The following is a 243,793-nucleotide window of genomic DNA, read 5'->3' as shown; positions in this document are numbered from 1 at the left end:
TTGTCTACTTCTGTTCCTTTGCTGATTCATTAGAAGGTGGAACAGTTGTGCATGGATAGAAGAATCACACATTTCTGCAGCTGAGGCCACCCTGGCCCTGAGTCACAGATGCCTGGCTTTGCTGCAGATCTAGTGCCCCCAGATCCTTAGCCTGTGAAGCTCTAGAGATTTCTGTTGCATTGGTACTGATGTATGAACATCTACAATAAAAGTTAACACAATAACAATGGGACAACACAAAGTTAACAGTTTAATTTTATTTCTGATTTCTCAGAAATCTTCCTTAAGGTGGTGTGAAAGTTGTTAATACTCTGTTGGTTTTTAAAATTCTGGTAAGGTTTATAAGAGGGGGGGCTTTCCAGGTAGCGCTGGTGGTAAAGAACCCATCTGCCAATGCAGGAGACTTAAGAGATGCTGGTTCGATCCCTGAGTCAAGACTATCCCTTGGAGGAGGGAGGGCATGGCAACCCCCTCCAGGATTCTTGACTGGAGAATCCCCATGGAGAGAGGAGCCTGGTAGGCCATAGTCCATAGGGGCACAGAGTCAGAAACGACTGAGGCGACTTAGCATGCAAGCAAGGTGTATAAGGACCCATGGCATTAGGCCCATTTAAAAACTCTTGCCCCTTCCTGGGTTTGGAAGAATAATAGTGTAAAGTGTAATAAAGCAATAATTGTTTAAATGTAAAATGCATTATGTGTGCTTAGTTACTCAGTTGTGTCTGACTCTGTGTAATCCCATGGCTGTAGCCTGCCAGGCTTCTCTGTCCATGGGGATTCTTCAGGCAAGAATACTGGAGTGGGCTGCCATGCCTTCCTCCAGAGGATCTTCCAAACCCAGGGATCGAACCCAGGTCTCCTGCATTGCAGGTGGATTCTTTGAGCCACCAGGGAAGCCCAAAATGCAATATAATGATTAACAAAAAGGTAATAAAGAATTCCTTCTTACCTTCATGACCCTAATCTTGTGTTTCTGAAACTGATGTTTCTAGTCTAGTTCTGGATGAAGTCCAACATCTTTCTGAACCGTATTCCTAACTTCAGGGTGACATCCACCTTAGACACTTAAATGTTCTTTTCTGCACTCTAAAATCTAGTTTTCACAAGGGCAGGATCAACAAACTCACTCTCAAGTGCCAATCGTGGATGTGACAAGGCTTGACCTGTGTTTCCCAGAGAAATTCTAGAGGACAGGCATTAGTCAAAAACTCCAGGCTGCAGTGCCTGTTCTGCCACTCTATGAGATGTGAATCCAGCAGCAAACTCTGAGGCCAGTTTCTCTTTCTTAAAAATAGCAACGATATTACCAATTTCACCAGAGATTTTAGATGGAACAGGGAATTTTAGATGGAAGAAATGAAAGAATAAAACTGGAAATGCTCTTATTAGTACAGTGTTTGGTACATAGCAGGTGCTCTATTTTGTTAATTTTTAACAAGATTAAAAATCTGGTTAATTCACTCTAAAGAGAACAAGACCTTAAACCAGAGAAAATGGCTTTTAACTGTGGAATTTCATACTGTTTGGGAAGCATTTGCTGGGTCTTTTTTTGGGGGGGGGGGCTTCCTTAAATTACATTTTAGAGGAAGACGTCAACTCTGTTCTTTTTTATTTATTTTTTCTTTCTATAAGGAGAACAATACACGTGTGTCCATCTCCACCATGGTCTGACATGAACCTGTTTAAGCCTGGATATGACAAGGGCAGGGACCACAAAAGAGCTTTCAATAAAGTCTAAAGGCTGTCACGTACGGAGGCGTCTCTTTCTAGTTACATAAAGTTCATTTCATATGAGGACACGATTCTCTCCCCGTTCCAGAGACACTAATCTGTAAAATTGTAAACAGTGAGCCTGAAACAGCTTTGCATTTCTTTAATCATCCTATATAGATCTCTATGTTAAAACGGTTTCCTAAATCTACATTTTCCAACTGCTGTGGTTCAATCTTTGCGGAGGAAAGGATAACTCTGCCATCCCAAACTGTCCCTCCCTTACTTGTTATCTACTAAAGCACCTACATGATGGGATCCCCGTTGATTTTATTTTCTAACTTCAAGCGGGCCTTGAAAGCTGGCCCTTTTATTCTTTGCGCCACAGAGATGCTTGGATAAAAGATGCGGAGCCCCTTGCAGGGTTCCAGACGGCCCGCTGGCTTTGGTGGTGAGGCGTCAGTGGTGAGCTCAGCCGCAGGACTGGCGCCCCGGGTCCCGCAGGGAGCAGGAGCGGGCACGAAGGCAGGGTTCCTGGCCGGCGCCCTTTGGCATCTCCTTAGGAGGGGACACCGCCCAGGCGCCCGCGTTGCTAGGTCCTCTGTTTGCCGGGTTCTAAAGCTGCCCCGAGCGGGACCAAGGCAAACCCGGAGGGGGACCGGAAAAGTCTAGGACCGTCCCCACTGCCCTGCCGGGAAAAGCGGCCTCTCCCCCGGTTGGCCCCTCCGGCCCCCAAGCCCTCCGGGCGCGGGGCGGGGCGCGGAGGAGCCCCCTTCGGCCGTGGGTCCTCCCAACCGTCGCCGACCCGGCGCCCTCGCTCCCGCTCCGCCGCGCACGGCGCGCACCCCCGGTCGCCTCCCGCTAATGGTCTGGCCCGTCGGTAGCCGCCACCCCTTCGGCAGCGCCAGCTGCTCCAGCTGCTCCGGGTCTAGCGCCGGCGCCCGGAGCTGTGGCTGCCGCGGGCGGTGGGCTGGTGGAGGGGAGAACCGGACCATCAACGCAGGCTGCTCGGCCAGGGCGGCCGCGGAGGGAAGCCAAGGAGCGCGGGAAACGCGCAGGGACCGCCCGCAGCCCGGAGGCGAGGACCCAGGGGCTGGGCTTTCCTCACCCCGGGTGAGTACCTGCTGCCCCAATCCTCCCCGACCCCCTTTCCCTGTGCCCACGCCCGCGAGGTGTGGGCCGCCGCCCGGACGGTCACTTGCCCGGGATCACTGACCCCTGCGGGAGCAGCGGCACGGGGAGCTGTTACTGTTGGTGCTAATGATTCAGCACCATTCGTGCCCTGAGAGATCTGGGCAGAATCGGGGAAGTGGGGTGGGGGGACGAGATCAGTTGCTGGGCTTTCGCCTGCGCTTCCAGGTTCCAGATGAACGACCCCGGCGGGCGAGGTCGGGTGGGGTGAGCCAGGAGGCTCCCTGATGGCTTGCTCTATAATTCCGTCCTTTCGCCACATCACGGTACAAACCTTCGTGAATGTGCGGTGCAACCTTCAGTGTGTCAGATGAGTGGGTTTTTCGCACAGGCGAGTGGTCTAGGGCCCTTCTCTATACCAGCCAGTTTCTCTACTTCCTTCCTTTGGATGCCTAATTCGTGCCCCTCTCCGCACAATTTTACATCGTGTTGCATCCCTCCGCTAAGAGGCTGTATCCAACTTGTCTTGTATTCAGAGTGGGTTTGACTGGTCTTGGCATAGTAGGAAAAGATTTAAGGGGATTAAGAAATAATACTTTTAGAGTTTAGCCACTTCATATACATACAATTTCATTAAATCGTAACTCAAAACCAAATGTGGTAAGTGAAGAGCGGGAAGTTAAATCGTATGCTCAAGGTTACAGACTAGGAATTTGGATACAAGTGTGCCTGGTCCCCAAACCCACGAATCTTCCACTGCATTAAGGAGTTGTGTATCCAAATGTGTCCAAGTTGTGTGTACATATATATAATTTATTACATATTAAACATAGAATTAAGTTTCATAGAAGTAATCTCAAGTAACAGCAATAACCTGTAAACTTCCTGTATATGGAATTATTGTTCTTTTAGTATAAAAGAAGGAGCATGCTTTGAATTGCATGAAAAAATACTATTTTCTTAGAAAGCATATGCCAAAAAATAATATCTGAACAACACTGCATAGGAGAGCTAGTTTATAACAGAAGATGTTCAACACATTTTTAGCAGTGATATATGGTAAATGCTTAAGTGTTGGAGAAATCTTTTAGGAACGTAAAGGCAATCTGTATTTTTTTTTTTTTTCACGTTAGGGAAACATTTGCAATAAGAACAGTTATTTAGTACATGGCATGTGTGACTGAATGGTTTTTGTAGGGTGTGTTACCCATGATAGGGTGACAGATAAACCCAGGCTGATAATACAATTTGATTCATTACAACTCTGTGATTTGGCATAGCAGGTGATGGCTCCATTTTACAGATGAAGGAACTGAAATACAGAGAAGTTTCAAGATTACACAGCTAGTGGTGGAATCTGGACAACATTGACTCTTACACAAAATACGTGTGTTGTAGCAAAGTGTAATTCTGTTTAATGGGAAATTGTATTGATTTGTTTTTGCCCTGCCCTTCAGAGTCAACAATTGTATTGACCTTGTATGCTCTTTCTGTGAAAATAATGGACACTAGGTTTTTTCTTTGTTCTTTGCTTGGCCATTTGATTTGCTTTCATTTATGATTTATATATTTTCTCTTAAGACATGCAACTCTCGCTGATGTCTCAGGAGGCAGGTTGCTATAGTACACATGCTCATTATCTCCGACTACTAGAATAATATGTGATGTCTGATAGGAACATAGTCATTGTAGGCCATCATTTCTAAAGTATTGAACCATATGCACGGGAGAATTCTTTTTTAAGTTAATGAGGATATTGATAGACTAAAGCCATAAAATGGAGGCACAGATTTACATTTGTTATTTAGACAAGACTATTAAGACAAGTAAGGTCCTGAGATGAGTCTTAATTTTGATTTCTAGAAGGTCATTTCTTTTTTTTTCTTTATGACTTCAGTGAGGCCTTTTGCAGTCCAATCTGTTTAATCCCAAAGGGAAAGCAGAATTGGTATGAATGAATAAGCAAAATTCAATCCCACTGCTATTAAAAAAAAAGGAAACTGCATGTTCTAGTGCTGGAGGGTCAGCAGGAACGTTTTAAAACAGACATAGCACATTTTATTTAGATATTCATCACGACTATAAATATAATACCAACTTGGCCTTAGGAATGTTTCTGTCTCTCTCTACCCTTCATTCTCTCGCTCAGTGTATGTATGTATGACTACTGTCTGCAGACCATCTAAATTCTAAAAGTCTAGATGGGGAAACTGAAAGTTTAGCTGGAGAAATAGTTACCTACATATTAGTAATTAACCAAATAGATTAATACTGGCTTAATACCAGGAAAAGGTAAGGCAGATTTAAGTGCCACATCAATACTTTAAGAAGCAGAAATAGTGATGACTAGGGTCATAAGAAGATCAGGAAAGTTTTCATGGATGGAAGTGAATGAAATCACTCTGAGATGGGAAGGCTTTCAGTAGGTAAAGAGAAAGCAGATGAAGTAGTTCAGCTGAGAAGTGGTCATGTACTTTTGGATACCTGGTGACAGATTATGAAGGACTTTGCATATCAGGCAGTGAAATCTACTGGTTATCAGGTAATCTAGGGAACTAGCTTAGGTCCTAAGCAAGCCAAATTTCTCTTTGGTTGGTTTTGCTCACATTCTCCATATTTCATGTTCCAAGTGCTCTTCCAGAAAATGTTACTTTTCAGGGTACTGCTATTTAAAGCACTAAAAACCCATAAAATTTTCTATGCAAGTAAGATTTTTCCTCTTCCAAGGAGGTTTGCCTTTTAAAAGATTTCCCTCTTCCATTATAGTCTTTATTTTAAATTTTATAACATTACTTTTCACTTAATTGCAGTTTGACCGTGAATATTTCAAATGTCTACATAATTTTCCATTAGGTAGATGTGCCATAAATTTCTAGTCATTCCTCACTGTCACTTTTTTTTGATGATAATAAATAACACTGTGATGAGTATCTTTGTTCATAAGCTCTTTGATACATTTTAGAAATTAGTTCCTTAGTCTCAGAAATAAAATTTCTGGGTTAAAAGGTATGAGTTCTTAGTTTGATTTTTTTGAAAAAAAAATTGAGGTATAAATGACATAACATTATATTAGTTTTGGGTATACAATGTAATGATACAGTATTTGTGTATTTTGCAAAATGATCCCCACAATAAGTCTAGTTAACATCCATCACCACACATTGTTGTAGATTTTTTATGATGCTTAATTTGACTAATTTCTTCTTCTTCTTTATGTACGTATTTTTAATTGGAGGATAATTGCTTTACAATGTTGTGTAGGTTTCTTCCATAATCGACATGAATCAGCCATAGGTATACATATGTCCCCTCCACTTGAACCTCCCTCCCCTCCCATCTCCCACCACATCCCACCCCTCTAGGTTGTCACAGAGCACTGGGTTGAGCTCTGTGTCACACAGCAGATTCCCACTGGCTGTCTATTCTACACATGGTAAGGTATATATTTCAGTGCTACGCTTTCAATTTGTCCCACTTCCCCTGCTGTATCCACAAGTTAGTTCTCTATCAGTTTGACTGAATTTTATACGCATTTTAAAACCCTGATGATTTCTGTATATTCTCTTTGGAGCATTAGTATAGTAAGTATAGGATATTTGCATATTAATAATTAATAACACTCCTGTCTGTGTCTCTTCAGATTACACTATTTCAGGCAGACTTGTCTTTTGATTCGTTAAACCATGAAAGAGTAGTTAAACCATGGGTTCTGGGAGAAAGGCAGGTAGTTGGGACCACTGAAGAGAAAAGATGTAGGTAGTGGAGGACAGATTTTGTGGGAGTGAGCAGGAATCTGCAGCCAGAGAAGGAGCTTGTGTGATAAACTACTTTCTGGTCCTGGTGTTGTATTTGTAGACCTCAGCTCTCTCCTTTCTCCTGTCCTTCCTTCCGGAATCCACCCTCATTCTCCCCACACTATCTCTCTCTTTCAAACTTCAGCTTCTTCCACCCACCTGTATCAGTGTCCCAGGTCTCCAGCTTCGATATCTTGGGAGTACAGGGCTTATGAACTCACTCTCGGCTTCTAATTTGGAGAATCCACATTGATGAGGGCAGGAATTCCAGACCTCCTCCAATTCTCTGCAGAAGTCCTGGTTACAGGGTGTAAGAGTATGTGGTGGACACTGAAGACTCCCGTCCCCTCTGCTGTGTACATTGCTAGAGACAGCGAGCCCCCAGGAGATGCCGGACATTCCCAGCCTCCCCTCGCGCTCTCGTTCCCAGTATCCCTTGACCAGGGGAAGATCCCCTCATTGAGGAGAGACTCTTCCCCCATGTCCCTCCAGTTGTAGGAATACATGACCCTACCTCCTTGGACAGGTGTTCCTACTTTGGCCAGGCCTCTGCCTTGCTCCCCTAGGCTCTCGTCTGGGTTTCCTCTCGGTACCACTCCCACCCTCCTTGGACTTTGAGGCCAGGAAGCCACTGAGGCAGGGAGGCCATGAAGTGTCTCTGAGAACCAGTGGAAGGGGAATTAGGGATATGAATGTGCCTTGAGGGAGCAAGTAGGGAGCAGAAAGGCAGGTACTTGGAATATGCTCTCAGTTTCGGAAGCCCTGAAAGGAAACAGTGAAAACTGAAGCATCTTTATAAACCAAAAATAGGCCTTACCTTTCAGGACCTGACAGATGATTTCTGGTGGAAGTTGGACATAAAGGTGGGCAATTTTGGTCAGAATTTGTTCTATGCTTAGTTGGGACTTACTATTTAAAGCAGTTTGCTTAAACTCTTTGAAGGTGATAAATCTTCCAGGCATTATTTGTCAAAGTTCAACTGGGCTTAGTCAGCAGTTTGCATAGGGTTAAGTTAGAGCTAAAAACTTAAATTTAGGTAGGCTTGCTTATTTATTTTCCAACACCTATTTTCCTTAGTTCCCATTCGATGTTTACCTACCTGTAGTGCACAGGGTAGTTTACAAAGCCATAAAGTTCTGGGACTGTTTAGGTTCTGGGAGTTGAGTGATAAATCCGATTTCCTCTTTTTTCTTGCAAGTGGTTAGTTGTCCTGTTTCCTTTGACTTCTTTAAAGGTTCAGAGTTAGATGGCCCAGTGGTCACTGATTCTCCCCTGGGGCTGACTGAGAAGTCTTTCCTTTTGAAATTGATGATATTCTTGGTCCACTGGGCATGCTGAACCATCCACATTGTTTGGTTTTTCTGAGTTGTATTTTGGCACCCGAGCTTCCAAATTTCTGTATTATCTTTGTTCTTCTGCATAGTCCCGTGAAATGGAACATTATGTTTGAGAAAAGATTATTTTGAGCATTTCTATCTCTTTTACCCACTACTTTGCAAAGTCTGAACTGGTGCCACACCTAATTCAACAAGATGACAATAGCTTGTTTTCATAAAAACTCTCCTCCCTTTTCCGTGAGCTTATTTGCAGCGACATTGACTTTTTAAAGTAAATTGAGCATTTGCAGTTTGGAAGGTGGATCAGCAATAACCTAGGCAGCAGCTTCAAGATTATTTCAATGTTCTTCGCTGGATTAGAATTGTAGGGTTTTCTTAGATGTACTTCTCATTTAAGGTAGTATTACCTTTCTTCTGTGAGAGATATGAGCCCACTTAAAATTTGTGTAAAATCTAGTTGATGTGGTTTTAATATTAAGTTTGACTGCATATGTGAATATGAATGGTCATACATATGGAGTACTAGGTAGGAAAAGTTTAGAAACTGTGGATTTAATTTGAATCATTTGATAGGACAATTTTCACATGTAATTCTGTCATTGCTGTTATTGAAAATATGTTTTTTTCAAGGTATTTAATAAATAAAATCTGTAACCGTGTGTAGCATAATGATTGCTGAAAAACCAGGACAATAATTTTAGCACACATCTCAGTTTATATTTAGAATCAGTCTGTCTGCAGTTACCCAACAACTATGTGCTAGCTACTCTGTGGAGAGGAAAGCTAGACCTTGAACATTTTCTACAATCAGCATAATTCACATGAAACCAGATGGAGGCATTTTCATTTAGCTGTTGGTTTGATCACATCGAAAATGGTAATATTTCATTACTTAGCATCTCTTAATCTAGAATCCTAAAGATTGGCAGATATTATTTCTTCCATTTTAATGACGTGAAAAATCAAGCTTGGGAGAGAAAAAAACAGATAAAAATGTGTGCAAAATCATAGTAGGATTAGAAATTGGTCTAAAACTGCCCCTCTTAGATACTAGTTTTGACAATAGATCTAGGTATAACATGTAAGCAAGGGGATGACCTTTATTCATTTATTGCATAGTTTTAATGGTTTTACTAGTGTTACAGTATTTGAGAAAAAAATTACTTGTCAAATCCACTGGATATTTTTTTCTGTGTTGTCTGCTTTTAGTCCATATCAGCTTCACCCTTAGTCAACACACACATATTTCAATGCATTATTTTTGGAAAATTGAAACGTTATTTCTGGAACTTGCTGCAAAAATTAAAGGAAAATAGACATTTTAATATATGAAAAGTTTTAAAGGGAGGGATCAGCATTTTAAAAAATCAAGTGGGCTGTGTATATGTGGAAAAGCTTTTTCACTTGTCAAAAATCAGTGCCGAATGAGTGTTTCTGGCAGAAAGAAAAATTTGCTGCTACATATGTTAGGAGGTTGTCATTTTGGAATAGGAGGCATTTTCTCCTTAAAAATGTATCTTGGGTATATATGTATTGATAGCTGTTTTCATTCTTGATTAAGGAATTAAAAGTTAAATGTGTTTTTCATTAGTTATAGTATGGCATATTTATTTCTGTAATGTGCTCCAAAGTGTATCTATGAATTTTGTTTTTGAATTCATAAAGAACTAAATAATAAATATAGGATGAAGTGAAAGTCCTAAAGTGTAACTTCTGCTGGGAACAAAATTAAATGAATACACTCAGCATTACCTATGAATATGGATATTTAGATCTCCAAGTAAAATTACCTAATGGTAATCCAAAAATTTTTCTCTCCTTGGTATAATTATACATATTATGGTAACATACAAGTGATATTCATGTTTTCTGAAAGAAAAAAGTCCAGAGTAGTATAAAGGTACCATGATTTATGTAATTGTTTGGATGATTTTTCATATTTTGTAGGCATTCAATAAATGCAGCTCTTTCTCCAGTTAATATTTTGTTCAGTTCAGTCGCTCAGTCCTGTCCGACTCTTTGCGACCCCATGAATCCCAGCACTCCAGGCCTCCCTGTCTATCACCAACTCCCGGAGTTCACTCAGACTCACGTCCATCGAGTCAGTGATGCCATCCAGCCATCTCATCCTCTGTCGTCCCCTTCTCCTCCTGCCCCCAATCCCTCCCAGCATCAGAATCTTTTCCAATGAGTCAACTCTTCACATGAGGTGGCTAAAGTACTGGAGTTTCAGCTTTAGCATCATTCCTTCCAAAGAAATCCCAGGGCTGATCTCCTTCAGAATGGACTGGTTGGATCTCCTTGCAGTCCAGGGGACTCTGAAGAGTCTTCTCCAACACCACACTTCAAAAGCATCAATTTTTCGGCGCTCAGCCTTCTTCACAGTCCAACTCTCACATCCATACATGACCACTGGAAAAACCATAGCCTTGACTAGATGGACCTTTGTTGGCCAAGTAATGTCTCTACTTTTCAATATGCTATCTAGGTTGGTCATAACTTTCCTTCCAAGGAGTAAGCGTCTTTTAATTTCATGGCTGCAGTCACCATCTGCAGTGATTTTGGAGCCCCCAAAAATAAAGTCAGCCACTGTTTCCACTGTTTCCCCATCTATCTCCCATGAAGTGATGGGACCAGATGCCATGATCTTTGTTTTCTGAATGTTGAGCTTTAAGCCAACATTTTCACTCTCCTCTTTCACTTTCATCAAGAGGCTTTTGAGTTCCTCTTCACTTTCTGCCATAAGGGTGGTGTCATCTGCATATCTGAGGTTATTGATATTTGTCCCGGCAATCTTGATTCCAGCTTCTGCTTCTTCCAGCTTTTGTATTTTTATATAATCTTTTTATTATGATAAAAGCACACAACATGAAATTTATTATGTTAAACATTTTAAAGTATATAGTTCAGTAGCATTAAATATATTAACTTTGTTGTGAAATAGACCTCCAAGAACTTTCTCCTCTTGCAAATCAGAAATCTTATACCCATTAAATAACAACCTCCCTTTCCCTCTCCCCCAAGACTTTGGTAACCATCATTATATTTTCTTGTTTCTATGACTTTTGCTAGTTTGGATACCTTAGTATAAATGGAATCATATATTATTTGTTTTTTGTGACTAGTTTATTTCACTTAATATAATTGCTAAAATTTTACCCATTTATAGAATATGACATTTCCTTTTTTAAAACCAAATAATATTCCATTGTATATACACACCAGTTTTTCTTTACTCATCCGTTGATATACATTTGGGTTGCTTCCACCTGAGTTGCTAATGAGAAAAATGGCACTATGAACAAAGATGTACAAATATCTTTCCAAGACTCTGCTGTCAATTCTTTTGGATTTATACCCAGAAATGGGCTTTCTAGATCATATAGTAGTTCTGTTTTTGATTTTTGGGAACCTCCCATACTGTTTTCCATGGTGATTATATCACTTTATCTTCCTGTCAGGAGTGTGCAAGGGTTCCAGTTTTTCCATATCCTCTATAACACTTGTTTATTTATTTACAGTAGGCAGCTTACTGTAATATCTCACTGTGATATCTCACTGTGGTTTTGATTTGCATTTCCTTGATGATTAATGATGTTGAGTGTCTTTCACGTACCTGTTGGCTATTTGAATATCATCTTTGGAGAAATGTCTATGCAAGTCCTTTGCCCATTTTAAAATCTGGTTATTTGATTTTTTTGTTGTTGAGTTGTTGGAGTTCTCTCTATAGTCTGGATGTTAACCCTTTATCAAATAAATGATTTTCTCCCACTCAATAGGTTGCTTTTTTCACTCTATTGATTGTGTTCTTTGCTGTACACAAAAATTCTGTTCATTGTAGTCTTGTTTATCTAGTTTTGCTTTTGTTGCCTGTGTAGCATTATTTTTAGCAGTTTAAAAATGTATTAAGAAAATTGTTTCAAATTGCTGTTTATTATTTTTCTCTTTAGTTTTTGAAGTCCATGAGATTATTTTTGAGACTGCAATTATGATGCCTGGTGTAATTATTTAACAAATTAAACAATTTTGATTAACTTTTTCTTTTTGGAAGATCCACTTTTAAACCTATTTAATGTAGAATTTTGTTGCTATACTTTAATATGATAAAAGGAGTTATGTTAAACCTATATGTTAATTTAGGGAGAATTAGCATCTTTACTATGTTGATTCCTCCAATTTGTAAACATGGTATGTTTCTCCAGGTATTAATATTTAGGTCTTCCTTGATTTCTTTTATCAGAATATCATAATTTTGATTATATATAGTTATATTTTGTTAGACTTATACCTAAGTATTTCATTTTCTTTGGAGCTACTATAAAGAAACTGCATTTGAAATTTTTGTTTCCATTTCTTCTCTGTCAGTTTATAGAAATGCAGTTGGTTATTGTGTTGGTCTTATATCCTGAAACTTTACTAAGCTCACATACATTTTGAATCTAGGGCTGCAGATCCTTTGAGGGTTTTTTAAATGTAGACAATTGTGTCATCTGAGAATGAAAACAATTTTATTTCTTTCAATCTGTGTGCCTTTAATTCATTTTTCACGCCTGATTGCAATGGCTAGAACTTCCAGTATTGTGGTAAGAATGGTGAGAGTAGACATCCTTGCCTTCTTCCAAATATTACAAGAAAAAACATTATTTTACTAAGTATGATGTTATTGTTGTTGTTTAGTCGCTAAGACATGACTGACTCTTTTGCATCCCCGTGAAATCTGCCCATGGGATTTCCTAGGCAAGAATACTGGAGTGGGTTGCCATTTCCTTCTCTAGGGAAGCTTTCTTACCCTGTAATTGAACTCACATCTCCTGCATGGGCAGGTGGGTTCTTTACCACTGAACCACCAGAGAAGCCCAAGTATGCTGTTAGCTGTATGTTTTTTTTGTAGCTGTTCTTTATTAGGTTGAAGAAGTTGCCCCTCTGCTCCTAATGCACTGAGACTTTTTATCCTGAATGGATGTCAAATTACATCAAATGCTTTTTACTTTATCAATTGATATGGACATATGACTTTTCTCTAAGCCTGTTGATATGGTGGATTGCATTGATTAATTTTTGAATATTGAATCAGCCTTGAATACATGGGATAAATCACATTTGGTCATGTGTACATGACACAAACATACACATATATACTTAAAAATATACACACTCACTGTATTCAATTTGTCAACGTTGTTAATTATTTTTGCTTTTAAGTTTGAAGAGATATTGGTTTGCAGCTTCCTTTTTATTGTGCTTCATTTATTTGGATGTTGTTAGACTATTACTGGCCTCATTTGGCACTAAGAAACTATTACTTGTTGAGTTTGGGTGTTGTATCAAATTCAAATATTATAATAACCTGAGAAGGCTACTAAAACTCCTTTTCCCAACTATATATCTCTGTGAGGCCAAATTTTGTCATATATTTCAACCAAAAGAACTTATCAAAATGAATGCTGAAGCAGATATGAGAATCTATTTTCTTGAAGCAAGATATTAGAGGAATTTAAAAAAATACAAAATAATGTCACTTATTTCTTTAAAAAAACTATATTTTTTAATGTAAAATGATTTTGTTAACATGTAACACTTTAACATTTACATGTTAACATTAAATATTAACATGTAATGGTTTTATTATTGTTATTTTAAAATGAATAAATATTTCAAACATTTATCAGTTTTAGTTTCTAATAGGTTGAATATTGATCAATATGACTCACAAAATGAATCTCACCAAAACTAAATGAGTGTAAAGAGTTCCAACACCAAAAGTTTGAGAAACACTACTAGGAAGACCAAGATAAGGAGAAAAGTGAAGCCAGAGGCCTGGGCATGTGCATCTCACCTTTGGCATTGGCTTGATCAGGTTGCTCCGGGTGCATGTTTTCTTTTTTCTCCACTAGTATTTTTATTTCACAAAATATGCTTTTTCCTCCACATTGATTCTTTGATATGCACTCTAACTTCCTAGAAAAAATATCTTAAATAGACCAATAGAAGTCCATAATGTAATCGTCACAAAATGAAATCCCTCAAAATTATCCCCACTCTAATAAATGTTATATATAGAAAACTATATTTTAAGTTATAAATTATAATAAATAGAATTGAGCTTCCCTGGTGGCTCAGATGGTAAAGAAACTCCCTGCAATGCAGGAGACCTGGGTTCAATCCCTGGATTGGGAAGATCCCCTAGAGAAGGGAATCGTTACCCCTTCCAGTATTCTTGCCTGGAGAATTACATGGACAGAGGAGTCTGGCCAGTTATAGTCCATGAGGTTGCAAAGAGTTGCACCCAACTGAATGACTAAATATGCACACAATAAATAGAATAGAAATATTAATTCAGTGATGACTTATGTAAGAATGAAGTAATTTAGAATGTTTTGTCAAGAATTGACTAAAAGATAGTGCAAGAAACATTTAAATTACTGTCTTTTGATTTTGATTATTATAAATGGATTTTTTTTGTACTTTTCTCCAGCCCTTTATTTTCATATTATTTGTATATAGTAAAATGTGTACCTTGTAGAGTTTTGACAATATTTTGGTAAATAGCACTTGAAGATACCTAGTTTGTAATAGTATCAACATACAAAATGAAATGATAAAAAATCTTAGCGTTATTCATGAGGAAAAAACTAAGATCAAGTCAACTAGGGGAGACATTAGCTCACAAAATCCATTTTGTGAAATCCTTCATGTTTATTAGAGCTGAGCACACATTTGATTCCAGTTTTCTAATTTCCAGGGAAAGAGAGCATACAGAAATTTTAATGATTAATTAAAAATCTCATACATGAAGAAACAATTGCCTAAGAGGAACAAGGTTTTTCCTACATAGAATCCAAAGTGAAATTTATGCTGTAGTTTCTTTTAAAGTGAATTCAATTTAGTGTAATGCAAAATGTCTTCATATTATTACAGTGAAATTCAATAGGATTCTTTGGACTATTTTTTTACAATGTCTTTAAACCTGGGCGCCTGATGTGGATGTGTGGATGTGTGTCTTTTGGGGAAGTAACTTCCAAAGATTTCCTTCTGTAACATGGGAATAATATCTGCCTTGAGAGCATTGTAATATAGGTAAAGATTGTAGTGTCTGCTCAATAAATTACACGACTGAGCGACTTTACTTTGACTTTTCACTTTCATGCATTGGAGAAGAAAATGGCAACCCACTGCAGTGTTCTTGCCGGGAGAATCCCAGGGATAGGGGAGCCTGGTGGGCTGCCGTCTATGGGGTCACACAGAGTCAGACACGACTGAAGCAACTTAGCAGCAGCAGCAGCAGCAGCAGCAGCATCCTTCTGTTAAGGCCTTCCCAGGTGGCGCTAGTGGTAAAGAACCCACTTGCCAATGTAGAAGACATAAGAGATAAGGGTTTGATTCCTGGGTTGGAAAGATCCCCTGGAGGAGGGCATGGTAACCCACTCCAGCATGCCTGTAGAACCCCATTGCCAGAGCAGCCTGGCAGGCTATAATCAATATGGTCGTGAAGAGTCAGACATGACTGAAGCGACTGAGCAGTAAGCATCCTTCTGTTAGGGTGACTGTGACCAGCAATGTAGCATGGTCCCAGGTTTATAGCTCTCTGATCACCTGGCTTAATCCAGGAATGAACATTATAGAATCTCAAAAAATTGGAGTTCTGCCTATCTTTTAGGAATCCTTCATACATATTATTGTTATTAGCTGTAATTGTGAGGAACGATCCATTTGAGGTTTTGCTCCCTGAGAATTACCTGCTATTTCTTTTCAATCAATACGATTTCTTTTCAATTCAGTCAAATGCCTACTTATTTCTTTTCAATCAAGTAAAGAGTTCCATGATTTGAAAGTCATTTAGACCGAATAATAGGAGGACTTTTGTCTGTACCAAAAAGGCTAAAGGAATGACCCTATAAGCTTTTATACCTCCTCCAAAATAAATTTTTCATTTGTTACAATGCACAGAGGAGTGGGTGTTGGAAGTCCTAAATTTATGGCATGGAATGTAGCTCCAAATGCCCATTTCAGCTGAAAGTCCTATGTACAGATAAAATAGTCAGAATTACCACTTCTACCTCTCTTGTAAAGAAGTGTAATTTTTCTCTTCAGACCAAAACATTTTTTCTTGAGTGTTTTTTTAAATCATTGTTGAGTCTCTATTGAGGGAAAGTGAAAACAAAATTGTTGGGGTTTGGTAAACTCTCTCTTAGTAAAAATTGAATTAGGCCTCAGACTTCTTTGAATAGAGGAGTAAAATTAATTTGTAGTAATTGCATGAGCATTCCAGAAGGTTGGTTTGCTTACTTAATTTTAATCTTTTAAAGTCAAGTATCAGATGACTGGAATGGGTGTTTGATTTTTAAAAATCTTTTTGAGTGTTTGAGTTGAATTTTCTTTCCTTTGTCTCTTGAGACTTATCTCAGGTAAGTCCTATGATCTGTACACATTTTCTATATGGTTAGAAGCCTTCTGGGGCTGCCCATGGTGGCCTAACTCAGATTCAGTGTGGTGTCTGCAGGCGGCTGAAGCTTTCTCTCTGCTTCCCAGGGCTCACAAGAGAGAGGAGGGCTCAGATCCTTTTTGTCCAGACTAAACCAATGGGGAGGTCAGGGTCTTAGGTTTGGAGTCAATTAGGTACTTTTAATCTGTGTTGAACTAATGAATAAATGAAGAGTCAAATTTATATCTTAGCCTCAATAATTGTTTTAAGATTATAAGCAACTAATTTTGATTATAACATAGCCAAATGTCCATCATATTAGAAATTTCCATTTTCATCATGGCCAGATTAGAGTTTTGGAGTTTAAATAAATGCTCACTTATTTGTAATATTTATGATTAACACTCTATATAATTATAAATGATTATTAATGTATGATATTATATGTTAACAAACTATAATTCTCATTTAGTTTTCCTTTTACAAGTACCAAAAACTTCTTGTTTTATTGGAATATCTTCTAATTTGATTTAAACTTATCCTTAAAAAATGAGTTACATAATGAGTTACCAAATCAGTTATAAAAATATGAAAATATTTAAATAGTAGACTTATACCACCTATTTATTAGTCTTGCTTTCATGGTTGAGATTTATAGTTTCTCTTAGGAAAACTAGATGAATGTTTGATTTTTGACAAAAAGTATTTCTTCGCTATATTATGAAAAATCTATCGTATGACATTCTAGAGGGTAATTAGGGGGCGACTCTTTCCTTCCTCCTTCCCTTCCCTTCTTTTACCTGACCTTCCTTCCTTCCTTTCTTTCTTTTTCTTTCTATCTACCACCATCATTTATCTGTCTCTTGAGCTTTGGATTTAATTCTGATTTAGGGTCCCTGAATTAGGCCATCTCCTCTAATTTGTGGATTCTAGTCTGTGAGGAGCCAATAAGTGAACTGGGAACTTGAGAAGGAAAAGCTTCTTTAATGCTTGTAGTCCCCTGGGCACATTTGTAACTCAGTCTCTGTGACTGGTGTCTGAATCATTTTTATCCTGATAGTCTTCTTAAGCAGTTGCCTCAGATGCCATAATAGATGAAGGTTATTATTTTAACTCTAAAATCCTTAGATATATATTTGGTAGGTGAGATAGCTGTTATACAAATTCTAATGGACTAAAATGAGGACAGTAGGAAATTCATTGTTTCGTTATAGGTTACTCCAAGAAGTTGTAGATGTACAAACTAAACACTTAGTATAGTACAGGTGAAGTAGTCACATTAATAAAATTAAGGGAAAAAGGAAAATATTGCTGTATTCTAAAAACATCACTAAATTGTCCAATTTTGGGATCATAGTATAGCACTGCAAATTATTACTTTTACCTTTCCCTAGCCCTTTTCTGGCCCAAAGGAACCACATTTACATTGAAATTCAAATATAGCAAGCTCTGAGTTTTGTCTCCTTCCAGTGCTTCTGTGTGTGCTCCAGGAGGAAATTCTTGGCCTATAACCAGTGCTTTACCTTCTTTGGACATCCTCAGAACTGTCAGTGCTGCAGCTTGCTTCTTCCTGAGGTGAATCAGCGATGCTGTCTGCCAGTCAGCTCCAGCCATAGCTGGCTCTTCTTTCTAATACTTGGACTCATAGCGTTAAGTGAAGCTGCATTAAGTATAAAGTCATTAAGCCATTTGATTTGGGCCAAAATTTTGAAACTAAGAATGCTGTGTGATTTTCTTCTTTGCCTTTTATGATTGCAAAAGATTGGAACTAGAAATTTTGAAAGTTAAATTTTCAGAAAGACTGGCAGAATTTTTTACATGGATTCTTGAAATAGATTTTTAGGGAGTATGCTTTCTGGCATTGTTTCAATTTTAATTCTCATTTATATCCTATTATAATTTTAAATTACTTTCTTCTAATGCTAAATGAATTTAAGTTTTATTTTATTTAAATTTCTGTAGTTTTCATTAGCCAGTACTTACTATATAGGGTGAATAATACGTATTAAATGTCTTAATTATTCAGATCATTGTGATAAACTTTTGACTGGTCGGGGATATAATATATTAAAACCATATATTTGTATGTTTGTATATATTTATGTGTGTGTCTGTGCACATTCAGTCATGTCCGACTTTTTGTAACCCCATGGACTGTAGCTCACTAGGCTCCTCTGTCCATGGAATTTTCCAGTCAAGACTACTGGAGTGGGTTCCCATTCCCTCCTCCAGGGGATTTTCCTGTCCCAGGGAACCTACATCTCCTGTGTCTCCTGCTTTGGCAGGTGGATTCTTTACCACTGAGCCACCTGGGAAGCCCCATATATTTATATATTTGAATATATAATATATATTTTAAAAGATTTTTTTTGGGATAATCCCATTGTCCCAGTACTTCAATGAAGTTAAGATATGTGAAAGATATGATCAAATATCTTTATTTAGGTCAACATAGGTGATAAAGAGAGTTTGGTAGGATTAAGAGAGAATAAATCATTATTTGTTTCCTTTTGATTTACCTTTTAGTGAAAATGTTTTTTTTTCCTCATTGCCATTCATAAAATGGAAACAAACCGTAACAGTGTATTTTTTTGGTAAGTGTTCAGTAAATCTGTTTAATTAAAACCAAGTGTGAAAATAGGAATTGGAAAAGTCGATTTAATATTAAAATAGATAAGAGAATAAGCTGTATAAACAATGTAAGCTAATGTAATAGAGATATTTTCAAAGTTTGACTTCCTGCTTTTTTGGCAAGGAAGGGTATCATCTAGACTAGATGTCAATAAACCAGATATTAAAGTAACTATATTTGTGATTATTCAGAAAGATGGAAGATGTGATTCATTCTTAATTTGTATTTTGTAACACCAAAATTTCATGAGTAAAAAATGGGGAGTTGCTGTAACCCAATTAAACAAACAAACAAGCACATACATTAAGCCCCACGATGTATCAGGCTCTGTGTTTTATTCATATTGCTGAGAATGAAAGACATTGCCCTTTACAGTAAAGAACTTTAAATCTAATACTTAAAAAATATGATACAGTTTTGTGAGCTTTCATGCACCGAAGAACAGTCCATTCTGCCTAAGAGAAGAAAATGAAGGGACAGCTAAGCTAGGCTTGAATGTTGGGTGGCAAAGGAGGAAACTCCAGGGTTAGAGAAAAACACAAGTAAGTGTATTCAAATTAGGAAATGAATACCATTTTCAGGATGGTCTTTTTTTTAATCTCATGTGTTTAGCTAGGATAACTTTTGAACATATTTGGCTGCAACTCATGGTAAGAAGAAATAATGATTTATTTTTTGCCATAGTATATATACATACCTCCAAACACACCCATGCATCCCCCTTCCCCTCACTTGGAAATCAAAGTTTCAAAACTCAGTACTCTTTTCTTCCTGCATTCAGTGCAGCCTGGCACTCTTGTATTTTTGTCTATTCTATTCTTTCATTTAAAAATGCTGATTGAATCTCACTGAATTGATTCCGTGACATTCATAGATCATGGTCTGTATTTAAAGACAAAGAAGCCAAAAAAACTGTACTAGAGTTCAAAATTCATAGGGAATCCCCTTTCATACCCAATATGCAGGTATGCAGGTTTGCTGTTCTTTAGTCCCTATGTTGTGGAGAAGGCAATGGCACCCCACTCCAGTACTCTTGCCTGGAAAATCCCACGGATGGAGCCTGATAGGCTGCAGTCCATGGGGTTGCTAAGAGTCGGACATGACTGAGCAACTTCACTTTCACTTTTCACTTTCATGCACTGGAGAAGGAAATGGCAACCCACTCCAGTGTTCTTGCCTGGAGAATCCCAGGGACAGGGGAGCCTGGTGGGCTGCCGTCTATGGGGTCTCGCAGAGTCAGACACAACTGAAGTGACTTAGCAGCAGCAGCAGCAGTGATATTATGTAGTGGATTGTGTCTGGTGTATGGTGCTCTGCTTGTGTGTGGTCAGTCCTGTCTGACTCTTTGCGACCCCATGGACTGTAGCCTGCCAGACTTCTCTGTCCATGGAATTTTCCAAGCAAGAATACTGGACTGGTTTGCCATTTCCTACTCCAGGGTATCTTCCCAACCCAGGGATCGAACCCATGTCTCTTGCATCTCCTGCATTGGCAGGTAGATTCTTTACCACTGCACTGCCTGAGAAGGGTGATGTCTGGTGTATAGTCTCTAGAAAGTAAAGTAAAAAAAAAAAATGAGTATTAACCTACAAATGCTTTTGCCTCTTGACATCAAAATCTATTATGCTTAGTGTTAGGATGTCAAGAACATTTTTGTGTGTGCTTATAAACAAAGTATATTTTCCATTGTATTAAGTCAGTATACTTAGCAGCCTGTGGATATGCTTTTTGCTATTGTTGTTTGTTTTGGTTTTAAGAAGATTATTTATTTATTATAATTACTTTTCAATATTATTTTTTTATAATATAACTGCTTCAAAAAGATTATCTGAATGATTTATTTAAAATATATAATTTATCAGTTCTCTTTGCATTTAGATAAGAATTTACCTACTTCTTGTCATCATCTTTAGTTTGCTGCTTAGTTTTCAACAACAGCTTCCATAATGGCGACTGGGAAAGCATTCATTTTTCATGGACGTATGTGTTCCTTACATTTAGTACATGTTCAAATAAAATAAACATTTTCACTGTGTCTGGGAAATGGATTTGTAAATTGCTACACCAGCTTTGTTTAGGTAAAATGCATACTTGTTTCACCTTTTCCTTTGTTCATTTTCTTTCAACCTATTCAAGTATTAAAGCATTTGTAGGATACACATACTCAAGTAAATTTAAATGAGTTAGTAGATTTAAAGTTCTTAGAGTAGTACTTGGTGCTTAGTAAGCATTTGATACTTTAGTCATTGTTTATTTCCATGGGCTTAAGAAAATGCACAATGCAAGTGTATTATGATAGAGTCAGATATTTGCAAAAGAAGTTGAATAGCTTTAAGTTTTGTGACTGAGAATGGAAGTTGGTATTTCTGCTCGTCAGTGCACCTGAAAATGGAATATACCAACAGGCATCATATATTCAAAGCTGAAATTAGGTATTTAAAATTGAAGTGTCAGATTTCAGGAAGGAAAATTAGCTTTTTGACCTTTTACAGATGATTCCGTTTAAAAAGCTTTGCATTTGAGAATATTAAGAAAATTGAAGACATTTAAGCCTTAAGAAGGACGTACTCCTTTACTTTGTTAGTGTTTGTAGGCATAAAATTAAATTCAGTTGATAGCACTGGAACGGTTTTGAGATGAAGTGTTAGTAGAGAAGGGAGGAACACTTTCTGAATGTAGGGTTTGAATGATGGGTTATTGGTTTCCAGAGTATTCCAATATGATAAAACCCAAGTTAGGAATAATCCACTTGGATTTAATTCTAGAATTTATGAGATATGTCTAAACTACTGAGTTGAACTTATGAAGATTGACATATGTTCTGCTCTCACTCTGCTGTCGTCATTCTCAGATTATTACCTTTGACACTGTGGAACTGTGACTCTGTTGTGATTGACGGTTGAAATCTAGAATGTGTTACATAGGACAGCCATTGTCAGAGGCCATGTGATTAAGGACTAAGCATATTTCGTGGAGGCAAAAATGAAATCATACACTTGGTGACTGAAAAAAATGGCATAATCTTGCTAGGAACAAAAATTTAACTCTCAACCTGTCCTTTCCACTTGCTTCCCTGGGCTTTTCTCCCTTATTCATATTTCTTCCTTCTTCCTTCCTTTTCCTTATGAAAAATTAACTTCCTTTTGAGAAAAGTTTCCATATAAACATGTTATGATGCTATGATATGCATTTCCCCACACTCTATATTTCCTGTGATTAAAGGTCTTGAGATATGTTAAAAATTATGCTAACAGAAACTATGCTGTGATACTGTATGACATCAGCATACAACTGTATTGTTTAAGGTGCTGTGCTATGTCTTCCCATCAACTTAAACTGATTTCTGAAAAGAATATCATGCTTGTAGAGTTTACTGTGAAAGTTAGTTATAATAGGAGAGAGTTGGTGAATCTGAATGTGGATAGCAGTATAGGATGAATTTTGTGCCTGGTTTCTAAGAGGTAGAGGGATCAAGTGTGTGTTGTTTTTTTAAAGCAATGAACTTGGTATTGGACCTGGGTTTTAGCCTTAACTGGTACCTAGCATGGCCTTGGAGAAGGCAGTGGCATCCCACTCTGGTATTCTTGCCTGGAGAATCCCATGGATGGAGGAGCCTGGTGGGCTACAGTCCATGGGGTCACGAAGAGTCAGACACGACTGAGTGACTTCCCTTTCACTTTTCACTTTCATGCATTGGAGAAGGAAATGGCAACCCTCTCCAGTGTTCTTGCCTGGAGAATCCCGGGGACAGGGGAGCCTGGTGGGCTGCCGTCTGTGGGGTCACACAGAGTTGGACACGACTGAAGTGACTTAGCAGCAGTGGCAGCAGCAGCAGCAGCATGGCATTAGGCAAGTCAACTAACTTCTTAATACTCAGCTTCTTCATTTGTCAAATGAGAAAGAAAAATCTTATTAAATTGACCTTATAGTGTTGTGAAGGGCAAAGAGATTGAGAGTATGAATGCTGAAGTAAAGCTGTTCTTTGTGCATAAGTGGTGAGATACAGCTTACCACCTATGGCAGTGTAACTTCATCTATTTATCTGCAAAATGAGAATGATAATAGTTCCAGTCTTATAGGGTTTTTGTGTCACATGAGATAATCTACGTCATGCATTTTACATAGTGCTTGATAAAAGAGCAAATATTCATTCATTTATTGAGCACCTGTCTTGTCCCAGGTGCTTTTCTAGGTGCTTGGAAAACACTTGTGAGCAGAACCACAGATAGTCCCTTTTCTTTGCAAGTTTGTAGGCCAGTGAGAGGGATGGAATTAATTAAAAATAAACATATAATTGCTACTCTCAGTACTATGAAGGAAGAGTACCCATGCCCTGAGAGTAACGTCAGGGAAGGTGGGCTCTAACTAGGCAAAGGCCAGGGACAGCTGCAAGTGGATTTCAGTCAGAAAGAGTATCATGTGCAGTCTGTGTGGTGGGAACATGCACTGGGGGGTTATCACACAGAGTAAAAGGGAAGCGGCTTATAATCAAGATGGAAAGACAGGCAGGCTGCCTGACACATCAGGGTTCCATGAGGGAAGCAGAACCACTAAGAGTGTTGGGGAGTAAGATATTTACTATAAAGATGAAAAGCAGTCTACAGAGGGCTTATATTTTTTCATCTGGTGCTGAGTCAGGAGGGCTGGATGTGTCAAAGAATTCAACATGAATTAGAATTTACTAGGACAGAATGGAATGCATAAGAACAAACTGGAACCTGTATCTGACCCTTGCTTTCTTCAGTCTTGACAATGTGGGTGGCCTCCAGGAAGAGCTGGTGTTCCTTGCCCCATACATGTGCCTGGTCTGGAAAGGCTAGCTGTGCCAGGATTTAGAGAAGCTGAAGAAGATTCGGTAGGATCTGGAGCAGCTGCAGGCTCAAATCCTGCCCTCTGCCAAAAGGAGGAGCCAGCAGATTAGTGTCAACATGGTTAGATGTCATCACTGACTCAATGGACAGGAGTTTGAGCAGTCTCCAGGAAATGGTGAAGGACAGGGAAGCCTGGTGTACTGCAGTCCATGGGGTCACAAAGGGTCAGACACGACTTAGTGACTGAACACCAACAAATACAATAGTGCATGGTGCCCCTGTACTGACTTTAGGAATATAATGGCTACTTCTTTACCTTTACCTTCAAAATTGCATACAGATTTCTTCTTGTGGGTAACTCTAACCTGAAACCATGCAAGGACGGGATATCTAGGAAATATTAGTGTAGCTGAATTAACTCGGAGAAGGCACTGGCGACCCACTCCAGTAGTCTTGCCTGGAAAATCCTATGGACAGAGGAGCCTGGTAGGCTTCAGTCCATGAGGTTGCGAAGAGTCGGACACAACTGAGCGACTTCACTTTCACTTTTCACTTTCATGCATTGGAGAAGGAAATGGCAACCCACTCCAGTATTCTTGCCTGGAGAATCCCAGGGACAGAGGAGCCTGGTGGGCTGCCGTCTATGGGGTCGCACAGAGTCGGACACGACTGATGCGACTTAGCAGCAGCAGCAGCTGAATTGACTAGTACCACATGTCTTTTATTTTGGAAAGATCTTTTTGGTCCATTAGTGGGACCAAAAAATGGGCCTTTGGATTTCATTAGATGAGCACTGAAAAGCTGTCAAAGGGGTGTTAGCCAGGTAGGATGATGGGGGGAAGGGAAATAGGAGAATAACAAGAAAAGATTTGTGATCATATTTGTATTTTGTAATCTGCATTGCAGGAAATGGATTAGAGGGGACTAAGAGTATAAAGATGAGTAGTACTATTTGGAACCTAGTGTAGTGGTCCAAGGGAAAGAGTGATGGCAGCCAGGACTAGATGTGGAGGCGAAGTATGTGCATGGAAACAAGTAGGTGGGTTCCAAAAATGCTGCTGCTGCTAAGTCACTTCAGTCGTGTCCGACTCTGTGCGACTTCATAGACGGCAGCCCACCAGGCTCCCCTGTCCCTGGGATTCTCCAGCCAAGAACACTGGAGTGGGTTGCCATTTCCTTCTCCAGTGCATGAAAGTGAAAAGTGAAAGTGAAGTCACTCAGTCGTATCCAACTCTTAGCGACCCCATGGCCTGCAGCCTACCAGGCTCCTCCGTCCATGGGATTTTCCAGGCAAGGGTACTGGAGTGGGTTGCCATTGCCTGCTCCTCCAAAAATAATCAGGGGATAAACAAAGCAGAATTTGGGCATGGCATTGCTAGAGGGTAAGGAAAGGAAGATGCCAAGATTGTGAGTTTTGGTTTTGGATATTTTGAGTTTGTGGTGGCATTGAGAATGTCCAGATGGAAATGTTCAGTAAGCAGTTTTAATATTAATATTAGTCATTGCTATAGTAGTAGAAGCATCAGTTCAGTTTAGTTCGGTTGATCTGACTCTGAGACCTTATGGACTGCAGCACGCCAGGCCTTCCTGTCCATCACCAACTCTGGGAGTTTACTCATGTCCATTTATTTAATCTGTGATGCCATCAAACCATCTCATCCTCTGTTGTCCCCTTCTCCCTGTGCCTTTGATCTTTCCCAGTATCAGGGTCTTTTCAAATGAGTCAGTTCTTCTCATCAGGTGGCCAGAGTATTGGAGTTTCAGCTTCAGCATCAGTCCTTCCAATGAACATTTGGGACTGATTTCCTTTAGGATGGACTGGTTGGATCTCCTTGCAGTTCAAGGGACTCTCAAGAGTCTTCTCCAACACTGCAGTTCAAAAGCATCAATTCTTCAGCACTCAGCTTTCTTTATAGTCCAACTTTCACATCCTTACATGACTACTGGAAAAACCATAGCTTTGACTAGACGGACCTTTAGAGACGGAGCCAAAGCAAAAACAACACCCAGGTGTGGATGTGACTGGTGATGTAAGTAAAGTCTGATGCTGTAAAGAGCAATATTGCATAGGAACCTGGAATGTTAAGTCCATGAATCAAGGCAAATTGGAAGTGGTCAAATAGGAGATGGCAAGAGTGAACATCAACATTTTAGGAATCAGCGAACTAAAATGAAATGGAATGGGTGAATTTAACTCAGATTACCATTATATCTACTACTGTGGGCAAGAATACCTTAGCAGAAATGGGAGTGGCCATCAAAGTCAACAAAAGAGTCTGAAATGCAGTACTTGGATGCAATCTCAAAAACGACAGAAGGATTTCTCTTTGTTTCCGTGGCAAACCATTCAATATCACAGTAATCCAAGTCTATGTCCCAACCAGTAATTCTGAAGAAGCTGGAGTTGAACAGTTCTATGAAGACCTACAAGACCTTCTAGGACTAACATCCAAAAAAGATGTTCTTTTCATTACAGGGGACTGGAATGCAAAAGTAGGAAGTCAAGAAACACCTGGAGTAACAGGCAGGTTTGGCCTTGGAGTGCAAAATGAAGTAGGGCAAAGCCTAATAGAGTTTTGCCAAGAGAATGCATTGGTCATAGCAAACACCCTCTTCCAACAACACAAGAGAAGACTGTATGCATGGTCATCACCAGATGGTCAATACCAAAATCAGATTGATTATATTCTTTGCAGCCAAAGATGGAGAAGCTCTATAGAGTCAGCAAAAACAAGACCGGGAGCTGACTGTGGCTTCAGATCATGAACTCCTTATTGCCAAATTCAGACTTAAATTGAAGAAAGTAGGCAGAACCACTAGACCATTCAGGTATGACCTAAATCAAATCTCTTGTGATTGTACGGTGGAAGTGACAAATAGATTTAAGGGATTAGATCTGCTAGACAGAGAGCCTGAAGAGCTATGGACAGAGGTTCATGACATTGTAGAGGAGACAGGGATCAAGATCATCCCCAAGAAAAAGAAATGCAAAAAGGCAAAATGGTTGTCTGAGGAAGCCTTACATATAGCTGTGAACAGAAGAGAAGCCAAAAGCAAAGGAGAAAAGAAAAGATATACCCATTTGAATGCAGAGTTCCAAAGAATAGCAAATAGATTTAAGAAAGCCTTCCTAAGTGATCAGTGCAAAGAAATAGAGAAAACAATAGAATGGGAAAGACTAGAGATCTTTTCAAGAAAATTAGAGATACCAAGGGAATATTTCATGCAAAGATGGGCCCAATAAAGGACAGAAATGGTATGGACCTAACAGAAGCAGAAGATATTAAGAAGAGGTGGCAACAATACACAGAAGAACTATACAAAAAACTTCTTCATGACTCAGATAATCACGATGGTATGATCACTCACCTAGAGCCAGACATCCTGGAATAAGTCAAGTGGGCCTTAGGAAGCATCAGTACAAACAAAACTGGTGGAGGTGATGGAATTCCAGTTGAGCTCTTTCAAATACTAAAAGATGATGCTGTGAAAGTGCTGCACTCAGTATATTTGCAAATTTGGAAAGAAACATCAGTAGTAGTTAATATTATCATGTGCGTGCATGCTCAGTCACTCAGTCATGTCTGACTCTTTGTGACCCCATGTACTGTAGCCTCCTAGGCTCCTCTGTTCATAGAATTTTCCAGGTAAGAATACTGGAGTGGGTTGCCATTTAATTGACTGATTTTCTGGGGGCCTGAAGCCATTTCTAATTTGTATGTGAACACTCAGTGCATTGCTCGTTCCTTGGCATAGAATAGCCCTAATTTTTTTTATCCCTCCTTCTCTTGACCACCGTATGTTGTTGGCAAAATCTCACATTTTTTCTTTTGTAGAGAGTTAACCTCTCTATGTTTATTTTCCTTTTAACTCCTAGAGTATCCCCATTCTGGGGTCAGTAAACTTTTCTATATGAAGTCAGATGGTTCTATTGCAGGTATTCAATCCTGTCCTTTTAAGGCAAAAGCAGCTTTAGACAGTACATACAGAAATGGGGTGATTGTGTTACACTAAATATTTATTTATAAAATAAGCAGTAGACTGGATTTAGCCTGTGGGCTATAGTGAGATCCTTGGGCCTAACCCATTAGGCACTTCATTTCTCTTTTATTTTTAATTATTTTCAACTTACTGGCTCAAATATATTCACATTTTTTCCTATCATATCCCTCTTTTACTACCCACCTCTCCAAAGACCCGGCTTTCCTTAAACTTTCTTTCCCCTAAACTACATGTCCTCTTTCTTTGCCCATTCCCTTTGGAAGGTCATCTCTCCCTCCTTTAATCTAGTAAACTCTCAGTAACCTGACTTTTCCTGTTGTTATTCCCTGGACAGTCATAACCTCCACTTTTCTAAATAAGATGTCTACTTCTTGGTCTTTTGTCTTTTTGATCTTTCTTTCTGTAGTACTCATACAGTTGCTCATATCAGACCTTTTTAGAAACCCTGCTCTTCCGTTGACTTATTCTCCTGATGGTTATATATTTCTGTCTATAAAAACATTGAGGTCTCAGACACTCTCATGCACATATATGTAACATATAAACTGCTCACATATTAAGTATATGGCTTGATGGATTTTTAAATATGTTTAAACTTGTATAAACATCACCCAGGTCAAGATATAGAACATTTCCAGCATCCCAGAAGGTTTCTCTCATGACTGATCACAATGAATGACCCCTAATTCTGCCCAGAGGTGGCCTTTATTCTGAATTCTATCCCTTCAGATTTAGATTTTTGTTTTTTTTCAAAATTGAATCTTGGTTGATTTATAGTATTATATTAGTTTCAGATGTACAAAATAGTAATTTAATATTTTTGTAGATTCTACTCTGTTTACAGTTATTATAAAATAATGGCATATTTCTTTATGCTATAAAATATATTCTTGTTTCTTATTTATTTTATATACAGTAGTTTGTGTCTCTTAATCCCATACCTCTATTTTGCCCCTCCATTTCCTCTCCTCACTAGTAACCAATAGTTTGTTCTCTGTATTTGTGAGCTTCTTTGTGTTTTGTTATACATATTTGTTTTATTATTCTTGATTTTACATATAAGTGATAACAGAGTATTTGTCTTTCTCCATCTGACTTATTACACTAAGCATAATACCCTCTAGGGATCAGTACATATACATTTTTTGCAAATGGCATTCTTTCATTCTTTTTATGACTGAGTAATATTCCTGGGTGTGTGTGTGTGTGTGTGTGTGTGTGTGTGTGACATCTTCTTTATCCTTTCATCTGTTGATGGACACTTAGGTTGCTTCCATATCTTGGCTGTTGTAAATAATGTTGCTATGAGCATTAGAGTGCATGTATCTTTTCAAATTAATGTTTTCACTTTCTTTGGATATATACCCAGGAGTGGAATTGCTAGATCATATGGTGTTTTATTTTTAGTTTTCTGAGGAATGTCCATACTGTTTTCCATAGTAGCTGTACCAACTTACATTCCCACCAGCAGTGTACTAGGGTTCACTTTTGTCCACATCTTCACCAACATTTATTATTTATACTTTTTGAAGATAGCTATTTTGACAGGTGTGAGGTGATATTGTGGTTTTGATTTGCAATTTCTCTGATGATTAGTGATGTTGAGCAGTTTTTTTTTTTTTTAATATGCTTGTTGGAATCTATATATCTTCTTTGGAAAAGTGTTTATTCATGTCTTTGACCATTTTGTAATTGGGTTGTTTATTTTGATACTGGATTGTTTGAATATTTGATATATTTTGGGTATTAACCTCTTATCACTCATAACATTTGCAAATATTTTCTCCTATTCAGAAGGTTATCTTTCCGTTTTGCTGATGGTTTCTTTTGCTGAAAAAAAGCTTTTAAGTTTTTATGTCTCATTTGTTTATTTTTGCATTTATTTATTTTGCCTTAGGAGACAGATGAAAAATATTGCTATAATTTATGTCCAAGAGTATTCTGCCTATGTTCTCTTTTAGGAGTTCTATGGTTTCAAGTCTTACATTTAGGTCTTTAATCTATTTTGAGTTTGTTTTTGTACATTGTATGAAAATATGTGCTAATTTCATTCTTTTACGTGTAGCTGCCCAGTTTTCCAGCGTCAATTACTGGAGAGATTATCTTTTTTTTATTGTATATTCTTGTTTCCTTTGTTGTGGAATAATTGATAATAAGGGTACGGGTTTATTTCTGGGATCTCTAGTCTGTTTCATTGATCTATGTGTCTGCTTTTGTGCCTGCAGTTTTGATTATTGCTTAGGTTTAGTTTTTCTCGTTCTTGAACCTCATGTAAATGAGATCATACAGAATATATGGGCATACTCTTTTGTATCCAGCTTCTTTCACTCATTATGCTGTGATAGTAATCCATGTTATTGTGAGTAGCTGTAGTTCATTTGTGTGTGTGTGTGTGTAGTTTTCCATTGTATTGCTATATCACAATTTATTTATTTTACTTTTAGGTGATTTTTTTTTCTGCTTTTGGCCTATTAGTACTAAAACTACTAGGAACATTCTCATGCAAGTCTTTTGGTAGACTTTATTTCCTTACTGAAATTGTTGAAGTTTTGAGATAGAAAATGCCACTAAGGTTGAGATGTTCAAGGGAAAAGCTTTGGTTGTAGAATCTGGAGTTTAAAGGAGAGTTAGGAAATAGGAGTTTATTTATTTATTTGGCCGTGTTGGGTCTTATTTGCAGCACATAGGATCTCTAGCTGTGGTGTGCAGGCACAGACGTTGTGGTGTATGGGCTTACTTACTCCAGGGTATGTAGGATCTTAGTTCCCTGGCTGGGGATTGAACCCATGTCTCTTGCCTTGCAGGGAAGATTCATAATCACTGGACCAGCAGGGAAATCCCCAGGAATTAGAGGTTTTAATGATATAAATCATTTCTTCCCATCTCTTCCTTGTTTTCTTCTTATCTTCTATTTTTAGGATGTGTTTTTTACAGGGCATGGGGGCTGGGGTGGGCAGTTTATTACTAGGTAATAGAGGCATCAAGGAGAAGGCAATGGCACTCCACTCCAGTACTCTTGCCTGGAAAATCCCATGGACGGAGGAGCCTGGTGGGCTGCAGTCCATGGGGTCGCTGGCAGTCGGACACGATTGAGAGACTTCACTTTCACTTTTCACTTTCTTGCATTGGAGAAGGAAATGGCAACCCACTCCAGTATTCTTGCCTGGAGAATCCCAGGGATGGGGGAGCCTGGTGGGCTGCCATCATTGGGGTCGCACAGAGTCGGACATGACTGAAGTGACTTAGCAGCAGCAGCAGAAGCATCAAAACCTTAACAAAAGTGAGAACCAAACACGATATGCCAAGAACCAGAAGGTAAGTGCACATTGGCTGTAAAACTGCAGTGTTGAGAAGAAACGTTCCAGGATGTAACACAGAACCAAGAGTGTAGCAAACTCAAGCACATGTAGTGGAGTTGACAGAACAAAAGGTTCTAGCCGTGAGCCACTCTGGTGAATTATGTAGATGTGAACCACATATGTAGAACATCTATATCACCTTCATCAAAACCACACACACACACAGACACACAAGCCTAATCTAATGAAGAATACCTACTCTGAAAAGACAGTAAATGAACAATATAAGCGACTATAGTGTGCTTGTTACACAGTGTCAAATCGTCTAGCACACCCATCTAAATCAGGTTGTCATTCCTCCATATAGAAACTGAATTCCAGATCTTGCTAAGAACTGGTGTTGATATTTTAACTTGTTTTTATAAATATGATAGCTGGGCCATGGTAGATAATCTGTGGGTTGAATTTAAACCATAGTGTGGAATGGATCCATCATCAGGTAAGATTATTAAGTCTTAGGCTCAAATAATGTAACTTAGGGATAGCTGTTGATTAGAAGCCCTCAGTGCCCTGCCCATATCCTTGAACTAAGGCAGATTTCTTTCATAATCTTCTTTATGTTCTCCCTACTTCCAACAATTCTCCCCTTGTAGCTCAGTCAGTAAAAAATCTGCCTGCAGTGCAGGAGACCTGGGTTCGATCCCTGGGTTGGGAAGATCTGCTGGAGAAGGAAATGGCAACCCACTCCAGTATCCTTGCCTGGAAAATCTCATGGACAGAGGAGCCTGGTGGGCTGCAGTCCATGGGGTCACAGAGTCGGGCACGACTGAGCGACTAACACTAACTACTTCCAACTGCCTGCCAATATCTGTGTTTCTTTCCCTTGGGGGTTTTGAGGACCTTTCTGGAAGCTATGGAAAGAGAGGCCCCTTGCCTTTCCAGGCCTCATCTCCTGCCCCTGCCCCCATCCCCACTCTAGCCTCTCAGGAAGACTGAAAGTGCTAAGGAATTAATACTCACTTGCCTCCTACAGCAGCCATCAGCGAAGGACTGATCCCTGGGTGGGTTAACTCTGAAGCCAGTGGTGTTTTACACTGTTTCTTAGAGTTCCCTTGGGAATTAAGCTCCAACTACCTACAGTGTAGCTTGATTGCTTTCTCTTCCCTGTCTCACTTCCCAACTCCCCTAACAGGGTTTCCTGTACTTCCTGAAGTAAACTCCTTGTATCTGAATCCTCATGTTAGTGTTTGTTTATGGGGATCTTGAACTAAGGCAGATCTCTTTCATAATATCCTCAGCTGAGAGGTAGACAAGTGACGAACAACTGCATCTTATTTATTTACTTTTTTTTAACAATTTTTTTAATTTCTGACTACTTCCTGGAATTTTTACTTGGGCATCCCATTGGTAATCTCAAACTAGAAATCAGAACTTAAAGAACAGACTGATTAAAAAGCAGATTGATTAGGAAAGAAAAGAAGATTTTTAGGATTTTGTTTTATTTTCTATTCATCTCTAAAGGAAAAATTTTTTTTAAAGGAATTCAGTATTACTTACTATATGTTCTTAATTTTCTCTGATTTGCAGTGTGAATAGCACCTCGAACAAGTGTAACTTGTACTGTAATTTCACTGCTAGCTATTTTTACTTGATGATCTAAGTCTTGGCTTGAATTCCTGAAATCTGGGATCACATAGCTTAAATTTTGATTTGCTATAGAAGTGTTAACCTCTGAGGTAGTTTAGGAAATATTCCAAGGACTTAAATAAACACAAAACATTATAATTCACAATCATAATCCTTGTGTCCTACTTGGGAATCTGTCCTTTTTTGGAAATAGCCAACTTATAGATTTATCTTAAGAGGTTTTAATATAATACAGTAAAGTTCTTCCTGGCATATAATTAATAATTGATGGTTTTCATGTCTTTGCCTTAAAGTATTTTAAAATTTCAAAAACAATGGAATGTGATATGTAAAGCAGATAGGTGGTGAATATAATATCTCAATTGAAACATATTTGTTAGGTTTAGTAAATTAATTCTTCTCCAATTTTAGTCATTCAGTCATTCATGGTAAGGATTTCCCAGGTGGCACAGTGATAAAGAGTCCATCTGCCAATGCAGGAGATGCAAGACATGTAGGTTTGATTTCTGGATCAGAAAGATCCTCTAGAGTAGGAAATGACAACCCAACTCTTGTATTCTTGCCTGGAAAATTCCATGGACATAAAAGCCTGGCAGGCTACAGTCCATGGGTTCACAAAGAGTTGGATACTACTGAATGACTGAGCACATTCATGGTAAAGTGAATAATATAATTTATTTATTGTGATTCATATATATATTGGTCAAATAATTATCTGCCTCCCACACCTGTATAGGTCTTCATAGTCAGTTTTGATGACCATACAATCCATTATTTGGCTATATCTTAATTTATATAATTTCTCAATTGGATATACTTAGGTTGTTTTTAGTTACAGGTGTTAAGGGATGGTTAGGGTAGCATCCTTGTTCACAATGAAGCCTCAGCATTTTTGGTGATTTTACTAGTATTAATTCCTGCTGCTGCTAAGTCGCCTCAGTCGTGTCCAACTCTGTGCGACCGCAGAGAGGGCAGCCTTCTAGGCTCCTCTGTCCCTGGGATTCTCCAGGCAAAAACACTGGAGTGGGTTGCCATTTCCTTCTTCAATGCATGAAAGTGAAAAGTGAAAGTGAAGTCGCTCAGTCGTGAAAGAGCCTTTTAAAGATAATTTTTAAAAGTCACCTAACTTTCATGGAAACAAAAATAAGAGAAAATATGAGTCAGATTGATCAAGGCTCCTCCGTCCATGGGATTTTCTAGGCAAGAGGACTGGAGTGGGGTGCCATTGCCTTCTCCGGTATTAATTCCTAGATGTGGTATTAAGCACATTACTTATGTTATACTTTTGCTGTATTTTCTAGTTGCTTTCCAGAATATTTTCTTTAACGAGAGGAAAAATTATAGGCTGCCTTCAAATAAGTAAATTAATAACAAATTGTTCTGAGTATTATTTCTGTTGCTGGGATTTTTAAATTTAGTGTCTCCAGTTTCCTATTGTTAGTAGTACCAAAGTCAGTGGATTGTTCTTAAAGTGATGATTTATGTACACAAATGTGATGTATTTGATTTTGTTTTATACGAGATATCATTTGTAAATAATGTTTCAAATTTAGTAATGTAACACACATTGGACTCAGTATAATCTAGATAATAAACTGTGACATTTAACTGTTGTCTGTTATGACTAGTTTGTTTGAGTGTATTTGTGTCCTCTCTGGAAACCTAAATATTCCATTTACCAAGTTGCTGTATTACCTGCATGGTCATTTAACCAAAAGTAAACCTAAAAGAGGCTTCCGTCGTGGCTCAGACAGTAAAGAATCGGCCTGAAATGTGGGAGACCTGAGTTTGATTCCTGGATTGGGAAGATCTCCTGGGGAAGGGAAAGGCTACCCACTAGTATTCTTGCCTGGAGAATTCCAGGGACAGGAGCATGGTGGGCTACAGTCCATGGGGTTGCAAAGAGTCAGACCCAACTGAGCACCTAACACTTTCACTTTCAAGCCTAAGGTAAGTAAAATAATGTAATTAAATATCAAATGAGTGTTCTTGATAGTTTCTAATACTTTCAGAAAATAGTCATAAGCAATAAAACTGAATAGAAATTTTTTGCAGCAGTTTTCTAAAATTATTAATTTAATTCAGTAAATATTTATGGAGTACCTACTATGCTCAGAAAGATGTTTCTGTATTCAAGGGAAAATTACTCTTTTATGAATATTTTTCTTATTTTCCATTGTAGTGAATAAGAATATTCTGAGAATAAAGATTTTATGCTGAAATAAACATTTATCTTTTAACTAACTCTTGTCATTAAGAAGAATAGACTACATAAAATAAATAAAATAAAAAATTAAAGGGTAGACAGACTTCTAGACAACTTTAATGTTTATTATTAATATCTTTACCACATCTTACCACCTCCTTGGGTGAAGGAAAATTCCATTTGGCGGCTATAGAGATCAAAGTTATAAAATCAGCATTTCTATTTTTCTTTGACAGCACAAAATGGAAACTCTGTTAGACAGGCAAACATTAGGAACTCGTAAGTTGAGAAAGATATCTCAGTTCTCTAGCTTTAGTGTTAGAAGGAGCCAAAAGAAAAGATGCTTTTTTAGGCCAACATCTTAGCTGACTTTGGTGTTTTTTAATAAAGCCTATTTTGCTTAGAACTTAGTTATAATATGTCTCTTCTAACTAGAACTCAACTGAAAGTCTAGAAGCAGGTATAATTGACTTTCGATTAGCCAGAGGGGAGTAGTGTCTTCATTGAAAACAGGAATTGATTCCATGCTTAAGTTCTTATCCTTTTAAGGGGTGGGTGAAGAGTGGAGGAGCTTCCCTGGTGGCTCAGTGGTAAAGAATTTGCTTGCCAATGCAGGAGACATGGGTTCCATCCATAGGTTAGGACGATCCCCTGGAGAAAGAAATGGCAGCCCACTCCAGTATTCTTGCCAGAGAAATTCTATGAACGGACGAGCCTGGAGAACTACAGTCACAAAGAGTCAGACATGACTGAGCGCACGGGGAGTGGAGGTGATGAGGAAAGAGGGCAGCGGAAATGGCAAGCAACTTCAGTTTGGGATCAGCAGTGATGGAGGGTAGGTACTTATGACTTCAGTGTTTTTCTGGTCTAATAATGTCATAGACAGGATCACCACCACAGGCAACCGTGATGTTGACTTTCCCTGATTCTCTGCCACCAAGTCTTTGATAATGCCTGTGGGCATGGTGCTTTTTCACACTTTACTCCAAATCAAGTCAGGTCCATCCAGCTGCAGAGTTGCTGCATTTCATGCCCTGTCCAGCCCTAGTACTGATGGAACTAGAAGGTAGTGGTATATGTGGATGACTCCAGGCTAAAATGCCACTCCCACTGTTCTTCCTCCAAGTTCAGTAGTTTTTCTTGAATGAAAGCTTTTCAATTTTATATACCCCAGAGTCCTTTGACAGTTTTGTGCAGTTTTATCATTGTTTTTAGAATTTCTGAACTCCTTTAGAAGTTCTGCATTTGAAGTCCAATTTTAATTGGAATGTTAAAAGTTGAATTTTGAGTGAGGCTTGAATAGAAGCCTATCCAGATCGTAAATGACCTAGACTACAATTTTTGTCTTTGATTGGGCCAAGATTTTTAGAATTTTAGAGCCAGAAGGGGTCTTAGTTCTACTTTCTTTTATTTTTCATGTTAATAATCGGAGATGTTAGTATGTTGTGCAGTTACTGCACAGATTGTTGATGTCAGAATCGCATTTGTAAATGGATCTCTCATGTATCAGTCATTGTTTCCCCTCCCTGTGTGCAGTTGCGGGTACTGATACCTTTTCTCTGAAGGTTTAACCCTTTACTCGGAGCTAATGCTGCCCAAGTCGAGGGTATGTGAGGTTTTGCAGCCTTGCTAGAATAAGTCTGACATGAGTTGTGCTGCCTTGAGCTAGAAGTTTGGGGATGAGGTCTAATGATCTCATTCAAGCCCTCCAGGAGATTATGATGCACATTCAGGTTTGAGAACTGTTCGCGTAAAGGTTCAAATAATGGTTGGAGTTGTCATTAGTTCTATACACTTGAGATTTTAATAGCTGATGCACTGCTAGTTTTCATTACAGTTAAGATTACATTCACGGTAAGACACGTTGTTTATTACAATTTCAGCTACGACATGGATGCTTTCTTGGTACTACAATTTTATTTTATACATGTTGAAAGAGCCTTTTAAAGATAATTTTTAAAAGTCACCTAACTTTCATGGAAACAAAAATAAGAGAAAATATGAGTCAGATTGATCAAGGCATTTCTTAAATTGCTTCACATTCAAAGGCAGATACTCTCGAATATCTTCTTCTTTAGAGTCCTCATTTTCTGGGTTTTTCTGTACATTATCCTCTGTGTCATTGAGAGTTAGTGATGTACTATTTCTTAAAAGAGTGTTTCATCATCTTATCTGCATTTTTCTCCCAGTCTCTGACATCGATTCTGCAGATTTTGATGTACATGTACAGGCAATGATCACTGTATCAGCACTGCCACCTGGCTGATAGTGATTGCCAGATGCATCACAGGTTTATATGTTTCTGACTGTTAAAAAGCAAAGCAGTATGGCTTAGAATCAATGAAATATGGTGGTGATTATGAAATAATGTATATACTCTGTTCATTTTTTCACTTTTGTTCTTGAGATAAATCCTGTAGATTTTTCCTTATACAACTGTCCTCATCCATTCTTTTTATAATAATCTAGAAACCTTAGTTTAGGCCTTGGTTATATTTAGATTGGTATATCTTTTTCTCCAGAACCTTTTTGCTTTAAAATTTCAGTTTTAGTCTCATGAAATGTAGCCGACCCTATGGAATAATGAATATTTTACTCAGGGTTCTCTAAAGAAACAGAATCAGTAGTATATACATAGAGTGAAAAAGACGAGGGGAAGAGGGAGAGAGATCAAGGAAGTGGGAGAGGGATGAAGAGAAGAAAGGAGGGAGAGAGAGGAGGCGACAATGCATATGAATTAATTTATGTGACTGTTGCTGCTGCTAAGTCACGTCAGTCGTGTCTGACTCTGTGCGACCCCATAGATGGCAGCCCACCAGGCTCCTGTCTCTGGGATTCTCCAGGCAAGAATACTGGAGTGGGTTGCCATTTCCTTCTCCAATGCATGAAAGTAAAAAGCGAAAGTGAAGTCGCTCAGTCGTGTCTGACTTTTGCGACCCCATGGACTGTAGCCTGCTAGGCTCCTCTGTCCGTGGGATTCTCCAGGCAAGAGTACTGGAGTGGGGTGCCATTGCCTTCTCCGAGTTTATGTGACTGGACACTGGCAAATTCAAAATCTGTGGAATTGGCAATCTCACAGGTAGACCCAGTGAAGAGCTGATGTTGTAGCTCAAGTCCAAGACAGTCTGAGACTGAGATCCCTATTTCTCTGGTGACTCCAGTCTCTTTTCTCTTAAGGACTTCACCTGATTGGAGGAGACCCACCCATATTTTGAACACATGAAGTGCTGTGGGGAATGTGCAATATATACACTGTACAGAAGCTTATATTCTAGTTATTTAAAGAAGACATTCAAGTAAAATAGTTAATAAACTAAATAATAGCAGAGAACAATGTAGGTAGACTAAGATTGCACACCAAATGTATATTGCTGTTTAAGATTCATATTTTCCATGCTCTTAAGGAAAGCAAACCGTTTTTTTTTAATAGATTTATTGGGATGATATAAATGAAGTTTTAAAAAAATAATCTGTTAGTGTAAGTTCCAGTAATGTGACATGGTAACCAAAGCCAGCCCAAGAGAGAAACAGGTGAATAGTTTTACAACACCTGGATTAAAATTGTTCTAAAGATTGCATATTTTCCTAGTCAGACTTATAGAGTATATGGATAACTGTTAGTATTTCTCCTTTTATTGAAGTATAAAAGTGAAGTCGCTCAGTCCTGTCTCACTCTTTGTGACCCCAGGGACTGTAGCCTACCAGGCTTCTCCATCCATGGGATTTTCCAGGCAAGAGTACTGGAGTGGGTTGCCATTTCCTTCTCCAGAGGATCTTCCCGACCCAGGGATCAAACCCAGGTCTCCTGCATTGCAGGCAGCTGCTTTACCCTCTGAGCCACCAGGGAAGCCTTTATTGAAGTATAGTTCATTTATAATATTATGTTAGTTTCAGGTATACAGCATCGTGATTAAGTATTTTCACAGATTGTAATCCATTATAGATTATTACAAGATGATAAGTATAATCCCCTGTGCTATATAGTATATCCTTATTGCTTATCTATTTTATATATAGGAGTTTGTTTCTCTCAATCTGATACAATTAATTTGTCCTTCTCCCCTTCCCTTTCCCCTTGATAACAAGTTGGTTTTCTATATCTATGAGCCTGTTTCTATTTTGCATATACATTATTTGTGTTGTTTTTTAGATTCCATGTGTAACATCATACAATGTTTGTCTTTCTCTTACTCACTTCGCTAAGCATAATGATTCTCTAGGTATATCCACATTGCTGCAAATGTCAGTATTTTATTCTTTTCATGGCTGAGTTATAGTCAATTTTATACTCCATATTATGTATATGTATGTGTGTGTGTGTGTATATATATATATATATATATATATACACCCCACATCTTTGAGCTTCCCTGATAGCTCAATTGGTAAAGAATACACCTGCAATGCGGGAGACCCTGGTTCGATTTCTGGGTTGGGACAATCTGCTAGATAAGGGATAGGCTACCCAATCCAGTATTCTTGGGCTTCCCTTGTAGCTCACCTGGTAAAAATCCACCTGCAATGTGGGAGACTTGGATTTGATCCCTGGGTTGGGAAGATCCTCTGGAGAAGGGAAAGGCTACCCAGTTCAGTATTCTGGCCTAGAGAATCCCAAGGACTGTATAGTTCATGGGGTCACAAAGATTCAGACACAACTGAGCAACTTTCACTTTACTTACCACATCTTTTAATCCAGTCATCTATTGATGGGTACTTGGGTTTCTTCCATGTCTTGGCTATTGTAAATAGTGCTGCTTATGAAAGTTGGGGTACATGTATCTTTTTGAATTAAGAGTTTTCATCTTTTCCAGATATATTCCCAGGAAAGGATTAGTGGATCATATGGTTAGTTTTAGTGTTTTGAGGAATCTCCATACTGCTCTTTGTGATTTCCCTGGTGGCACAGCCAGTAAAGAGTCTGTCTGTAATGTGGGAGACCTGGGTTTGATCCCTGGGTTGGGAAGATGCCCTGGAGAAGGAAATGGCAACCCACTTCAGTATTCTTGCCTGGAGAATTCCATGGACAGAGGAGCCTTGTGGGCTACAGTCCATGGGGTCACAAAGAGTCAGACATGACTGAATGACTCACTTTCACTTTCATACTGCTTGCCATAGTGGCTATACCAGCTTATACTTGGGGCCACTTGAGACGGACGAATCATGGTGGAAAGGTCTGACAGAATGTGGTTCACTGGAGAAGGGAATGGCAAACCACTTCAGTATTATGGCCTTGAGAACCCCATGAACAGTATGAAAAGGCAAAAAGATAGGACACTGAAAGGTGATCTCCCCAGGTCGGTAGGTGTCCAATATGCTACTGGAGATCAGTGGAGAAATAACCTCAGAAAGAATGAAGGGATGGATCCAAAGCAAAAACAACACCCATTGTGGATGTGACTGGTGATAGAAGCAAGGTCTGATGTTGTAAAGAGCAATATTGCATAGGAACCTGGAATGTCAGGTCTATGAATCAAGGCAAATTGGAAGTGGTCAAACAGGAGATGGCAAGAGTGAACATTGACATTCTAGGAATCAGTGAATTAAAATGGACTGGAATGGGTGGGTTTAACTCAGATGACCATTATATATACTACTGTGGGCAAGAATCCCTTAGAAGAAATGGAGTAGCCATCATAGTCAAGAAAAGAGTCCGAAATGCAGAACTTGGATGCAGTCTTCAAAATGACTGAATGATCTCTGTTCGTTTCCAAGGCAAACCATTCAGTATCACAGTAATCCAAGTCTATACTCCGACCAGTAATGCTGAAGAAGTTGAAGTTGAATGGTTCTATGAAGACCTACAAGACCTTTTAGAACTAACACCCCAAAAAGATGTCCTTCTCATTATAAGGGACTGGAATGCAAAAGTAGGAAGTCAAGAAACACCTGGAGTAACAGGCAGATTTGGCCTTGGAGTGCACAATGAAGCAGGACAAAGGCTGATAGAGTTTTGCCAAGAGAACACACTGGTCATAGCAAACACCCTCTTCCAACAACGCAAGAGAAGACTCTACACATGGACATCACCAAGATGGTCAACACCGAAATCAGACTGATTATATTCTTTGCAGCCAAAGATGGAGAAGCTCTATAGAGTTAGCAAAGACAAGACCTGGAGCTGACTGTGGCTCAGATCGTGAACTCCTTATTGCCAAATTCAGACTTAAATTGAAGAAAGTAGGAAAAACCACTAGACCATTCAGGTATGACCTAAATCAAATCTCTTATGATTGTACAGTGGAAGTGAGAAATAGATTTAAGGGCCTAGATCTGATAGATAGAGTGCCTGATGAACTATGGACAGAAGTTGGTGACATTGTACAAGAGACAAGGATTAAGACCATTCTCAAGAAATAGAAATGCAAAACAGCAAAATGGCTGTCTGGGGAGGCCTTACAAATAGCTGTGAAAAGAAGAGAAGCGAAAAACAAAGGAGAAAAGGAAAGATATACTCATTTGAATGCAGAGTTTCAAAGAATAGCGAGGAGAGGTAAGAAAGCCTTCCTCAGTGATCAGTGCAAAGAAATAGAGGAAAACAGTAGAATGGGAAAGATTAGAGATCTCTTCAAGAAAATTAGAGATACCAAGGGAATATTTCATGCAAAGATGGGTTCAATAAAGAACAGAAATGGTATGGACCTAACAGAAGCAGAAGATATTAAGAAGAGGTGGCAACAATACACAGAAGAACTGTACAAAAAAGATCTTCACGACCCAGTTAATCACAATGGTGTGATCACTCACCTAAAGCCAGACATCTGGAATGTGAAGTCAAGTGGGCCTTAGGAAGCATCCCTATGAACAAAGCTAGTGGAGGTGATGGATTTCCAGTTGAGCAATTACAAATCCTGAAAGATGATGCTGTGAAAGTGCTGCATTCAATATGTCAACAAATTTGGAAAACTCAGCAGTGCCCACAGGACTTTAAAAGTTCATTTTTCATTCCAATCCCAATGAATGGCAATGCCAACGCATGCTCAAACTACTAATAGTCATCTCACAGACTAGTAAAATAATGCTCAAAATTCTCCAAGCCAGGCTTCAGCAATACTTGAACTGTGAACTTCCAGATATTCAAGCTGGTTTTAGAAAAGGCAGAGGAACCAGAAACCAAATTGCCAACATCCACTGGATCACTGAAAAAGCAAGAGAGTTCCAGAAAAACGTCTATTTCTGCTTTATTGACTATGCCAAAGCCTTTGACTGTGTGGATCACAATAAACTGTGGAAAATTCTGAAAGAGATGGGAATACCAGACCACCTGACCTGCCTCTTGAGAAACCTATATGCAGGTCAGGAAGCAGCAGTTAGAACTGGATATGGAACAACAGAGTGATTCCAAAGAGGAAAAGGCATACATCAAGGCTGTATACTGTCACCCTGTTTATTTAACTTATATGGAGAGTACGTCATGAGAAACGCTGGGCTGGAAGAAGCACAAGCTGGAATCAGGATTGCCAGGAGAAATATTAATAACCTCAGATATGCAGATGACACCATCCTTATGGCAGAAAGTGAAGAAGAACTAAAGAGCCTCTTGATGAAAGTGAAAGTGGAGAGTGAACATTCAGAAAACTAAGATCATGGCATCTGGTCCCATCACTTCATGGCAAATAGATGGGGAAACAGTGGAAACAGTGGCTGACTATTTTTTTGGGCTCCAAAATCACTGCAGATGGTGATTGCAGCCATGAAATTAAAAGACACTTACTCCTTGGAAGGGAATTTATGACCAACATAGACAGCATATTAGAAAGCATAGACATTACTTTGCCAACAAAGGTCCGTCTAGTCAAGGCTATGATTTTTCCAGTGGTCATGTATGGATGTGAGAGTTGGACTGTGAAGAAAGCTGAGCGCAGAAGAATTGATGCTTTTGAACTGTGGTGTTGGAGAAGACTCTTGAGAGTCCCTTGGACAGCAAGGAGATCCAACCATTCCATCCTAAATGAGATCTGACCGGGATGGTCACTGGAAAGACTGATGTTGAAGCTGAAACTCTAATACTTTGGCCACCTGATGCAAAGACCTGACTCATTTTAGAAGACCCTGATGCTGGGAAAGATTGAGGCCAGGAGAAAAAGGGGACAACAGAGGATGAAATGGTTGGATGGCATCACCAACTCAATGGACATGAGTTTGGGTAGGCTCTGGGAGTTGGTGATTACAGGGAAGCCTCGTGTGCTGCAGTTCATGGTGTCACAAAGAGTCGGATGTGACTGAGCAACTGAACTGAACCGAACTGAACTGAACTCCCATGAACAGTGTATGATGGTTCCCTTTTCTCCATACCCTGTCCAGCATTTATTATTCGTAGACTTTTTGATGGTAGCCATTCTGACAGGTGTGAGGTGATACCTCATTGTCTTGATTTGTATTTTTCTAACAATTAGCCGTGTTGAACAACTTTTTGTATGTCTGTTAGACATCTGAATGTTTTCTTTGTAAAGGTGACTCTTTAGGTCTTCTGTCCATTTTTGGATAGGGTTGTTTGTATTTTTGATATTGAGTTGTAAGAGTTGGTTGTATATTTTGAATATTAACCCACTGTCAGTCACATCATTTGCAAATATTTTCTCTCATTCCATAGTCTGTCGTTTAATTTGGTTGATAGTTTCCTTTTCTATGCAAAAAGCTTTTAAACTTAGATTCCATTTGTATATTTTTGCATTTATTTCTTTTACCTTATACTTATCCAAGAAAATACTGCTACAATTTATTTAAAAAAGTGTTCCATCTCTGTTCACTTCTAGGAGTTTGATGATTTCTTGTCTTATATGTAAGTCTTTAAACCATGTTGAGTTTATTTCTGTATATCGTGTGAAAGAATGTTCTCATTTCATTATTTTGCATATGATTGTACAGTTTTCTCATCACCACTTGTTGAAGTGACTGTCTTTTTTCCATTGTATGTTCTTGTCTCCTTTATTGTAGATCAGTTGACCATAGGTACATGGGTTTATTTCTGGGCTCTCTATTCTATTTCATTGATCTTTGTGTCTGTTTTTGTGCCAATAGCATGCTGTTTTTATTACTGTAGCTGTGTAGTGTTGTTTGAAGTCTAGGAGGGATATACTTCCAGCTTCTTCTTCTTTTTTTTTTCTTTCAAAATTGTTTTGGCAATCCTGGGTCTTTTGTGCTGCTATATATGTATTTTAGATTTATTTATTCTCATTCTTTAGAAAATATCATGAGTATTTTGATAGGGGTTGTGTTAAATCTATAGATTGCTTTCAGTAGTATGGCCATGTTACCAATATTAACTCTTCCAATCCAAGAGTGGATATCTTTCTGTTCCTTTGTATGTGTGAGAGCATGTGTGCACTCAGTTGCTCAGTCATGTCCGACTCTTTGTGACCCCATGGACTGTAGCCTGCCAGGCTGCTCTCTCCATGGAATTCTCCAGGCAAGAAGACTGGAACGGTAGCCATTCCCTCCTCCAAGGGATCTTCCCGACCCAGGGATCGAACTTGGGTCTCCCGTGTTGCAAGCAGATTCTTTACCATCTGAGCCACCAGGTAAGTCCACAGAGCTCTGATCCGCTGCTTATGTAAGTATCTGTGGTTCTGCTTAGATGCAGCTTCCAGTCCTCTTTTCCCCTGTGGTGGCTTCTCCAGGTCCATTGCTAGTCTGTGGCATAGAGTGGATGGGCCAGAACATTTACCCAACTAGGACTGGGTGGTGCAAGGAGGTCTCAGAAATTCAGGTGGCCATGGTGCCAGGAGTTTGGGCTGCTTCTGGGGCATGCTGTTTGTGTAAGCACCAACAGTAGCCCCTGCAGCTGCCCCACCTGGGCCACTTCCTAGGCCCCTGGATCATCTCTGCATCCCTAGATCAAGTCTTTTCCCAGGTCCTGGCTGCTGTAGATTCAGTGTCAAGCTGTGGCATGGATGAGGGAGGCTGGAGTGTTCACTTGGCTCAGACTGGCCAGCGGAGAGGCAGTAGTTGCCAGGGCAGACCTCTTTTGCCCTCTTTGGCCCTGGGACACACCAGCACTGGTGCACTTCTCATCAGTGGAGTCTGGGCTTCCTGTTTTATCTGTCCCTGCAGTTCCCTATGCAGTCAAGGTGGCTTGTCTCTGTGCTTTGGACCCCAGGACTGGGATATCCAGTCTGGGCTTGACCCACTCATTCCCCAGGACAAGCTCCATCTGTGTGATGTCCCTTTCCTTCTTAATTCTCTCAGGGGCAGAGGTCCAACCTGAAGTGTTTCTTCCCATCCTACACAATGCTGTGTAAATCTTTTTCACAGCCTTGGTTATATAGGAGTCCTTCTGTAGGTTCTAGTTAGTTTCCCATGAGAATTATTGCACTCGTAGTTGTATTTGTGGAGGGAAAGGTGAGCTCCACACCCCCCCATACACTGCTATCTTGATCTCCTGTATATGGGTTAGTTTGAATACGAGGTAACATTAAAAATAATAAAGCTAAATCCTTTGAGGCACCACAGAAAATCAACTTCATTAATTTTGTATAATAGTAAATTTATAACACTGAGGTGCATGTTGTGAACTTATGGTTATATGTTTAATTTTACCGATTCTTAGGGTCGACTTTCATTAAGTATATTTCTGTTGAAATAATCAGAATTTCAGTTTGTTTTAGATGAGTTCTTATCTTTTAGGTAGTTTTGGATATGCTAACCTACTTTTCTGAAGGATAAATGTGTTTGTCGAAGGCAGGACACATTTATTTTTTCTCAATATGGCACCTAGTAAAAGTGGCTTAGACAGCTAAGAATCTGCCTTCAATTCAGGAGACCTAGGTTCGATCCCTGGGTCAGGAAGATCCTCTGGAGAAGAAAATGGCTACCCACTCCAGTATTCTTGCCTGGAGAATTCCATAGATAGGGGAGCCTGGAGGACTGCAGTCCATGGGATTACAGAGAGTCAGACATGAATGAGCGATTAACACCTTCGAAACAGTGAGTGTTAAAAGATGTTTATTGCCTACATTTCTAATTAGAAATGTAATGAAATAATGGAGGGTAACTAAACTTTTAAACAGAGTAGTGATACATCTCAATAGTATTTATTTATTCTGGGTGAGAAGGGAAAGTAGAGGTCAAGAGAAGAAAGAATTATTAAAAAAGAAATTTATAATATTGGAAAGTTTAGTGTCTGTGGGTATTATATTATTGAGCACTGGTTAACTTTGGGCACTAATTCTATTCTGCATTGTTATTGTTTTTAGAATGAAGGACAAAAATAGTTTTGTTTCTTTGCAATTCTATAAAAGGACTGGTTTCACAGCAAAGATTGTGGTGCCAGATAGTGTTTTTAAAGGTCTGGAATGACTCTGGGGAAAGAGTCTTATTTTAAAATGAGCCAAACTTATTAAAATATAGTTAAGTTTAATTAGTTAAGCTATTAGTATTTTACTTCTTTCCAAAAGCTGTTCTTGTAAATTCTCTTTACACCTTGTGTAATGATCTAGAAATAAAATAGTCTTATTATTCCTTCTATCCTTAAGATCTTATAGTGACACACCCAGCTTAGTTTAGCTGCTGGGGGATACAGAGCATTATATGAACTAGGTTTGCGCATTTTCTTTTCTTTCATATGGATTTTCTACACTTGGACTGCATGACTCTAAGACTATGGCTTAATTTTACTGGGATTTAATTTAATTTAGAGGGGCTTGACCACTGTGACAAATTTACCTGATTCTAGAAATTAATACAGTAGAAATTTAAAAGAATATACAGTTTTAAAGGTTACACTCCATTTGCAGCTGTTACAAAATATTGGCTATCTTCCCAGTTGTGCAGCACATCCTTGCAGCCTATCTTACACCCGATAGTTTGTATCTCCCACTCCCTCACCCCTATGTTGACCCTCCCCTCCCTCATCACTGGTAACCATTATTTGTTCTCTGTATCTGTGAGTACTCTTTGTTAAGTTCAAAATCTCCCATACAATTTTATCTCTCTGATATGGAAGCTCAGCAGTTTAGCTCCTATGTTCCAGGCTCTGTGTTTGACATTGAAGAATATGTAAATTAAAAGACATTTTTAAAGCTGCTGCCTTGGAGACAGTTACCTCATAGAGGAAACGTATAATGAAGTCTCCTCTTATTTCTCTTGATTTTTGGCACTTTATGTAATCACATTTGCATTTCAGGATGGAAGGAAGAAAGAAAATAAATGAGTGTCCATCACTTGTCTACCTCCCTTTACTGGAAAGTTTCGCTCAACAACTTTCACCTACACTCACTGGCCAGAACTTGGTCACATGGCCATGTATACCTGTAACAAAGTCTGGGAAATGTAGCTATTTAGATCGGCACAATGCCACATCTAATAATTACTCAGATGACTTAGTAAGGAAGAACTGCTGCTGCTGCTAAGTCGCTTCAGTCGTGTCCGACTCTATGCGACCCCGTAGACGGCAGCCCACCAGGCTCCCCCGTCCCTGGGATTCTCCAGGCAAGAACACTGGAGTGGGTTGCCATTTCTTTCTCCAATGCATGAAAGTGAAAAGTCAAAGTGAAGTCACTCAGTCGTGTCTGACTCTTTGCAACCCCATGGACTGCAGCCTACCAGGCTCCTCCGTCCATGGTATTTTCCAGGCAAGAGTACTGGAGTGGGGTGCCATCGCCTTCTCCAAGGAAGAACTAGTGAAAGGCTATTAGGTAGCTAATAGTCTTTCTTCATGTGTTAACTTACTAACTGATATGGATGACATCAGAGGCTTAACAACCCAATGCATTTTATACACTTAAGACTTAAAACACATTTTAGAAGTATATAGTAAGATGAATAAAGAACTAATATAGGCCCCAGTCACTGAGCCGCCGCCGAGGACTCAGCAGCCTCCCCCTTGAGCCCCCTCGCTTCCCGACGCTCCGTCCCCCCTGCCCGCCTTCTCCCGCCGCCGCCTTCCGCAGGCCGTTTCCACCGAGGAAAAGGAATCGTATCGTATGTCCGCTATCCAGAACCTCCACTGTTTCGACCCCTTTGCTGATGCAAGTAAGGGTGATGATCTGCTTCCTGCTGGCACTGAGGATTATATCCATATAAGAATTCAACAGAGAAACGGCAGGAAGACCCTTACTACTGTCCAAGGGATCGCTGATGATTACGATAAAAAGAAACTAGTGAAGGCGTTTAAGAAGAAATTTGCCTGCAATGGTACTGTAATTGAGCATCCAGAATATGGAGAAGTAATTCAGCTACAGGGTGACCAGCGCAAGAACATATGCCAGTTCCTGGTAGAGATTGGACTGGCTAAGGACGACCAGCTGAAGGTTCATGGGTTTTAAGTGCTTTTGGCTCACTGAAGCTTAAGTGAGGATTTCCTTGCAATGAGTAGAATTTCCCTTCTGTCCCTTGTCACAAGTTTAAAAACCTCACAGCTTGTATAATGTATCCATTTGGGGTCTGCTTTTAACTTGGACTAGTGTAACTCCTTCATGCAATAAACTGAAAAGAGCCAAAAAAAAAAAAAAAAGAACTAATATATACCCTAAAATTGGCTATAGGGTGTGCATTGAATGAGTATCAAACACGGAAGTCCAAGAAAGAGATAAAGATGATTTTGATTTACTTGACAGTAATGATGCCTTTGCCCAAGAAAAGAAACATAAGAGACATGCCAGGTTTTCAGCAGAAGCTAAACAGTTAAGTTTTGAACTAGAATGCTGGCATCAGATAACTTTTGGGTGATGTCATTTGTTCACCAGCTGTGCCTTTTGGTATCTATTGTGCATTTTCTGGCAGGGAAGAGAGAACCGGATATTTTAAAAATTCTCCACTTCCCCCAGTCCCTTTCTTTCATTGTGTGGTATAGGTTACTGAAATGGAAAGATGGGTCCAAAGAACCTCTAGTTACAAGTTTATAGCTTAGAACAAGATAGAAGTGTTTGTGGAGTCAGCATGAAAGTGAAAGTGAAAGTCATTCATCTGTGTCCCACTCTTTGTGACCCCATGGATTATACAATCCATGGAATTCTCCAGGCCAGAATACTAGAGTGGGTAGCCTTTCCCTTCTCCAGGGGATCTTCCCAACCCAGGTCTCCCACATTGCAGGCAGATTCTTTACCAGATGAGCCACCAGGGAAGACCAAGAATACTGGAGTGGGTAGCCTATCCCTTCTCCAGTGGATCTTCCCGACCCAGGAATCCAACTGGGGTCTGCATTCAGACAGATTCTTTACAAGCTGAGCTGCCAGGGAAGCCCAGCATGGGTTGAGTATTTTGGGGATGCGAGATTCAACTATGTTAGATATGGTACAGCTCTTTGCAGGGTGGGGAAATGAAAGGGGCAAATGGATTTACAAAAGTGAATGACATATTTACAAGTTAATTGATAACATAATGTGTTATTCCTAGGGAGCAAGTGAGACTTTCTTTTAGGTTACTGGAGAATTGTATAGAACTGCAACATTATATTCTAGGAGAAATGTACCCAAAGCAGTTTTTAACTGTCCTTTAGCATTTGATGGCTATATTATGTAATCAGCCTGTCATCTGTCACTTTAATATCTGACTTATAGCTGATACTGGCTTTGAACTTTATTTAGTTCAACATTTTTGAGTGAGCTTTTTGTCTTTCTCATTATCATAAGTACTGGAAATACAGCTATTAATAAGGAAAACAATGCTTGCAAGGTGTGCTATATTATCATTACCTATTTATCAATCCCAATTTCTTCATGTCATACTACACTAAATTCCAAATACCAGGGATTCCACAGAGCTTAGTGGAATTTTGTATGGGTGCTGTAATTTAATTATAAACACTGAGCAGATACTAAGCAGGCTAAGGCAATTTGAAATATAAATATGCAGTACATTAGTGGGAGTTACCCCTGTTGCTCAAGGTCAATATTAATTGTTGCTAGAATGAATAAATACTTTTCTGTTTATTCTTATATAATGTCACATTATGTTAAGACTCTCATTTGGGTCTTTACAAATGGTTGATTAAATGGTTTTTTTAAGGTCTAGAACACACTACAGAACTAGCTTTTGAAAATATACCCAGTCTGAGAAAGGGAGACAAAAGCTTCTATGTTCAGGGAGTATGTAGCTTCTCTAAAAATCCTTTTAATTTGTACACACAATGAGTGGTGGCAATGCATTATTGTTATGACAGTTGTTTGGGTGATGTCATTTGTTCACTCGTCAGACAGCTGGGCATTTTGAAAATCTATTATTGTTTTCTGGCAGAGAGCACAGAAATAGGAGCAGTTATGCTTCAGAAGGGACCTTTTTGTGTTTAACTAAAAGCATTTTATTTATAAAAGTGGATGTTTTCCTTATCTTTAGTCATCACAAATTCTTTTGTCTTATTTTCCATTTTTTTCCATCCATCCTTTTCTACAAATGTAAAATTGTAATCATCTCATCCCTCAAAGTGGCTCTTCTTTCTGCCTTCTCTAGATGAATGGTGCCGTCTTCTGCTCAGTTCTCATAAGGCAGAGAACTGTGTCATCCGAGATAACTTCCTTCTTGATCACCAGGTTCTGCTGTTCTTCTGTAGTAACCCTATTCTTTCTTCCTGTGTCTGTTGCTTCGTCCATGATCAAGCTCTTAGCATCTGTCTCCCGGAGTTTTGTAACTCTTGAAACTGCCTGTTCACTCTTGCCCCTTTTCCATCCATTCTCCACAATAACTGCTGGTATAACCTACCAAAAAGAAATTTGGATTATGTTACTCCTCTTTGGGGGCTTTCCTGATGGCTCAGCAGTAAAGAATCTCCTGGAAATGTAGGAGATACAGAAGACACAGTTTCCATCCCTGAATTGGGAAGATCCCCTGCAGGAGGAAATGGCAGCCCACTCCAGTATTCTTGCCTGAAAAGACACATGGACAGAGGAACCTGGCAGGCTATCATCCATAGGGTCTCAAAGAGTTGCACATGACTGAGCACACAACACAATATATTCCTCTTTAAATCCTCCAGTGACTCCCATCACATTGCTCACGAATCAGAGTTGGACCTAAATTTTCAACAGTCTAATTTAGAATGTAATACATCTAAGGAGACTGGACTCAATACAGAATCTTCAGCTATTTATTTTTCTAGGCAGGGGAGAATACTATGAAGTGGAGCTATGGAGAACTATAAAATAGTACTAGGTTCAAATGGAGAGTAATCAAAGTTTGAGTCTGTGGTGGTTCTTAGTGTTATTTACTAGCTTTTTTCCCCCTGCTAGTCATTTTATATGATAGCACTTCCTAACTCTTGTTCACTGTGGTCATGTGACTGCTTCAGGCTGTTGAATTGTGAGCAGAAATTCTGTCATTGGTTGCCTGGATAAGATCCTCCAAAACTCTCTTTCCCTCTGGCACATTGTTATTGTTAGGACGATGGCTGTTCTGACAGCTCAGGCTTCTGTGTGATATGATATGTGGAGCACCCTGCCAGTCTTTGGTTTATATGTAGCATCAAGGAATAGACCTAGTTGTTTTAAACGCCTGAGATTATTTCAGCATTACATAGCCTGAACTGGATAATACAGATTTTTTTTAAATGAGTTTTGAGAACTCAAATTATGGAAGTGGGGTTAGGACTGAGCTAGATTCACAAAACTGTGATACTAGGAGCCGAGAACCAGAGAGGGTCCTGAGGAGTGTGTCACAATCTAATGTCAGTACAAGCTGGGGACACACGGTGGAGGGAGTGATTGAGATCTCACTCTCAAAAGTATGTAAAACCAGTTACAAGCATTGTGACACATATTTGTTCCACCCCTGGTCAGTGTGAAAATAGTAATATAAAAATTAATGTAGAGAATAAAGACATAGGAAAACTAAGGTTTAGGAAGAGGAGTCACTTTGAAGGGCTTAAAGATTGTTCAGTATCCAGAAAGTCGTCAGTTTCTTCATTTCCTCCTTATTATATATGTTCACATCCGTCCATGCTTACGTGCCCGTATCTGCACTTATGCATGATATTTTTATCAACTCCGTTTGTGATAACAAGTCATTGCCCTCCTTGGTAAATCATCCCCAGTAAGGCCTGTCTGGGTACAATATTTAAAATTACAAAACTTCATCCTCCCCGCTGCCCTGCCTCTACCACACTCTTGAAATCCTAACTACCAGCTCTGTTTTTTTTCCTCCATAGAGCTTAGCATTTTCTCAAGTTTACTTATTTAAGGTTTGCTGTTGTTATTTGTCTCTCCTGAAGTATAATGCAAACACCACAAAGAAAGAAAACTGTTAAATCCATTTTATTTACTGAGAACAGTACCTGATCCATAACAATATTGGTTGAATTGCAATACATTCATGAAGGGAAACAGGAAGGTGATCTGGGTACCACCAGCTGCCTAGGGTATCCAAAAAGAGAGACTAAATCTGCTAGGACTTTGTGATCTCAACCACATTTTAAATCGCAGTTTGATTCTCTGGCTCTCATTCCCTAGCTTTTAAAATAGTTCCAGTCAAACAGAGTTAAGCTTCTTTGAGACGTCCTTAATATGTTTAAAGACATATTTTGAGTTTTGAAAGTAGCACAAAAAGTGGGAAAGAACATGGACTTTAGAGACAAACCACTTCATTGTCACCTGTTAAGATGTGACTTTGAGCAAGTTACTTGCCATGGAATATAAACTTTACCAAATGTAATATTAGAATCAAAAGTTCTTTGTATGGACTAAATATTACACATAAAGGTATGTGAAAGTGGTTAGTGTACAGTAGGTACTGGTTTGTTTGAGTCTCTTCTCCTTCTTCTCATTACCAGAAAAACAACTTTTCTTCCTTTTCCTTGGGCCACTCTGTGTGGCTTGTGGGATCTTAGTTTCTGGAGCAGGGATTCAACCCTGGCACCAGTAGTGAAAGCCCCTAGTCCTAACCACTGGACCCCAGGAAATGCCCTTTTATCACATTTTTACTTGACATTATTTTATGTATTTTCAATTCAGCTCTAATTTTGATTCCAACTGACCTTTTTTGTTAGATTATTTTAGTAATTTATGGTAAGCTAAAATTTCACAAATATGTACAAAAAGCCCATGTATAGCATCTCCAGGGCATAGACTGGGGGGATTACTGGGGATGGTCACAGTTCACCTGTTTTCTACATGTCTTCATCATGTAGTCATACAAAACAGCATCCTCAACTGGTTGACATTTTAGACTTTAGGGCTGGAAAGAATCAGTTCTTTCCTTCTCCTTATTAAGAAAGTAAGTCATCTGTCTGGTAAATGGCAGGGTAAAGGTAAGAATTCTAACTGACTTCTTGCTCAGAGCTCTTTCTACCGTATTCTTTCATCTAACTGAAATATAAAATTTGAATATTTTTATTCTCAACATGATAATGTTGACACAAACTTTTATCACATGTATTTAACTTTTTGAATAGGTGATACATGCTTTGGGTACTAAAGGGTATACATGGAAGACTTCCTTGGCTCTGCCCCTAGATATTAATACAAAAGGCCACCACTGCTCTATGCACACATCCATCATTTTACAGAAATGTGAACTTTTATGTACTTTGCTTTTTTCGCTTAAAAATATAAAAGTTATACATATTGCTTCTTGGAGCTCCATAACCACCTCATCTTATTCCCAGGTGTCATTAGTTAATTGATTATTTTCTTTAAATTCAGGAACAAGCTCTTATTGAGCACTATGTTAGGCACTATTTCAGGGCCTGGGAGTGGAGGAATGAACAGGATAGAAGAGAACCACCGTTTTCATGGAGCTGTTTCTTGGTTTGTGATTGATGCTATGACAGGGATGCGAATGGTCTCTGATAGACCAGAAGAGGGAGAAATGAATTTCTTCAGCCACGAGCGGAAGAAACTTTAAGGAAAAAGCAGAAATTAATGTGGATTTTAAGTGATGGGTAGAAATGTGGGAAGCATTGTGCAGAAAGGGTACTGTCACGGTGTATCAGCATCTTTGTGTTCCAGTGTTAACGCAGTTTTGTTTTGCATGGTAGCACTAGGTGTTCTACATTTAAAGTTACTATTTCCTTGAAATTTTGGTAACTTGATTTCTCTTGGAAATGGCTTCTTTACTTGCAAAATAAAATTGTGTTAGAAATCAATTTCTGCTGATCTCCTAATTCTTTTTTCTCCTAACTTGTTTATTTGAACTAGATATGAGGATTTTTATAGACGACTTTTACCTATTTGACCTTTTCATACAGTTATAAATGTTTTTGTCTTTGTTTGACATTTTTCTTAAAACTATATATGTTTACCTTGTAATTGGGGCTTCCCTCCTGGCTCAGACAGTAAAGAATCTGCCTGCAAGGCAGGAGACCCAGGTTTGATCCTAGGTTAGGAAGATCCACTGGAGAAGGGAATGGCTACCCACTCGAGTATTCTTGCACAGAGAATTCCGTGGACAGAGGAGCCTGGTCAGCTATAGTCTGTGGGGTCACAGAGTCAGACAAGGCTGAGTGACTAACTGAGCAACTAACACTTTCACTTTCATGTTTTAATTAACTACTATTTGCTTTAGTGCAGTTGTGTGCTTACAGCAGAGGTTGTCAGCCTTAGCTACACACCAGACTCACTTACAGAGTTTTAAAAATTGCCAACATCCATTGTATCATAGAAAAAGCAAGAAAATTCCAGAGAAACATCTACTTCTGCTTCACTGACTATGCTAAGGCCTTTGACTGTGTGTATCACAACAAACTGGAAAATTCTTAAAGAGATAAGAATACCAGACCACCTGCCTGCCCGAAACCTGTATGCAGGTAAAGAAGCAACAGCATGAACCAGACATGGTACAATGGACTGGTTCCAAACTGGGAAAGGAGTGCATCAAGGCTGTATATTGTCACCCTGTTTATTTAACTTTACGTGCGGACTACATCATGTGAAAAGTCAGGCTGAATGAAGCACAAGCTGAAATCAAGACTGCCAGGAGAAATAACAGTAACCTCAGATATGCAGATGATAGCACCATTATGGCAGAGAGTGAAGAGGAACTAAAGAACCTCTTGATGAAGGTGAAGGAGGAGAGTGAAAAAGCTGGCTTAAAACTCAATATGCAGAAAACTAAGATCATGGCATCTGGTCCCATCACTTCATGGCAAATAGATGGGGAAACAATGGAAACAGTGATAGACTTTATTTCCTTGGGCTCCAAAATCAGTGCAGATGGTGAATGCAGCCATGAAATTAAAAGACGTTTGTTTCTTGGAAGAAAAGCTATGACAAACCTAGATGGCATATTAAAAAGCATAGACGTTACTTTGCCAACAAAGCTCTGTCTAATCAAAGCTATGGTTTTCCCAGTAGTCAGGTACAGGTGTGAGAGTTGGACCCTGAAGAACTGATGCTTTTGAACTGTGGTGCTGGAGAATACTGTTGAGAGTCCCTTGGACTGCAAGGAGATCAAACCAGTCAATTCTAAAGGAAATCAACCCTTATTATTCATTGGAAGGTCTGATGCTGAAGCTGAAGCTCCAATACTTTGGCCACCTGATATGAAGAACTGACTCATTGGAAAAGACCCTGATGCTGGGAAAGATTTAAGGCAGGAGGAGAAAGGGATGACAGAGGATGAGATAGTTGGATGGTATCACTGACTCAATGGACAAGAGTTTGAGCAAGCTCCAGGAGTTGGTGATGGACAGGGAAGCCTTGCATGCTGCAGTCCTTGGGGTCTGGGACTGAACAACAACAAATGCTGCTGCTTAAGCCTCACCTGGGTCTAGGGTGTGGCCAGGATACCAGGATTTTCAAAAGGCCCCAGGTGATTTTACTTTGTAGCCAAACTTCAGCAACTGTTGGGTTATTTCAGAGGTAACTGAAACATGCTTCTCCTTTTGGAAAGTAGGTAGCCATGGGATTGTCTGAGTGATGTGATCAATCTGTCATCTCACATCTCTTGTTTAGAATGAAGTGAAATGGTTAGAATTGAATGACAGAATGAAGTCCTGGAATTCGTTAGAGCACTTTTCTTGTTATTCACCAAACCATAAATGGAATTAAGCGTTATCTATGGAGAGAATAATTTTAAGGCCTTTAATTCTTGTGTGGTTGGGGGAAGGAATAGTAGTTCTTGTTTTGTGTGCTGTGCTTAGTCGCTCAGTCTTGTCCAACTCTTTGAGACCCCGTGGACTGTAGCCCACCAGGCTCCTCTGTCTATGGGGATTCTCCAGGCAAGAATATTGGAGTGGATTGCCATGCCCTCCTCCAGGGGATTTTTCCAATCCAGGGATCGAACTCTGGTCTCCCGCATTGCAGGTGGATTCTTTACCGTCTGAGCCACCAGGGAAGCCCAAGAATACTGGAGTTGTTTGCCGTGCCCTCCTTCAGCGAATCTTTCCGACACAGAGATTGAACCCACATCTCTTGTTTCCTGCATTGGCAGGTGGGGTCTTTTGTTTTTTGGTTTTTTTACCACTAGTGCCACCTGGGAATCTCAGTTCTTGTTTTGAGCCCTATATAGATCGAAGTTATGAGCCTCATTATTTAAGTCAGAAATGAATAAATTTGCTTTTACAGTGTACAACAATTATTGATTTATTGTTAGTATAGTTAGGCAAATATTGTTCTTGAACTCTTGTTGACTTTGTCACCTACTTTCAATGTAATAAGCACTCTGTTACTATAAGAGGATCTTTGTTTACTCCAATAACAAGGTGCTGGATAAGGACCTGTAAACTCAAATAGTTACCTAGGTATCAGAAGTTCCAGGTATCAGAAGTTCCAGAAAGAAATCAACTGAACTTCAGACTACTCCTTTCTTTTATTCTGAAAAATGATCCAGTCTATTTCCAGCTTGGAATAGGGATCTATTATCTGGTTAGGGATGTTTACTGTGATTTCACTGTTTGAAGTATCATGAATTCCCAGAATACTCCCGTATCTTGCAGTATGGACTGCAGTAGGGTCACAAGCTTCTTGTACATCTAGATAGTATATTAGCATGCTGCCTGAAAATAGTGGGGCTCAATGAACAGAATAATCAGACAGAATTAGGTTCAAAACCTAGGTTTTCTTTTTATAAGATGTTTTACCTTGATTTAGTTAACTTGTTTAGCCTTAATTTCTGTATCTGGAATACTGGGGGAGATGAGACCCAAGTTCCAAGTTTGTTACTGAGGTAAAATAGTTTAGATTCTTAACATAGTACCTGCCCACAGTTTCTGTAATAGATCATATTTCCCTAGTTTTGATTTTGAATTATTCTAGAGAATTATTGTAGTGAAAATGATTCCTAAAAACAAACTAACTTCTAAATTTTCTTTAATAATTAGTCTTGTTTTTAATGACTGTTGGGAGTGAATTATAAGAGTCACATTTTATGTAGCTGAATTTTCAAATACTTCTGAATTTCTCATAAACCTGATAATCTCTTGATAAAGGTGTTGATATCATACCTTTGTTTATTATGATAGGTTTAATAAATTTTCATTATATTTGGAGACATTTTACATTCAAGATTCTTGGTGTATGATGGGAGAAATTAGAAAGCTGATAATATAGTATAGTATAGTCAGGGTGCAACCCCTAGGTTCATACATACATAATGAAAATAAAAGTGAAATGTAATACAGGCCATATTGAGGCATGGCCAGATCAAATTAGTTCATTCATTGCAAAATGTTTTATTGTGTTCCTCTGTGTGCCCAAATAAGATCATTTTGGTGATGACTCCTCCCATTTTCTACTTTTCAAAATTGTTCTCGTATTTAAAGGCATAACTCAAATGTGATCTGTTTTATGTAGCCACTCCCTCCCCTGACACACACCTTAAAAGGGAATTTTTTTCATCTCCATTCTGTCAGCATGTGGCCTCTAACCTGGCACTTATTTCACCATTTCATACTAAAAGGGGAGCTGCAGCTGGGCTTCCAGGCATTGAGTTGAAGGTTGTATGGGGTCCTGATATCAGAGAGATACTATTTTAATCTCCACTTTGTCCCTTACTTTCTTTGTAAAGATTTGTCCTTTCTGAGCTCAACGTATTTACCTGTTAGAGATAAAAGCTTCTACCTTATAGTTTTGTTGAGAGATTAAGTGGTATAAGTGGCCTGAAATAGAAAGTGTTCAATAAATGGTAGTGAATAATATTATTTTTTTTCTTCTTTGTGTAAATCATGTTATTTACTGTATGTAAATATGTTTCCTTTAGACTGTGTTCTTCTAAAAACAGAGGACTGTTGCTTATGCATAAGGTTTAATAAATTAACTGTATTTGTTTATTGACTACATTAACTTTCATCTTCACTTGACTTTTTTTTTTTTTTTCACTTGACTTTTAAAAAGAAGAGTATTGACATATATTGAAGAAAAAAAATCATAAGAGTTGTTTTCTACATACCTGTGTTTTAAAATTCCTGCAGGTACCTTCTTATCCCATAATTTCAGTATCCTGAAATCTGAGGATCCCACCAAGATAGTATGATAGGAACTTGCAGTGATTTGGAGCCGTATCCTACTTAGACTAATGTGGGTCTTCCAGGTTTCCTAAGAGCTTGTACAGCAACACACTCTGCTCGTTGATTGGCACAGACAAGAATGCCATCTCTGCCTCAGGAAAGAGGTAAGCAGCTTGATTTAACATGTGGACCTACTATATAGATCTACATTTTATAGATCATCACTGGTAATCTTTCCAAGAATTAAAAATCAACTGGGGACCCTTAAAGAATAAGAATTTATACTTTTACCTTGTCGTGGTGGGCGGGAGGGCAGGGGCATTTGTGTTCTTTGGTGTGGAGTCCTTATTATTTCAATGACATTTGGTTGGTTTACATTTCTTTTAAAGTTATTCAGGGACCCACTCCCCTGGATCTGAATACAGAATTGCCTTATCAAAGCACGATGAAAAGGAAAGTCAGAAAGAAGAAAAAGAAGGGAACCATTACAGCAAATGTTGCTGGGACAAAGTTTGAAATTGGTAGGTCTCTTCAGAATAGTGAGATTTTCATAATTGTTGGGAAAGCTATTTGATGTTAAAAACAATGTAAAAATTCAGAGATTTTTCTTCTATTAATGGATTTTTGTATGCCTTCTATAGAATTTTTTTATGAGATATTTAACATGTCAATAACCAAATAGAACATCAATGAAGCTAAAAAGCTCTAGCTATTGATGAGATTGGATTAAATATATATGATTTTAATGCTTAGTTTTTAAGTCAAGTATAAAGTAATATGAGCAGTAAAACACAGTAGTTCTAGCTTTAATCTTGAAATACAGACGTGATTAGTTAGGACAATTATATGAGTCTAATGAATTTTTCACTTGGGACTAAAATTATTTTTAACATTCATTATTTTGTAAATAATTTTAAAAACAGATTAAAAATATTACATGTACACTGAAAACGGCAGAATTTGAGATTCATGTTAAACAATGAGAAACTGACTTAAAAATAGTGTAACAACATATTTCTCTCTATGCTTTAAAAATAATTTGGATGATACTGTTTCTTTTTATTTATATAGTTTATTTATTTATTTATTTATTTTCGGAGAAGGCAATGGCACCCCACTCTAGTACTCTTGCCTGGAAAATCCCATGGACGGAGGAGCCTGGTAGGCTGCAGGCCATGGGGTTGCTAAGAGTTGGATACAACTGAGCGACTTCACTTTCACTTTTCACTTTCATGCATTGGAGAAGGAAATGGCAACCCACTCCAGTGTTCTTGCCTGGAGAATCCCAGGGACGGGGGAGCCTAGTAGGCTACTGTCTATGGGGTCACACAGAGTCAGACACGACTGAAGTGACTTAGCGTAGCGTAGTGTAGTTTATTGTTTTTACATGTAAGCAGTATTTGCACTGGAGAGAATAGGTAAGAATTAATTGCTTTAAATTAAGATATTCTTGCCCAGCATTGCATTGAGAAACTCATCATTACTACAAGTACTCAAATAATCTTCCTTTTTTAAACAAATAATTTTGCATTAAAAGAGTTGAGGAAAACCATATGAATCTCAATGATATTAATTATTCTTACCCTTGTTAATCTTTGAGAGTCACATTTCCACTTACAGTATTTCACCAAAGTTCATCAGCAATCAGTGGAATATTTCATAGGAATTGAGGTCCCCTAATACTCTATTCCTCACAGGAAAAACTTCAAATCAAGTTAATGTGGGAGAGTGAAATGTGAGTTATTTGCAGGGTATTTTCTAGCTTGAAAAAATAAGAGTAACCATTGTCAAAGTGATAGATGGAGTGGTGTTAACTTACCATCTTGTTTGCTTTTAAGATTGTGGTGGGATTTATAAGGAACTTGATCTAGAGGAGAGTGTTTTTAGATGTAGTTCCCTGTCACTCCCAAGGACTGAAGTTGCATTAGCCTTCTTCATACTGATTCCAGACCTCTGTGCTGAGCCTGCTCAGTTGTGTTTAGCAAAATCCCTTCTTGGTCAGACTTGGATACTTGGACCAGAGACTTCTGGGAGAAAACAGAGCCAGGTATAGGGGAGGGAAAGAGACAATAGGCCATGTGTCCAGGAGATAATGCTACCTTGCTTTCCCTTATTTAACCTAGTGATGTGCAACAGATTACTTCTTGTAATTTAACTACTGCTCATTTGACAGGTTGGATTATGTAATGAAAGATGATGAAGCCATAGTCAGGACATTTGTGTTTTCTCCCTGATGTTGCCTGTTTCCTCATGTAGAATACTTTAACCACTATTAGTTTTACTATTTGGAAAGGAAATGGCACCCCACTCCAGTACTCTTTCCTGGAAAATCCCATGGGTGGAGGAGCCTGGTAGGCTGCAGTCCATGGGGTTGCAAAGAATTGGACACGACTGAGAGACTTCACTTTCTTTTTTTTTTTTTTTTTTTTTATATGGAGAAGGTAAATCCATGGGCTGCAGAAGCCTTGCTCCCCTGATGGCCTCAGTGAGGATCTACACTTGGGTTCCAAGTCCAAGAAGGTCTCCTGCCCTTGTGGACACATACCGTTTACCTCTCCTAACCACAGGAGCGAGACTTCACTTTCACTTTTCACTTTCATGCATTGGAGAAGGAAATGGCAACCCACTCCAGTATTCTTGCCTGGAGAATCCCAGGGACAGGGGAGCCTGATGGGCTGCCGTCTATGGGGTCGCACAGAGTCGGACACGACTGAAGTGACTTAGCAGCAGCAGCAGTTTTACTATTAATGCTTTTATAACCATGGGCCAAATATTTTCACATGAATTACCTCATTTAATCTTCCAAATAACCTGGTGAAATAGCTGTGTTACTCCCTTGTTGCCACTTCCTCTGACTTTACTTGCTCTAATAGTGAATTTAAAGTGGCTAAGAGCCGTGAGAAAATAAATAAGGAAAAATAAAAATAATAAAATTGGATGAAGCTTGTGGTTGATCAGAATGTAATCTACATTCCATGAAATCCTCTATAGTTAGAGATGTATATGGATTTGACTCTGAGCTGCCTAGCAAGCAAAGCTAATAATTGCAAATAATCAGCTATAGAATGCACAGTGGTCAGAAGATAAAACCATACTGGTTATTCAAGGGAAATGCAATTTTCCTATTGCTAAGTCTTGAGAAAAATTTCTCCCATAATTTCTCATGGAGACACATTGTGGAATGGTGAACTACACTGTCACAGTAATCCTGTAATTAATATATGATGAAACTTTATTACTTTTTAAAACACCCCTTAGGCACAGTTGAATAAATAAAAGCTCAGTAAGAGCAACTTCCTCCAGGTTGCACAGATGGCAAAAGTAGAACTTGAACCTGAATTAATTTGCTTCCAAATTTAGTGTTCTTTTTACTATATCATACTGCCTAAATAAAATATGAATCAAAGTTTAAATTGAATAACATTAAAGTACCCTCTGTATCTAAAATTCAGAGAGTTGTTACGTGGATTCCTAATTTTAAAACTCCTGAACAGCTTCTGAAAGCTCTATGGGTGAAGGCAAAAAAAAAAAAAAGTAGGCCAAATTTGTGAGAAACATATATTTGGCAATTTTTAGTAAATGGGGACAAGACAGATTGTAGAAGGGAGTACTTAATTATGCAAAGGGAAATGTGAGAAAAATGGTTGGTGTGGTTATCTCTCTTTTACCAATAAAGGAATTTGGTTTGGTAGAAATTATATATTGAGGCAATTATTTCACTTCCTTTTTTAAGAGAACTCCTAAAAGACTCAGCTGGTAAAGAATCCGCCTGCAGTGTGGGAGACCTGAGTTTAGTCTCTGGGTTGAGAAGATCCCCTGGAGAAGGGAAAGGCTACCCACTCCAGTATTCTGGCCTGGAGAATTCCATGGACTGTATAGTCCATGGGGTTGCAAAGAGTGAGACATAACTGAGCAACTTTCACTTTGTTTTACATTCTGAAAAGGCCAACATTTAAAAGCACGCATTTAGACTTTGGCTGCTAACAACCTTGTATTTGAAACTGAAGTGTTAAAGGAATTTCTTTTCTATGCAAGGGAGGATGGTATACTTAAAAGTATGCCAATTGATTTCTAAAATTTCATTTCAAACAAAAATATGAGTAGATAGCTTAGCTGAAAAAAAGTGACAGTTTAATGCCCAACATTATAATTTTTTTGAAGTTCAACTCTTTAGCTCTTCAAGCTTTGAATTTCATAGTAGGAGAGATTTATATAAGACTGACCTTACAAATTTGATTTTGTGAATTTAGAGAAAGAATGGATTATTTCCAGCATTGTTATGTATCCTGAATGTTCCATCCTCACCAGCTCATGTATACATTAATATCCACATTTTAGTAGCTCATTATACTCCAGTACTTTGGCCACCTCATGCGAAGAGTTGACTTATTCGAAAAGACTCTGATGCTGAGAGGGATTGGGGGCAAGAGGAGAAGGGGATGCCAGAGGATGAGATGGCTGGATGGCATCATTGACTCGATGGATGTGAGTCTCAGTGAACTCCGGGAGTTGGTGAAGGTCAGGGAGGCGTGGTGTGCTGCGATTCATGGGGTCGCAAAGAGTCAGACATGACTGAGCGACTGATCTGATCTGATCTGATACTCCCTCTGTCCGTAACTACCACCAGTGTCGTTTCTCTCATCAAGGTCTTCCTAGTGATTTCAGAGGACTAGGACAATGACTTGCATGTACTTGGGACCACGTCTGCTTCTGAGCTGTGGTTCTGACCTTGACATTGTTTTCTGCTTGTGAGCCAGTTAAAAGAACTCTCCCAGGCTGTGTCACTACGGTCCTCCCCCTCCCCACGAGCTCTAGATGACATACAAGCTCCTGGGCCTCAGGACGCCAATGCGGCTTGGTAGTCTGGGGCAGAGAGATGAACAACCGTTTCCCCAAATTTGTATTGTATGCTGTCACCTGGGCCTTCAGAACAACCCCAAGTCTTATCAAGCTGCGCTCATGGAAAAAAGTAGCTTCACCCCAACAGTCCTCTCCCTAACCTCATTTGTCTCCAGTCACTGTCCTCTTCTATTATTATGCCTGTGTTCCAGGCACTATTGCATAAAAAGCCTGTTCTATCTCCACTATCATAAAGAAATCAAGAGTCCCTTGGACTTGAGACCAACTGGTGTCTGGTCATTAGTTTTATACTTGAGCCAAGTACACTTAGACAGTTAACCCCTTTTTACTATATCTTCCTACTGCTGCTACTGCTAAGTCGCTTCAGTTGTGTCTGACTCTGTGCGACCCCATAGACAACAGCCCACCAGGCTCCCCTGTCCCTGGGATTCTCCAGGCAAGAACACTGGAGTGGGTTGCCATTTCCTTCTCCATATCTTCCTATCTATGGGCAATAAAAGGAAAGTAGGCGTTGAAACACTCCTATCTAGTTACACCATTATATTAAGACTCCAAATTCTACTGGAACCCAAAATTTATCCTAAGTATTTTCCGATCTTTATTCTAAATTTGAAATTCATTGGAAGAAAGATATCAATATGTTAATTGTTATAGCCAATATTATGGAATCTATAAAGCAAGATTTTCTCTCAACATATTTTTTGTGTTTAGGATTAGAGGGTCGGGAGCTGATGTGAGGGCCAGAGTTTCTAAATCTCTACTATAATTCTGCTTTATTATTTTGTATCCTGTGTCAGTATAACTGACTTGGTTTTTACTGCTAAAAATAATTTGAATTAGGGAGGTGGAAAGTATAGGATGGGTCTGATGATCAGGGACTATTTTTATCCTTTCTTTTTGTTCCTAGCCCAAGGTCATGAAAAAGCCATAAAAGTACATTTTCCTGAGTCGAGGTGTTGTGTCAGCTGTGTGTGTGTTTTCACTGAGTTATGAATAATCATTAAGCTCTTTAACAGTATTGTGTACCTGTTATATCTCAGAAAATTGAAACTAAGGATTTTGGGTGCCAACTAAAAGCAGTTCTCTGTTGCTGTTGAGTATAATCCAGCTTTAGATAATTCATTGTACCTAAATTAAGGTTATTCTATAACTAAAGGAAATTTTACAGATAAAATAATGTGAGCTAAAATTGATATATATACACAATATACATATATAAGATTTTCGCAATGACTGTTTCAGAAGCATTTTAATTTTGGTTTAACTGAACTGTTTACTTACAGTTCGTTTAGTAATAGATGAAATGGGATTTATGAAAACGCCAGATGAGGATGAAACAAGCAATCTTATATGGTGTGATTCTGCTGTTCAGCAAGAGAAGATTGCGGAGCTGCAAAATTACCAGGTAGGAAATTAATCATGACCAATTATTGGTCAGTAGGAAAATTCTATGAATTCCATTATAGTTTTCTTTAGGTAGGATTCTTAATATGTTGACATATTAATTCATTTCTCCCTGATGGCCCCCATGGCTCAGTGGGTAAAGAATCTGCCTGTAATGCAGGAGACACAGGAGATGTGGGTTGAATCCCTATGTTGGCAAGATTCCCTGGAAGAGGAAATCGCAACCCACTCCAGTATTCTTGCCTGAATGGGCTTCCCCGGTGGCTCAGCAGTAAAGAATCCTCCTGCCAATGCAAGATACACAGGTTTGATCCCTGAGTTGTTAAGATCTTCTGGAGAAGGAAATGTCAACCCGCTCCAGTATTCTTGCCTGAGAAATCCCATGGACAAAAGAGCCTGATGGGCTATAGTCGGGGTCCCGAAAAGAGTCAGACACGGCTTAGCAGCTATACACACAACACAATTTACCTCAGTAGCCTGTTGCCTGAAGACTACATCCTTTCAGATTTAACTTTAACCTCTTTCCATCTTTAAGGAAGAATTGATAGAGGAAAGCTCTTCCTAGACTGGTGCTTTGCATTATGCATACAGATGAACGATGTGGAATAGATTGCATAAAGGGATCCAAATACAACTACCCCTTGTAATGTCAGCTATGTGTAGTTTGGCTTCATTATTTTATTATTAGAATGTAATACAAGTGTATTAAAAAATAAAAGCCAAATACATGGAGTTTTAGGCAATTGAGATTTTTGTATAGTTCTCCTTTACCTGTATTTGTAGTGACTTGTACAAAATTGACTGTAGACATTAAGTCCATTTTCACCTGTTTTTTTAGTCTTTCCTCCATGGGATTCTCCAGGCAAGAGTACTGGAGTGGGTTGCCATTTCCTTCTCCAGGGGATCTTCCTGACCCAGGGATTGAACCCGGGTCTCCCACATTCCAGGCAGACGCTTTAACCTCTGAGCCACCAGGGAAGCCCTTTTTTTAGTCTTTAGTCTCTTACTAAAAAACACTAAACTCAAAGGATGCCTGTAACTGTATCACAGTATAAATGAATATATTCATTAGGTCAATAAGAATATTAATGTTTGCCTTTTTATTTTGCAGAGGATCAACCATTTTCCAGGAATGGGGGAGATCTGTAGGAAGGATTTCCTAGCAAGAAATATGACCAAGTAATCTTCATTTTTTTGTTATAGAGAAGACCTATTAAAAATTACATAGTGCTATCTTTAACAAATTAACTAATTTGAAATGGAAATTCAGTGGAAGAATTTCAGAGCTGGAAGGGTCTTAAAATTTTACTGGTTCTGTTCTTTGACTTTGCAGAGGAGGTAATTGAGAGTCAGAGATGTGAATACCTTGTGTAAAGTCAAAGTTAAGAGCAGAGCTGGAGTAGGATCTTGGTCTTCAGAATTTCAGGGTTCTTTTCACTGCAACTTGCTATCTCTCCAGCAAAATAAATTTTTCGTTTAAATGTAAGAAGTTTTCTGTACTTAACATTCAATATATACTTACTTATTTTCAGTTAAACCTTGCACAGACTAATTTGTCGCATTTTATCCCTCGTGTGGGTGTGTTCAGAATACTGGTTACTGAGCATCTGATATGTGCCAAGCACTGTAGTAGGTGCCTGTGTGCACACACACAGAACACATGTAGATGTGCCCACTCAGGGCTACATGCACAGATATTTATTTTGGAGACCATTATTTAGAGTACTAATATACTTTCATGGGAAAAACTGTTAACAGGTAAAGTCTTATAATGAATATATTGCAGAATTTTTGTGCAGTTTATATTTCTGTTTATTAGATTTTTTATTTTCAGAGGGTTGATAAATTGAGAAAAAATATTAACAAGAGGATTCTTTCACAGATAAAGGTTAGGAAGATACATGTAATTCAAGAAATATTAGTATTCATCCACGTGAAAGCTTATAATCCATTCACACAACAATATTTTTTGCATGTCTATTGTATGCCCCTGAGACTGCTAGCTTTGAAGTAAACAAGTTAATTAAAGCCTAGTTTCTGCCTAGAACTCACATTTTGGTAAGAGAGGAGCACTGATACATAAATAGTTTGGTGCTGTCACATTCGAGGTAGAGACTGCGATGAAGATGGTGGGAGAGATTCTTTATGAGACAGCAGGGAAGGGTTTCTGGAGAAATTAAATTATGAGATGGATATTGAAAGGAATAAAGGAGTTCACCCTTTGAGAAGAAGAAAGGAAACTTGTAGGCAAAGACAACAGTGGGAGAAGGTATATGGAGACTTAAATCACATGATATGTTTGGGAGAACCTCAAGCAATTTTTCTGGTTAAATAGGATATTGGGAGGCTCAACCTCAGATGATGCTGGAAATAACTGTAAAGACTAAGCTGTGTACCCTGTATTATTGTGTTTTGTTTAATCATTTAATCATTGATTCTTTAACCTCTTTACTCAACAAACATTTCTGCCTATCCTGAGAGAAATGAGGCGCTATTTAATGGGCCTAAGCAGAGAAATAATCTGTTTTAGGTAGTTTTGGTGGCATCATAGGATAATGGATTCAATGATGATAGGACCAGAAAGTGAAAACTCTGGAAGAGATGCTTGTCATTATCTAGTTCAGAAATAATGAACATCTATTGATCCAAAAGAGAGATAGGACGAATGGGGAAGAGAAGGTAAATCTGAAAGATATGAAGAACATGGAATTGCTGAGACTTGAAAACTGCTCTGATGTGAGAAAAGGGAAGAGAAGGAAAGAGGGATAGAAGTCACCAAGATTCTTAGGTTTCTGGATTAGGATGTTATGTGGAGGGTGTGATTTGTTAACATAGGAATTACAAGAAGGATGGACTTTAGAGGAATGGAAATTAACCTCTAATTTGGACATGTGTTTCTTTTAAGTCATTTATTTCCATTTAACACATATTTATTAAGTGTCTATTAAATGCCAGGCATTGTGCTGGGCTCTGAGCACATGAGGTGATCAAAAGCAGAGTTATGGCTTTTACAGCCTTGCATTGCAGTTGTGATGAGTGCTGTGAAGTAGAGGTATGTAGTCCTAAATTAGTGCATAGTGAAGGACTTCTAACTTAGGGAAGCTTTGGAGAATTTCCCTGAGGAAGTGATATGGAAGCTGAAATATGAATGATGAGTAGGAGTTTATTGGTGCAGATGGTATGTAATAGCTTTACGGGGCAAGAAGAATAGTATGGGCCTAGGTCCTGTGCTGGGAGAAAACATGGATAGTCAAGATTCTGAAATAAGGCCAATGTAGCTGGAGCACAGAGAGGTTGATGGGGAGCAGTGGGGGAGATTGGTTCAAGAGTGATTTTTCAGGATGATGATCTTTATCCTAAATGCCACAGAAGAGGAGGGGTAGATGAAGTTGATAATATGACCAAATTTGCATTTTTCCAAGATCCTTCTAGCTGCTTTGTAGACAACAGAAGTCTGTATGGCCCAGGAGAGGCAAGAGGGTTAAATGTAGACCCATTAGTAGGCTGTTGCAATTAGGCAGTTTTTCACTCTGTAGAATCCTTGCAAGTCTCCTTGAGGAAAAAAAGATCTTCTATTAGGTAAAAAGTGATGACCAAGTAATATTAAAAATAGAGTTTAAAAAAACATGTTCAATATCATTTAGTAAATCTATGACAGAACTCTGAGCAGAAATTATTCCAGTATCCCAAATTCCTAAGTGAGACTGCTTGTCTCTGTTGAAGCTACATATTTTTACATTAAATGATTTGTGCTAGATCACCTAAATTGAATAAAGTATTTTTCTTGAATATATGTATGCTTGGGTTTTTTTCAAATGTATATATGAAGAAATGGTATTATTCATCAACAGTTCATGGTTAGTTTTAAATGTATTGCTCTATTAAAGATTTAACTTAATCTAATTTTATATTATTGTTACAAATTTATTTATAAAACTATAAACACATGTAAGGGTGTTGGAAGCAACAGTGTACATTAGGACTGTTATTGTGCTTCCATTAGATTTGTGTGTGTTTGTGTGTTTCAGACTAATCAATGTTAGCCTATTTTGTAGTGAGGTTGTTTAGCTGGTTGGTTTATTTTGGATTTGATAGATGGAGTTGGTGATTATCTTTCTTCTCATAGTGGAAGCAATTTTTTTTTACAGCGTTCTCTTGAAAGAGCACTTGAAGTATAACTATATGACCTTCTAGTCATGGAGTCCAGTGGCTTATATATTCCACACCCTAGTCTTACAAAATGGCCCTACCTCTGTGCATATTGTATACTAGGGTCCCATTTTAATTTTGACTAATCTCATTTGGGAATAATATTTGCTCATCTATAAAAGACTTGCATACATTTATAAAGAAGACTTTTTGAGACAATCAGATTTTTCTTTAATAGACAATAATTTAAAATATTTCTACTGATTTAAAAATTGTCATTGAGAATCAGTGTGTATAAAATAAATGGCATTTGGATTAATCAAAAGCAAACATTTTATATCTAGTATTGTATCAGTATCCCTAAGTTATGTATCGTATAGGCAGCCTGATTTATAGCAAATACAAAAATGTCAGGACAAACATTATAGCAATAAAAACACATGTGTAGGTAGATAGTAGTTCATATAAGCAAAACCTCTGCTGACTCAGAGGCTTCACTGGTTTTCTCACAGAAGTAGTAACACTCAAAAAGTACTGGGTAAAAGGCAATTTGAAAATTCATCCCCGTGTATGATCCAGTGAACTCCAAATCATCTTTTAAGAGGCAGTATGAATGACACCTGGCTGTGAACCATACTGACCACCCTCATCCCAGAGCCAGAGCTAATGATTCCGTCCACATTTTACCTTGCCTTATATACCTTTTTTTGCAACTATCACATTGTATTTAATTAATGGCTTGTATGTAAATACCTTAGAACCAAGACCATGTTAATCCTCAGTGCCCAATGTATACCACATACTCAAACATTTGATCTATTAATATGTAAATTGTAAGTACATAGGGCAGTAATTCTTGTCTTTTTTTTTTCACTACTGTATCCCTAGTATCTAGAATAGTGCTTAACAAGTAGTAGGTGATTAATAGGCATTTAAAAAAATGAGTCAATGAATGGATCAATAAATGAAGAAATGGAGGGAATTGAAATCATTATAGTAAATGTCAGTAGCACAGAGAAAGGAAGTTTAGACAAGTTGGAATAGAAAGTACTTTTCATATTATCTCTAATTTACAGAATGATCAAGTCCCGGCCTCTGGATTATGCCTTTGTTCCTCGAACATGGATCTTCCCTGCTGAATATACACAATTTCAAAACTATATGAAAGAATTAAAGAAAAAAAGAAAGCAGAAGACTTTTATAGTAAAACCAGCTAATGGTGCAATGGGTCATGGGTAGGTGTTTTTCATCTGGAATACATAAAATTTTTAAAGAATTGGGAGAAAGAATAAATGTGACCATTTGCTCATGGTTGAGTTCTAATATGAAAAAAATAATAAAATAGATTCCTAATTGTTGCTTATTACGCCTCTTGGATGTGTAGGATAATATTTTTCATCAGATTGGGAGATTTCCAGCCATTAATTCTTCAGAGGATTTTTTCCCCTTTTGAGACTGCCATTATGAACATGTTGATATCATTGATATTGTCTTGTAGGACTCAAGTCAGTTCATTTTTCTTTTATTTTTACTTCCTTATTTCTCAGACTAATCTCAATTGATTTATTTTCAAGTTTGCTGATTCTTTTCTGCCTTCCCAAATCTTATGTTTAACCCCTCCAATGAATTTTTGTTTCAGTTACTGGACTTTTCAACCTCAGAATTTCTGTTCAGCTCCCACCCTCCTTCCCCAACACCTTTAAAATATAATTTCTATCTCTACTGATATTCTGCATTTGGTGAGATATTATTCCTATGATTTCCTTCCATTCTTTGTACATGATTTCCTTTAGCTCTTTGAGCAAATTTAAAATGGTTGATTTTAAATATTTATTGTCTAGTAAACAAAATATCTTGATTTCTTCAGACATAGTTTATATTAATTGAGAGTTTTTCTTTGTATGGGCTACACTTTTTTTTTTGCACGACTGATGATATTTTGTTGAAAACTGGACATTATGAATATTGTAATGTAGCAACTTTGATAATTAGATTCTCCTCTACAGGGTTTTTTTGTTACTGTTCATTCTAGATGTTGTTTATTTGTTTAGTGACCTTTCTGAAACAATTTTGTAAAGTCTGTATTCTTTATTGTGAGAGGCCTCTGAAGTTCCTGTTCTATTAGGCCAGTGGTCAGCTGTAATTGTCCAATCTGTTAGTATTTGAACAGAGATTTCTATAAACACTTGAAACAAAAAAATTCCCCCAATCCTTGCAGATGCGGGTGTGTGTGTTTGTGTGTGTGTGTGTGTGTATGTCTGTATGCATGTTGTAGCATGCCTTCAGTGCTTAGCTAGGCATTTGCAACTCTGCCTGAGCCTTCACTTCCTGCTTGTACAGAGCTGGATGGTTAGCTAGAAGTAAGAGCTTAGGGCCTTCTCAAGTCTTTTCCTGAGCATGTATTTAACCCTGGGCATGCATATGGGCTTCCAGAATCTTAGAAATAGTTCAAAGCCCTTCTTCCCCAAACACTCGCATTCCCCAGTCTTTTATCCCAATCTTTGCAGTTAGTCTGTTGTTTTCCCCAAATATTTGTTGCCTTAGGCAGCAGGGACTAATACATCTGTCTCTAAATGTTTATCAGCATTTGTCTCCCATCCCCCTCCCCCATGTAGCTGCCTAAGCAGTGGGAGAGTTCTCAATTAGACAAGATAAAAGCAAATCCTTTGAGATCCTCCAGGGAACCCCCAAACTGATTTAAACACATGGACAAACAAAAAGACCACAAGAATAGGTCTGTTCTGCTCCCTCTAGAACCAGTGCCTATAGTAGGAACAGGGGCTGCTGCTCAAGGCCACTGCTGAGCTGGGAGATGGAGTGGTACTAGAGTAAATTAAAATGCTAAGAAGTTCTTTTAGAGAGATTCAACTGTTTTGTTTTTGTTTTATTTTTTATTACAAGTTCCCTGGTTATTACAAGCTTTTGGTTTGTATCAAGGATTCCAAAAAATTGCTTCTGACAGTATCTTTGTGCTATTTTTGTGTGTGTGGAATCACTTTCCTCTTGAGTATTGTCTTCAACTTTGTAAACATCTTGACTCCAAAATTATTCTTTTGATCTTTTCTTTAAATTTAGAATTTCTTTGATAAGAAATGGTGACAAGCTTCCATCTCAGGATCATTTGATTGTTCAAGAATATATTGAAAAGCCTTTCCTAATGGAAGGTTACAAGTTTGATTTAAGAATTTATATCCTGGTAACATCATGTGATCCACTAAAAATATTTCTCTACCATGATGGACTTGTGCGAATGGGAACAGAGAAGTACATTCCACCTAATGAGTCTAACCTGGTAAGTGGTACTAGACACTATGATTTTATTCATTTGTTCAGGATCTATTTTTTAAAATACCCATTGTGTATAAATACTAAATGAACAAAATTCTTCCTGTCAGAATTTTATAGTCTAGAAGAATTATATACATAAACAAGACTGCCTCTAATTTATAGACAGCTTTGTGAAAATTAGAAAAAAATATGTATCTGCTGTTCCAGGAAGGCTGATTAAAAAAAGGCACGCCCTCTGGGTGCTGTGAGCATAAGGCTGGATTTTGAAGTATGTATGTGTATATAGTGGTCCTGGATAGAAGTGACTGATATGGAAAAATAAAATAATATGCCATTGAGAAGTGCAGATAAAGTGTAATGGAATTGAGTGTAGGAATAGATTTTGTTCAATTTCTCACGGCAAAGGTGGTATTTGAGCAGGTTTTGTATGAAAGGTATATTTTAGAATGTGGGAGAAAGTACATGAAACAGAGAAAGAAAATTTTATCAGGAAGTAGAGTTATTAATTTTTATTGGAAGAAAAGAGAGGGTTTTAAATTTACATTAACTAATTATGAAGTAGAGAAATACATTGGCAGTTTTGGGGTACATTTTTAATTCTATTTAGTGGAGATTTTTGTATTTTTCCATTAAGATTACCTTTGTGCAGCCATAATATATAGATGAAAGTCATGCCTGTATAGTTTTGAAGTTCTAACTATAATTTATTATCGTAATTTATAGTTTATGAGAGATAAACTATAGTTTATTCTCCATACTTAAAAGTTCAGTTAACCTCTACCTCTTTTTTTGGATCTACTAATTATAGTAAAAATTACACCTAATTAAGGATTGTTTCCCATTTTTGTCAAAAGTCTGGTTATTGCTTTTCTCCAATATTACGCACATAATTAACTATACCGAGTGGTCATTTTCCAAAATTAAATAATGACTGATCATAAAGGTTACTATGTTCAATTATCTAAAAATGTTTTAGACCTGGCCAAGGAAGAATAAGGGAACTGCCAAAATTTTTACAGGAAAGGAAGATGAAAGAAAGCATCATCTCTTTAAAGGTCATAAGGTATAGATATATCCAGTCTCCAAGTAATGTTTGGACTCTGCTGCATTCTAGATATTGTGCTGGTTTTGGAAAAACAGTGACCATGTACTTTATCTTACAAAGCAACAATCTAGTGGGGAGGCAGAAAATAAGATAAGCAATTATAATGCCCGGTGATGAGTGAAGTGTTTTAAGAAACTGAGGGTACTATGGCAGTGTTAGCAGGGGCATCTAACTCAACTGGAGATGAAGGTTGGAGAGGGAGCTTATAAAGTAAGTAGTGAATAGTTTAAATAGTGAGGTACTAGCTAGGCCAGAGATGGAGTGGGACGGATTATAACTCCAGGCAGAAGAGTGGCCCAGAGATAAGAAGGGAGCATGTTATATCTGCAGAGAGCAGATGTGTTCAGCATGGCTGAAGCCCAGACTAAGAAGGGCTTCCCAGGTGGTACTAGTGGTAAAGAACCTGGCTGCCAATGCAGAAGACTTAAGAGATGTGGGTTTGATCCCTGAGTCAGGAAGATCCCATGGAGGAGGGCATGGCAACCCACTCCAGTATTCTTGCCTGAAGAATCCCATGGACAGAGGAGCCTGGTAGGCTATGATTCATAAGGTTGCACAGAGTCAGACACGACTGAAGCAACTTAACACGCACGCACAGACTAAGAAAGAATGGATGTTCGTATATCAGGATGTGGAGTCCTAGAGGCCAGATCTTGGTAGACCATGGCTAGGATTATAGAATTTACCCTTATAATAAAGGAAGCATTGAAAGATATTAAACAAGGGAAAGAAGGAATGAGATTTTTGTCCTAAAAAGGTCACCTGGTCTACAGTATGGGGAATGTAAGATGGTGCTATAAATGGATGGGAGAGACTAGAGTAAGGGGGATAAGAAACTATATTCTAGTCTAATCATGTGTGAGAAAAAAGATGACATAATTTGAAGTAAAGAATAAGAACATAGGTTTCAGATATATCTATGGTAACATAGATAGCATTGATATACTGACAGGTTGAGTTGTTGGATGAGGGAATGAAGAGAGAAATTAAGGTTAAAACTCAAGAGTTTTGGCACCGACAGTTGGGTGGATGGGTGACATTCACTGTGATAGGGAGTACAGCAGCTTTTAAAGGCTTTGCAAAAAGCTGATGTGTCTGGTTTGAGATGCCCGTGTAACTTCGAAATGGATCTATACATTTGGCATTTGGATATACAATTGGCACTTGGATATACAATTTAGGTCTGATGTTCAGATGAGAGAGCTGAGCTATAGGCATAATTTGGGGCTTGTCAGGTCATAGATTATAATTAAAATAGTTGGTATGGGTAAGACTGGATTATATAAACGGAAGACAGATAGTTAGGTTTTGAGAGGAAAGAGGAAGGGAACAGAGGGGAAAAGGTAAGACTTAGAAGCTAATTTGGATGATAAAGTGGTTTATTCCAGTTTCTTAAGTTGTATGTATATAATTTGCTTAAGTACACTGGGTTAAGAAGTCGTATTGAAGATTGAGAGTCAGGAGATGTGGCCTCTAGGTTTTGCTTTGCCAAGTACTGTCGAGTCACATGGTCTCCTGGCTTCGGTTCTCATATGTATGAAAAAGTATATTCTCTTGTATAAACCTCAGTGTTCCTCATATATCTCTAAAATTTCATGATTGAGTTCCTACATGAAGGTATGAAAAATTTAAAGAATGAAATACAAAACTTTATCTAAAATGAGGTCACTTTATGTAAAAGATAAGTTTAAGAAAAAAAGGAGGAAAAAGGAAACCAAAATGCTCCCATTTGGTTGTTTTGGGCAGCAGACTGCTGCATATTTTTTTCCCTCTTCATATTTCTAATTTTTTAAATAGTGTGTATTTTATGCATTTTGTCTTAAGTAAGAATTAAATATTGATAAACTACATATAAGGAGATCATATAAGAGAATTCAGAAATTGAAACATAATGAACATTCATTTTTTTGCTACCAATGTATCAGTCCACCAATCCTTGTAAAACTTTGTAATTCCAATTAATTATTTTGAGCCTATACATTGAAAAATAGGGTAGGGAATGTAGGTTGCTATTGATTCATAGCTGCCATCACTTCTCCTTGTGACAAATGACAATTAACTGTTTAGATGGGGATTTTTTGTCAAGGTAGATGTGAAATTGTGGAATTTCCAATCCTACTTACAAAGATAATGTTTTAAGAAAAATGCAGTTTCATTTCTCTTTCACTAGGATAGCTAGAATTTTTATTATTGCTGTTAGTATTCTGCCAAATGGAGAGCTCCTTAAAAATTATTTTCCAAACAAAAAAATGATTTCTAGTTTGGAAACTAGGAAATGTTACAGTTTGATTAGTTTCCTTGAGATTTATGCACTTTCTTTTAAATATCACTTAAAGCTTTTCCTGATTGTAATGAAAGGAAGGACTGTGTCTGTCTTGTTCATCCTTGTGTCCACAGTGCCCAGCATACATTCCTCCCAGTAGTGGATGTTCCTAAAATTTTGTTCAATGAATGAAAAAAAGATTCTTAATTACTTGTGGGCATATGGATTAGTAAATAACTTGTAGCTCATATGATCAGTTCTATATATTTGCTTCAAAGATTTCAGTACTATAGACTTAAGTAACTGTAGTAAAAATAAAATATGATCTCAATATCATTGGTTATTAACAAATCAAAATAATAATCCTAGATCATTGGTTATTAACAAATCAAACTAATAATCATATGCTTGAAGTATCTATTAGTGGCGATGCAACATAGTTATCTAAAGTGGTCTCTGGGAGAAGGATCATGAGTGAGTGTTTATGATAATGGAGCCATTAAATTATGAGAAGTTTTAAATTTTGAGTTCTTTTTCAAGTTTATTTGAGGGTAACAGTGTCAACAAACCTAAGACTATAAGGAGAATAAGACCTAAGAGCGCCAATATGGAGCACTGTAAATTTACTGTTAGTCATTTAGACGTGTGTACAGCATTGTGTGCTGTTTCTGTTGCTGACTCTAAGTGCACTCTGTCGTGTTAACAAGGTACAGTGATCTCCCAGTCAGGATGGGAGCGCAGAGGTTGTGGTTGGTATACAGTTCTCAGTTTCTGCTACTTGCTTAACTTTCACTGTAAACGTTTTGTTTGAAAAGATCCAGAATGCTGTCTCAGAAAATTATTTTCCCAAAACAAATTAGGATGAAAAATTTGAAAAACATGAAAAGAAACCAACTAAGAAAAGCAAGCTTCAGAGTTAGAGCACTTTTATTGCTTAGCAATATATAGTTTTGCACTTTGATTTAATCAGCCTACGTATCATTGTTATTTTCATACTTCTAGGGTAGATATATTTTTAATAACATACAGAGTAACTTTGTAGATGACTATATCCGTAATCCTTTTTAGAAAAACGTGCCATTGCATTTTATTTGAAAATTATATAATCATGAAATTAGCAATCTGTATATTTTAAACTTTAAAATTGTCTTTTCTCCTTGGATACTTTCTTTTCTGTGAAACCTCGTGGTTCTAGAGTTTCATAGGTGATAACAACTTTGGTTCTTACTTGTTACAGACCCAGTTATACATGCATCTGACAAACTACTCTGTGAACAAGCATAATGAACATTTTGAAAGGGATGAAACTGAAAACAAAGGCAGCAAACGTTCCATCAAATGGTTTACAGAATTCCTACAAGCAAATCAGCATGATGTTGCTAAGTTTTGGAGTGATATTTCAGTAAGATTGTACCATTTTATAATTTTAATTGTCTCTCTCTCCTCATATTACCTGAAAGGATCATCAACCATTTTAAATAAAGAACCGATTATATTAGATTGGGCAGATGTAGTGTATTTTAATGAAGAAAGTGAAGTGTGTCATAAGTAGATAAGTAGTACTAATAGATAAGTAGTATTTTTACTGCTCATGATTGGAAAGGAAATTTTAAGTGGAGGCCAAAGCATAAATTGGGCTTCCCTGGTAGCTCAGCTGGTAAAGAATCTGCCTGCAATACAGGAAACCCTGGCTCTATTCCTGGATTGGGAAGATCTGCTGGAGAAGCGATAGGCTACCTACTTCAGTATTCTTGGTCTTGCCTGGTGGCTGCAATGAGGAAGACCCTGGGTTTGATCCCTGGTTTGGGATGATGCCCTGGAGAAGGGAATGGCTACCCACTCCTGTATTATGGCCTGGAGAATTCCATGGACAGAGGAGCCTGGCAACCTACAGTCCATGGGGTCCCAAAGGGTTGGCACAACTGAGCAACTTTCACTTTCCAAAGCATAAGTCAAGGCATGGAGCTATGAGAATAGTTAAAAGAGGTCCAGATTAGCACATATTGTATTTGTGGGAGATTCATGAGGACTTAGGATAATATATGTGAAGACTAAGTTTTAGTTCTGAAAAGCAAGGCTTAACTTGGTAGACATTATGGATTCATTTAGTTTTAAGTGAAGAGAGTAATAATGCCAAAGGCCATGACTTTAAAAGATAAATCTGAGAATGAGTGCTAGATGGGCTAGAGTGAAGACCAAGAGTAGATAGAGGAGGGCACTTGAGAGTAGCTCAAGTGAAAAGGATGGTCTGAATTGAAAGAGGTGACAATGAGGTGGACCTTAGAGATGACCTGAATGTTCAGAATGGGGAGGTGGGATAGAAGTATTCAGAGATTCCTCTGTAGTTCTAAGGAATAATTATTAGGCAAATGGGTGTGGCATTGTTTGAAATAGAATAGAAAGAAATTTATGGTGAGAAGAAGATGTAGAGCTTAGTTTTGCAGATGAGAGAAAAAGAGTTCTCTCTATATATTTATTTGTTCATTTATTCAGTAAACATTTGCTGAAGCTGTACTATAAGCCTGTCTCTGGCTGTTAATTTGAAGATACACAAGATACAACTCCAAGCCTCAAGAATCTGGTAGGAAAAAGCTGCAAATAAATTGTTAATGAAATGCAGTGTATCAAGTACAAAAATATAGGCATACATTGGATTTGTGGGGATATAGATTAAGATCACATATAGTAGCCTGTATATTATAGAGGGTATAGATGGAGTATAGTGTAGATGGAGATAGGAAGAGGACTTCCTGGAGGAATTAACACCTGAATCAAGTTTTTAAAAGTCCACTAGGCTACGATGGATTTTACTTTAGATACATTGAACTTGAAATTCTCTCTCAGGTAGAAAAGGAGACAGTTAACAGTGTATGTATGGGGTGAAATTCATAACTAAAGCCATGGCAGGGGATGCAATTCCAAATGGTAATGGTTGAGAGAGAAAAGGAAACACATATGAGAAGATAACCTTTATGAGAAGGAAACACATATGAGAAGATAAAAACAGACCCTTTTATTAATCTTAACAGAAATATTAAATTTATAGTTAGAGGAGTATGTCTACGGAAAATACTTAATGTGATGAGGGCTATACAATTCGATGTTGCTTTCCTTCGGGGACAAATGACATATATTTATATAAAGGTATCATGGAAAATGGACATGGAAATTCACTGTTGGTTGAACTCAATTCTCTTGAGAAAATCAGAGAAAACGTCAGCATCATTATAGTTCTTCCTTTTCTGGATGTTTTGTTGGTTGTTTCTTTCTAAATCTTTTCTGTGTCATAGAATGTAAACCCAAAGGTCCTTAGGTGTCAGACAGGTAAAAAGGCGTGAAGTAATCTGGATAGAAGAAAATAGGGATGCTTAGAACAGTGGTAATTTGAAGAGTATGTGAGGTCTAAGGGAGATAGACACTACTCAGCACCAGCTTATTGGTGCCTTGTGGCATTTTGGGCCACAATTCTCCTAATTTGTCAGTAGCTACCATAAGTCTCCTGACTCATAAACGTTGGCAGCAGATTCAAATTTTTTAGAAATTTAGCGGTGCCTTCAAATTTTGAAGTTTGTCACTTGGATTTGGTCAAATTCTTACCAATTTGTTAACTTTTTATTGTATCTTCCCGAGAGACTAAATACATCCAAACAAGAAACTTGATTCCAACAATGCTGTTTGTTTGTCTGTGTATTTTATAGGCCAGTTTTTTTGAAATTCCAAAAATATTCTCATAGTGATAGTTTACTATCTTGTGGGTCAGAAGCATCAAATGGCTGAAATTTGTAATTTTGGAAAATAACTCATTGATGGTAAATCCTACTTTGTGATACCTGGATGATTTAGTGAATGGGTTGTTTGATGATTAGCTCAGAGACCCAAGTTTTAGACATGCTCTGGTATTCTTTTTTCTTTACTAAATTCTTCACTTTGATTCTTCAGGGAAGTCTTTGTGAAAAGGTGGAACCTGTTGGGTTGTCTTGGTGAGGAATATACAGAGAGTCAATCAGAGAGAAAAATGATTCCCATTAGCTTTACAGACATTGGTTTTAAGTGTTACTTTCCCCACATAATTGAATTAGGAGTACAACTAATACTAATGAGTATGGAAATTAACTTTTCAGTTAGAGTCTAGAATATAATTTTCAGATATGACCTGAACATAGTAATTGTGCTCTGACCCATTTCATGATCTTTTCTATGAATGGATAAATTTTGCCTATATTAGTTACATATTATCTTATAAATAACCAATTAATAAATAATAGACTGATAGCTTCCAAGTACTTTCCTACAATTATCCTGTCAAACTGACTGTATTTATGTAATTATTTTAAAATTTCCCTTCTTTATTAAGAATTGCATATACCTACAGATATCTTCTTAAGATCAATCAATGGGATAATATAAAAAGAATGACAAGAGAAAGTGGAGAGGGCAATTGTGCAGTAAATTTTTATCTTAATAGTTTACAAATTTCATGAATTTAACTTAGAACTTTTTTCAGTGACCACTTTATTGATGGTAATTTTTCTAAGAAGTAGCTGTCTGTATATGAAAACTAACATTCATCAATACTCTCTATGTGTGCTTTTGTGCTGGTCAAGAATGAATAAGAAATCAAGAGAAAATCAGGCCATGAAGGTTAAAAATGACTAAAACCATTCATAAAATCATCCTTACTGAATGCTTTTTATATACTTTAGGTAAAAATAAAAAAAAATCATCAATACTGGAAATTCTTAGAAGCATTAGTAGAATTTGTGTTTGATTATGTCATTCCTGACTTCACATATACATGCAATCTTGTCTTTACATTCTTGAAAATATGTTGTTTTTTATGTAGAAAAAAACACAGATTTGCAATTCAGAGTCTAAGTATTCATTCCCACCTCCTCACCCCCAGCATGTCTTATTTCACATAGACAATTATTAGCCAAAGTTTTAACTTTTTTCCCTAGTCAAGTAGTTTCAATAATATCTCAAAATTTATGTAAAGTAGTCTTTTCTCTTTTATCTCCATATCTGTGGTGCTATTAATACCATAAATTTGTTATTTTGAATAAAATTTCTGAGAACAGCCTTACAGGGCATCTCTGATAGACCCAAATAATCTGTGTTGGGATTCTGGGTAACAGTGAAATTAACTTTGTATTCCATTTTTTATATCATATAATCAGTGCTGCTTCTCCAGGCAGTGGAATATTTGTGACTAACCAGACATATGAAGTGGAGTTCTAGAAGAATGAAGGATAAACATAGCAATAGTATTTAAGTTGCTTACCCCTCTTGAAGATTTACTCTGTTCTAGGCACTATGGAGAAGGGGACAACAGAGGATGAGATGGTTGGATGGCATCACCGACTCAATGGACATGAGTTTGGGTTGACTCCAGGAGTTGGTGATGGAAAGGGAGGCCTGGCGTGCTGTGGTTCATGGGGTCGCAAAGAGTCGGACACGACTGAGCGACTGAACTGAACTGAACTGAGGCACTATGCTAAGCATTTCACATGGAGTCTCATTTTTTCCTTCCATCAGTCTTTTAAAAGCCGGTATTATTACTATTATTGCCAGTTTACATTTGGGAAGAATGAGACTCACAAAGTTTAAGCAACATGACTGGGGTTGCACATCCAGCAAGTAGAAAAGCCTGGAATAACCCAGAAAGTCTGACTTTGGAGCCAGATTCTTAATTGCCATACAATATTGCCTATATTGAATAGTTCAGTTCAGTTGCTCAGTCATGTCCGTCTCTTTGTGACCCCATGGACTGCAGCACACCAGGACTCCCTGTCCATCACCAACTCCTGGAGTTTACTCAAGCTCGTGTCCATTGAGTCGGTGAGGCCATCCAACCATCTCACCCTCTGTCGTCCCCTTCTCCTCCTTCCCTTAATCTTTCCCAACATCAGGGTCTTTTCAAATGAGTCAGTTCTTTGCACCAGGTGGCCAAAGTACTGGAGTTTCAGCTTCAACATCAGTCCTTCTGATGAATATTCAGGACTGATTTCCTTTAGGATGGACTGGTTGGATCTCCTTGCTGTCCACGGGACTCTGAAGAGTCGTCTCCAATACCACAGTTCAAAAGCATCAATTCTTCAGCGCTCAGCTTTCTTTATAGTCCAACTCTCACATCCATACATGACTACTGGAAAAACCATAGCTTTGAGTAGATGGACCTTTGTTGGCAAAGTAATGTCTCTGCTTTTTAATATGCTGTCTACCTGTAGAGAGGCGCTTAAAAAGAATATATTCTAAGCAAAAACCAGGGGGACAGCTTTTATGCAATCCATAGCTTGTTCTCAGACTTCAGTAAACCAACTTTTTCTTTTATTAGCATTAGTAACTCACCCTAGTCATGTTATGTGTCCTCACAGAAAATGTTGATTGTTCGTTGATTGGCATTACTCTGATCTCAGATAAACATTTTGAACTACAAAATCATCACTGCATGGAGAAACCCACCTCTGCCAAATTTTGTCCTCTTGGCCTTTCAGCCTTTCTCTGAATGGAGATTCTATAATGTTGTTTGTGAAATAGTTATTCTCCTTGGAATTTTTTTTTCCCTCCCATCCCCTCCCCTTTTGTATGGGTTTCTGAGAAGGTGCACTTATGATCCTAGCTTACCTATTTAACAAATTCAAGCCACATTCATAAACTTTTATTTTGTTTGTTCACAAATGATTTTCAGCATTTACTAAATGCCAGGCACTATTGTAAGGACTGGGAATGGGGTTGTAAATGATACAAAGACTCTGTTCTAAAAAAAAAGAAAAAAGATCAGCCGGGCCTATGCTGTGTAGTGACACAGTAAGGAATAATGTTTGGGTGCCTACTTTTGACTCAGGTGTCAGGGAAAGACTCTCTGAATATCAGGGAGCCAGACATTGAATTACTGAGAGAAGAGGGAGAGGGAGAGGGATCAGCTAGTGCCAGAAGCCTAGAGAAGGAGAGCATGCCTGGACCACAGTGGGCAGGGCGTGAGTTGGGTGAAATACAGTCTGAGCAACAGTAGGGATAAGATAACGATAGTTTCGTGAACCTGGCCTGGATGCTACTTCATAAATCCAGGCCTTGTTTCCATGTATATAAATGAGACAATAAGAAATAAAGCTTTTCATTTTTTTTTTTTTATCACAATCCTTATAGGAATTGGTGGTGAAGACTCTGATTGTAGCAGAACCTCACGTCCTACATGCCTATCGAATGTGCAGACCTGGTCAACCTCCAGGAAGTGAAAGTGTCTGCTTTGAAGTCCTGGGATTTGATATTTTGTTGGATAGAAAACTAAAGCCATGGCTTCTGGAGGTAAGGTGTTTCTTTAAGAAGAAAGAGAAATGAGTACTGTTATTTCATTCATTGAGAATAAAGAGGCCTGAGTGGAGTCTGTTGGAGGAAGAGAATGAGAATTCAAGGAATACATTTGCTAGAGTGGATCAATGTTTTTGATCTTGCTTTTCCCATATCAGCATTGGGTGAATTTCTAGGCTGGGCATTTTGCATATATGCATGGATTTGCTGTTACTGATTTGAGGTCTACTTACTCTACTGTTTTCTCAGCCTCACAGATCTACCACCTCATGACTTCAGGATGTTGTGTTTCTTCTGTGTGGGTGCTTGGGCTGCTGGACTGTAGCTCCTGGGCTTCAGTGCCCTTCCCCTTCAAACTCTCCTAGAGGAGAGAGGCTCCAGTTAGCTCATTAATCTTAGTTAATACCTAACACACTGGGTAACATGAATTATTCAAGACCGTATTATGTGCCTAGGGCTCCCCTCATGTCTAGCTTGTCAGCTGTGCTTTTGGATTGGTTTTCTGCCAGTCTTTGTGGTTAGAGTCATCATTATTTTTCTTCCATTATAAAAGGTCACTTAACATTTAGAAAATACAGAATAATATAAAGGAAAAATAAAAATGATCTGTTTAAGATTTTTTTACCTTTCTTTTCTGTCATGTTTTTATTATATATAGAAGAAACCTAAGAAGTCATGTGGTCCTAGAGTACCCCAACCAGTACACCTGGTTCTGATCATTAAGCTCCATTGTCACAGATCGCAGGGCCACAAAATACTGTGTTTAGGAAAATAGCACCTATCTAAACACTTAGTATGGAGAAGGCAATGGCACCCCACTCCAGTACTCTTGCCTGGAAGATCCCATGGGCGGAGGAGCCTGGTAGGCTGCAGTCCATGGGGTCGCTAAGAGTCAGATAGGACTGAGCGACTTCACTTTCACTTTTCACTTTCCTGCATTGGAGAAGGAAATGGCAGCCCACTCCAGTATTCTTGCCTGGAGAATCCCAGGGACGGGGGAGCCTGGTGGGCTGCCGTCTGTGGGGTTGCACAGAGTCGGACACGACTGAAGCGACTTAGCAGCAGCAGCAGCAGCAAACAGTATACTAGATTGCTTATATTTTAAGGACTATATTATTATAGAAGATATCATCATCAACTACCTTTAAGTTGATTACCTTTTTTTTTTGTTAATGATTTAGAAATTAGAAGTTACATCTGTAATACCAAGGTTTTGGAAAGCAAATTGAATGAGTGATAGATGAAATCAAGACATTCAAAATATATTTTTAGGAAAGAACACTTCCAGTTTGAGGGCTCCTGCTTTCATGTGTGTGTTTGTTGAATCTACTGTGAACAAATAATGTGTATTATATTGCTAATCAAATACAATTCTGTCAGGTATTCAAATTATGCTCCTGGCTTGGATCCTAGAAATAAGATAAATGTGAAGAACTTTATGTATCCTTTTACTTCCTCTGTTCCTTGAATGTGAAAGCACTTGACTCTGAACAGTGGCCCTTCCTCTTAGTCCTGACATTTTCTTCTTTATTGATACCATTTTCTTATCTTACTTTCCTTTCCTGTTCTTTGTTGTTCAGTTGCTCAGTTGTATCCGACTCTTTGTGACCCCATGGACTGCAGCATACCAGGCTTCCCTGTCCCTTACCACCTCCTGGAGTTTGCTCAGATTCATGTCCATTGAGTTGGTGATGCTGTCTAACCATTTCACCCTCTGCTACCCTCTTCTCCTTTTGCCTTCAATCTTTCTTCCCAGCATCAGGGTCTTTTGCAGTGAGTCAGCTTTTTGCATCAGGTGGCCAAAGTGTTGGAGTTTCAACTTCCACATCAGCCCTTCCAATAAATATTCAGAGTTGATTTCCTTTAGGATTGACTGGTTTGATCTTCTTGCAGTCCAAGGGACTCTCAAGATCTTCTCCAGCATTACTATTTGAAAGTATCAATTCCTGTTCTTACCTGTATTTTTTTTTTGCCCTATACTTGTCTTTTAGCTTTGATGGGGTGGGAAAGAAGTGAAGGCATGTGCGTGAAATAGAACTGAAATGATAATAAGAAATAATGATTTTATACGTATTTTATTCACCTAATTTTAAAAGCATTTGCCTAACTGAAGCTGACTGTTGCTTGGTTAGATCAGAATTGACTGAATGGTTGAATTATGTATTTTTTAAAAGCTCAAAAATACATTGTTTGCATTCATATTTCTTCATACTTTATTTCCTCCATAACTTCCTGATCAACAAACCACTTAAAAAAAAACAACACCACAGTAACTTATTTTAATTTTATATTCATTGTTTCATCATTTTCAAATCAATCATAGCCCTTTAAAAAAACACCACAATAATAGGCAGCTGTGGGTACTGAACATGTATTATATCAAAACAGTTGAAAGAATCTGAGATCATAGTAGTGCGAATATACATTGTTAAAAACCTTTTGGCGCCATCAAGTGGAAGAAGGCAGAGGATGCCTCTGAGCACGTGATAACTTTTAGTTAACTTCATTAATCGCAGGCGATGATTCATAGTGGCAAATTACAGAGATTTTCAATCATAGAAAACATTTTTAGGGAAAAACATGGATATTAAGTGGAGTATAAATATACTTCTACTATGTTAAGTATCCTTAATTTGCAAATCATTGCACCAGATGGTGGAGATAAAAGAAAAATAAGAGAATACTTGTCCTGTTTTTGTAGGGGACTCAGTTATGTGTTTTATAATAATAATTGCAAGTATAAGTAGGAAACAGGAAGCAGAACAATGATTAATCTCTCTGTATACATGTGTATATTTGTGTGTTAAAAAAAAGTCTTTGCAAAGGAGTGAACACCTGGTCAGAGTACTTAAGGCTGTAGAGTGGGGAGGGGCCAGGGATTAGGAGAGCTGAGGTTGAGGCTGGGGTAAGTTATAGGCCAGAGGCAACAGCACTAATTTAGGAGCCCAGAAACTATTATGGAAACTTTCATCTGTGCATGAAATGATTGTGCTTATCTTGATAATAAAACTATGATTTGGACAGTTAATAAATATATTAATTTAATTTAATTCTTTCTATTGATTTTCCTTTTGTGTGCATTTACAAGCTGCTGTGCTTTAAGACTCTAACACTTGTGAGCTTTGTCTCTTTTACAGCCATGTTAGGAAATGAGAACAAAGAAGTCATCACATAGTAGAAGTTTGGCTGGATGGAGCCATAATTTTTGGCATTTCTTCTGTCTGCCATTTGTGGTTTTTCTTTTCTTTTCTTTTTTTCCTTTAAATTTCTCATAAAACTTAAAATCCAAAATGTTAATTAAGTTTTTCTACCTTTCCATATATTAGTTTATTTAGTATGTAGGCATATTTCTTCATAGACCAATTTCTTTCAAATGATAGTAGAGTGAAGAATCTGAAATAGATAAGAGAGAGGATTGTGATTGTATTGTATCAAGACCTCCCTTCCATCCTGGTGGAGGGATATGCCTGGCAGAATTCCAGGCTGCAAGTTTGAAACGAAATACTAAGATTTTCTATGCAGATAGATAACATTTCAGTGAACCACTTAATCATCAATTCCTAAATGTCTGTTTTATTTTAATAATCCTGTTATATCTAGCAGCAGAACTGTCTTTGTTTTATAAGTTATAGAGATGGAATGCCTGAAACTTTTTTTATATATAAAATATATTACTCTATCCTTTCTCTGCACTTGTAAGAGGAAATGCGTGAAACTTTGAAGTAGAATAAACTCCCTCTCTCAAAATTCCCTGGAATAAATGCATGTTCTTGCAATTACCAAGTTATACTCTTCCCCTTGAGACTACATCACAAAGATAGAAATAGGTTCATCACCTTTTAAATCAGAAATCAGCAAGGACATAGTACAGTAAGGCACATCTCTATTGAAGAAATTAGTTTACCGTATCTCTACGCAAGGAATAACATGTAGCCATCAAAATGATGGCTTACAAGATTTATATGACACACCGTTCAGGGAAAACCTTGGTTATAAAATATTTAGTATAGAGATATATTTGGAAGGTAAAATGAATATGATGAATATGTGTAGCAAATATCTGGAACACCATTTACCAGATGGTTAACAGTACGCTAGATGTTGGGATTGCAGATGATCTCTCTATTGTCCTTTTGGACTTTTGTTTCTAATTTTTCTGCAGCGATCTTGTGCCACATTTCTGATTAGAAGCACTTATATTCCTGGATGATTTAACTATAATGTGGTATTTCCTTAAGCTGCCAGTTGTAAAAAGCATGCTGTCAGTTACCTTGTCTCTTGTGGGGCTGGATTTGTATAAGATGACCCTCTTCTATGAGTAGCAGCATGCATGTTTTTTGAGATAGCCTGTGGAATTAGTTGGTGGTCAAGAAGCTAACCTGTAGTTTTGAACTCAATAGTGTCCTCATCAATTGAGTTAATAGAATAAGTAATTTCCTTAAATATCTGCTATCCCAATTGCATTTTCATAACATCAACAATAACAACAAAACCCAACAACAGCAAAGAAAAAACAAAAACTCTAGCTCTTAAAGTTGTAGCATATTATAAACTACATTTCTGGGTGTGTATAAATATATAAAGTATATATAGTTGCTTGTTATTTTTCTTCTTAATGAAACTTTGGAAATGATGGAGTAAAGTAGAACAGCCACAAATGGCTCATTGATTTCCACGAATCCTTAAACAGTTAGAAAAGCTAATACAGGTTAGTCTTCAGATACCTTTAATGGTATCCTCCAAGTAACTTCAGTGAAATGAAGTAAAATGAAAATTGATGAATTATTGTCTGACCCAGGTAGAAAGAGAGAAAATTTATTTTTTAGGCAGCAATGGATGATCCATCCAGAAGATCTGAAAGCAGTGAAAAGAGGGCACTGATAATTTCAACATGCAAAATAGATATATGAATATAATTATTACTATATTGGTAACATGCATGTTATTTTTTGTTCCGTGTTATTCTTCTTCTTATTATTACTGGTCGTCCAAACTTTTTGTCAGGATGAATCACTTTAACTTTCTAAATTTAATACCTGGAATGCATGGGGTGATAATTTGGAGAGAGTGGACTGGAGAGAGCGCAGATAATGCTGACTGAAAAATCCTGAGCTAAGACAGCAGCGGGAAGGAGCAGTGATGACAGTCAATTCCTTGCAAGTCCTTGACTTAAATTAAGGTGGTGGGGAATGCAGGTGTGGCGGTGGTGACTGGACCATCGACTATGCAGAGCTTTGAGATTTATTGTAGAGTCCTTCTACTGGTTGGGGATCCCACATTGGGTTAAAAAAATTTTACTGAATATAGATTGATCTGCCAACATTTGGATATTCATTGTTTTCTTTGTTAATTTCAGATCAATCGGGCTCCGAGCTTTGGCACTGATCAGAAAATAGACTATGATGTGAAAAAGGGAGTGCTGCTAAATGCCCTGAAGCTACTAAATATTAGGTAAATAGTTTCCTCTGTGTTTTGGAATTTTTTCACATGTTTGGTGTAGAACAGTCATTTGTAAATAAAATTGGCTTATAATTTTAGTATTTTATATTTTGAGTTTCTTGATTCTGTTCTTTAAACCCACTTAATTTTCTTCTTTTTAAATATCTTTTCCTCTCCTCCTGAACTCTACTTCCCCTTCCCCCTGTATGATTTGAACCTATAATAAATATGCTTAAATTTCATTATTGGTATAATTATTTAATACAGAGTATTGAGGTGGAATTGGAGCATACCTTAGGGAACCTTCTAGAAGTTTCCTTACTTCATAAGAAGAAACTAAAGCATAAAGGTCACTCAGAAAGTAAAGAAAACTAAAAAAATGCATTTCCTACCTTTCTGTCCAGAGGTCTTCCTAGTATTTCAGGCTGCTAGGGTAAACGGATAAGAGAAGCAGTTAAGTGAGCTTAACTTTTCCCATTGAAAAGAATAGACAAGATTTCCTTCTTTTTAAAGGCTGAATAATATTCCATCGTACCACATTTTTTTATCCATTCATCCATTGATGAACATAGGTTGCTTCCTAGTCTTGGCTGTTGTGAATAATGCTGCAATGAACATGGGAGTGTGAGTATCACTCTAAATCCTGATTTCAACTTCTTTGGATATATACCCAAAATTGGGATTGCTGGATCAATGGAATATTATTGGACTGGCTGCCATTTACATGATCATGAAAATCAAATATGTGAAATGTTACTATGTGGGAAGCTGTTATCTTATTATGAGAGAAACTTGTTAGAAGTTTAGCTGAATTGTTTAATGAAATAGTGAGCTGTCTGCTGGTATAACTGTTTAAATAACTTCTAGGACCTCTTGAGGTCACTTAAGCTCAGGAATTTTGTGATCTCAATTGATTCTAATTGTTATTTCAAGAACTCTCTTAAGAGCTGTGGGATGCCTCCAAGCAATTTATTTACTTGAAATATTTTCAAACATTTAGTAAATGCCTGATTGAGAAGTAGATTCATATGAAAGGCATTATTAAAAAGAGATTGAGATATAGCTTGCTCAGAAATTTTCATATGACCCCTTCTTTTGTGTGATCAGAGAATAATTTGCCTAAATTCTAATATTTCAGTTATTCTAAAGGAAATGAATAGGAAGGAAAGAGATATAGAATGGGAAATTTTTATTTCACTTATTCAAGTGCATCAGGTATTTTAGATTATTTAAGCAATATGCCTATACATTTTTTGGCATACATATTGTTTAAGTAGTTCTGTTAAATGTATGACTTAAATTCTTAGTCTCCTCTTCAAGTTTAAGGACTTCTCATTTCTCTCCTGGTCTGTTTTATTGATTCCCTGGCTTCAGCACTGACTTTCACCCCATCTTGTGGTTTCCATTCTATTGCCCTCCAAGTCATTTAAAAAGTGTTTATTGAGTGCCTACTGCTATAGGAGTAGGTGCTGGGAGCTCAAAGTCTCCCATGATTCCTAGGTTTCTGGCTTGGATGAGTTGTTTGACAGTATGTCTTTTATTTAAATAAAGGTTTTAGGCAAGAAAAAGACTTAGAAGTGATGGGGGAAGTAGAAATTAAGAGATAATTCAGTTTTAAACATGCTGATTTTGACGTGCTTTGAGACACTCAGGCGGAACTGTCAAGTGGGAGATTTGATATACAAGGTCCCAGGAGATAAGAGACCTCCATGTGAATGACATACATGTATAGATTGCTGTTGAATCCAGTGGATGAGAACATAGAGTGTATATGTTGAGAAGTAGAGAGAGGCAGGGGCAGAGCCTGAGGGATGCCAACATTTAAAGAGATACTTGTAAATTCTACTATTCTGCTCAGATTGTTGCCACATTATCAGAAAGTTTAAACACTGCCTACAAGTCATTTTTGATCTTTAGACACAGATTCTTTATCATCTAGCCCTTGCATCTCTTGCCAACCTGATCACCTTTTGTTCTTCTGTTTTCCCTGCCTTGGAATTAATTTTTTTAAGGAACTCTTATACGATGCTATTTGGATGTCCATAATTTTGTGTGTATTCTCACTTAAATTTTCTTTTAGCTTTGTCCCTCTGGTGAATGTTGACTCATTTTTAGAAAACTGTGGTAAAATATACTTGAAACTTACTACTGTAACCATTTTTAAGTGTGCAGTTCAGTGGCAATAAATACATTCACCTTATAATGCAATAATTACCTCCATCCTTCTCCAGAACTTTTTCATTGTGTGAAAACTGAGATTCTGTACCTATTAGACAGCTCCATATTTTTCCTTCTCACCAGCCCCTGGTAAACACCTATTCTGCTTTCTGTCTCTATGAATTTGATTAGGTACTTCATACAAGTAGAATCATACAATATTTGCTGTTTTGTAACTGCCTTATTTAGGTTAGCATAATGTATTCAAGTGCTAGTCTCTCAGTCGTGTCCGACTCTTTGCAACCCCATGGACTGTAGCCCGCCAGGCTCCTCTGTCCATGGAATTTTCCAGGCAGGAATACTGGAGTGGGTTGCCATTTCCTTCCCAGGGGATCTTCCTGACCCAGGGATCAAACCCAGGTCTCCTACATTGCAGGCTGACTCTTTACCATCAGAGCCACCAGGGAAAGCACAGTGTATTCAAGATTCATCCATATTGTAGCATGTAGTCAGAATTTCCTTCCCTGTTAAGGCCCATTGCATGTATATGCCACATTTTGATTAACTCATTCTTGAATACCTAGTGCAAACCTGACCTTCTGTTTGAAGCCTTTGCTGTAGCAAAGTGGTTTACTTCCTCGCTTTTGCCGTCACCCCTACTACTATCACTTTTTAAGTAGCATCCACTGTAACCTGTGTATTTATTCACCTGATATTCCCCTCTCCCCCTTTAGACCATTGCAGCTTGAGGGCAATGTCTCTATTCATCTTTGTCTTTCCAGGCCCATGTCTAGAACTAGAGTATGGTGAGTACTAAATAAAATGATGACAAGGATGGGGAAGGACACTGCATTCAAGGTAACTCCTTGTAGTAAGATAAGGAAGTGAGGCAAGCACAGCATGTTCATAGAACTTCCAGAGTTTCCATATTACAAGAGCTTGTATGTGTGAGGCCAGCTTATTAGAAAGAGAAAATCCTTGGATGGAATCACAGGATAATGAGTAGTGGAAAGAACTCCAGAAAGTGTAAACAAAACTCCTTAGGTCAGTATGGATATAGCTGAGCGGAAAAACACTGATTAAAATGCTGAGTGAATGGAGATCCTTTGGTCTCTGGTTAAATTTTGTTTTGGACTAAGAGTCATTAGTGCTTATTCATACCAGTTTTTATAGGAATGCAAACAGAGTTCTTTATTTGTACGTGCTTGAGCTGGGTGTGTGTCAGTGTCCTTGCCTGTGACTTAAGTGTTTGCTGTGTAGAGGTGCATATATCTCTGCCTTCATTTCTTCCTCAGCATTCTCATCTTGGTATTCTCAGTCCTTTTTTTTTGTTCTCCGTTCCTCTATTCTGTCATTTCATTTTTCTTTCTCTATTACCTTTTTCCCTTTCCAATTGTTTAGTCTTTGTTCTTTCCTCTTCCTTTTATTTCCATTCCCCCTTTCTCTCCTGTCCTTCCTTTAAATTGTATGGTATATAGAAATGATTTGTCCTAGGTAAAATGGAATAAAATAAAAGTTAAGAGCTACCTAAATCACATTTTCCATCTCCCTAAAGAAAGGAAACTCAGCCAAATTTCATATTTATAACTGGAAAAATGATATTCTTAATCATACAGTCATTAAAATTAAAAGTCTTGCTGCCATCTCAAGTTCAACCCTTTTTGTTACTTCTCACATTTAATTAAGAATAGTAATTAATCACCAAAGCAAATTTGGAAAATTCAGCTGTGGCCACAGGACGGGAAAAGGTCAGTTTGCATCCCTATTCCAAAGAAAGGCAAAGAATATTCAAACTGCTGTACAAATGTGCTCATTTCACATGCTAGCAAGGTAATGCTCAAAATCATTCAAGCTAAGCTTCAACAGTATGTGAACCAAGAACTTCCAGATGTACAAGCTGGATTTAGAAAAGGCAAAGGAACCAGAGATCAAATTGCCATCATTTGTTCCGTTCAGTTCAGTTGCTCAGTCATGTCGTACTCTTTGCGACCCTATGAACCGCAGCACGCCAGGCCTCCCTGTCCATCACCAACTCCCAGAGTTTACCCAAACTCATGTCCATTGAGTCAGTGATGCCATCAAACCATCTCATCCTCTATCGTCCCCTTCTCCTCCTGCCCTCTATCTTTCCCAGCATCAGGGTCTTTTCAAATGAGTCAGCTCTTCGCATCAGGTGGCCAAAGTATTGGAGTTTCAGCTTCAACATCAGTCCTTCCAATGAGCATCCAGGACTAATCTCCTTTAGGATGGACTGGTTGGATCTCCTTGCAGTCCAAGGGACTCTCAAGAGTCTTCTCCAACACCACAGTTCAAAAGCATCAGTTCTTCAGCACTCAGCTTTCTTTATAGTTCAACTCTCACATCCATACATGACTACTGGAAAAACCATAGCCTTGACTAGATGGACCTTTGTTGACAAAGTAACGCCTCTGCTTTTTAATATGCTGTCTAGATTGCCTGGAGAATCCCAGGGACAGGGGAGCCTGGTGGGCTGCCGTCTGTGGGGCTGCACAGAGTTGGACACGACTGAAGCGACTTAGCAGCAGGGCGTTCATAACTTTCCTTCCAAGGAGTAAGCATCTTTTAATTTCATGGCTGCAGTCAGCATCTGCAGTTATTTTGGAGCCCCCTAAAATAAAGTCAGCTACTGTTTCCACTGTTTCCCCATCTATTTGCCATGAAGTGATGGGACTGGATGCCATGATCTTAGTTGGATCATAGAAAAAGCAGGAAAATTCCAGAAAAAATCTACTTCTGCTTCACTGACTACACTAAAGGCATTGATTGTATGGATCACAACTAATTCTGGAAAATTCTTAAAGAGATGGGAATACCAGACCATCTAACCTGCCTCCTGAGAAATCTGTATGCAGGTCAAGAAGCAACAGTTAGAACCGAACATGGAAAAATGGACCAGTTTCAAATTGGGAAAGGAGTACGTCAAGGCTGTACATTGTCACCCTGTTTATTTTAATGTCTATGCAGAGCACATTATGGGAAATGTTGGGCTGGATGGAGCACAAGCTGGAATCAAGATTACTGGGAGAAATATCAGCAACCTCATATATGCAGATTATACCACTCTAATGGCAGAAAGAGAAGAGGAACTAAAGAGCCTTTTGATGAAGGTGAAAGAGGAGAGGGAAAAAGCTGGTTTAAAACTCAACATTCAGAAAAACTAAGATCATGGTATCTGGCCCCATCACTTGGCAAATACATGGGGTAAAAGTGGAAACAGTGATAGATTTTATTTTTGTACTCTAAAATAATTATGGATGGTGACTGCAGCAACAAAATTAAAAGACGCTTGCTCCTTGGAAGAAAAGCTATGACAGTCCTAGACAGCATATTAAAAAGCAGAGACATTACTTTGTTGACAAAGGTCTGTATAAGGCCTTTGACAAATGTCAAAGTTATAGTTTTTCCATTAATTAGGTATGGATGTGGGAGTTGGACCAGAAAAATGGCTGAGTGCTGAAGAATTGATGCTTTTGAATTGTGACACTGGAGAACTCTTGAGTTTCTTGTACAGCACAATGATCACACCAGTCAATCCTAAAGGAAATCAACCTTGTATATTCATTGGAAGGGCTGATGTTGAAGCTGAAGCCCCAGTACTTTGGCCACCTGATGTGAAGAGGTGACAGTGGAAAAGATCCTGATGCCAGGAAAGATTGAGGGCAGGAGGAGAAGGGGAGACAGAGGCTGACATAGTTGGATGGCATCACCAACTGAATGAACGTGAGTTTGAGCAAACTGCGGGAGATAGAGAAGGACAGGGAAGCCTGGTGTGCTGTGGTCTGTGGTGTCGCAAAGAGTCTGACACAACTGAGCAGATGATCATGCTTGCAGTGTCACTCTGGGTTAATCTTTATAAGAACTTTTGAAGAGAAGTGCTGTTGTTAACATTTGATAGATGGAAAAACATACCCAGCAATTAATTGACCTAAGATTGTATAGCTAATCAGTTGCTATACTGTCACCATTTTCTCTTGTTATCTTCAAAACTTCTGTTTGTTGTATGGAAATCCATATTTGATGAATGACTAGATGAATATATGTGTGAATATATAAATTTAATAAACATTGATTCCTATTCCCACTGTATCTCCTCTTCTGCTAATTCTCCTTACAGGGATAAGATCAGAGCTTATTTGAATTCTGGAATATGGTCTTATGTTCTATATTTTAGGACCAGTGATAAAAGGAAAAACTTGGCTAAACAAAAAGCTGAAGCTCAAAGGAGGCTTTATGGTCAGAATTCAATAAAAAGACCCTTACCAGGTTCCTCAGATTGGGAACAACAGAGACATCAGTTGGAGAAGCGGAAAGAAGAGCTGGTATGAAAACTTTAACAATGTACCTACAGTTTGAATTACATAATTCGCTTGTCAGGTTTTATTTGTAAAACGTCTTCATTTCTAGAAGGAGAGACTCGCTCAGGTACGGAAGCAGATCTCGAAAGAAGAACACGAAAATCGACACATGGGGAATTACAGGTAACCGTGCTTTTGTTTTTTTATAGATTGAAAAAGTGAAGTGTCAAAACAGCAGTATCTATATTTTTTAACTTTTAGGCTTATTTTAAGTCGTGTTTATATCATGCTGAGAACGTGCTTTTTGTTTAATTTACTTCCAGCAAGGAAAGATAGTCAAGTAGATGGTTCAGACTTGGTGAGAGCTCCTGCTTGCCAGCCTCAAGAGTGGTTGTGTAGTCTTTAAGCCTGATGTTATCCTGTTATCTTATTTTATTATCATATGGTATTTTGAGAAAGTCAGGTCTCTTAGTATTCTTTCTGTCAGTTCAAAGTCGTTTTTGTACTTTGTTGTAAATTCAAATGTATCAGGAACCAGGCAAATAGTGAAACTGTCTGGAGGAGCCAGGTATGAGACAGAAAGGGACGTGGACTGTGTGGGACTGGACCCCCCCCCCCCCCAGTGCCACATTTGACAGGAGAAGACGGGGGCCCCTCTAAGCTCGTTGTGTTCCTGTGAAGACTGCCCCTCCTCCCAAGATTTGATAATGACTCAGCAGAATTAGGTGAATTTGAGATCACTGAACTTCCTGCCCTCCTGGTAAGGTGTTCTTTCCAGCCTTAATACCATCAGCAGTAGTGATGAAAACACATTCCTCTCAACCTAATTGTCTACCTAATTCTCTCCAGCAGAGAGGAAAATTCTGCCACCCCTCAAAAGATCATTAGGGTTAATCCCGACATTCTTGTATACATCAATAATCACACTAAGTCTAAAACTTTCCAAACCTTATCACTTAAACTATCTCTGATAAAGCTCTCCAGGATTTCTCCAATATGTCCCATTGCAATTCTTCTTAAACCACCTCCCCTCAACCAGATTTTTATACTATGCCTTTTGGAACTCATCACTTAATGATAATTCTCTAGATAAACTTCAGTTTGTATGGGTAACAGATAAAAATTTATGGATATCTCGTACTGTATTCATCTTTATTTCTAGCACCTAGTGAAGTGACTGATACAGAGTCATGGATTATCTTTGTAGTTTACCTTACGTCTTGCACTATAATAGCTTTTTAAAAAAGCTGGTTTATCTGATTTTATTGTAGGCGAATTTATCCTCCTGAAGATAAAACACTACTTGAAAAGTATGAAAATTTGTTGGCTGTTGCCTTTCAGACCTTCCTTTCAGGAAGAGCGGCTTCATTCCAGCGAGAGCTGAATAATCCTTTGAAAAGGATGAAGGTAAAAGAATGAATGTTTATAAAGAAAAGAATGAAGCCAAACAATATGTCTTTAAAAACAACCCATTTTAGTTCCACATGTAAAACCGTTTCACTTTTAAGATGCACTTTTCTTCCATTTTAACAGGTGGTAGTGTTTCATAACCAGCCAAAAGATTTCATAAGTAAGTTGTCTTAACAGGACAAATTACGAGGTAGAGAATGTTGATGTTATTTTGTAATCTGTTGTAATAAATGTTTTATTGTAGAGTTGTGTATACGTAACTGAATAAAAATAGATTGAAATAAGCTAGTGGTTTGTGATATTCTCATTATTTGGATTATAAATAGTACTATACAATGTTTTCTTCCTGATGCTGCATAGACATGGCATATGAGAAATAATTGAAACACACACATTCACATGCAGAATAACCTGTATGCCTATTTAGTTATACAGAATAATCTGTATAACTAAAAGGTCTATTAGTTATTTATTGCAATATAATAAGCCGTTTCATTTATTTGTTCATTATTCTGCAATCTTGGCTGGGCTCAGTTCAGTGGCTCTTCTGCTGAGCTAGCTTGAAGTGAATCATATATTTGCATTTATTGGAAAGCTCATCTGGGGATGGAAATCCAAGGTGGCTACAGTCATATGTCTGGTGCCTCGGTTGAGAGATGGAACATCTGGGGAGTAGGCTGGGTGTCTCTTTCTCTTTACATGACATGTAAGGAGGGTAATCAGAACTCAATATGATAGCTCAAGTTTCCAAAAAGGAGCATTTCAAGAGGACAAACCCAGCATGCAGAGGCTAATCAAGCCCCTGCTAGCATTGTGCTCACTAATGTCCCACTGGACAAATAACATTCTTTTGTTGTTGTCTAAAGAGTCAGTGGTCTTTAATAGTTTTTTTAAGTATTCACATTTACTCATACTTACATTTTCTTGTGTTCTTAATTCCAGCATGCAGACCTATTATAGTTGTTTACATTTTATATTGCTGGAAATCTCCCTAGTGTGATACCTCCATATCTTGGCTACACTATTATACTGAGTGATTTAAAAATCGTGGTAAAGTTTATTATAAATATATTTTTGTATAGTCTTTGCACTTAAATTCTGCAATAGAAGGTTATAAAGCCATTTTCAAGTGGAATAGGCCTAAGGGACAGAAGCAGAAGGGATATTGTATACTTTAATGCTCTTTTCCTTCCAATTTCCCTCTTTTGACATATGCAATTATTTCCACTTTTAGAATTATGTTCTGTAGCTTTTTTGTTTTTCCTGACCCAGATAGTTAGAGACCTTTGTTAATTTTCCTTTACCTGTTCTGTAATGTTATTTCTCTCTCCTGTGAGTACAGTCTTTGATCCATCTTCCCATCACTCTGCACTAAGAAATCCTAAGCATTTTGGACCCAGACAGACCTATGTTCAAATTCCAGCTCCCCTATGTTTCAATTTTGTAACCTTAGACTAAACTATTTGTTCAATTGGATCACTAAAATAGTAGTATTAAAAGTATACGTGACAGGTTGTGAAAATAAAATTGAAGTTAATTAAAATAGTCTGTTTAAAGTACTTTCAGTTCAGTTCAGTTCAGTCTCTCTGTCATGTCCGACTCTTTGTGACCCCATGGACTGCAGCACGCCAGGCTTCCCTGTCTATCACCAACTCCCGGAGCTTGCTCAAACTCATGTCCATCAAGTTGGTGATGCCGTCCAACCATCTCATCCTCTGTCGTCTCCTTCTCCTCCTGCCTTCAATCTTTCCCAGCATCAGGGTCTTTTCCAATGAGTTAGTTCTTCGCATCAGGTGGCCAAAGTATTAGAGTTTCAGCTTCAGCATCAGTCCTTCCAATGAATACATTTCAAAATTTAGTTTAAATGTCAACACTTTGCCTGCCCCATTCCATTGGTCTATGAGCCTATTCTTATACAATCTTCACACAATTTTCATTCCTGTTGTTTCATAGTGTCAAAACTAGGGAGAGTGAATCCTCAAATTTCTTTTTTTCTTTTAAAATCTTAGCTTTTCTAGTCCTTTTATTCTTTTATAAATTTTAGAATCAGTTTTATTCTAAATCTTGATTAATTGTTTAATTACAAAAAAGGCTGCTGGTATTTTAATTGGGATTGAGGAATTTATAAAACAATTTCTAGGGAATTAACAATACTTAGTCTTCTGATCCATTAATATGACATATCTCTCCATCTACTTGGATCTTTAATTGGATCTTTCTCTATGTTAATAGTTTTCAGTTTATATTTCTTGTGCATAGTTCATTAAATTTATTCTTAAGTATTTAATTCTTAATTTTTTTGCTATTGTTGCTGATAATATTGTTTGTAAATTTTTTTGTTTTTGATTTGTTGCCAGGTTGTAAACATCTGGTTATTTTTGTATATTGCCTTTATATCTAGCATTTTTATGTATTGTATTTTTACTAACTGAATTTCAAATTATATTCTGACTTTTATTTTGGTTACTTAGAACTTTGTTGCTTAATTTCCATGTGTTTAAAAAGTTCTAGTTTTACTTGTGGTTAGGATTTCTAGTTTAGTTCATTGGTGTTAGAAAAAATATTCTGATTTTAGTCTTGTAAAATAAATTGAGACTTGCTTTAACTTGATATAACTATTTTAATAAATTTCCCAATTTACTTGAGAATAACGTGTATGTTACAGGTGATGGTTATAGAGTTTTATATATGTCTTTTAAGTAAATTTGGCTATTACTGTTGTTCAAATATTCTATAACCTTTCATATTATTTTGTCCCACTTGTTCTAGCAATTACTGAGAGATTTGTTAAACATTCCAACCTTGATTGTGGATTTAGTTCTGTCAGTTTTGATTTCATATCCTTTGAAGTTACAAAGGTGTCTTTTTAATGAATTCATATATTCTGTTTTACCACTATGAAATGTAAATCTTTTGGGTGATAATTCTTGTCTTAAGATTTACTTTGTGTGATTAATGCAGTCATACTAGTTTCTTTCTTATGATTGCTATTTCAATTACATATCTTTTCCACCCATTTATTTTCATACTTTTTAATCTTTTATTATACTATTTTATCTTTTATCTTTTTCTATCAATTATTTTTATTGTACTATTTTATCTTATTATTCTGTTTATATTTGTAGCATAATATGATTTTTTAAAATTAATGTTTTATTGAAGGATAATTGCTTTACAGAATTTTGCTGTTTTCTGTCAACCTCAACATGAATCAGCCATAGGTATAATATGATTTTTTCTCAAAAGAAATTACAGTATGCATCCTTTAATCATAATAATCTACCCTGAATTGATATTTTACCACATCATAGACTATATAAGGACCATATCAGTTTAGTTTCATTTAGTGTCTCCTTCCATAGTTTGTGCTGTTATCATATACTATACTTTTACATAAGTTGCAAGCCTCAAAATGTATTATTGTTACTATTACCTAAGCATTCAGTGATTTTAAATTGTTTCCTATATAACTTCTCATGTTTACTTACATATTTGCCTTTTGTGTTCTTCGTTCTATTGTGCATATTCATGCTTTTGACAAGGTTTGTCTTCCTTCCGTTTGAAGAAGTCTATTATTTCATGTTCCTTGTAGCATGAGTGTAGTGGTGATGAGTCTTCTGCTTGTTTTTTTTTTTTGTTGTTGTTGTTTGTTTGTTTGTTTTTCTTGGTTTTGGTTTTTGTCTGCAATTGTCTTATTTATGCCTTTACTTAAAATTATAGTTTAACTGAGTATAGAATTCTATGTTGGCACTTCTTTTTTTAAATCCCAGCACATCTGAATGTAATATGTTGCTGTTTTTTTTTTCTCCGGGCAGCCTTTTTTCTTTATTTTCAGAATTTTCACCCTGCTCATAATTTTCTTGACCTCTTGAACCTGTGGATTCATCTCTCTCATTGGTTTTGGAAACCTGTCTTTTGTTTTTCCTTCAGATTTTTTGCTGCATTATTTTGTATATTGTCTCTTTATGGGACTCTCATTACACATATTAGGTCATTTGACAGTATCTCACATACAGTTGGCCTTCTGTATTCGCAGGTTCTGCTCTGTGAATTCAACCAATTGTAGGTTAAAATATTTGGAAAAAAATTCAGGAAGATCCAGAAAGCAAAGCTTGAATTTGGCATGCTCCACCAACTACTTTAATAGCATTATATTTGTAACTATTTATATGGTATTTACTTTGTATTATGTATTATAAGTAATCTAAAGCTGATTTAAAATATATAGGAGGATTTGTGTAGGTCATATGCAAATATTGCACCATTTTGTATGAGGAACTTGAGCATCTACAGATTTTGATATCTGCAGGAGGTTCTGGAACCAATGCCCGTGGATACTAAGGGAAAAACTGTATCTTTGATAGCATGTTCTGTTTTCCTTCTCTCTCTCTTTCTCTCTGTCCTTCAGTTTGAATGATTTCTATTGATGTATCTTTAATTCAGTGTGCCAATAAGGCTATCCAATCACATATTTTTCAACTCAAGGATGTCCATTTGGCTTTTTGAATTCTGTTTCTCTATTAAAAGTTTGCATCTTTTATTCATTTTGTTTTTATCAATTTTATCTAATATGTATATAAGTTATTTTAAAATCCTTGTCTGTTAATTTTAACATCTGTATCATTTATGGACTTGCTTTTATTGATGATTTTTCCTTTTAATTGTGGGTCACATTTTTCTGTTAGTTTGAATGTCCTATAATTTTCATTTATTCTACAGACATTGTTAAAAGCATCAAAATTGAACTGATACTATTTTGTTCAAAAGAAGACATTTCTTTCTTATTTCAGGGTGCTAGGTCAAGGGGCTGCTCTTTGAGGCAAAGAAAAGTTAAGCAAAAGCAAAAGCAAAAAATCAACAATGGGAACTGTATCAAACCGAAACATTTCTGCACACCAAAAGAAACAATCAACAAAATGAAAAGGCCACTTACAGAATGGGAGAAAATTTTTGCAAACCATATATAAGAGAAAGGGTTAATGTCTAAAATTTGTAAAGAACTCCTACAACTCCATAACACACATACAAATAAACACCTTGATTAAAAATGAACAGAGGGACTAAGTAGACAGTTTTCCAAAGAAGATATTCCAGTGGCCAACAGGTACATAGAAAGATGTTCAGCATCCTTAATCAGCAGGGAAATTTAAATCAAAACTACAGTGAGATATCACCTCACACTTGTTAGAATGGCTATTATCAAGAAGATTAGAGGTAGCAAGTGTTGGAAAGGATGTAGAGAAATGGGAACTCTTATAATCCATTGGTGGGAACATAAATTTGTTCAACCACTAAAGAATATAATACAGAGGTTCCTCAAAAAATTAAAATAAATCTACTATATGATCCAGCAGTTCCATTTCTGAGTATTTACCCAAAGGAAATGAAAACAGGATATCAGAGATAAATGCACTCCCATGTTTATTGCAGCATAATTCTCACTAGCCAAGTTATGGAAACAATCTAAGTGCCTGTCAGTGGATGAGTGGATAAAGAGGATGTGGTGTGTATATAGATGGAATATTATTCAGCCATGAGAAAGAAGGAAATCCTGCTATTTGTGACAATGTGGATGGACCTTGAGGACATTATACTAAGTGAGATGTCAGACAGAGAAAGACAAATCCTGTATGATATTGCTTAGATGTGGAATCCAAAAAGACAATCGTAACACAAAGAGTAAAATGGTGGTTACTAGGGCTGGGGTGTGGTGGAGTAGGAGAAATCCTGTTTAAGGGTCTTGTAACTAGAAGTAAATAAGCCCTACAGATCTAATGCTCAGTAGAGTGAATATAGACAACAATATCGTATTGTAATTATCAAACATTACTTAATCATCTCAGTCTCAAAAAAGAAATGATGATTATGTGATGTGATAAAGGAGCTATTACTAAAAGGGCAATCATGTTAAATGCATAAAAGTATCAAGTCAACATTTTGTCTCCCTTAAATTTATACAGTGTTATATGTCAAATATATTTCAACTAAAAATGAAGTAAGAAAAGAAAACGGTTGAACTGAGGCTCAGGCTGCATTGCAAAAGGTTTGCTTTAGTTTACCTCTGGTTTCAAACACCTTCTGAGTGATATCTATTCAGTCTATTACAGGCCTCATTCTCTACTGGTATCTAGTAATTTCAAGACTATAGAGAAGTGTTTCTGGTTTTCTATCCATGCCTCTATCCTCCTATTCCACTACACACTCAACTAAAATTGCTGTTGGAGAGGCAGAAGGTGAAGAGAACCAGGTCTGTGGGACTCTTCTAGGTGTCTCACTAGCCCACATGACATTAGAAAATTCCACTAGATTCTGTTTATCCTTGTAGAATCTCTATGCTTATTATAGTCCTAATCTCTGCTCAACTGTTTCTAGGCTTGACAAATGACCCCAAAGTGGAAAGTGGCCACTTATCTCTGCTCACTTACGAAGCACTTTTCCCTCTCTGGTATAATTCCTTTTACATTACTTTTATCCATAGCTTTCCGATGTCTTAAAAAGTATGACTATTTAGTTTATCATCTTTTTTTTAGCTGTTATGATGAAAATATTGTCTATATGACCTTCTTTCTCCTAACAAAATCGGAACTCCTTACTTTTTAACTATTGTGTACTGCTGTCTTTAGAATTCATTGTAGGATTGTTGTTTAATCAAAGCTTTATAACAAGAATCTTTTGGTATTTTAATAACTAAATCTTAGGTTGGGATGATGAGTGACCTTTGTTATGGATTTCCACTGCACAGTGATATTTCTGGTTTATTTTAACCACCCTTTAAAAAAAGAAACACAAATATAAATCATAAATATATAAGTAAAGATACGATATTTTATATGTTGAATAAGTAACTCAATGAAAGCAGTTGACTGCGCCTCTTTTAGTATAGCTGTTATACTCCTGTTGCTCCTGTCTTTTCATCATGTTACCCTTTGACTTCAAAGTGACTCTCGAAGAGTGTAAGAGAAGATATTAGGCCTATAAAATGAAAACCTTTCATAAAGTTCTAAAGATATTGTTCATTAGTTAAAAATTTGAGTTTCATTAAACTGTGTCCGTTACCTAAATATGAACATTGGACTGTTCTAAATGAACCTATTAGGCCAGTCGTCAGTGTTCTGCCTGAAGTTGTAATTTTATTTTACACTAATCGATATGGAAATGATTGGTGAAATTGTGGTCTAGAGAAATCAGAGTGAACTTTTAGAAATTTTAAAGTATCCAATAGGCTAATTTATTGAAGTATTGTATTCCAAGATCTTAATAATTTATGAAAACATAAGGATATATTGTGTATGATTATTAATACATAATAATTTCAGCTTAGTACTATTTTTATTACCAGATCTTAGTGAAAGTTTTTTCAAGAGTTTGCCATGATCCTTTATTTTTCATTTGATCTGAGCAATCTTTGTTAAATAGTTCTCAGAATCTTTACTATACACAAAGACTAATGAACTTGGAAAAATTCTGGAGTCCATTAGTGATCATGATTTTAATTAATTTTTTTTAAGGAGGAAGACATTTTGGATCTTCTGGAACAATGTGAAATTGATGATGAAAAGCTGATGGGCAAAACTACCAAGTCTCGAGGACCAAAGGTACCATCTCCCTTACTTCCTATCAAAGTAGACTCTTCTATGGACAGGTGATTTTCTTCTCACTTTTCTGACTCTACGAATGACTGATGCCACGTTCATGAAACTTTGTGGACTACAGAATTAGATGACATTATCTTGTATTTAGGAGAAACTTCATTTTGTTAGTTTTTCTCATTTTCTGATTCTATCCTTAATCGAGTGAAAGCCCTATGAGTCAGGGTCAAATGAGACCTAGAACTGGTACCATCATTATATACTCAGTACTAAGTTTTCCTTATATCTCCAGACATATAATTTTCAGAGATGCGTAGCATTTTAGATAAGACAAATCATGATTCTAGAGATACTAATGAGGAGCCCCATCTTTTACTAGCCCTGCAACATTAAATTTGTGTAAGGCAAAACAGTTAAAGTTTGTAAGAATACATAGAAATCTATCATGCTGGCAAAAATAGGCAAGTGTTTGCTTTACCTTAATATGCTCTGTGCTTCATCCATGTGTTCTTTTGTTATATGTCAAAGGCTTTGCAAGTAAAGTAGGAAATTTGAATTCCTAAAATCTTGGGAAGATTTGCATTCTACTTTTTTTCACTTTACATTTGAGCAGTACTAAAACTATCACTTCATCCTCACAGATATCCTGCTCTGTCATGCATTCATGATTCTTATTACATGCCTTAGTAGGTTCTCAAAACCATTAGTTAGTAGGTTCTCAAAACCATTAGTTAGTAGGTTCTCAAAACCATTAGTTAAATTTGTTGAATGTGTCCACAGGGACCTTGTGACTAGTGGAAGGGCAGATACGTGAACCAAAAACCAAGGTATATTGTGGCAAGTCCTGCAATTAACAGAGTGAAAAGTGCTACATTAACATAGAGAAGAAAGGGATTGGTAGACTTTGGATGGCTTCGTAAAGGAAGCACCATTTGAGTTGCGTCTTGAGTAGTTCTCTGAACATACAAGAAGGGTAGAAGGACATTGAGGGTAGAGCGAACATTAAAGGCAAAGACATGGAGGTATAACACTGCATACAGTATTGGGAAAACAACAAGGAATTTGGTATGACTCAAGTGAAAGATTCTTGGAGAGTAAATGGATATAAGACGAATCTGGTGAAAGATACGTATCTAGTGAAGACCAGAAACATGGATGTCAGGCATTGTTCTTTTGAATTATGTGTTCTATATTAAAGAACTGTAGAAGATGTTGTTGGTAATTCCTTTGGAACAAATATATTTTTAGAGTATGAGTAAAAGTGAATACCTTCATGTTATTGCTTCATTTTGGAAAATATAGGGAAGTTTCTAGACTTTGTATATTAATTATTTAGCAATTTGGCAAACCAGATGTGAGGCAACCTGGGTGCACAATATTTGTGGAAGATTTGCAAATGCAAAGGCTCTAAGTCACCCTTCTACTGTCTTATAATTTTGTTTAGCTTCGTCAAATAAGGCTTATCATCCAAATAAAAATATTACCTCCAAGAGGACAGAATTCACACTGTGTATTTTTCAACCCCTCTTATTCCAGGCAAATAGTAGGGGCTAACAATGGAGGCACTAGTGGTAAAAAACCCACCTGCCAATGAAGGAGACATAAGAGACACACGTTCAATCTTTGGGTTGTGAAGATCCCCTGGAAAAGGGAATGGCAACCCACTCTAGCGTTCTTGCCTGGGGAATCCCATGGACATGTGAAGATCCCCTGGAAAAGGGAATGGCAACCGACTCTAGCGTTCTTGCCTGGGGAATCCCATGGACAGAGGAGCCTGACAGGCTACAGTCCATGGGGTTGCAAAGAGTCAGACACGACTGAAGCAACTTGGCACATAGTACAGCACAGCAATGTATTTCTTGAAATGAATTGATTAATTCCTGTAGTTATTAACACTAGAAATATTTTGAAGTACTGAAAGTTACATAATCAATCTGAAATAAAAGTACTTTTAAAACTTCTAACATCCTGTACACTGAGGGTCTGGAGTATACTAAATTTCAAAACGGCCTTTCGTTTTAGAGGGATGTTAGTAGTTAGTAGTAGTAGTTAAGTCGCTAAGTCATGTCCGACTCTTGCGACCCTGTGGACTGTAGCCTGCTAGGCTCCTCTGTCCATGGGATTCTCCAGGCAAGAATACTGGAGCGGGTTGCCATTTCCTTCTCCAGGGGATCTTCCAGACCCAGGAATCGAACCTGGGTCTCCTACATTGCATGCAGATTCTTTACCGACTGAGCTAGAGTGATGTTATCACACACCAAATATTGATTTCCAATGTATTTACTGGTAGAATAATTGAAGGTAATCAAGGTTAAATGAAACTGGTACTAGGAGAAACAAAGTTTCAATTATTTAAGAATATAAGAAATATTAATTAGGTATTAAATACATAAATAAGTGCTTATTCGCTCAGTTGTGTATACATGAATAATATCACATAAAGTATTATCATTGTTCTTCAGTCAGGTAGAATGTATTTGGTATTTGTTTTATTATTCTTTATACCATTTATATATATTTAATATACAACCCCATTCATAATACAGTTGGACATAAAAATGAATGATATGAAAAAAAAATGAATGATATGGTTTGTGTTAGAACTCAGTACCAGTTTGCAAATTTCATTTTGTAGTTAAGGCACTGTTTGGAGTTTATTTGCTATGACTTCTTATTAATTACTGCTTAAACAATGTATTTTTAACTAGTCCCAAATGCATGTATGAAACAAAGATTTAGCAGTCCATTTCTGTTTGCGATTCTTTGTAGACTCAAATAGCTCATTATGTAGTCAAGTTCCTTAAGAAACTTTAAAGCTGCTTGCCTACCTGAAGGAAGGTACTACTAGCAAGCTTCATTGTGCCATTGTTTCTTCTGGGTATGCTAGACTTCTGAAGAAACATCCTTTCTCTAGAATTCATATTCCCCAAGACTATCAAAATGTTTGAAGATTGTGTTACTGGTAAATGTTTTTCTGTGTATCTCTTTGAACATGGTTAGCTCTCAGTAAATATTAAACTATCAAAAGAAGAACATATCTTAAACACAAGTTGGTACTTTAGTGTATTAAATTAATTCCCTGCTTTATTTCTCATCCTTTGCTAAGACAGTGACTTTAAGACTGTGCTTTGGCTTACTGTGTATTCTAGGCACTTTGTGAAATGCTTTTTCTTTCTTTATCTTTCCATCCTACACTGCTACATAAGAAGACATTCCTCATTTCCATGAAATCCCAGGGTAACCAAGGATTTCATTGCAGGGTATGCTAACATCAAAACATTTTTGTTTGATTTAACAGAGAACGAGAAACTAGTATACAACTGCAGGAACCTTCCCTAGCAGGAATAGGAGGCGTATAGCATGTGTAATTGTCTTTTAAAATGACTAAGTTACGAAACTGACTTACTCCACTTGGTTGTGCACGTTCTTTCTGAAGTGCAGATTCCCCACTTCCCTTATGTTTTATTCCTTCCGCTGTCATCACTGGAAACACACTGACTGGGAGATTCAGCGACAGGTGATTCTGATAGAGATACTGGAACATGATATCAGGGCATTTTGAATCTTTACAAACTTACCCATCTACATAGCACTTATTTTCTAAAAAAATTATGTAATACTGAAATTTTTATATCTCCTTTTAAAATTAGTGTGGGCAATGGAAAGCAATGTTGTTCCATTATGACCAGACCCTATGTGTCAGAGGTAGGAATCCTCCAAGAAAAGACATGAGCCAATGGGAAATGTGGAAAACTAACTACAAATTTTGTTTCTTAAAGTGTCCATAATGAAGTTAGACATGTGAGGAATATCTCGCTTCTTGTTGCACATTATTCAAGTGGATAGGCTCATAGACTGTTTTAAGATGTGGCCTGTTTTGTTTATAGTGAATTATCTTACTTATAATAGCTTATCGGACTGCTGCTTTCTTATTTTATTTTTTGCCTCTTTTGCTTTTCTTTTTCTTCCTTCTCTCCTCCTCCGTTCTCTCTCACAAACACACATGCACACATACACATATACACATTTATTGAGTGATTTTGAACATTTTGTTGGTCAGCCTCTGAGTCTTACTCTTTGTGACCCCAATGGACTGCAGCACAGCAGGTTTCCCTGTTCTTCACTATCTCCAGTAGTTTGCTCAAACTCACGTTCATTTAGTTGGTGTTGCCATCCAACCATCTCATCCTCTGTCGTCCCCTTCTCTTCCTGCCCTCAATCTTTCCCAGCATCAAGGTCTTTTCCAATGAGTCGGCTCTTCACATCAGGTGGCCAAAGTATTGAAGCTTCAGCTTCAGCATCATTTCTTCCAATGTATATTTAGGGTTGATTTCCTTTAGGATTGACTGGTTTGATCTCCTTGCAGTTCAAGGGACTCTCACAAGTCTTCTCCAACACCAAGTTCAAAAGCATCAATTCTTCAGCACTCAGCCTTCTTTATAGTCCAACTCTCACATCCATACATGACTATTGGAAAAGCCATAGCTTTGACTATATGGACCTTTGTCAGCAAAGTGATGTCTCTGCTTTTTAATACACTGTCTAGGTTTGTCATGGCTTTTCTTCCAAGGAGTAAGTGTCTTTTAATTTCATGTCTGCAGTCACCATCTGCAATGATTTTGAAGCCCATGAAAATAAAACCTGCCACCTTTTCCTTTTCCTCATCTATTTGCCAAGTGGGAAACTAGAAATGCTAAACTAATCATGTGCATAAGACTTTCTGAATTCTAACAAAATAAACATTTCCTTCCATTTTAGCCTCTGTCTTCCATGCCTGAGAGTACCGAGATCATGAAAAGACAGAAGTACTACAGCAGTGACAGCAGCTATGGCAGTAGCAACAGCTCTTCAGAATCCGACGAAAATGAAAAAGACGAGTACCAAAATAAGAAAAGAGAAAAGCAAGTTACATATAATCTTAAGCAGTCCAACCACTACAAATTAATCCAACCATCCAGTAAGTTAAATTCTTCTAGCTTAGCTGTTATGTGAAGAAGTATGGAATTGAAATCACTGAACTCAATAAAAGACCTTGGGCCAAATGAACCCTTGTGTGAGGAGACCTAGATTCTACCCCACTTCCTTCCCCAACCAGACCTGTTAGGTCTGGATCCCACAATCCCTTTCGGGGTCTGCAAATGGGAAACAAAAGGAGTTAGACTTAAGGATCTCTGTAGTCTTCTGTTCCATATTTCAAAGTCTTCGTTAAGTCGTAAATTTCTGCATGAGTCTTTGAACCTGTGCCTCATGATGATCGGTTGATCTGCTGATGGCATTTTCTTTTAAGCCCCAATATTCTCTCATTCCGTTCCCCACTCTGTCATTCATTTTGTTTTATATTGTCCCCTATTTCAAAAAATGTGTGTCTCTCTCTAGGTATTTGAATTGAATGTATCTGTGAGCCACACAATTGTGAAATAGTTGAAGTTTTGTTCCCTCCCATTTTCATCACGGGTAAGCACTTCAGTCAGGACTTTGGTGTACAGGAAGTATTCAGGAGAACCACCAACCAGCTTCTCTGTTTCCTTCTTTCCTGCTGCCCTTTTCTGCTTTCTTCCTTTATTTCTTTCCCCATTTTCTCCCTCTTTCATTCCTTTTTCAATCCCAATGTCCAGTGTTGTGTCTTTGATTCTTCTTTCATCCCCAGATATCCAGCTTGGTATTGGTGTTGCCCAGGCTCGTTCGGATACCCCTTCCTGATGTTGTCTCCAATGCAGGGCTTTTCTTAACCTCTGTCACTCATCTCTCTGACTGCCTTGTCCTCCACTGTCCCAGAGCTCCACAAGGCACTGGTTCAGTCACTCGGTAAACACATTTCTGAGCCTCTGTTGCTCTGTCTGCAGCAATGGCTTAATATGGTAGTTTCCTGATAAACTCGGCCTTCCATACTTATGGGGAAAATGCATAAGCAATGCAGAATTAATATATGAAGATTTTAAATGATCTTTCTTTTACTTTCAAATTATTCCATAAAAATACTTCCTGTCTTTGACAGCTTTTATGTTTTGAGGGGAAGTAGTATATTATATTTCATTTTTTATTTACTCTTTTAATTTATGTTTATTGAGCACCTGTTTCAGAGTTTGTAAGCTCTTTTATCCATTAGTTCCTTTATTTTAAAGACTCCTTAAGTACTTTCAGTATGTCTCTGTGTAAGTATGGCTCTGTTTCTCTTTTGGAAGCTGACATTTTTCTGCCCAGATTTAATCGGTTTTGGAGTCCCTTTCCTCTTGGCTAATGTGTGTATCCCTAACAGCATGAACTGACAGAGGATGGAATAGGGATGAGAAAAACTACTAGGGTTCTTGTACTCAGATTCTTTTTTCTTCTGAGACCAGTAGTTTTAATAAATTGAGATTAGACAAGAGTGTACTAAAAATGTTTTTAAGTATAAATTTACATTTTAAAGCTTGTCTAATTCACTTAATATCTTTCTCCTTATTAGTTGTATTTTGTTTTCATAGCCATTAAGAATTGCAACAAAGGTTTCAATTTCTTATATTCTCTTTTTAATCTTACACTAAGGAATGTTATAGCCACAAGCCTTCCTTGAATTTTCTCTCCAAACAGATGTTGATAACTGAGGATAAAAATTCAGATTATGTACAACGCTTTCTGTTGTAGGGGGTTAATATAGGAAATTTAAACTTGTTACAGTACCAAAGGATATATTTTGATTTGATATATGGTAGGGAGAAGGCAATGGCACCCCACTCCAGTACTCTTGCCTAGAAAATCCCATGGGCGGAGCAGCCTGGTAGGCTTCAGTCCATGGGGTCACTAAGAGTCGGACACGACGGAGCGACTTCACTTTCACTTTTCACTTTCATGCTTTGGAGAAGGAAATGGCAACCCACTCCAGTGTTCTTGCCTGGAGAATCCCAGGGACGGGGGAGCCTGGTGGGCTGCCGTCTATGGGGTCGCATAGAGTCGGACACGACTGAAGCGACTTAGCAGCAGCAGCAGCAGTCCTATGCAAAACTGTATGAAGTATTTTCTCTCAGATAATTTATGCATGAAAGTTTCAACCATTTTTTGTTAGTCTACCTAAATTTCATTGACATATCTAACTACTTAGTTATTCTGTCTGAATTCTAATGTATGCAGGAGAAAAAATGAAAATCTCTTGTGATTCAAGAAAAAGTCTTGTTTCCCTTCTGCAGCTATAATCACATTATACATATCCAAACCACCATCATAAGCCCTTGAAGAAAGCAGGGCCAAGGTATATGTATTAGTACATGCTTATGAGTATTTCTTAGGAGAAGATTGACCAATGGTATGTTTCCCACACAGCCCTTTTTAGAAGTGCCATTTCAAAAACTAGTGTGACTTTTAGAAGGAGATTAACAGTTGGAACAAATGGAAGCTTTTTTTGTTCATTTGTTTGACATTTTTTATAGCTTGAATGAGTATACTTTTTTATACTCTGCAGAACTAAATAGAACTATTAGACTTCTCATCAAGTCAAAATCCTTTAGAAATACATCTCTAAATATAAGGCTCAAGTCCATTGCCTTTATAAAGGTTTACATTTTTATCAACAGCTATTGAAGAGAAATATTTGGGTATTGAACCTGCCTTCATGTGAGTTTTATGAAATTATTTAATTAATGAAGAGTGATATATTTCCTAAGCAGAGAGAAAATATACAATGGAGGGTATATAGAACATATGTGCTAGGAAAGTTATAGATGTTGATAGTATTGAAGAACATTCTATTTCTTTGTGTCAGGCATTAAAATTTGTCAGGAATAATTGGTTCTCCCTTTAAATGTTCTCAATTTGCACAAGCATAGAAGATATTCTATGATTTTTTAAGTTGTTCTGATAACAATCATTGATCCAGACGTTTTTTTCTTCATTTAAATATTTTACTATGGTAATTTAAATCTAATTTTTAAAATTCGTCTGTCCTGTGAATAAGGACTTGTCTGTCTAGTACTACTTTTATAATAACCAGCTATATAATCTTTGTTTTTCTTCTGTTATATTATTATTATTGCAATAATTGCATCCTTCCTAGGTGGCGCAGTGATAATCACCCCGCCCTCCAATGTAGGAGCTGCAAGAGATGCGAGTTCAATCCCTGGGTTGGGAAGATCCCCTAGAGTAGGAAATGGCAACCTGCTCCAGTATTCTTGCCAGAAAAATTCCTTGGACGGAGGAGCTTGGCAGGTTATAGTCGGATACAACTGAGCACACCATCACACATTATTATTATTATTTTATTTTCATGGGCCCTAAATTTGATAACATCAATTTATCCTGGCCATTCTCCCCTATTCATTTGCCCCTATGAATCCTGCTGTAAAATACTCTGTTTCTAACATCTGCACAGATTCTAATAAGTGACCAGTCTATATTATAGAAAAAGGGAGCGTGCTGGCCTTAAGTCAGGGTTTAGAACTGAACTTGGCAATCTTCTTGTCATGTGATAAGTTCTTTCTGAGTCTCCAGATGATAGAGATTTGTACTTCAGAGGGTTTCTGTGAGAACAAAGATAGTAGTGTACCACCTAGCATGATGCCTGCTTTGTAGAATGTGTTCCATACATGTTAGCTTTCTGTTCTTCTGGTCCTTTTGTCAAGTTTCAAGAATAGAACACTAAGGTACTATTTAAGTATTATTCTCACAAGAGCCATTCTTTATACATGACAGGGGTTCTGCACTGTGTTCACTGTTTAAATTGAAGAAATAACTCCAAATTTATATTCTCATGGTGATGCCGATGCTTTGACACTTACTGCCACCCTTCTAGGGCTTCTCTGGTGGCTCAGCTGTAAAGAACCTGCCTGCCAATTCAGGAGACGTGGATTCGATCCCTGGGCTGGAAAGATCCCCTGGAGAAGGAAATGGCAACCCACTCCAGTGTTCTAGCCTGGAAAATCTCATGGAGAGAGGAGATTGGTGGGCTATGGTCCATAGGGTCACAAAGAGTCAGACATGACTTAGAAACTAAAAAAAACAAGTCACCCTGCTAATCATTAGTTTGTATAGATACAATACAGTGGAGGACTTCTACTAACTCTGCTACTGTACCATCCCTTTTCTTCATCATCCATAGGCTCCATAAGGCGTTCAGTCAGTTGTCCTCGGTCCATCTCTTCTCAGTCACCATCCTGTGCAGACATCCGCCCCTTTTCTGCTCAACAAGTGATATCAGCATCCCGGCCGACTTCAGGGTCTCGGTCACATTCTTTAAACCGTGCCTCCTCCTACACGAGGCATCTGCCTCAAAGTAATGATGCCAGCTCCTCTGACTCTCTGATGGTAAGTCTTCTGTTTTGCTGCCCTGAAATGAGCGCTGTACTCAGGAATTAGGTGGCAGAGGGATTAGCTGGGAGGAGGATAGATTGAACATCAAATCCTTTCTATTCAACTCATGGTCTCCTGGAATTTGGATTATTCCTCTTTCTTCACCTATAACCAAGTATGGATTCTTAAAAGGCCAGCTTCACTATATCACAAAACTTGAGGACGAACACTGAGAATATATTTATTTTCCATTTGCTCATGGAGTAGGGTAATTTTGCATTGATTGTACAGTGTGTCTGAATTTGGGGAATTTTGTTTTATGGAAAATTTTCCTTAATGGGACTATTGATAAATAAGTTAAAAAATTAACTATTGGTAAATTATCTTTAGAGCACTGAAATATGGAATTTTTAATAACATTTTCTGTATATTAAATTAGCATATAGAATTATATATATACATATATATAATATTTCCTCCTTTAGCATAAATCTTAGAGATTCAGTATTGAGGAAGTCAGTGAACTTTTTTGCAACCAAGTTTTCTAGTAAATGCTCAAATATTGGGTTGACCAACAAGTTCAATCAGGTGTAAAACCCAGATGAACTTGTTGGCCAACTCAGCAGATACCTCCATGTACCTTCACATAGACCAATGACTTATTTAGTTTGTTTATTTAATGTGGATGTTGCTTCCAAAGGAAAGAATATGAAAAGTATAAGTGAATGAATTTCACTTGGTAACAAGTTTCTTTCTTTTTTTTTGCTAATCAAGAATTGCCTGAGATATATGTAGAAAATGAAAATTTTTAAACACTCATGTTTTTGTTTGGGTATTTTGAACTACATAAAATGCAACTGTGTGGAAGCATGAAAGACATTCTTGGGGAATCATATCCATTTAATCCTAAGATTTTAATGCTAAGAAGAAATGCAAAAACATTATTTTCTTCCTTTTTCATCGTTATGTTTTCAATCGAAAATGCATCGTTTTTACCTAGACATATCTTTTAGATTATAGTGACACAGTGAAATAAGACCCCCTCCAAATATCTGTATTCTTTCAAATTTAAGAGTGAGTCTTTGCGGAAACTGAGACCAAAAGAACAAGAAGATGATCTAACAAGTCAGACCTTATTTGTTCTCAAGGATATGAAGATCCGGTTTCCAGGAAAATCAGATGCAGAATCATTAATTCTGATAGAAGATGTGAGTATTTGATGTATATAAAATTCCAAGGAGCTCATACATTTTTATTCTTCTTCCTAAAATATTAAAATTTGTTTCCTGATGTCATTATCTCCAGTGACATAGTAAACTTAAATGACCTCCACAAGCTTTAGAAGATACAGGGGTTATTTGAATTATTATGATTCATGAGCAATTAGATCACATTTATAATCAGCAATGCAAAATATCTTTTAGTGTATAGTCCTATTTTAATGATGCTTCATCAAGTTGAAAATAATTAGTGTTAAATAGTTATTTGTTCCGAATGATTAAAGACACATCAAGTTAAGCTTGCTTCTATAAAGAGTTTGAAAGATTTAATATGGAATGAGATAATAAGGGAAAAAGTGGGCCGTGGGCATGAAGTAAATGTTTGAATATGATACCTTGAATGGTATTAGTCGAATTTTGAAATGGCTTACGTGGTGTGTGTTTTCTTGTTACATATGCATTTGCGCCACCCAGTGGAATGTTCTAAAATGGCAGAGTCCTAAAATTCACATTAAAGTTGGTAACTTACTCCTGATTTAGAAAGAAGGTCCAAGATAGTAAAATATTCGAGTGAAATAGCATTTCTTCACCCAAAGTTCTATTGATATTTCTTCATTGAAACATCCTTTCAAATTGTCATTCTTAGATAATTTCTCAGTAATAGAATGTTGTTTTCTGGTTTCTGGGGTTTTTTTTTTCGTTTTGTTTTTCACCCGGAGAAGGCACCATCTAGTGGCCAGTCGTAGGATAGAAACCACAGCCATGCAGTTGGCTTTTTTTTCACTTTTTAGCAGTACTTTACCTGGTGGTCTACAATCCATGGGGTCGCAAAGAGTCGTACACGACTGAGCGACTTCTGTGTGTGTGTGTGTGTGTGTGTGCAGACCTGTGAGTCGGACACGACTGAAGCGACTTAGCAGCAGCAGCAGCAGCAGACCTATCTAAAGCATTGTCTAGAAACAAAACAACCGAAAACAATAATAAAAAAGACTTTTGTAGTTAAAAATCAATAATGGCAATTTGTATTTTGCAATCATAGCATAGTTATAACCAAAACCTCCAAATATTATGCTTTGTGTTTGTTATATATATATTTTAAAAAGTGAAAATGGTATCTTGTTCACAAATGAGATGCTATTTGTTACATCAAGGGAGAAGGAAGAAGAATGAACATTAGTTGTAAAGCATTATGCCAGAATTATTTCTATTGACATTGTTATCTTATTCAACAGAGTAGAGGTTGTGTTTTTGCACCAGACATTTTGTTTATATTTCTTAAGATGTAAGTTGTATACTACATTTTTCAGTCAGGTGGATGAAAAATTAGATAATCTGAGGGTAAAACTATTGTTTGTGGATAACTGTGGTGGTTCTGTAAAGAACATGTGTATAGGCTTATATAATTGATATAATATATTAGACATTAGATTAGTTACAACATGTTTACTTATGCAGCAACTATTTTAATCTATTTGTTATAGTGTATATAACTAGAATATATATTCAGATATTTTGCATATTTGCACCAAAAAATAAAAGGGGATAATAGAATCCTAATTATATATAGGCTATTTTCTAATGTGCTATTCAATATTTTGTTATTATGAATGATGCTATAAATACAGTTCTTGGAATTAAAATGAAAAACCTATAGTTTTGGCTTCTTCCCAGTCCTTATATTTCTGAAGACATTTGAGTTTCATTAATTAAAGATTGTTTGCTTTTTACAGCAAGAAGAGAAAAACTTTAAATTCAGATGGCTTCTTTACCTTATGTTAAAAAAATCTTTGCATTCTTTTTTTTTTTAATGAAAGTAGGCATCCTTTATTTCAAATAGTATTATGGTGTTTTCATTTCACAAATTAACTACATTAAATTTCTTAATATGTCTTCCCTCAAACAGATCATTGATAACTGGAAGTATCATAAAACAAAAGTGGCATCATATTGGCTCATAAAATTGGATTCTGTAAAACAACGAAAAGTGAGTAATGAATACCCCCAAACAGGTTTTTGCTCTTTTGGATTATGTATTAACCTAGGATCATTAAACCACATTCATAACCAAACTGTACACATGCTCATTTGTTTCCTAGTTTCCTTTACAAACATTTGTTATCTACTATGTTTCAGGTGCTATTTTAGGTTCTGAGAATAAACAAGTGGATTAAAAAAATACTATTGTCTCATAGAATTGTATTCTAGTTAAGGTGTTTGATAATAAATCAATATATAACAGAATGTATGGTGGTATTAAGTACTGTGGAGGAAAATAAATCAGGATTAAAAATTGAGAGAAGATGACCTAAATGAAATGAGAAAAATATTATGTAGACATCTAGCTACATTGCATTAGACAGAGGGAAGAACAGATACAGAGGCCTGGGGTATAAGTTAGCCTGATCTGTCCATGAGACATAGGGGACACCATTTATTTCCTGATTGACAGGATGGTTGGTTTGTGCTGGTCAAGAGTGTGTGATGTGTTGGTGACAGTTGAAGTTGAATAGATAAGCAGGATCAGATCACAGCTTTACAGGCTGTGGAAATACTTTGGGTTTTATTCCAAGTGATGGAACACCATCAGAAATTTTTGAGCAGAGGAGTTACATAGTATGGTTTCTAATTTAGAGGGATCATGAGAGCTACTTGTGAAGAACAGAACAAGGGTAAATGGAAAATGGCAGAACAGAAGTAGAGACTAGGTACTCTATGGTTTTTAGAGTAACTGAGCTGAGAACTAATGGTTGTTTAAGCTAGCTAAGCTAAGTCACTTCAGTCGTGTCTGACTCTGTGCGACCCCATAGACGGCAGCCCACCAGGCTCCCCCGTCCCTGGGATTCTCCAGGCAAGAACACTGGAGCGGGTTGCCAATTTCCTTCTCCAATGCGTGAAAGTGAAAAGTGAAAGTGAAATCGCTCAGTCCTGTCCGACTCTTCGCGACCCCATGGACGGCAGCCTACCAGGTTCCTCCACCCATGGGATTTTCCAGGCAAGAGTACTGGAGTGGGGTGCCATTGCTTAGCTAGGTTGATAACTGAATTGAGTGTACACTGGAGAAAGAAAAGGGCTTTATTTTCCCTGTTGTTTTGTTTTGCTTTGGTTTTGAACATACTAAAGTTGATACACTGATTAGACATCTAATGCAGATGTTGAATGTGTCATTGTATATATGAGTTCAGAGCTAAGGCTGTATATGGAGATACAAAACTTAAGAGTCACTATTAGAAAAGGCAGAGGAACCAGAGATCACATTGACAACATCCATTGGATCATCGGAAAAATAAGAAAGTTCCAGAAAAACATCTACTTCTGCTTTATTGACTATGCCAAAGCCTTTGACTGTGTGTAGATCACAACAAACTGGAAAATTCTTCAAGAGATGGGAATACCAGACTACCTGACCTGCCTCCTGAGAAATCTGTATACAGGTCAAGAAGCAACAGTTAGAACTGGACATTGAACAACAGACTGGTTCCACATAGGAAAAGGAGTACGTCAAGGCTGTATATTGTCACCCTGCTTATTTAACTTATATGCAGAGTACATCATGAGAAATGCTGGACTGGAAGAAACACAAGCTGGAATCAAGATTACCGGGAGAAATATCAATAACCTCAGATATGCAGATGACACCACCCTTATGGCAGAAAGTGAAGAGGAACTCAAAAGCCTCTTGATGAAAGTGAAAATAGAGAGTGAAAAAGTTGGCTTAAAGCTCAAGATTCAGAAAACGAAGATCATGGCATCCGGTCCCATCACTTCATGGGAAATAGATGGGAAAACAGTGGAAACAGTGTCAGACTTTATTATTTTGGGCTCCAAAATCACTGCAGATGGTGACTGCAGCCATGAAATTAAAAGACGCTTACTCCTTGGAAGGAAAGTTATGACCAACCTAGATAGCATATTCAAAAGCAGAGACATTACTTTGCCAACAAAGGTTCATCTAGTCAAGGCTATGGTTTTTCCTGTGGTCATGTATGAATGTGAGAGTTGGACTGTGAAGAAGGCTGAGTGCCGAAGAATTGATGCTTTTGAAGTGTGGTGTTGGAGAAGACTCTTGAGAGTCCCTTGGACTGCAAGGAGATCCAACCAGTCCATTCTGAAGGAGATCAGCCCTGGGATTTCTTTGGAAGGAATGATGCTAAAGCTGAAACTCCAGTACTTTGGCCACCTCATGCAAAGAGTTGACTCACTGGAAAAGACTGATGCTGGGAGGGATTGGGGGCAGGAGGAGAAGGGGACGACAGAGGATGAGATGGCTGGATGGCATCACTGACTCAATGGACGTGAGTTTGAGCGAACTCCGGGAGTTGGTGATGGACAGGGAGGCCTGGCGTGCTGCGATTCACGGGGTTGCAAAGAGTCAGACACGACTGAGTGACCAATCTGATCTGATCTGTGCTATTTTAGTAGCTATAGTGAAGCTGTTGTATCCCTAAGTAATGCAAGCTATCACTTCCCCTTTCTGAAATGTATTGCTAATAAGGTGAAAGTTGACACTAATCAAACGATGACTTTGAAATTAGGTATTTTCCTCTGAGTAAACTGAAACCAGAATTAAGCATTAACTCATTCAACAAAGGACAACTTAGTGTCCTGTCACGTGCCAAGTGCTGTTCAGGAGAGTGTAGCACAGCTGGTAGCAGAGGTAGATTGAAAACATTCTGTAAGCCCAGAATTCCTGTACGATTAAAAAAGGAACCTCTTATTGGAATGCTGAATCTTTTTGTAAGTACAATGTATTTCTTCTAACCTAGATGATAGATAAGTAAGTTGGTAATTAAAACAGATAGCCCAGAAACAGATTAAAATATTCATAAAATATTAATACCTGATAAATATGACATTTCAAATCGATGGAGTAAAGATAAATTTTCCCATAAATGATACTAAAACAATCAATGATTTGTAAGAAAATTAAGTTGGAGCATTATCTCTCACCCTATGCAACAATAAATTCTAGAAATTGCTGTTGTTTTTTTACATGTGATATGATTGTACAGAGTGATCAAATGATGTATGTTTCTGATAGTAGTACTATTTATGAATTAGGTGAAACTATTTTGTATTTTAAGGGTGTCATGCTCAATTGTGTTTATAAATTTCAAGTAAAAATATTTGACAACAAGAAAGCCAGTGTAATAATAATAAATTGCAAACTGTATTGAAAAAAATTTAAAAGCTTTTACATGTTGATATTAGACTAAAGGGATCTGAAAATTTGTCTGTTGGGTTGTAACATGCTAACCATTCATTGGACTATCTGTCTGATACATGTGCTATTGCTTAAGAAACTGCATCAAAGAAAAATAAAAAGAAACCTAGAAATGTGGATCAACTTTGGAATGTAGAATTGTTGTTGTTCAGTTGCTAAGTCATATCTGACTCTTTGTGACCTCATGGACGGGAGCGCACCTGGTTCCTCTATCCTCCACTATCTCCTGGAGTTTCCTCAAATCCATATCCATTGAGTTGGTGATGCTATCTAACCATCTCATCCTCTGGCACCCACTGCTACTTTTGCCTTCAATCTTTCCCAACATCAGGGTCTTTTCCAGTCAGTTCTATGCATCAGGTGGCCAAAGTATTGGTGCTTCAGCTTCAGCATCAGTCCTTCCTATGAATATTCAGGCTTGATGTCCTTTAGGATTGACTGGTTTGATCTCCTTGCAGTCCAAGGGACTCTTGAGTCTTTTACAGCACTGAAAGCATCAATTCATTGGCACTCAACCTTTCTTTATGGTCCAACTCTTATGTCTGTACCTGATTACTGGAAAAAACCATAGCTTTGACTGTATGGACCTTTGTCAGCAAAATCATGCCTCTACTTTTTAATATGCTGTCTAGATTTGTCATAGTTTTCTTTCCAAAGAGCAAGCATCTTTTAATATCATGGCTGCAGTCACTGTCCACAGTGTATTTCGAGCCCAAGTAGAATTAGGTATTATTAAAAGTTACCCACTTAGAGGACCAAGAACTTAACTAATTTAACATCTAGATGTGCATTAATCAGAACTATCTTTCTTTGGACTATGAGTATAGTCAATAATTATTGGATGGCTATATCAGTTCAGTCCCCTGGAAAGCAGACATATGACAGAGTTAGAAGTGAAAGACATTTCTGAGGAAAGACATACAAGAAAGATAAAGGTGGAGAGAGTTTGAGCAGGCAGGAAGAGCCTTCTGACTGGAGCTGGTCTGACACCAGTGAATGGAAAACAGGAGGACTGGGGAGGAAGAAGTTCAGACTAGAGAAGTTCTGAGTAAGACCCGTCAGGCTGATTGGGAGCCCAGAACACAAGTTGCTTGTGAGAGCGGTCACACTGGGCAGAAATAGCTTCCCTCTGGTATCCCAGCCATGCTCAACCTTGGCCAAGAGCAGTCTGGGGAGTACCTAAACTTGGCCTGAAGTTGTAAAATCATTGATCCTCAATGGGGATGCTGTCAGCTAACTGCACTCTTAGAGATTAGTTGATTCAAATGGCATATCTCCAAGGCTGCCACAATGGTTGTGTGTGATAAAATTTAGTGTGACAAACATTTATTGGTTGCCAACTTTGTACAAGAACTATACTGGGCACTGTTGGGGATTTTGAGAGTTGTTCATTCATTCATTCATTTATTTGCTCATCAAAGCATGTACTTAACAATATTAATTGAGAGACTACAATGTCCCAAGCACAGTTCTAAATGTGGAATGCACAAGACTCATTTAAATCTCTTAATTTCATTAGAAACCATTGTTGAAATATGTATTTTACTTTTTCCATTCTAGTATCAAAGCTTTTGCTACTTGCTCATTAGAATGTTGTGAAACTCTCAGATTAGAATGCCACACACACACAAACGCTTCCACATATCTTATTTAAAAACTCCCGTAATGGGTGTAAAATTTAAAGGTCAATGATGTGGGACTAAACTACTGAAAATAATCCTCACTAGGTGAAAATTGAATCAGCTAATCTTACTTAATGTCATGTTGTGGTAACTTCACACTAGCATAATTTAGCCTTCTCCCAAGAATGCAGTTGTAAGGAATATACCTGAAGTATGAAAATATTACCGTGATGTTGGGTGGTGAAGAATGCCAAATTTTCTGAAGAGCTTTTTTCTCTGATATCAAGTAGTAGTAAAAAGGTTGTATTATACTTACATTTATTTTAGGATTCTAAGAAATCCTTGTTTATCAAGTATTTCTTCTCTAAATAACAGTTTAAAAAATACCTACAGTAGCTGCTTCTGCATGGATTTTGATGTTCTTTTTTTTAAATTTTATTTTATTTAACTTTACAATATTGTATTGGTTTTGCCATATATTGAAATGAATCTGCCACAGGTATACATGTGTTTCCTATCCTGAACCCTCCTTCCTCCTCCCTCCCCATACCATCCCTCTGATGTTCTTATTTTCTATCTCTTTTTCACTTGGGCTGACACAGATGCTGTATAGGCCGTTCATTTTGCATCAGCAAAGATGCCTTTACCCTATAGCCTTGGCTGCTGCATGCATCATTAGTGCAGCATGTAGTGATTTTAATGCTATTTCTAAACCTCCCTCACCTCGTGCCATTATTTTAATTTAGGACCAACTGTTCAGCCATATGGAGCAGTTTGTCATTCAACATCTGTATGTACTTGCAAAATATGAATTTGTCTGTGTGCTTTATGCTTTCAAATGTGCTATATTTCATATGGAAAAGACATATCTTTTCATTTTATTAATGCTTTCATTGACTGAATCTCCCATTTATTTTTTCCCTTGGAGAGCTTAATGTTGGATCATGATGCTTTTAAAAGTCACAATGTCAGTAAGTGGATACCCATATTCTACAAGTTAGCCTCACTTGAGTCCACAGATAAACACAAAGGGCACCTTGCTGACCACTTGTTTTTGTGTTTCACAAATTATTCGTCTTCCATCCATTTGCTTTTAACACCAAAGCACCCAGAAAACCAAATAGCATTGCAAATAGTACTGACACTAATTTACCTCATTCCAGTCTGATTTCTTGCCTGTTTTCTGCCTTCCTAAAAGTATTCAGTTGGTGTTTGGCTAGAGGTGCAGGCGTTGTCTCCCCATCTGTGTGGCCTTTTAAGCAAACTGGTCCCTGATGGATTCCATGGCTCTGCTGGAGGGCATGCTTGTGTAGCCTTGTATGTACACAGTGACTCCACCCATCTTCTCAAGTATTGCTTGACTGAAGGTGAATCTGAATCTAAGCAGAGACAATTTGATTATCTTCTGATTTTGCTGTTGTCCCCTGGACAGATCAAATTAATTGTGAAGTATTGCTGGGTAGTGGTTAAGAACAAGGATCCAGCTACAATGCTATCCATTACCTAACTGTGTGATCTTGGGTAAGTTCCTTATCTTTTCTATGCCTGAATTTTCTCACCTATAAAATGAGATCCAAACATTTTCAAAACTAAAACATTTTTCAAAACTATTAGGCAGCAAAATCTAACCCACCTGAACTCTTTCAGTGACAATGATATGACAGGAAGTTATTTTTGTCTGTCTCTTCCTTTGAGTATTCACATGTTTTCCTGTAGAAATATAATGTTTATGATTGTGGAATCTAGCCTCAAGATTTTTGGAAAGAAATTATGGACAATTCATATCTATCTCAATGTTTTTATCTTGAGTATTAAATGAATTGCCGTCTGTAAAAGTGATTGGAACAGTGCTTTGTCCATTGTAAGCCCTCAATAAGTGTTAGCTCTGATTTTTACCTTGTTGACATAGGTTTCAATTCCTTGCAAGGAGCATTTTCACTAAAACAAATACCTACTAAGTGCTAGGCCTGTCTTGGGCCTTGAGGACCTGGTAGGTATAATTCTTCTTTTTATGTAGCTGACAATCTCCATTAACTACACAGGAAATTAAAATAAAGTGAGATAATTATTAATAGTAGAATTGGGCATTAAGGGATCATAAGGTATTTAGTGACAGGTAAAGGTCTCCCTGAGTCGGACATGACTGAGCGACTTCACTTTCACTTTTCACTTTCATGCATTGGAGAAGGAAATGGCAACTCACTCCAGTGTTCATGCCTGGAGAATCCCAGGGATGGGGCAGCCTGGTAGGCTGCCATCTATGGGGTCGCACAGAGTCAGACACGACTGAAGCGACTTAGCAGCAGCAGCAAAGGTCTCCCTGAAGAAGTGATGTTTGAGGTAAAACATGGAAATTCACCAGGTGAACACGGGCAGTGGAGAGTCTATATGAAGACTCAGAGGAAAGATGAAGAGTTTGGGCTCCTGATCCCTTGATTTTTATTCTCTTATGGTTTCCAAATTACAGGTCTCTCTAAACCACTCCTTTCTCCAGGACCAGAGCTTGAAATTGAAAGGCAAAGGAAGCAAAAGAATCTTTCCAGTAGGCACTCTGGCAAAGAAGAAAGAAATTTGTGGGTTGCCCAGACCATGCTAGTTCCACAGTCAGGAAAATCACCCCTCAGGCAGTGATGTTTGCTGGCATGCAAGAGACCTGAAGGTCTATCCATCTTCATGTTGGAGGAAACATTAGGAGTGGAGCAGCTGCATTCCCCACCCCTAACTCTCTGACCACTTTCTGAAGTTGCTGCTTTTAGCCATGTGTTTTGGCTTCCCAGGTGGTTCAGTGATAAAGAATCCACCTGCCAATGCAGGAGATGCGGGTTTGATCCCAGGGTCAGGAAGATCCCCTGGAGAAGGAAATGGCAACCCGTTCTAGTATTCTTGCCTGGGAAATCCCATGGACCGAAGAGCCTGGTGAGCTATAGTCCGTGGGGTCACAAAAGAATTGAAGACTTATTAACTAAAACAACAAATAATAACAGCAAGGCTAGTATATTAGGCCATCATGCTTTAAAATTCCATCAAAATTAAGAATAAAACATAAACAGAGTGGTGGCCAAGAGAGTCTCCTCTAAGTGATGTACTAGTGCAGTACTTGGCAGGGAGCAAGCAGCCTCTACGTGTGATTCACCCTCCTCTTTGGCTCTTATGCATCATATGCATTTCACTGTGCACATATTCAGAAAGAAATGAATAACCTATCATCTCAAATGCTATGTCACTTTGTGTGCGTGGGTGTTTAGCTGCTTCAGTCGTGTCCAACTCTTTGTGACCCCATAGACCACAGCCTGCCAGGCTCCTCTGTCCATGGAATTTTCCTGGCAAGAATACTGGAGTGGGTTGCTTTGTCCTGCTCTAGCGGATCTTCTCCACCCAGGGATCAAACTTGCATTTCTTATCATTTCCTATGTCTCATGCATTGCAGGCAGATTCTTTTACCACTGAGCTAGTGGGGAAGCCTTCTGTTACTTTAAAGTTGAATAATTAATAATAGAATACAAAATGAAGATAGTTAACATTTTTTAACACTTTAATTTCATTTATTATATAGAACTCATATTTATTCTTAAAACCAGTTTATGGATTATCTTTGCTACTTTTTAAAATTCTTCCTGCATTATGACTTTTGGGTAAATTATTACTCACTAATACATAGGAGGAAGAAAAATTGAGAAGAGCATTGATTAAAATTCACCATGTACTACTAGTATTGATTCTTGTTTCACATCAATCGTAAGTCCTGTTTTCCACATTAAAAATATAAGAGGTTAAACTATTAGCTCAACTGCAATTGTAAAAAAAAAAAAAAGGTGTGAATTAATGTCTGATGTGCATATTTTATCAGTATTATTGTGAATAATTCATATTAAAAATTTAAAATCCCTCTTCATAATTAAGGTTTCATTATCTGTAATAACAAGGTTTTCTGGGACAGTTGTTTTCACAAGCTGCCTTATTACAGATGGCATTATCTTTCCTCCTTCTTCTCCCCTTCAACCCACACACCCCTGATCCTTTCTCAGTTTACATACTGTTCCCACTTCACAGAAAGAAGCTGGAGCAGGAAGGGACGGCACCGTGGTGCTTACACAACTAATGTGAGAAGCTGTAGTTGATATTCTTCTATAAATGAAATGTTATTTGGAGATATTTTTTCCTGAATTGATTTTTAAACATATGTTGATTCTAAATTTGCCTTCATCAGAGAGAACTAATATCACTTCTTTAAATATGGCTGTTTTAAAGAGAAAGAAATTAAATTCTTCTATCTGCTTCCAATTCTCTTATACATTTGTGCCTATGGAAAAAAAATCGTATCTTCTATCAGCCTTTATCTTTGAAAGTTGTTCGTTTTTCATCTTTTACTGTCTTATTTACAGTCAGTTCCTTATATTAGATGAATAAAATAAATGAAAAATTTACTTTGGTGGATTGAAATTAGGATACTATATTTGTGATATTTACTTTTTAAGAAAACATTTCATTGGAAATTTGTGAATTGAAAAAATATTAAATATGTCAAACTAGACAAAGTAGCTTTCTGGGATTTATACTTTTTTAGAATATCTATCTAGCAGCAGCAGGATTTTAGTTGCGTAGAATTAGATTAATCCTAGCCATTGTTTTGTGATACTCTCTCATTACTGGTCCATATATGGCCTGCTTTTATTAAATAGTGTTCTTAAGTTACTGTACCATTTGTGAACCCAACACCCAAATTAAGGATTTTGGCAATGATTTTGGCAATCTATGATCTTATCAAATGACTCCCTTCCTATCCCCCTGGCTCTTCATGTCTCAGGTAGCCATTTTTTGGAATTCGGTATTCCTCAGTCCCCCCCACCCCCTTTTTAAAATATGATCTTATTATATCTATGTGTATTCCTCATAAGTATTTTAAAATTTTAACTATTTTACTTACATAAAAAGTTTCACCTTGTATGTATTGACTGGTATGTATTTTGTAAAAACTTAACCTATAATAATTAAGATGCTCTGTTATGTGCCCTTTTATTTTATTCAACTGCTGTATAAAAGTCTTAAGGGAATGAGCCTATGACTATTTATTTATTCACTTTCTCACTGATGGAGGGTTAGGTTTTCTTCAGGTGTCTACAATTGTGACCAGTTGTATGAACATTCTTGTACATGCTCTTGCTTTTAACCTATGGGAGATTTTCTCTTAGGAATAAACTTGCTGGGTCATAGGATATATGCATTTTCAACTTTAGGAGTTAATGCCCAGCTAATATTTTCCAGTTTGTACTCCTGCCAGTTTTGTTTGAGATACTATAGATCCATATTTCTCCAATACTTGGTATTGTCAGACTTTTAATTTTTGTCAATTAAATGGATAGAAAATGATATCTAATTATAGTCTCAATTTTTATTCTTTATGTTTATTGGGCATATTTTTCTTCTTTTGTGAATTATGTATTTTTGTCCATTTTTTTCTGTTAATTTGTTGTTGTGTATATTAACAATTGGTTAGGCATTCATTATATACTCCTGATACTATTATTTGGTTAGATGTATATGTTTTGAATGTATTTTCCTAGCTTGTAACTTGATCTTTTATTGCCTTTAAGATATCTTTTCATGTCCAGAGTTCTTAATTTTAGTATAATCAAAATCTGTTAATATTTTATATTCTATACTTTTTTGTTATTTAAGTAATCTTTTTCTAACCCATGATAAAAGATATTCACTAATACTTTCCACTAAGATATTTAATGGCTTATTTTTCAAACTTAAAGCCCTAATCACTGTAGAGTTGATTTTTGTGGATTGAGTAATGATTTCAGCTTCAGCTATTTTTTCAAGAATATTACTATTTAAAAAAAATCTGTTTATTGATTTACTTTAAATTTAACTTAAATTTAATTTTTAAATTTAATGTCTTCTTACTCCAATGGTCAGACTTACCACTTACGTCGTATACCAAAGTTTCATAAATACTGGATCTGTTTCTGGATTTTTCATTCTGTGCTGTCTTTTAGTGAATAAGTGAGTCAGTATGTGTGTGTGTAGTCATATTTGAATTAAATATATTCATCTTTGAATTTTAGACACATACCTATACACCCAGATTTTTAAATATTTTGGTTTTTGCACTAGGTTTTGGACATAGTAAAAACAAGTGTCCGCACAGTTCTTCCACGTATCTGGAAGGTACCTGATGTTGAGGAAGTGAATTTGTATAGGATTTTCAACCGAGTTTTTAATCGCTTACTCTGGAGTCATGGCCAAGGTCTGTGGAACTGTTTTTGTGATTCAGGGTAAGTTTTAAGTTATTTTCTATTACTTTCATTTTTTTTAATCTTTTACTATTTAATTATAAAGATAGCCCAATCAAATGGCTGAATTTCTTTACTCTCTTAAAATGTGGTTTTGTAACTGCATATAAGTTTCAGTGCTTAACTATAATTTATAATATTTAAGCTGATGTAGATGAGATGATGGCTGTGAACACAATACCACCTAACTAATTTGAATTCAATGGAGAGAAAGTATTCCCAATGAAAAAACTCAATTACATCAGTATCCTTATGGTTCTTCTGCTGTTTCCTTTATGTAACCATCTTCCAAAATCATGGCTACACTCCTGCTCCTTTCCAGACTTTCAGTCCTGTCAAAGCTGTTGTGACTCACTGTCATTTTGTCCTCAAGGTATCTAAAGCCAAGCATTCCATACTTCCCTTTTATTCGTAAATGGCTTCCCTTCTGGACTTCCCAAAATCCCATTATTACTCTCTCAGTCATACAGGTTTGGTATCTCAGGGGCATCCATGTCCTTTTTGTCCTTCATTGTCTTTTCAGCCATGGGCTAATCTTGTTAGTTTTTCTATCACATCCCCACTGTAGCTACTGTAGATTATTTTTCATTTTTCTTAACAGTTCTCAATTATTGAATTCAAGATTGTTCTTCATTGTTCCTAACAGTTATCTAGTATTTACTTGATAATTTAAATACTTTTGGAGATATAGTGCTGAATTTGATACAGTCCCTGCCCTTAAGAGGCTTCCAGGGGTAGCTCAAACAGTAAAGAATCTGCCAGCAGTGCGGGAGATCTAGGTTCGATCTCTGGGTTGGGAAGATCCCCTGGAGAAGGAAATGGCAACCCACTCCAGTATTCTTGCCTGGAGAATCCCATGGACAGAGGAGCCTGATAGGCTACAGTGCATGGAGTCACAAAGAGTCGGACATGACTGAGTCACTAACACTGCCCTCGAGAGACTTAAAAACGATAATAGCTAATGCTATACCACTTATTCGGAGAAGGCAATGGCACCCCACTCCAGTACTCTTGCCTGGAAAATCCCATGGACAGAGGAGCCCGGTAGGCTGCAGTCCTTGGGGTCGTGAAGAGTCGGACACAACTGAGCGACTTCACTTTCACTTTTCACTTTCATGCCTTGGAGAAGGAAATGGCAACCCACTCCAGCGTTCTTGCCTGGAGAATCCCAGGGACGGGGGAGCCTGGTGGGCTGCCGTCTCTGGGGTCGCACAGAGTCGGACACGACTGAAGCGACTTAGCAGCAGCAGCAGCAGCCATGACCCTTAGTTGCTGACTATCTACAGAATTTCTCTTATCTTAAATCATAATTAGAGATTTTTCTTTCTGTTTGTTGATCCATTGGTTGGAATGTTGAACATGAATTTCAGCTTCTCTTCACAAATGGAAGACAGTGAGATAGTCAGCTATTGAAATGGGTGCTGGTGACTCTATTTTGGTCATTTACTTCGACTCCATTCAGAATCCTTTCTTCTTGTACCTGGAACAGTACTCTACTCACATTTCTCTGGTGGTGTCTCTTACTACTGGTAATGATAATGAAAGTAAATAACATTTTTTGAAGGATTACTAAATGTCTGATACTGTGTTACATATTAAATATTTTTATAATTGCCACTATAATATTTTTAGTAAACTATTATTATTATTTTCATTGTATAGATGAAAAAAGTGAAGCATAAAGTATATAACTTGCCCAAATTTTCATAGTGAGCCTGCATTTAAACTCAGGTTGTGTTTGTCAAGAGTCCAGGTTCTTAACTCTCTGCTTTATTCACGCTTCTCAAAGCAGCATTACCAGTGGTTGCCAAGCTTGCTATGTTGCAAGCCCTGTAGCACTAGCCAAATCCTCAACCCATCAAACTGAGCAGATACAGCAGGAATAGCTCTGCATCCGATTTGACCTCCTCTCTCTAACCATTTCTTTAAAAACTTGGTGGTTTGTAGAGATGAGTTTTATACTAGATTTCATTTTATACCTTTACAAGTGACATTCCTCGGGTTCCTTAATTTAATGAAGTCAGATAATTCTGTGTGTGTGTTTGGTTGGCACTTTGAATCCAGGATAGCTCTACTTTTTCTTTGAATCATGTCCAGTCAATGTATACTTTAACCTTTGATCTAACAACCTAGCGGTCTAGGTAAAAAAATCTACTCTAAGCTTAGTTCTAAAGGAATGATTTTAATAAAAGGTGCAGCTTTCACAGTTAGGTATAAAACTCTTGGAAAAAATATAATCCAAATAACTCTGAACCACCTTGATTCCTGCCACTTCCTGTCTCAACTCCCAATAATAAATCAAAATGAATAAACCATTCCCTGTCTACATCTCAAAACATCAAATAATGTGGATGTTTGTCATTGGTTTTCTGACAGTTGGCCCAGGGGTTTTGCTGATGCACTGAATAGAAAACATGCTCACTCTTTTCTCTTGCTCTTTCAGGCTGCTGAAGCCCATGCCCAGAGACTCTTTTAATCACATGCAGCCTGGGAGTGCTATTCAGAATGATGCTCCACATTCTGAATGTGTCCTCTCCAAGGGAATAGCTCTTGGAATTTTCATAAATAAAATTATCCACCACGTTTTACTGAGATAGGGCAAGCCTGGGTGCTGTGGGACTTAAACTTGGGCCATAGAGCTCACAAGAGGTGTCCAAGGGAAGTAACATTGCAGCTTAGACTTGCAGGAGGAGGAAGAAGAGGAAACAGGGGCCTATGGGAGAAGGAATGTATTATTTGGAAAAACCCCATCTTCACTCAAAATCCTGGTGTGTAAACCTTAGAGAAAAGAATCTAGACTGTTTAGTCAAAGACATTTTCTTATGGAAATTCATCATAGAAATGCTTTCTATTTTTATTTGTTTTATTTTTTAACAATCTTGGGGGAAGAAATTGTAAGGAATATTCTAAGGCAAGGGTCTGCTTCTAGGCTGAATTATATGCCTATGTGAAAATGTATGCATATCATATATGCTACTTATTAATAAAATGATGTGACTCTTACTGTTCTCTATCACTTTAGTTGGATGTTGTGTTGTTAGTACTTTTCAGCTCATTAATCTTTCTGAGCTGATATCCAGTTGGTGATGTCCAGTTTTTTGTTTTTGTTTTTACTTTCTTCTTTTTGCTACTTAACTTTGGGCTCCTCGATCATTCATTAGGGCTCCTACCAGAGGAAAAAGAAATAAATGTTTTTTTTTTAGATAGCTGCTTTATTAAATATTTTTCATGAAAAAGGTGGTGAAAATTATTGCATTATTGGATAATATGTGGCTTTTCAAGTTTCTGGATTTCATTAATGATTCCCCTTTGTTACCAGGAGGTTATTCAGTATTCTGTATCTTATTGTTATATTATTTTAACATGTCATTTGAAGTTGTTACTTTTAATATTTCTCTGAGGATTCAGGAGTGCCAGAGAGAACTTTTTAACCATTTAAATGTTCTTTCTGAATTCGTGGATTTTGGTCCTCCCGTTTCCTTGGAATTTAGATTCAGAAAGCAGGCAGATAAGACCCTGAGTTCTTTGATAAAGGCATTAGTGTCATAAATTATTCTCCATCCTTTCACTTATTTAAATTTTTTGTGTAGTGATTGAGATACTGTAGTGTTGTAGAGGGATTTCACATTACTCAGCTGTGCCGGGTGACAGGGGACACAGTTCTTAAACACACGAAGAATAGGTTTCTTTTCTGCAGAGGGGTACCATTAGCCTAGTGCCAAGCAAAGCTAGTCCTGGTCATTTTCTTTTTCTTTATGAGTGACTCTGGCACTCTGACACTTAAATATGGATTAATAGTGTAGAATGTAGCCTTTGGTCAGTGGTAGTGAACATACACAGCAAAATTCGGTAGAGAACCTTGTCATGTTTATTTTCAGTTTTTAAGAAACAATGACAGAATGAAAGGCCAAAGCTGCCCATATTATAACTCACATATTACTCAGAATGTTATGTCAAATTAAGGTGTTATATTGATAAAAGAAGCTCATTTGTCTTTCTTCAATTTTGTTTGTTCTTTTCTTACTTCAAGTCAGGAAAACAAAAATTACCATGATGTAAGTGATCTGATAGTGAATCTAATCAAATGGCTCCAAAGTATTAAAATAGAAATATATTCTTATTCAGAAGAGAGGGTGGTGATGGAGGTAGGCTTTTATGGAAATAACTAGAACCCCAGAGAAGAGAATGTAAAAGTGCTCAGTCAAAAGTCAGAACATTTTCTTTGTGTATTTACATTCAGATGAAACTGTAATTTCTCTGAACCCAGTCATGTAAGACTTGCTAGGCCAAGACATAAACAAATTCCCTTATTAATTGGCATTCTCCAATATTTTTCTTGATCACATAAAGTAAATTGGTGACATATATGTGTATATATATACAAATATAGATATATAGACATGTATGTCATATCTAGTTTTTCTTACATTTAGTAATAAAATAAAAATTTAGAGTTAACTAACGTATTACTGTTTCTTGAATGAAAATAACCTTTAATCCCTTTTAAATAATAAAAACTCTATTATATAATTAGCCCTGAACATCTCAGAACATAGAAGAAAGTTTATTTCTTTCAGTCTACTTATTTGAATCTTATTCCCTTTAAGAAAATATGTCATTCACTGATGACATGCTGTCTTTTTGGGACCATGTTTCTCCTGAAAAAATAAACAATAGACTTTCTACTAAAAAATACCTTTATGAGTTCCTACAGCATTTTTTAAAAATTCCAAAGATATCAAATATCCACAGAAGACTGAAAATGGAGTCTTTGAATCTCCCATTGGGAAATGCAGTTCTTCAGAAAAATATTTTTCTTAATATATTTTTTCTTTCTTAAAATCTAGTCTTTTCTTTCTCTGAGGATTAAGTGAATTGGTTTATGTAAAATGAGACTTGGACCATTACCAAGTCTCAAAGCAAACTTTCCCCTTGAAGCTTGAAAGGAGTTTCAGTTACACTAAGGAAATCAGTCTCTCTCTCTCTTTCCCGATGCTGGGGGGGCAGTAACATGTTTTCTCATTTGGGTCATAACAGTCAACTTAGGAATTGTGAACAAATATATATGTGTACACACACACACACATGCACACACATGCACACACACACGCACACACACACGTGTGCTCATTCAAGTTTACCAAGGCACTGCGTACTACCGTGTGCTGTGCGCTAAGCTGAGTGTGCTGAAGGACACTGCCTTTGGAACTGCGGCAGGGCAGCACTTGTTGAGATTCATTACTTCTACAGTATATAGTGTGTGCTCTAGGAATATCATGGACATAATTACATATGAACATGTTTTGAAAGTGGTGGTCATAATCATGGGATTAATCTAAATTTTGTTGGTTCAGAGAGATCACAAATTAAGTTACAGTGACCTTTTAATCTGTGGAATCATCATTAATATAAAAATAAATATAGCTTCCTAGAAAATCTGTATTTCTAGAATACCTAAGTTTTGAGAAATTAGTTCAGTGTTTTACAATTCCTTCGATGTAAAGTAACTCAGTTTTTAGGAGCTATTGGGAAACCATCCTGTTAGCTACTCAGAGCTGGCATCAGTTAAATCTTTAAAGATAGGAATTCTGTGTTGTATTTTTTTAACATAAAGATTACCTTTCATTTGCATATTTACTGGATAACTTTAACCATCTGTAGTTACTTCATATATGTGAGGCCATTTATACTTTTTCTTTATTGGTTTGTTGCTAGGTAAATGATATTATTGGTTGCCATTTTTAACAGCCACATGAGGTCATGTCTGTTTCCATGCCAACAGATCCTCTTGGGAGAGTATTTTCAATAAAAGCCCGGAAGTGGTGACTCCTTTGCAGCTTCAGTGTTGCCAGCGCCTAGTCGAGCTTTGTAAACAGTGCCTGCTAGTGGTTTACAAATATGCAAGTGACTCAAGAGGATCACTCTCAGGCATTGGTACTGATTGGGGTAATTCCAGGTACTTGTTTTACATTTCCTAGATCCTGTGTGTTTTATATAAAGTAATGCTGCAACGTACTTTGAAAGTGAAAGTCTCTTTTTGTCTAGATGGCTAGAGAAAAGCTAAAGACTAAAAATTTATACTTGCTACTATCTACAAGATTCTTTTAACTTGAACAATCTTTACCTTTAAAAGACTGAACAAAAACAACAATCACAAACCTGAAGGTTTCAAAGATAACCAACATGGAAATGATATTATGTAACTTAACATACTTTTTTTTCAAAAGCCAAGTAAGAGCATACAAAATGGTAATAAATTTAACTTTTCCCTCAGCAGGGATATTTTGTCTTTTTCCTCTATCCTAATATAGTTGAGAAGATGCCTTTAGTTTCATTTTTAATGTTCAGTATGGCTCTACTATTCCCTTTATCACCAAATAGATCTGTGGGAGGTGGATTTTAAGATCCATTTAAAAATTGGACTTTTATAAATATTGTCCAGTTAAAATAGGTAGTTTTCTAAAAACATGAAGATATTGTTTACTGCAAAGATACACAGAGTAAACAAGAAGTACATTTTAGCGCTTCTCAAGACAATCGTAGTTCCCATTAGAATTAAAGACAAATGTCTTGGCTCAGATGGTGAAGAATCTGCCCACAATGCAGGAGACCAGGTTTGATCCTTGGGTAGGGAAGATTCCCTGGAGAAGGGCATGGCAACCCACTCCAGCATTCTTGCCTGGAGAATTCCGTGGAGAGAGGAGCCTAGCATGAGATCTCAAAGACTTGGACATGACTGAGAGACTAATACTTTCACTTTCATGTGACTTTTAGTATGTGTAAGTTTTTGTAGTATTATTAAGAGAGAAAAGTATAAACCATGATTTTGAAAAACTAAGTGATAATCAAAAGATAATAGGATCTGGTAACAATTGAATGGCTTCCCTGGTGGCTCAGTGGCAACTATACCACCTACCAATGCAGGAGCGTGCTAAGTCATTTCAGTCATATCCAACTCTTTGCCACCCTTTGGACTGTAGCCCATCAGGCTCATCCGTCCATGGGATTCTTCAGGCAAGAATACTGGAGTGGATTGCCATGCTCTCCTCCAGAGGATCTTTCCAACCAAGAATTGAACTTAAGTCTCTTTTGTCTCCTGCATTGGCAGGCAGGTTCTTTACCACTGGTGCCACCTGGGAAGGGACTGTCAGCTCAATCCCTGTGCCGGAAAGATCCCTGGAGAAGGATACGGCAACCCACTCCAGTGTTCTTGCCTGGGAAATCCCATGGACAGAGGAGCCTGGTGGGCTCCAGTCCATGGGGTCATGAAAGAGTCAAACATGACTTAGTAAACGACAAACAGCAGTAACTGAATAGATGGTGAGGAAAATGAACTACCATAGCTTGGGTTTTCTTTTTGAAATATCTAGAAATTAATCTGTTTATTAAAAAATCATGGAGATATAATATACCTAACTTTCTACAAAATTCATCTGCAACAGCAGAATGGCTTGGAATGCTTTTCACAAAAAGTATTGAGAGAGATATGTTTAACCTTTGTTTGTCTTTTACACTATTGAGGTATAATGCAGTATCTTTAACTATCCCCCAGCAAACAGAAGCTGATTGATTTTAAAAATGATGGAGGTAAAGTTAGACATTAATATTTAAAATACCAAAGCTGTATTTTGTAGTTTTAATGGTTTGACAGAAGCAAATTATTGAATAAAGCTCATATTACTTTTATTAATATTCTCATATGATTTAAAAAAAATGAGGGCCATCTTTAATACATTACAACATATAAGTGAAGGGCCTTCTCTTTAAGAATGATACTCTGGGATCATGATCAGAAAAACCTTTAATTCTGCTCTAAGAAGGATGGTTTCAGGTTCTTTAATATCACTCTTAAAAATCCAGATTTCATAACCCATTTTCTGTTGAAGGATCATGTTACTTTTATGGCTAAGCAAAATAAGATGAGTTTTGCTGGCTATTCTAGAGGAAGAAATTATACCTTACAGTTGCTTCAGTTTTTAAAATTTTCCTCCCCTTCTTTTGATCAGAAGAAATATTTCTCCCCTTGCGATCTTGAGTTATGGACCCTGATAAATGTTCAGCATGACCCCAGTATAGTGATTATAAGCTTCTTAGGGGAGAGAGGTCAGTAAACACATCCTTTATTCCTTGCCAAGTTCAGAACCATTTGAGAGAGAAATGTAGGAGCATTACAGATGATCATCAAAATGTAGCTTCATTACTGAAAAAAGCTATTGAGAGACATGATATAGATGAGAGTCACGTGTTTTCTAATGTTGAATTCTAGAATTAAGTGTATCCATCCAGTCAAAGACAGAACTCTATCAACCCAAACCTTCCACTAGCACTATCCATAAAGTCTTATTCTATTAGTGTTGGGAGGAGAGCAAGTAAAAATGCATTCTTTCTGCAGGTAGGCTGATACAAAAAGAGAAAGGGGCTGAGCCAAGCCTGACTGGCTCCTTCTTTTAAACCTGCAAATCAAATAATTTACTTCTGGTTAGAGCCCAGAAAATATATACTGGTCAAAGTTTTACTTGGAAACACAAAGAGAGAGAAACGAACACATCCCTCCAGGTGGCTCTAGTGATAAGGAATCCGTCTGCCAATGCAGGAGACGCAAGAGACGCAGATTCAATCCCTGGTTGGGAAGATCCCCTGGAGGAGGGCATGGAAACCTGCTCCAGTATTCTTGCCTGGAGAATTCCATGGATAGAAGAACCTGGTGGGCCCCAGTCCATAGGGTCACCAAGAGTTGGACATGACTGAGTGACTGAGCACATCTAATATCAAGCTATTAAAGTCCAAGTTAATGTCAGTTCAGTTCAGTTCAGTTCAGTCGCTCAGTCATGTCCGACTCTTTGCAACCCCATGAATCGCAGCACACCAGGCCTCACTGTCCATCACCAACTCCCAGAGTCACATTAATTTTAAAAAATGGGAAAAATGGCTACACATTCTTTCCCTTGTATATTAGGAACCTATAGCATTTTACTTTATATATAGGAGTCAATTAATTTGATATTTATTAATAGATTGACAGAATTCCAGTAAACTCTTCAAAACTCTAAAGGATGATGCCATCAAGGTGTTGCATTCAATATTTCAGCGAATCTGGAAGACCCAGCAGTGGCCACAGGACTGGAAAAGGACAATCCTCATCCCAGTTCCCAAGAAGGTACACTAAAGAATGCACTAACCATCAGATAATTGTACTCATCTCCCATGCTAGTGAGGTCATGCTTCAAATCTTTTATGCTTGGTTCAGCATTACATGAACCAAGAACTTCCAGACGTCCAAGCTGGGTTTAGAAAAGGCAGAGGAGCCAGGGATCAAATTGCCAACATGTGCTGGTTCATAGAGAAAGCTAGAAAATTACCAAAAAAATCTATCTCTGTTTCATAGACTACACCAATATTAAAAAAAACTAAGATCATGACATCCAGCCCTATTACTTCATGGCAAATAGAGAGGGAAAAGGTAGAAGCAGTGATCAATTTCCTCTTCTTGGGCTCTAAAATCATTGCGGATGGTGACTGCATCCATGATGCAGCCATGAAATCAGAAGATGTTTGCTTCTTGGCAGGAAAGTTACAACAAACCTAGAAAGTATGTTGAAAAGCAGAGACATTACTCTGCCAACAAAGGTCTGTATGGTCAAGGCTATGGTCTTTCCAGTGGTCATGTACGGTTGTGAGAGCTGTACTGTAAAGAAGGCGGAGCGCTGAAGGATTGATGCCTTCAAACTATGATGCTGGAGAAGATTCCTGAGAGTCCCTTAGACAGCAAGAAGATCAAACCAATCATCTTAAGGGAAATCAACCCTGAATATTAATTGGAAGGACTGATGCTGACGTTGAAACTCCAGTGTTGTGGTCATCTGATGTGAACAGCTGACTCGTTGGAAAAGTCCCTGATGCTGGGAAAGATTGAGGGCAGAAGGAGAAGAGGGTGTCAGAGAATGAGATGGCTGGATGGCATCACTGATGCAAGGGACATGAACTTGGGCAAACTTTGGGAGATGGTGAGGGGCAGAGAGGCCTGATGTGCTGCAGTCCATGAGGTCACAAAGAGTCAGACATGATTGGGCAACTGAATGACAATAACAACAATAGATTGATAAATTGTATTTATAAAGATACCTATTAAAATATAAATTTATATTTATAAGTAAGTATAAGTATAAATAGAGGGATTCCCTGGTGGCTCAGATCGTAAAGCGTCTGTCCACAATGTGGGAGACCAGGGTTTGATCCCTGGGTCGGGAAGATCCCCTGGAGAAGGAAATGGCAACCTACTCCAGTACTCTTGCCTAGAAAATTCCATGGATGGAGGAGCCTGGTGGGCTATAGTCCATGGGGTTGCAAAGAGTCGGACATGACTTCACTTTCACTTTCACTTTCATCAGTTCACTTTCATAAGTATGCCTAATATAAATAATGGAGAGGGTATAGCTAAATATTTCATGAGGAAATATATATTTGACTAATTTATCTGTAAAATTAGAACATAAAGCTCCCATCAGTCATGTTAATGGACCATCTTTATCTTGACCACACATCTGCAGGATATTAATATTTCTTAAGAATATATTAAAGGTATATGTGGCTTAAAGGTATATGTAGCACCTGTTACGTGGAAGAGAGTGGCCTTCAACCTTGCAGTCTCAGAAAGATAGCAATTTAATAGACATACCAAGAACTTCCCTTGGAGAAGGCAATGGCAACCCACTTCAGTACTCTTGCCTGGAAAATCCCATGGACGGAGGAGCCTGGTAGGCTTCAGTCCATGGGGTCGCGAAGAGTCAGACACAACTGAGCGACTTCCCTTTCACTTTTCACTTTCATGCATTGGAGAAGGAAATGGCAACCCACTCCAGTGTTCTTGCCTGAAGAATCCCAGGGACGGCAGAGCCTGGTGGGCTGCCATCTATGGGGTTGCACAGAGTTGGACACGACTGAAGTGACTTAGCAGCAGAACTTCCCTGATGGTCCAGTGGTTAAGACCTCTCGCTTCCAGTGCAAGGGGCATGGGTTCCCTGGCCAGGGAACTAAAATCCTGCATGCTGTGTGGTGTGACCAAAAAAAGAAAAAAAAAAAAATAGCCATACCAACTGAGAAGCCATTTCTCAGAGGTGGACTCATAACTAAGCAAATCTAACTGATATTCACAGCTGGATCATTAAATCTACCTCTGTTTCTATATCTGTATGCATATCTATATCTATATCCATGTATCTAGGATACTAGAGTCAGTATTTCACTATAGCTAGCCTTATTTCAAAGGCTTTGGGATTGCCAAACAATTTTTAGTCTCAGCATCTCTGTATTTCTATCTTTTATGTACTGAGCCTTCATATAAGCTCATTTTTGTGGCTAAAGTCATTTTTTAAATCTCTGAGTTAGAGCTTCTGCCTTTAGCAGTAGAGTACTAGGTGTTCGGACAAATCCTCCCTCTGATGTTGACAGGAAAAGCTGGACAAAATACCAACAAAACATTTGCTGTGAAAACATCGGAGAGTCAAAACCAGGTACTTGTTAGTACTGAATAGTGCTTTTGACAGACACTCGGACCTAAAAGAAAAAAGTAGGAGTTCAGGACCTGTCAAAGATTGGGGCTTTGATAAACAGCATAGATTCCTACATGTAATAATATCCCAAACATTTTGCAAAGCAAAAGTTGACAGAATTACAGGGGAAAATATACAAAGCTACAACCATTGAAGGAGATTTTAATATATATTTCTCAAAAGATTTAAAAACGAAGAAAATTTTAACAATATGATTAACAGATTTAACTGTCACATAATAGTGAAGTCAGTCACCTCAGAATACAATACAGTAAGCATACCTGAATCTTTTATAAAAATCAGCTAGTGGAATGATGAAACATCCAAAAAATTGAAATCATGCAAAGTATCATCACAGGCCTTTAAAAGTAACAAAATCCATCCTTTTTGGAAAGATAAAAAATAAAATCATTATGTATGTAAATGTACTTAGGTAACAAAAATATTAGAAATAAAAACTTGCAGTATGTACATAAATCATTATCACAGGGAGACTTATAGACTTAAAAGAACATATTAGGGAGTGTAAGGCAAAAATTAAATGATCCATCATCTTGAATGATGACATCATAACTTTAAAGTAAACCCAAAGAATACAGAAAAAGGAAATAATAAAAACAAGAGCAGAAGTTAATAATATAATGAAGCAAACAGAATAAAGAAGATCAACATGGCAAAAGTGGGTTTTCAAAAAGACTAATAAAATTGATCACTGTTGGGACTGATCAAGAATATAAAAGAAACAATTAACATCAAGAATAGAAAGAGATAACTACAGATACTACAAATATTAAAAATTTCATGTTGATAAATTTGTTAATTTACGTTAAAAAATTCCTTGAAAAACACATACTACCAAAATGACACAAGACAATATAGAAGGCTACCGATACCAAAGGCTACCATACCTTTGATACTAAAACCTGACCAGGACATTAAGGCCAAGGATAATGAAAATTCAGTCTCACTCTTGAATATAGATGCAAAAATCTTACATAAATATTAGCAAAATGAACCTAGAAACCTTAAATAGGATAATGTATCATGACTAACTTTTGTTTATTGAATCTATTTAAAGGTACAATTAAAATTAAAATGTGATCAGTGTAATTTTAGTAGAATAAAAAATCATTTAAAATACACAGACAAGTCATTTGATAGAATTCAATATACATTTTTGCTTTAAAAAATGAATAGCAGGTTAAAAACAAAAGGGGAATCCCTTAATCTAATAAAAAGTAACTACAAAACCCCTACAAGCATATACTTAATGGTGAAATGTTGAAGGCTTTTCTTTTGAGAAGAGAAACAAGACAAGATTACCTATTAACTACAACTTTTGTTTATCATTATACTTGACCTGGCTTACTCAAGGAAGCAAGTCAAGAAAGTAAAAGGCATTGGATTTGAGAGAAAGAAATAAAACTCCTTACTAATAGTTGTGATGACATTCATAGCATTCATAATCTAAATAACTCTACAGATAAATTACTAAGTAAACCTACTAATTTTGATGAAATCAAAATGTGAATAAAATCAATATTTTTTCTATATCAATAACAAACAGATTAGATAAAATGTCATTTTTAATAGCATCAAAGAATAACCAATACTTCAGAATAAAAGTAACAAAAACATGTAAGACCCTTATGCAGAAAAATGTAAAAGATGTAAAGTTATATGTAAAGTTATACCTTATATTGATATTGAAATCAATATCAATGTCATTTCTTCTCAAATAGTTCTTCATATCTATAAATTCAACATATTCCTTACATAAATCCTAACAATTTTTTTGCAGAGTGAAGAATTTGACTAACGTTTGTTCTAACATTTATACAAAAAAACAAAGGGCCAAGAATAGACAAGATATTCTTGAAATAGTAGGATTGATTTACTACAGTGTACTCAGAATTATAATAAAGCTATAGTGTCTGAGAGAAAAAGTTGGCTTAAAGCTCAACATTCAGAAAACTAAGATCGTGGCATCCGGTCCCATCACTTCATTGCAAATAGATGGTGAAACAGTGAAAACAGTGGCTGACTTTATTTTTTGGGGCTCCAAAATCACTGCAGATGGCGATTGCAGCCATGAAATTAAAAGACGCTTACTCCTTGGAAGGAAAGTTATGACCAACGTAGACAGCATATTAAAAAGCAGAGGCATTACTTTGACAACAAAGATCCATCTAGTCAAGGCTATGGTTTTTCCAGTAGTCATGTATGTATGTGAGAGTTGGGCTATAAAGAAAGCTGAGGGCAGAAGAATTGATTCTTTTGAACTGTGGTGTTGGAGAAGACTCTTGAGAGTCCCTTGAACTGCAAGGAGATCCAACCAGTCCATCCTAAAGGAAGTCAGTCCTGGGTGTTCATTGGAAGGACTGATGTTGAAGCTGAAACTCCAATACTTTGGCCACCTGATGCAAAGAGCTGACTCATTTGAAAAGACCATGATGTTGGGAAAGATTGAAGGCAGGAGGAGAAGGGGACGACAGAGGATGAGATGGTTGGATGGCATCATCGACTCAATGGACATGAGTTTGGGTAAACTCTGGGAGTTGGTGATGGACAGGGAGGCCTGGCGTGCTGCGGTTCATGGGGTCACAAAGAGTCGGACACAACTGAGAAACTGAACTGAACTGAACTGAAGACAATGCACTAGTACCAAAAGGATGGACAAATAGACCAATAGAAGTACTCAGAAAGGCCATGGACTTCCCTCATAGCTCATTTGGTAAAGAATCTGCCTGCAATGCAGGATAGACTCGGGTTCAATTCCTGCGTTGGGAAGATCCCCTGGAGAAGGAAATGGCAACCCACTCTAGTATTCTTACCTGGCGAATCCCATGGGCAGAGGAGCCTGGCAGGCTACACTCTATGAAGTTGCAAGAGTTGGACACTACTTAGCAACTAAACCACCACAGAAAGGCTATAAATAGACCCAAGTTTATATAGAGACTTGATTTATGACAAAAGGGGGACACTTATAACAAATGGGTTAACAGTTTGTTTAAACAAATGGTTCTGGGGCAATTGAGTTTCCAAATAATAATAAAAAAAGAAACTTGAATTTACCTACACCATATACAAAATCATTTCCAAATTATTGAGTACACAGATGTGAAAGGCAAAACTAAAGATTTTGGAAGAAAATATAGGAGATTTTTTCATGACCTTGAGGTACGCAAAGAGTATAAAATATCAGACCAAGAAAGTACAGATTATAAATGAAAAGATAAACTTTACTATATTAAAATTAAGAATATATGTTTATTAGCAGACTCCATTAAGGTGAAAAAGCAAGCCTCAGAATGAAAGTTGGTATTTGCAATCTGTTTAACCTACAAAAGATTGTTATACAGACTATTTAAGAACTACAGATTTCTAAGAAGAAAATAGGAGACTCCATGGAAAAATGGGGAAGATACTTGAAGAGGCATTTTTAAAGGCAGTAAGTATTCAAAGTGTTCAAACTCATACTCAGGGAGACATGAAACCCATCTTTCAGACCATGAGTTGTTGAGAATGTAGAGTAATGGAAACTCTTTCACACTGCTGATGATGGTGAGCATCATTACCTTTAAAAAAGTTTGGATAACCCACTAAAGTTTACCATTTTCTCAGTTATCTTATTCCCAATGATTCTAAGCAGAATGTATGCCCATGTGCATCAAGACCATATTAGAATCATCACAGTAGCATTTGCTTACAATGGCTAGAAATTAGAAATACCTAAAATGTCCTGGGTGTTCATTGGAAGGACTGATGCTGAAGCTGAAACTCCAATACTTTGGCCACCTCATGCGAAGAGTTGACTCATTGGAAAAGACCCTGATGCTGGGAGGGATTGGGGGCAGGAGGAAAAGGGGACAACAGAGGATGAGATGGCTGGATGGCATCACCGACTCGATGGACATGAGTTTGAGTGAACTCTGGGAGTTGGTGATGGACAGGGAGGCTTGGCGTGCTGTGATTCATGGGGTCGCAAAGAATCGGACATGACTGAGCAACTGAACTGAAATGAACTGAAAATGTCTATTCAAGGAAGAATGGACAGGGTTTGTAATGTCCACTCAATGGAATATTTGACAGCATTGAAAATGAACAAACTGCATGCATACACAGCAATATGGATGAGTCTCTAACAGAAATTGGGCAAAAGAAGCCACAGGCAAAGGACTACATATTTCATTTATATTTAAATTAAAAAAAAAAACAAGAAAAACTGAATTATAGTATTACAGAATATGTACTTAGGTGGCAAACAGGAAGTAATTGCCACTGAAGTATGGATAGTTTAGTCACTCAGTCGTATCTGACTCTTTGTGACCCCCATGGACTGCAGCATGCCAGGCTTCCATGTCCATCACCAACTCCCAGAGCTTGCTCTAACTCAATTTCCATTGAGTCGGTGATGCATCCAACCATCTCATCTTCTGTGATCCCCTTTTCCTCTTGCCTTCAGTCTTTCCCAGCATCAGGGTCTTTTCCAATAAGTCAGTTCTTCGCATCAGGTGGCCATAGTATTGGACCTTCATCTTCAGCAACAGTCCTTCCAATGAATATTCAGGATCGATTTCCTTTAAGATTGACTGGTTGGATCTCCTTGCAGTCCAAGGGACTCTCAAGAGTCTTCTCCAACACCACAGTTCAAAAGCATCAAATCTTCGGTGCTCAGATTTCTTTATGGTCCAACTCAAATCCATATATAACTACCAGAAAAACCATAGCTATAACTGGATGGACCTTGGTTGACAAAGTAATATCTCTGCTTTTTAACATGCTGTCTAGGTTGTTCATAGCTTTCCTTCCAAGGAGCAGTGAGTGAGTGAGTGAAAGTCACTCAGTCGTGTCTGACTCTTTATGAACCCATGGACTGTCCGTGGAATTCTCCAGGCCAGAATACTGGAGTGGGTAGCCTTTCCCTTCTTTAGAGGATCTTCCCAACCCAGGGATCAAACCTAGGGCTCCCACATTGCAGGCAGATTCCTTACCAGTTGAGCCACAAGGGACGCCCAAGAACACTGGAGTAGGTAGCCTATCCCTTCCCTGAGCTATCAGGGAAGCCCTCCAAGGAGCAAGTGCCTTTTAATTTCATGGCTGCACTCACCACCTGCAGTGGTTTTGGAGCCCCAGAAAATAAAGTTTGTCACTCTTTCCATTGTTTCCTCATCTAGTTGCCATGAAGTGATGGGACCGGATGCCATGATCTTCGTTTTTTGAATGTTGAATTTTAAACCAGCTTTTTCACTCTCCTCTTTCACTTTAATCAAGAGACTCTTTAGTTCTTTGCTTTCTGCCATAAAGATGGTGTCATCTGCATATTTGAGGTTATTGATATTTCTCCTGGCAATCTTGATTCCAGCTTGTGCTTCATCCAGTCCAGCGTTTTGCATGATGTACTTTTCATATAAGTTAAATAAGCAGGGTGACAGTATATAGCCCTGACGTACTCCTTTCCCAATTTAGAACCAGTCTGTTGTTCCATGTCTGTTTCTAACTGTTGTTTCTTGACCTTCATACAGATCTTAGGAGGCAGGTATGGTGGTCTGGTATTCTCATCTCTTGAAGAATTTTCCACAGTTTGTTGTGATCCACACAGTCAAAGACTTTGGCATAGTCAATAAAGCAGAAGTAGATGTTTTTGTGGAATTGCCTTATTTTTTCTATTACCCAACAGATGTTGGCAATTTGATCTCTGGTTCCTCTGCCTTTTCTAAATCCAGCTTGAACATCTGGAAGTTCTTGATTCACATACTGTTGAATCCTAGCTTGGAGAATTTTGAGCATTTCTCTGCTAGCATGTGAGATGAGTGCAACTGTGTGGTAGTTTGAACATTCTTTGGCATTGCCTTTTTTGGGATTGAAATGAAATCTGACCTTTTCCAGTCAGCTGTGACCACAGCTGAGTTTTCCAAATTTGCTGGCATATTGAGTGCAGCAGTTTCACAACATTATCTTTTAGGATTTGAAATAGTTCAGCTGGAATTCCATCACCTCCCCTAGCTTTGTGATGCTTCCTAAGGTCCACTTGACTTCACAGTTCAGGATGTCTGGCTCTAGGTGAGTGATCACACCATCATGGCTATTCAGAAGTCTGGATAGTGGGTAAGTTTATGGGGCAGCAGTACATGGTTCTGGGGTGCTAGGAATATTCAGTCATTTAACCTGGGTAGCAGTTATATGAGTAATCACTTTATAATATTCATTTACTAGATGTTTATTTTATGTACTTTTTGATTGAAAAGTTTTAAAAATCAAGTTATATACATGATACTATTTTGATCTTAGGTTAAGATAGCTTGGTACATCTATCTTAAAACAGGCATGGTCTTGCTAAAGAGGCTGATGTTGAGTGAGTACTCAGTTGTTCAGTTGTGTTCAACTCTTTGCGACATCATGGACTGTAGCCCACTAGGCTCATCTGTCCATGGGATTTTCCAGATAAGAATACTGGAGTGTATTGCCATTTCCTTCTCCCAGGAATCTTCCTGACCCAGGGATTGAACCTGTATCCCTTGCATCTCCTGTCTTGGCAGGCAGACTCTTTACCGCTTTGCTACCTGGGAAGCAAGGCTGATGTTAGTAACACATAAATAATAATATTTCACCTATACGCACTATTCCCTTTGGTCCTTACTCTGTAATACAGGCGTGGCAGAAACTATTGGATTCTTTTCACCAGTGAGAAAACTGAAGCCCAAAGAAGTGAAATGGCTCATCCAAATCCATGTTGTTAGCAAATGACAAGAGGCAGGATTTGCAGTTAAAACCACAGTACAATGTTCTGGGTGTTATGTTTAAAATACAAAATAATAAGTGTTGGTAAGTATATTGAGAATTTAGTACTGGTTCAGAATGTAAAATGGCATGAGTGCTGTAGAAGACAGTGGCAGTTCCTTAAAAAGTTAAATATAGAATGACCATGAAAAGTATGAAAGTATTAGTCGTTCAGTTGAGTCTTACTCTTTGTGACCCCGTGGACTGTAGCCTGCCGGGATCCTCTGTCCATGGAATTCTCCATGCAAGAATACTGGAGTGGGTAGCCGTTCCACATGACCCAGCATTCCCCCTCCTAGGTACATACCCCGAAGAACTGAAAACAAGGACTCAAGCCAGTACTTGTACACCAGTGTTCATAGCAACATTATTTACAGTAGTCAAATGGTGACAGCCACCCAAATGTCCATCAGCAGAGGAATGGATAAATGAAATGTGGTATGTTTATGTGTGTATTACTACTCTTTGCTCTTTTTGCATGTGTGCTCAGTTGGGTCTGACTCTTTGTTCTGTGCTTAGTCACCCAGTCGTGTTTGACTCTTCGTGACCCCAAATACTGCAGCTAAGCTCATCTGTCCATGGAATTTTCCAGGCGAGAATACTGGAGTAAATTGTCATTTCTTTCTCCAGCGTATCTTCCTGACCCAGGGATCGAACTTGCATCTCCTGCACTGGCAGATTGATTCTTTTATCACTGAGCTACTTGCATGTTTATTATTATGCCTATGTAAAATTGTAAATATAAATATAGTATTATATAAAATTTATAAATATAAAATATTATTCTATGTTAAAAGGTTATACTTAGTATAAAATACATTATACTATGTATAAAAATATAAAAGCATAAAAATATTATACTACGTAAAAAGGAATGATGCACCTTCAAAGCATGTTAAATAAGCCAAACATAAAAGGAGAAATATGGTATGATTCCAATTATGTGCAGTATCTAGAACAAATTTATTGAGACAGAAAACAGAATAGAGGTTATCAGGGACTGGGAGGAGGAGGAAACGGGAATTTAGTGTTTAATGGGTACAGAGTTTCTGCTTGACATGATGAAAAGATCTGGAACCAGGTTGTAGTTTTGGTTACACAACCATTTTACACAGCCAATATTACACAGTGTGAATATATTTACACTGAACATGGATACCTAAAAATCATAAGGAGTTTCATGTTATATATTTATTTTACCACAATCAAAATAGTTAAAAAGAACACAGCCTAAATAAAGTGATATAATTTATTTACCTTGTGTTCCCCAAACCAGGAAGCTGAGTTTACTCTGGGTAGGGAAGGGGGAGGTGTGGTCAGGGCTCCTGGATCTTTCTCCAGGAAAATCTCAGAGGTGTGTGTATTTTAAGTTTCAAGGTTAATTAACTTACCAGTCTTGACATGTTTCATGTTCTAGAGATTCTCCATGGTCAGCAATAAATTGGTACATGACAAACCAAACAATTCTATGTCAAATAGGAAGTAGATAAATGCATATTTTACATTTATATGATGGATATGTGAAGATGTGTATCCCTCATCTCAGAATTGAGGAGTAAGGGTATGTGTGTGAAACAAAGAGGATAGTTTGTGTTATTTCTTCTTGGAATGAGTTAGCTACGAGTTAGCTATATTTGTATTTCGAGAGTAAGCTACAATAGAAATAAAGCTGGAGACTTCACATATTTTTGTGCTTTAACAGACACTCTTTAGATACTATCTATAAATCCACTTTCTAGAGATTCTTCTTGCTAAAAAATCAAATTGTATTAACTTCATTGCAGAGAAAATTTAAAAATAATCTTTGATATTCAGCTACTGTGGGCTCTCCCAAGAGATCTTAATGGAGATATTAAGGCAAATAATCCATTGTGTTTCACTGTAATGCTTTAAAATATCCCACAGCCCTTGCTTTAGGGAAGCAAAGTGTTTCTTACAGTGTGATTTTATATGCTTTTTTACGTTCATACTGAATTTATTTTCCTTTTTACATCTTTAGTTTCATTTTAGCCTTTTCTGCTTCTATTAAAAGTTTAGTTTTGTGGCTAATATTTTTCTACTTTCTAAGTTTGTATACTTCATATTTCTGAAAAATAAATGTAATCATTGTATTTGTCAGTTTTAAAATTGGAATTCATACACAGAAATGGCAATATAGTATTTTTGGGGAGCAATAGTTCTGTAGTGAGACCAAATGGATCTTTATCTTGGCTCTAGTCACTTCTGTGACTGTGGGCAAGTCATTTAACGCCTGTACACTTTGGTGTATTCATCTATAAAATGGAGCTGATAATAATATATACCATGCTGCTGCTAGTGCTAAGTCACTTCAGTCGTGTCCGACTCTGTGCGACCCCATAGACGGAAGGCCACAGGCTCCCCCGTCCCTGGGATTCTCCAGGCAAGAACACTAGAGTGGGTTGCCATTTCCTTCTCCAATGCATGAAAGTGAAAAGTGAAAGGGAAGTCGCTCAGTCGTGTCCGACTCTTAGCAACCCCATGGACTGCAGCCTACCAGGCTCCGCTGTCCATGGGATTTTCCAGGCAAGAGTACTAGAGAATCATTAAAAATAAATATTTTTAAAGCAAGTATAATGGTGCTGGCACACACACACACAAATACTTTTTAAATACAAAATAGTGTTAAATAAAATAGTATAAGTTCACTGTAACCCTGGACTTTGTACTTTTATTTTTTCACCTGTGTAAATGAAAATCTTTAGCTCAGAAGGCAATGTGAATGTTATTGTAATGCCAATAATAACTATTGCTTGGAGAGTCTTTAAAAGAAAGTTGGTAAAAGTTACTATTTACTATAATTATTATCAGTGTAACCAGGATGTAACCAATTTTCAGTAGGAGAGAGAATAACTCTCAGGTAGTATGGAATAGTGCATTTTGATCAAACACCTTAGTTTCCTTTGCACCTTTGCCCTAGATAGGAAGGGCAGCCTGTTTTCTTTCAGAAGATATCAGATCAGTCATCATGATACACTAGCTCTTGACATAATAATTAATTCATATGAATTACCCAAGTGATATTAAGAAAATGATTTATATAATCTATGATGTGAGAAATCAATTATTTCATTATTCATCACCCATTGTGCACTTTTGATTTAATTTAGTTTGTTGTAGATTATTTTACTGCTCTATTAACATAATGATTTGAGCAATTATTTATAGTTTGTGATATTAAGTAATAGATTTAGGGGATATTATCAGATAATTCAGAATGAAATGATGTCTATGAATATTATGTGGAATTCTGCCATTTTAATCTGAGTGCTGTATGCAGTTTGATCATAATGAATTCGTATTCTTCTACGAAATTCATGTAACAACAATATATATGTAATTTTCCATTGACACAGAAGTTAGTAGTTACCAGTATTATTTAATAAAGAATTGGTAGCTAATAATATCTTTGGTCCTCGGTTTCTTCATTTGTCTTTGGAAGTATGATACTGTGGCTGGAAGATTCTACAGTCACATGAAGAAAAAAAATGATTTGATCTCTACCTTTGTTTCTTTTTAAGACTAATTATAAATCTCCTTCTGTTGTTACTTCTCTTAGAAATTTTTTATAGATATCTTTGTCTTGACTTTCTAGCCTGTCCTCATCATCATCTGGACTCAGGCTTTTAATAGTGATACTTGTGTTTGCTCATGTCAATTTCCTTAATCATTTCTCTCTCGACATATAGATTGGAATGGCCTAATGCCAATCAAAGGCTTTCCAGAGGAATAAGATTATACAGGCACACATTCTTATTTGCAACTCCTAAATCTCAAAGCTCTGAAAACTCAAACTAATAGAAATAAAATAAAAGTAACCCATTTATTGGCACATCTAAATAGACACAAAGTTGTTTATAGTCTTTTTCCAATGTATTGTGAATGTTTCTGCACTTCATTACAGAAATATTAATGATTTGTTTGCACAATGCTGCCCTAAGACTCTGATGAAGATGTTGCATTATATATAGTATATACACCGTATTGTCCTAAAATCTGGAATATTCATATATTCTGAAATACATTTGGGTGCAAAGGTTGCATGCAACCTGTAATCATGATTGTTTCTGGTATTCTGTAATCTAAGCACCCAGTAGTCTAGGAGTATAAAATTTATAATTTAGTTATAAATTTTAATCTTTAACTTTTTCTTTCAGATTAACTACAGTCATAATACATCAGTGATATATTATGAAATTAAAATCAATGGTTTCAACATCCTTGAAATAATTATTTTAATGTGGTTAGCCAAATTCTCATGTTACATTATGTTACATGTTTTTAAGAAATATTTGACTGGCTACACATATTATTTACAGAGATTATTAATGAATTCCAAATTAACATGAGTGATGTAAACAGTTTCCTAGCTTGTAAGTTCATGGCTCTTTATGGGATATCTTGGGATACTAAGACCACATTTTGCATCTATATGCAGCTCTTTAAGTGAGGCTTCATGACCCTTTCCTGCCTCCCCTCCTCAGGAGATGAAATCCTTTTATGTGGATTGCATTGTTACAGTGTCATTTCTCATGTAAGATGTACAAATTATTAACCACATAACACTTTAGTGGGAGATATTAATATTAATTTGTTTGTAAAAGTCTAATTTTTAAACTATTATTTTTAGGTATTTACTGCCAGGAAGTACACAATTCTTCATGAGAACACCAACCTACAACTTGAAATACAGTTCACCTGGAATGGCTCGCTCCAATGTTTTGTTTACATCCCGATATGGCCATTTGTGAAACAGAAGGGAAGATCACCATGGGTTATGCATAATAGCAATTCATATTTTCCCCAATTTAATATTGAAAAGACAGTGACCATTAACTACTGTTTTATGTATATATGACATATATGTGTGTGAAAATATGTACACACATGCACTCAGATAACACATATATTTATTATAATATATGAAAGAAGAATTAGCAGGAAACTGGATATAAGATTTAACCTAATAAACCATGTTAAAATTGTTTACACAAATATGTGAATGTCTAGAATTTGCTAGGTTTATAATTAATACCTTCCTACTAGAAATGTTATTTTTGCTGCAGAGTATATAAAACAGAATTGATCTTGAAGATCCCATTACAGTGTTAAATTATTTTCTAGATAATACTTTTGACTTAAAAAGAACTAATAGTATATTACTTTATTAATTCTTGTATATATCTAGTAGCCATTTAAAATGAAAACAAAAATTAGAAGCTTGGTGTTGCTTGATGATAGGATTAAGTATAAAATGGGTTTGTCATTACTGTAGCACACAGTAGTATGCTATTAATATTAAAAATCCCACCTGGATTCTCCAATATTTTTATTCCTCAGTGTGGGAATCTAGCTACTTGTGAAAATGATAATGTAAATGTTCAGTAAGGCTCTAGTAAGATCACAATACTGTCTAAAATGGAAGACAATCCAGTGGGTTAAAAATTAAACTTACTAGCTTATATTTTTACTTTTTATTGAGAGTCACATAAAGGGAACAGAAAATGGTGGTAATAGCAAAATCTTTCCATATGGTTTTTGTATCTTTTACCACTTATACCACTTACGTTTCCTTTTTTGAAAGTATACCTCTGATGGGTACATATGGTCAAATACAATTTCTTCTCTTCAGAAGGGGAAGAGCTGATATTTTAAACTTATTTCAATGTTACAGAATGAATATGTCACATTATTTTATAAGTCTCTCAATTTTGAGACCAACGTACATTGCAAAGACTAATACAGAGTTTCATATTGCACTATAGAAAGTCATCTAAATTATTACAAAAAGAAGATTCTGATTACTATTATCAGTCATGGATGTTCTCTTGAGAATTTCAAAAAAATCAAAATATAGTATGAAGTTTTCTTCTTGTCCAAAGTTATTATGCATAATTTTCATAGCAGTTTACTTCCTTTTTTGCTTACAGTTTCAAAAACTATGAGTGAGCTTTCAGTTTTCTATACAAATATAATAAATACCATGGATATCCTTCGAGACCATGATATTCACCTTTTAGAATTTTATTTTAATTTCTCCCAGTAGTTTTATTTTTCACAGATGGTAATTATTTGTAACATTCATGAATGTTTTACCTCCTTTTACTATCCTGAAAGCTTTTTCCCGTAAATCGAGAAATGGTCCCAAAGCGGAAGGAGAACTGAGAGGGGCAAACTGGCCTGCTTAATTCACAAGCTGGATAACTGACAACCCAAGGTTGTAAGTTAGATATGTTTTGCTTTTAAAGCCATAATCTGAGGCTGTATTTGGATAAAATAGGTTCTTCCCTAAATTATTGCTAGTTACTGGATTCTTTATGACTACCAAACACTCATATTCCAATGGATACTCTTCCTTGGTAATTGCATCCCAAAGGAGAGTTATTGTCTTTGTGGGAAAAGAGGATAAGGATGTCAGGATGAAGGAAACCACAGTGTAGCTCTGAGTGTTTATGACACCATTTTGTGAATTCCTAAATATGTTTAGAATTTTGGAGAATAAATAATGCTGAAATTGGGATATTAATAAACTCATTGTAAGAATGATCAGCAAGTCGGCCTTTTCATGGAGCAATTTTAGTCATTTTTTGGGTTCAGATTCATGATTTGTTCATGAATGAGACACAGTTTCAAAGGTCTGATGTTTGACATCAGTCCAGTTTCTTGGCCACTCACTTGCGTTAGCTTAAATCACAATGGTGACTTAATTTGCTAGAGTGAAAAGAATGTCTAACATGTCTCCCCCTAGGAAAAAATATTTTAAAAAGAGTAACTTTACATATATGAAACTACCCAGTTAGTTATTAACAATCAAATTTGATTCCTCTAGCTACCCAAGTCTGACTTTTTTTGAGTGCTAGAATTTTCTTGCCCACATTTGCCTCTTTAGACTCATCTAGTTCTGATATGAGGAAGATGTGAATAAAAGCCATGTGCCCATTATTTATGTATACTACCTAGTACCCTGTGGACTATGGTTGTGTTCACGCTTATTCCTTAATGAGAAACTAAAAGACACAGTAATAAACTGTGAAAGTCTCTAGAGGCCATAGAAATGTTTTAGTAATATAAAATATTTTTTAGTTTTTATTATAAATTTTTTATTCATAGAGTTAAAATATATCAGTATAAGTGATAGTATGGGTCTGACTCTCTTCTAGGAGAGAACATACTTTTTTATCTGAAAAACTCCAGAAACTATTCAGTCTTACCAGAGTTTTTAATAGGGAGTTTGGTTTACTTGTGATGAAAGCATATTTTCATTCTGTCATTAAAAGATATATCCCTGATCATTCTGTGACTGATGCTTTCCAGAACTGTATATGATTGAAGTTATTCCAGAACTGTCCAAGAAGCAACCTTTTAATGTTAAATTATCATATATGAATATTGTATGAGATTGCAGATTAGTTTTCACTGTAATAATCCAGCATTGTAATAGTATTTGCTTCATGTATTCTGTTGAAGGAACTATTGTGATTCATATTATGATTATTAGCAACAATTTTTATTTTACCTTGCATGTATAAAAATTAAATTATAGTAGGATCAAATATGAAAATGGCAATAGGAATGTTAGATGCAAAGATCTATACACATTTTTTCATATATCTGAATTAGGTCTAAATACACAAAACTTTTTTAAGTTCTCCCCCTAAAACTAATATGAACCAAACTCAAGCAAAAAACCCCAGTCTTCTCATCCAATACTTACACACAGCTAGATGATAGTGGCTTGTAGACATCAAGAAAAAGATTTCATTCTAAGTCTTTTTTCATTAGAAAGTATATGATTATAGACTTTAGTTATCAAACTTCAAATTTCATGTTTTAATATAAATTAATCCAAATGCTTTCTTCTTTAGCATGACAAAGTCATTCCATTTAAAAATTCTCTTTAAATCTAAACTTCCACATTACTTGACATTTTCAAAAGTACCAAAAATTGATAGTTGCGTAAGCTCTATTATTTGTAGTTTTCTTAAAGCATTTGATTAACTCTTATATGTATATTCTTTAAAATATAATAGCAAATATGTTGAGAAGAGTGACAATAAATACCTTCCTTTTCTGTTCTGTAAAACTTTTTTAACATTTTGAGTCCTAGTTTACTTGGTCCTAAGAGGTAAACGATAAAAAGTGTAAGTACAGTTGTTCTATTCTTATGACCTGGTGATTTGTGAAAATTTCTTTTATCTTGAGATCGAGAAATTTAATAAAGCTTTCCAGAACTGAATTAGTTATCTAAATATTTTGGACAAGTGCTACTTACAAATAAAATTTGAAAGTGTATTAATCAAAATTTTATTCCTTACACTGTTTTTTTTCTTTCTTTTCTTCTTTTTTAAACTTCAAGTTCCATTTAAAGTTTTGACCTTTGCATGGACTAAGTCAAGAAAAGAGAAATTCTGCTTTTTAAAATATTGGTTTATAGTGGTATATTTTTGCCTCAGCAATAAATTGGCAGGTGACCAAAAATGTTAAATTAAAATTAATTGCACACTTTGAGATTGTTGCCTTTCTTGGTGTTTTTCCTTTTTGCCTTATTATGAGTTGGGTATATGGTATTGAAGGAAACTATGCAGGTAAAACAGTTTCTATTAACTGGACTGTATTAACTAAAAAGAGCTACACAAAGTTTTTACTTTATCCTCACCTGCCAATTTGAAAACTATTGGTAAAATCATTATTCAATAGGCCAATATTTTCTAAATTAGTAAGACTTACCTTACAAAAGTTATCAGATAATGCTGATATTTCTCTTTCAAAGACTAAAACAACAGTTTTAGTCCTGAGCTGGTTGGTTCATATAATAACTAATATACATACTACAACTTTGAATATTAATAGATTGGCTGAAGATTTTAGGTTTGAAGATTAGTTTGAAAGCAATACATTTGCTCCCGTGAATCATGATGCAGAATATCCCCATGTGTTTTACTGCCTGTCTATGAATGCAAATGTTGTTACAGAAAATATGCTTGAAATGTCAGCACAGTGTGCAGTTAGTATTGCATCATCATGCTTCAGCATGTGATACCTGTATGATGACATATTTCAACTACTCAGATATGTTACTGTAATAAAAATGTTTAACATAAGAAAGCTGCATGTCATCAAATGCTTATTTCTGTTTCTCTCTCTCTCTCTCTCTGTCTCTCACACACACACACACAGAGTTTTAAGTAGTAGAAGAGACTGGTTCTCAATTAAGCTTTCAGGGTGATGAAACATATTTTCACAGTAAATTTCTTCTGCCACACTGACAATAGCACCGTGAGGATCACTTTGTGCACATGTGCTTAGTCATGTCTGAGTCTTTGCAACCCCATGGGCTGTACCCACCAGGCTCCTCTGTCGATGGGATTATCACGGCAGGAATACTGCAGTGGGTTGCCATTTTCTCCAGGGGATCTCCCCTGGAGACAGTCCCCCACAGGGATTGAACCTGTGTCTCCTATGGCTCCTGCATTGGAAGGCAGATTCTTTACCGCTGCGCCACCTAGGAAGTCAGGGATAACTTTACCTGCTATTAAAGTCAGGTCAAGTAAACAAAATTGGTGTCAGTTCCTCTCAGTTAGCTGAAAGGAGACTGGCCTAAAATTTATAAATGGCATTTTTAGTATCGTTGAATATGACATAGCATCTTTCTAGCGTCATTAATTATGACAATAGGATTACTAACCCAAATAGAAGTACATCAGCATCTCAGCTATGATGTTACTTTTTTCAGGAATTTATAATTTTGTCATGATTAAAACACTGATACTCAATAAGAAGCATATCATAGTAGTCTTATTACCACTATTACTGTTGTCTATAACATGATTATATACAAAGAAATTGAAAAATCTATCATATGACAGGAACTTTAATGCATGTATACATTATTTTTTGAGTTGACAACAAGTGACATAGACATTGACTTTTTAAATATATTTTTAAAAATTTGTTCTTTTACAAAGTAAAAATATTCTGTAAAAGCTTTAAACTTTGAATTTTTTATTTTTTTTCAATGACAGATATACATGAGGCCAATGTGGTTAGTTTAGTATCTCCCTATTTTATCAAATAATTTGTAAGATCAATATACATATAGTAAATGATTGAAAATCTTTTAAAACTCTAAATAAGTCATCCTAAAATAATCTCTAAAAAAAGTGCTAAAGTCCCACTACTTTGGCCACCTAATGTGAAGAGCCAACTCATTGGAAAAGACCCTGATACTGGGAAAGGTAGAGGGTAAAAGGAGAAGATGGTGGGAGAGGATGAGATAGTTCAATAGCATCACTGACTCAATGGACATGAGTTTGAGCAAGCTCTGGGAGATGGGGAAGGGCAGGGAAGCCTGGCAAGCTCATGGGGTCACAGAGGCAGACATGACTTAGCGACTGAACAACAACAAAAAATCTCAAGTGTTAGAAAAATTTGTGTAGTGCCTTAACACAAAATTATCACTTAGCTGTATTGTAGAAAGTAAGATTAATATTAATAGATCTTTAAACTGATTTATCAGAAAGTTCTCTCTTAATGACTATTCATATACACATAGAATATGGTGGTGAAATATAGAATATGGTGACAAAAATGTCCATCACCAGGGTCTCGTAAATGTGGAAAACATTGGGTGTATAAATGGGAATGTGTTTCTTTTTACTTCCAGAACTTCCCAAGAGCCTTTAGTGTTCTAAGATGCTTTAAGATTCCCCAGCAAGGGACTGGAACATACAGTAGTTTTTAAACTAATTTCACTATGGGATCTTTTATTGAAAGGCACCTCCCAGGACAATTCTTCTATTGACTAACATTTGAAAAACAACTACCAAAATGAAGTCATTCACTAATAAAGAAATCAGGCTATTTATTTATTTACTAAATATATACTGTGGTATAATTATGAACACTGACAAATCTAGTGCAAGAATTTACTTGCACTTGTCACTTGAGTATTTGGCCATTTCCAGAGAATATTTGACCAAGTATTTCAGCTGCAATGTCTTGACCTGAGAAAGATGGCCATACATAAATAGTCTTAATGGTAAACATGAGCTATATTAGATATTTGAAATGTAATCATGATATGAAAAGTAATATAAAATGCTTAAGATATAGTCAGAATGTGATTCAAGTCTTTATGAGAAACTATTAATGATGTAGGGGCTTCCCTGATAGCTCAGTTGGTAAAGAATCCACCTGCAATGCAGGAGACCCTGGTTCGATTCCTGGGTTGGGCAGTAGTGCAGGAGAAGGGATGGGCCATCCACTCCAATATTCTGGAGGAGCTAACATGATAAAAGTTTGTCTTCACTGAGATTCTAACAGTACCCATCTGCAGATGATAAGAGCTTTATATAACAGACAATATATTAATACCTATAAGCCCTTGCTGGCCTTCTGAAAGAATCTTCTTATATAAACAAAAAAAGGTCAGTTTGTGACTGATAGATTTCCTACAAAGCTAGAATTTATTTAAAATGTGTTACATTATTTGTGAGAAACAAAATTTATTGAGCCGTTTTTTCCTAGTGTTTAAGTTTTCCTTAAGCAGTATGTTAGACACTTCGAAAGCCTTCAGAAGTTATGTGTTTCAGTTATTTGTCCTTTAGGAAATATTGCCAAATTAGCCTCCCTCTTTACAAATATTGAAAGAATACTGCCATTCAGTATATTTAGGGAGTTATACACTGAATGGTACTATAATGACCTAAACTGAACTATTTTATGTAGTTATCAAAAATACTGAAACTTTGGCTTGGAAAGTAGTGTCTAGACTGTTGCACGGAAATGATACTCACCATTTTTATAGCTTTACAGCAAGGCAGCCTATAGTATTTTATGTAGTAATAGAAATATACAGTAAGAGTAAGCGAATTCCAGATTTTGTACTAAGAACAGGTGCAGATGAGCACAAACCACCTAAACTGGCACTGTTGTGACAAAAGCTTTCAAGGATAATAACAAAACTATGTAAATTTAGCCAAGCTCTGTTCTATTACAGATGCTGCTGTTTTTAGTGTTAGAGTAACATAACTTTTAAAAGATCAAGAAACACAAAATTTATTTTTTCAAACTGCAATATGCTGTTATCAGTAAAAACATTAATATATTGTTATATTTATAATATATCTTATTTGACGGAAAATATGTGGCAATGAAGGTGAAAATATATAGACTATATAAAGCTGAATACAAGCCTGAAACCTAAGAAAATACAATTTCACATAATACCTCATTTTCATTAAATGATGAAAATGTAAATTCAGAAAATCACTTAGGCTAAAAATAGGTATATCATCAAAACCTAATATCATTTTAACTCAAATTGGTATTTGTTCAACAAATGTTCTACATCATAATGTGATGTACAAAGGAAAACTCAAATTTGTGGAAGAAAATGAAGGGATTTTTTAAAAAGCAAATCTAGCTAATTCTGTTATGTTTTTGACTCTTTGAAACTGAAACAATAGTCTTGTTGCTGTGAAACATTTACTACAAATAAAGAATAAGTAAATTCCTTAGAATTAGCTTGGTTTTTTATTTTAGCCTCAGGTTTCTCAGTCAAAGATTACTTATATTTGTTTTTTCTTAATTTTTTTCCTGACTACTATTAATTTTTATATTTCATCTCCCTAGTTCCACTTATTCCCTTGTGATTATTTTCACTCTAAAAATACTAAGTAATCATTGCCTAGTTTGGTTGTTTTAAGTAAAACATCAAGTTCTTATCATAAATGTATAGAAAGAGCAAAGGCAGATTCCACTTCTGCATTATTATCTATACTTTGGATTGATATTTTTTTCCCCAGCATTTTGGTCCGCATAGTATCCATTTTCTCTGAGCAGCAAGTAAATGGTTTCACTTCTCTCAGTTCTGTGGGTACTCAGAATCTCCAGAGAATGTGCATCCTGATAAACCATGAGAAGCCCACTTCTAGAGCTGAAATTTCTAATATTGATCTTATACATACTAGAATTTTTCACACCAGTTTGCACATCTGACCTAGGTACTTCATTATTAAATAGGGGATTATAGATTTCTTAAAGAACTCCATGGCACCATAACACCTTTCCAAGTAATCCCAAGGTTTGGGAAAATAAAATGAAGCTCCTTATATAGGCTGGAGTCTGCTTTATCATCTCCCTTAGCTTCTTCTCTCTCATCTATTGTCTTGTTTACTTTTCTTGTGTAAGAGAACATCCATTGCAACAAGAAACAGATGGTGTGAGTTCCAATCCTGGTTCTGCTATGTGGGACAGGGTCTTCATTTCTTAAAAATAAATACTGATTTTATCTATGTGAGAGTTTTTTTGTGAGGAATATGCTGGGCTGCTGCTAAGTCACTTCAGTCGTGTCTGACTCTGTGCGACCCCAGACAGCAGCCCACCAGGCTGCCCCGTCCCTGGGATTCTCCAGGCAAGAACACTGGAGTGGGTTGCCATTTCCTTCTCCAATGCATGAAAGTGAAAAGTGAAAGTGAAGTCGCTCAGTCATGTCTGACTCTTAGCGACCCCATGGACTGCAGCCTAACAGGCTCCTCCATCCATGGGATTTTCCAGGCAAGAGTACTGGAGTGGGGTGCCATTGCCTTCTCTGGTGAGGAATATAGGAAGCACTAAACTATGTAGTATTGTCATTTTCTCATTGTATAAAAAAATAATCTCACTGATGATCAAAAGACTCTTCCTGTGATCTGTGTCTGTCGGGGTGTCATCAGGATGTCAGTATCTGTAGGAATGGGATGAAAGAAACTTGTTACCAAGTGCTGATCATCTTCATCCATTCTGTAAAATCACCTATTATGTACCCACAAAATCCACTCTCAAGATCACAAGTAAGTTAAAATTATTCACACTGGGATTTTAGACCAAGCTAAACCAAAATCCCTAGATATTGTTATCCTCAGTAAAGTAAGATGCTGGTTGAAAGAGTGGCCTCAGATACCAGATGACCTGGGTTTCCTTGCCTATGAGTCTCAGTTTCTTCATAGTAGCATAGGGCTTTCCCTTATAGTGCTGGGAGGGAAACAGTGAGAACAGTGTCAGACTTAATTTTTTTTGGCTCCAAAATCACCGCAGATGGTGACTGCAGCCATGAAATTAAAAGACACTCCTTGGAAGGAAAGTTATGACCAACCTAGATAGCATATTCAAAAGCAGAGACATTACTTTGCCAACAAAGGTCCGTCTAGTCAAGGCTATGGTTTTTCCAGTGGTCATGTATGGATGTAAGAGTTGGACTGTGAAGAAAGCTGAGTGCCGAAGAATTGATGCTTTTGAAGTGTGGTGTTGGAGAAGACTCTTGAGAGTCCCTTGGACTGCAAGGAGATCCAACCAGTCCATTCTAAAGGAGATCAGCCCTGGGATTTCTTTGGAAGGAATGATGCTAAAGCTGAAACTCCTGTACTTTGGCCACCTCATGAGAAGAGTTGACTCACTGGAAAAGGCTCTGATGCTGGGAGGGATTGGGGGCAAGAGGAGAAGGGGACGACAGAGGATGAGATGGCTGGATGGCATTACTGGCTCGATGGACGTGAGTCTGAGTGAACTCTGGGAGTTGGTGATGGACAGGGAGGCCTGGTGTGCTGCGATTCATGGGGTCGCAAAGAGTAGGACACGACTGAGCAACTGAACTGAACTGAACTGATGCAAGGTTCTGAGCCTGGTACATGCCCCCCAATAAATGTTCTTTGTTGTTATTTTATTTCCATGTGATGCCTTTTTCCTCCATCCCAGAGAAGCACAATTCTGTGGAGATATTTTAGGATTGCAAGCTCCCCAACCGATCATGGCACTCTGGGCCATGATCAAGGTCCTCCCATCACCTATTTTCAGCTTTGCAGTCTAGCTCATTCCTCCTCTTGTGTAGCAGGTCAGTTTTGAACAAGGAAACACTGTGGCTATTCAGTTCCCCCAAAGATCCTCTAATCATTGAGATCTCTGGAAACATTGAATAGAAGGGGAAATTGAGTTTTCTATAAGGAAGAGACTTAAGTGTTTGTTTTTTGGAAATACTAAGTATAAACATCACAGAATTACCATGTACATGCCTTCTCTGAAACAGGTGTAGAGAAAAATCATAATAAATAAAGGCTATATATGGGCTGCTCTTGGAGAAGGAAATGGTAACCCACTCCAGTATTCTTGCCTGAAGAATCCCATGGACTGAGGAGCCTGGCAGGTACAGTCCACGGGGTCCCAAGAGTCGGACATGACTTAGTGACTAACCCACCACCACCGTGGGCTGCTCTTGGTTTTGCTCAACAGAGCTTGATGAATGCTGTTAGCACCACAAACAGTACTAGGCCTACTACTGGCCAAGTGCCGCTGAATGGAGCTCTGGGGTATATAGAGCTCACATTCCAGGTAGGGAGATGCACAGGTCTCTGCTAGGTAGCACTAATGCAGACAGGTGGTACAAGGAAGATGCGAGGGTTTTATGTGTGCGAGAATAGCAGAAACCACGTGCCTCCTGTGTGGGAGAACTGGGAACAGTGTCACAAGAGAGCAGTGGAGTTAGATCTTGACATATGAGCAGGATTTCAACAGCCAAAAGGCGGGTTCCATCACAAGGAGCATCAGAGGTGAGAGGGCAAGACTCACAGAGCTGAGAAATTCAGTGTAACTAAATGTGGGTTGGGGTATTGAGTGAATGAAGAGAGGTGTGTGTGTGTGTGTGTGTTAGTTGCTTAGTCATGTCTGACCCTTTGCGACCCCATTACTATATAGCCTGCCAGGCTCCTCTGTCCAAGGGATTCTCCAGGCAAGAATAACTGAGTAGGATGCCACTCCCTTCTCCAGGGGATCTTCTCAACCCAGGGATCAAACCCAGGTCTCCTGCATTGAAGGCAGATTCTTTATCGCCTGAGTCATCAGGAAAGCCCAAAGAGAGGTAAGTTGAGGCCAAATTGCACAGTCCTTAGATGCTGCACTTAAGAGTCTGGGATTTTCTCCTTTACACAGCAGAGACAATGGGCATTTAAAAAAAATCAGGTAGTAAGAAGATGGGGTCTGCGATTTGTGGAGTTGGCTATGCTGGCCTGGTGGAAGGAGGAAGACTGGGCTTGGTGGAAAGAAGTTATGACTGTGACTGGAGTTAGGACCAGGGCCTCAGCTGACGTGTGTGGATCCATAGTCAAGAGAATTTCTGAGGGGAATCTTTCAGACTTTTGCACCTATTTTATATGAGGAATAAAGGAGAGAAATCAAGGGGTTATCTGCATTTTCTTCATTGTTGTGAAAAATTTAGTGTAAAAAGTGATTGTGTGTTTAATATGCAGGCTGAAGTTGTTCCTTTCAAGCCTGCTTTCATTGGCTGTGACGTGTAATTCCATTTTGGACAAACAGCTATCAAGTATCAGCTGTATGTCAGGAGCTATGCTAGATACCAGAGAAACAAATGATTAATAAGACAGTGTGCTCACTTTTCATGAGCTGCAATTCCATCCAGTACAGGAAAAAGTCATCTATGCAAATAATTATAATGAAATGTAATAAGGATAAATAACAAAGATATGCAAGGAACTCTATGGAATGTATTCTATTTTTGTTAGCATGGAAGATCTCTATAATGTGAGGGCTTAGCTCTGGTTCCCTGATGGAATTCCCTTAGAAGCATCCAGGTACAATAAGTACTTTGCTTAAGAGAAAGCAGACTTGATGTTTAATATTTAGATTACAAATAGGAGTATATAGTTCAGTTCAGTTCAGTCACTCAGTCGTGTCTGACTCTTTGCGACCCCATGAATCCCAGCACACCAGGCCTCCCTGTCCATTACCAACTCCCGGAGTTCACTCAGACTCACGTCCATCGAGTCAGTGATGCCATCCAGCCATCTCATCCTCTGTCGTCCCCTTCTCCTCCTGACCCCAATCCCTCCCAGCATCAGGGTCTTTTCCAATGAGTCAACTCTTCACAGGAGGTGGCCAAAGTACTGGAGTTTCAGCTTTAGCATCATTCCTTCCAAAGAAATCCCAGGGCTGATCTCCTTCAGAATGGACTGGTTGGATCTCCTTGCAGTCTAGGGGACTCTCAAGAGTCTTCTCCAACACCACAGTTCAAAAGCATCAGTTCTTCAGCGCTCAGCATCTGGTCCCAATCACTTCGTGGGAAATAGATGGGGAAACAGTGGAAACAGTGTCAGACTTTATTATTTTGGGCTCCAAAATCACTGCAGATGGTGACTGCAGCCATGAAATTAAAAGACACTTACTCCTTGGAAGGAAAGTTACGACCAACCTAGATAGCATATTCAAAAGCAGAGACATTACTTTGCCAGCAAAGGTCCGTCTAGTCAAGGCTATGGTTTTTCCAGTGGTCATGTATGGATGTGAGAGGAGTATATAGTAAGAAGAGGAAAACATAAAATTTTTCTTCAGAAAGTATTCCTGGATTTTCTACAGTTTCATTTTAGTCCGAATGATGAGAGGTATATAATTCAGTTTCCAAGAGGCAAGACTCAGGAGTCGAACTGTTAGTATTTGAATCCGAATTCTACCGTCTCCTAATGGCCTGACTTTGAGTAAGTTCCTTAACAGTGTTTCTCATTTTTCTTATCTGTAAAATGGGGATGATAACGATAGGTTCGATAGGGTGTTTATGAAGATCGATGTGTGTATTTCTGAAGTCATCAAAGAGAAAGATAAAGTCTTATTTTCATTGCTTATGATAGATTACCTTCAAAATAGGTGCTTGGAGGTCAGGCTTTTATTTTATTTAGTAAATACCTTATTGATTTGATGCAGTTTCAAAAGTTATTTTTATTGTATGGTTCCAAAATAAATTCTGATTATATGTTGTATTTAAAGCTGATTCTCATGTATCTTCAACCTAATGACTTGTAACAGTGAAAATTGCATTCCCATTGATTGTTCTTTGCAGTGTGATAATTCTTTCTTTCTGTGTTACTGATATGATGATCTTCCTGCTCTTCTGTCAATAATATTAGCAGCAATCTTACATCACTAGATATTCTATTCTGAAGTTTAAATGATAGAGAGACAACTCTTGCTGCTTTAATGGTTATATCTTCTCTAGAATCTTTTCATCTAAAATATGCCCTTGTTATTGGTTTTCATTATGAGGAAATACATGGAAAGATTAATTTAAAAGACAGCGTTTCTGTCCTCAGTTTCTGGAACTATTTATCAATTCCATAGCTCTGCTGTCATTCTTAGTGACATTGTTAGAGCTACTTAACTGAACTATTGCTCAATTAGTCTCTTCATTATTTATATGTAATCATTAATTAATTAATATTATATTCTTTTCAATAAAATAGTCACTGTGAGGTATAATATCATCAAACAGATGCTGGGGGAAGAGGCAGAACTGGAATTATAATAATCAATCAAACTTCCACTTGATAATCCTCCCTACACAGTGAGCTGTACCTAAAGCAGGCACAGGCTACCAGACCATGCAGTGTGAGTTCCTGGCATTTCCTTTGACATCTGTGAGCTACAGAAGACTGATACTTCAGAAGTTAAGTTTTCTTATCTCATAGATGGGCTTCTCTGGTGGCTCAGTGGTAAAGAATCTGCCTGCCACTGCAGGGGTCTCAGGTTCTATCCCTGGGTTGGGAAGATCCCCTGGAGAAGGAAATGGCAACCCACTCCAGTATTTTTACCTGGGAAATCCCATGGATAGAAGAGCCTGGCAGACTACTGTCCATGGGATCACAGAGAGTCCAGCGCAACTTAAAAACTAAACAATAGGACAACAACTTTATAGACTGAAGGTCCTGCTGTATAGTTTTAAACACCGTAACAGTTCTTGAGGTTATTTCTGTAAACTTATGGGTATGTCTTCTAAGGGAAAGGACAGCTCTTAAAAATCCCTGAGTGTTGCCTTCCAAAGATGAGAAACTCAATCAGCAGATGAGGGGCTTGGCTGATGGAACACCATTTTCAAGTCTTTGTCAAACAAACTTTGGCCTGTATCTTTGATGTCTTCATTTACGTGATTGAACATCTACTTTATTCTGTTTCATATTTAAAATACAAAAGCACATAAAATGTTTTTTCACTTTCGCTGAGTGTGGTATTTTGGTAAGTTAAATTTCCCAAAGGTTACTGAGCTCTATTTGGCTAATGCAGGTTAAAGTATGACTAGAGTGCCTCTCTGAAAAGACTCTTGGTTTGGAAGAGTAGAAATGGTAATTGTGAAGTTTCTATTCTAATAATAAAATTCTATATGTTGCTTGAGTTTTAAGTGAATTAAAGAGAGAAGAAAATATGCTTGGTTATTCCAAGATTCTATAATTTAATTTAGCATTATTTTCACTTTTACAGTGTCTAGTAGGTAAACATACCCTGACAGGTTCCTTATTCAGTATTTATACTCATTGCAGTTAGGAAAATTTTTGTTTTGTGTCAATTTGTTAATTGTATATCAGCTGTCATTGACCAATGGAAAAGATGGTTGTGGTGTGCTCTTCAGCAATTCTAGTGATATGCTGGTAAATACATAGAAAAATGGAACCGTCATTATAGTGTTTGCCAGTTTCTGCAGTGGAAATACTTCCACGTGACAGATTTCTAATATCAAAATTATGTCAGTGAACATGAAATTGCGACATTACGTTCACAGTTAACTTTTGCAAGCTGGTAATAGTTGGCTCTGGGGCTTCCCTGGTGACTCAGTGTTAAAGGATCCCCCTGCAATGCAGGAGACATGAGTTTGATCCTTGGGATCGGAAGATACCTTGGAGAAGGAAATGGCAACTCAGTATTCTTGCCGCGAAATACCATGGACAGAAGAGCCAGGCAGGCTAATACCCATGGGGTCACAAAAGGGTCAGACACAACTTAGCATCTAAACAACAACAACAATAGTTGGCTCCAGCAGATCACTGGCTCTGGTTTTAAAATTGGTAATCAGTTGTTTTTTTTTTATTTGTTTGTTTTTTATACCAATCAATTGGACTTTTTGCTACCACTTGTGCTTATACAGTAAGTTTTCTTTTCAAATGGGCCATAATTTATTTCTGCAAATATGTAAATGGATAGAGCACTTAGGAGCTAGCAAATACTTTCACCTTTCACTAAATCAGATTTTCAAAGTACAATTTCTTAAGTAGTTCGTACCCTCCTGTTCATTTTCTTTGGTACTCTGTTTATTACAAAGTGAAATTTCATGGGAGTCCATAAATGAAAATGTTTGTGTGCTCCAACTGGCTTTTAATTCATGTCAATTTAGAAACTCAGAATTATTTAAAGTAGTCCTAGCTGTTCTAAGGTTAGCAATTAGCACTTCAATTTGTGCAAATGGTACTGAAAATGCTGTTTCAAAATAAACTGTTTCTCGTAACAAGAAAACCTTTTTTAAAAGTTTTAAAAAATCAGTGGCAATCAATTTGAACAGTACCACTTTTTCGCCAAGAGAGAGCAACATAAGCACATTTTACAAAAATACATTAAGTGGCCATTTTACATTGTAAGTGGTAGAATCATGTCCGTGCTTTACTTAGGCATCTATTACTTTACCTGCCTCTAAACATGATGGATGAGGTCCGGTGATTAGTTAGGGTTATGGCAGTTGATGAGTTTTATAGAGATCGTATTTAGCCTTCAAATATTTTCTACGCACAATATGTTTCTTCATTATGATTTCATTTATCATCCATGTTTGAGTTTCTGAATATTGACATTGTTTGTCTGGTCAGAAATAATTTTCAACATGTATTTGCTCCATCTGATTTAATGACACTAAGTAAAACTGTAAGAGTTTTACATGTGTGAATGGTGGATTTTTAATGTTTATATTGTTTGAAAATAATGAAGGTGTATAATATCTGACTTTAAGAGAACTGGTATATCTGGAAATTTTCCTCAGGGAGATTTTAGTACTATTAAATGGAATGGCAACTCTGAATACAAACAATTGACACTTGACCAAAAAGTGGAACTTTCAAAGAATTAATTGTGATTAACTTTAATTGGAAATTTTGCTGGATTTTGTGGCTTAAAGTCTTGCCGTAAAATATTTTAGGGACACTATTTCCTCTTAAGGTTTTCATACTTGAGTAAGACAGTGTCTTTAGGTTGCAGTAACTAAATATTAAACGTATATTGCTTCCACATAACAGCAGAAGAACCTGCAAAACCTATCAGTTAAAATTCGATAAGCACAAATCTTAAAAATGTCAGTGACAAATGATTTATTATACTTATTAAATTCATGTTTTATGGATCTTTAGATACTTGTCAACCTCTGGGGGGCATTTACCAGGGTGAGGGCAGAAGCAGGAAAAAAAAAAAAAAAAGGTCATGGCTACAAATAAATGCATCAGTTCTATGTTTTTAGGAAAGTTATTTTCATGTGATTTTAAATTTAGGAAAATTCAGAAAAAAAATACACTCAAAGCATTTATTTATATAAGACTTACTTTTAGAAGTCTTTGTAGGAAGAAGCTTGTGGATTTTACAGATTCTGTGTAAATATTTGCATGCTTTCTGTAGCTTGCTGTTGGGACTGTTGACAGGCATGAATTAGGAATGTTAATGCCACGAGGAGGCATTGCCCTGTGTCACTGTGCCCTTGAGGTCTGGTACTGCTCTTGTCCTTTCGTACTTAATTTTGAAAAAACAGTAATTATATTTAACATTCTGGGACTAACTCTATACTACATATAGTTACCTCAGAATATAACAAATTTCATGTATTCAGCGAGTCATTTACTTTTTAAAAGATATACATAAAAATATCCCTAGATCATGTATATATGTACATACACATACACACAATACTTATAACTGCAAAATCCCTATTTTAAAGCTGTAGCTTAGAAATTATTCTGCACATTTAAAAATATTTTACTTCAGAGTTCTTTATATAGAAAATTCCCCTAAAGAATTTACAATACAAATTAAAAGAATAAAATTTTGACTTGCAGACCCATCAATCAGTCAATCAATCAAGAAACTATTAATAGAACACACACTATGTTCCAGGCAGTCTGATAAGTACTGGAGATTCAAGGTAAAATATCTCTGCCAGTGGAAGGACAGCCCACCAAAGTCAAAGTCCTTAAAAAGTACAAGGTATGTTTAAGGAACAGAGAAAGGCTGTGACAAGAGGCAGGGATTGACCCGTGAAGGTCATGAAGGGCAGTGCAGATGAGAATGCAGAAAAAGGAACTAGTCACATGGGCTATACAGGCACGGTGTGGAGGCTGGATATTTATTATTAAGTTCCATGAAAAGCCACTGGATGCTTTTAAGCAGAAAAGTGAGGTGCTAGTGTACCTTCGAAGAAAGATCATTCTTACTGCTTTGTAGATGACATTATAGGATAGAAAGAGTGAACATAGGAAGGACATTTGGGAAGCTGCTAATGTTAGTAGCTTTCATTAGGATGAAAGAGAAGATGAAGATAAAGAAAACAGGAGAAATCTAAAATATTTGGGATGTAGAGCAGTAAGACTTGCTGGTGTTGGGAGTCAGTAAAGGGAAAGAATCAAGGATGGTTTTAGATTGTTTTGACTTGAACACCTGAGTGTATGGTTTATTGACATTTACTGACATGAAGAGGAAAGGTTTGTGGGGGACTGGGGAATTTAGAATTTATTTTTAACATGTGAGATTTGATATTCAAGTGGAATTGTTAAGAAGATTGTTGTATATAAAAATAGCTATTATTTTCCTATCCATTTTCAAATGAGAGAACTGAGGCACACAAAGGTTAAGCAACTAACCCAAGATAACTCAGTTTAGTTTAGTCAGTGGATCTAGGATTACAATCCAGGAAGTCCGGCTCAAAGTCTACTCTGTGAGCCACTTCTCTGTCATTTTGGTGGTCAAAGTTGGAGATATTTAAAACCATGCTGTTAGAATAAATTCACTTTGGAAATGAAGGCAGATAGAGAGTAGAAAGACTCATAACCTGAATACTCCTGTAGTAGAGGTAGGGCAGGAGATAAGAAGATAGCAAGGGAGACTGAAAAAGAGCAGCCACTGAGGTCTAAGGAAAACCAGGAGTAGGAAGGGTCATAAGTGCCAAGAGGAGAAATTGTTTCAAGGAGATGAAAGTTGCATAGACAATGGGGAGTGAGATGAGCAGAGAGGTGAACTGGTCAACATGGGGCTGTCTCTGACCTTCACAAGCGCTGTTTCAATAGAGTGGTTGGAAAGGAAGCTAGTTTAAATTAGATTTACTATATTATGGGAAGTATAATACCTTCAAGGAATTAAGAATTAAGAGGGCATATCCTGTTGCTACATATGTGTAATATGGATAGTGAATTTCATTCTGTTTGGGGCAATAATGTGGAGAGTGTGGGCTCTGGAGTCTGATAGACCTGAGTATTAATTCTAAATCTAATACTTGTTCTGTCATCTTAAGCCTTTTACAAGAGTTTTTAAGCCTCTTTTTATCTTAAGCTTCTCTGAGCCTCTTTGTTTATCTGTAGCATTTGTTTCATGCAATTCTTGGAAGAGGCTCTGCTGGTTACCTCCTTGCTTTGCCTTTTGTAAAATGCTATTCCCTTTACTTGAAATCTGTCAAAATCTCCACCAGCCCCTAACGTCCTCATTACTAACTGCCTTTGTCCTTTATGTTAAGGCTTATATGCATTTCTAAAGTCAAAATCTCTACGCTCCTGGTAAATTGTGTGACAATTAATTAAAATAAGGTTCCTGTCTTTTCATTTTGTATCTCTAAATACCTATCTGATTGTGTGGCATAGAGTATATATTCCAAATATTTCAACTGAATTGAATCATTTTAGTCCCATGGTGTGAGTTGAGCATGAAGCCAGTAAGGATTTAGTCCCATGGTGTGAGTTGAGCATGAAGCCAGTAAGGACTGTTGGGCAAGGAGAGCCGAGAGAACTGGCGCTACACAGATGCACTAGGCCGTGGTGAAGTGGTACAATACATTTTCAGTTTAAAGTCCAAATGCAGACATGTGACCAAAGAGCTTTCAAACTTCTCCCATCACACAACATAGAGAGAAGGCAGCTGTCAGAACAAAAGATCGAAGGTCCCCACAGAGAGAAGTCAGACATGCTTGTTGTGCAGCGTTAGAGAGACAGGGAGCTGCAGCGGTTTACAGCTGTGGCCAGGAGTGCATAAAGTGGATCGGAGGAGGCGAAGTTTTCAAGAGAAACCAGTTGATAATATATTCAGTCAGTACTCTGGACCTAAGACTAGGGTAAGGCTTCATAATAAACAGTCCCCAAATAAGAATGAAAAAGGTGCACAATCTAATTTTTTGAAATCTGGAGTTTCACAAGATAGGGTGTAATTAATGTACATGTAAACTTGATCTCATTTTGTATGTGTCAGTTAATTATCTAAAGGCACAAAATACAATGAAATGGTGATTGAGCCAGGTTTATTCTTATGTTATTTTCTAGGTATGACAGTATTTTTCTTCTTGTTCAAAATCTATACATTTCCTGATTTCTTTTATAGGCATTTCTTACTGCTCTCAAATTAAATACCTTTATTCTGGCCCACATACTAAGAACATGAAAGAAATGAGGTTAGGTCTAATGAAAATCATAGAGTGAGAAATTTGTTATCAGACAATGGGTAGAAATGAGAAATGAAGGTAATCATCCTCTATTATTTATGCGTTTTTATTATTATCATTATATTTCATAAGAAATTATTCTGAGGATATAATCCAAGCATCTAAATATGAAAACCTCAAAGTTGTTAACTCAGAGGGTAGAAAACCTACTTTTCTGTTGAGTTCTACTGACTTGTATAGGGAGAAATTTATCTAAGGGCTGGGCTGTGCTGGGCTGTGCTGTGCTTTGCTGTGCTTAGTTGCTCAGTTGTGTCTGACTCTTTGCAACCGCAAGGACTGTAGCCTGCCAGGCTCCTCTGTCCATGGAATTCTCCAGGCTAGAATACTGGAGTGGGTAGCCTTTCCCTTTTCCAGGGGATCTTCCCAACCCAGGGATCGAACCCAGTTCTCCCACATTGCAGGCAGATTCTTTACCACTTGAGCCACCAGGGAAGCCCAAGAGGACTGGAATGAGTAGCATATCCCTTCTCCAGGGGATCTTTCTAACCAAGGGATAGAACCGGGGTCCCCTGCATTGCAGGTGGATTCTTCACCAGCTGAGCTACCAGGGAAGCCCCCAACCTAAGGGCTACCTAAGTAGTAAAGAGACATTTTAAGTGTAAAAATTAAGATTTGTGATTAGGGAACACAAAAATCTAGCAAATTTAACAAAAATAAAATAAAATACACTTTGACTTTACTCACTAAGTAAAGAAGAAGAAATATAAAGAAGTCTGAGGTGAAAGGAGGGGAAGACCAGAAAAAGAAAGAAACCTCTGACAATCATGAGGACAACCACCAAGAGAGGGAGGGGAATCAGATTTCACCTCAAACACAGCAGAGCAAGTATGAATGAAAGGTTTAACAGGCACACCCCATTTATCTAGATAAATTGAACAGAAAAAAAGAAGAGAACACTATATAAATACACGAAATAAAGGAGATTATGAACTCCCTAAAGGCAAGGCTTGTTTCTCGTTCATCGTTGTGTCTTCAGTTCCTAGCACACCAAAGTAAGTTCTTAGTAAATGTTTGTTAAAATGTTAAAAAAAGAAGAAAACAAATTTTTATTGAGCAATATCTCACCTTGTAGCCTACAAAGATACTTTGCAACTATAGGTATGAATAGAATATATAAACTGTAGTCACTCATCCAAGAGCTGTAAGAGATTTGTTGAATATTGAAGGTTTTTTCATTATGTTTTAGCTTATTGATTTGGAAAGCAATGGAAGGAGTTGTGACTTATAATTGTTGAGGTCAGTACTGACAGATTCTGAAATGGTCAATACAAATAGATTTCAAAAGATCCCGAAAAAATTTCCAAGTGAAATGAGATATTTGCTTGTGAATATCTAGAGAAATGTGGGATGTACTATGAACACTTTCTGCTGCTACTGCTAAGTCGCTTCAGTCGTGTCCGACTCTGTGCAACCCCATAGACGGCAGCCCATCAGGCTTCCCTGTCCCTGGGATTCTCCAGGCAAGAACACTGGAGTGGGTTGCCATTTCCTTCTCCAATGCATGAAAGTGAAAAGTGAAAGTGAAGTCGCTCAGTCGTGTCCGACTCTTCGCGACCCCATGGACTGCAGTCTACCAGGCTCCTCCATCCATGCAATTTTCCAGGCAAGAGTACTGGAGCGGGGTGCCATTGCCTTCTCCAATGTGGCCTGATAAATTTTAGGGATTTAATTTTGAAAACTGATTATTACTGAATTAAATATAGAGCATCTTTAAGTACCTGTGTTGATTTGACTTTAGAATGCCTCATAGTTATACCACCTCTGCATATCCTCCTTCTTCTTTTATCAAGTTTTTTATAAGAAACTTATCTGACATACTTAGAGTTTTTAGAAAATAATAAACTAGTCTTGTTATACTACTCTTCATATTTGAGACCTTGGGAGAAAGTACTTTGAAGGCCCATTATCCAGGAAAGCCCACTTCCCCACATAGTTTAGTTGTGAAAGTTGTCACAATAGCTAGTGTGACAATCTGTGGTAAGACGGAAACTTACCTTGCAGTATTCTGCTTTTTTTAGGTTGTCAGGTTTTATTGTTGATGTTGTGTTTCCCCCTAGGTAAACCTTGATATGTTTAGACCTTATCCTAAGAGAAACAATGATAACAATGGTGTTTTGGCATGGAGGCTACTAAGGGCATGGGTGAGATTAACACTCAAGACAACCCATGTACAGAAGCTGGGGGCAGGTAGCCCTTCCTGCTGCTGTCACATCACCACACTAAGACCCCAGTCTCTGTTGGAGACTCTCAAGTGACCTGAGCTTCCAGAGCATCAGTGGGAGGAGGTGGACTGTCCATAAAGGATGATTCAGATAGGGCTGAACAGATAGGCATGATAATCAGGTGATAAGCAGATTGCAGTGAATAGTAAATTCCTGGATGTAATAAAAGAGCAGCCAATAGAATTTCTTAGCATCAGTGATGTGTAGTGGTCCACTGGATGCTCTTAGAATGGACATGGGACAAGAGACAGTTTTCTATGCCTTGAGGAAAATGGCAACCCACTCCAGTATTCATGCCTGGAAAATTCCATGGACTGAGCAGCCTGGCAAGCTACAGTCTATGGGGTTGCAAAGAATTGGACACGACTGAGCGGTTTCACCTCATGGTGCTGATAACATGTACCTTTTGCTCTGGCAAAGACTGGGCAATTTCAGGGTGCATTTTGTTTTTCCTCTAGGCTCAGGTCTCTGTCTTGGGCCTCAGGGAGCTCTTTCCTTAGTCACATCCTCTTTCATTATTGTCTCTCCTCTTCCAGCCCCCTGAATCTTTATCTCCTCTGGAGTGCAGTAACCTGACTCACTTTTGGTCTTTCTAATTAGTGTTTATGGCATAAACTTTATGTCCCAAGTTCTTTCAGTGCTTTGCCTTTTTATTTCTTACCCAATTCCCCAAACCATGCTTTTGAATTAAAAAAAAAAAAAAAAGTCTCTTTCTTGCAAAAAAAAGTCTGGTTCTTGTGAGGAAGAGCTTTATCATTCACAATTATTTCTGCTATCAGTTTCACAAATCTTTAAAATTTAAAAACTGAGGACTGACTGTTTCCCTTCTCTCTCTCTTCTCATGTTATAACAATACTGATCTCCCAGAGACAAAAAAAGACTATTCATTATTGAGTGATGGTTCATCAAGATTTTGTGGGCTTACAGAGCCACCTATGAAGGCAGAAGTGGTAGCATTAAGGCAGGCCTCTGCTCCCATCAGTCAGTGTCACACAAATAAGTATTTTTCATAGAGCAGGTTCTCCATGTAATCAGGATACAGGTGCTTAGATGGGACACATGTGTGTGTGTGTGTGTGTGTGTGTGTGTGAATCATAAGAAATTAAGTGGAGAGTGCCCATATCAGCCTGGGAGTCTGAAGTACCCACAAATGACCCCAGCAAAAAAACTGACATGTGAATATACAAATAGCATATAAAGCATTAGGGACAGCCAGTACAGAACTATAAGCATCATTGCCTAAATAACAATATTTTGTCCCTTTTTTTGGACATATCTCTCCCTGCTCTAATTCTAGAAAAGCCACAGTAGATGGCAGGAGAGAGAGGAGAAGAACAGATCATGTCCAGCTTTTCTATTATAGATCCTGAACTCAGGTTGGGTCTGATCATGCTAGGAAGAGAAGAAAAGTTTTGAATAAGATGTGAGATTAAAGTTTCACATTTAACAGAAGCTTTTATTACCTGGAAGTGAGTCATAATTACTGAAATTGGACTGATTTTTTTTTATACTGAAAATGACTGGAAAGTTACGCGAGCTGCTTGAAAAGTCATTCAGGTATGGGAGAGGGGAATCTGACATGTTGAAAGGCAGTGGTAGGAGGAAAAATACAGCTGCTTCCTGTTTCTACGCATTATGTTCAACCCTTTCAATAGACTGGTTACACATCTATCGATTCTCATGTAGTCATAAAATGACTAATAGCAACCCACACTACATCCCAAATGTGAGAGTCAAAAGATGGAGGATCCCAGGCAGAGCACAGAGAGACAGATTCCTCAGCTCACGTGAACAGAGAGAGACGCAGCAGCTCACATCCATGTCTAGTGCATCTATGCATGGAACGCTCACTCTCCTCCTTGTTTTCTTCAAGCCCCAGCCTGAATTCATTAACATTTTTCTTTTACTTTCCTGTTCATCCTATGTTTTCTATTTCTTTTTCAGGATCATCCTCACCATCCCCTAGGGCTGACCTTGTCTTTGACACCTTTCACAGCTTCATCATTCCTGTTTAACAGGCAACAAGCCTATAAATTTACCTGTGCAACAGCCCTCAAAACTCCTCTGGTTTAAGACTTTACTGCTTCTGAATTGAACCATTTATTGATTTATTCACAAGTGTAGGAAGGCCTCTGATAAAGCACCTAGCTAGAAAGAAATACTACTAGTTCTCTGGGCCCTCATAGTTGAGAGAGCGATGGACTTGTGAGTAAATCGTTGCAATGCAGTGTGGTGAGTGTGATAGTGGAGACACAGTCCAGCTGCTATGAAGTCTGGTGAGGGGAAGAGCAACCTACTTAGCAGAATGGAGAAGACTCACCAGGGGAGGGGCATCAGAATTGGTCTTTAAGGGTGAAATACAGAGACGTGAAAAGAAAGGGGGAAAGTCAAACAGCAGGAAGGCATCAAGTAGAGGGAGACCACGAAAGACAATGAGAACTGCCAGTAGTTCTTTACAGCTGGAGCCAGAGAGGGCCTTGGGAAGACAGAGATGGGGCTAAAGAGAGACAGTTTACCATTTTACATTATTCCTTTAGAACAGATTCCCAGGAACAAAATGATATTAGTATGTCTTCTGGGAGAGAAGGGGAGCACAGGACATTGCAACAGAGGCTGAATGGCCTTTAGGAAACGTTGGGAGGACGTGTGGGTGGGTATGTGCGTATGTGTGGGGGGAGTGTGTGTATGTGTGTGCACGTTTGTGTTGGAAGCAGGTAAAAGGTGGGTTAGAGGTCTGCTTTTGGCTAAATAAGTATATACCATGTCTTTTGTTTAATAGGCAGCAGGGAGTCATCAGGGGTGTTAAGTAGGGTGGTGAGGAGTATACATACAATTTAGGAACATGATTCCAGCAGTAGCAAGAAAGTGAAGCAGAAGGTATTGCTGTCATCTAGGTGAGGAGTAACGAGGACATGAGGTGGACAACGAGGATGGGTAAGAAAAGAAGAGACAGACTGAATGAGAGGACATTGAAAGCAGTGGCTCCCAACTTGGCTGTGTATCAGATCACCCATGGATTATTATAGCTATGGATTCAAAGGCTGTACCCTGGGCCACCTCAGTTAGAATTTCTTAAAACTGAGGACTAACCAAATTTGTGAACAACGGCACTGATTGGTCTGCCTTTGTCTTCTCTCCTACTTCGTTTTACTAGTAGCTCTGATCCTGTCTAACCACCTAGTTACTCTGAACATCTACCAGCTACTGTTAGTGCTCCGCTACAAGTCCCTTCTCTGCCCCTTTACCTTCTCTGCCTCATTACCTTCTTCTGGAATATTCCATATCCTACTTCCCTGTGTGCCCATCCTTGGAGAACCATCTCAATTGGAATTTATCATGTAAAGCTTACCCACATCCCTCTTCTTGCCTCCCCCAGTGAATGAGATGATAATCCTGTGAAGCTTTACCTTCCCTCAAGCTCCAGAATAGTTTACCTATAATTCACAGATAAAACCATCACTTTTTACCATGCAGTAAAGTTATATATGAATATATCTCATCTCTTTGATCAGGCTGTGAACTCCTTAGGTAAGGGATTGTATCCGGCATATGATAGGTGCTCAGTAGATAATAGCTAAGTTAATATTGGTAATCATTTTTACTAGCTTAAGAATATATGACCCCCCTGCTTCTCAATGGGGGGAAGACATAACTTTTAGAAGATACAAAACAGTTTCAGTTGTCTTCCTGTTTGATCAGTATCTTTAAAATTTGGCACAGTTGAGGAATATATTTTATAACATTAAGATCTAAATATATAAATCTATTCATTCCTTTATTTTAAATAGGAATTAATTCCTTTTTAAAGAAAAACTGCAATCTTTCAATTGCAAAATTCTCAAAAATGACTCCCATAATTCTGTTTTAAAAAGCAGAGGAGAATCTCAGAAAAACAAACATAGTCAGGTAACTGCACCCACATTACTGTGACATATTACAGCTCTCTAGGAAGCCGATATTAGACAGCTTTGCTATTTTCCAGCAGGCATCTTTATATTTTTTCCATGTATACTAAGTACCTTCCTTAAGGTTTACTGGAAAACTAAATTTTTTTTCTAGTAAATTATGAGCAATATGGATGAATGGACATGTAGTATTTCATTTTTGCCTCATTATGCCTTAGATTTGGGATCTCCAGTTTTGTAAATGATAGCTATGATATATCAGGCCATCTTTACACATGCTCATGCTTGAATGCATCCTGCTTCTCCTCCCATATGGAACAATGTCAATCATTGATGTACAGCTGTTGTTAAGATACATCCTATGTCTACTGAAAATAATCCGTAAGTATTTGTTATGAAATAATGCATAAGATTGCAGGAAAACACAGGAGAAAAGGTCTTGGCTTAAAAAAAGGAAACAAGCAAGCAAAAATAAAAATAAAAATAAACCCATTGGCATATTTTCAGGTAGAGGGAGACAGGAAGTATTGCCTTTTCTCATGGCTCCAAGTTCCCCTTGCAGCTCCGGCTACTCCCTGGGTGACCGAGACTTTTGCCATCATCCTCCTGAACCTCAGTTTCGTCATTTGTTTGTAATTCTTGGAGTTGTGAGGAACAACAAATAAAAATGCCTTGAAAGTGTTTCACAAGCCTACAGTACTCTGTAAATGCTTAATGGTAATAATATACAGTAGGGCATCTTCCCTTGAAAACAGCAGGAGCATTTCCTTACATAATGACCTGACAGATGGGTTATGGTATCTAATCCCCTTAAACCCCCCAAAGCTCTTTGATAGTGGATGTTGTAAAAGGCCAGATTAGAGCGCATGCTGCTCTTTTATTGAGCCCTTTCTTTCAGTGTCTATGCCATATTCAATTGCTTCCTTCTCTAAGTACATTCCATGTTAACCTACTACCTGCAGGAACAATTAGGAACAGAAATAGAGACTAAAGGACAGTGCACTCCAGTAGGAAAAATTAGTTAATGCTTGTTGTCCCCAGTATTAAAAATCCACTTTGGCCTTCACATGTGGCTTTTATCGAAGGTTTCTGCCCTCCTAATTCCTGACTATTAATCTCAAGCTGTGGGTATTTGTGAATGTTGAACACAGGCTGTGTGTGCGTGTGTGTGTGTGTGTATGTGTGTGTGAGATAGTCCTAAGTGGTGAGAATGGACCTATAGTGATATTAATTCTAAACCGGTGAGGCTTACAGGAATCCCAGGCAGTTTAGGATATTTGTAACATTAATGGAAGAGCTGGAGTTTCCAATCTGTTCAAAATGAGCAAAGGGGGATTACCAGTTGTTTTGCTGTAACCTTAATTCAGCTCTTGAACCTGCATTGGACCAAGAAGTTTTTTATGTTTCCTCTCTCTGCAGTGCCTGTCTTTTGAAAACCCTTTGTGACAATCCCTTAACTCAAATTCATCATCCTCCCTTAGTGACAAACTTTTCTTTGTATGCTAGAAGTGTAAATTGTGAAATCACCCAAAAGAAAAAAGAGGAGTGAAAGTAGCTTGTGAGTGTGTGTGTGTGTGTGTGTGTGTTTGGCGGTTGAGTATCTGCCAGCACTGTATTAAACATTTTAAATGCACTATCTCTTTTAATTTGGGGTATTTAAAGAGATCAGGATGATTGCTCATAACCCTTTCTGAAGAGCCCTTGCACTTAAGGCTGAGTCCACCTCATCTCCCCTTCTTAAGAATGCCACTTCTATGTTCGGGTCTTCTTTCCCTGCATTTTCATGCACTCCTTCTTTTCTGAATCACGGAACAAAAGTGCTCAAATATCAGCCGACTGCATACAAACAGCATTACTTAGACCCAATATTCCCTTCCTGCTCCATTTTTTTTTTTTTCTGAGTCTCTTTATAGCAGAACTTCCCAAAAGAGTTATTCCTACTTGGTATCTCAAATTCTCTTTTCCTATTCTGTTTCTCATCCTCTTTATTTCTCTCTCTCCCTCTTTATAACTCTCACTTTTTTTCTTATTGATATATATATATATATATATATATCTGAATATTCCCCAACCCAATAGGCAATCACCATTTTTATTTTTCATAGCCATATTTGTTCTATCTGTTCTGGATTTCATGGAATAATAAAGTATGTGTTCAGCTTTTTTTGGCTCAGCATAAGACATTTGAAATTCATCCAATTGTTGCTTGTATCAATAATCCATTCTTTTTTGTTACTGCTGAATATTAACCCATGGTATGAAAATACCATGGCTGTTTGTTGTTTTTACTGTATTTTCTTGTTGAGATTTTTCATTGTTTCCATTTTTTGGCTAATATGAATAAGGTCCCTACAAACATTCTTGTATAAGTGTTTGTCTTGGCATATGCCATTATTTCTATTAGGTAAATATCTAGAATAGGAACTGCTAGGTAATCAGAGTAAATGTATGTTTCACTGTATAAGAAACTGGTAGTTTTGAAAGTGGTTGTAGCATTTTTATACTCCTGCCAGCACAGTATATGAGAGCTACAGTTACTACACATTCCCACCAACATATGATTTTGTCAGTATTTTAATTTAAGCCATTTTTAAAAAGTGTGTGTAAGATGGTACCACATTCTGGTTTAAATTTGCATTTCTCTGATGAGCAGTTTTTGTGTGCTTATTGGCCATTTGTGTATCTTTTTTGTAAATTGTCTGTTCAATCTTTTGCCCATTTGAAAAAATTGGGTCATTTTTCTTTTTATTATTGATTGTAGTAGTTTCTTTTATACTGGTATACAAATCCTTTGTTCAGTGTATACACTATAGGAGTTCCTTGCAGTCCACTGATCTGCCTTTTTATTTGTTTAAATGGTATATTTTGTCAAGGATGAGTCTTCAATATTGATGATGTCTACTCAATATTTTCTTTTATGGTTAATGATTTTTGGTACCTTATTTAAGAAATCTTTGTATACCACAGATGATTAAAATATTCTTTATCTTTTCTTCTCCAAGTTTTACAAGTTTCGTTTTTACATTTAGTTTACATCTCAAATTAGTTTTTGTATAGTGAGATAGGGGGTGAAGTTTATTTGCTTTTCCATAAGGATGTCCTGTTGTTTCAGTTCTGTTTGTTGAAAATATTTTCCTTTCCTCATTGAATTGTCATGATATTATACTTTAGTCAAAAATATCTTCACCCTCACTTTTTTCTTTACACAGATTATTTTGTCATCATTACGCCAACACTCTGTTTATACCACATAATCATGGTAGCTTTATAGTAAAGTCTTGAAGTCAAATAGTAGTATCAATATAGTTTTATTGTGCTTTTAAAAAACTGGCTGTTTTAAGTTATTTATAGAATCATATAATTTTATGACATATTTGTTAATTTTTTACAAAATTCTAGGGTTTTTATTGGAATTACATCGACTTTATACTAATTTGTGTAAAATTAACATCTTAGCATTATTGAGTCTTCTAATCTCTGAATATGGTTTATCTCTATCCATTTATGTAAGAATTCTTTAGTATATCACAAAATGATTTGAACTTCAATATACATGTCTTGAGTTTTTTGTTAGATGTATTCAAAAGTATTGTACACTTTGGATGCTTTGTAAGTGGAAAACTTATTTTCTAAGTTTTTGATGATAGGATACAAAAATACAATTGCTTTTATTTATTACCTTGTATCCTAATGCTTCCTGTGGTAGCTTTTTCACATTTCTGCCTGGGATGAGAACATCTGGAGGTTTTTATTTTCCTACATAATATGGTTCCTCAATTTCTGGTGTTTGGGTTACCTGGGGTTCTTTCTGTGCTCAGTATTTTGATTGGTCTTATAAACCTATTATTTTATAGTTTATCTGATCTACCTTGTCTGGATTATTATGGTGAGAGTGATAGTGTCTTGTAACTCTCTGTATCTAAGCCAGAAATATACTTCCTGTCTTAATCTCTTATTCTGCCCACTAGAAATTTATCATTATTTTTATTCTTCTCAAGCAACTGTCTTTTGATTTTGTTAACTTTCCCTGATGTTTGTTTTCTATTTCTTTGTTTTCTGCCCCAATATTTTCATTTTCTTCCCCCTACTTACTTTGGTTTTCATTTGCTCTTCTTTTTCTAGATTCTTAATGTAGAAATTTAGATCACTACTTTTACATATTCTTTCCTTCCTAACACATGTGTTTAAATGCATAAATTTCCTAACTAAACACTGCTTTAGTTGCATCACACAAATTTTATTATGTTGTATTTTTATTGCTATGTTATTTAGAAATGTGTTACTAAAATTAAAAATAAATGTCATTTAGGTCAACTTTGTTATTCAAATCTTTATCTTGACAGATATTTTGTCTAGTGTTTCCATCAGTTTCTGAGAGAGGAATGCCAAAGGAATCAACTGTGATTATAGATTTTAGTTTATGCTTTTAATTCAGTTAGTTTTTTCTTCCTGTATTTTGAAATTCATTAAGATTATTATATGTGCATTGAAGGACCTCAAAAGAGTAAAAACCAATGGAATAAAAGAAGATATTTGCAAATTACATACCTAATAAAGGATTAATATAGAGTATATAAAGCACTCCTACAACTCAACAATAAAAAAGAACAATCCCTCCCCCAAAAAAATGGGCAAAGGAACTAAATAGACATTTCTCAAAAGAAGATATACAGATGACCAACAAGGATTAAATGTGTTTTATGTCACTAATCTTTAGAGAATGTAATTAAAACCACAATGAGATACTTTACATCCATTAGGACAGTTATTACATACTTAAAAAAGAACAGAAAATAACAAGTATTGATGAGGATGTGGAGAAATTGGGACTCTCGTGTATTGCTGATGAAAATATAAAATGGTGCAGCCCCTGCATGGCTGGTCCCTCAGAAAATAAACATAGAATTTCTATATCCTCCAGCAATTCCACTTTTGGGTATATGCCCAAAAGAATTGAAAGCAAGGAATTGAATAGATATTTGTATGATCATTTTTGTAACAGCATTATTCACAATAGCCTAAAAGTGGAAACAACCAAAATGTCCCTTGACAGATGAATGGATAAACGAAATGTGGTGTATACATGCAATGAAATAATGTTTAATCTTAAAAAGGAAGGAAATTTTAACACATTTCACAACACGAATGGACCTTGAAGATGTGCAATAAGTGAAATAAACCAGACACAGAAGGACAAATATCATATGATTCTGCTTGTATAAGTGGTACTTAAAGTAGTCAAGTTTATAGAGATATAAAATAGAGTGGTGGTAGTGAAGGGGTTGGGGCAAGGGGAAATGGCAAGTTATTATTTAATGGGTATACAGTTTTTATCTGGGAAGATGATGATGTTCTGGAGATGAATGGTGGCCAAGGCTGGACAACACTGTGAATGTATTTAACATCATGAACTGTACACCTGAAAGTGGTTAAATGGTAAATCTTATGTAATGTATATTCTCCCACAATAAAAATGATTTTTACATCTTTCAGATGAATTTACAGTTTTAATGTTGTAAAATGTTCCTCTTTATATCTGGTAATGCTTCTTGTCTTGAAGTCTCTTTTGTCCGATACTAGTAAAGCCATACTTGGTTTCTTATGGTTAGTGATTACATGACATATCTTTTGTTATTCTATTGCTTTTGATCTCTCTGAATCTTTATTTAAGATTCTTGTAGACATCTGTTTTTTTCTACATAGCACACAGTTGTCTTGATTTTTTAACCAGACTGATAATCTCTGATTTTTAATTGGCTTAGACCATATGTATTTAATGTAATTATTGATGTGGTTGATTTACATCTTCCATCTTGCTATTTGTTTTCAATCTGTCCCATCTGTCTACTTTTCTTTTTATTTTTTCCTGTATTTATTTCCTGTTTTTTAGTGTCATTTTATTTCACCTGCCAGCCTACTTTCATTCATTGTGGTGAACAAAGCCAAACATAGTTCCACCTCAAGGCTTTGCCCTAATTATTCCTTCTGCTTATGAAACTCTCCTTGCAAATATCTTACAATACAGCTTGGTCCTTCCCTTCCACTATGCTGAAATGTAACCTTGAGAGGCCTTCCTTCATTACCCTGTTCATTAATGCTCTTACACCATCTTATTTTTTTATTATAACACTTTCACCACCGGACATTATATTTATATTTGCTAATTTTCTTTCTCCTCATGTCAGGATGTAAGCAACAAAACCCAGATCTTTGCCCTTTGTTTTGTTCATGAACATATCATTGGCATTTAGAAAGGAGCTGGCAAGTTGAAGGATACCAGAGATATTTTTTGAATAAATGAATTAAAAAGACATGTAAAAAAGATTTAGAAGAGGACATTTAATCGTGGTGATTAAGAGAGTGGACCATACTTATAATAGTGTCAACCAGATTAAAACACAAAATACTGAGGTTTAATTTAATTGTTAAAAACTGATGGTATAATATTGGAAGAAAAGGAAGAAAGAAAGCTTTCAGAGCTTCTCAATTGTTTTTGCTTCTGTGTTATATGTCAAGGAAACTAATATTCAACTAAATATGACAGAACTGAAGTTATACAGAGAAAACAGATCCAAAGAGACAAAGAGATTTAAGAAAACCTAGATATCTAAATGATACTGTGTCCTTAATCTAGATGGCTATACTTTAAATGCCATTGTTTCTTTGATCTTGGGACATTCTAGGAACCCTCCAGGGTTCGGATTGGCTGAATGCGAATTAAGGAAACAAAGCAGAATACCTAAGAACTTGCAGAAGAGTTACTCCTATTCACAGTGAAGCTAGACAAACATACAAGACCCCTAAATATAAGAGAAGATAACACATTTTAATTCTAACCAAGACTCTAGTGATGTTAAGAGGTCCTTTGAAATGGTAGATAGGGCATGGCAATTGATATTGTTCATCTTGTTGTAACAGGTTAGTAACAGGAGTGTCAGAAGCAAGATCCAGTCTCCAGCTGGCAATAAAGAGAAGAGTTCAGTACCTCAAACTTAGGAATTAGTTCCAGGCCTCAGTTCCAGATAAAAATTGGTCACAAGGGTAGTCAGGCATATGCTAACAAACAGTCCAATCTATATGTGCTCAATGTTAGGACAAAGAGCTAGAGGTCAAATCTCTTTTAGACACTCAAGGAACAAAATTTACTAAAGAATCATAGGGTATGAGAACTACAGACATACGCACTTCTTGGGAGGGATAATACTTTGCCATAATCACCTCAGGGTCTATTTAAGGCTGATCCTGTCTGTAACCTCACATTACTTCCTGGACATCTGGAGCAGAGAACTTGAGAAATTGTGTGGGGAACAGAAGGCTAGAAACATAAATGCCATTTTGATTTTTTAAAAAATGGGACCAGTGAATTCTCTGAACCACAGAGCCATTCATACATTCAGCCAACCAACCAACCAACTAACCAGCTAACCAGCTACCAACATGTATTGTCTACTGGATGCTAGGCACTGTGCAGGGCTTTCAGGATACAAGGCAGTTATGGTACCCTGCTATCGTGGGGCTTTCCATTTACCTTTATTAAACCCAAAGTTAAAGTCTAGAAATTAACATAAGCACAGGCAAAATTATAGGTGAGCCATTGAATGGATAGCTGGATTTAATAAAAACAAGACATGTTAATCTAATTCGTTGTCAGAGCTATTTTACTAGAAGATCTTGGAAATATATTATTTTATTTTGACTTTTTCCTTTGTGTCATGATAGCTTAAATTGAGGAGACAAAAAGACTGCTTGGGAGTAAAATTAGACAGTGTCATAACAAGTTAAGCAACTATATAAAAATATTTCTGATGAATTCATCAATATTAATCTGATAGAAAGTTTATAACATTTCTGTCTTCAAACCTGTTCTGTACAACATTCTGTTGATAGTGTGCTTGAAAATATGAATGATTTTCAAATTTGCTGATAGGATGAAGCTGGGTAGAATATCAAATATTTGATAAATAAAGACAAAAAGAGATGAATTGGAAAACCTGTTCACCACATTTTATTGGCTTCCATTAGAAGTTTTCTTAATCTTGTCTAATATGTTCAGCAAATGCTCCTTTAAAAACTAAATTCCAAGTAAATTCATGCTCCTTTCATCCTTAAAGATACTACTGTGTAGAAATTCTGTGGCCACTTTAATATGGAAGACAAAATTACTAGCATGACTGAAGATATTGACAAGCTGAAGGGGTAAGCAAAATATAAAAAAGACAAGTTTTTATGAGTTAACTGTAAGATTATGCATGTGGGTTCAAATAAAAAATTAAATAAATGACAATGGTACAGAATTAGAAAAAGGAGTAGGGGACTTAGCTTGACAACAATTTCTGTTAAAATGATTTGGAAGTCTTATTAGTGAGCCATATGAGATATGGTAAACTAAAATGGAGAGGAATGGGTGAATTTAATCCAGATGACCATTATATCTACTCCTGTGATCAAGAATTCCATAGAAGAAATGGAGTAGCCCTCACAATCAACAAAAAAGTCCAAAACACAGTACTTGGGTGCAGCCTCAAAAATGACAGAATGATCTTAGTTTGTTTCCAAGGCAAGCCATTCAACATCACAGTAATTCAAATCTGTGCCCCTACCACTGATGCTGAAGAAGCTGAAGTTGATCAGTTGTGTGAAGACCTAGAAAACCTCCTAGAACTAACACCAAACAAAAAGAAAACTGTCCTTTTCATCATAAGGGACTGGAATGCAAAAGTAGGGAGTCAAGAGATACCTGGAGTAACACGCAAATTTGGCCTTAGAGGACAAAATGAGGCAGGGCAAAGGCTAACTGACTTCTGCCAAGAGAATGCACTGGTCATACCAAACATCCCTTTTCAACAACACAAAAGATGACTTCACACATAGACATCACCAAAAGATCAATACTGAAATCAAATTGATTACATTTTTTGTAGCCGAAGATGGAGAAGCTGTATACAGTCAGAAAAAATAAGACCTGAAGCTGACTGTGGCTGAGATCATCAGCTTCTTATAGCAAAATTCAGAGCTAAACTAAAGAGAGTAGGCCAACCAGGTATGACTTAAATCATATTTAAGCATATGAATATGCAGTGGAGGTGACAAATTGATTCAAGGGAGTAGATCTAATAAACAGTGTGCCTGGAGAACTATGGACAGAGGTCTGTAATATTGTACAGGAGCAGTGAACAAAACAATCCCAAAGAAAAAGAAGAGCAAGCAGGCAAAGTGGTTAATCTGAGGAGGCTTTACAAGTAGCTGAAGAAAGAAGAGAACCGAAAAGCAAGGGAGAAGGAAAGTGAAAGTCACTCAGTCGTGTCCGACTCTTTGTGACCATACAGTCCATGGAATTCTCCAGGCCTGAATACTGGAGTGGGTAAGCTGTTCCCTTCTCCAGGGGATCTTCCCAACCCAGGGATCAAACCCAGGTCTCCTGCATTGCAGGCAGATTCTTTACCAAGTGAGCCACAAGGGAAGCCCAAGAATACTGGAGTGGGTACCCTATCCCTTCTCCAGCAGATCTTCCCAACCCAGGAATTGAACCGGGGTCTCCTGCATTGCAGGCGGATTCTTTACCAACTGAGCTATGAGGGAAGCTGAAGAAAGAAGAGAACCGAAAAACAAAGGAGAAGGAAAAGGTACATCTAACTAAACGCAGAGTTCTAAAGAATAGCAAGGAGAGACAGGAAGGCCTTCTTCAATGAACAGTGCACAGAAATAGAGTAAAACAACAGAAGGGGAAAGACTGGAGATTTCTTCAGGAAAATTGGGATTATCAAGGGAACATTTCACTCAAAGATGGGCACAATAAAGGACAGAAACAGTAGACATCTAGTAGACGCCAAAGAGATCCAGAAGAGATGGAAAGAATATATGGAAAAACTGTACAAAAAAGACCTTAAAGAACTGGATAATTACGATAGTGCGCTCAAACACTCAGAGCTAGACATTCTGGAGTGTGAAGTCAAGTGGGCCTTAGGAAGCACTGCCCTTAATAAGACTAGTGGATACAATGGAATTCCAGTAGAGCTATTCAAAGCCCTAAAGGATGATGCTATCAAAATGTTGCACTCAATATGTCAGCAAAATCCAGCAGTGGCCACAGGACAGGAAAAGGTAAATTCTCACCCTAATTCCAAGGAAGGGTGGTACTAAGGCATGTTCTAACCCTCAGACAATTGCACTCATCTCCCATGCTAGTAAGGTCATACTTAAAATCTTTCATGCTAGGCTTCAGCATTATGCAAACCAAGAACTTCCAGACATCCAAGCTAGGTTTAGAAAAGGCAGAGGGACCAGAGATCAAGTTGCCAATATTCACTGGATCATAGAGAAACAAGGGAATTCCAGAAAAACATCTACCCCTGTTTCATTGACTATGCTAAAATCTTTAACTGTGTGGTTCATAACAAACTGTGGAAAGCTCTTCAGTACAGTTCAGTCAATTGGTCGTGTCTAACTCCTTGTGACCCCATGAATCACAGCACGCCAGGCCTCCCTGTCCATCACCAACTCCCGGAGTTCACTCAAACTCACGTCCATCGAGTCAGTGATGCCATCCAGCCATCTCATCCTCTGTCGTCCCCTTCTCCTCCTGCCCCCAATCCCTCCCAGCATCAGAGTCTTTCCAATGAGTCAACTCTTTGCATGAGGTGGCCAAAGTATTGGAGTTTCACCCTCAGCATCAGTCCTTCCAATGGACACCCAAGACTGATCTCCTTTAGGATAGACTGGTTGGATCTCCTTGCAGTCCAAGGGACTCTCAAGAGTCTTCTCTAACACCACAGTTCAAAAGCATCAATTCTTCGGCACTCAGCCTTCTTCACAGTCCAACTCTCACATCCATACATGACCACTGGAAACGCCATAGCCTTGACTAGACAGACCTTTGTTGGCAAAGTAATGTCTCTGCTTTTCAGTATTCTGTCTAGGTTGGTCATAACTTTCCTTCCAAGGAGCAAGCATCTTTTAATTTCATGGCTGCAATAACCATCTGTAGTGATTTTGGAGCCCAGAAAAATAAAGTCTGACACTGTTTCCACTGTTTCCCCATCTATTTCCCATGAAGTGATGGGACCAGATGCCATGATCTTCGTTTTCTGAATGTTGAGCTTTAAGCCAACTTTTTCAATCTCCACTTTCACTTTCATCAACAGGCTTTTTAGTTCCTCTTCACTTTCTGCCATAAAGAGATGGAAAACCTGACCATCTTATGTGTTCTCCTTCAGTTCAGTTCAATTCAGTCACTTAGTCGTGTCCAGTTCTTTGTGACCCCATGAACCACAGCATGACAGGCCTCCCTGTCCACCACTAACTCCCGGAGCTTACTCAAACTCATGTCCATTGAGTCGGTGATGCTATCCAACCATGTAATCCTCTGTCATCCCCTTCTCCTCCTGCCCTCAATCTTTCCCAGCATCAGGGTCTTTTCAGTCAGCTCTTTGCATGAGGTGGCCAAAGTATTGGAGTTTCAGCTTCAACATCAGTCCTTCCAATGAAACCCCCAGGACTGATCTCCTTTAGGATGGACTAGTTGGATCTCTTTGCAGTCCAGGGGACTCTCAAGAGTCTTCTCTAAAACTGCAGTTCAAAAGCATCAATTCTTTGGTGCTCAGCTTTCTTTATAGTCCAACTCTAACATCCATACATGACCACTGGAAAAACCATAGCCTTGATTAGATGGACCTTTTTTGGCAAAGTAATGTCTCTGCTTTTTAATATGCTGTCTAGGTTGGTCATAACTTTTCTTCCAAGGAGCAAGTGTCTTTTAATTTCATGGCTTCAGTCACCATCTGCAGTGATTTTGGAGCCCTAGCAAATAAAGTCTGCCACTGTTTCTCCTTCTATTTGCCATGAAGTGATGGGGCCGGATGCCATGATCTTAGTTTTCTGAATGTTGAGCTCTAAGACAACTTTTTCACTCTCCTCTTTCACTTTCATCAAGAGGCTCTTTAGTTCTTCTTCACTTTCTGCCATAAGGGTGGTGTCATCTGCATATCTGAGGTTATTGATATTTCTCCCGGCAATCTTGATTCCAGCTTGTGCTTCCTCCAGCCCAGCATTTCTTATGATGTACTCTGCATATAAGTTAAATAAGCACAGTGACAATATACGGCCTTGATGTACTCCTTTTCCTATTTGGAACCAGTCTGTTGTTCCATGTCCAGTTCTAACTGTTACTTCCTGACCTGCATACAAGTTTCTCAAGAGGCAGGTCAGGTGGTCTGGTATTCCCATCTCTTGAAGAATTTTCCACAGTTTATTGTGATCCACACAGTCAAAGGCTTTGGCATAGTCAACAAAGCAGAAATAGACGTTTTTCTGGAACTCTCTGGCTTTTTCCATGATCCAACGGATGTTGGCAATTTGATCTCTGGTTCCTCTGCCTTTTCTAAAACCAGCTTGAACATCAGGAAGTTCACGGTTCATGTATTACTGAAGCCTGGCTTGGAGAATTTTGAGCATTGCTTTCCTAGCGTGTGAGATGAGTGCAATAGTGCAGTAGTTTGAGCATTCTTTGGCATTGCCTTTCTTTGAGATTGGAATGAAAAGTGACCTTTTCCAGTCTTGTGGCCACTGCCATTTTCCAAATTTGCTGGCATATTGAGTGAAGCACTGTAACAGCATCATCTTTTAGGATTTGAAATACCTGTCTCCTTGGAAACCCATATTTGGGTCAAGAAGTGACAGTTAGAACCCTGTATGGAACAACTGATTGGTTCAGGATTGAGAAAGGAATACAACAAGGCTGCCTACTGTCAACCTATTTATTTAACCTATACACTGAGAATATCATAAGAAACACTGTGCTGGATGGGTTACAAGCTGGAATCAAGATAGGCTGGAGAAACACCAACAACCTCAGGTATGTGGATGATACTACTCTAATGGCAAATAGTGAAGAGGAAATAAGAGCCACTTGATGAGAATGAAGGAGAGTGAAAGAGCAGGCTTAAAACTATATACTAAAAGAACTAAGATCATGGCATCTGGCTCCATTACTTCATGGCAAACAGAAGGGGAAAAGATGGAAGCAGTGACAGATTTTGTCTTCTTAGGCCCCAAAATCTCTGTGGAAGGTGACTGCAACCACAAAATCAGAAACTGATTGCTTCTTGGGGGGAAAGCTATGACAAACCTAGACGGTGTGTTGAAAAGCAGAGACATTACTCTGTTATGGTCTTCCCAGAGGTCACATATGGCTGTGAGAGCCGGACTGTAAAGAGGGCAGAGCATCATAGAATCCATGCTTTTGATGCCTGAGGTGCTGGAGAAGACTCCTGAGAGTCAGCAGGAAGATCAAACCAGCAAGGAGATCAAACCCCTTGGATAGCAAAGATATCAAACCAGTTAATCTTAAGGGAAATCAACCCTGAATACTCATTGGAAGGACTGATCCTGCAGCTGAGGCTCCAGTATTTTGGTCACCTGATGTGAACAGCTGACTCAGTGGAAAAGTCCCTGATGCTGGGAAAAATTGAGGGCAGTAGAAGAGAATGTCAGAGGATGAGATGGCTGGATGGCATTACCCATGCAATGATCATAAATTTGGGCAAACTTCAGGAGATGATGAGGGACAGAGAAGCCTGTCACGCTATAGTCCATGGAGTCACAAAGAGTCAAATAGGACCGAGTGACTCGATAACAATGAGATATAGTCACAAGCTAATATGATCTTACTTTGCAAAAATGAAATTGCAGTATCTGAACTGATCAAGGATAACCTGAAAGTAACACAGTAAACTTGAACAGAATCAGAGAAGGGAACCAAGAAGATTAAAGAAATGAAAACCTTGGCACGAGGAGGAAGATTGGAAAATCTAGAAATGACTGGCCTATAGATAGTTTGAAAGTGGAGAAGGACATAATAGCTACCCTTACATATCTGAAAGCTGTTGGGAAAAGAAGACTAGTCATTAATCATTTGATTAAATGGTGGAAAATTCTAAAAGAGATTGGAATATCAGACCACCTGACCTGACTCTTGAGAAACCTATATGCAGGTCAGCAAGCAACCGTTAGAACTGGACATGGAACAACAGACTGGTTCCAAATAGGAAAAGGAGTACATCAAGGCTGCATATTGTCACTGTGCTTATTTAACTTATATGCAGAATACATCATGAGAAACGCTGGGCTGGATGAAACACAAGCTGGAATCAAGATTGCTGGAAGAAACATCAATAACCTCAGATATGCACATAATACCACCCTTATGGCAGAAAGTGAAGAAGAACTAAAGAGCCTCTTGATGAAAGTGAAAGAGGAGAGTGAAAAGATTGGCTTAAAGCTCAACATTCAGAAAACTAAGATCATGGCATCCGGTCCCATCACTTCATGGCAAATAGAAGGAGAAACAACAGTGGAAACAGTGGCAGACGTTATTTTTTGGGGCTTCAAAATCACTCCAAGGTGGTGATTGCAGCCATGAAATTAAAAGACGCTTACTCCTTGGAAGAAAAGTTATGACCAACCTAGACAGCATATTAAAAAGCAGAGACATTACTTTGCCAACAAAGGTCTGTCTAGTCAAGGCTATGGTTTTTCCAGTGGTCATGTAAGGATGTGAGAGTTGGACTGTGAAGAAAGCTGAGTGCCGAAGAATTGATGCTTTTGAACTGTCATATTGGAGAAGACTTCAGAGTCCCTTGGACTGCAAGGAGGTCCAACAAGTCCATCCTAAAGGAGATCAGTCCTGAATGTTCATTGGAAGGACTGATGTTGAAGCTGAAATTCCAATGCTTTGGCCATCTGATGCGAAGAGCTGACTCATTTGAAAAGACCCTGATGCTGGGAAAGATTGAAGGCAGGAGGAGAAGGGGATGACAGAGGATGAGATGGTTGGATGGCATCACCGACTCAATGGACATGACTTTGAGTAAATTACGGAAGTTCATGTTGGACAGGGAGGCCTGGCGTGCTGCAGTCCATGGGGTTGCAAAGAGTTGGATACGACTGAAAGACTGAACTGAACTGAATTAAGGTTGGTACCAATGAATGTAAATCTATACACAGTTTAGTACAATTTGAGTCAAAGCAAGAAAAATTATATGTGATTCAAATCTTTAATTATGTGCTTATGGCTGCACTATTCTGCTCAATATAGACATCTGTTAAAGTTACTATATGCATGTTGGCCTGGCAGGGCATCCTGCCCCACAACAGTGTTTGATGGACACCACCTGGGCATTCCTTATGTGACTCTTCTTTTTCTTTGTTTTGAAATGATAGATCCATTTTGGATGTGCTAATTCTTTCAATTTAGGCTATTGGCAGTTCCTATGTCATATTGGGCTCAGATCCCATCCATTTAAGTAGACTTGATATTTGTCGCTTTGTTTTAAGAAGAGTAACTGTTTTCAACTTTGAGATTTTTCAAAGAATCTTTAACTCTTTTTTTTTTTTTTTCTATTTCACGTATACACCTGAGCTTCAATGGTCCTTAAGCCCACACATTTTGTCTTCATTTTTATATGAAATGGCACCTATATCAGCACATCCAACCATCATATAATCCTCACAGCCTAAGCCCAATTAGTTGACGCTTTTGTTAATGAAGACAGGCTTTCTCTGGGTGCATCCAATTGGCATTTGGCTTTTAACTGAGGTATATATACTCAGGACAAAGTTAAAAGTTTGTCAAAAGTATCAAGAAAAAGCCACAGACTGGGAGAAAGTATTTGCAAAAGATATACTTGGTATAGGACTGGTATCCAAAATATATTTAAAAACTCTTAACACTCAACAACTAGAAAACAAACAATTTAAAAATGTGCCAAAGACCTTAACAGGCACCTCACCAAAGAAGATATTCAGATCACAAACAAGCATATAAAAATGCTCCACATATCATCAGGGAAATACAAATTAAAACCACAAGATACCACGATAAACCTATCAAAATGGCCAAAATCTAGAACACTGACAACATTAAATGCTCATAAGAATGTGGGGCAACAAGAACTCATTCATTCTTAGCTGGAATGCAGAATGGCACAGTCACTTTAGAACAGTTTGGTGGTTAATTACAAAACTAAACATACTCTTACCATATGATCCAGCAATTGCTCTCCTTAATATTTACCCGAAGAGTATGACAACTTATGTTCACACCTAAGCCCATACACCGATGTTCATAGCAGCTTTATTCATAACTACCAAAACTTGGAAGCAACCAACATGTGCTTCAATAGGTTAATGAATAAACTGCCATATATCAGATAATAAAATACTATTTAGCACTAAAAAGAAATGAGCTACCAAAGCCATCAAAAGACATGGAGGAACCTTGAATGTATAATACCAAGTGAAAAGAACTAATCTGAAAAGCTACATACTATATGATTCCTACTACATGACATTATGAAAAAGGCATAATTATGGAGACAGTAAAGATATCAGTGGTTTCCAGGGGTTGGGGTTAGGGGAAGAATGAATAGGTGGAGCACAGAGGATTTTCAGGGCACTGAAACTTCTCTGTGTGATATTATAGTGATAGTTGCCTGTCATTACACATCTGTCCAAGCCATAGGATGTACACCACCAACAGTGAGCCCTAATATAAACTATGAATTTTGCGTGATTATAATGTGTTAATGTAGGTCTATCAATTGTAACAAATGTACCTCTTTGAAGAGCGATGCTGATATGGGGGCGGGTATATGGAAATCTCTGTACCTTTCTCTTATTTTTGTTGTGAACTTAAAAGCCTCTTTTGTTAAAAAAAAAAGTCTTTAAAAATCCGAAAAAAATATTATAAGCTACTGACTTATTAAAATATTATAGGCTACTGACTCAATGGACATGAATTTGAGCAAACTCCAGGAGACAGTGAAGAACAGGGAAGCCTGGCGTGCTGCAGTCCATGGAGTTACAAAGAGTTGGACACGATTTAGTGACTGAATAACAATACAACACCCTATAAAAAGCTGATCCCAAAGTGATGTGTCATTATTCAGGAGTATTTCCAGACAGAATGTTAAAAATTCACCAGTATTTAAGATGATGTTTTATACTGGACATGGTACAGTGAATAAATAGATTTGCAATTTCTTGAGGGTCAAGCTGGGTCAGATTGATTTTTTTTTCTCTTGCAGTATGTTTGTCTGGAAAGCAAGATATGCTATATCTAGTTTTGCTAATGATTTTTTCCATTACCTAATTGGCCTGTAATTGGCCTGCTGTTTATTAGGGGATGTACAATATGAGATAGTCTCAAGTTGTGAATTTCTACATAAGAACTAACATACCTACTGACTCTGGGTTCTCCTCATATAGCTAGAGAATTGATTCTCAATTTTATCAAATCATTTAAAGAGAATATGAAGTGTCACTTGACAATCGGTTAGTCTCTTAGATATAGGGGATTTAGCTATATGTTTATACAGAGGATTTAGGTATATGTCCAAATAACATCTACTTAAAATGCCAAAACTATGAATTTTAATCTTAGCAACATAAAATATTCAGGCATGTGAATGCATGGATATTATTTTAGTCATACAAGGGATCCACTATAAAGAGAAAATAACACATGAGACAATAGTTTTGTGCTGTGCTTAGTCGCTCACTTGTGTCCAACTCTTTGCAACCCCATGGACTGTAGACTGCAAGGCTCCTCTGTCTATGGGGATTCTCCAGGCAAGAATCTGGAGTGGGTTGCCCTGCCCTCCTCCAGGGGATCTTTCTAACCTAGGGATCGAACCCAGGTCTCCTGCACTGCAGATGGATTCTTTACTATCTGAGCCACTAAGGAAGCCCAGGTGAGACAGTAGTGAGAGTATGTCAAATAACACGTCAAATCGTGAAGTTCAGTTCCAGGAGAACTGAGTTAGAATCTTGTCTTCACTCTATTTTATTAGCTGGATAATCTTGTATAAGATGCTTAAGTTTCATTGCCATTGCCTATAGAATAAGAATAAAAAGTAGTATTTCTGTCATATTTTGTATCAATAAAATGTCAGTGATGTTGCTCTAAAAAAGTTGTGGAAATTGTTCATTTGAGTAGCAGTCTTGTTGCTGCCCCTTCTTAATATCTCTTCACTAAGGTGTTTACTGGATGGAACAAGATGTTGACTGTTTTCAAGTTTCAGACATGGAGGCAATCCCCTAAAATGAGAATAGTAGGCCTCCCATTCTAAAAATTTTCTCCAAAAACCCTTGCAGATCATACTAAGAGGTGGCCAAGATATGTGAAGGGTTTTCTACATCATCCCACCCCTAACCCACTTAAAACCAAATTAAATAGGGGTAGGGTTGCCAGATATAACTCAGGACATTCATTAAACTTGAATTTAAAATAATGAATCATTTATTTAGCATAAACATGTTCCAAATATTTCACAAAGGACAAATATTGGATGGAGTGTACCAATCCTAAAAAATTATTCATTGGTTATCTGAAACTTAAATTTAACTAGGCATCCTACATTTTTATTTGTCAGATCCAGCAACTCTAATAAAAGCCATTTATTCTCTTGATATATACTGCTGACCCTGCCCTCAAGCATGTCTAAACCTTAGTTATGCTGATTTATCCATGAGAAAATGTCTATAATCCTCCTGCATTGCAAACCATAGTAGAAACAAACTTTCATTCTTTAGCTGAAAAAAAAAAAAGAGAGAGAGATGACAAAACCAGCCCCTCCATTTATTTGAAAAAGTCAAGAAGAATAATTCGAGAAGTTGTCAGCTTAGAGGACAATGCATTCTTGGAGCACCTACATCTTGTAGCCACCAGATCATTTGAAGGGAGAGCTAAGGGAGCCGCTTAAATTTGTATGCGTGGTTGGAAAAAAGGGAGAGAAGCTTGCATCTTCTCTCCAGGTGGCCTTCTGTGTATGAAGAGGATTTGCTGATGTGAACAAAGGGAAAAGGAATTGGCAAGAGGTGAGAATGGAAATATTGCCTCAGCTACAACCACTGTCTGGCCTAAGAGAGTTCTATGAGATTCTTCCTTTTGGACCCTGTGGGAGCAAGCTGGGCTTGAAACGTCTGGCTAGGATGTTGACCAAGTGCTGGAAGAAGTGACACCAGTCGCAAGAAGGCTGAGGTGAGTTGTACCAGGTGCTAATAAAGAGAGAAGATCTGAGGAAATCATGGCAGAGAGAAATTTGCCTACAAGAAAGTATGAGGCAGGGACTGAGCCTTGTGGTGTCCAGATTTATCAATACACCACTTACATTTGCTTTCCATGAGATTCTTATCTGCAGTCACAACAGGATCACAATAATAGTGAAAAACAATAATCTGTGGCTTAGCACCTCCCACTGAAGTCACTGGAGCCCTCGTTCCCCAAGTGCTTCCTATTAATGAAAGAAGTACCTGTGTTTTCTTGTCAAGTTCTTCTATTCTGCTGATCTCCAGTATTGTTATTTCTGCTCTCACACTCTCAGCAATGGCCAGGATATTCTCAGGTATTATCTTCTGCTATTTTCTTCCTTTTTAAAAAATCTTTTTAAAATTGAAGTATGGTTGATTTACAATATTGTGTCAGTTTCAAGTGTACAGCATAGTGATTCAGTTATGCATATACATGTATCCATTCTTTTTCAGATTCTTTTCTCATCTAGATTATTACAGAATATTGAGTAGAATTTCCTATGCTATACAGTATAGTATGTGTATTAATCCCATCCTCTTCTGCTATTTTAAAATGGTTTAGTTCCAGTTGTCCTTCAGTCTTGCATAAAGAAGAAGTCTTGTGCAAGACTTGCGCTTTATTTTCTTGGGCTTCAAAATCACTGCAGGTAGTGACTGCTAGCTCTTTGGAAGAAAAGCTATGACCAACCTAGACAGCATATTAAAAAACAGAGACATTATTTGCCAACAAAAGTTCATAGAGTCAAAGCTATAGTTTCTCAGTGGTCATGTATGAACATGACAGTTGGACCATAAAGAAAGCTGAGAGCCAAAGAATTGATGCTTTTGAACTGTGGTGTTGGAGAAGACTCTTGAGAGTCCCTTGGACAGCAAGGAGATCAAACCAGTCAATTCTAAAGGAAATCAGTCCTGAATATTCACTGAAAGGATTGATGCTGAAGCTGAAACTCCAAAATTTTGACCACCTGATGAGAAGGACTGACATTGGAAAAGAACATGATGCTAGGAAAGATTGAAGGCAGGAGGAGAAGGGGATAACAGAGGATGTGGTGGTTTGATGGCATCACCGACTCGATGGCCATGAGCTTGAGAAAGCTCTGGGAGATGGTGATGGACAGGGAGGCCTGGCGTGCTACAGTTCATGGGTTTGCAAAGAGTCAGACATGACTAAACGACTGTACTGAACTGAACTTGCAATTGGAAATGGGGAAATACTCTCTTTTCTCTCTTGCTTTTCTCCTTGCTCATCTCTGGTGGCTTGATCTTCCATGGTACTCAATATTTATAATCATTTTCCTTTAAGATGATGTTACTGGAATGCAAAAGTAGGAAGTCAGGAGATACCTGGAATAACAGGCAAATTTGGCCTTGGAGTACAAAATGAAGCAAGTCAAAGGCTAACAAAGTTTTGCCAAGAGAATGCACTGTTCATAGCAAACACCCTCTTTCAACAGCACAAGGGAAGACTCTACACATGGACCTCACCAGATGGTCAATACCAAAATCAGAGTGATTATATTCTTTGCAGCCAAAGATGGAGAAGCTCTATACAGTCAGCAAAAACAAGACCGGGGGCTGACTGTGGTTCAGACCATGAATTCCTTATTGCCAAATTCAGATTTAAATTGAAGAAAGTAGGGACAACCACTAGACCATTCAGGTATGACCTAAATCAAATCGCTTACAACCATACAGTGGAAGTGAGGAATAGATTCAAGGGATAAGATCTGATAGACGGAGTGCCTGAAGAACTATGGGCAGAGATTCGTGACATTGTACAGGAGGCAGAGATCAAGACCATCCCCAGGGAAAAGAAATGCAAAGAGGCAAAATGGTTGTCTGAGGAGGACTTACAAATAGCTGAGAATAGAAGAGAAGCTAAAGGCAAATGAGAAAACGAAAGATATACCCATTTGAATTCCAGTCAAAGAGTTCCAAAGAATAGCAAGGAGAGATAAGAAAGCCTTCCTCAGTGATCAAAAGAAATAGAGGAAAACAGAATAGGAAAGACTAGAGAACTCTTCAAGAAAATTAGAGATACCCAGAAAACATTTCATGCAAAGATGGGCTCGATAAAGGACACAAAAGGTATGGACCTAACAGAAGCAGAAGATATTAAGAAGAGGTGACAAGAATACACAGAAGAACTGTACAAAAAAGATCTTCATGACCCAGATAACCATGATGGTGTGATCACTCACCTAGAGCCACACATCTTGGAATTCGAAGTCAAGTGGGCCTTAGGAAGCACCACTATGAACAAAGCTAGTGGAGGTGATAGAATTTCACTTGAGCTATTTCAAATCCTAAAAGATGATGTTGTTACAGTGCTGCACTAAATATGCCAGCAAATTTGGAAACTCAGCAGTGGCCACAGGACTGGAAAAGGTCAGTTTTCATTTCAATCCCAAAGAAAGGCAATGCCAAAGAATGCTCAAACTACTGCACTATTGCACTCATCTTACATGCTAGCAAAGTAATGCTCAAAATTCTCCAAGTCAGACTTCAATAGTACATGAACCATGAATTTCCAGATGTTCAAGCTGGATTTAGAAAAGCCAGGGGAACCAGAGATTGCCAACATCTATTGGATCATCAAAAAAAGAAAAGAGTACCAGAAAACATCTATTTCTGCTTTATTGACTATGCCGACACCTTTGACTGTGTGGACCACAACAAACTGTGGAAAATTCTGAAAGAGAGGGGAATACCAGACCACCTGACCTGCCTCCTGAGAAATCTGTATGCAGGTCAAGAAGCAACAGTTAGAACTGGATATGGAACAATAGACTAGTTCCAAATTGGGAAAGGAGTAAGTCAAGGCTGTATATTGTCACCTTGCTTCTTTAACTTTTATGAAATATAAATCATGAAAAATGCCAGGCTGGATGAAGCACAAGCTGAAATCAAGATTTCCGGGAGAAATATCAATAACCTCAAATATGCAGATGACACCACCCTTATGGCAGAAACATAGAAGAACTAAAGAGCCCCTTAATGAAAGTGAAAGAGGAGAGTGAAAAAATCGGCTTAAAACTCAACGTTCAGAAAACTAAGATCATGGCATCCCGTACCATCACTTCGTGGCAAATAGTTGGGGAAACATTGGAAACAGTGAAAGGCTTTATTTTTTGGGACTCCAAATCACTGCAGATGGTGACTTCAGCCATGAGATTAAAAGATGCTTGTTCCTTTGAAGAAAAGTTATGACCAACCTAGACAGCATATTAAAAAGCAGAGACAGCATATTAAAAAGCCAAAAAAAGGTCCGTCTAGTCAAAGCTATGGTTTTTCCAGTAGTCATGTATGGATATGAGAGTTGGACTGTAAAGAAAGCTGATTGCCAAAGAATTGAGGCTTTTGAACTGTGGTGTTAGAGAAGACTCTGCAAGGAGATCCAACCAGTCCATCCTAAAGGAAATCAGTCCTGAATATTCACTGGAAGGACTGATGCTGTAGCTGAACTCCAATATTTTGGTGACCTGATGCAGAGAACTGACTCATTGGAAAAGACCCTGATGCTAGGAAAGATTGAAGGCGGGAGGATGGGCATGACAGAGGATGAGATGGTTGGATGGCATCACCTACTCGATGGACATGAGTTTGATTAAGCTCTCGGAGTTGGTGATGGACAGGGAGGCCTGGCGTGCTGCAGTCCATGGGGTCGCAAAGAGTCGGACATGACTAAGTGACTGAACTGAACTGAATCTGAGTGCCACCAAACCGAGGAGTACTTAAGTCATTCGTCTTCTGTGACCTCCCCACCCCAAAACTGCATTCCTGGGTCAGCTGATTAACTTCCACCTTGTCTTCTCGGGATGACTTGTTTCCACCATCAGACCGTAAGCACCATCCACTTCATTTTTTCACTGTTTATCCAGGTGCACTGCTTGGGGTCCATTGGAAGTCTCATTCCTGGAGAGTTCAGGATGTCAGTCCTCCCAGTCATGTGTCAATCTCAGTATTTCCAAAGCTTTTTTGATACGTTGCACCTTCTTGCAAATGAGACCTGGTTGGCCTTCCTTGCCAGCTTCTGGGGCAAGGAAAACTCACTAAACTTTGCTGTGTATATTCAGTTAAAACTTTGTTTCAGTGCCCCCTAAGAGAGCTAACAATTTGTGCTAATGGAGAAAAAGTTCTGAAGAAAAGGTGGTGTGTTTATAGCATTTCAAAAATATTCTCTCAGTTTATTTTCTCTGGTGAATCATATGTTCATAACTGAGCTTTGCTGAATCATATGTTCATAAGTGAGCTTTACCATGTTGGCAAATACCAAAGCTTTGCTTTCCAACTGCTTTGAAAAATGCTTAAAGGTACAAGTTATTGCTAACAATCATATACAGTATTTTGCAAGATAATGTTATTAATAGTTCAGAGCGTAATAAAAGGGCAAGGGCCAAGCAAAAAATGTTTGACAAAAATACGGAAATTGAGCATTTGACAGGATTTGTTTTCAAGCTTTTTGTGGGGAGATTTAAAAAAATCCTAAGTACTCCAACTTTTGAGTCTTAAGTGTGCCTTAGTTAGTTTTAAGAATTTTTTTTTTTTTTTTAATCTGGTAAATGGGAGTGTAAAGAAAGTCCCTCCCAGTTTCTGGACAAGATGAAGTCTTCCCTCTCAGATTCATGGAAGGTTATGCCATGAAACCTGTGAAAGATGCTTCCATACTAATTATTCTACTTAGAAAGCTGTCTCCAGTCCTTGAGATTTTTAAAGACAATGACAGCATTTTCAGGATTCAACCATTTTTGAGATCAAAGTCCACATCCAGGGTCAGCCTAAATTGAGCTTAGCAATCAAAGATTCACTCCCCAACTATAAATTTCACTTTCCTGTTGTAGAACCCCCAGGAGTATATCTGTCAAAAATGGAATATTTAGATTAACTGGGGCTTTGTGATAGCATCTGGCCCAGAAGGACCTAATCACCCCAGATGTATGGATTGTCCTTTGGAAGACCTTCAGGCATAGTGGTTCCAAAATCTTCAATTCTTTTCACCATCTAAATGTCCTGTGCCCTTTCTTAATATTTTTTTCTTCTAGTGAAGATATGGAACAGCTGGTCCATATTTGTATAAAAATTTTAAATTTATGATTATCTTATCACTTCCATACTCTATTAAAAATGAAATCCTAATTTCTTTATTTAAAATATTCCTTAATTAAAAAATGAAATCCCAGCTCCGTATACATTTAGTAAAACTTGCTACTTATTGAACCCATGGGGAACACAGTGTTTTGAAAAATGACATTTGCTGCTTAATAGTTTCAAGTCTCTTTGAAATGAACAGTTAAGCAGAGCAGTTTGCTTGCAAGAGGACCATCTTCATGGAGACATAGGTAGATGTGAACATGTGGCCAGTTTCCAGAAACTGTATTTTCTCGGGGTGGGCTCAGAGATCTTAAATGACATTCCATTCATACTGTCATCCCCAGGCTCCCAAATTTACCAAAAAAAATACAAAGTATGACTCTGTATTTAATTAATGCTTTGGAACTGGCATTATCCCGATATAAGAGAATTAATTTAACTAACAGTGAAATACTGAAAGACCAATTAGAATAACAATAAAGTCATATCAAACACTTCTAAACTGTCACAATTTTTAATAATTTTGTAGTTGCTTCATGTATGGGTGAGATTTTAAAAGTCAAATTTTGGTTTATAATAACAATACTTTCACAGCTGTGCAAACTGGCTTTCTTCTTCTTTCTCGATTTATGACCATTCAATGAGAAGAACTTTATTTCATATCTAGAGACATTTTAATAAAAGCCTTCAGCTTTTATGTCTTTTCTTCAAATGTTTAACAGATGACCGTGTATCATTCTTGATTCTTAAAGAGACAGCTTGCTTCAGGTATATGAAAAACACGAACTTAATATAAAACAGCAATGTGTATTTCTTGGCCAGAGACTGAGGACAGAAAAAAGCTTGCAGTCATGTTAATGGTGGACTCCTGTTCTTTTAACAGAATTTTCCTGTATCTAACAATACAGTGAAAGCAGCCATATAACTTACTGAGTGGTTCTTACATGTTGATCATGGTAATAAGTCTGTACCAGTATTTCACAACCCCAAGAAATAGCTGTTGCCTTTTCTACTTACAGTTCTATTAAATCATTAAACTTCCAGAGGAAAAGTGACCTGTCCAAGGTCATTTGTTTAATAAGTTGCTGAGCTAAGATTTGAACCCAAGCTATCTGACTCCAAAGTCATGCTTTGTTAAGCCACCTGATTGCACTTCATTTCCCACTAGAGAAACATATCAGCTGTTCACTCCTTGAGGTCTTTAAAAATCTCCGCTTTTCCATTTTAAAACCACAAAGTCATGTGCAGGTAGTTTAAAAGAATGTTGAGCTCAGCCATCCTGAATGTCAAGACCTTGTCTTTTCTGGGAAGTTTAGTCTGGTCACCAGTGTTTCAGAGATGCATATTAGTTGCAGCAATTATATTTCTCCATGAACAGAGCTCAGAGAACAATACCTAAAGCTGTGTTTTTCTTTAAAAAAATGATTTATTGTATTTGTATTTATTTGGCTGCACCAGTGTTAGTTGTGGCGTGCGGGATCTTTAGTCTTCACTGTGGCACGTGGAACCTTTACTTGCAACATGTGGAATTTAGGTCCCTGACCAGGGATCAACTTGAGCTCTGTGCACTGGAAGCATGGAGTCTTAGATACTAGACCGCAGGGACGTTCCTGTTTTTTCTTTTTTTATTCCTTGGAAGAAGACTGACTTTTCCACTTATTAAAAAAATGTTGAGCCTTTCCCTAATATATGCAGAATTGACCCCAGTCTATCTTATGTTGACCTTTGCTAACGAATTTCATTTGTCTTATCCCAGAAGGACCTGCTCCTTGAACAATTTGAATGGTCATGATGACATATGGTCATTTAACATAACTCCAATCTGTTGGAAGATGACTTGAAGATAGGGGTGCTTCAAATATCTTGCCTGTCTAAAACATTTCTCTTTCTTTTCCTGTGTGATTGTGTGTGTGTGTGTGTGTGTGTGTGTGTGTGACCAAAAGCACTTAAGTCCTGTGATTCATATCAACTGCTACTCTGGGTTAGAACCATCTTTAGCTTATCATGTCTATGGTTTGCTATCCAGAAAGTTCTTTCTCTCTTTAAATAATGTAATCAAAACAAAAATAGATAAGTTAGAAGTTATTTTATAATATCCACAGTCCTATTACTAGATACTCTGTGTATCAGGAATTATCTTCATTGCTTATAAAATTTTAAAATTTTAAAGTCCAATATATTGTATGATTAGGATTACCTGTAATTTAAATTAATGTTGAATTCACAAAATTAAAACTCCCTACTTTTTTCTAAATCTGGCAGTTCAATTTACAAATTTACTTGTTACAAATTTAAAATTTTAAATAACTAAGAAGCATAACTTTGAGGGGGGAATTGGCTAAGTGTTTAATTAACTAATTTCTCTTTAAATAGACTCATTTACAAACTTTTTTTAAACTCAATTATTAATGTAATATATTCTTTCTTTTTAAGCACTTGAGGTACTTTACCAGATAAGTTTAAGCCTCTAATGAGCAAAACTGTCTTGAGAATTCAAATATGTCATTTCCATCTAATAAATTGTTAAATTTACAAATATAGTAAATCTAATTCTCTTAAACATTCTAATTCTGTTTACAAACTTAATCAAAAATCTTATACCTCGACCTGAAATCACAAGTCAATTACATGCTTGAAATTGGAATCACAAGGCTAATCTGTCAGACTGCCTCCTATGCCAATTTTAAACCATTGCAAACACTTTAAATACAGAATATACACAGATTGTCCCAATGATGAAACATCTATTCTTGAACTTGACACAAAAGTATTAATACTTCATCATCTTCATAATTTATTCTAAACCATCCTGGATTTGGAAAGACACTTACTAAGGGAATAGTTTTTTCATCTCAGGTGTGGAATTGGGCTTTGCATATTCAGAGTTATTCTTTTTATCTCAAATATGGACATCTGGAACCCTTTTTAGTTGTTGCTATGAAAACAGAACTTCAAGTTACTTTCTATGCATGAGGTTGTTGTATAACCCATATTTCCTGGGTTCAAGATATGTTTTATCTAATTGGCTCAGCTGATCTGTTTAGGATACCAGCCTTATAAAGCATTCAACCAGGATGTAACTACCTGCCAAAACTTTGCTCTTCATTTTCTAAATTTCTTGATTAAATTATGGATCCTTCTTGCCTCTTTGGGCCACAATACCTATGGATATTTTAATAACATTTATTGGATTCTGCTTATTTCTTATCTGCATATCTGATTCTAAACATAGCCGTAAAGACATATTCATGACAGACACATTTTGGAGGGAATACATTGCAAACTGGAAACTAGTTTTAGTAAATTCTTGCTCAAAAATTAATATAGAAGATCATAGAATACTCCTTTACTTTATCTGTGTCAAATCGACAAATTATAGTTTTTCTTTTCAATGAGTTTGTGAAACTATAAGAAAGAGAAATTTTCTAAGAAGCATTTCCAGATACAGCAAAAGCAACAAGAAAAGGTAGATAAATTATACTTCATCAAAATTAAAAATTTTGTGCATCAGAGAATACTATAAAAAAAGTAAAGATACAGTCTTATAGAATGGAAGAAAATATTTGCAAATCATACATCTGATAAGGGCCTAGTACCCAGAATATATAAAGAATTCTTACAACTCCACAAGAAAAAGATAAAAATACACTTAAAAATGGGCAAAGGACTTGAATAGACATTTCTCCAAAGATGGTACACAAATGTCCAACAAGCACATGAAAAGATATTCCGCATCATTAGAATGAAGGAAATGCAAATCATTAAAGAAGCATACCCATCAGAATATCTACAATTAAAAAAATACAGAAAACAGTAAGTGTTGAAAAAGATGTGGAGAAATTGGAACACTTGTATTTTGCTAGTAGGTAAGTAAAATGATATAGTCACTGTGGAAAATAATTTGGCAATTCCTCAAAAAATTAAATTTAGAATTACCATATGACCTAGCAATTCTACTCCTAGATATATATCTAAAATAGATATTCAAACAAAAACCTGTACCTGAATGTTCACAGCAGCACTATTCATGATAGCCAAAGGATGGAAACAACTCAAGTATCCATCTACTGAAAAATGAATAAACAAAAGTGGTAAATCCAAACAATGGAGTATTATTCACTCATAAAAAGAAATGAAGTGCTGTTCTATACTACAAAACTGGTGAACCTTGAATATATGCCAAGTGACTGAAGAGGTCAAAAGACAAAAGAGGTCACTTATGGTAAAATTCTACTTATATGAAATGTTCAGAATCCATAGGAACAGAAAACGGGTGGTTGGTTTTCAAGAACGTGGTTAAGAGGTTTCCTTTGGGTTATGAAAATGTTCTAGAAGTTGGTAGAGGTGATGGTTGAACAATGTTTTGATTGTGTCAAATGATGCTAAATTATACACATTAAGATGATGAATTTATGTTGTATGAATTTTTAACTCAATTAAATATTTTAAAAAATGAAAAAACTTTTTCAACGAAGTCCCATTTTTTTCTCTACTAAGGATGATATTAAGAATCAGATGATTGCCTGCATTCTTTCTCATAACTTTTCTGGTGAAATTTCGTCACAAAGATGGAAGTTCTCTGTGTAAGAGGTGAACAAAATAGAAACAATTTGCTCCCAGCTATGTAGGAGCAAAGTTTCCTGACCCTTCTTATGAGATGACTGACAATGATGACACCAGTTATGACTTTTCTTTATGGGGCCACCAAGAAGCCAGCTTTCTCTATTAAACAGAAACTTTACTAAGCTTCAAGATTTAATTATCCAAGACTGAGATCAATAAAATTTTCACAGTATTCTGTATATGACCCACCATCCTCCTTTTTCGGTTTTAACATCTGTAAATCATCTTCTGTAAATGAAATGGCTCAATTCTTGTAGTATCTTGCTCTAGAAACATTTATAATAAAAACTTGCTGCTACTGCTGCTAAGTCGCTTCAGTCGTGTCCAACTCTGTGTGACCCCAGAGACGGCAGCCCACCAGGCTTCCCCATCCCTGGGATTCTCCGGGTAAGAACACTGGAGTGGGTTGCCATTTTACAATGCATATAATCTGTGGAACAAGCTTACAAAATAAGTGGCATTATTTTCATTTGATAGGAAGGAGATCGAGGGACAGAGAGATGAAGTGAATTGGCCAAGTATGCTTAGCTACTAAGAGGTGGAGCTGGCAGACAAATTCAATCTCACTCTAAAGCCCAGAGTTTTGAACTAATGCTTTTCTATCTACCTCTCTTAGAATCAGTTTATCAAACCTAGTATGTTCTAGGTGAAGAAAGATGTTGCAAAGGAAGTTTGTGCTCTTTAAATCCATGTGCTTCTTTGTAATTCCCAGCTCTCTTTGCAGTTGTGTTGATGTCATGTGACTAATTCTGGTCTATTAATTGGGAGTAGAAGTAACTCGTGTCACTTCCAAACCAAGGCAATTAAGAACAAGAGTGTTTTTCTTGCTCTTTCTCACTCATTGGCTAGGCTAAAAAGGAAAAACTTTGAGATGGTGATAGATGAAGATGAAAGCAGTCTGGACCCCTGAGTCACTGTTAGAGGAAAGTTATCCCCCTGCCCTCAAAAAAAGCAACCAGATCCACATTAGATTTTGACATGAAGGAGAAATAAACCTTTACTGTGTTAAGCCATGAGTTAATTTGCTACCTGATGTGAAGAGTTGACTCTTTGGAAAAGACCCTGATGCTGGGAAAGAGTGAAGGCATGAGGAGAAGGGGATGACAGAGGATGAGATGGTTGGATGGGATCACCAACTCAAGGGACACGAGTTTGAGCAAACTTCGGGAGATAGTGAAGGACAGGGAAGCCTGGCATGCTGCAGTCCTTCAGGTCACAAAGAGTCGGACATGACTTAGCGGCTGAACAGCAACAAATATACTACCAGAGCATATCCTAGTCTCTTCTACCTATCTCAGGATTGTCATATGATAAATGACCTAAAGTCTTGATTCAAGGAACAGGATTTTTCTAAAGGCTTTCTGGTGTCTCCTTAGTGATTGTTAAGGGCTGAATTGTGTCTCCCTCCCAAGTTCATATATTGAACTCAAGTACCTCCAAATGTGACCTTATTTGGAAATAGTGTTGTTATAGACATAATTAGTTAATATGGGGTCAATAGCATGAGCTCTAATCCTAGATGACTGATGTCCTTATCAAAAGGAAAATCTGGACAGAGAGGCACTCACACCAGAAAAATGTGTGAAGATGAAAGTATAGATCGACGAGCCAAGGAGGGCCAAATGTTGCCAGTCAACTACCAGAAGCTAGAATTGTTGTTACTATTGAGTCCCCAAGTCACATCTAACTCTTTGTGACCCCATGGGCTGCAGAACATCAGGCTCCTCTGTCTTTCACTATCTCCCAGAGTTTGCTCACATTCATGTCTATTGAGTTGGTGATGCTATGTAACCATATCATCCTCTGCTGTCCCCTTCTCCTTTTGCCTTCAATCTTTCCCAGATCAGGGTCTTTTCCAATGACTTGGCTATTCACATAAGGTGGCCAAAGTATTGGAGCTTCAGCTTCAGCATCAGTCCTTCCAATGAATATTCAGAGTTGGTTTCCTTTAGGATTGACTGGTTTGATCTCCTTTCAAGAGATCAAATTCCAGAAAGCCCTTAAGGGGCTCTCAAGAGTCAAGAAGCTAGGAGAGAGGCACTAAACAGATTTCTTCTCACCATCCTCAGGCAAAACAAACCCTGTTGGCATCTTGATTTTGGACTTCTAGCCTCCAGAAATGTGAGACAATAAATTTCTATTGTTTTAAACCTATTCTATTGTGTTTCACAGTCTGTGAAACTTTTTATGGCAGCCCTCATAAACTAACATAGCGATTCCCATAAGCCCCATCTCAGTGGAACTGCAGTTGGGATGCATTCAGATCTGGGCAGACCAACCAGCATGGGAACAAGGCACACTCAAAGCTGTGATTCTCCACTAACTCCATTAAGAACTGCCACAAGCCTGTTAAGAATCCTTTGGGACACTGGATAAAATGGCCCAGATGAAAAAATAAGTTTGTTTTAAAAGAAAATCTCTTTAAAAACAAACAGGGAAAGGATCATAGGGTGGAAAAAAAAAAGTTCAAACAGTTATAGGAAGTGTATTACAAATACATGGCATGGATAGAGCTTGAGGCCAAGCAAGACAATTTTAAGGTCTGAAATTGAAATTTCTCACTAATAAATTTTTTACCCAGTGACAAAGGGCAGTCTTGAAAGGGAGATCTCGCTAACCTTTGGGAGCTTGTTCAGACACTGATAGCAAACTCAATCTTCCTGGGCCAGGCAGGGGTCAAGTCCCAAATAGAATCCTTTTTTCTTTTTTTTTTTTCTTTCTGCCTGTGGATTCTGGCAACTGTCCTGCTTGCTTGAACTACTCTCTGCCTCCTAAGTGGGATACTTGAGGCTGGTGCCCTCATGTCAGCAACTCCTGCTGAAAAAAAAGGAACAAACCTTCTTGTATTCCAGCCTCAGAAAGTAAATATTTTCGTGCAACAGTATCCTTATTCAAGAGGTCCATCTGATCATGAAAAGCCCTGCCCTATACACCTGGGCCTAAAAATTGCCAGAAGAATATTTTTTTTTCTCTGAGCAAAAACTATAAAGATGGTTAACAAATCCAGATGACCCCAAATGATATGCCTTGAATCCGACCTGAGCAATCCACCTTGTGTGCAATTTACAATCTTTATTATTTTCCTTTCACCTAACTTAAGTAGAAGTAGCTTAAGGGCTAGGAATCATGGCTGGTCCAGCTATTTATTTACATAGGTGACTTTTATTCTCCAAAGAGAGAGTTTGGAAAAGTGACTGCTTTACCTGCTACCACTTAGATTCCCTGTCTATGCCTTTCTTCATATATCTTCCAGCAAGATTTGTTTAGTAAAAGCTGCAAATAAGTAAGATATAGATTGCAGGGGGCTGTTACAAACCAATGGCTAGCTCCTCATGGCAGGGACTTGCAGGAAGCATGATGCAATATAATTGCTGACTGGGATCAAAGGGGAAGGGAAATCATTTGAACAGGACTTTGGGTCCTGCTCCAGGAAGTACAAGACTCCTTGCTTACCTCTCCCCACCCCCCACTGTGTGCTTCCTTGTGCTAAAGGGGGAAAATTTTGAGAAATGGAAATAGTTGCCTCTGTGGGAGTACACTAGGTCTCTTAGTTCAGGAAATACTTGCTAAAATATTGGGTTGGCCAAAAAGTTCATTTGGATTTTTCCATATGATGTTCTGGAAAAACCTGAAAAAACGTTTTGGTCAACCCAATAGCAATCCTCACCCTTCCGTCAATCAACAACCACTTAATGAGCACGTGTGTTTCATTCAATTCAGTTATTTGTGTAAAGCGATGACAGGGGCTGTAGAGATATAAACTTGAAGCAAATAGAGTCCTGACCTCAGAACTTTCATAAAGAAAGAAGGAAAGATCAACATACAGGTAACTAATGCAAGACGTACTGTGATGAGTATCCTAATCCAGTTCAATTTTATTTAACAAATGGTATTAGATATTGGAAAGACAAAGATAATGGAAAGACAAAAATAAAAAGAATAAAACTATGGCAAATTTATTTGCATGGGGCTTTGGCTAAAGGATGGGTCTTTGGCTGATGCAAATGGGCATTCCAGGGTGGAAAGGGGGGATGAGGCTGCTAAGTTGGACACAGACTATTGAAGGAGTGATGAGATGAGGAGGGTGGAACCTAGGACACAGGTGGTAAGGAAGGTGGTGGGGAATGTGACCGAGTACCAGGCACATGTTGGAGGTGATTTCCAAGAGTGACACAGAGATCTCTGCTCTGAAACTAGAGCCTTCAGCTTATAGAATTTGAGGGACTTTTTCTAAGAAAAAATTATAGGAAATTATGAATGCAAAATTCCATATGTAAAATAAAAGATTATTTTACAATAAGAAAAAAATCCATCAAACTATTGGAATCTTGACGGTGAGATCTGTACTCTCTGAGATGTCTTTAAGCATTTTATCAGAACTGCCTACATGGAAATGTTCATGACTGCAACCTGGCTTCCTCCCTCCTCAGTAGGATGCTCTGTATCTCCTAGCATGTTCACCACTCCCGGGAGCCTGTTCTAATAAAGGGCCCTGGAGATTAAACCTCTTTAGTGTCACAGTAAATCTACCTATGCTGAATCTCCAAATTTTGCTGATTCCTCAGTAAAAAGTTTGAGTGTGAACCCTGACTGTGGCATGGGAATTGGGTACCATGATTAGTCCCCTCTAAGTCAGGTGCTTCCTCTGAGAAGAGCGTCTTTCCCTCATTCCAAGACACATGGTTAGAATAGGAAAGCAACAGCTCCTTAATAGAATGGAAATGAATAGAAGTTTGTGGTATGCAAAAAACAACTATGGTAAAGTTGTAAAAAAAGATAGTGGAGAAGGGAGAGGCTCTATGTGGGAGGCCCAGCTGGGAGACTGTAGGTCTGAAGAACTAAAGTCTTGGACAAGGCTGATGACGTTGGGAATATAAGTGAAGGACCAGCCATGATTACTGTTACAAAGAAGGATTTAAGAAAACTTGGACCTTACAACATTCACCAGCATTATTACGTCTATTACAACTTTGCACATCACCAAACACCAGTCACTATGCCATTCACTATTTAAGTACAGATCCTGCTGTTTTGAGTTTTATTTCTTTTCCATTTGGTGACCTCCAAGTGAGCCATGAATATATCTGTGACCTGTTCCAAATCCCATACACATACGTCTGCTCACCAATTTTCAGGCTAAAGGTGTTTTCCTTTCTTTTTTTCAATGAGGTCACCACACATACCATCCTTGTACATCAAGATGGCAGAAAACTGTGGCTTGATTACTCCAAATGATCTCCTAGTTCAATCTTGGTCTTTCTTTGCAACGGTAATATTATTATTTCTAGTATAATGAATACTAGTCTCTGGCCTCCTTATAAGTAACAGTCAGGTCAGCTTCTATATGCAATGGCTCCCATGCAGGCTATAAAGCCTTGATATACTTAAACTAGTCTTTCACCAAAAGTTAGCAATAAACAACTGGTCTATAAAGCTTTCCAAGAAGCAAGAGAACACCCACATGGTTGCTATAATTATGACTTCTCTCTTCATGACGACCTTTGAGGAATATAGTTAAAAAGCAGAGATGCAACTTTTCTGTTTTTTCCACTGTTTATTTTGCACAGTAAATTGCCAGCTCTGTGTTTGACACAGGAGTCAAACCCTGCTGGGCCTCTTATCTCTAATTCTTGAGAGAGCAGCAAAGCATATACCCTCTAATTCCCACATAATCAAGAATTTATTTTCTACAAACTACATTTTATCTTTTTCCCTTTCACGTGGCTATCGGTGTTTGGAGTATTTTCAGGTTGTTTGGGAATGTGCTTAAATCAACAAAATGGGTAATATATTTCTGCACACAGTGTAAAGACAAAGAAATGGATACTCCAGGGAGGTTAAGGGAAAACCTACCTATGGCTGGCTTGTTCTCCTGGCCTGTGACACTATTAGTCAAAGAATGCTTAATTAGCAATATATTTGTAAAAATAAGTGCCACAATCCTAACTCCGGCAAGCCAAGTATCGCTAAAGTAATTTTGTGCATCTCAAAAACTTCACAATCAAGGGGAATGAAACTTTTCTCACTACTTGAGGTCTGTTTCGGCAATACCAGTTTAGCAACTGTGACTCTGAATGGCCTTGAGTGTGGAGAGCTTATTCCTCAGGGGAATTTAAGAAATGGAATAATGGATTGTGCTTTGAGTAGTTATGCACTCAGAGATGGTTAAGATGTTAATTGATTTACACATCTGCAAATCTCAGTTCAAATATTTAGTTTTTTTGTTAATTAAAAAATTGAATCAGTTGATTTACAAAGTTGTATTAGTTTCAGGTGTACAGCAAAGTGATTCACTTATATGTAAATATTTTTCTTTTTGTCCTCTATACTACTAATAGATACCATGTTATGGGCTGAGAACCCGAAGCTGAAAAAAATATGGTCTTATTTTATTTATTTATGCTTATTTATGCTTTCTTTCAGAGAAGGCAATGACACCCCACTCCAGTACTCTTGCCTGGAAAACCCCATGGACGGAGGAGCCTGGTAGGCTGCAGTCTATGGGATAGCTAGGAGTCAGACACGACTGAGCAACTTCACTTTCACTTTCACGCATTGGAGAAGGAAATGGCACCCCACTCCAGCGTTCTTGCCTGGAGAATCCCAGGGACGGGGGAGCCTGGTGGGCTGCCGTCTCTGGGGTCACACAGAGTCGGACACGACTGAAGCGACTTAGAAGCAGCAGCAGCAGCATACTTTCTTTTGGTGCATTCTGATAGAGGAAGAAGCATTGTTCATGGATTATCATAATGTAGCCTGGGAAACTCAGTGGTAGCAAAGTGTATCATATAAGGTCACATGGGATAAGGGGTACTTGACCCAGCCTTCAGAGAGTGGAGGAGGAGGACAGGAAGGTTAAAGGAGGGGCAGCTGGAACTAAATATTCGAAATAGAGTAGGACCTAGGGGAACAATGAGGGCAAAGGCTGGGAGCCATGAAGCAGCATGGAGTGTGTGGGTAACACAGCAGCTTGAATTTCTAGTGACTAAAGAAACAAGATAATGAATAGAGGAGATAAGAGCAGAAAAGTAAAATGAGATAAATCCTGGAGGTGCTTGAATATCATCCTGAATAGGTGAAGCTTGGTCCTATAGGTAGTGGTTGGGGAATGGAGTAGTATAAGTCATGAAGTGAAGGATCAGCATGCTTTAATTTGGGTTTAGCAGCCAGAGTGGAATGGATTTGAGAATGACCTCAAAATTCCCCAAGCCAGGCTTCAATAATACATGAACCGTGAACTTCCAGATGTTCAAGCTGGTTTTAGAAAAGGCAGAGGAACTAGAGGAACCAGAAATCAAATTGCCAACATCCGTTGGATCAGTGAAAAAGCAAGAGAGTTCCAGAAAAACATCTATTTCTGCTTTACTGGCTATGCCAAAGACTGACTGTGTGGATCACAACAAACTATGGAAAATTTTGAAAGAGATGGGAATACCAGACTTCCTGACTTGCCTCTTGAGAAACCTGTATGCAGGTCAGGAAGCAACAGTTAGTACTGGACATGGAACACACTGGTTCCAAATAGGAAAAGGAGTACATCAAGGCTGTATATTGTCACCCTGCTTATTTAACATATGCAGAGTACATCACGAGGAACTTTGGGCTGGATGAAGCACGAACTGGAATCAAGATTTCTGGAAGAAATATCAATAACCTCAGATATGCAGATGACACACCCTTCTGGAAGAAAGCAAAGAGGAACTAAAGAGCTTCTTGATGAAAGTGAAAGAGGAGAGTGAAAAAGTTGGCTTAAAACTCAACATTCAGAAAACTAAGATGATGGCACCTGGTCCCATCATTTCATGGCAAATAGATGGGGAAACAATGGAAACAGTGACATACTTTATCTTCTTGGGCTCCAAAATCACTGCAGATGGTGACTGCAGCCATGAAATTAAAAGACGCTTACTCCTTGGAAGGAAAGTTATGACCAACCTAGATAGCATATTAAAAAGCAGAGACATTATTTTGCCAACAAAGGTCCATTTAGTGAAAGCTATGTTTTTTCTGGTAGTCATGTATGGATGTGAGAGTTGGACAATAAATAAAGCTGAGCACCAAAGAATCGATGCTTTTGAACTATGGTGCTGGAGAAGATTCTTGAGTCCCTTGGACTGCAAGGAGATCCATCCAGTCTATTCTAAAGGAAATCAGTCCTGAACATTCATTGGGATGATGTTGAAGCTGAAACATTCATTGGAATGATGTTGAAGCTGAAACTCCAATACTTTGGCCAACTGACTCATTTGAAAAGAGTTTAATGCTGGGAACGATTGAAGGCAGGAGGAGAAGGGGACGGCAGAGAATGAGATGGTTGGATGGCATCACCAACAATGGACATGAATTTGAGTAAACTCCGGGAGCTGGTGATGGACAGGGAGGCCTGGCGTGCTGCAGTCCATGGGGTCACAAACAGTCAGATACGACTGAGCGACTGAACTGAGGCTGGAGGTCAAGGGACATTGCATTTATCCTGGAGGGAATGGATGAGGATGTGGGAGAGGACAGTAGGAGAGAAGACAGAGTGAATGGGTGGAAATAGGAAATCTTCTGGCATTGAAGCTCAGGGGAAGGTTGAGGTTGGAGATGGGATGTGGGAATCACCATGGTGTAGGCTGAGATTCAGAGCAGCTTAATTGTAATTAGTATGTTCACATGGAGGGTGCTCAGTAAGAACAAGAGGCTAGGCTCAGTCCTCTGGGGAATATGATCTCTTTGAGTGGACAGAGAAAGAGAATGTCAGTGAAGAAGACTGATACAGAGGAAAAGTGACAATCAGCAGAGTGTGCTGTGACAGAAGCCAGGTGAGCAGAGCTGGAGACATTTTAACAATGATGCTGAATCCTCACATCTGGCACTGTGCTACTTAAGCTAGCATTAATTAATCTATCCAGCGAATATTTACTGGGTCCCAACTATGGATCATGTCTGTGAATGTTTATCATATTATAACATAATTTTCCTGAAGTAGCAGTAGTGTTAGTTGCTCATTTGTGTTTGACTGTTTGCAACCCCATGGATTGTAGTCCAGCAGGCTCTGCTGTCCATGGGATTTCCCAGGCAAAAACACTGGAGTGGATTGCCATTCACTTCTCCAGTGGATCTTCCCAACCCAGAGATCAAACTTGGGTCTCTTGCATTGCAGGCAGATTCTTCACCATCTGAGCCACCAGAGAAGCCCATAAATTTTTTTCTGAAACTGACTTGCAGATAACTAACCTAATGTAAGCTACAAAACAAGTTTATTGGATTTCACTCTGGCATGCACTTCTCTAATGTTTTGTTTTGGTCCCATCATTGTTTTCAGTTTATTTCCACTTCTAACTTTAAGATTTTTTTTTTATACAATATAAGAAGGCAGAGACTTCCATCTGAGCCTGAAATGCAGAAGGGCAATGGCAGAGATGTTGACTGCTGGTGAAATAAATGCTGTAGAATGAGGAAAGCATTTGTTCTCTCCGTTCTTGGAGGCTGCAGGCTGGACTGTGTTGGGAGAGACTGGGGGTTCCTCAGTGTTGAATGACAAAGATTGCTATTCATTACAAAGATTTGCCCTCTCTCCCTGTGCTTCTAGTTCCTATAATAGTCAGTGTAAACGTGTCATATTTTTTCCACACTGTTATGTGCAAATACAGCATAACACCTGCTTGGTTCTTGATGTGTGATGCTGAAACCCAACTGAGGTTATTCTTCATGTCAGATTAGCAGTGGATTTGGCTTATTTTTATCATTTCCCCATGTAACAGAGAAGAACTGGGTCTATTATAGGTAGTCAGGGGTGTATTATTATTCACGTAGTTGCTTGTTACTCCTTGGTATGTTGAAGTCCCAGGGTTTCCCAAGTGGCCCAGCGGTAAAGAATCCACCTGCCGATGCAGGAAACGTCAGAGACATGGGTTCGATACCCGAGTCAGGAAGATCCCCTGGAGTAAACTGCTCCAGGATTCTTGCCTGGAGAATCCCATGGACAGAGGAGCCTAGTAGGTTACAGTCCACAGGGTCACAGTGTCTGATGTGACTGAGCCAGCATGCACTGGGAGAAGCGAGGGGGACGAAGCATGTTTGAATATAATCATAAACATCAGTAATCATACATCAAATCCCAACATAATTAGTGTATTTGAGCACTTGTAATTTCATAATGACCAATGTCTTATTAATTTGTGAAAAACATGGTTAATGTAATAGTCTCAACAACATGCCCCATTCTCCTAGCTAAGAGTTTATGTACACAGATTTGTTCTTATGGTTAAAAATCTTATCAGCACATTCTCATCTTACTCTCAAAATACCATTTGGCTTAAAGAACTGATGTTTTCTCCGGTAACTTCCACATGGCATCTGCTTGAGCTACCCTGCACGCTACTGCATTAATTGGCTGAATGTTTATCTCTTTGCACTTGCCTTTTGGAAACTGATCTTTTACTGGTTCTCTTTCTCCTAAATCTACAACCTCAGCCTGCTTCATCTAGCAATATCATTGTTTTTCACTTGTCAACATGGTATAGTGGCAAGAACATGGGACTTAGAGTCCATCAGGCCTGGGTTTGAGTTCCAGCTCTAGAACTTTCTAGACGTGAGATCTTGAACAATTTACTTCAACTCTCTGTGAGAGGCTTTCCAACTGTAAAATGGGTTAATTAATGTTAGCCATCTCATAGGGTTATTGCAAAGTGAATAGCATTGTAGTGTATCATCCTGCACAAATGCTTACCAAAGTCTTCTTTTTTATTATATAGTCTTCTTACTATAGTGGGAAGCACACAGCCATTAAAATCAGATGGACTTGTTTGAACTACATCCCTGGGTAAGCGAGCTGCCTTTCTGAATCTCAGTTTCTTCATCTGTTAGATGAAAATATCAGTGTCTTAGAGTGCTGACATACTATTTCAAAGATAGAGATAAAATATGTAAAAAATAAGTCATGATGTATTCTTGCCTGGAGAATCCCAGGGACGGGGGAGCCTGGTGGGCTGCCGTCTATGGGGTCGCACAGAATCGGATACGACTGAAGCGAATTAGCAGCAGCAGCAGCAGGTGCCTAATAAAGTGATAAAAAACCTGCATGTGTGTGTGTATGCTCATTCGTGTCCTATTCTTTGCAACCCCATGGACTGTAGCCTATTAGTCTCTTTTGTCCATGAGTTTCCTATGCAAGAACACTGGAGTGGATTGCTGTTTTCTCCTCTAGGGAATATTCCTAACCCAGGGATTGAACTCTAATCTCCTGAGTCTCCTACATTACAGGCAGATTCTTTACCTGCTGAGCCATCAGGGAAGACCAAAGTGAAAAATATTGTTTACCAAATCTTGTCAAGGATTTCTACAGTGACTCAATCCCCACACCTAAAGTATCCCTCCTTAAAATCAATCTCTTGCTCAATCTACAAATATATTCAGTATCATAGAAGGCTTTAGCACATATAAAACATCTGGTCTCCTGGACTTGTGTTATATACAGTTTACTAATCATGGAATTCCTTCCTATTATTTCTCCTTAGGTAGGGTATAAATGTTTTAATAGAAAATATTTTACCTCTAAATACGCTTGAAATTGTCTGTAGTTCATGCCATATTGTTTGCCTACATTAAAGCACTGCTGGGAGTGTGCCCATGCATGCCTATGCTCATTCACTCATTTGACAATACTTGTTGTCCATCTACTATGTCCTAGGCAGTGCTATAGGTGTTTGAGATGATCAATAAACAAGACAGAGAAACGTGCATTTCTTTGTGAAACTTATATGCCAGTGGAGGTAGGAAGAGAAACGATGAAAGTGGTTAGCAGTTATATTGATAAATTTTATGAAACAAGGAAATACTAAGAAAGATTAAGGGGATCAGGAGTCTGGGGTAGAGTCCCAATTTTCCATAGGGTGGTTAGAAGCAACCTCATTGTGAAGGCGACATTTAGTCAAACATTTTTGAAAAGTTGCTCAGAAACAACTCAAAAGATATACTACATTTTTTCTAACTTAATAAGACCCCAATATTTCTGACTTGATTACTACATCCTGCCTTGCCTTTGTCTTACTTGGATGTCATGGTATTTCCCTGTTCTTGTTATGTTCTCCTATTCCCAACCCTGGTTCTCTGTCACTGACAATCCCACATTGCCGTAAAATGATATTCCAAAACTATAGATTCAATTGTGTGACTTTCCTCTCCAAAGGATCCAGTGGTTCTCTAGTGCTTTCAGAGTCAAGCTGATGCCCCTTGGCAGGACCCGATGTTCCTGGAACATTGCTCCAACACCTCTTATGCCATCTCCCTCATTAGGGCAATAATTCAACAACTCTGGACTTTCCATGCTTTGCATTTGCCATCATTCCTATCAGAAATACTCTTTCCCACATTTTATGCTTATTAGAAGTTGTACTCATCTTTCAAGTCCCAGCTCTAATCAAATCTGCTTTGTGGAGCCATTTTGTGCTTCCAAGTGAAGTTAATTGCTCCAGGCCTTTCTCTATTTCCTTGGCCCTGAACACTATATTGTTAGTGGATTAGATAGTCACTGTCTCTTGAAGCTGTCAATATTTTCTCTACAGACAATTGTTCTTACTTATTCTGAAACTTTTTAGAGTTTTTGACCCGTGGCATCACCAACTCGATGGACGTGAGTTTGAGTGAATTTCAGGAGTTGGTGATGGACAAGGAGGCCTGGCGTGCTGTAATTTAGGGGGTCGCAAAGAGTTGGAGATGACTGAGCGACTGAACTGAACTGAACTGAGACAACCCTGCTTACTTGAATCAGTTGAAATGGACAAGCCACGTATCAAATTTAAGTTCCAGTTTCCTCATCTTAAAATGGGCCAATGACACATGTTCATGTGAAATAGATAGGGATTAAATGAAATTACATGAGACAATGTCTCATTAGTTGAATGCTTCTTGGGTGGCATGTAACTTGCCTTCAGTAAATATGCTATGAATCTAACTTTGTTTTCTAAATTGCCTTTTAATGGTGATGAAATTCCATCACTCATCTTTTTTAGTTCTTTTCATTGCATCATGGCTTCATAATAGTCACTATTTTTTCTTTCTGGATTTCTGAAAGCACTTCTGCAGCTTTCTGTTTCTAAATGACTTTCATATAGTCTCTTTGGCTTAATTAATATTTTGTTTTTTAGAGTAGGTTTTGGTTTATAGAAAAATTTACTGGAAAGTACAGAGAGCTCTCATATACCCCACACAGGGACCTACTCCCTCACTATCTACATCCCCCACTGCAGTGGGTAACTTGTCACAAGTAATAGATGAACCTACATTGGCATGTAACTTATCACCCAAGGTCCATAGTTTATATTAGGTTCACTCTTGGTGTGTACATTCTATGGGTTTGGACAAATGTATAATGACGTGTATCCACCATCATAGCATCATACAGAATAGTTTCCCTCCTGAACAATCCAAATCTTTTGTGTCATTCTGATGGGATTCTTCTAATCTAAAAGACTTTTAGGGAAACTGAGGAAACTTGAGTGTGATCTGTTGGTTAGATGGTAGCAAAGTATAAGTGTTAATTTCCTAATTTTGAGAAATAATTGTAGACAGATAAATTATGGGTATTTAAAACAATATAGGAGAGTTACTTCTGCTTATAGGACATATAAATAAAGTATTTGCCTTTTCATACTGTTCATGGGGTTCTCAGAGCAAGAATACTGAAGTGGTGTTCAAAAAACTAAGATCATGGCATCCAGTCCCATCACTTCATGGCAAATAGATGGGGAACAATGGAAACAGTGACAGACTTTATTTTCTTGGGTTCCAAAATCACTGCAGATGGTGAATGCAGCCATGAAATTAAAAGACACTTGCTCCTTGAAAGAAAAACTATGACCAACCTAGCTCAGTTCAGTTCAGTTCAGTTCAGTTGCTCAGTCATGTCCAACTCTTTGCGACCCCATGAATCCCAGCATGCCAGGCCTCCCTGTCCATCACCAACTCCCAGAGTCTACCCAAACCCATGTCCATTGAGTCAGCAGTGCCATCGAACCATCTTATCCTCTGTCGTTCCCTTCTCCTCCTGCCTTCAATCTTTCCCAGCATCAGGGTCTTTTCAAATGAGTCAGCTCTTCGCATCGGGCAGCCAAAGTATTGGAGTTTCAGCTTCAACACCAGTCCTTCCAAGGAATATCCAGGACTGATCTCCTTTAGGATGGGCTGTTTGGATCTCCTTGCAGTCCAAGGGACTCTTAAGAGTCTTCTCCAACACCACAGTTCAAAAGCATCAATTCTTTGGTGCTCAGCTTTCTTTATAGTCCAACTCTAACATCCATACATGACCACTGGAAAAACCATAGCCTTGACTAGATGGACCTTTGTTGAACAAAGTAATGTCTCTGCTTTTCAATATGCTATCTAGGTTGGTCATAACTTTCCTTACAAGGAGTAAGCGTCTTTTAATTTCATGGCTGCAGTCACCATCTGCAGTGATTTTGGAGCCCCCCAAAATAAAGTCAGCCACTGTTTCCACTGTTTCCCCATCTATTTCCCATGAATTGATGGGACCAGATGCCATGATCCTAGTTTTCTGAATGTTGAGCTTTAAGCGAACTTGTTCACTCTCCTCTTTGACTTTCATCAAGAGGCTCTTTAGTTCTTCTTCACTTTCTTCCATAGAGTGGTATCATCTGCATATCTGAGGTTATTGATATTTTCCCAGCAATCTTGATTTCAGCTTGTGCTTCATCCAGCCCAGTGTTTCTCATGATGTACTCTGCATATAAGTTAAATGAGCAGGGTGACAATATACAGCCTTGATGTACTCCATTTCCTATTTGGAACCAATCTGTTGTTCCATGTCCAATTCTAACTGTTGCTTCCTAACCTGCATACAGGTTTCTCAAGAGGCAGGTCAGGTGGTCTGGTATTCCCATCTCTTTCAGAATTTTCCACAGTTTATTGTGATCCAACTTAGACAGCATATTAAAAAGCAGAGACAATTACTTTGCTGACAAAGGTCCATCTAGTCAAAGCTATGGTTTTTCCAGTAGTCATGAGTGGATATGAGAGTTGGACTATAAATAAAGCTGAGCACCAAAGAACTGACGATTTTGAAATATGGTGTTGGAGAAGACTGTTGAGAATCACTTGGACTGCAAGGAGATCAAGCCAGCCAATCCCAAAGGAAACCAGTCCTGAGTATTCATCGGAAGGACTGATGCTGAAGCTGAAACTTCAATACTTTTTCCACTTGATGGGAAGAACTGACTTGCTGGGAAAGACCCTGATGCTGGGAAAGACTGAAAGCAGGAGGAGAAGGGGATAGCAGATGATGAGATGGTTGGATCTCATCACTGACTTGATGGACATGAGTTTGAACAAACTCTGGAAGATGGTAAAGGACAAGGAAGCCTTGCATGATGCAGTCCATGGGATTGCAGAGAGTCAGACCCAACTGAGCAACTGAACTGAACTGAAATAAAGTATTTAGGATTCAGGATATCATTTTAGCAACTTACTCTCAAATCCTTTAGGGAAAATATTTCTTTGTACTGTGTGCACAATTTTCTCCAAGTCTGAGATTATTTTTTAAAAGTTGGGAAAGGGGAAAAGAAGTTTCTATGGAGAAGTCCAGACATGTGAGCAGCAAACACATTAGTGGGGGCTTCTTTAATAGTTATGGGAAATGCAGCTCTAGAAATGTGACAGGGGAATTTGCCTATGATGATGCCAATACACAGCCAAGGCTGGGATTCTAGGAGTGGGGAGCTCAGGCCTGATTTTGCAGTTTCACAGTGGGATATTTTTAGAGTGAATACCTACTTTCTCTGGCTGGCTCGTTTCTCATCTGTAAAATGAGGGGCTGATGTAGCTCCCTTCCAGCTCTAAAATCCAATGCTGTGATTTCACCTTCTGCTATACAGCAGCTCACCAGCAGCAGCCTTTTCGGCCAAGTTCTCAGTCCTCTGTGTCTTGCTGCCCCGAGGAAGTCTCTGACTGATGTGGTGCTGCTTCAGTTGACAGTTTGGTCACCTTGCCTTGATTTAATTCTCCTCAGGCAGGAGAATTAGTGTCTCTGACATGCAGAGCTCCAGGAAGGGAGTGCAACCTGGTCTAATAGTACAGTGATGACTTCAAGATAAATCCAGTCTCTCCTCTGGCCTGTATGATTCCAGCAGCGTGACTTGAGACTCAATTGCACACTGGCCACAGAGAACATTTCCTTGGAGGGTCTCCAAACGTGAACTCTGGACATGATGGCAGAGCCAGAAGGTGACAAGCCAGATGGGCAGTGCTGGTCCATGATGAGAGCCCATCTCCCCACACCCTGGCCTGTCAAAGTTGGAGAACACACGAGGAAATGTTAGCAGCCTCCACATGTATACATGCCAACCACACATAAAAATCAGTCATTCCAGTTGACATTTTGCCAATGGAAATTAATATGTCATAGTGTGCTGGGAATGCTCTCTACTTAATAATAACCAGACTTAAGAAAATGAGAACAATATGCAAGACTACTGAAAAATTAAGGGCAATAATCTGTATGTCATATTTTTCATATAGTGTAAATTTCCAAGTTCCAAAGGCTGCAGACTTTATATGTAACTTAACTGAGGAACTTTCCATCAGGTGTTTGTTATTAAGAATCAGTGATGTAGCAGGAGGACTTAGACACTTGAGAAAGAACACCAGCAGAATTTAAGAATTTCTTTACTAAATTAACCGAGTACCTGGCACATAATTGGTGCTCAATAAACACTCAGTGAATAAAGATATAAAAGAATATATTTACCTGTAATGGTAACATTCATGGAGGTGGACTCAAGTAACTAACAGTATATTTAAAACATTTCACAATTCAGGTTCTCACAAATTAGGTAGAATTCCAAACCAGACAGAGAGTTAATAAAAACTGATTAAAACTAATGATGAATATTTCTTGAATGAAATAGAGAGCTCAGCCTAAGAGATCTTTTTCTGTTTTCTTGAATTCAGTTTCTCTTTTTGTCTTTTTAGCTCCAGGTAAGACAGTTTTGGGAGCTTCCCTGGTGGCTCAGTGATAAAGAATTGCCTGACAATGGAGGAGACCTGGGTTTGATCCCTGGGTCACGAAGATCACCTGGAGAAGGAAATGGCAACTCATTCCCGTATTCTTGCCTGGGAAATCCCATGAACAGAGGAGTCTGGAGGGCTACAGTCCAGGGGATCACAAAAGAATCAGACATGACTGAGCGATTAAACAACAAAAACAGGACAGTTTTGGAGATATTGCCTCTTCTACACCCCAGCCCTCCAACCTGGCAGGTAGGGTCACCATAATATACACTGATTTTTCCCTATGCTTGCACTGAAATGTCTCTGGTGCAGCTCAGACTTGCTGCAGGGATGATGGCTTGCTTATAAAGCTTGGGTAATGAATAGCTCAAGATTTATTTTCACATTTATTCAGGACAATCTTCTCACTCTCACTGTGCCAACACCATCAGTACAACTGGACGTTGCATTGAAAAAAAAAAAGCATAGCTTTGGAGAAAAAGAAAAAAGTTTGAGCATAAATGTCTGCTCTGCCACTCATCAGTTGCATGCATGACCTTGGGCTGGTTGCTGAACATATTTGAGCCGTGTTTTCTGGCTCAGACAGTAAAGTGTCTGACTGCAAAGCAGGAGACCCGGGTTTGATCCCTGGGTTGGGAAGATCCCCTGGAGAGGGAAATGGCAGCCCATTCCAGTATTCTTGCCTGGAAAATCCCATGGACAGTGGAGCCTGGTAGGCTACTGTCCATGGGGTCGCAAAGAGTCAGACATGACTGAGCGACTTCACTTTGCTTCACTTCCTCTCAATTGTTGTTCCAGTTAAACAAGAACACATCTGTACAGAGCCTGCTACCTAGTAGGCCTGTGGTGTTAATTTCCTCCTAGTTAATTTCTAGGGGCCCACCTAGACTTTCTTTTTTTTGCCTGCCTTTCTCTGTTCTCCCTTCTCTTCTGGCTCTAACCTGAAGCAAATAAATAAATCACTAGTTCACCCTACCTTGGACTCCCTTGGTGGTTCAGTGGTAAAGAATCTGCCTGCCAATGCAGGAGACTTGCATTCCATTCCTGCACTGGGAAGATCCCTGGGGAAGGAAATGGCAACCCATTCCAGTACTCTTGCCTGAGAAATCCCATGAACAAAGGATCCTGGCAGGCTATAGTTCATGGTGTCATAGAGTTGGACATGACTTAACAACTAAACAAAGCTTACCCTACAGTTGGACCACTCCTGTGATGTTGTAACTTGGTCAGCATCTCCTTGTTGATCTCATAGGGAAGGTGGGCGTTTGTGATTCTTGGAGGTGCCCCAGGATGTCTTCAGCCAGAACAGAAGCCAGAAGTCTGTTATTTGAAGCCCTGATGGTTTCAGTAGAAACATGTATGATTTTTAAGTTCACATTCATGCTTTAAATTCATACTTTTGCTCAATTTATACAGCTTCACATGAAAACTTTTCCCTCAGGGTAGACTCAAATTGCCTGGCCTCTTTCTGTGGGAAGTGAGACACCAGCCATTGCCACAGCTGCTGCTCAGCATCATGGCTACCTCCAACCCCCTGAGTGGCTGTCACCTAACATTAGTACTATTAGGTGTTACGGCCTATTTCCAAAATAGGGCTAGAGTGATTGTTTAAAACATGTCAGATAAAGAACAGTGAGGGCTACATTATTTTAAAGAATAAATGTGTTCATCACCTCACTCCAAATGTAAATTTCTATTTAAATACATGTATATATTAAAACGGAGAAGGCAATGGCAACCCACTCCAGTACCCTTTCCTGGAAAAATCCTATGGACAGAGGAGCCTGGTAGGCTGCAGTCCATGGAGTTGCCAAGAGTCGGACACGACTGAGCGACTTCACTTTCACTTTTCACTTTCATGCATTGGAGAAGGCAATGGCACCCCACTCCAGTACTCTTGCTTGGAAAATCCCATGGACGGAGGAGCTGTTAGGCTGCAATCCATGGGGTTGCTAAGAGTCAGACACGACTGAGCGACATCACTTTCACTTTTCACTTTCATGCATTGGAAAAGGAAATGGCAGCCCACTCCAGTGTTCTTGTCTGGAGAATCCGAGGGATGGCGGAGCCTGGTGGTCTGCCATCTATGGGGTCGCACAGAGTGGGACACGACTGGAGCGACTTAGCAGCAGCAGCAGCATATATTAAAAATGTTTCAGAGTACTACTTTCATGTGAATATGAAAACAATATTTCAGTGAATGTTTATGGCCATCCACTTGTCTGCATTTAAATCACTATTATAGACATTCTTGAAAATTAAAAAAAATGTAAAGAACACACCCCTCTCCGGGCTGTCCAATGTCTTCACATCTTACCTAGAATAAGATCAGGGTCTTGCTCCCCAGGGCCCAGGTGAGCCCAAGGGACCTGGCCCTGATTCCTCTGCAACCTCACTTTATTCTTGCCCTTGTTCACTGTGCTCCAACCCCATGGGCCTCCTTGCTGTCTCCTTACCACACAGAAGTCAAGGTCCCCCCCCCAGGTTGTTCACACCTGTGGTACCTATGCCTGGATGCTCCTCCCTCCATGGAGCTATGTCATTCTACCTTCTACTCAAATGTGATCACTGCAGGGAAGTCTGACTACTCTGTCTAAATTAGCGCTGGGGACCATCACTCTCGGTTCCTCAATCCGCTTTATTTTTCGGAACACACAAGCACACATTGGTCATTTGTTTACAGCCTGTCTCTCCCTTTGGAACATGGGATCTCTAGAATGCAGGGACATGGTTTTCTTCACTGCGGTATCCCTTTTGCTGTGTTATCTCCAGAGCCTAGAAGAGTGCCTGGCCTGGAGAAGGCACTTGGTAGATGTTTGGTGATTAAATGAAGAGATAGTTTAATTTAGAACAGCACTGAGGCTGTTCAGTGATTTGGTAAGAAAAGGGCTGTGAAACCACTTTTGTTCTAAAAAGACATCTAGATGCCATATCTCCATAATAAGGACAAGAACAACAGCAACGTAATAGCTTCAATTTATTGAACATTATGATGCCTTGCTCAGTGGGAATCTTCAAGTTGTTTGTGATCATTCATGAGCTTATAATTTTATCACTTTGGTCTATGTAAAAATGTGCAATAGTTTATTAGAAGGTTATTACAAAGACAATGTGCAGTTTTTATGCTACTAGACTAAGCGCATCATGAAAATTACACTCCCATCTCTTGATGTACACAAAATGTTATGTCAGGTCCTCCTACAACTTCAGTCCTTTCCCTGACACACCCCCAACACCCTACCCCTTTCCCATCTCCTGGCAAGCAAATCCAAAGCATATGGTATCACAAGATTGGGATTCTGAAACCTGAGCACTAGAATGAGACAGATCTGATTCAAATGAATATGCCTTTGGACAAGTTATCTAAAGTCTCCATGCCTCAGTTTCCTCATTTTTTAAATGGGGAGAATTATAGTATATAATCATGGGTACGTCTTGTTTGATATATGCAAATAAAATAATACATAATGTGATTAACATAAAGCTAACACTCAAAAATTGTTAACATTAGAAAAGAGGGGGTGGAAGGATTGGGGGTTTAAGAAAGGCAGTTCTTTTCTAACATGAGATAAAGAAATAGAATATTTTCTTTATAATATATAACCACAATTATGCCAGAAATTCATATGAAGTTGACAATATGCTAATTTAAAATGGTGGCAGATCTCTGCTCTGCAAAATGCCTTCTGAATCTCAAATGCAATTGTCCTCAGAGCTCTCACTGGGTCAGCTATATGACTGGGGTTCTTTCAGGTCTCAGCCCCAGCGAGTGAGTCTTCAGAGTTTGTTTCAAGCCATTTTCTTTGATTTTTTTTCCCTTTTTTTCCAGCACAATTTTCATCAATTGCTTTACAGAAAACCTTTTTGCTCCCCCCAGAACGGTGTGGGAGGAGTAGTTCCAGAATGACTAAGGCATGATGGGTTTGCCTGTACATGGGGCAGATGTGAGAGAGCTGCCCCACGGGCGAGGGCAGAGCAGGACCCTTTGTGTTCCTCAGAGGGAGACATTAAGAGTTCGTGGCCTTCTCTTAAAACACAGCCACTTCTCTTAAACTGCATGCAAAAGCAGGCACTGCTGACCTCATGTGGGTATTAGGGCCATTTCTTTAGTATTCCTTTTATTTAGCATCAGCTTTTATTTGGAGGAAGAATATATATTACTTCCAATGGTTACATACACACACACACACACACACCAGATACCTGTATATCTGAGGCTGAGTAAGATTCAGAGAGACCAAAATAAAGTAAAATAATCCAAGGACATATCCTTGAAATGATCTTGAGTCAACTCAATAACAAAACTTCGTCTCTCTAAGGTAAATTTTATAGTCCTAGAGGAGGTGTTAGCGCAGAGGTCTGCCATGTATATGTATGCGTGATTGAAAGTGGGGGCAGGGCCACCACGATAAAGAAGGCTAGAAACAGACACTAGTCCAACAGAAATAATTTTCTCTTTCTTGCATATCCTCCCACTCATAATAAAATATACTTTTCCATATTACACATCAGCTGTTTGCAATGTCTGAGACTGAGTGCCTGGGCTGTGATTTTTTTCCCCCCAGCAGGAAACTAGGAAATGAGTCATAAAACATTAATACTGCCTTAAAATAACTTAGGGTAGGGTGATCCCAAGATGAACTCGAGTTGAGCACCAGAGGGAAGGAAGCTGCACCTCCAGAGGAGAAATTTCATTAAAGAGGACTTGGCCTTTCCCACAGAGAGCTCCGGGTCTGACTTCTTGAGGCTGGGAGGGCTGTATCATGCTGAGTGGGAACTCTGCACTCTGGCTGCTTCACACGTGTGGGGAACACTCGACTTCTCAGAAACAGAAATAACTGAAGAAGTGAGACAAACTCTTGATTCTAAACAAAGGGATTCTAACCCATCAGCTGGCCCACTTATGAAGTATTTTTAAGTTTCCACAATCTCAACTGAATTCAGGACTTCACTAATTTGGACGTGTAATAAGTAGGCTGGAATATTCAATAATGGTTAAGGGCATAGATTTAGGAGTCACACAGTCACACAGGTTAGAATCCTGGCTTTGCCTTTAATTAGCTGTGACCTTGAATAATATATTTTTCTCTCTCTCTCATTTCTGCTTTCTCTCATGCAGATCTGGGACAATAGTAATTATAAAGTCATTTTGAGAATTAAATGAGATAATGAATGCAAAATCATCCGTGATTTAAAAGTAAAGCCATAGTCACTTTCATAAATTATCATAATCTTTCACTCTACTTATTCTAAAAAGTCCAATTTTCCATTGTATCCCCTTTCCCCAAATTATTTCTGGGAATACTAAAGAAAACACTTCTAGTTCTACAGAATACCCTTGGAGATTATTCTTCCTATAAAAGAGCTCTGTTTCAGACTTCTCCTGTAACCTCATACCATTGCAGAACTCACCTCTCTGTGGTTGGATCAGTTAAAATGAAGTCAGCTAGGCCACATAGTGCCTTTGTGTGAATCAGGAAAAATTGCCCTTTCCAGATAGGGTGAGGGTTTCAGGATCAGACACACTAGACCTTTGGATGAATTAGAAAATAGAGTCCTATTTATCCAAATGAACTCAGCTCTACATCAGATTCACGGTTTGTTGAGGGGAGTACAGGGTGACTTCAGCCCCCATTCCTTTTACCAGTCAGATGCTTTTGTGCAATAAAAAATCAATAGAGGCATAAGTAACTCTGGGTAGTCCCTGGCTGCATGCAACAGAAAATCCCAAAGCAATACTGGCTTAAGCAAATTAAAGGTTTCTTTCCTGCTCATATAAAAGGAAGAAGAGCTTCTAGGGTGGATCTCACCACTTCATAGTGTCATTAGATTGCATAGTTCCTGTTTTTCTGTTCCACTACTAAATAAATAGCTTCCATTGTCAAGGTCATCTACTAATCTACAATAAACAGAGAGCTCGAACTATCTTATCCAAGTTTGAAATAGAAGAATGGAGGAGGGGATGAAGATGAGCATCACAAGGATACTTTGGCATAAATCTTATTGATCAAAAATTGATCATATGAGAGATTTTAGGTAACTTATCCAGGGCCGTATATGGTGATACTATTATTGAGTACAAGAAGACAATGGAATGTTGCAGGTAGGCAATTGGAAATTTTTCAAAAGGCTTTTCTTGCTCCTAGTTATACTTTGCTCAAAAACGCTAACAGTCTGACTTGATAGATTTTAATTGAATGCAGAGAAGAATAAGAAAACCATACTGCAGAAAGCTGAAGGCAGTTAAGCATGTGGGTTCTAGAGTCAGATTAGCTGGGTCCGAACATTGGCAGTATGATAATTTCTTGGCTGTGAGACCTGGACAGCTTTTGTCCTAACCTTTCAGGATATTTAGTTCCCAATCTTCAAAATAATAGGGTTGTTAGGAATATTGAAGATGAGCATCACATGAGACAATACACATGTAGCCCATTTAGTGCAGAATGGATGTATTCTCACAAATTTGCACTCTCAAAGGTATGAGAACAGACAGACTATGATAAACCTCTGGCCATGGTTTCTTGAAGATACTATTTATAAGAATGCTGGTCTATCCTTCCATTCTGCAGTGATGTTTGTCAAGTCCTTCTTATTGTCAAAAGACTCACTAATCCCTACATGCCTCTCTCTGTGTTGAAGGCCGTGCTCTTTCCTTCTTGATAGTAGAAACTTTCTCTTCCTTTGGGGATGCTCCTAATCCTACCCAGAGGTATAGTCTGAATTCCATTGTCCTGACAAGATGATCACAAAGGTAGAAAGTACATCACTCAAAAAGTAATTTTTTTTCCAACTTGAGTAATACCGTGCATGAGTTCTAAAATCTAGTCTAAGTTTTTCCATATTTTGGAAACACATTTCTCTACATCAGCAAAGACAACATAGAGCTCGATCTAATTTGTAATTATAGCAATAAGCAAATACTTCATATCTTAGTCTAAAACATCACAGAGTGACATCACAGTTTTTCTTTTCCTAAAAATCTATGGATGGAACTTGCTTTGTATCAGTAATGGCAAGTTTTTTTTTTCTGATCATAATCCCAACCTCCCATTCTCTAAAGGTCCCTGAGGTCTCTATCTGGAGAAACTGAAAACTGTCAACCACTTCCAAATTGAACTTCTGTTGCTTAAAGCAAAGAAAGGTCTCTTTCACTGGAGACCTCACTACAATATATTTAGTTCTCGCCAGTGATTAACATATGATAAGCACTAAAACAGTAGCTATTGTTCCTACCTGCATCTTTCCAACTACAAAAATTACTTTTCATAGCTTTGAATAAAGGGCTGGTGTAAAATAAAGTTGCAATATTGTAAAAATCATGATCATGTAAAAGTAAAGGTCCAATGTTAATTGCAAAAGACAATACATTCCTGTGAGTTTCCTTGTAGCCAGGACAAAGAAAGGAAACATTCCAAGCTTTATAACTAAGTATTCTCATTGTTCAAGTGAGCAATTTTTTTCACAGCAGTACACTCTAAAAGATATTTCCCCAATGGTCTACTATAGAAAGCACTGAGACATACTAATACAGTGTCCTTGAAAACTGATTTACAAAATCTTTACTAACAGGTTTCATATGTGTATTTGTTATGAAAACTAAGAAAAGCTAAAGGCATAGGGTTTTAGTGCAACTTAAGGCAATTCTAAAGGCAGCTAAGCTGAAGTGGAGGTCTGCCTGGACGGATGGGTAGATGTGAGAATGCAAGGGAGCTGGTGTAAGGCTTGTGTGTTAGGCCAGCTACCCCAAATATTCTTCCTTCTCCATTGTATGCAAACAGATGACAATGAACTGTCTAGTAGCTATTTTCAGAGGATGTGGTAAAGACCAGAGGAATTGTTGAGAGAGTTGAGGTATCTTTAAAACACCTCAACTTTATCTTTAAAATAAAAGGTGGAGGTATCTTTAAAAAAATAAATAAATAAAGTTTGCTGAGTGATTTAAATACAACTTTCCCTTTTAAAGTTTTTCTTATTGTAAAAATAAAATGCATACAATATATAAATGAAATTGGTTAATAAAGAAATGACTTACGCTCCTGCAATTATATATTTGCATGCTAAATCACTTCAGTAGTGTCTGACTCCTTGCTACCCTATGGACTGCAGCCCTCCAGGCTTCTTTGTCCATGGCATTGTCCATGGCAAGAATACTGGAGTGGGTTACCATGCCCTCCTCCAGGGGATCTTCCCGACCCGCAGATCAAACCTGCATCTCTTGTGTCTCCTTCATTGGCAGGTGGCTTCTGTACCACTAGGACCACCTGGGAAGCCTCATAATATGATTATGTGGTGATTTAAAAATATATCCATAAGTTCCTTGATAATTCTCTTTTCAAAAGGGGGAAGCTGATTCCCCTCTTTTTAAGTGAGGGCTGGATTTAGCAACTTAATTCTAAGAAGTAGAATGTAGTGACAGTGAAAACACATGAGACTTCCAAGCCTATGTCATGGAAACCTGTGGCTTCCTCCTTGCTCTTGGATCACTTGCTCTGGAGGAAGACACATGCCATTATTTAAGGATACCCAGGAAATCTAGAGTGGCCCACATGGTGAGGAACTGATGCTTCCTACAAATAGACAACCAGAAACTGAGACCTCCTGCCACCAGCCATGTGAGTGAGCCCTCTTGGAAGCAGAACTCTTAGCGTCAAACTTTCAGATGCCTGCGGCACTAGCCCTAGATGGCAGCTTGACAATGACTTAGAGACCCTGAGCCAGAACTACCCAGTGAAGTCATTCCCAAATTCCTAACCTGCAGAAAAATCTGAGATCATAAGTGCTTGTTGTTCCAAGCTGCTAAGTTTGAGAAGTAATTTAGTTATAAAGCAACAGGAATTTATATAATCACCATTAATACTCTCAGTTTAGTTTTTCAATTCTCTATTTCATTTGTCTCTGCTCTAATCTTCATTATTTCCTTACTTGTGCTATTTTTGGGTTTAGCGTGTTCTTATTTTTCTAGTTCCTTAAGTTGTAAAGTTAGGCTGTTGATTTCAGATCTTTCTGATCTGTTTCTGTGTCTTTTCTTGAATCTTTGAAGTAGCTGGTTGGCGTGTATTGTGAGAGCAGACTGCTCCAAGTGGGGTCTTGAAGACCTCAGACACTAATTTCAGTTGAGTTCTGCTGCATCATTACTTAAAAGTACACCAAAATTCAGACAGCAGGGACCGTGGTCCAAAACACTGGGAAGCAAGACGTGAGCTTACGAGCTGTATGACCATGAGTGGGGTCAAGGCTCATTTTTATCAGTTATAAATTTATGGACTAATAATTCTTACCTTATAAGAAGGGTAGTGAGGATATAATTAAATAGGTTTAGTAAAAGTACAAAGTAAAAATATAAAGATAGTATCTGTTCCTAGAACATGAGCATCGTGGAGGCAGGGAACTGTGCCTTTTTCTCTTTTCAATGAATGAATTCTGTAGCAGCTTTGACTGGGCTTGAATTCTATATAGAAGCCATGTATCTCCAGCATCTAGCAAATGATGGGCACTTAGAAAATGTCAATTTCATGAAAGAACCAATTATTCTTACCTTGAGTGATGACATGTGTGACCTTTGGTAAGAGTTCACCATCGTGTCCCTCTGCTATGCTTCCCACTAGTGCGGTTCCTTCATCAACAGGAACTCCTCCGGGTCAGTTCTTTCACAGACAGAGCCAGTACCAGCACAAATGTTTGCCGTTATCTTGGGAGATGCTGTCCTACTGAGGTGGCTGAGAAGATGCAGGAGAAAAATCAGGAAGAGGAGTAGCATTTACTTGTCTGTGTTTCTTCATCTGCTTCTTGTCATCTTTCTTGCCTCCCTAACTCTCTCTCTTTCATACACACACACACACACACACACACACACACACACACACTTGCGCGTCTGCTCTCTTTCACTCAGAAAGACACACACGCACCTCCCGAGTATTACTTTTGGGCCGAAATCCAAAGTCTTCTCTTATCTGAAATTCACTGTGCATTTGCCACTTGGCAGAGCCTACAAACAGCTCAGTGGGTGTTTTTATAGTCAGCACTAAAAAAAATTGCCACAGTACTAATAAAGTTTTCCTTATTGTTGTAACTGTTGGCAAGGGCAAATGTCTGGGGAGATTGACTGCCTGAAAGGCTTCATTATGCTCCAAGAATATTTTTGATAGAATTTCAACAGCTCCTGAATGACTGTCAACTTCACCATGTGACTCACACCCCCTGTACCCCTCCTTAATTGGTCTTCAAACTCACAAAAACATTCAGGTCAGTTGTTGGGCATCTGAATCTTTTCAAGTAATTAGTAGGTAGAATTACCAGATAGCAGGCAGTGTTTGCTTGTAATTTATCAATCAGGGCTGCTTTAGGGGTAATTGTCATCTAGAATGGTCTTGTAAGCATGTTCAGGTTAAAGTGTTGGAACTTCCCTGGCAGTCCAGTGAAGACTCCACAGGTTTGATCCAAGGTCAGGGAACTAAGATCCCATATGCTATTCAGGGAGGCCAAAAAGTTAAAAAAAAAAAAAAAAAAAGTATCAGTAGAAAGTTTATTACTGTCTTTTGTTTCCGCTAGGTTGTGAGTTTTCCCTTTAAAATCCAGACTCAAAGTAAGACAGATATTTGGAACACGAAAATTTCAAGGGAAAAATTTCCCCAGCAACCTCAGATATAAAAAAGCATTTAGGCAACATTCCTCAAAGACTTGACAGGGTTATATCAATTCATATATTCAAGGCAGATATATACTATCTGATGAGTATAAGATGGACATTAAGCCTTTCACCAAGCAAAGTTCTACTTTGCCAGCTAGGTTGAGGATAAGCAGTGGTGCACATAAAGGTCTTCTAATGCTAACACTTGACTACTAATACTGGTGGCTGCAACAACCATTAGACTTCTTTCTTTTTGGCAACCCATGGACCTGTTTTTCTTAATTCTTCACTGAACTGTTTTTTAGTTCAAGATAGATAGATGTGCCAAAACGACAAAGTGTATATTGAATAGACAACGTGCCTAGATTTACAGAGCACTGGCTCAGGAACACATTTTTCCATTAGCAGAGCCCGGGTCTTGGCTGCAAAGTTCTGTGACAGCTCTTGGGATCAGTCCTGGGTCAAGGTGCTGTGAGGTCCAGCTGACTGCTTCATTCTCAGAAATACCTTCCCTCTTCGAAGTCCCCTTGATTGGAAAAAATCACTCCTTGCTTTATATTTAAAGACAGTGTCCCCTTTTCTTCGTTCTTCTCTTTTCCATTTTTTTTCTGACTCACATATAGAACCAAGATGTTGGGTTCCAGAAGCCCATATGCTAATTCACAGATGGTTTGGGGTGATAATTTTTTCCTTGCCATTTGAATCATTTAGGTAATGTGTTTTATTTTTCAATACAGAATAAAAAACAACATTCTAAATAGACATCAGTGTCATATGGTACCTTACAATGTCTTCAGGTACTGCAATCAATGTGGTTTGAATACAGATTTTACTATGAAGTTTTTCTTGGACTTGCTTTCTTGAAGAGTTCACTTAAGGATGAATTCTAAGATGCTGCTGATACAACAGCTCATATTTAACATTTTTTTTGAATTTATATCTAATCAAGATAAATATTGCAACAGATTCTCTTTATAGGTAAAAGAACAAGTGGTACTGGAAAAAAGAGTAACTTCCTTATAATCTTAGAGCCAGTACATTCCATTAATATATTTTAAGAAAGCATAATCAATTTTTATTGGGGGAGAAACATAACAGCAAGGAGAGAAATGTGTTTTCATATGGACTTCATAGGCATTCAACATTTATTTGTCTTTAGTATATTATCATAGAAATGGAGACTGAAACTTGAGAAAGTAAACCCACTGGAAACTTATCTCCATAATGTGCAGATGATTAAAAGTCTTGCCTCCCCGCACCGCCCCCCTCCCCACCCCACCGCATCTCTTTTATTAAATGGCCATCAGCCAATACACAAGTGATCTCTGTAACTTTGCATATAAAGAAAACCCAATTCATGGTATAACTGAGCTTCATTGCATAAGTCCTACTCTGTTGAGGATTTCTGATAAATTCTGAGGCAACCTGACAGATGTGTCATAATGTCTAATCCCTTTAAACACCCAGAGCTCTCGGAAAGCGGATGTTTTAAAAGAGCAAATTGGAAAGCAAGCTGTTTTTGTATTGAGCTTTCTTTTCCACTGTCCACACTGCCCCTGAATCCATTTTTCTGCAAAGTACTTGGGGAGAGGCAAACCCAGGCATTTACACAGTGATAGCAACCCATTCCAGAGTTCTTGCCTGGACAATCCCAGGGACGGAAGAGCCTGGTAGGCTGCCGTCTATGGGGTCACAGAGTCAGACACGACTGAAGTGATTCAGCAGCAGCAGCAGCAGTAGGGAAGTGAGAGCTAGATGGTGTGTTTTTGCATCTGAAACCATAAAGATACAAAGACATGAACCTAAATGAGCTTGCCTTTCCCCCAACGAACCCCTGAAGGCCTACAATTGTATTAAGGAGATCTTCAGCCCAGCTACTCAGTGGCAGCATGCTTGCATAACTGAGTTAAAGAAATGCATCCTGGATAGGAGTCTGGGAGGGCCAGAGAAAAAAGTGGGGATATTCTCATAATGAAAGAAATAAGAGCTGCCCCCCAAAGATCCTTTCAAACCTGCTCCGTGTTTTGGAGCTCTGTACCAGATTTCTGGATTGCATAAATCCATGCTCAGTGATGGCACACTGCCAGATTCCATGGAGGCCGGGAGTTGCTTTCACGGAGAGAAGTGACACCCTCGGAATTGCACACATTTGTGAGGTCTGCTTCTCAGACATTTGGATTACTGCCACGAGGAAGGGAGGGAAGAAATTGGGCCAGTATGCATTCTGTTACAGACCAGCCTTTTGGATGACAGAATTCTTTCCAATCAAAATGCCATGGATTACTCCCTGCTGTGAGCTAATAGGGTGCTAATTAGCATATTTCATTTATTTACTTAACTGGGATAGAAACCAGTGGGCACGTGGCCCACTTAGAATGGTTTCCTGGGGAAGCCATGAACTGCTCTAAGCACTACCTCCATGCACTAAGAAAATCAGTTCACAGAAGCAGAGCATTGGGCCCTCTCCCGCTGCCCTCCCCCTCTTCTTTCCTTCACCGCTCCCTTCACCTCCTCCAAACGTAAGCACAGAACACAGACCAGGGCTTGAGTCTGACCTGGTCTCACTTCAGTGAGAACCTGAAATGAATGAAATTTGCACAGCCATTTCCATCTCCATGGATGATTTTTGGCAACCTTGAGGACCACTCTTGACTTGCTGCTTCACCTGTGATAATGATTCTTGGGCATCAGGGGACGCAAGGGCCTCTCCTGATCTCTTCATCACTCCCTCTTTCAGATCAAGAGTCAAACTCACACAATGAGTGAAGATGGTTGCTGGGTTCCAGAACCCTCTCTGGACTGTTATTTGGGGAATCTTAAAACGCCTGTTTGCCATGGTTTCCGCCTTACTTAGGGAAGAACTCATTGTACAATATGTTTTAGATACTTAGGCATTCCACGTCTGCTCATCTTTCTAACGGCATATTTTCTTTGTTCAAGGGCAGACCATTAGCAACACGCAATGAAAACAAAGCAGCCAAAACTCACTAAGCAAAGAGAGTTGGATGGGCATTTCAAACTGCTTTCCCTTGGTGTGGAGGCCCGTTGCATGGAGCACTAATACCGAGGCGGGTGTGCAGGCAGCCAGTGCTCTCCAGAGAATTTTTGAGTGGGCAAAGGCTCAAAAAGCAGACTCATTCAGTCGAAATATTTCTTGATAACTTGGTAGAAATACATAGGTGTAAAGGGTCTTGTGGTGTTTCTGCAGAAGACTGTTTTCCAAGGACTCAGTGAATAGCACCATAATCTACTCTATTGTCCAAGCCTGACAATCTCGGAGTCATCCTGAATATTTCTTCTTACCCTAATATGTCACTGAGTTGTGTCAGTTTTACTTCCTGGCTGCTTCTCGGCCTTTATAGTCTCTCCTTTTTTTTTTTCTTTAATTTGATCACCGCCTAGGTTAGGTCACCTGTCACCCAGACCTTAGCTACTCAAAATACGTCCTATGGACTGGAGCATCAGCTTCAGTGGAGAGTTTGTTAGAAATTCAGGATTCAGTGACTTTCACTCCCAGGACAAATCAGAAAGTGCATTTTAACAAGTCCCCCAGGTGACCTGAAAAGTAAAAGTGTTAGTCACTCAGTCGTGTCACACTCTTTGTGACCCCATGGACTATAGCCTGCTAGGCTCCTCTCTCCATGGAATTCTCCAGGCAGGAATACTGGAGTGGGTTGCCATTCTTTTAACCAGGGGATCTTCCTGACCCAGGGATGAAACCTAGGTCTTCTGCATTGCAAACAGATTCTTTACCATCTGAGCCACCCGCAGGTTAAATTTGCGGATTACCTGAGTCAAGCCATCTAGTATCCTTCCACCATCCATTTCCTCTCATTACACTTTCCTTACACCTTTTTTATAGCCCATAGATCTGATTGTGTCATATTCTGCTTGAAAGATTCCATACTTCTCCATTAAACACAGAATGACATCTTGGAGCAGAAATGATATTGTAACCCCTGATATAAGGTAGCCCCAAGATATAACTATAGTTTTGTATACAGAACATAGTTTCTGTGTCAGGGTTTTTTCATATGGTCTGATGGTGGAAAATGTTTCTAGTCAATTCTAGGAGAACCCAGTCATTTGATTTTCTCTGTCACTTCACATTTAAACTCAGTCATGATTTGCCACTTTTTACATTTCACTTCACCATGGCATCAAAATTCCAAAGGACTTATAGTTTTGTGTTATCATCTGGAATTAAATTAACCATTTGTGGTGCCTTTCCCTGGAGCATGGCCATTGCTCCATGCTGGTGTCTGTGCCATACTCACATGGTTCCATCCTCTCCCTGCTTTTATAGTCTCTGCTGCTTTCTCTTGTGGCACTTTGTGAAAACCAGGGAATCCCCTTTGGGCCAGCTGGCTTTCTCTCTTTTTCAGTTAGATTATGAACTTGTCTCAGGGGACAGAAAGATTTCTCTGTGTTTTGTAGCTGAGAGAGCTGTAGTGTGGCTGCCTGGATCCTCTGGAACGTAGACTCCCCACAGCCATGTCTCTTTTTCTCTAGCATCAGTGCCTGCACACCTGAGGTTTCTAAATCTACTTTTGAGCCCTTCTTCTCACTTTTGCCTCTCAAAATTTTGCACTGTGCCTATTGGAACCATTATCATCTGAAATGACACTTATCTTGGTATTTTCAGGCCCTTTTCAGAACACACTCTTCACCTTTCACCTAAATAGTGTCTAGGTTCCCAAGAAATAAATGAATAATAATAAGGTTCTAACATATACGTATAAAATGCTTTGTGCATTACACAGCTCTTTAAAATTCTCCTCCTCCCTCAACCCATTCAATTTACACAGGTAGGTAAGCTAGATGTCTCAGGCAATTATTCCCAGATGAAGAAACCTTATTTTAGAGATGTTAAATAACTTTCCTAGCATTACCTGATGCCTAAAAACTGGAGGGAAAAATAACCTTGAGGCCTTCTGACTCTGGATCTACCAATATTCCTTGCAATATATCTTACAGAAAACTAATTTCTGGTTCTTCCCCTCAACTCACATGGTCTTTATGCAGATCACTTACACTCCCTGCACCCATGCCAATCACATTGTAAAATGCTTATGAGAATGATACTCTCTACTAGATAATTATGATGTGCTTTGAGCCCCCTGGGAGACAGAAAAACTCTAGGTAGCATTTCTCAATTTTGTCCAGAAATTTTCTCCCCCTTTATTTCTACATATCTTATTTTCTCTCTTAGGTATTATGCAACCTGGCAGGCAAGGATTCTTTCCTCACCTTCTTTTATTTCTTCATAATAATTAGTGCAATATGGGGTAGACAGTTGGTAACTAGTGATTGCTTACCAGCTTAATAAATACATAGAATCTTATTCGTGTATTTGCTGAACCATGGGAAAGGCTCTATATCTCTGTGAAGTTTGTGATATGTCTTGTTGCTTTATTCCAAAATATCATAATTTTAATATAACAAGCTGTTTCTTAATTTAAACCACTGGTACTCAGCTTCAGAGCTGCAGCTGTATCTTGCCAGAGGTAACATCAAGTGTTCTTGTTGAGGGCAACATCCTTCCAAATACAGCTGAAAAATTTCACATATTCAGCAGCAATTTATTATTCTCTCATTCAGGAATTTCTTACTTCAGTCGTTCATACATAAATAACTTTACTAATGAATGAATTTACTTATTCCCTCACTGATTTGTTTCAACTTTTCTCAGAGTGCTCCTTTTGGAAATCCTACCTAATTTCTCAAGTCCTGATTTCATAAAGCCTAAAGCCTTTTCTCTTCATCTCAAATTGATGCGATCTTCTCTTCATAAAAATTCATCATATTCTAGCATTTATATACCTTTACTGTTTTCCTGATCAGGACTGAAGTTCCTCTAAGACTAGAAACAGTATGTTGCTGTCTCTTGACCCACAAAATGCCATACATAACTGTCCAGTAACTCTCTGAGTTTGGTTAACTGAAATAACAAGACATTCTAATTTTATTTTTGAACACGAAAATGGGATTATTTCTTGCTGGAAATATTATGGCAACTACTAATTAACATTTTAGTGTTATAGCCTACTTTTCCTAAGATTTCAACCTAACAACTGAACCTTCTAAAAATGCCAATGAGTATGCTATTTGCAAGGAAATTACAATAGGAAGGAAAGAAACTCTGATCTCATTTTTTTTTTTTTTTTTTTTTAGTGCTAGGTTACTCTGGGCTTAAGTGATAGAATTTATGAATCACTCTAAATTGTTGGTCATATACTAATACAATTATTTATATGCTTTCATTGCTAAGGTTTTAAATTGTAATTGTATCCACGTCTGGTATCTGTTCTGCTCCCCTGAGCATCTACCTACTATCTACTGGAAAATAGCCATGAATCTTAAGAACTAGTAAAAGGCAGTCTCACTGAAGCCCCAAATCAAGAAAATATTATTTACTTATAGAAGGAAAGCTACCTTTTAAACTGGACACCATGAGTTATAAAATACATTACTCTAGTGAATACACTTCAAAATGAGATTGGGGCTACATTTTCTTTCTTTTTTTATTTAGTATGATTTACAATACTGTGTTAGTTTCAGGTGTACAGCATAGTGATTTGATTGCCTTTTTTTTTTTTACAGATTATATTTCTTTATGTATTGTTATAAGATACTGGGTGTAATTCCCCATGCTATAGAGTAAATCTTTGCTACTTATCTACTTTTCGTATAGTAGTTTATATCTGTTAATCCCGTACCTTTCCTCCCCTCTTGCCCTTTTGTACTCACATTTTTTTTTTAATCTCTGTTGGGACTACATCTGCAATGTTAGGAAACACACTGAATAACGGTTGTGACTATCTTCCATATATTATATAAACGAGAGAGGACATATTTAGGGCAACTAGTACACAAAACAGTGTAGTTGTCAAGGCTGCTGAGCTAGTGCAGAGGTATAAATTGGCTGCGGTATGCTCGATTTACTCAGAGTAAGACCTGATAAGAAATGATGTGAAAGTAGGAGTCAAACTCTTAGGTCTAGCTCTCTTTCCAAACGACCAAGCTGGTCACAACATCTCTGAATCTCACTGTTATGGACTGAATGTTTATCTTCTAGAATTTGTATATTGAAACCCTATCTTCCAATGTGATAGTATTAGGGGCTGGGGCCTTTGGGAAGTATCAATATTAAGATTAGACAAAGTCATGATGGTGGAGCCCTCATGATTGTAATTATTGTTCTTATAACAGGCATGAGACAGCTTGCTTCCCCACTCTGCTCCCTGATGTATGAGGATGCAATGAGAGGTTGATGGTCTACAGCTCAGAGAAAGGATGTAATCAGAACTTGTCTAGGCTGGCATTCTGCTTTCAGATATCTAGGCTCCAGGACTGTTAGAAATAAATTTTTATGGTTTATAAGCCCCTCAGTCTATAGTACTTTATTAGAGCAGCCTGAATAGACTAAGAGTCTAGTGCTTCTTATTTGACAGAATATAAGGGAAAAAAAGAAACTATTTGGAAAACCAAAAGCATGCATCAAACCACATATATCTCCTCCCACCTTCTTTCTGGGGCTTAGTGGTATGTGTGGTTTTAGAAGAAAGCCAGATCATCTCTCATGAAACATCCAGTGTGGGAACTTCTTTTAAATGATGCTCTCATTCCTCAGCTTATCCAAGGATTTCCTAAAGGTCATTCTGGGGACGTGTCATTTCCTACTGAATGTGACTCAGGAGGAAAGGGAGGGGATGATGGGGCTATAAGCTACAGTTGCTGTTAAAGGGAGTATTGTATTTTGAGAAGTGCAGTGAGTTATATGAGGCAAGGATGTGGCCAGGTTTGCTGGCTGCAGGAGTTGGGCAGTGAAGTTATTCTTCAAGAATACAATTTATAAAAATTGTTATTCTGAGGATGGTGAGCAGTACATGGGAAATAAAATCTTGGGAAGTTTTAAACAGTTCCTTTAGGAGCTGCAGTTTTATGTTCTATAGCACAACAATCCATGGAAGCAGAAAACTCTTCATTAATCAAGGATGGCAGTGGCAGGTTGGTGGAGGTAAATTCTCCCTCGTATTCTGATTTCCAAAATGTGGCTCTTATCCAGTATTTTGAGGGTTCTTGAACTTCCAAAATTAAAAAGGAAAAGTGCTCAGAGACTGATAATCCTCCCCGCCTCTTGCCCAGGATTCTAGGACGATCTTCCCTGCTACAGTCTAATAGCCTTCAATGGGATGAGCTGAAAGGCAATATGATATTTTCAAGAATCAGAAACCCAGAAGAACACCAACTCAATTGGAAATAGACATTGTCAGAATTGAGCTTCCCCATGCCCACTTCAGCATATTGGAGAGGACATAACATTTGGAGTGAAAAAAAATAAGATGCAGGAGTGGCCTATGAATCCAACCAGCTAATATAAAATTACTGGAGAAAAATTTGCAAAACAGCAGAGAGTAAGGGGATAGAGGACAGAGACCAATAAACCGTGAAGTGAGTGGGTGGTTTGGGTTGCCCCAAAGTCACTTATTGTTGTTGTTTAATCAATATGTTGTGGCTAATTCTTTGAGACTCCATGCACTATAGTGAGGCTCTTCTGTCCATGGAATTCTACAGGCAAGAATACCAGAGTGGGTTACCATTTCCTCCTCCAGGGGGTCTTCCCTATCCAGGGATTGAACCCATGTCTCCTGAATTGGCAGGAAGGTTCTTTAACACTGAGGTGCCAGTAAGCCCCAAAGTTACTTACTCCAGACCTTAAGACAATATAGGCCAAACTACCTCCCCAGAACTTTCAGTGAAAACATTATATGCCAGTGTTTTCAAATACACAGTTCTGGGAGTCGACCTAAAGGTGATGGCATCAGGTAGTTGATAAAGGCTCTGTCTCATAGGGTATCAGCTAGACATGGCACATTCACATATCATCCAATAGGCCGTGTCTTCTTGGTTTGAGTGATCATTTGAGATGTTCAGTGAGAACTGGATGGTTTTAACTTGAATGGTCACCCTTTACTCATCATCAGATATAGGTGAGGCAGCAGGTGTCCTGACTGTGTTATTTTGTAAAGACTATGTCCTTTTGAAGCTACCAGATCACTGGGAGCTGGTAATGTTCACAGTGGTAATTATGAGTTTCTTGGAAGAAGTAGAACTCCGATTTTGTTTTAAAAGATCTGGGATCCATGTAGTGTGAATGAATAGCTTGATGGCCTCCTTCTCTGAGCTGGTGTCCATATACTTATTGAGCATCTTCTTCTTGGCTTTGGAGAGACACAAAGCTTTGGAGAGACTCCAGCACAACACAAATTTTGTATTATTTGTATAATTATATTGCCACATTGGGCCAAATCCTCAGGAGTTTTTGCTAAACAAACCTATTCAAGATGCTTCTGAGACTTGCCATTGGAGCAGAGGAAATTCAGTTCTCAACAGAAGCAAATAGTACTGGCATCAGACAGCTGAGAATAAAAGAAAGCCTGGATTTTCCAGAACCTGGGTCAAGATACCCTGACTAATAAAAGCCTAGAACAAAGGGACATGTGAGCAGTAGGTTATGGGAAGCCCTAGTTTCTTGCTATCTCAGCTGGAGGACAATGGTTTCTTGGATTAGTGATATCTCAGGAAAAGAGCAAGGGGCTTAGGACAGGGTAGGAAACTGGTAAAATGGCCTAGAATTTGGTCTTTATATGTGCCATTTGATGCTTTTGAACTGTGGTGTTGGAGAAGACTCTTGAGAGTCCCTTGGGCTGCAAGGAGATCAAACCAGTCAATCCTAAAGGAAATCCGTCCTGAATATTCATTGGAAGGACTGATGCTGAAGCTAAAGCTTATACTTTGGCCACCTGATGCAAAGAACTGACTCATTGGAAAAGACCCTGATGCAGGGAAAGATTGAAGGCAGGAGGAGAAGGGGACGACAGAGGATGAGATGATTGTATGCCATCACTGACTCAAAGGACATGAGTTTGAAGAAGCTCTGGGAGTTGGTGATGGGCAGGAAAGCCTGGTGTGCTGCAGTCCATGGGGTTGCAAAGAGTCAGACATGACTGAACAATTGAACTGGCTTACCTGCCACTAGCCCTGAGACTGGCTATTCATCTGTGATGCAGGCCCAGGCAGCTGGTCAGTCTGAGCATCACCCTTCCACTTCTGGTAGATAGGGACTGGAAGCCATTTCCTCTTGTCTCATTGGCCAAACTGGCTTACGTGCTTATCTTTGAACTGATTACTGTAGTTTCACTAAGGAAGATGAGTTTCACTAATGGGATTAAGTTAATCAGAGCCCTTTATAGATATTTAAACCACTAATTATTTTTGCTAATTTGAAATAAAATATATATTGATACTTAAACATACTCATAATTTTTAGTATAGCTGCATTAAAATACAGAAGAAATCTTAGTTGCCTATTATTTCCATGAAGCACTAGGTAAAGCATAAAAGACTTGCCAACTTGGTTAAATTATTTTATATAAAATATATTGATGGCTGAAACCACCTTGAAGATTTTGAAAAACATTTATTTTCAAATAGATGCCTGGTTATCAAGATGTGACCTATGTGAAAACCTGCTTTGAAACAAGAGGATGGAATAGATAAAGGTTAAAAGATCCTTTTGTCTCTACAATACTAGGAAAAAAATAAGAAATATTCTTCATTCTTCCTACCACAAAACAAATAGTAAAGCCACACAGTTGTAACATAATGTCTTAGTCCATACAAGCTATTATAACAAAATACTATAGACCAGATAGCTTACAAATGACAGAAATTTTCTCTCTCCCAGTTCTGGAAAGTCCTGAAGAGAGTCCTCTTCCTGGTTCACAGCCAGTGCCTTCTCACTGTGTCTTCACAGTGAGAAGGGGTGAGGGAGCTCTCTAGAGCCTCTTTTATAAGGCCACCAATCCCATTCATGATGGTGCCACCCTCATGACCTAAGCACTTCCTGAAGGCTTCACTTCCTAATACCATCAACTTTGAGGGTTGGGATTTCAACATATGTATTTTGAGGGGACACATGCAGACCATAGCACGTAGTTTTTCTCCTAGTAGATGATCTGATACTATAATCTATTAAGGTATGCATTCTCAGCTGCTCGGTTGTGTCCTACTCTTTGTGACCCCATGAACTACAGCCTGCAAGGCTCCTCTGTACCTGGAATTTTCTAGGCAAGAATAC

The 243,793-nt window shown here is 37.9% G+C and overlaps 1 protein-coding gene and 1 pseudogene across 12 annotated transcripts; both read left to right on the top strand.

Moving 5' to 3' along the window:
- The first annotated feature begins 2,625 nt into the window (after positions 1-2,625).
- On the top strand, positions 2,626-150,549 carry TTLL7 (tubulin tyrosine ligase like 7). 11 transcript variants are annotated; one of them, XR_015160343.1, is made up of 23 exons: positions 2,626-2,823; positions 58,264-58,463; positions 58,689-58,820; positions 64,443-64,564; positions 65,675-65,742; positions 69,789-69,947; positions 71,788-72,004; positions 76,606-76,770; positions 82,515-82,673; positions 88,033-88,127; positions 94,465-94,612; positions 94,698-94,771; positions 95,860-95,995; positions 103,507-103,593; positions 108,346-108,544; positions 112,655-112,860; positions 113,919-114,053; positions 115,969-116,049; positions 122,341-122,429; positions 127,029-127,189; positions 132,990-133,163; positions 136,222-136,364; positions 150,185-150,549. XR_015160343.1 is itself a non-coding variant. In XM_086390772.1 (22 exons), the coding sequence occupies exons 3-22, from the start codon at positions 58,439-58,441 to the stop codon at positions 150,303-150,305; spliced, it is 2,664 nt and encodes an 887-aa protein (XP_086246898.1). In that variant the 5' UTR covers positions 2,626-2,823; positions 56,159-56,285; positions 58,264-58,438; the 3' UTR covers positions 150,306-150,549. The 11 variants fall into 11 exon arrangements, 6 of the variants coding, with proteins under 6 accessions (XP_086246898.1, XP_086246899.1, XP_086246897.1 ...); XR_015160340.1 differs by lacking the exon at positions 122,341-122,429 and adding an exon at positions 56,159-56,285; XR_015160344.1 differs by lacking the exon at positions 136,222-136,364 and adding an exon at positions 56,159-56,285.
- Positions 44,936-48,441, top strand: LOC147375678 (eukaryotic translation initiation factor 1 pseudogene; annotated as a pseudogene). The gene has a single exon (XR_015160345.1). The product of XR_015160345.1 is annotated as a eukaryotic translation initiation factor 1 pseudogene (transcript).
- Positions 150,550-243,793: the final 93,244 nt, after the last annotated feature.

The sequence above is a fragment of the Bos grunniens genome, chromosome 3, assembly GCF_055505025.1.
Source record: "Bos grunniens cultivar Pamir isolate PY7600 chromosome 3, Bosgru_T2T1.0, whole genome shotgun sequence".
Lineage (NCBI taxonomy): Eukaryota > Metazoa > Chordata > Mammalia > Artiodactyla > Bovidae > Bos > Bos grunniens.
This window is presented reverse-complemented; position numbering and strand designations above follow the sequence as displayed.

Excerpts from the sequence above, each read along its gene's own strand:
- TTLL7 (XM_086390773.1), top strand. The coding sequence starts at position 58,439 with ATGCCATCTCTGCCTCAGGAAAGAG. Across the intron at positions 58,821-64,442 it reads TGGGACAAAGTTTGAAATTG|TTCGTTTAGTAATAGATGAA; the intron begins GTAGGTCTCTTC and ends GTTTACTTACAG. Across the intron at positions 108,545-112,654 it reads CAAATTAATCCAACCATCCA|GCTCCATAAGGCGTTCAGTC; the intron begins GTAAGTTAAATT and ends CATCATCCATAG.